The 288,358-nt window shown below is 36.6% G+C and overlaps 4 protein-coding genes across 9 annotated transcripts; 2 read left to right on the forward strand and 2 right to left on the reverse strand.

The window, feature by feature from the left end:
- The first annotated feature begins 6,927 nt into the window (after positions 1-6,927).
- On the forward strand, positions 6,928-30,952 carry Lrp2bp (LRP2 binding protein). The gene is made up of 10 exons (XM_027927226.2): positions 6,928-6,992; positions 11,973-12,073; positions 13,341-13,467; positions 14,435-14,547; positions 15,401-15,514; positions 25,430-25,572; positions 25,651-25,756; positions 26,830-27,053; positions 28,846-29,020; positions 30,616-30,952. The coding sequence occupies exons 2-10, from the start codon at positions 12,029-12,031 to the stop codon at positions 30,679-30,681; spliced, it is 1,113 nt and encodes a 370-aa protein (XP_027783027.2). The 5' UTR covers positions 6,928-6,992; positions 11,973-12,028; the 3' UTR covers positions 30,682-30,952.
- A 2,867-nt stretch (positions 30,953-33,819) lies between these two features.
- Positions 33,820-157,036, reverse strand: Snx25 (sorting nexin 25). 4 transcript variants are annotated; one of them, XM_071610491.1, is made up of 20 exons: positions 156,827-157,036; positions 113,810-113,894; positions 103,813-104,029; positions 98,176-98,348; positions 96,907-97,093; positions 78,950-79,020; positions 66,832-66,867; positions 64,650-64,831; positions 61,435-61,566; positions 59,361-59,633; positions 56,453-56,617; positions 51,705-51,836; positions 49,214-49,354; positions 46,494-46,607; positions 44,654-44,818; positions 42,716-42,833; positions 39,465-39,531; positions 36,188-36,369; positions 35,334-35,434; positions 33,820-34,415 (listed from the first exon to the last, which is right to left on the reverse strand). In XM_071610491.1, the coding sequence occupies exons 1-20, from the start codon at positions 156,863-156,865 to the stop codon at positions 34,335-34,337; spliced, it is 2,661 nt and encodes an 886-aa protein (XP_071466592.1). In that variant the 5' UTR covers positions 156,866-157,036; the 3' UTR covers positions 33,820-34,334. The 4 variants fall into 4 exon arrangements, with proteins under 4 accessions (XP_071466592.1, XP_071466590.1, XP_071466591.1 ...); XM_071610489.1 differs by lacking the exon at positions 156,827-157,036 and adding an exon at positions 147,751-148,007; XM_071610490.1 differs by lacking the exons at positions 46,494-46,607; positions 156,827-157,036 and adding an exon at positions 147,751-148,442.
- Positions 157,037-157,079: 43 nt separating this feature from the next.
- Positions 157,080-198,478, forward strand: Cfap97 (cilia and flagella associated protein 97). Of its 3 annotated transcripts, XM_071610492.1 has the most exons (6): positions 157,080-157,202; positions 158,140-158,255; positions 165,521-166,572; positions 173,313-173,581; positions 188,692-188,842; positions 190,924-198,478. In XM_071610492.1, the coding sequence occupies exons 3-6, from the start codon at positions 165,537-165,539 to the stop codon at positions 191,049-191,051; spliced, it is 1,584 nt and encodes a 527-aa protein (XP_071466593.1). In that variant the 5' UTR covers positions 157,080-157,202; positions 158,140-158,255; positions 165,521-165,536; the 3' UTR covers positions 191,052-198,478. The 3 variants fall into 3 exon arrangements, with proteins under 3 accessions (XP_071466593.1, XP_027783034.2, XP_071466594.1); XM_027927233.2 differs by lacking the exon at positions 158,140-158,255; XM_071610493.1 differs by lacking the exons at positions 157,080-157,202; positions 158,140-158,255 and adding an exon at positions 163,363-163,604.
- A 4,611-nt stretch (positions 198,479-203,089) lies between these two features.
- Slc25a4 (solute carrier family 25 member 4) lies at positions 203,090-207,695 on the reverse strand. Its single transcript, XM_027926918.3, has 4 exons — positions 207,458-207,695; positions 205,647-206,133; positions 204,989-205,129; positions 203,090-203,550 (listed from the first exon to the last, which is right to left on the reverse strand). Exons 1-4 carry the CDS (start codon positions 207,566-207,568, stop codon positions 203,393-203,395), a joined length of 897 nt encoding a protein of 298 aa, XP_027782719.1. The 5' UTR covers positions 207,569-207,695; the 3' UTR covers positions 203,090-203,392.
- Between the last annotated feature and the right edge of the window lie 80,663 nt (positions 207,696-288,358).

Consider the following 288,358-nt stretch of genomic DNA (forward strand, 5'->3'; position numbering starts at 1 on the left):
TGGGATTCTCTTACCATTATTTGGAGCCTGCATTTCTCTTGCAGGTAGCAGGTAGTTTGCCAAGAAATGTGATATACCTTTTCCACTTAATCCAGGCAGGGCTGAAGGAAAATTGCTTCTTGGAAAATAAAGCATATGGGGGATTAGCACAGTGGCCCATTTTATAGAAATATTCCCTAACTTCATGTTCCTGCCATTTGCATCTGTCTACCCCCATCAGCCATATATTTCCTCCCTCTAAAATCTTAAGTGATTCACTTCTCTGTAGGAAGACTGAAAAATAGGTGTGTTTATTAGGCTTTTAGAGGATAAGCTCACTGTCTTGTAAAGATGAGTAGTTTTTTAGTTCTAATTTTCATTAAAATATTTTTGTAATGAGAGCCATAAAATAATTTGGAATAAATTTGTTATTAAATTTGTGCAATAACCCACAGAGTAGTTTTAAACAAAATTTTAATTCATATGGATCTTTGAACATAAATTGGTATATTGATTTTCAAACACATACTTAGAATGGTACTAAATATATTTTTGATACTTAATTATTCACAGTACCTTTTAAGTAGCACTGCAGTGATATTGTCAGAGATAAGGCAAACAGATAACCATATTGCCAATTTCCTTTATATTCTGTTTGTCAATTAGATAAGCTCCATTTCTAAAAGAACATGTAATTAAGCTTCAGGTTTGCAAATATGTGCATGTTTAGAAAGCTATCATAAGAGAAATCCTAAAGAGTTCTAAACATGTATCATGCAATTAATGCATATAATGGGATATTATTTATCATGAAAGTACCTCCATATCCTTTTTTAAAAAAATAAGATTATGTTTAGAGTGCATTAAATCTGATAATTATTTTAAAATTCCTTTTATATGTGTCAATTTTTCAGGGAAAGGGAATTTTGTACTTGTTGCATCTTTTTTCCTTTTATCACTGAATACTTGTCTATTCCACAGGGTGAAGGAAACATTGGAAAGGTTTTAAGAGGTTCAATAAACTTGTCTAAAGTCTTGTTGATAAATTACTAAGGGATGGAGCTGTAATTTGTGCTCAGGCTGTTTGACTCTAGAGCCCTCATTCTTATCATTCCTATACAACTTAGAGAATTGATCATCTTTGGTAATTGTTACTAAGATTAAAGCAGAAGAAATGTCAAGAAAATTATTATTATAATTGATAGAAAAACAATATTTTCATTTCATAATGGCTGGGCTGTTAATGTAGCTTTGACCCTGGAATTTAATCTCCTACCTAATGCCTACTATTCAAGAAATTCCTTTGAAATAAACGAATGAGTATGTGTCCATAGGTAAAAATTATAAAATATAAGTGGAATAATAGATAATCTGATTTCATCTATTTTCTGTTTGCTTTTATTTACCAAAGAACACTGAAAAACATTTCATAAACGTACAGCATTGAAAAGAGGAATAATTGGAAATACCTACTAATCCCCCATTTATCACTATTATGTAACATTTAATTAAATTGTGTACATTTAGTAATAAAGCCATTGAAAATTTTAACTCTAATTCAAGTGAAGAGATATATAGTAAAACTAAAGATCTCAATAAGTGGCCTAATTTCACATATAAAAAATATCCAATCTTTTGAGAAGTACAAACTTCTTGGGAAAGGTGACATTGTATAGTTATTCCAAGTAACTTCTGCACCTGGATATTGTAGGCAGAAACATATTCTCATTCAATGACAATTTCTTCAGAGTCTATAATCACAAAAATTCTGCTAGTTTCAATGGTAACATTTCAATGGTCACTTCTTCAGTGCTTGATAAGAACTTGAAAGACTTGAGGGGGTTTTATTATTTTGTCATTTCTCCTGATCATATAGTCCTTTTGATGAGAGGTACAATTTACAGATAATAAATTTATAACACAGAATGGAATAGGGAAAAGGGTAGAAAGTCCTTAAAATTAGACCTGTAGATGGGAGAGTCACGTTTCTCATTCTTGAAGACGGAAGTTTCAGATAATTAAGTATAAAAGGTTAAAATGAGCCATATGGTACTAAATTTGTTGGAGACATCAGTAAGAACTCATAGATACCTAAATACAGATTCAGAAGGATAGTATAGAAATAATTTTAAGTATGTATACATACAAGGATTGGGAGACATAACATTTTCTCGCTCTGCCTGCCTTATAGAGCCTAGAAGCAGTAACCACAATAGCAGTGAACATATCAAGCACTCATGCTATTCTCCAAAAAAGGAACCAGGGCTCCTTGGAGAAACTGCTGATCCTAAAGTTGGACAGGGAAAATACAAGATGAGTCTAGAGTTTCTTGTAGTGCCAGAAAGTAAGGAAATGATCAATTAACAAACGAATAAGAGGCATATGTCAAGGGGATATTGGAGCCAACCTGAAAGAGCTCCCAAAGGCCCAAACTGGGAAAACTTGAGCAGCAAACTAGTGTTGGAAAACTCTATAATATAGATATCCATGAGTTCACAGTGATATAAATAATTGAATAAATGGAGAGAAAAGACAACACTTCTTGAAAGAATTCCAAATAGTTCACATAGATATGTCCTCCACACCTTCCTCCTTCAATGTGGATATACATAATAACTTGTTTCTGAAGAGTAGAGTATGGGAAGGGGAAAAAAATAAGTGAAGAACCCTGTCAAGTACTACATTGACATGTAATTGTTAACATCATTATCAGTAAATCGTGTTGATAGTATGAACCCCTGATCTGATGTGATGAGAAGACCACTCCGCCTCTGTGATAGTCTTTTCCCCATGCCCATAACCCAAGTCTAACCATGAATAAATCACCACATAAACCTACATTGGGAGAGATTCTACAGAATACTCCTCAAAATTGTCAAGATCATGACAAACAGGAAGGTTTGAGAAACTATCACAAAACAGGATGGAAGTGAGACATGATGAAGATTGCAATGTGGTAACCTAGATAGGATCCTGAAACAGAAGATCATGGTAAATTTACCAATGACGAGCTGGGCACAGTGGCTCATGCCTATAATTCCAGCAGCTGGAGAGGCTGAGGCAGGAAGATTACAAATTCAAAGCCAGCCTCAGCAACAAGATGTTAAGCAACTCAGAGAGACCCTGTCTCTAAATAAAATACAAAATAGGGCTGGGGATGTGGCTCAGTGGTCAAGTGCCCTGAGTTCAATCCACGGTACCAAAAAAAAAAAAAGTACCAATGATGTTTTCTGAGTTGTGATAAATGCCATAAAAATGTGATTACAGGTGGTGCACACCTGTAATCCTAGTAGTTGAGAAGGCTAAGACAGGAGGATTGTAAGTTCAAAGCCAGCCTCAGCAATTTAGTGAGGCTGTATAATCAAATTGTTTAATATGCCCGTGCTTTATGCAAGAAAAGTAACTCTAAACTGTTCACAGTTGACCACTACTTTAAAAACTACTTCAGGCCCTACATGAAAAGATTAGAATATAACTATATTTTGTGAATTTTAAGTTATAGTGTGTATGGTACACTCATATACTCTTAATAATCTCCACTTTGACTCGTGTTTAATACTACCTACCAGTCCCAATAATAGTACATAAGAGGATTCCAACAGCATGTATGTGCAAACTATTTCTTTCATTTAAAGAACAAAGACTTTAGATGAACACATATAATATCTTTGAAAAAGTATGCACATATAGTTTATAATCATATCTAATTTATCTTTGAAATATTTTGTTACAATAACTCAAAATTTGGCAAATTTTTTAACATCCTATTCAAGATGAACCCTAGTTAGGGCAGAGGGGTGAGAGGGGAAGGGAGGGGGCAGGGGGTTAGCAATGCTAGTGGAATATGATGGACATCATTATCCAAGTACATGTATGAAGACTTGAATTGGGTGTCAACATACTTCTATATACAAACAGAGATATGAAAAATTGTGCTGTATATGTGTAATAAGAATTGTAATGCATTCCGTTGTCATGTATTTAAAAAATAAAATCAATAAATAAAAGCTGGAAAAAATTAGATAAAATATTAATTTTACTAACCAAATAAGAATTAAGTGAATAAGAATGCAATGCATAATGTTAAGTTCTATTCAAAATATATATCTAAGATTATACATTTCCAGACACTTTGAATAATTTGCATTTTTAAAATAAAACAACTGAATTTCAAAGTTTTAAGTTTTCCAATCATTTAAAAAGTCAGTTTAAATTATCAAATTATTTTATTCAATTGATAATATAAATTCTAATAAACTTAATCTCTTTTTAAAAACAAAGTTGCTAAAACTCTTGAAAACTCCTTGTATAAATGCTGTTAAGCACAGAAATTACCTAAATTAATAATCATATTTAGGCTCTCATGAAATCTGATATTTTACCCAATGGAATTGGGATATAGAACGTATTTTTAAAAAGTTATCTTCAAATCCCAGTGACTCAGATGACTGAGGCAGGAGGATTATGAGTTCAAAGGCAACCTCAGCAAAAACAAGGTGCTAAGCAACTCAGTGAGACCCTGTCTCTAAATAAAATAGAACTGGAGATGTGGTTCAGTGGCCGTGTGCCCCTGAGTTTAATCTCCAATACCCCCCCCCCCCAAATTATCTTCAAATTATTTAAATTTTAAAGACTATTTTTAAGTTATTATCAAAGTAATTACATCATAGTCTGAGAGGCAGCATTACATATTGGCAGTGACTATGATTTTTAAAGATGCAGAATTAGATTCAAATCTTAGTTCCATCACTGCCTAGCAATGAAAGCTTAGATAAGAAACTTTCCTTTTTAAGAAAGGATTTTAAAAGCTTCAAAGTCAGAATAAAATAAGGATACAGTGCCTGACAGATAGAAGGCAGTTAACAAATTAATGTTTTTGTGATGAATTTTTTTTCTCACTGATACTGAGGATTGAACCCGGGGTGCTTACCACCAACCTACACATACCCAAATGTTTTTTAATTACATCATAGTCTGAGTTAATTTAAAAAAATGAACTGTTTTTTAATTTTATTTTGAGAGAGGATCTCAGTAAGTTGCTCAGTCTGGCCTCCCAAGTCACTGAAGCTACAAGCTTGCATCACCCTATAATGAGAAATATTTTTTAATATTTATGTGGTTTATTTCTTTTACATTTGTCCATAATCCCTGACCAATCCTATACATTTATTTCCCTTATTTTTCTTGAGTGTAGTTGGAGGATTAGCATTTTTATAGCAAAAAATGTAAAAAGAAGAAGTTTTTATTTAAATTCTGATATTGAAATAGAATATTATGGCAAGAAAAAAAAGATTTGACAGCCAAGTTTACTGAGAGACATATTCTAAATTCTTTTATCTCATCAGGAAGCCACTCTGATCACAGAATTTCTTTCCTTCCATTTGTGATACATTCCAACTATGATAATCAGGCTTCAGTCTTGCTATACTGGAGAGGAATGTAAAAAACTCCAAGACCATCTTGTCGAACCTAAGTTACTAGAAGTCCAAGCTAGCAACATAGGTAGGCAGGTAGATAGATGGATACATAGTAGATGGATAGGGCTAGTAAAAAGATATACAGTCTACAGCAAAGATCTCCTTAAGTTAGTAGGTAGGCAGAAATAAGACTCCTAGACCATATTCTTATGGTGATATCAAAAGCTTAATAAATATTAAAGGATGAGATTTTGCTAGTAAAGCAGACATGACTGCCTTGTCTCCCGCAAAACCAATGTATCTTGGTCTCACCCAGATCAGAGGAGCACTGAGCTTCTTGTACCTCAAACTTTTATCTCCTACCAATTTGGAAGAATTAACTTCTTAAGCACTAACTCATACATTATGTAACTACTCTGCCATCTGGGTTTCATATGGTGCCACAAGGAAAAGGGATATTAACATACCACAAATGCTTTCCCAGTGTCTGGCCTATCTGGGGTCTACACATTGCTTTTCTAGTTATGGTCTATCACACCGCCTTTTCTAGTTCTAGGGACAGTGGGAAGAAGGAGTAACAGTGGGAGAGTGAGGAAGTCATATTCCAGAAGTGGTTATTCCACCTCTACCTCAGAACCTGAACTGGGTGAGAACCTTAGAGACATCCAGTTAGGCAGGGGAAGTCCAGGGCTAGCAGCTGGTTTCTTTAGTTCTAATGTTGATAAGGAAAAAAAAAAAAAAACATTAGCTTTCACTCATGCTACACTGCCCACGGAACAGTTATGACATGGATGTTGCAAGCAGGAAGCAGACAGATGGGTTGAAGGCAGTGCTCCTGGATCTCCATGGATTGTGTGGGGCACATGAGAGCCCCAGGGGCAGACTAAATTGGTAAGAGCATCAGTAGCCTAGCAAAGATTTGGATCAAGTAAAGAAGTGAGGCCCTCAGACTGGAGATAAAGTTTACAGACCATGGGCCTGAGTGGCGGATGTCAGCTCATCACTGTCAAAAGGACTTCAGAGAAGAGTTGTCCCCTAAGTGGTTTCTGAGAAAGCAGCCAGCCCAGGGCACAAATCTTCCCCGCTGTTCTTAGCAGAGAGCAGCAAGGACCCCAGGTCCATGGGGATCGACTCCTACAGCCAGGAGGAGACAGTGGGCTCTCATCATTCTGCACACCAGAGAAGACTAAATGTGAAAGAGAATTTTGAAATTATTTCAATGAAGAGAAAAAGAGATATTCTTAATTAACAAATTTAAGTTGTTTCAATTTCAGTGTGCATGTGTTGGGGTGGGGAATGATGGGGAAGACTATAGCCATTGTAGCTGAAGCTGGATTACCTTTTCTTTGTCCAACTGTGGGGCTATGAGTAAATTTGTGACCTCATCACATTATTGTTAGAGAAAATTTGAGAAACAGATAAGAGAAATTAATGGGTTCACAATCTCAAATCTGTGATTCTAAAATACATAAAAGACTGAAACTGAAAGTACTTTTTAAAAAAATATTTTATTTTTTTAGTTGTAGTTGGACACAATACCTTTATTTTATTTCTATGTGGCGCTGAGGATTGAACCCAGGACCTCACACGTGTTAGGTGAGTGCTCTGCCGCTGAGCCCCAGCCCCAGCCCCTGAAAGTACTTTTTATAATTCTTATGGCTGCACTTATGTGAGACTGTTTGTTTTTTTCTACTTTGTATGAACAACATTACATTTTTACTGCAAAAATAGTAATGATTATGGTGAAAGGGTGCTATGCTAGATCATACCAATGGTGTGCTACAATACTGTATACATATGTAATATACTGAATATTTATTGTATGATGTCTCCAAAATCCAACATATCTTTTTAAAGCTTTTTTTATTGTTTTGTTTTAAGCATACATAATAGTGGAATTTGTTCTTACCTATTTGTACATGCACACAATACAATATAATTTGGTCAACTTCATTCCCCAGCACCTCCCCCTTCCATCTTATCCTCCCTCCCCCTGGTCCCCTTCCTCTATTTTATGGGTCTCCCATCTGTTTTCATGAGATTCCCTCCACCACCTTTTTTTTTAGCTTTTTTCTCTCTAGCTTCCACATATGAGAGAAAACATATGACTCTTGACTTTCCGAGTTCGACTTATTTTTGCTTAACAATCTTCTTAATTCTTAATCCACCCATTTTCCTGCTAATGGTATAATTTCTTTTTTCTTTTTTTTTTTTTTTTTTGGTACTGGGGATTGAAGCTGGGTTGGGGAGAGGGTTGCTACATACTACATATGTCCCCAATTCCCACTTTTCATTCTTTATGGTTGAATAAACTCCATTGTGTACATATACCACGTTTTCTTTATCCATTTATCTGTTGAATGGCACCTAGGCTGGTTCCATAATTTGGATGTTGTGAATTGTAATACTATAAACATGAACCACAAACATTTCTGGATTGTAAAACATCTTTCCCCAAAGCTTCAGATATAGTTTTAGATTCCTGTACATAATTCCATAACTCAATATAATTGTTTAGATGTAATTATATTTATGATCTCTGAATCTCTTCTTTAATTTTATATAGTAATAAGCATAATTTAGGCTCATGGTTCTAGAGCATCCACTCTCTCCTCAGCTCATTGTCCCTCATAATACTGACACCTGAGTTCTTGATCACTAGCAATCATATTAGTAAATTCACAACAACTGCATTTGTACTGACCCCTATATTTCTAAGAGCCCCTTGTACTGCTAGAGAATGCAGTCTCTAAGGCCCAGGGTTCATGGAGGGATACATCTGTCTCCTATATCCAAAGGGATTTGCTGGAACCAGTGTAGATCCAGCTCATGCAAAGACAGCTTTCCAAAGCACAGACATGGTTGGGATACATCTACCAAGTGGCAGCCCTCCTAGGATGTGGCCCCCAAAAGCACGGGATAGGATAAGACCCAGGCTATTCTCTGTCCTCTCATTGTACAACTTTCTGGGCCTCTTGCCGAGAGTTTCTGTTCTCGACTAAAAGGCTCAGGGGGTTACTCCAGTTGAACTGGGCTAACTGGGCTGCACAAAATAGCCACACAAGAGACACAAATATCTTTTTCATTGGGGTCGCTGTGACAGCTCCTCTGACCTTAAGGGTCCGCAGGAAGAGAGAGAGGGAGAGAACATGTTGACCCCTTTTATTGAGGAGAAGCTATTCAAATGAGGCAAGGGGTCAGGTTTCAGGGGGCTGAGTCTATCTTCATGTTGTCCACTGTCAGCAGGTTGACTGACACCTGGGTAGGCCACACCCAAGGGCACAGTAAGAGAAGGGGACACACACAAGGCACTTCCATGGAAGATTCTATCCTAAACAGGGCAAAGGGTTTACAAAGGAACAGGTGAGCATAGCTTCACCCATGGGGCTGTAGCAAGACACACCCATGCACGAGACACGACTCTTGAACCCAAGAAGGGTGGGGAAATCTCTGCCACATTTCTGTGACTGAGAGCCTCAGCACCCAACCGGGGAGTGTGACTCAGTCATGTGCAAGGTTAGTCTCCCACAGCCTCTGACTGACATCTGGATTATTTATTCATTCTTTTAAACATGTTTTTAGTTTTCTTCATATATGTAACAGACAATTCTGAGATTATTTCTGCATATTTTATGTTTAGGTTTTCATTATAAATGAATACTCCTTGCCTATTGAAGATACACCTTTTTATCTTTGAGCATTTTTTTTTAATTTTGCCACTTTTCTGAACTAATAAGTGCTTTAAAGCCTATTCTTTTGGATCCTCAAAGTTATAATCATCTACAAGAAAGATTTTATCTTTTTGTGTACATATCCTTTTGTTTCTCAGTTAATCTCTGACTTGAACTTTTAAAATATTACAGCATAATAATGGTGATACCAGGAATCTCTGTTTCTACCCTGATTTCAAGCAGAATATAACTTTTTCCTCTCAGAACATACCTTTCACTCTTTCTTGCTCTAAAATTAAAACCTGTGTCTTTTGTTAGACAAACTTCCCTGGAAGATAAGACTAAAGACAACAGGGCTTCACAGTATATGATGCTATTATCTGTTACTTGTAAGCTGCATGAGGACATGAGGAACATGAGCAACCTTGTGCGTCTGCTCATGATCGTTTTATAAAAGATTAATCCAGTTTTCCAGTTTGGGGTGGTTCTCATGGTCATTAGGACTATGGGTCAATTTAAATTTCCGTTAATAGATTTTTGTCCCTTTTTCCCTGAACTTTTGCTACACTTTGAGAGGGATGAGCAATTATTACATATAAAAGAATTTGGGAGGAAAATTCTCCAAGCTTATATTTATAACTACCATGCAACAACTCTTCTGCACACAAACAGTCTTCTATAAATCCAGAATCATATTCATTTACCTTGTGTTGAGTGTTATTCTGTCAGGAAAGGACCTAGCTGAGAAAAGTTACCACACATTGGGAACAGGATGGGTGAGGTATGTCTCCTATGCAATTAGCATTCAGATTTTGAATATATCAGTATTTCGTAGCCTGTCTTATTTGCTTACAAGAATGCAAGGTACATCAGAGAAAAGCAACAAAAATCGACTAGGCTCTCTCCTCAGGTGCTTACCACAATTTATATAGTTGTGAAAGATATCCCATTAAGCCAGGCACAGTGGCACATGTCTGTAATCCCAGTGACTTGGAAGGCTGAGGGAAAATGACACAAGTTTCAGTGGTAGAGTGTCCCAGGTTTAATCTCTAGTACTACAGGGGGGTGGGGGGTGGGGGAAGTGACCTGCCTTTCTGCATACTTTTTTTTTTCTCTCTCTCATTTCAGGGAATGATGTAAATTTGCTGCACACAAGAGGAAAAGCATGAGACCAAGTATTTTTATATTAAATAAACAAATAGGCCTAGACAGAAAGGAAAAAAAAAAAAAAGCCTGTTCCAAAATTGTCTTTTGAATTTAGGTAGCTAGTATTTTTATTTTTTTCTAATTTTCCATCATATATGTATAGATTATGCTTTCAAAATTACATGAAAACTACTAGCCTGTTTTATGAATACTGACAAAGACACAAGATGCCTGGGTCAGAGATAAGTGATTTCTCACTCCTGGCCAAAGCCGTAGTCAGAGTGTCAGCATATTTGAGCCAGTTCCCATGCCCTTCCGTTCCCACAGAGGGAATTCACAGGTCCCATGATGGATGCCTACACACCCAGTCGACTGCTTCATAAGAGGGGAGCACTGAGCTTGAGGGATTCCCTGCTTTTTAGAAAAGCAAGCCTGCTCTTTCAGGGGATATGACCTTATCCTGCAACATCCCTTACTGCAAACATAATCCTGAGAATGGTTCATATAAAGAACACACAGTGCCTCGCTTTCATGAAACACCCAGTTTTATAAGTCAGAATTTCTGTTTCTGTGATAAAATACCTGAGAGAAATCAACTTAAAGGAGAAAAGGTTTATTTGGCTCATATGTTTTAGTCCTTGGTCACTTGGCCCCATCCTTGTGGGCCTGTGACAAGGCAATAGATACATCGTAGCAGGAAGCATGTGGCACAACAGCTGTTCATCTCATGGTAGCCAGAAAGCAAAGAGAGAGACTGTGCTTTTATAACAAAGCCCTTCCTTCCAAAAACTATTAAGCTATGAATCCATAAATGGATTAATCCACTCAGTAGGTCAGAGAGAGCCCTCATGATAATCACCTCCCAAAAGACCTTCCTCTGAACACTGTTGGACTGGGGAAGAAGCTTTGAGGGTACATTGCAGATCCAAACCATAACACCCAGAAAGAATGTGCAAGGATGCTTGAAACAGATTGCCTCTTTTAATGGGGGGATGAACTTTTAAGTGCTCTGTCTGCAAGATAGAAGGAGCAAAGTGTTCCAACTGAGGGGACTCATGTTTCACTAGGAACAGACTTTATCAGGGAGAAAGCTACAGAAAGGAAACAGCTCTAAGTTGTTTTCAGTTAACCTTCACAGCAGATGGGGATAGGGTCACTAACTCACAAAGAGGATCTGAGAAGGGCACCATCAGTATTTCCTACACCAGCTCTTCCTGTTACAATCATAGATTTCTTTCAGATTCTATGCTATCACTTAATGTATACAGTTTGTAATATAGAATTTTCTAAATTTACAACATATTTGAAGAGTTGTCAAGCTTCAAATGATGATTTTTTTTTAACTGATCCCAAGATTTGGCAGAAATAAACATGTGCTCTCACTTTTTTCCAGTGTTCTCTTCATTCTCATTTTCTGATAATAGAAAGTACTAAATTTCAGGATATTCTTTTACAAGAGTCCTTCCAGTTAAAAAAAAAAAAAGTCCCATGTTTTGCTTTTTTTTTTTTTTTTTAAGAGAGAAAATAATAAAGAAAAAACACTGGTGCAAGGGCATCCCACCTGTCTCACTTACTAGCCCCTGCGACATTGGGTGATTTAACATCCTCACCACGCCTTATTTTCTTCATGTGTCCAATAGATCTCATAATAGTCCCTGTTTCATAAAATTTTGTAGAGTGAGTGCCTTCAAAGCACTTAGAACAAATAACAATATCTGATATTTAGTAAAAACTCAATAAATCTTTTTTTATATTCCAGACCCTCTCCAACACTTCTTTTAAGCTACAGCAAAAATAAGACTAAGCAAAAGAAACATGTGCAGCCTTACAACCCCAGAGGACAATATGAGTTCAAACAATGTAAGGTATTGTTTTCTGATTTGCTACATTTCTGATGCCCTTACTGAATGTGACAAGTTTGTTTGTTTGTTTGTTTGTTTTGGCTATAATAGCATTCTGGGTTAATATCTTCAGTGAAAATAAAAACTTCTACCTACAGTTTCTGAGTGATACTATATACTATCTGAAACATCCTATTTGAATTGTTGTTCTTCTAAATACCTTATCTAATATTGCTTCACCATTATATTCTTTAATGCAACCACAGATTTTGTGAATCACATAATCAAATAATTTTATATATTTAGAAAGGAATATATAAAATCCCATAGTTCAAGCAACTTATATAATTAGTCCAAACTACAGATGAAGACATCAATTCTTAAATTTGCTCTTCCAAACTTACAAAGATAGTTCAGTGAATTTTTTTGCTAATAACATATCCTGCATTTCATTCTTATTTAATGAAGTAAATTATTTTCTAAAAATAGCATCCTGTAATTATATAAATGCATCCTTCCAATCACACTGAGGCTCTCTTGAGTAGTTAGTTCTCTTATCTACCAACCAGGAACCTTGACTGGAAGCCTGTTCCTGATTGGTGAAACTAAGCTGTAGCAGTAGAATGTCAAGGAGTAAACAAAAAAGCACAGGAACAATTGAGTTTGCTGTCTCACTACCTTCAGCATAGGCCAACCTGGACTCCTTCATCCCAAATGAGGTGGCCTCTACATTTTATATGAAGGCTCTGATTGACCATTCAACTGTGATATGTCTTATAACATGGCAATCCAATACAGATGGGAAGACAAAACTGAACAACACAGCTAAAATAAAGGGTATTCCCAGGTAAAGTGGACAAATGATTTCACTTGACATAGATTACTTTGATGAGCTTCAGTTACAAGGCTGCAGGAAGTTACCAGCACACAGGAGCTATTTCTGTGGACAGTGTCACCAATTTCTATTAAGTGGCAGCAGTTGTGGTGGGTGCCATGACTCACTGCAGTGTGTGAACTCATAGCCAGACAGGACTCGCAAACAGGTTTCATCATTAATCCCATACGGTGTAAAAAGGCATGGAGAGTAGCTAAGGCTTGTAGCTGTGGAGTGTCCTGTTTTCCAGGAAAGAATGTTCACATCTTGGAGCTGGTGGCTTACTGTCCTGTCGCTAGGCAATGAGGGGAGGATACCTTTTATAATGGGTGCTTACTGGGAATGGAATCTCTATTTGCACTTTTCCAGAGACAGAATTTTCTGCCATCTTGTTTTTTAATCTTGTTTACAGGATACACATTGTGGAAACAGGATGAAGTTGACCAGTGAAAATTTGCCCAAGAACCCCTTTTATACATCTATATCTCAGTATGCTGCTAATCACCCACAATTCTTCCAATGGAGAAAGGAAAAGACTGGTACAAATCTGGATATTTAATCTTCCTTTAGAAAATATTTTTTATTGGAATTTCATTATGTACAATAGCATAAACAAGACAAGGAATGTATCTTAGTGATTTCAAGGAAGTGGTTAACTTTACAGCCCTTTCTAGGTTTCCTGCAAGAATCTGTGAAATTAACTACTTAATTTGGTAGCAGATTATCAGTGGAAGAATCACACAGTTTGGTCCTGATTCTTATTTTACCCTGAGAACTTAATAATAGGCTTCGAGGAAACAGAAGCCAAATATCACTTCTATCAAAGAGAACAACAATATGCTTTACTTGAAAGGGGCATTTAAAACTACCCATTTGGTTTCCTTTAGATTTTCAAAAATTTAATTTGGGGTGATCATCTTATTTGATGAGAATAGTTCTGATTACAGCTCAGAGTTAAGAATTTAACTCACCTGCAAGACAGCTTTGCCCAAAGAAAACTCAAGGTGTGCATACAAGCTACATTTTCGAGGGGCTGGGGATGTGGCTCAAGTGGTAGCGCACTCGCCTGGCATGCGTGCAGCCCGGGTTCGATCCTCAGCACCACATACAAACAAAGACGTTGTGTCCACCGAAAACTAAAAAATAAATATTAAAGAATTCTCATTCTCTCTCTCAATACTTTCTCACTCTCTCTTTAAAAAAAAAAAAAACTACATTTTCGAACTCTGATCCAGTAGTGACCAGGGTTAGTCTGAAAAATCAATGAGTATTTCTTGATTAGACCAGGTAAAGTGTGAGGTACTGTGGTAATGGTGGGTTTTTTTGGTTGTTGTTGTTTTGTTTTTCAAGTGTTACTTTTTCCTTGAGCTAAGAAGGCCAGATTGAGGAACAAGAACTAGGAAAGAAACTAATATTAGTATTAACAGTGCCAGATGAATTGATATAATTTTTGAGAGAGAACATTCACATTGTATGATTAATAGAATTTTTACTTTCTAAAATCAGATCATTACAACCATTCTAATTTGGTGGATAAAGCATTGCAGCTCTTGAAGGAGAGAATAAGAAGAGGAGATGCTCTGGCATATTTCCTACGGGGTCAACTATATTTTGAAGAGGTATCATTTTAAAAAAATTTGTTTTCGTTCCCTATAATTCTGTTGTTAGATTCTCCGAGCAAATTTTCATGTAGAGTTCCTTATGTTGTTATACCAAGAAATTCTGTCAAATTATCTGAATTATGGTTGTGGCTTTAAGTATGATACACTACTACCAGCTTAAGGAGATCTTTGATCTTTTTTCAGAGAAATCATTTTAATAATGTCATTTATCAGACAGATTTTTGATATAAAAATCCATTTCCACATTAAAAATTAAAAATTGAGTTTACACATTTTTGCTCAAAATATTTAATATCATTTATAAGATACGTTCATACTAATAACAATTGAAGGCCCTGATTCTTCTCTAGTTCTTAAAAGTGGCTTTATAGTGTGAAGAGGCAATTTCCCTTTTTTACTCACATTATGCTAGAATATCCTGGGAGGTGAATCTAAGAAAACTATGCAAACTAACCATCCCAACTTCAGTAAAATAGCCTCAATTCTTCATCAAATCCCAAGTTAGACTTGAAAAGGGAACATCTCCAATCCCTCATGATCCATTGAATATTTGGGCAGTTGTTCACCCACATCCCACTTTCTCTCTAACCTTTTAATGGCATCTTCATTTATTCTGGAAACAAATATTTATTGAAGACTCTTGCACTTGTCAGTCTGAACTGACAGCTCAGTGGCTAACAGTGTGACCTCTCAGCTTTGGCCCTGGGTTCCAATATAGCTGTATCACTTATTATTGTGTATCCACTTAATACTGTGTATCCTCGGGCACAAATAAACTCACGGTGCGCCTCTGTTTGGGATTACTTTAAGATCATCATAAAAATAATTAAATATTTTCTGGGGGGTTTAGGGTTGGTATGAAGAAGCATTAGAACAGTTTGAAGAAATCAAGGAGAAAGATCACCAAGCAACTTACCAGCTGGGAGTAATGTATTATGATGGGCTGGGGATCGCTGCAAATTCTGTAAGTTATTGTTTTGTTTACAGAGTTTAAGATTTCATTGTCAATGGATTATTTTGTACAATTAAATTATGTCTTAATTAATAAATCTCCATTTTTCATTTTAATATCTAATACCATTTAATATCTAATTCCATAATCTTCATTTCTTTTACAGTATAAGAGCAGCAAAAAATAAGACATAACTTTGTGCAAAAATATTTTAAAGATTAATGATATTATTTTTACATTTATGTCAAAAAATTACTTTTGTCTTTCTCCTCCTCAACTGTAACCTCAGGTTATCAGTTCTTCAAAATCCTTCCAGATGCTTATGTAACCAGGTTCAACTATCAAAAAGAATGGACTTCCTTATATTGAAACAGTGGACTCTTGAACATGTTAAAATATTTCCTAAAATTATTATAGATATTTTCTTCGAATCTAGTGACCTTAGATAAAAATAGAATTTTATGTACTGTATTAATAGTAAAGACAGTTGTATGTTGCTCTAAATTTTGAGATACCAGGTCAGAAACAATACTGGGGAAATTCAGATACTTTTTTTTGGCTGAGCAATTATATTATCAGTTTGCCAGGGACTTTTTTAATTATACAAGTTGAGTCACTAAGGGTCAATTAGAATTTCTGATTCAATAATATTTCTTTCTATCATTTGCTTTCAATAACATTTCTTTTTAAAATGATTTCCTTTATTTAAAAAAATTCCAAAACTACATGACCATTTATAAAAATTTAAAAAATAGGCAAAAATAAAATCACTCATATTCTATATTAACATGAACACTTATTATTTTATGAAAACAACTTACCAGAACTTCATTGTGAGATCATATAGCCAATTGCCTCTTTGTATATGTTTAATATGCATCTCCCTGTCTCTGATTCCACATCTAATTCATCTAAAAACATATCACTTGAAATGTACACAAATCCTAATATTTAAGCAGTGGAATCTGTGAACTAGTACCATTCATAGTGACTATTGTCATCCTTGAAATTGCTCTTGAAGGACACAAATATGGCTGGAAAATCAATTTCTTTTTTTTTTTTTTCTCTTTTTTTTACTGGGAGCACCTACTGTGCAATCCTTGAGGTAGGTACTCACCCTCACTTTTGTGGCCTTTTTGCACTAGATTAGTTGGATTGATATATTATTTAATTACTTGTGATTCCACAAACATTTGGAATGATGTCATAAACAATACTAGGTGCTGGAGAGTCAAAGATGAGTGTAAAAGGCTTTGATAACCTGGTGCAGTTGGGTGTCCTGAACTGAGATAGATACTCACTAGGCTCAAAGGTTGTCAGGAAGTTTTCATAGAACAGTTGACACAAACTGAAACTTCCTGGTAAGAAAAGCATAAAAGGCAGGGTACAATTGCAAAACATATAATGTAGCAACCTGGGAGACTGAAGCAGGAAGATTGCAAGGTTGAGGTCAGCCTGGACACTTAGTGAGAACAGCTCAAAATAAAAATTAAAAGGGACTGGGAATGTAGTTAAGTGGTAGAGTAACCCTGGGTTCCATCTCCAGTATTGAAAAAACAAACCAATGTGCTTTTTAAAAAATATCACACAAAGTCTCAAGACATTTCAGAGATGTACTCTATGGCTATGTCACTTTCTTCTTTAGTATTTATCAGTTTTGCTGTAATGAAAGATTAGTCAATTGACTTCCAGAATTAATTTGGAAATAGAAAAGTAAAGGAGGACACAGAAAAAAGTTTGAGGGATGTAGTTATTTCTTCATGAGGTTATCTGGTGCTGTACTGTGTTCATTACCTAAACACAGTTTCGTGAAACTACCCGTGTCTCTTTCTAGAATTGAAAATTGTTTTGAGGTATTTGTTTTATAGTTATTTGTGCTTTCTAATTCAGTGGTCTTCTATTTACATTTGAATACTATCAAGGCTAACCCATCACGTGAGCTATGGGATTATTTAGCATAAAACTTAGAAATAAGTGCTTAGGAAATGATAAGAATGGTAGGATTATATTTAAAACCATCTTCTTTGGAAACCTTCAAAATATACATATTCTCTAACCAGAGAGAATTTACAAAAACAAAAATCAATAATTTAAATTTTCCAAAGAAATAATGAATGCTCAAAAGATTTGGGATCAATGAAAAATATTTTCGACACAAAAAAATAGAATAGCAGAAAGAAAGAAAGAAATTTGTCAGTGGTATTTGAATTCTAGTCTCATCAATCCAACTTGAAAGAGTGAGAGAAAAATCACAATGTAGCATAAGTTAAATTTGTGAAAACCAATCTTTAAAGTTTTTTCTTCAAAAAATTAGAGCATTCGCAATTTCATAACTTGACATTTTTAGAAATAACACTGGTATTGTGCTGATGCAGAAGTAGTTCTTCCTTTGCAGATCATACTGAAAGATTTAGGGGAGAATTATCCTGGTATTTACATATTTGGGGATAACTTGAAACAGATCAGCAAATATATAGAGAAAGAGGAAGTAAATATAGCAAAATATGTTGCTGAGAATCTATACAGTGGATATAATGTTTTTGCATTATGCTTTTTACTTTCCTGCATGCTTGAAATTTTATATATAAAGTAAAAGAGCACTCAAACTCAATTCAGCCATGAAACAAGAATAATTTGCATAAATTTCCCTAGTAAAAAAAGTACACATTTGCTTTACTTAAAGCAAATAATACAGAAAACATTTTCAAATGGTTAACTGAAGATATTCCAAAGAAGTATGCATAGAAACACTCATTGAAAATTAATGGAAAAAATAGGTATATAATGATAACTTTAGCCATAGTCAATATGAAAAATATAAAAGGACAAAGCCTATGTGTGCCAAACATCATAGCATCAAACTACACAAAATGTGCTAAAAGTCAACAAAATATTTTAAATTAAAATAATAAATGAATTGATTAAAATTAAATTATTTCAACTTCTTAATGTGATAGGTGATTTTCAGTAAATGATGGATAAATTATGTAAACTATGTAGGATCCAGACAATAAACTTTCTTAAAAGACTTTTTAACACTGTGGTTGAGGCACCAAAATTGAACATTTTGTGTTTGAATGCAAAGAAAATCATAGCATCACTCTCCCCCCAACACACACACACACACACACAAATTGTGTGTGAAAACTCCATTCCTTTAGATTTAAATGAAATGTATCCAATTTCCTCCCACCGCTACAGTTTCATAGATTATCAAAATCAAAGAACTTCAATCATAAGTAATTTAGAGTGTCAGTAATCGCCTCTGCTTTTTTCTTCATTGTCTTTTGAATATCTTTTAAATTTGTCCCCAGCCTTTTATTCTCATTTTTTTTTTCAGTTCAGACCCACAATACCCCTTACCTGATTTATAACAAAAGCTCGTCCCCTACTTCTGCCCATGTACCAAATTCATCATTCATACTGCCACCAAGGCCATCTTTCCAAAATATCAATCATGTCCCGTGTTTCATGTCAAAAGGTAAAAATAAAGGAGCATAAATTGGGAGGTTTCCATGGGAAACCAGGTATTTGACTGCCAAGAAGAGAGGCCATATAAAGTAACGTTTATTTGGTAAGTTCTCCTTGGCTCAGAATCTGGCTTTTAGCCTTTCAATTCCAGAAAACTTATCATGTCTTTTCCACAGGTTGATTAACCTTTTGAAATGTGAGTGATGAGCTAAACCAAGTTATTGAATTTCTGGCTATTTATCAGCACACCACAATCCCAAAGCAGCTCTGAGTCACCAAAACAGAGGCAAATTTATCTCATGTTTCTCACCCAAAGCAGTTTAGTCATCTCTCTCGTGGCCTTTGCATCCTTCAGGTATCTTCGAAAGCTTTTGAGAGTCTTTCTATGATCATATTATCAAAACAACACTCTTCTTTAGTTTCTAACCCAATAACTGCTGTTCCAGTCCCCCCAACAAGCCCCAAATTTCCCGTGTCTGCTTGACTGCTCCCAGCAGGGGCTTCACCACATAACCTCAGGCCCAGCCATCTATGACTGTATCTGACTTTGGCACCCAGATTCCACATGGAAGTTTGAGTTCAGTTGGTCCCACCAAGTGTAACAGCTGGATCACTTGGCTACCACAAAATATACACTGTACTTCTCAGGTCATCTGTTTTCTCACAGCTTCTTGACCATGATGCTTTTTGTTATAACTCCCTCTCCTTCTGCCGCTTTCTCTTCTAAAACCTTACAATTGGCCAATAATGTCTCCCTTTTCTCAGATTGCTTCCTGACCTTTTCAGACAACTGGTTGTCCCACCAGCAGCTCTCTTTCATTGAAGTTTCCCCTTTTAGTCTCCAACGTACCATCTTCAAGGGTGGTGCTGCCATTTTACTTATATCCTCCAATTAGACTTTCAACCATTGTCTCATCTCTCCACCCACACAAAGTACCTACTTTTAAGTTTATACCCTCCATTGCTTTCCTAGTTCTATCAATTTCCTGGTTGTTGCTCACTTCCTTATATTATTCTGAAGGCTTTGACTCTGTTTAGTTTTCTTCCTCATGTCATTCCATCATTTGATCTGACTTCAGTGCCCATGAGAATGGACAATCTAACACCTTAGACATAGAGTTCCTTGACAGGCCCAATGCATTTCCAGTGTCCCTTGCCTCTTCTCCATTTCAGCCATCCACCCACTGTCCATATCCTCAACCATATCATCCCCTGAAAAATCTTGTTTTACACAACATAAAAAAATTTTAAACCCCAGTATTCTACCACATGACCACAGTCCTTGACTCTCCAGGTCTCTTATTTCCTCACTGTTAATAAACAGACTCTGGGTCTTAGTCCAATCCTTCAGTCTCCATTTTCTCCTAGTCTTGTAGTCTTGTAGATTTACCTTCCTATTCAACTCTAACCTCACATGTGATCATGGGAACCAATATTTCATCTTTTCTTATTGCAACTCCCTATACCACATCTTTGAACTGCACATTCATAGTTCCAGGATGCTTTTCCATTCATTCATTCTCACAAATATTTATTAAGTACCCATCATTTACCTAGTACTTTTCTCAGCAAAGATATACCTAGAGGAAAGATAATTAGATGAACTATGAAGAATATAAAACAGGTTTATATATGAAAGTAGCTGGAAATGGCATTTTAGATTGGGAAGATCTTTATAGTCTCAGATTGAGAAAGCCACTTTGAAGACATGAAAAATCTGAGCAATAAGGAATAACCATGTACAGCTAGGTCTAGGAGAACATTCCAGGCAGAAGAAATGACTAATTCTAAGGCCCAAGAAACAGAAAGAACAGAATCACTGAAATGTAGTCAAATTAGAGAGACAGGGTCCAGACCTCATGAGATTTAACAAAATGTGGCCAACGGCATGATTCATATTCTCAATGCAATCTGAAGTCACTCAAGAGGAGTGGAATAAATGATTTACATTTTAAAAAATCATTTGTCTTTTATGTAAAGAGTGAGTTGATGCAAGAATGGAAGCAAGAACTCCAGTTAGGAAGCCATGTAGTTCAGATGATGACTTTAAAAAAATTATGATAGTGATAGTGGAAATAAAGAAAAGTGGGAAGATTTAGGATACATGTTTTAGAGGAGACAGGACTTTTACTAAAAGTGGGATGGCTTTTAATAAAAATGGGATGACTGAGTGAGGAGCAGATATGATGTATGATAGAAATACCCAAAAGTTTATATTTGATAATTGGAGATGTCAAGTAGAGTGTCAGGAATTCAGTGGTGCAGTCAGAAGTGGAGATATAAATGGTGGATTAACTGTGGAGCAGTGGTAGTTTTGGTATTAGATTGCATAAGATTGATGAATGTGAACACAGATAGGGAAGGCAGCCAAAGACAGAGATTGGAACCATCCATCATCTAATGGTGAGAGGAAAAGAGCCTACAAAAGAGAAGGAGAAGCATTATCCAGGGAAAATGTAGGAAGGTCAGAAGAGCATGGTGATCTGGAAAAGTCAAAATGACGAAAATATTTCAAGATGGAGGGGGAGTGATCATCTGTTTCAAATTCTGCTAAGAGGTAGAGTAGAATGAGCACTATCTACTGGATATGTTTAGATGAATTTCATTGGAAACCTTGACAAAAGCATTTTCAGTGGAGTCATAATGGACCTTAACTGGCTGAGGAGTTATATGGAGGTAAGAAAGTAGACATAAGCACAGAATTTTGCTATAAAGTAGAACAAGTAATATGTACAGTAACTAATGGAGATCATGGACTCAAGAGAAATTCTCCCTACCTGCCCCCATCATAGATAGCACAGTATGTTTGTAAGTTCATACACAAAATCCGGAATTAAAATTGATAAATAAGGTAAGATGATAGGTCTAATGTTTCATTTGATATCCTCTGTTTTCTTGGTGAAATAAAAGTAAAGCTATATGCTCACCTCAGCTGTATGTGTCCTAAAATTGAACAACACAGAAAAAAATTAACACCATGAATAGGGATGACATGTAAATTTGTAAAGCATTTCATGCTCTTTATGAAACTAAAAAGTAGAAAAAAAATAAAGTGAAACTATGAGCTGAGGAGGAGACAGGAGACGGGTGAGGAAGCTTAAATAAAGATAAGGTCCCAAATAATGTCTTATCCATTAGGTTAGGTAAGTGGAAGACATAATTGAAAAGACAAATTGATAGCATTGCTTACCAGTGTTGAGGGCCTCCTCTCAAATTTGTGGTTATAAATTTAAAGAAAGTTGTGTCATTATGGTTGTGGGGTTTTCCAACCATATTTAGCTGCTTAAGGACAGCAGAAAAATGGGGCATTTGCTAGGTGGTCCCATGTTATGAATAAAAAGAGGGGAAAAGTATTGAATTTAATGATGGATATAAAATAAATTGGGTAACATGGGAAGTCAGAACCCAAAGGAGTAGAGAGAGACGATGAAAATTGGTAGGTTCAGAGCTGGAGTTGTGGCTCAGTGATAGAGTGCTTGCCTAGCATGTATGAGGTGCTGGGTTCAGTTCTCAGCACTATATATAAATAAATGAATGAAATAAAGGTCCATAAACATCTTAAAAAAAAAGTAAAAAAAGAAAATTGGAAGGTTCAATGGGTTGCGTATGGCAACTCCAAATCAGAATGACTTGAATGTAATTATATAAGGAGATCAGAGGAGCAAAGAGATTCTGTGAGTTCCTCTTTACCTAGGATTATATTTTTAGCTTGAGCATACAATTTCCCAAGGTAAAAGGGGCAAAGATAAAATTAATTTTTCACCTTCTTTCATTAATTTATCAACTTATTCTTGATATAATTTGATTCACAGTCTGGTTAAACTGTGTATGTTTTATGTGAAAGACTTAAAATGTCTGTTTTCTTTTTTGTGGAGCATTATAAGGTCACTATTATCCTAAAGAGATAATAATGACATGTAGGCCCCAACATTTGGAGAAGCTACAAGTGAAATTTGAAACTAGGATTGAGGGGAAAATGCTGCCAATTTTTTCACTGAGATAAATTGTGTTGAGGACAGTTGTACCCAGGTTTCAGAATCTGAAAAAGTTTTGGGCAGTTTCTCTAGCATAAGGCAGAAATCCTTTGAATAAATTTAGTGCAAGAATCAGGACACATTGATTTATGTAGTTCATGTTATACAGGTTGATTGGGCCATAGTGCTGTTCATCATTTGTCAGTTTTTCTATTTTTCAGAGACACTATTTTCACATCTTGTCTCTAATTGCTACCCAGATTCAACTTTATGTATTAAATGAAATCATAATCAAATTTATTACAAGAATTTTTATGAATCTCAAGTTGATTCTAAATTTCATATGAAAAGGGATATATACAATATAGTCAGTCTAATTTGAAAGAATGAACAAAGGGAGGGGGAGGGGACTTACACTAATAAATAGCCAAATATATCTGTTATACTTAAAATAATGTGAAATTTGTTTAGAAATAGATAAATAGATCAAAAGGTAACAAAATACTGAGTTTAGAAAGGGCCATGTAGATGTATGGGTATTTAGTGTATCATAAAGTAATTAATTCAAATCTATAGAAAATAGTGATGGGACAATTTGAATACCATTTGGTATTCTATTTTGATTTATATATTTTTGAGCTGTATATTTTTGGCTTTGTTTTGTTTTTAGTAGTTTCCCTAGACAGTATAATATGCATCTCTAACTGATAACCATTTACATAGAATCAATGCCAGATTATTTCAGGTAAAAATGTAGGAACCCTGAAGAGAAATGTTTTTATTTAACACCCTCCAACCTTGGTGTTATTTGCTGTGGTATGTGTGTTATATTAATAATGCTATCAACTTCAAAATATTTCAGCTACAATTCTATTACCTCAAAAATAATTTTTGGGTTAGTCACAAATCTTTTGAAAAACAATCTCACTATCTACACATGTGTATTTAGTGTGTCTCTCTGTGTGTTCTTTGATATTTGCTACGTATTTACCATATTGGATGCTCATTTCTTCTATCAAGATTTGCCATCTGGCATCATTCCCCACTTTTTGGGGGGAAGTGGAACCTTGGACTTCCTCTAAAGGGCATTTTTTTGTAATACAGGTCTCCAGGTTCAGAATTATCTCCAATATTGATTATTGAAAAATGTCTTTAATTTGCCTTCAGTTGTGACTAATTATTTTTCTACTTAACAATATTTTTTCTGCATTTTAAATATGTTACTCTAAAGTCTTGACCTTCTTTATTGCTCCTTGAAGTCAGTCATTGCAAAGTCAGGGACTGCAAATTGGTGCAATCACTTTGCAAAGCATTATGGAGAGTTCTCAAAAAATTAGGAATGGAACTACCATTTGACCCAGTCATCCCACTCCTCAGTATATATCCAAAGGATTTTAAATCAGCATTCCACAGTGACGCAGCCACTTCAATGATATTTATAGCAGCATAAATCACAATACCTAAGCTGTGGAGCCAAACTATGTGCCCTTTAACAGATGAATGGATAAGGAAATTGTGGTATATATACACGCAATAGAATATTACACAGCCATAAAGACGAACAACTTTATGACATTTGCGAGTAAATTGATGGATCTGGAGACTGTTGTGCTAAGTGAAATAAGCCAATCCCCAAAAACCCCAAATTGGAATATTTTCACTGATATGTGAAAGCTAAACCACAATAAAGGTGGGGAGGGGAAGAAGAGAAGTTCAGTAGATTAGATATAGAGGAATGAAGGGAAGGAAGGGGGCATATGAATAGGAAAGACAGTGGAATGAATCTGACATAATTTTCCTATTTATCTATATGAAAATACCTAAGTGAATCCCACTATCATGTATACCTACAAGAATGGGGCCCTGATATGAATAAGATTTATGCCATACTTATATAATTTTACCAAAATGGATTCTACTGTTATGTATAACTAAAAAAGACTCATTAAATAATGTGAAAGAAGTTACTGGCTATTCTTGTACTTTGGTAAATGTTAGTTACTTTTGGTAAGTGCTGTTTCAGGACCAGGGGTACAAAGTGGGAGGGAGGAGAGGAAAATGCAACGCATATTAAGACTAATGCAATTCTGGAAGCTGTAAAAATGAAGATTTCAGGGCTGGGGTTGTGGATTAGTGGTACAGCGCTTGCATAGCATGTGTGAAAGGCACTGGGTTTCATTCTCAGCACTGCATATAAACACAATAAAGTCCATTGACAACCAAAATATATATATTTATATATTTTTAATAGATTTCTTATATCCCAGAGCTCCTGGGAATGCCTGAGTAGAGATGTATTTTTAAACATTCTTTCCTATCTTATCTCTACCCTTTAAGAATCCAAAGCAATCATACCCCTTAGGCTGAGATCTCCGACGTCAAACATCATGTCCAAGAGCGAACATTGTGTGCTATTGGGAGAAAAACTCAGTTTGGGTAAAACTAAAAACTAGGTTTTGTTTGTTCTTTTCCTTTGTGGAAGGAAAAAGGAGTGGAATATATGAAGAAAATTGTTGATTCTCCATGTCCCAAAGCAAGACACTTAAAATTTGCTGCTGCTTACAACCTCGGAAGAGCTTATTATGAAGGAAAAGGTGTTAAACGATCAGATGAGGAAGCTGAAAGGTAATTGTACCTGGAAACAAGATTTTGTTTTACTGAAATGCTGAAACAGGGAGTAACTCACCTTGCTTTCTCTTTTAGACTGTGGCTTTTTGCTGCAGACAATGGAAATCCAAAAGCTAGTGTGAAGGCTCAGTGTATCCTAGGATTATATTACTCAACAAAAGAACCCAAAGAGTTAGAAAAGGTAACATTCCCTTTCTTATTCTTTTTTAATGCTAGCATTACATTTAGATTCATATTTGCTTCATTCTTTTTTGAGAGAACAGTGGGGAATAAGTGTGTAGTGTCAAATGTGTCTTGCATTTCCTTTAAGATGTAAAGAAAGTTCATATTTTAGGATCTCAACGCTCATCTCATACCTTTTACTCATCTGTAAATGCTGTTTTCCCTATTTCTACCATAGGAGAGAGTATTTAGAGGTGAGAGTATTTTGTATAAAGTTACATATATAAAGCATAACATTATAAAAGCTATAATGGTCCTGAAATTAATGCCCAGATTCTCTTAAGTGTGAATAAATAATATCACCTTTGATTTGAGGAAATAATCAATGAAACTAAGTAAAATATATCAAGAATTAAAAGGTAAATCCATTTAAGTTTTTCACAGAAACATAATCTCTTCATCATCAATGATGGGAACATTGTCCAAGAAATTCTACAGGGAGAACTGACTTCTGCTTCTATGAGAGAAATGAATGGCAAATTAGTAAGAGGCAGATAACAACTAAGACTATCCTCAGATAACTGAGCAGCCACTTGTAGGTAGATTTTTAAAGTAATTCAAATTCACCATAATAGAGCATCAAGCAAATGCGCTTGAGACCACATACAGCTTCCATCCTCAGTAGTCTTTGATCTTGGCAGCTGCCTTCTCTACCACCCGGCTGTGGCTCTAACTTTTCCTTAGTGTCAGCAGCTCTTCTCTCCCTTAGGAGACTCATTGCAGGTGTCCTCAAGCCTTTCACTTCTGATTTTACACCATCTTGATCCTTACTCTGGAAAGTTTGAAGCCTGAAACAATGCCAGCTGATCCTCCCCTGTTAGCCATTCTTGCCTGTGTCATCACCAGTACGAAGTGGAGAGAACTCTTGCTGGCCTGTGCATTCAGTGCTTGTGTGCCATACATTCAAGGGGCTAGAACTACTTCCTAAAGATGAATGTTCTATCATACTATTTTACAATTAGCCTTTTCTTTCTAGGATCCCCTTAAAATTTCAAATTGTTAATAAAATGATCAACTTGTGCTCCTTCTTAGGCATTTTATTGGCATTCAGAAGCATGTGGCAATGGAAACCTGGAGTCCCAGGGTGCTCTTGGTCTCATGTACCTTTATGGACATGGCATCCGCCAGGATACTGAAGCTGCGCTGCACTGCTTAAAAGAAGCAGCAGAACGTGGGAATGTCTATGCTCAAGGGAATCTCGTGCAGTATTACTATAAGATGAAATTTTTTACAAAGTGTATCACATTTTCCAAAAGGTGACTGTCTCAATCCATTTTGTGTTGTTACAATAGAATACCACAGACTAGATACTTTATAATGAATACAAATCTGTTTCTCACAGTTCTGGAGGCTAGGAAACCCAACAGAGATGCCGCAAGTTCAGTTGGTTAAGGAGGGCCTCATCCTGGGGAAGAGATGGGACTATGCTGTTTTCATGTAGTGGAATATGAAAGCTGTGTGAAGCATCCTAAGAGCTTTAATCTCATTCATGAGGGAAGAGCCCTTGTGATCCAGTCACTTCTTAAAGAATGTCATCTTAGCAACACCTGAATTTTGCAGGGGACATATTCAAACAGCAGCAGTAAGATTCTGGATGAAAGTATTTCAGTAAACTCTGTGTGGTAGAGCACACCCATCCTAACCCCAGCTACTTGGGAGGCTGAAGCAGGATAGCAAGTTTGAGGCCAGTCTGGCCAATGCAGAAAGACAAAAACTCCACCTCCCAAATCACCAAAAAAAAAAAAAAAAAAAAAAAAAAAAAAAAAAAAACTAGATGTTCTATGCTAGGCTAGATCTGTTCATTAGAACTTTCTACAATGCTATGAATAGCTACTGAGCACTTAAAATGAATCTAATGTAATCTAGAACTGAACATTTAAATTTAATTTAGTTTTAATTAAAAAAAAAAAGCTACACAGGGCTAGTGGCTACCATACTGAATAACACAATCCTATGCCCTTATCTTCAGGATTTCAGTGCTGTAGCTTTTTAAAACATTAATTGGTTTATTTGTAATAAGAAAATACTTTTACAGCAGAATTATAAAAATCGTGCATTTAAAATAACAGATCAATGCATCAAAAAATGTCTGCTAATTAAGTTTAAATTACTCCTTGTGTTCCTCAGTCATGAAGTTGTTACTGCACAATCAAAATACAACTTCATGATTATAAAATGAAACAGTTGTTATAAGACTGACGCCCTTATAAAATATATGGGAATTTTTCCCATAAGGCTGCACACACTTTTCTACATACTATACAAAAGCAACGTACAAGGAAAAATGCATGTTCTCAAGTGGTCATCAGACTATGCATCTGCTGATGCATTTCACGATCATGCAGTTCCACAGAGCCCAAGGTCTCCCTTCACCCACAGCCCAAGTGAGAGACAGTGATGAAGAGATGAAAGCAGGAAGGACCTGCTTCTCCCCTCTCCCATCTTAGCTTTCAGGAAGCAGCTACTTAAAGCTTTGGGTGACCTCCAGTGTCCCTGAGCACATGCCCATCCCAATTAAGACTAAATTACTCCTTAAAAATCTGTGGAACTTTCCATTATCTTCCCCATTTCTAATCTCTCTAACATTGTGAATAGCATGGAGTTGACTAGATATTATGGTCACATGATTTTCCATATTTGCCTCTGGTTTACAAAAGATCGCCTTTTTATTTCCCACTTTTAAAGAAAACAGATATGCTAGCTTTTAAAAGTAGTTTCTGGTCCTATTTTAAGCTTAAAATATTATGAGAAAATTACTATCTAGAAATTTTATTTTAATATCATGAGAAAAGTACAATCTTTTTCTAATGGCTATTAAACCTAAAGAGTAAGGTCATAGGGAAACTGTAACCTCTTTAATTAGCTTACATTCCCCCAGTATCAGGTGATGATAATAACACATGACTATTCGTCAGACTACCTAGTTTGCAAAGAACAATGAAACATCACTTTGACTACAAGGACAATTTCTAGACATGTCATTTTGTAAAAATGTAAACCATAGCTGATGTTTTTTTTTTTTAACTTCACAATTTAACATCCTATCAGGATTGCTGACTATGATGAGACTCATGACATCTCCATAATAGCCCAGGTCACAGACTGTCTCCCAGAATTCATCAACAGAGGCATGGCCATGGCATCCTTCTACCATGCACGGTGTCTTCAGCTTGGCCTGGGCATCACAAAAGATGAAGAAACAGCTAGACTATATTATTCTAAAGTAAGCTTGAAGAAAATATAAAGTTGTCTTTGTTAACTTAGAAAATATAAATGCTTTCTGCATTATTCTGATTTCCAAACCAAGTCCATTTTAGGTTTTAGACTATCCTCACTTGGTATTCTTTCTAAATTAATATAAGCAGAGAAAATTCTGGGTAAAAATATCTTGAAATGTGGTATATACATCCTGAAAAGTCAGCAAACCAAATATTGCAATGTTAGAACTCTTTTCCACATGATGGAGAGGTGATCATCCCATTATTTTGCAATAAGACCACCTTTAAGCTGAGTGTGATGGTGCACACCTGTAATCCCAACAACTTGGGAGGCTGAGAAAAGAGGAAGAAAAATAAAGAGTACCATGGGTTTGTAGCTCAGTGGTAAAATGCCCTTGTTTCAATCCCTAGTACACACACACACACACACACACACACACAAAGACCATATTCAGAATGAAGTGTCCATTTTTGCTATTGTATTTACCATGGGAGATACTGATGGAATGGAGAAAATTTAGAGGCAGTAAAGCAGTACAGGGTCTGGTTTAACCATGTCATATGAGGCATTGGAATAGAAATGAAGAATGTTTTATTCAGAGCAAAAGGATATGGCAGTGTGTATGTGGGGAGGTGTGCTGAAGTGATCTCACTGAACTAATAAAGTGTCCTAAAGAAAAGGTACTGTGGGAAGAAGCAACCAGAGACAAGGTTCTTGTATTATGGAAAAAGATAAGGCAGTACTGTGAGGGCAGGGCAGGAGGACACAGGGAAAGCAAGACCTAAGGTCATGAGACCCTTGCCTGACACAACTGAAACAGGAAACAAAAACAAAAGTTTTCCTTATAAGTCACCTCCTGCCACCAGAAGCTAGTGACCAATTTCCCTGGTACTGAAAGGAAAATTTCTGCACAGAGTGGGGGTGGGGGTGGGGGAGGGTGGGGGAGTGGGGGTGGGGGAGGTGGGGAGTGTTGGACAGGATAACCTTTGATCTCTCTCCCAAATTCCTGACATTCTGCAATAAACACTGATGTGGCTATGTCCCTGTAGGATGCTGTTTTTAAGTCCTTTGAGTATAGACCGAGGAGTGGGATAGCTGGGTCAAAAGGTGGTTCCACTCCAAGTTTTCCAAGGAATCTCCATACTGCCTTCCATATTGGCTGCACCATTTTGCAGTCCCACCAGCAAGGTACATATATCAAAAATTTTCCTTGGCCCTCATAAAATTTTCTCTCTTTCAAATGATAAGTGGATATTTTTTAAAGATATTTATTTTTTAGTTGTAGTTGGATACAATATCATTAATTAATTAATTAATTTTTATGTGGTGCTGAGGGGATTGAACCCAGGGCCTCTCGTGTGCTAGGTGAGCACTCTACTGCTGAGCCACAACCCCAGACCCAAAAGTGGATATTTTGAGCATGATCTATTTTGCATGTGTTAGATTTTAAATTCCTTTATTTCTAGTAAGAAATACAGAATAGAAAAGGTTAAGAAATTTCCTTGATACTCATTGTACTTTCTTTACTATTCATTAAAAAAAGAAGACAGACTCAAACAATTAGAATACATTTAATGACTGGCTCCTTTTGATTTTAAGGCTTGTCGTCTGAATCCGGCAATGGCAGATGAACTTCACTCTTTAGTTATTCATCAAAGAATTTAGACCACAGTGCATTTCATCAAAGATCGTCAATCCTAACTCCATATAATGTGTATATTTTTATGGCAGCTATGTATGTTATTTTCTGCATCCCCAGTTATATTATCCTGGGTATTTTACAGATGATATGTTACCTTTGTTCTTGAATTTGTATTCTCTAATTTTTGCAACCAGAAACCTAGCCACAGGATCAAATTGCTGGAAGAGTCCTCAGAGTCCACCTCTTAACCTATAGCGAAGCCTAGACCATATTAAATTTGAAGCTATTCCTTAAAGCAAATGTCTTTTTCCTTTCTTACATACACAGTGTCTTAAAGATTTAGCAGTTCTAGTTAATAAGTTCCAAATCATAAATGCTACAAGCTTATTTTAAAACACCATTTGAAAGTTTCTTTAAATTTCTTTGGTGCTTAGTTTTGTGAATTTTGAATAGCACATTGTTAATTTGAATTTTTTGTTTCAGTCATGAAAAAATTTTAAATTCACAAAATAAGGGCCAAAGAAATGTAAAGAATTAGATTTTCAAATAACATTTTTGATATATAGCATTTCTACTTCTGAAGTTATTAAAGCTAAAAATATTTTTTAAAATAATTGACTTATTATAAACTTTTAAAAGAGAGGGTCTAAGAAAATTGCTTGGAATTTTGTTCCTCCAAATATTACCTCAAAGATCTTTTTAATGTGCAACACCATTACTACATCCCTGATGAATATTCATAAGATAATTCATTAAAGCAAGATGCTTCTTGGTCTTTCAACACATTTTACATTTTGAAAACAGATACATTCAATGCACAATAAAATGTGAGAAAGAACTCATCAAATCACCTAATTATACAAGAATTATATCTAAATTTTGTTTTAAAACTCCATGAGCAAGTCTTTCTGTCAGTTACATCTATGAAAGCAAATGGTGACAGTAAGAATAGTAAGATTCATATCCATAAGATTGTATAGTGCTGGGCCTGGTGACACACACCTGTAGTCCCAGTGATGCGGGAGGTTGAGGCAAGAGAATCAAAAGTTCGAGGCCAGCCTCAGCAACTTAACAAGGCCCTCAACTTAGCGAGACCCTGTCTGAAAATAAAAAATAAAAAGGGCTGGGGATGTAGCTGGATTTGATCCCCTGGGCCAAAATAAAAAAAGTTGTATAGCAACTTTTTTGTATAGCAACCTCAAATATATTGTGAAACAAATATGTTGAAATATGTCTTAAAGATACCTTAATTATCCCTTTTTTGTTAACATAATAAATTAATATGCCTTTATTTTTATAAATCACAACATTCTTTCCATTAGTGGATTTAAACAAGATCTCCTCTTAGTAATGGAAAAATGGAATTAATTACATATGTGACAATCAATCACTAGAAGTGTTACACAGCAGAAAGTAACTTGCTCTTGTTTTATGCTCTGACTTGCTTGTATTTCTTGAATTCTATTTTGTCTTTAGATAAAGGGAAGAAATTTCAGGAGGAAATTTAGGTCTGTGAGATATCTCAGTCATGTTTTGTATATCAAAAATTATACACTTAAACCATCCTTGAAACTCATGTTCATATCACTACTGAATACTTTATGAGATCCCAGTAACACTGTTCAATGTCTCAAGTTCATTACAAGATTTCAAAACATCTCACTTAAATCTTTTCTACAATATAAACTTGGTTTGCAACCTTTAATCCCATCCATACAATATTCCTTCAACCATATGAAGATCCAAATTCCCAACCAGTATTCTCTTCTCCACACTTAATCTGGTTCCTAAAACTTTTCCTCAAGAATCTTCAAACAGGGACTGGTTCTCACTGTGTTGCTCAGGCTGGTCTTAAACTAGGGACATAATAAAGAAGTAAATGCTGAATTCATGGCACATTTAATAAATCTACTATCTTTCTTCAACCCAAAGTAACGACCACTTTTTAAACTGCCATTAAAACACAGACCTCAGGGCTGGAAAAGCACTTGGTTTCCACCCACGGGGCCCTGGATTTGATCTCCAGTACTCAAACAGCCAGCAAAAACGAAGAAACAGGCTTCAGAAAGCCCAAATATAAGGATATAATGTGTCATGTGTAGTAAAATGTTATGCCTAAATGTGAACCCAACATAGAATTTAAAAATTCAGTTCACTGTAGTTACCAGAAGGCAGATGACCTGGCACTTACTTACAAACTACTAGTGCCGCAAACAGTGATATGTATATACCTTAACCTGTGAGTAGAGTTAGTTTAACTCAAGTGAGCTGAGGCTTCTAGAATATTACTCTAAAACTTCTGTAAGACCCATTATAACTGATATCATGTGAAAAAATAAGAATTAATAATAAATGTTGAGATATCAAAACTTTTTTGTCATTTGCAGTATAAACTTAACAACTACAGTTTAAATAATCACATAGAGTTATACATAGGGCAGACATTTCCAGTTACTGTGTTATATGAGTTCTTTGGGTTTAGCAATCTCATATTACTTCTCACCCCTGGATGTATTTTAAATGTTCTTTTCAACATCCCTTTGAAGGATAATTCTTATGTTGTAAGTAGCCAACTTTGGGTTTTCCTGAAATGTCAAATATTTTCATTTGAAAAAAAGGATCAAAGAGATTAATTAGAAGAGTCTCAAAGATAAAATCTAGTGTACTAGGTTTCAATCATTTATCTTTCAGAACTTGTTTCTTATTTTATGGATTTAAACTGAACTTGTACCTTTTTGTTTGTTTTCAATAGTTCTAAAGATTAGGGAGAAGACATTTTATTATCACTCCCTAATAGATGACGGAGCCCAAGAAAATTGATTGATTTGTCCATGGTCCCACTATCAATAACAAAACAAAATATGTACTCTGAATCTCCCCTAAAGCCCTGCTGTAGTTCTAAGATTTGATGATTATCAGGTTCCTAAACTCCTTGAAGGAACTTCACTCCTGTCTCTCTATCTTAATTGCCTCCTGGTTCAGCTCACATCTTACCTCCCTAATGCCTCATTAAAACACTAATTTGGCTCTTTTTATGCATTATAAGTCATAGGTTTCACATTAATTCTGTGTCTAGAAAAAAAGGCACTCAATAAATATGTAGACTGCCCCACATGTTTCAATCTCTCTGAGATATGCATCTTAAATATAAAGCATTGTGATTCATTTTTTATATTTTATTGCTTCAAATGCTTCAAACTATGGGAAATCTTTGGTAAAAATAAAGACAATAAAATTTTCACAATAACTTTACACAAAGCATTGCACAACAATGTTCTTCAGTACACATGAAATAACATAGGAATGTTCAGAATCCTCAGTGAGGAAATTAGCTGTACAATATTCATAGTTCATTTTAAAACAAAATTGTTTTCATAAATATTTAAAATATTTCCTAGCTTCTTATCACATATTAACATTTGTATTTCAATCAGTATTGTTGAACTTTTGAAAGTATTTTTATTACTTAAAAATTAATAAACAGGTTTTCTTTTTTTCCTGTTGCCTACCACAGCATCAAGACCCCTCCCCCCAATTCTGCTTATTTCACATAAAACTAGAGGGAGGTAACGAAAATAAAAATCAATATGTTCTCAGTCAGACCCTCTGTGGAAAAGAGGAAAATGTTTCATGTCTATTATTACAGACATTTCTCTGGTGGTTTATTTGTGCAGTCTCAAACTCGATCAGCTTTAAGTTGATCTAAATGAGTTTTCAGCTCAGGACACAGTTCAATTAGCAGCAACTCCATCAACACCTGTACCGAGAAAGAAGGGGAAAAAGTAGAAAGGTATGTTTTTACTCCAAGGGTTTCCTCAAAATAAATATCTATGTCTTAAGAGAAAAGTCTAAGTTTAATTCTGAGATTATTCTCAGTAAACAAGTGACTCTCAAACCAAAGGAATTAATATTATATAAACTTGATTATTTTATGACTTATTAACCATGTCAAATAAATCAACAATATTTAATATTGGTAATAGTGACTGGTCAAAATTTGATTTACTGAAGTTAAGAAAACAGAGGAGTTGGGAGGGAGAGCAAGGGAGGAAGATTATCTCAGATAGGGAATAGGGGTGGGAGGGAACGGGAGGGAGAAGGGGAATAGCATGGATGGTGGAAGGAGACCCTCATCATTATACAAAATACATGTATGAAGATGTGAATTTGGTGTCAACATACTTTATATACAATCAGAGATATGATAAATTGTGGTATAAAGGTGTATTAAGAATTGTAATGCAAAAAAAATAATAAGAGATCTCATGTATAACGGCATAATTTTGCGTGAACATACTTTATATACAGAGTTACGAAAAATGGTGTTGTGAATGGATAATTATGTTTGTAATGCATTCCACTATTGTCATGTACGTAAGAAATTTTTAAAAAGTTAAAAAAAAGAAAAAGAAAACAGAGGAGGCAGAAATATTGCATCAAAAGTCAGGAGAGACAGCTAGAATATAAGGCTGAGAATGCTGTAAGCACTGGGGGGCACTTTTATTCTTTTTCACCAAATGAAGAGATAGAAACAAAAATGAAGCAGAAAACATGGGTTGAGAGTTAGAAGGAAGAAGAAATAGAATGTAATGGATTAAAATCTACTCCAATATGTGAACAGAAATATAAAATCCCAGAAGTGCTTAGTTTTTCTGGTAGACTTTAATTTACTCACATATAACAGATGTTTATTGGCTCTTGTTTCTTGCAGTGCCTTGAATATTTTTATTATACCATGGCGGGCATTTTGTTGTCCAACAAGGCTCTGGAGTGTATCTGAAAAATTAAGTATTTTTTTTTAATTTTTTGCAGTGCTGGGGATTGAACCCAGGGTTTTGTGTATGCTAGGTAACTACTCTACCATTAAGCTATATGGCCAGCCCTGAAAAACTAAGTTTTGATTCTGTGTTGCTATTGATAATGTGCACAATGAATATATCACATGATACATACATAGTAAACAAAGGCACTGAAGCATTAGGAATGGTCAGTTCTCTCAAATATTTAAAAAAAAGTTTATTTAGAATTTTCAATATAAGGCGTTTATAAAAAAAAAAACTACAGTTGTAATATACTGCCACTACTAGTTTAAACAATTAAAATCAATATATTTTTAATACTCTTAAAATTTTACAGTACACTTTAGCCTGACCTCTACTAAAGCACAAAATTTACTATTTGCTCTAAAACATTTCTCTAGTTAAAACTTAAGATTCTCAGTATGAATTAACAAATGACAAAAAATGGCTTTTAAAAGTACAATAATGTTTAAAAAATTGCAAATAATGTTTCCTGAGAGATATAAATAAAAAACATCTTTTGTTTGTTTTTTAAATTTTTTTTAGTCATCAATGGATCTTTATGTTTTTACTTATTTATATGTAGTGCTGAGGATTGAACCCAGTCCCTCACACATGTGAGGCAAGCACTCCGCCACTGAACTACAGCCCCAGCCTCATGAGAAGATCTTAATAGGGCTCACATTCCCTTTTTATCTCTAAGCTCTCAGGTTGAGATCCCAGGCCTCACCTGGAATGTTTTCAAGTAGCTTTTGCTGTGCTCTCTGTTTTGTTTCCTGACTTTGTGCTTTGCTTCTGATTGTGGTTGGTGGTGCCAATTTCCCATTTGGCCAAAAAGCATCCCGGAAAACATTGATGTAGTAAACCAACATCTGCTCACTGAAAATCCAGTTCACTGTGTCCCGGATTTGTCTTTTAAGAGAAAGAAGAATGTTTGCATGAAGTTTTTTAAAATTTTACACTCAGTTCTCAAAAGGCATTCGTTAATGGATAGGTTAAGATATAGTCTGATCTAAATGTTTGATGAATAAACTAGGAATTCCATCTTTAAATCCTGGCCATGAATGTTATTTTTAATTTGCATGACCACTCATTCCTGGAGTCAACATATTTATTGGTGCCCATGTGTCTTATCTTCTTATCTGTATAGATAATAATTGAGAAATTTGTTTTTTGAAGCTTATTACTAACTATGCATAACACTATGCACTAATTTCTCCATGAAGCATTATAAACTGAAAATATAAGTTCCCTTTTAAGATGGTTAAAAGTGGACTGCAAAACCTCCTTGTGCCCCTGAAGTCCTGGAGGAGAACAAGCTTGTTCACTAGTTGTCTCTAAGAGTTACTAGGGAAGACAACACCAGGCAGGATGCTCCAACCCAGAGGAAGCATCTCACATGCTCAGAGCAAGGGAAAAGATTATCTCTTTCAAAGATATAATACCATCTAGCAAACTGCAAATTTCCATAGGAATGAAAATTGGGCAGATGTTTGACTTGCAGATATACATAAATGGTTTTTATCTGGTTACACTGGTCTTCCACCCAGCCTTATTTCAGTAGTCAATTTTAACTGGCTACAAGTCTTCTGCTGTCAGAGGCAAGTAAACAAAGTTCAGAGAGCCCAGAAGTAGTAGTGATGTTGGGAGGAGAAAGCTTCTATTGAGATGGGAAAAAGTATCATCTTAGACTATTAGTGCCAGAAAAACCTAACTTCAAATTTGATTCATGAACAATAATAAATCATAAAGCTCTTAAGGAATCTGACTTTCTAACCAGATTTTTAAGTGAATAACATGAGGGTTTCAGAAATGCTATTGAAATACATGTTTCAAGCCTAGTAGTTCTTTCCACATGGTAGTCAATCACTATTGAATGAAGGTCTAGACTCTACTGTGAGTCAAACTGCAATGAATTGTATTTGAAACTGTACATCTATATTGCTTAGAACTGTGCAATTCAAATCTAGACCAAGTAAAACAATTTTGTTAATTAATTTAGTGGAACTCCTGCCTTCAGAAAGAATCTGCTGACTTTCCTGCTTACCTTCCTAAAACAATCTCTATCATGCCAGCATTGCGTTTTCTGTAGTTTTCTTTTGGGTTAATCACTGGCACTCCATGAAGAAATGAAGTAAAAACTTCAACTTACAACTTAAAATTCAGTGACCCTTACTAAAAGACATCACCTATGCATTTTTGTCAATTTAGGTCTGATTTTTCTATGAGCCAAGACCTGGAAGAAACTTCGTATGCTTCTAGTATATGAGACCACGATTGGTACAAGACAAGAGGCCTAGCCTACATTGCTGCATAATTTTATTATGTATTATTATCTGCTAAAGGCAAAAATAGCAAAGTGCCAGGTGCTCCATAAGTCTTTATCTGATAAAAGATCACTGAAATTTTTCTACAAGTCTCTCCTCTATCTTCTTGAAAATAATTGCCAAATGTATTCACCACTCACAAACTACAGCGGCTCATTTTATAATTAAGAGCCAATATCATAAAAAGGAACAAGGGAAAGTATAGATGATTTGTTGAAACTGACTAGAAAAATAAATTAGAAAATCTCAAGTACTGAGAAAAATCAGGTCATTCTGGAAATTTCTTTGATGCTTGTCAACACCAGAGTTAAGAGGTTTGCTTTAGACTGAAACGGTAAGTAAAAGGGGCCATTTTTCTGATTAAAACAAAAGCCTATGATTCTAGGTCACCTAAACAAGGCCTGAATGCAACTTAAACTACTTTTTTTTAAATCTTAGAAATAAAAGTAGTAAACTTTTGTTTATGACCACAAGGAAAACATATTCTATTTGAAAATCTGTACAAAAGAGCAACAAATTTTCTTTGTTTCCTATAAAAATTTATAACTCTGTATGGTAAAGCTCTTATGTTAACCTCACATAAATATTTAATAATAAATTAATCTTTCATATGGGAAAACCTGACAATTTCATATTAAAATGTATTTTACCATACAAAAAAAAGTGACTTTATATTTCACATGTCTATTCTGCAGGAAGTCATAATGCTTATCTCCTGAAGAGTTTTGGATATGGAATTACTATTTAAAAGATTTTTATAATAGCAGTTCCAAATTTCAGGCCCAAAGGCTCTTGAGACATAGCTGAGTGAGCAGGCACAGGCCAGGAGGCCAAGTTGGGTTTGCTGACCAGTCTGGTAATCTCATATAACTCACATAATTTCTTAGATTCTGTTCCCTCACTGATAAAATGAGGAATTAGACTAATCTTTGAGACCCCCCTTCAGAACTGAACCTACCTAATAATTTCAATTTGACTTCTAGTGACTGCATGATTTTGCAGTTACTAAAAATTCCAATAATTTCCTAGAAACTAATATTATTGATAATGAGTTTTTAGTAACAGACTCAGGGTTTTCATAAATAAGTGGCCAAAATGTGGATCATTTTTTATGAAGTTTAGAAAGATGTAAACATATATGTAAGTATGTATACATACATATGTATGTGGATAATGTAACTTAGATTAGAATTTACATATGGCCTAGATAGATCCATATACCCCCACCATGGATAATAGATGTTAACAAGAAGGACTGACATGTTAATGCTACCTTAACTCTAAAAAAGTTAATACACAGTTTTATTTCCCTCTAAGAAAATATTTGCCATATAATGCCCATCCTACTTTCATTATGGCTTAGTGTCTAAACCTTGGTCTAATTCCTATTATATGACAGTAACTAGTCATCTTGATCAAAAAGGAGCTCTGTAGAACCCAATCCTCTGACCACTGTCAGTCAGAATACTGATACTAACTCAAGCTTTTATCATCAAATTCACCATGCTTTCTGCAAGAGAAATTCAGATATTTTCTTCCCTATCCAATTTTAGAATCATATCAGAAACATAAAGTAAGAGAAAGATACTTATAGTTAAATCATCAGGTGGGTACTATACTATACAGTACTTGGACTATTCAGTAGGGCATAGATTCAAGTGTTAATTTTGTAACACTCACTTGTTGATGGTTCTTCCAAAAGTGACCTGAACGAGAGCAATTAATGTTCTTCTCACCCATTTAAACACTAAAATATAAATCAAAGGAAAACTCATCATAGGATATCACAATTAAGACATTTTCATAGCTGTACAAAGCATAAAATCTTACCACTTAATTCAACTGTAGACCTGATACTATGCTTTCTGCAGAATTTGGATCTAGCTAACCAAACTTCTGCTCACTAAGCACCTAATGAGAAGAAACCTAAGAGTTTTTGTAGCTCTCGATGGCTTCAGAAGAGCTAGGTTAGCAGGGACAAACAGTACTTTACTTCCTGTGTTTATGAATACTGGCAACAATGCCTGTTCCTTAGCAGACAGTGTGATTTCTACTGCCGATTTCTGACTGGATAGCTGAACAAAATTTGCTAATACATGGCTCTGAATGAGAAACATCTGTAGTAAAATGTTGACAAATATTGTGAAATATTAATGAAGTGACAGTTTGAACTGCTCGCATTTGAGTAGTAGTTTGTATATTGTGTATTTTACATATTTTACGTGTTTGGGGGAAGAATCGTGAACTGTAAAGAGTGAGGATCCTGAATGGGATGGGGATTCTGCAATCTCCTGTGCTGCCTCTGAGAGCAGCTGAGTATATATATCCCCTTTTCTGAACCTTCTGAACCTCATTTTTTCCATCTAAAGAAGGAAAGAATTAGTGTTCACTTTTTTTACTTGCTCTGAGGTGTTTTTTTTTTTTTTGTATGTGAAGGGCCTAAACTTTTCTTATTAACATAGAGATATATTTTATAGGTGAAGAAAAATGTTATGAGAATATATTACACCCACCAATTGGAATATAAACTACATTTTTCATTTGTATGTTTACCTCCAGCTACTGTGATGTTTGGCTACTGACACATGAGGAAATGAGAAATTCAGACTTGGCTATAATGAAGCCACAAGTACAGGCCTCCTGTACCCAGCAAGAAAACCTAAAGGACTAAATCACACATGCCTTTGCACAAGGGCAGCCACACGAGTAAATACAGACCTGCCTCTAGACTAAAACATTCTGAAGTCCTTTCAATTTTTTTTTGAATGGCTCTAAATGTCCAGTTAAAGTAGTATTAATCCTCTAGGAAAAAGTCAAGTATGAGAGTCAGAACCAGGTCTCAGAAATGCCTTAAGCTTCTTCATGGAATTTGCTGGAAGGCTACCAAGCATGTAGACTTGTTCAAGTTAGGGTGGCATTCAGGCTGGGATGAGCATTTCTGTCAGAGATGATAACTTCAGGCTGCCTTTCTAGGGCAGAAAAGAGGTAGCTCTACCCAGAGGGTGTGAGCACAGTGCCGCTCTAGAAGGAATGCCTGACTGCAGAGTGGCTATAGAAAAGGCTATATTACTGGCTCCTTTTTGTATACTGAACAAGAGCAGGAACCAAAACTGGTTTTGCTAAATATTCTCTCTCATCACTGATATTCTCTTTGTCTACTATTATTTCTTATCCTTCTCCAGTCCCCAACCACCCCCATAACAAAACAGTCCATGTCTCCTTTCAAGGTTTCATTTGTTCAAAGCTACAGAGGCAGCTGCAGCAGCACAAGGATTTTGCTGATGGCAAATATATCACACCTCATTATAAAGGATGTTCTATTTATTCCCCTCTGAAATGTCACTAGCAAAACCAAATGTACTTCTGAGCAGGCATTTGATGGAGAGTGTGCAGGATACAAAGAGCATTTTGAGCCCTACTAATCTCTCTGCGCCTATCAAAAAGAACACACCAACAATGGCTTGTATAGTGTGTCCTCATTTTTATACCCACAATGGGAAACTGGGAGGATTCATGACTTCATATGCAGATTTCAATGAGGGAGAGTTAGACTTTAGATTGAGCACTATTTTTTTTCTATACTGAATCAAGTTAAACATCAGTGTACATCTCTTTTTCTATAGATACATTATGATAAACATCAATGCAACCTTAAAAGTATCTAAAATATGGAAAGACTATAGACAGTTTATTTGAAGGAATTTTTAATGCCCAAATGATATTCTATCTCATGGATATTTCTCTTTTTAAAAAATATATTTTTAATTGAAGATGGACACAATACCTTTATTTTATTTATTTATTTTTAGGTGATGCTGAGGATTGAACCCAGTGCCTCTCATGTGCTGAACAAGCACTCTACCACCGAGCCACAACCCCTGCCCTGGATATTTCTTAAGTAACTACCTTGTCCATCCCCCACCTCTAAAGTTATCTTAGTTCTAATTTTTGTTAATTAAATTATGCTAAAATGAACCTCTTTACATATAAATCTCTGCCTTTAATGTAGAAATAAATTTCATCTATTGCTTAATGTAAATTACATTTTTGGATTCCTGTTAGTGTAAATTCACTGAAGGCAGAATCTCTACATTTTTGTTTCTCTAAATGCACTCAAAGGGAGAGTGATTAAAATTATATATCTTCTTAGCTTAGACTTAGGAGAAGAAAAAGTCCAATGATCAAAGATAATTCTGGCACTTAAAATTTTCTTGCCTATTTACTCATTAGTGCATGCATCTGGGCATTTTTACTGATTATCTATTATGGATAAGACATTGTAGATGCTAAGGATTAAAAGACACATGATGTATTCAAATTTATAACAGAGCTTTTTCATTTGCTAAGAATTTTTAAGTGACATGTTTAGGAACAAATGTAGGACCAACTTTGCTCCCAGGGAAAAGATGCTAATCTGAGTATATAGAGCCCTTGTGTCTTCTAAGTATATCTCCTTCAGAATCACTAGGGTGGGATTTCTCAGCCTCAGCATTAGTCATTATGGACAGGCTAACTCTGTTGGGGGTGCTGTCCTGTGCACTGTAGGATATTCAGGAACATCCCTGACCTCTACACACCAGACGCCAGCAGTACTCCCCACCATAAGTTGTGACAACCAAAAATGTCTCCAGACATCACCAAATGTCTCCACTCCCTACATTGAGAATTACTGCTCTAAAGGAAGAAAGGAGGCCAAAAAATAGGTCCAAAAAATAGGTCCCTGGCCACATGCTATACTAGCATCAAAACTGCACCTTTAGCCAAGATTGTGTATTATTCTTCTATGCAAAATAGTTTTTGTATAATTTTTAGTAATATGGCAATAAATACATGAATATAAATACATATCAATCGTACTTCAGAAATAAGGAGACATTAAATTAGTCCCACTTAATCAGTAAATAATACTAAATAATAACAAAGAGGCTTACTTCCTCGAAGTTCAAAAATCTCCCCAATTAACATGAAACATGGTTCAGCCAAGGAATCTTTCTTCCCATCCACATCATCACCATAATCTGACAGGTCACTGTCCTCCTCCGTCTCCTCCTAGGGGTACAGCAAAGCCACAGGAAGCAAGTCACTTATCCAAGAAAATTACAGAGTTGTTGTTGTTCTTCAAATATAAATTCCAAACTATTTGCTCATGTTTTAGCTTCATAAAATCCCTCAACTTTTATACAAAAATCTATCTATTTTTCAATGTGGAGGACAAAAATCTGTCTGACCTCAGGGAAAAGTAAGATTCCAAAGCCTAATTCAAAGTTTAAAATAAGCTAATTAAAAAAACATTCAATGGTATTAATAATCAGTGCATAGGCAATTTAGAGTTTTCTAAAAATAAAACCATTTTGAGTTTTAAAAGTAAAGTTTAACAAATAATTTTACATTCACTGCTTTTTTAAAAATACGTGAATTTTAAAGTAATGCAGTTATTTTTTAAAGCTCTGCTTCAAGCTTTTATTCTGTACTTCAGCTATTCTCATTTTCTGATCTGCATGTCAGCAAGTTTCAGTTCAAAATTTCTTATGTCAGGCACCAGGCTAGTGAAAATGAATGCAATGTGGATCCAGACTTTTCTTGGCCAACAGCCACCTGGAGAGACTGATACATACACAGGCAGCTATTTTCACCAGATTGGATGAAGTATTATTACAGACATTCAAACACCAGCCAGTGTGAGGACAGCCGAGGAAGTCATTCTCGTCTGCACGGAGGAAAAAGCCCAAGTCGTGGAACCAAGCAGCCGACAGGACTTTGGACCACATCAGGAGAACAGAGGAAAAGACTGAGGAGAATTTCTGGAAGAAGGAGGAGTTCTCTAAAAACAGCTTGGCAGAATTCCAGCAACATCGAATGCTTCAAAGATGTGGGAGGAAGGTGAACAGTAGAGGAAGCTACTGACCCCTTCAGATAGTACCTTCAGAGTGCTTAAGCCATTCTAAGAGGTTCTGGCATAAAAGGGAGGTAACGGAGGTAAACTAGCCAAGTCTAGACAGATGAAGGAAAGAGGTGGGACAGTAGCTGGGGAGGGAGGCAGGTCCATAGACCTGAACAGAGGTGTGGATATGTTCTATGGGACACATAGGGATCTCCTGGCTCACAAGGTGGTAAAGCCATGTGCACATTTTCATGGCCACTTCCTCTATGCAAACCCATTAAGCCAATCCTGGTGAAGAGGCATGGCATTTGCCAATGGACTAAGAAGCAGCATAATTTCAGAGATGGTTTTATGCAATTTGCTACAGAGTCAAACAAGGGGCCTCAGTGACCTACACATGAGTCAAGAGCCTGACATCTAGAATATGAGACTGAACATATCTACAGTTTCTTTCTATTCATTCCATTACTCATACATATTGCTGACATATTCATCTTGCTTCAAAATATTCCACAGCTCTCTATCTCCTGGAGATAGTTTAAACTCCTTAGCCTGACATGAACCCTGCCTTCTCTTCCATTAGAGCACCACAGAAACCCTCCAGTCTAGTCCAATGACCTACTGACCATCCCACAAACACATCCTTCCTCTGAACCTTCAGTACTGGTCCAACTACTCCATAATGACGGTCTTCAATCTGCTTCCCCATCCCCAGGGCTTGTCTCCTATGGAACTTCTCATCCACAGTTCACTTATTCACCTTGTTTAGTAATCATTTTATTTATGCATCTTAACTTATCCAGGTGATTAATAGGGGAAGACAAGCAGATGACCCAAAATATAACAGAGATAATAACTGAAGATGGACGCATTTGTTCTTTCCCTTCCTTAGTAATATGCATTTGCTAAGATTCTGTTACTTCAAACAGCCTTCAAAAAAATATCTACTTAAACATGCTACAAAAGTGGTAGCCTTTGGAGCACTCACCTCCTGATGGGAGAAGAAGTCACGGGGAAGTTTTTCCAAAAATGAGGATAATGAAAAAGAGTTTTTTTTCCCCTGCACATCAATGACCTTGAGGTAGTCAGGAGAAGGGCTCAAAAAGGCATAAAGTGCTTCGCTCTGACACAGTCTTTCATCTGAAAGTAGCTTCTGCAGAAGAAAGAGGATTAATTACTCTAGATAAGAAATGATCTGTGCTGCTGGGAGCTACTACAAGTAAGGCAAACACATACTCTGCAGAAGACTGGCATGGATATGTGCAGTAGCAACTCAGACATAGGAAAGGAAATTAAAAGTGAGGGACACTTAGGTTAAAATTGATTGTGTCATGAATTTACTTTCATCATAATTCTGAACTTAACCCCTTCTCTCCACAATGAACTATATATAAGATCTATTCTCAGTGATCTTAATAGCAAATAATCCTCACCAGGGTGAATTCCCTAATCACTGCCTGTAGGAAATACTGTGCAGATGATGGAACTCACTCAACTCTGTACCACTTTGAGCAACAAAAAATTTCTACTTTACAAACAACTCATAGATCTCAGGGGCCACTGCCTTTGAAAGATAACATTCACTCATCTGTGTTTGGGTAACTTAAATGTTTGCAAATTATTCATGAATACCATTACACAACCTTTCATGGCTATGTTCAGACTTTGTACGTCTGCTGAAAAAGGAACTTCTGAATTCCATGGTGGCCCTGCCTGCCAGCAACAGTTTCATTTCACTGTGATCCACCACCTTTGAAACAATGCTTGTTTACATAATTACATAACTGTTTTTATTGGACCTTAAGCTGGAAATTATCTAGAGTTCTGAACGTACATATCTGACCTAGGGGAGATGAGGGCAGAACATAAATTGAGTATGTTTATGTACAAATACGATAAGACAGTAAGATCATCAATGTAATGACAAAAATGTGTCTATCATTCAAAGTATAGAATTTAAGAGTGAATAAGCCAATGAACTATTACCATTTATGATGGTCACTACCAGAGGAGATGGAACACTGTGGAGCAAAGTATGCTTCTGATAACAGCAACTGGGACAGTGATGAGGTTTTTTTAATCTCAGAGGGATTAGTCCATGAGGCTTACAATCTGTTCAGATGGCAAATGACCTGACACATCCTATAAATCCACCTAGAATAACCACTTCTGAGAGGGCTCAATATTATGAAACTGGGGCCAAGGGAAAAACACCCCATCACCACCAAAAAATAAATGAATAATTAAAACTGCAATGAACCACCAGCTAAGAAGTAAAAGACAGAAAATAAGTGTTAATGAGGATGTGAAGCAATGAGAACCCTTACATGTTACTGGTGAGTCTACACTCACATTGAAAAATTACAATCCTTAGGTATTAACATATATTCTCCAAACAACATGCACTAGAAAAAGCCACCCTGTAAAAGCCTCAAATTCTAAATACCCATCAACAATAGAACAGATAGAGTGTAGTGTGTTCACACAAAGAAAAATCTATGCAGTAATGAAAATGATCTACAACTAAAACAACACTTGCATGAATCTCATGAATATAATGTTGAATGAAAAAGACACAAAGGAATGTGCACTGTATATTTTCACTTACATCAAGTTCAAAAATAATGATAACTATTGCTTAAAGTCAGGACAGTAGTAAGTTTCCTTTGGTGGGGATAAGCAATGCAAAAAAAGCTGGCAGCTCCTGACAGTAAGTTTGGCACAGCTGGTGAGAACAAAAATCAAACTAGCAAGCTTTCAGGACAATGATTACTTAACTCCAAATAACTCATTTTCCTTTTCATATCTAAAACTTTTCACTTGCTTACCTGTAAAAACTTATTTAATTGATTCTTTGACTTTTCCATAAACTTGTGATCTATAGATTTGAAAGGCAGCTTGCTAAGAGAAGGCAACTGGACTTTTTTAATAGAAGGGACACACTGTAGGAGAAAAATTAAATGTTAGTGTTTTAAAATTATATCTTAACCTTTTAAAAGATTTAGATAATTAGAACAAAACAAATATCTTCCTCCTATACTTGTGCCTCTGAGATTTAAGATCTTGAAAATCTATCCACTGTAACTGGACTTAAAGTATCTGGACGAATAGTACATTTGATGGAAAAAGTTAAAGCTCATCCCCAGAGCTAGAAATACCTAGAAGACATGAAATCATGAAGCTAGGCTGATAATATGGAGTTGTAATAACATGCACAGTAGCACGTTATGCTTGGTATGAAAACCTGGTTCACAAAAATTTTCCTACTAGAGCAGTATTTCTAACATGCTTGTAAACAAAGTGACCCAAGTTTAAAAAAAAGGGGGTGGGGGAAAAAGCAAACTTGGGTTGTAGTTTTATTATGCCCTGCAATGTCAAACTGTAGAAAGTAAATACATTAATCATAATAAGATATATTAATAATTAATAACAATAGATTGCCTGTTATGGATTAAGTCATACATTCTATCAGACACTGTGCTAGAAATGTGGAATGTTATTTCATCCTTATAACAGTTCTATGAAATTTTAGGGAAATGAAACAGACAGTGAGAGCTGGAAGGGAAGAATAAAATCACCAGGACCCAAAAAGGTACTTCCTGTCACAGCTGCCAACAGAAAAAATTCTCACAACAGGAAATCTTGCAAGGTAAGAAATGGCAAGATTAAGAGAAGAGCCCAGCCATCAGTCCACAAATGAGGAAAGATGATGAGACAAAAGGACACACACAGCATTTTCAAAATTTGTTTCTTGTAATGCTTTAGTGTAATTATTTTTTGTTTCCTAAATGCATTTAATTTTATGAGTACATTTTATTTCAAAATTGCCCCTAAATGCCTTTCCTCCTTCCATTTTTATCAGCAACTAGCTTGATACTAAACTTTGGTTTCACAAAGGTTTGCCACAGGGCAAACAATGCAATTTTCTGTAGTATCAATTTTACTCAACAATTTTGGGAAGAATTTATTCTTACATTCAGATAAATATTTTGCTTTCTAGATTGCTGGAGTGACCATAGTCAATTTGAGAAATGCTGTAATACGTATGGCATTTAGTTTGGGATATCATCCTTTAAAAAGCAGTTGAAGAAGTTTAATATTCAGAAGCTAGTGATTAAGAGAGTTTTTAAAAAATCACCTTAGGAGACAAGGTTAAAGGAAACAGACATATTTCATTCGCAAAAGAGGAGTCTAAGAGGTGACCACAAGAGTTTTTCCAGTTGTAGTTAATTTTGTGCAAGACAAAAATAGACTTGAATTAAAGTAGAAATGACTGAAGAGCTTTTCATTGCTGGGGAAACAGCAATTACCTCCAGTAGGAAGAGAGTTAGAGAAGATTCAAGGCCTGAGGAAAAGTAGGAGAATAATAAACTAAAAGCAAGATGATCTCAATTTGCTCACTATGAACATGTCTAATGACAGACAAGTCAGTTAATTCTGGAATCAGATATAAAATTATCAAATATAAAAATTGACCTAGATTAGTGGCATGCAAACATTTTTGACTAAAACCCATAGTAGGAAATGCATGCTACATTGCAACAATAAGGGGCTGGTGTTGTGGCTCAGTGGTAGACTGCTTGCCTAGCATATATGAGGCACTGGATCCAATTCTCAGCATCACATATAAATAAATAAAATAAAGGCCCATTGGCAACTAAAAGATATTAAAAAAAAAAAAAAAAACTAGCATTGCTTTAAAAAAATACACTTGTCCTTGGGCTGGGGTTATAGCTCAGTGGTAGAGCACTTGCCTTGCATGCATGAGGCCCTGGGTTCAATTCTCAGCACCACATAAAAATAAATAAATAAAAATAAATATATTGTGTCCACCTACAACTAAAAAATAAAAAATACACACATCCATATGCAAATCTTATACACACATATAAAACAAAAGTGAAACAGTGGTCATTACTGCGACTATTATTATTAATAAAACACAATAATGCCTAATATATGCCACACGTTCTTCTAAATGCTCTGTATACATTTATTCCCTTAGTTCTCACAATAACCCTGTGAGGTAGGTGAACAGGAACTATTAATATTTCTATTTCACTGATGAGAAGAGTATAAAAAGATTGAGTGATGAACCCCAGGCCACACTTCTTAAGTCTCTTGGTGTAAAGCTAGGATTCAGAGTCGAGCAGTCTGGCTCTGGAGGCTGTGCCTCTGTTAGTAAATGTGAGGGCAGCCAATATACTTTACTCTCCTGCTATTGCTGTAACTCATAATTGGTTTCACTACTCATTAAAGGGTCACAACTGGCAGCTTCAACACCACTGGCCCTATGTGATCCCTGGTCACTTGTAGCTCTGAGGCTCTATGGCAATTTACAATGAAAATCAGACAACTGTCTTGAAGGATCAGACTAGAGTTGGACTTATGAGTAATTTCCAAATGTCAAGCTGAAAATGTCACTGTGCCAGTATCAACAGCAAAGAGAAAGACTAATCAGTTTTCTTAATGTGTGAAAACTAGAATGAGCTCTTAAATCTCTTTGTGCTCAGTAATGCTAGAATCTTGCATTCATGAGTATTCATACCTCACTGAGTTTCCGGTGTAAATTCTGAAACTCACTGAGCCTTCTTGGGACAGTCCAGTTTTTAGTTTCAACTCCTCCAACTTCTTGTAGGCTTACTGTGACAAAGTAACAAGGCATTTGCTCACCATTCTCTTCTGTAACCTTGAAAAAAAAAAAGTCAAAATCAACAACCTAAAGCAAGGTGAGAGGATGTAGTAGGAAGGTTTTAAAATGTCCTCTGAGACCTCCCTCTCCCTGGTGTGCCCTGCATAATGCCTGGGTCTGTGAACATGATGGATTGTATTCTGACAATTAGGTTATGCAATTTGGCACAAATCTTCAGACAGAAGCTATCTGGGTGGTTCTAACCTAATCATATGAGCCCTTTTAAAAGCAGAGAGTTTTTTTCTGGCAAATAACAGAAAAGGAAGTCAGAAAGTCTGGAAGTCCAAGAAGGAGGCCAGAAAGGAAATAGACCTCCGATCTTCAACCACAAGGAACTGAATTCTGCAAATAAACCTGAAAATCTTGGACACTTTTTTTTTTTTTTTTTACCCCCAGAGGCCCCAGATAAGGACTCAGTCTGGCCAATGCCTTGACTTCAGCCTTGTGATACAATGGACAAAGAACTATCCATACTGTACCTATTCCTGACATACAGAAGTATGAGGTGATAAAGGGTGCTGTTTTAAGCTAAGAAATCTATTATACAGCAAAATAAAACATATACAGTAGGCTTAACCTCTTAAGTGTACTTCCCTGAAAAAACATTCATAGCAAGCAAAGAGTTATCAGATAGTGAGAGCCTCTTTCAGGGAAGGCTTGAGGGCCTCCTCAGTTCATATCAGGACTCAATAACCCATGATTGCTGTTTTTGTGAAATTTTACATTGTGAAATCTTACAACTTAATTCTCACACACATGTATACATGCCTGCCATCATAATTCAGAATAGGCCACTATTATTTTTAACCCAAATAGATAAGAAAATATATTGAACATTTGTCTAAATTAGTATCAAAAACTGAATTAGAGAAAAGGAATCAATAAGAAAGGCAAAAGAAAGAGATGCAAAGTTTACTGAAAAAACCCACTCTGCCCTGTGAGGTAGGGAAACTGTCCCCCCACCCATATGGATGGGAAAGTAGAGGCAAAGACAGGGTTATGGACTTTCCTAGGACCACACATCTAATGAATGGGTCCCCCAGGATCAGAAGTCAACAGTCTGGCTCCATGTAAATGCATATTCCACACATTTGTATGTGAGATTGCTTTGTGACTGCTGGCTGTCAGGTGACTCCGCTGTTTCCATTTCCCTTATCTTGTCAGTGACAAGGACCACAGCAAACCCCAGTGTAATGGCTGATTACCAGGGCAAAGTACCTTTGGGGATTTCCATTTCATCCCTCCCTCCTTCCCTCCCTGAATATCTGACATACTGGAAATATACAGCTCTAAGCAATGCTGAGGTGACAAAATTTGTGTTCTTTCCCTTCAACAGGTTTCCTCTACTACCCTTTGACATTATGTACCCTTGAGCCCATCACGTTTCTAGATTTCCCCCCAAATAATAACTTCATCTGCAATTATCAACTAATATATTTTTCATATGGTATTCCAAGGCCTTCCCTGACCTCTAAAAAGGTATACTGTCCTATAGCTGCGCTAATGGGAGTGCCAACAAGTGCCAAAGGGCATTTGGTTAAACTCTTTCAGGGAAGCTCTTGGAAAACTGCTTTGTTTTATCATCTATCTAGAAGTGAACTTAAGATTGTGAATTTTAAGCCCTCCCCCAGCAGGAGTGTCAAGTCACTCATATGATAGCAGAGAAAAACAAAGACAGCCATTTGAAACAATGACAAAGCAAAACAATAACACTACCTTCTCAGGATATTGCTATCTGTACACAGCAGACATGATTTTTGTCTCCAGGTTTCCACCTGAGTTACAGTGGGAGTTGTCATGCCTATAAGCATCTTTCCTCCGAAGTGAAATTAGAGTCTAGTTTATGTAACTGCACACTGTTATCCCATATCTCTCAAAGAACAGTCAGGTAATTAAAAGGGAAAACATTAATTAATAAAGAACTTAGAATGTCTGAGGTTTAAGCAATTCAAGTCAGCAAGATGGAACAATCAGATGTACTTAAATTTTTAAAACTCTTAAGTTTCAAAAAGTACTTTCCATTTTATTTCAATCATCATCGGAAAAATAAACTGGTCACTCAGGGGCATTACATGCTCTGATAGCAAAGTTGCTTGCAATTCTAGTGAACAAGAGCAACTTTTCATACAAAGCAGGGTAAGATCAGATCTGTATCAAGCAGCCTGTGATAGTTACTAACTCCAGGCAAAACTGAGTGAAAATATTGAGGGAAGGAAGACAGCAGACAAATATGGTCTAAATGAACGAGTAGAGATTTTCTAGCATCAGTTTTAATTCTCAAGAACAAAATTTTGCCTTGTAAAGTCAAACTTTAAAATAAATATCGGGCAAAAGTAGTGAAGTCTACCTCTCCACTGGTGATGGATGCTTTCCACAGGCCAAGGTTCTCACACCACCAGTCTGTTCTCGCCATGTGCAGTTGAAGGTCTGTGCGTTCTTTCTCTATTAGAATTATTTCATCCTTCAACTTGGAAACAATCTGCCATAGGAAAACATCCTGAGAGTTACGAAAGCACTTAAAAAGCTATGCAATTCAGCAAAGTGTCAGGATACAAAATTGACACACAAAAACCAGGTGTGTGTTTTATATACTAACAATAAACAATCAAAAAAGGAAATTAAGAAAACAATTCCATTTACAATAGCAGCAAAAATAATAAAATACTGATGAATTAACCAAGGAAGTGAAAGATGAAAACTATAAAACACTGATAAGAAAATTAAAGACAACAAATATTTACAAAGACATCTCAAGTGCATGAATTATAAGACTTAATATTGTTAAGATGTCAATACTATCAAGAGCAATCTACACATTCAATGCAATCCCTATCATTATTTCTATGAATTTTTTTTTGTAGAAATAGAAGCATCCCATCCTAAAATTCAGGGAGCCCCAAATAGTCAAAATAATTTTGGAAAAGAACAAAGTTGGAAGATTCACACTTTCTGATTTTAAAACAACGCAGGACTGGCATAAAGACAGACCTAAGGACCAATGAAATATAAAAGGGAACCCCAAAGGAAACACTCCCCTATACAGTCAAATGATTTTCAACAAGAGTGCTGAGACTATTCAATTGGGGAAAGATGCAGTTTTTTCAACAAATGGTGCTAGAAAAATGGATATCCATGTGTAAAAGATGAAATTGGATCCTTATCACATAAAACCTGAAGATGGATCAAAGACAGTAGCTTAAGTAGTATAGAATTATAAAAACAAAATAAAGTATAGGGGGAAAGTATCATAATACTAGATTTGGCTATAACTTTTTGGCTATGATACTAAAAGCATACTCAACAACAACAATAACAAAAATAGACAACTTGGACTTCCTCAAAATTAAAAACATCTGTGAATCAAAGAACACTATCAACACAGTAAAACGGCAAACCATAGAATGGGAGAAAATATTTATAAATCATACATCTGATTAAGCTTTAACATCTAGAATACAAAAGGAAATACCTAAAACTCAAAGATAGCAAAAAAACAACCCCCCCCAAAAAAAAACCAATTAAATAAATAAATAAAAACAATTACAAAATGGGCAAAGGATTTGTATAGACATTGCTCCAAAGACGATTACGCAAATGGTTAACAGACACATGAAAACATGCTCAACATTACTAATTAGTAGGAAAATGCAAATCAAAAGCACAATGAGGGCTGGGGTCGTGGCTCAGTGGTAGAGCGCTTGTCTAGCATGTGTAAGGCACTGGATTTGATCCTTAGCATTGCATAAAAATAAATAAATAAAATAAAAGGTATTGTTTCCATCCACCAAAAAAAATTCAATTTCTCACTCATGAGGAGGAAGAAAAAGAGGAGGAACAGAAAGAATAAGATAACAAGTATTTGGAGGACATGGAAAGACTAGAACCCTTGCATACTGTAAAATGGTGCAGATGCTATAGAAAATAGTATGATGGTTCCTCAAAAAATTAAAAACAGAATTATTAGACCCAGAAATTCCTCTTCTAGGTATACCCCCAAAGAAATGGAAACAGAATCTCTTAAGAGATATTTATATATTCATGTCTATAACATCATTATTCACAATAGCAAAAAGGTGAAAGTAAGCCACTGTTTATTGGTGGATGAATGGATTAACAAAACAAAATGTGGCATTCACCTGCAATGAACTTAAAAATGAATAAAATTCTGACCTATGCTACAGGATAGAAGAACCTTAAAGGCATCATGCCAAGTAAAATAAGCCAGTCATAAAGGATAAATACAGTATGATTCCAGTCATCTGAGGTACATAGAATAGTTCAATTCATGGAGACAGAAAGTAGAATGGTGGTCCCCAGGGGCTGGGAGAGGAAGAAATTGGAGTTATTCTTTAAGGGATACAGAGTTTAAGTTTCTCACAATGAAACAAATTCTGCAGATGGATGGCGGTGATGGCTGTAAAACAACATGAATGTCCTTAATGCCACTGAAATGCACACTTAAAAATGGCTTAAGTAGTAAGGTCTGTCATATATTTTTACCACAACTTTAAAATATAAATATATTTAAAAAATTTTTATGCTTGCCATCATCTTGGATCTCTTTTATGAGAAAACCTACAGGGTTATGTAACTCTACAGTTTAAGGACTGCAGCTTTGCCTCCATAGGAACTCTCATGAATATGCAGTGTCTCCCAGGTTTCTTTCCTTCCTCAGAAGGCCTAAAGGAAAGCCCTCCCGACTGTGCCCTTTTATCACCAAAAAGGGCTGTGACTACTTCTTAGACAGCACTTCTGCTGGATGAGGGAAGGTGTCAGGCTTTGTTCCACAGTGACTAGCACAGCATTATGCATTTACTCATCATTTCCATTACTGAGATTCTTCCTCGTTAGTGATATACTCCCAATATTGACCTAGAATTGGAAAGTTTGCTCCAGTCTCACAAAATTTCTCTAGAGAAATAAAACAAAATAAAATCTGGGCACTGGATTTCAGAAAATCAAGCTAAAAGGCCAACTGGACATCCAGTAGCCAGTGACACTGTTAGTGCAGAGATGCGAGAAAAGAGGAGTGGTCAGCAAACTCCTGACTTTCTTTCTTGAGGGAAAGAAGACTATACCACTATTATATGCATAGGGAAATGATCTCATTCATAATTAGACAGTTAATCCACAAAAGTCTTTCTAGCACAAGATTTTTGTGGGGTGTGTGTGTTCATTGCTAGGTTACTAAAACCTTTTCAATATCAACCTTAAGCTTTAAAAAGTCAATTATCAGATATTTTATTTTTTACCAATGTGAATGAAGGACATAGAAGGAACACAATGTGTCCTTCTGGGGAAAAGTACCAATTGCCTTACATCCATGCAGCCCTCTATGCCCAGCACAAAACTGCTGGAAAGCAAAGTGCTCCCTGAAGCAGCCTGTGGACAATTGGATTTAACAGGAAATGTGGATTATCTTTGCTATGATCATAAGATTAGTGTTCAAATTAACCCATAATAACAGTGAATCGCTCCAATCTCTTGAGAATTCCTTCATGTAATTACAGCTCAGAATGTTTACTCCATGATTATTAGAGATTCATGTAAGAATAGCTAAAGAATAACTTTGAATGAAATGATGAACCAAACAGAAAATAATGAAGATTTTCTAGTTCATCTTTCATACTGCTCCCTCAAAATACATTTTAATTTATAATGAGATGAATCCAGAATAAGAAAGACAACTGTTCTTAAAGAACACACCATATTGCAGATACTGATCATTTACCGTGTCAGCTAATTCTACTTATTATCTCAAAGATGTTTCTATCAGTGGGAAAATTGCAGGGCTTTACAAGTTCTATATGTACCAACTGGGGGGAATGATTCTATTTAAGGGGGGAAATAAACCTCTCTTATAACAACCCAGGAAAGCTGAATTTTTTTTTCTCAGAAAATCTTTAATGATTACTAAAGTGTCTTTCATACTAAACTTTCTTTTGCCTGATAAAATTTATTTTCACTACTTGGGATTAAACCTATGGACACTCTATCACTGAGCTATATCCCCAGCCCATTTTATATTTTATTTTGAAACAAGGTCTTGCTAAATTGCCTAGGCTAGCTTAAAACCTGTGATACTCCTGCCTCAGCCTCCTGAGGAATTATAGGTGTGAGCCACTACACTTGACTCCCATATAATTTTTAAAAAATCATTACTAACAGAGTTTATACACCTTTGCAGAACTTTCTTTTTGTTTTTTTTTTCTTCTTTTTTAAGGAAAACTCACTGGTTTAACTAGATAATAGACAAATAGATATTTTGATTATATAGATTGTGAATAGGCACAGAACACATTGTTTCCTTACATTTTATTTCAGGAATATTCTCTTATTACAAAAGCATTTGAATCTCCACAAAAGAAGTACTAAGTACTAAAGAAGTGCTAAAGAAGAAAACCCAAAGTGATCCACTTAAATTGTTTTATTCAAAGTTGCTCTGTTGGCCAGTTTGAAACCCTCACACACACATTCAGGAACTGCCAGAGGAGACCCATTTGGCTGACCAAAGAACATAAGCCATATCCTGTGAGAAAAAAACTCCTTGTTAGACTCCAAAGAGGCATAAAGACAAAGCAAAAAGCTGCAACACAGCTTAGTCTGAGAAATGCCAACTAGCAAAATACTATTTACATTTTTAAACTTTCAAATTTTCTTGCTTTTAGAAAAGCAACTTATTTGTCTTCACAATTCTGTGAGATTTTCTATTCTTGTGTCAGTAGGAAAAAAATTTTTTTCCCCCAAAATTTGTCCTTGAGTATTTAACTTACTTCCAGAAATGACTTCAGCACAAGAGAAAGCTTAAGCCTTTTCCCCCCAAAGGTACTGTTGGCAAAGCAGAATCAACTGTAAGCAACTGGTCACAGCAGATGACTCAGAAAAAACTCCAAATCAGAAAAGACTAAAAACAAATGCTTTTCTAATTCTATCCTAGAAGCAAAACCAAAATAATACAAACAAAAATGGAATTTGCTCATAGTTAAAATTCTTTTTTAAAGAAATTGACACTTTTCAACATAAATTGAAAACTAATACTTATCAAATTAAACAAATAGAAACTCAGAGACAATCTTGAAAGCAAAAAAGAGTTACCTTCTTGTCAGGTTTTGGTGCACTTTGAATAGAATTTAGAGCTTGCCTTTTATATTCAAGTTTCTCATTTAGTTCTCGGAGTTTGTTGACAGCAAAACTGGTATGTTCATTAATCCCACTGGCACCTTCATCTAAAGGTTCCTCACTAGCCTCATTTTCCAGGCCCTGGAGGAAAAGCCACACACCACCATGTCTTATGATGATAAGAATAAATAAATACACCTTAGCAATTATTATCTTTTATGCAGATGTTATATCATCACAGGACACCATTCCAAAGTACTAGATTCCAATAAAGGAAAAAATACTTAAACAGAATGCTTAGAAGCAGAGTGTTTTTCTTTTTTCAACAACGAGAAAAATTGAAGTAATTGGTATTCAGAATTGTGTTGAAAAGGGAAATATTTAATAACCTGAAGAAGGTGGGAGAGTAGGGTTGCATGGTGTTATTCTCTAAATGGTACATCCAAGGAAATCTGCATAGAACAAGGGAAGGCAGCTGAGTTATCATCCCAACTTGATCTGAAAAATCTATACCTAATCTTTGACAGAGATCTTGCTTCTTTCCTAACAATATTATGAGAAACTAACGTAAGTCACTTTAAAATAAAATTTCCAAATTCCCACTAGTAAACACATTTTCAGTAAGTACTTTGTTCAGCCCTTCTCTTGAAGACATATTTTGTAAATTAATAGGCAGATAATTTTACCAGCAAAGTAGCATTTGAAAATGACCTAAGTATCATAAAGAACTACACAACTTGGAAAAATCTGAATAGATTACCAAATAGCACAGGAATTAGATTTCAGAATAACCAACAGCACACAGAGCACTGAATGGAGCTGCTGAGAATTATCTTCTGGCTTGTTCACTCTTTAACTTTCTTCCAGACTTTCTTCTAATTTTTACATACGTACATTCATTCATTCACTATTTATTTTATTTATTTATTGGTACTAGGGACTGAGCTGTGGGTGTTTACCACTTAGCTATATCCACAGCTCTTTTTATTTTATTGTTTTTATTTTTAGAGACAGGGTCTTGCTATGTTGCTAAGGGTCTCACTAAGTTGCTGAGGTTGGCTTTGAACTTGTGATCCTTCTGCCTCAAGATTACAGATATGCACCATCGCACCAGGCCTAATTTTTATTAACTGTAACAAACATAAAGTTAGATTTTTTTTCCAAAGAAAAAAATAATAGTACTGGTAGTTCTAGAAAAACAAGATGTTTTCATTTTTATTCTTTCTACTCATTGTTTTAAATATATGCATTATTATGTAATCCTATACCTTGTACTCATTAAAGTGGGTATTCTACCCTTTTCAAAAAATATAAAGTAGTATATTTTAAGGCTATATTAGTCTTCAAAATTATAATTTTTTTAGCTTCATTGTATTCTACTGTACTGACAATTTATGGAGGTGTATTTCTATTGTTGTTCCTGCTATGAGTCAACTCTTCTTTTTTTTTTCTTTCATTATCTCACTGCCTCAGATGTACTAAAACAAACTCCATCGTGCTTAAAAAATTTCCTTCATTTTAATCATTTTCAAACATTTCTAGAAGTTACCACTTCCAGGATTATTGAAACAAAGAATACCAATAGTTTTCAAAAGGTCAATAGTACACATTGGCCTTCTTTTAATCCTAGGTGGTAGACCTTTTATGAGTTTGTTTATGGTTACCTCTTACTTCAACTGTCAGTTCAAGTCCTTATTTGACTTATCTTTTTATTAATTTGAATGTTTTACAGCATTTGCTAAAATATTAACCATTTAAATATCTGAAGTAGGAAGATGACAGTTAAAACAAACTGTGATCTATCTTTAAAAAAAAAAATTGCAATGAGTAGTGAGATGACCAATCAGTTCAGTGATTTTATATGTAAAGAACTAAGTAATAGCCAGGCACGGTGGTGCATGCCTATAATACCAGCAGCTCAGGAGACTGAGGCAGGATGATTGCGAATTCAAAGCTGGCTTCAGCAGCAACAAAGCACTAGGCAACTCAGTGAGATCCTGTCTCTCTAAATGAAATACAAAATAGGGTTGAGGATGTGGCTCAGTGGCTGAGTGCCCCTGAGTTCAATCCCCGCTATCTCCCTAAAACAAATAAACAAAAAACTAAGTAGCAAAACCTTAAAACAATTCTAAGAAAAGATCATAAAATGTAACAATAGTTCAGAGACCTCAAGCTGACTTCAAATACTATTAAGAGCAAAGATTCCTCAGAATTGGAGATACAGAGAACTGGGCAGAGAAAAAAAATCCAGGATAAATTATAATCTTTTTATGTACTAATCTTAAAGATGTAGTCACCATTAGTAAATGAGAGACGTTACTTGAAGCTATCCAAAATGACTGAGTAGACACTATAAGAAAATTAGACCTAAGTTATGGCTTACCAAGATTTCTTTAGAACATTTTAATTTCATCTGATTTTTTTAAAACTCCAAAATAGTTACTTTAATTCCTTCCATATCCCTTTCCTTTTCATCCATCCCCCCCCAGCCCCTGCCAACCCTTTTCTCACTAATTGGAGGCTAGACATAGCTCTACTGATTCCTTTAGCTGGCCTAAGCCACAAATGGTCTATTCTTATTTTTCAGGAGTCAAACTAGGGTTGTATCTAAGGCAGGCAAAGGTTTTGACTTAGTACTCATAAGTGGCAGCAAATTGGTTGGAAGAGCAGAAAAGGGAAGAAAGAATTGTACAAGATCAGAAGCAACGAGTTAATTGAACTTCTTATTCTACTTAAAAGCCTATATATTAAAACATGGAAGTGTACATCAAATTTAGCTCCTCTAATATGTGCCCAAAATATAATAATATTTAAAGCTTATTCACTGAAATAATATTTAAAGCTTATTCACTGAAAAAGAAGTCAAAAATTAAATTTGACTCACCATATCATCTTTGTTGGAAATCAATTTTGAGACATGTTTTTCTTCCTCTTTTATCATCAATTTCTCATACAAATCGCTGACAATAAATGAAGGGTAATATCTATCCTTTAAGGTCTCATATACATCTCCCTGGATTTTGTAGAACACCTCAATACCTTTATTTCCTACAAGACATTGCTGGATTTCTTTGTAAAGTGATTTTTCTACAGATATGTCTTTGCTTTCCACAAAGAAATTCTGATAAATTTCACCAACTAATTGTGGAATTTCATTCTGAAAAGACAAGAGTTGAAGAACAAGAAGGGTAAGTAATATCATCTCTGAGAGAAATTACTTTCCACTGAATTGTTTGCATTTTAAGGCTGGAAGGAAGATATTTGGGATGTATCCTGATACTGTTACCATTGCAGAGCTTAGACTTCTGTGTCCATGTTCAGAGTTAAGGGATAAGTGTTAGGCCCTGAAAAAATTACTGGTTTCTTAAAATAAGCACCTTATGTCAAACAATTAACATCTGTAATTTCTTTTAAAAGCCAGAAATGGAGGAAACACAAGAATTAGAAATTCTTTTTCTGCAATGGATAGCTTTCCATAAATCTCAATTCCATAGGGATACAAATTATTGATGAAAATTCATCTGACTTTTTATCAAAATGAATACTTGTAAGTCCTCACCCACTAATATAAGTAATTTTTATCCCAGAAATATATCAATATCGTAGTTGTACATTTTGAAAAAAGAAGACAGATATTCTTCAAAATGTTAATGCAGCATAATTACATTGTCATCAACCTTATATTGATCAGCTTAGTCTTACACAGTACACTTGGGTCACCACTGGCCTACTTCAGAAATGCCAACATCTCTTTTGATTGACATAATATTTACACTTCTTCTAGAGATACTTTATTAACTCTAGGAATGGTATGTAAAGTTCTCAACAGTAGTGAAAATAAAATACATATAGTAATGAGCTGCTAGGTGAAAATGTGGCTATTTTGAGGAAACTGTATGCTCTTATTTTTTGAGAATTTTGAAAACATAGTCAGTTGTTTAAGAAAACTCTTTAGATTGTTCTTTACTGTATTCTTTTGAGAGGAGCTAAAGGTGTTGATTAAAAAAAGCAATGAAGTTGCCAAATACAATAATGGGTAAAATGAGGTAATTTGTGGTTTGTAACTTAATAATGAGAAATATTCCTAAGACAAAAATTTAAAAATACTGTAAGTCTGTATTTAGTTCCTTAACCAAGGCAGTTTGTGATTTATAATGTATTTTAAATTAGTATTCTGTTCTAGCAAAATTCATAAGCAAATGAGCAATTCAATACACAAGAATGCTCTCTGTGCTTCTATTAATAAACCTCTGGAAATGTTATACACTGATATTTCATGTATATAAACATATTGCTATGTATGTATGTAGACATATGCATACATATACACTAAAAATGTATAGACATTTATTCTTTCTCTTTTTTTGAGATAGGGTCTTGCTATGTTGCCCAGGCTGGCCTCAATTACTAAAGCTATTCTCCCACCTCAGCCTCCTGAGTAGCCAGGACTATATCCCCTTGCCCAGCTAATTTTTATTATCTATTCAGAACCTGCAAGTACAAAGAACACTGTTTAACCATTGGCTTCTTCATTGACAGAGGCATACATAACCGCAAATGTACTTTATGTTTGTTTATTCAATCAAATTTTAAATGAAATTAAAGAAGAGTTGTGAAAAAATACATATTATAAAGTGAAGAATAAAAATGAACAAAAAGGAAAAATGAGTATTATGCTATAATAAATGGCAAGGTTATGAGACTGAGGTGAACAAGACCAAATTTATTAAATAGCAATTTAATCTCTTAGGACACTTATGAATCTCTTTTCCCCATGACTACACATTCCAAAATATAATTTTATTTGTCAAAACAGGCTGAGATATAATGACATTATATTTAGTTTAAAATATTCTTTTAATGTATACTTACAGCTGTGTTGAGAAAAGAGACAACATGCCTAACATGCAATTTTCATCAGCTAGGAATTAAAAATCCCTTGAGCCTATATATACTACCTTGTTTGCACTCTTTAAATGTTCCACAGACTCCCAAAAACTAATCAGAGCTCTTTTGTCTATCCTTTCCATGTATAATCGAAAGTGCTCTCGGTACAAAGGATTGGTCAAGATCTCTTCAAACTGAAGAATCTATAATAGAAATTTAAGAAAAATATTTTTAAAATCAAATTTTAAATGCCAGTTTGCTTTAACTTCGAACAGATTAACTTCTACATTTAGGGAAGAATGCACTTTTAAGGTCATAGCCAACGTAAACTGAAATATCTCATCTACCATCTTCCTAAATTTTAAAAGGAATAAAACTTGCTGAATATTCAAAATGCATATATTCAAGAGATACAATTTTCTATTAATCATTCACTCACTCAACAAAGATTTACTTGACATCTACTTGGTATCAGGTACAGTTCTAGAAACAGATAAAAATCCCTACAGAAAGTATATTCTATGCCTAAAACTCAATAGTTGCCAGTGATAGAAAAAATTGAAGAGAATGTATAAAAAGACCAAAAAGCTGGAGTCTAAAGGTTTAGAATTTTGTTTTCCATCATATTTTTATACAGCTGAGGAATACCTAAGTGATTTTATATACTGACTTTTTGTTTACAATACCACACTCATTAAAAAATCTTTTGTAAGCATCATTTGAATTGGTCCCTAAAATTCCATTGTTGAATATACCAAACTCAATTCTACTACTCCTTTGTTTACTATTCTGTATATTCGCAGAAACAGAAAAAGGAATCTACCTGAAGACACGGAAAGAACAACCTTGAATATGGATGGCTCTAATGTGAGAAAACAGATGACCTCCATAACAATGTATAAAACTCAATTAGGTGAAATGATTAATTTAGCCATAACCTTAGCCTGAATTAGTGGTAAAAATTTATATCTAATAAGTGGAACTCAAAAATTTTAAGTTAAGTAAAAACTCATATATTGAGATTCTTAAAATTAACATCATGGCAGTTGGCAAATTTCTCAACTATTACCAGTAAGATATTTCTAAAGTCAATGTACATTCAACTCTTCTATCCAACAATGAGCCCTTGCTTAATATGCTTTGCGGGTAGAAAGAGAAAGGCATTTTCTAACAACTTCTGGTACCTAACTAAAGGAGATGGCCATTCATTTTGTACAGACCATTAGTAATCAGTTTCCATATATATTTCAAGGCATTAGTATTTAGTCAGTTTACTAATTTTGTGACATCACAACAGATATCTTTACTTTGTGTAAATCCTACCCGTAGAGAATTCTGAAGCACAAATTCTAACTCTACTATAAAGAGGCTTAAAGTAACTCACATCAACTTTGGCTACAGAAGAGAGAAGATGGGGTTAACAACTCCAGCAACAGATGAAGCCAGGGGACCTTTTTAGACTCAAATACAGAGTCCTAGACTACATTCAGTATTATTCGTTTTGGACTGGACTTGGATGAAATGAATAAACTGATGTGAAAGTTGGCTTTTCTTTAGAAAAGGTTAGATATGTATTGTCACTAATTTCTAAACCCCAAATATTTTCTACTCTCTCTACTAGATTACTTTCATTTTGTTTTATAATTACTTTGGACTTTTTTATTAATTTACTTATTTTTTGGTACCAGGGATTGAATTCTGGGGCACTCAACCACTGAGCCACATCCCCAGCCCTGTTTTGTGTTTTATTTAGAGATAGGGTCTCACTGAGTTGCTTAGAGCCCTGCTTTTGCTGTAGCTGGCTTTGAACTTGCGATCCTCCTGTCTCAGCCTCCCCAGCTGCTGGGATTACAGGCATGTGCCCCCACACCCGGCCTACTTTAGCCTCTTTGAGAACAGGGATTCTATCTTACTCATTTTGTATCCTAGTATTTAGCACTATGCCTGAGAGACTGTGGGCCTTCATTAATGTTAATTAAATGAATGGATTAATGAAGAATGAATAGGACATAAATTAAGACTTCATCTATGACAAATGGGGCTAGATATTTATTTAGGAGACCAAAAGCTGAGGGAAAGAAAGAAGAAGGAGAATATTCAGCCTACCAAATTACTCTTACATTCACCAAAATGTGAAGTTTTCACTTTGGATCAAAATCCCAAATCTCAGAAAGTTTCCATTGCCAATAGCAAAATTAACAGATCTCTCATAGGCAGGGCACTCCTCTATAAAACAAGGGTCCCTTGGAGCTGCACTTGTGCCATGTGTGTAAGATACTGCAGAATTCTGGGACAGAAACCTGCCTGAACAGGCTCCAATGGAGACTAGTCCAGGAACAAGTGAAAAAGTACAAAGCACATCACTAGAATAGGGATGCAGGGGAATGTGACAGACAAGTAAGTATCTGATCCAAGTCGAAGAAGAGCAAGAAAGATCAAGAAATCAGAACAGGTGAAGGTTAGAAGCTTATAGATGCTGGCTTCTTTGTGACTAAACAATAGCTTACAAAAAAGGATCTTGGCATTTGCCTTTCAGTCCCGGTCTCAGATGGTACAGCCAAACTCCTCAGGGTATACTGACGGTTTCCTTCCATCCCAGCATGCTCCAGGTCTTGTAAGACAAACTTGGTCCTTTAGAGTTAGGATAAGACACTAAAGTAGGGCTACATCATGTTCCTAGGCTCTGTGATTTAAAGACTTGGTAGCAACACAGTCCAGAGTTTTGTAATACAAAAAGTCATTGGCATTATGGTTTAGAGAGAAAGCACTTAAGACTTGTGAATCAATCACATCTGTGTTTTTAATCTAATTCTGCCTCATTCTATCTATGTGTTCTTAGGTACGTTACTTAAATACAGCATTTTATTTTTTTGAAAATGAAGATATCGAGTACAAATTTCATAGCATGTGGCAAGGAGTAAACAAAATAATGCTTAAGATGCTTTCTACTTCACAGGTGGTTATTTCAACCAACTGAGTGAGCGACTTGATTGGAAACCTACAAATAAAAACATGCTTCTCTGAAACTGGGGGAAAACAAGGGGAAAAGATGCAATGGCACATATGCACACATGCACACCCTTGCCATGCCTACATTCTACTGTTGATAGAAGTCAAGGACACCAAGTAACAGGGTTCTTTTACTCATAAAAACAAGTATGTGAGTCTGTAATTATGGAACACATGTCTTAAGTGAAATACTAAAAAGCTAAAAGACTATATATGTGGTTACATCATTGTTTATAATAAAATTATAAGGTCAAAATAAGAAACTAAAAAGTTCTACCTTCTGGTTTTGAGGCCCTTCCCCCTCATCCAAGGCCCCATCCTCTTGCTGGTCATAGGCAGGACCTCCCAGAATTCTGATCCTCTTTTCACACTGCTTCTTTGCCACAGTCAGTTGGTTAATGTACCTTTTCATATTCCTGGCCCTCAGGAGATCAGCTTTCATTGCAGCAGATTCCTTACCTTGAATATAAGTGATGAATAGAACCCAGTCAGAGGACAAGGTATAAAAGAGGGAACGCAACAACTCTATATTTTGAAAAATAGCAAAATTAAGTAATAGAATAGATTCATGATAAATACATCTATATTCCCAAATAACAGTAGTTTCTGAATATATCACTGACAAATTTACCCAAATGTAAAAATTTTTTATTAAACCTCTGTATGTAAAAGTTCACAAATCACTGTATGTATATTTAATATCTTGATATGGATGTGTATACATACATATTCATTTGTAGGTCTGTATTGAATGCTGTATCTGTTAGGCACTGTTTTGGCTTTTGAGATTCAGGACCAATTGTTGGACCACATAGAGTTTATGAAGGAAGAAAACCAAAGATGATACAAGCAATTAAAAGTATAATGTGGGTTATAAAAAGATGAGCAGATACCACTGAACTGTTTAAAAGAGAATTCTAACCCAGGTTTCCTTAAAGAAATCACATTCAAACATGAATATGAATACAGTGTGGCAGTCAAGAAGAACAGCAACGGTTAAATGAGAACCCTAAAGAGAAAAAAACTTCAAGACCCTATTGTATAGCAGATGCAAAAGGGAAGGGAGATCCAAAATGAACTGGAAATAGGTACAAGCCAGAAGATGCAAATATTTTGGGGCCAGAGACAGAACTTTGTTTGTTAGCCCCAAAGTGAAGCTTTTAGTGGATTTTCAGCAGGGATATGCCATGAATGGATTTATATTTTAAAAGATAACAAAGGAAGCAGGAGGAAAAAAGAGAAAGTTCTAGTTGGGAAACCATTGTAGCAAAACTGCAGAGGGACAAAGTGATGGCCTAAATTAGGTTCATGCCAGTGGCAGCAGAAAGGTCTGGAAATTTTGAGAATGACAGATCCAGTGATCCACTGGACATGTAGAAGATAGGTTCCGGAGGAATGAAAAGAAAAGAGGTAAAGAGGTGTTAGTTATGGCTTCTAGGTTTCTAACATAAGCAGTCACGCTGGTGGTGGAGCCAATTATGGATCTGGGAACAATGGAGAAAAATCAGGCATGTAGAAAATTATTAATTCAACTTTGGACAATGTGATAGAGACTTCCCAAAGATAGCTACAATATCTTCGGTCTCACTTTCTTTTTACAATGTCATTTCTGATAATCTCCCTCTAAGAAGGAGAATATGTTTCCTTTCTTGAATTTGAATGGGCTTATGATTACGGCAGAAGCGATACTGTAAATTCCAAGACTAGTTTGTCTAAAGCTACTGATTTGGAGCTGTGAGCCACCATGAACATCATCCACCTGCCCCAAGGCTTCCAAACAGAAGAAAACTGAACAATCATATAATGGAGAGATTTACATGGAGAGGAACCAAGGCTTCCTAGATCATAGCTCTGGTCAAGACCTTGGCCAAAATCCTGCACTCACTTGGTATCATGTGGAGTACACTACCTGGAAAGCAAATTGTCTTAATCCAGTTGATGCCATGTGAAGCACAGAAGTCATTCTTCCCAGCCTCTGCCCAAGTGCAGATGCATGAGCAAGATAAATGACTGCTGTTTAAGAAACTGTATTTTAGGGTGGTGTATTATACAACAAATGATAACTAGAACAGGAAAAATTGGGTTGAGGGCTTTTGATCTATCTAATAGGTCTAGGGTTCACAATTGTTCAGCTCTTCGATGGTTACTGACATCTTGGGAGTAGGTTAAACAACCCAGGAAGAAACAAAATGATCCCAGGATATAATCTAAATAAACCGTACATTCAGTGGTAAAAGAGAAGACAAGCTGAAAAGCCAGGTTACATGTACATCTGTGTAAAAGAAGGCACTTTATCTGTTTATACACTGCTGTATCTCCAGCACTTATAACAGTGCCAAAAGTGCCAATAGTTCCCAATAGGAACTCAAATAAAACAGTTGCTGAGTGGATGAATGAAATATGTCAAATTTTACTGAGAGGCCAATAACAATATAGCTAACATTTTGCTGAGTACTTACTATGTATCAGGCATTGTGCTCTTTCTAGAACTGTGGCTGTGAAGAAGAGAAACAGGGTAAAGTATTTATTTAATTTTTTTGTACTAGGGAATGGACCCAGGGGTGATTTACCACTGAGTTACATCCCCGGCTCTTTTTTTTATTTTGAGACAGGGTCTCACTAAGTTGCTTAGGGCCTTGAACTTGCAATCCGCCTGCCTCAGCCTCCCAAGTTGCTGGGATTACAGGCATGTGCCACCATCCTGGGCTCAGGGTGAAGAATTCTTAACTCCTATTTTTAAAACTAATCTCATATGGCTCCTCTATCCCCCACCCACTGACAATATATTTTTGCTAAGATCACCAGTGACCTCACGCCAAATCCAGTGGAAAAATTTCAGTATGATTGGCAATTAGAGTTAAGAGTCAAATTCTGACTCTGTTATTTACAAGTTATGTGGCCTTGTGCAAGAATTTTTAAAAACTTAACTTAAAAACAACTATGTGGTTTTCTTCCTTAGGTTAATATTATATAACTTAAACAAAACAGAACAACCCTACAAAATTAAATAACTAATTATACTGAGTGTGAACACTGGGGCACTTTACAACTAATTTACATCCCCACCCATTTTATGTTTTATTTTGAGACAGGGTCTTGCTAAACTGCCAAACCTGGTCTCACACTTGCTAGAAGCTAGGATTACAAGTGTGTACCACCATACCCAGCCTCTACAAAATTAATTTTAAATGACTGAACATTGAGTCTTACCTTATGGGGAATGGACCGCCTTTGCAAGTACGACCTGAAGGCTGGGTTGGGGTAAAGGAAAGTATTTTTTGTTTGTTTAAAGTGGGAGACAAGTGAGCTGGTTTTAATGCTAATGAGAAGGAACCAGTTGAAAGTAAAAAGGGGCCATAGATAGGGAATGGAATCTAGAAATTAGATTAGCTTTTGAAAAGTGCCACCTTATCCATGATAGTAACGTGGAGGCAGACCAAATCTATGTAAGATACAAGAAATTTGGAGACGGGTGGCTGTAAGCTGAAACAGTTCCTTTTGCAAGGATTTTGTTTTCTCCAAGTGAGTGAGGTTATCTTCATAGAGTGAGGTGGGTGAAAGGGTGAGGGATCGGAGAGCAGAAGAGCATGCCTACCTCAGAAACTCAGTGAGATTGTTAGTAATGTTTAGGGCCTAAAAAAACCCCACTAGATAAATATAAATATCCTCCTTAGATATGGTAACTACCTATGTAGGCAGTCCAGATCAGGCTCTCTGGAGATGAGTCATAATATATATATACTTGGAGATTTTGAGCTACTAATAATAAAAGACAAAGTTCTGCATTGAATTTCTTGGTTTCCCTCAGAGTGCAATCCAAAATGTTTTTACACTGGAGACTTCAAATTCTGAGGATGATCATGACGTCTCTCATATCCCACTTAGTAGTCACTATTTTCCAATGCACAAAATAGGACCTCCTCAAGTTTAGCAGTCATTAGAAAAACTTAAACTTAAACATCATAAAACATGTTTATCTGTCAGAAGCAGCTTTTCCAGTACTTATCACAAAGGATCATAGACAGACTTCAGGTCAATAGATTATGGCATTCAAGATGATCTTTCAGATATTATGGAATTTTTCCATATGTGTGCAAGGGAGGTATTTTCATTGGACTACAATAATGGTTTCTGAACTTGTCCTATGTTTGGCTATTTCCTATGTTGAGATAAACTCAGCATTTATCTCAACATAGGAAAATTACTATTTCAGAGTCCCCTTTATGTGAGGATAAAGGTAAATATAGTTGGCTCCAAACTAGTCTATTGCAAGCTAAGATGCTTTGTGGATATACCTAAAGAAATGTATGTTTAGAGGATGCATTTTCAGAAAAATATTTACTTTTTAAACCTATAGTTAAACTTTAAATTTTATGCCACATTTAGAGTACCCTGAAATTCAGGGGCAAATGTTGCCTTTCAGAAAACAAACCTAAAACTTAATCTTAATTTGGGGTTAAAACATGCTAATACAAAGAGAGCCGTGTCTAGGAGGAAAATGGCACACATTTATCAACTACCACATTCTTTTTCTCCCTCGAAAGCTTGAAAGCCATTCTAAAGAACAAAAACTAGAAGCAAATTCCAAAGAGAAGGAAGAATGAAAGAGAATAAACCTTCTCTTAAAACCCAGCTGCAAGGCTGAGAAGAATATTCTCGTGTTCGGCTTCAACGTAGCCTGCTCACGTGAATGCTCTCTGTTTGTTAAAGGGTGATACAAAGCCATTGTCTGATCACAAAGCTTGTTGCTAACAAATGCAGTAGCAGCTTGTTGCTTAGACACTTCTGTTTATTTTTGCCTCAGAAAACTAATGCTACGATCAGAGCTAAAGTGACTAACATGGAGCTCATGCAGCCCATGCTTCTGGCGTGCAAAAATCCTTGTAAATCCAGCAACACGGATGAATACGCTCCTTTGTGGCCCTGAAACCATTCATCCAAGAAATATTCATGTCAAGAAAAGTATAGGCAAGCGGGTGTGCGACAACATGCTGTGACCCAGCTCAAGCCAGATTCATATGGCTGTTTCTGTGCAGTCTAAAGTAGTAACGCTGTGCATTGTTAAAAGTGGGCTAATCACACAACATTTAATCTAGCTTAGAAAAAGAAGGCAAAGATGACAAACAGTGGCCAGTGAAGTACCGGATGGCAGCTCTTTAAATTGGTGCCAAGATGAAATCAAGTGATACAATATTCTAAAGCAATTAATTAAATAGTTTTACTTTTCCCCCTCCTAGATAGTCTAGATTCTATTGAGAACACAGCAAAAACAAATGGGTTAATGTGCTAAAAAGACAATTATATTAGACATTAGGTGAACTGTTCTGGCCATGACACTACATCAGACTTATGAACAACATCTTAGAAATGCTTTTTGCTATAAATCTTCTGCCTATGAAGATTTATGGTTCTTTGTTAAGTAAGTGAAGTGCCTTGAATAAAATACCAAAGGACAACTGTTAGGTGCTATTTCTCATGAGGCAACAGAGAGTAAAGTAACTTACAGTACAAACTGATGACTCTATTAACAACATGATTATAACTGGATGAAAATGGCACCTCTACATTTTTCAGGTATAAAAAAAGTCAAGAGAAAATTATTCTTCTGTCATAGTATTCCCAAGCATATTAATAATAGCATTCTCAGCAGATTGAAGAGTTTAAAAGAGAACTCACCGCAGGGTTTCTCAATCTTGTGGGTATTTGAGGCCCGGTAATTGTTGTGGAGGGCTGTACTGTATACTGAAGAATATTAAGGAGCATCCCTGGCCTCCACCACTAGATGCCAGTAGCATCCCTTCTCCCAGAGATGACCACCCAAAATGACTCCAGACACTGTTAAATGGGAGCAAAACTCACCCCAACCCCTACCAGGTCCCAGCAAGAAATACTAATAGAGAGCACAACTTCTGTGACCACACAGAGGACAAGGCTGCATATGCCTCCCCTACCCCTGACTACTCAACACAGGTCCTCTTTCCTTCTCTGCAGAATCCACACATTTTCTCACAGTCCCCAGGCAATCAAGGAAAGGAACAGGGACTTCCTCAATAAGAAATGCTGGGCTACATTCCTTAACCCATATGCATTCTAACAGACCAAACAGCCTTTGAATCTTCTTGTACATTTAAGTAGAAGTTTTACCAAATCCTCTTGATGGAAGATTTATTAGTCAGCTTTTTGTCACTATGACCAAAATAACCAACAAGAACAACTTAGAGAAGTTCATTTTGGGTTCACAGTTTCAGAGATTTAGTTCATGATGGGCTGACTCCATTGCTGTAGGGCCAAGGTGAGGCAAAAGAACATCATGGTGGAAGGGTGGGGTGAAGGAATGTAACTCCATTCATGGCAGTTAGGAAGCAGGGAGAGAAAGAAAAGGGATGGGGCCACAGGGACTATGCACCCTTCTAGGGCATACCTCCAGTGACCCATCTCAAGCCATGCCCCAGCTGTCTATAGTTACCACCCAGACAGTCTATTCAAACTAGGATGGATGAACTAATTTCATAATCTAATCATTTTATCTTTAATACAGGAGTTCTAGAGAGACACCCCATAACAGGTATGTGTTCTCAAAGGGATTTAGTCAAGTTTCAAAATGAGTTAATGGTACTTGATTTCCTAACAGGAAGCTGGCAACAATTCTCAATAGTTTTACTGTAACAAACTTCTTCAAAATTATCTGAAAATCATCTCAAAACTCCCCAGAAACTCAAAAAATATTGACCTTGCTTTTCAATTTGAGGCTAGTATGTGCTTTAAAAAAAGGTGGTGGTGGGGGGGTACCTTATTACATCAAACACCTGGAATTCCAGTCTAAAGTGTCACTCTACTCTATGGAGAGCATACTTGAGAAATAAGCAGAAATCATCAGGAGTTGATGGTGGAACCTCTCACTTGACAGGGGAAAAGACTACAGAGACCTCACAGATCTTGAGTGGTCTAGTCAGAGTACGCCTGCAGCCTGCCTTCTACTTCCTTTCTCTGATGTCTCAAGTGCTGGGACTTCTCACATTTCCTTTGGTTTAAGGCCCTGAAATACGTTTACATTTAACAGGTAATTATATCATATCAATTAAATTCACACATTACATTCAGAACCCCTTATTCAAATTAGTACTGTGAGGTGAATGGATTTGATAGACACCCTTGAAACACAGATCAGATCTATATCATTTTTAAGTGTTGGGCGTGACTCTCATAACATCTACCCATGGAAATGAGTAGTGCAGTGGAAAGAGTCCAGGACTTTAACTCAGGAGACCTGAGTTAAAGTTCTGAATCAGGTGTGTGACTAACTAGTTCTATGTTCGAAGGAGGTAAATTGTTTAACATATCTGGACTTGATCTTTGTTTTATAAAATGTAGGTGCTAGAAAATGTGAGGATTATAGTTTTCTAGGGGGAGAGAGTAGGAGTAGAGTTGACTATAAAAAAAATCATAGACTATAATGAATGTAATGGAAGTACCTGAGCCCTTAGTGTTTTAAGGAAGAGAAGAGAGGGGAGCTAGGTAGTGACATACAGGCTGAGAAGCTGTTGTACTCACAGTGTGAGGACTGGGCAGAGAGAAACCACAGCAAGCATCCCTATCACAATAGCAGGGAAATAGCCCATGGTCTCATCTTAATCCATTCAGGCCTCCATTAAAAAACACCATAAACAGATATATTGAAAAACAACAGAAATTTGTCATTCTGGAAGCTGTAAAATCCAAAATTAATTGTCATTAGAGGTGGTGTCTTCTTGACATGTTTTCACATGGTGCAAGGGACATGGCAACGCTCTCAGGCTTGTAAGGGTACTAATTCCCTTTCAAAGACTCCATCTTCAAATACCATCACCTTGGTGATAAGGTTTCAACATTGAGTATTTAGAAGACATAAATACTCAAATCACAGCAGATCTTGTAAGTTTAGGTCATTTATAAATTAGCAACTGCTTGAATTACTACACTGAAATGCTAAAAAATTCAATAGTATCAAAGCATTAGAGAAGACCCTGAAAATCCACTAGAACCCACAGGTTAGCTCCCTTCTCTCAGGCAGTGACACCTTTAAACTCTAGACTGGATAATGAAACCATATAATATGATTTAAAAATAATTCCTAATGGAATTATTACAGAAAATAACAGTGTATGTGTGTTTACACATGTGTATATACGTATTCCATATAGTCTATTGTTTTCTAAGTTCTACTTGATCAATTCTATAACCATTTAGTTATACTTGGATAAGACAGTATTTTATCAATTTTACCAAATGAATAAAAAGGCAAAAACCTTCGAGTCTATATTGAATCTATCACTCTTAAGTACGTACTACAGAGATTTCCGGCATACTCAAATCAACTTCATGTCCTTGGCTTTAGCCAGCTGAATGAGTGTTACTCTTGAATTGCCTTAACTATTCTTGATAACACTGCAGGATTCAGAACAGCACAGTAGAAAACTTTAAACAAGGCAGCTGCTATGGTGGGCTTATTTGCATTAAACTATAGGTGAAACTTTATATGTCTCACTAGTACTAGAATTCCTACACTTGGGTAGCTTATTAGGTAGCTTATTTTAACAGACTATTTTGGAACCGCTCTGACCTTCTGTCTAGTTGTAAATATAAAGCTATAAAGTTGCGCACTAAATGCAAATATAAATACAACAATGGTTCTGTGTCATTTGCACTAATGGTTTTCAAAGTGTGGTTCCTGGATAAGCAGCATCAGCCTCACCAGGGAGCCTGGGAGCAGTGCAAACCCCTCAGGCCCACATAGATCAGCACAATCAGAAACTATGGAAAATGGCTGAGGAGGAATCTGCTTTTAAGCAAACCCTCCAAATGAGTCTGACACATATGGAACCACTGCTCTACAGATACAAGTCTAAACTTCTAAGTTTAGTTTCAGGACCCTTTGCAATAGGCCCCTGTTTACTTATCCTGCCTCTTACCTTATATGAGGTTATTTCCTAACTCACTTTTTCATGGGGTACTATCTACCCGTATCTATGAGACAAATCCAAATTGGAATGAAAGCCATTCAAACTTTAGGACTCAACCCAGTGTTACTCTTGGCCTGTGTTCCAGATAAGGTTGACCACTCTACATTTCTGTGCCATTATGTATCCTGAACAAGCAATTTTCCCTGCATTTATCAAACAACATCATCCTGTTGTATGTGTCTACCAGTCTCCTCATAAGACTATGAGCTCCTTTAAGTCAGAGAGAGTTTTATTCATTGCACTGCTGTACCTAATCCACAAAGGCACTCGGAAAATGTTTTCCAAATAACTGAAAACCCACTTGTAGTGATTAAGCTATCCTTCAGAGTAATTCTCTACTGACATGAGATATCCTAAGAGAACTCAAGAGTGCTCTCTTCTACCTGCAATCAGGGGAGGTAGGGTTGTAATCAGAGGAGAAAGAGATTTTAGATATTAACTACAAAGGATAAGTAGGAGTTACTCAGGCAGAAAGAGACTGAGAGAAAGGTAGCATTTCAAGAAGAAAGAGAGCATGCAAAAACTATTGAGACAGGAGGAATCAATGTGAGCTTAGGAACAAGAATAATTCATGTAGCTGAAGTGTGGGAGTGGGGTGGGGGGGATGGCAGGAAGTGGAAATTAGTATAAGGACACAGGCCAGAGTAAGTAGGACCTTGATTTTTTTAAAAATCACTATGACTTCAGCATGAAAATATATATTAAATAGGGTAAGTGAAAAGAACTAGTCAACAATGTCAAATGCTGCCAAAAGTCACGAAGATGAAGATTGAAAAAAAAATCATTGAAATTAGCTTGACTTCCCAAATTCCATGACCAATAAGCAACTAACCCTAACTCTAGGGGGTAAAATTCAGGTGTCAGTCAATAATACACTGGGCCCCAGATTTGAATACAGTCAGAAGCAAGAAAATTTTGTGTGCAAAATATAATTTCTAAGACTCATTATTTAAAATTGTTTAGTATTCATAAGTTTTCTCTTTTAAAGTTTCAGTACTGGGAATTGAACTCTGGGCCTCATGCATGTAAGGTCCTTGCTTAGCATCTGGGTGGCTATCTTAAGTGACAGCCGCCATTTTCCCGTCCAAGGGCCTCTTCAGAAAAGGCTCACCACTCCCTCATACCAACCCCACCCTTCAGCCTCCTGCATTAGGACCCGCAGGCTCTGATCCCTGAGCTTGGCCCATAAAAGCCCCAAAATTCAAGCCTGTCCTGCCTCTCTCTTCTAGGGAAGGATGTGCCTTTATTTGTCAGCTCTGACAAACTCTCAGTGTGTATCCCTGCCTGGTCTCTGTCTTTCATTTATTGCTCGCTCGTCTCCCAAGTTCTTGCTTTTCTTTCAGTGCACTCTAGGTAAGTACTCTACCACTGAGCTACATCTCCAATCCTATATTTATAAGTCTTCTGTAGGAATCTTTCCCCCTTACACATCGGGTAATTTTCTTGCTCACAGAAAAGATGAGTTAGTTGATCACCTTTACTCTAGAAAGAGTAAAGGTGACTCACTGATCCCTAAATGAAGTACTATTAGGGGACCAAGTAAGTTTGCAGCACCACCCATCCCACCCCACCCCACCCCACCCCAGCTTTGCTCTACCTAGGAATATAAATGCTAGTTCATATGGTCATTCTATGCCTAAAATTTTGAGAAACTGCCAACTGTTTTCCATTTCCAATTTCTAATGAGAATGAATAAGGGTTCTAATTTCTTCATACTTCATCAGTATATTATTAACTATTTTAGTTGCCCCTATTAGATATGAAGTGATATCTCATGTTAGTTTTGATTTACATTTCCCTAATGTATAATGATGTTGAGCAGGCTTTCATTTGCTTACTGAACGTTTGAATATCTTTGTAGAAATGTCTATAAATTCTTTCTCCATTTTCAACTTGGGTTATTTGTCTTTTGATTATTGAGTAACAAGAGTTCTTTCCATATTCTTGACATAAGCCACCTATCAGATACATGATTTGCAAATATTTTTCTCATTCTCTGAACTGTCTTTTTACTTTCTTGATACTGTCCCTTGACATACATAAATTTTTAAGTTTTAAAGTCCAATTTACTTTATTTGTTGTTTATGAATTAAGATAAGATCATGTGTTGTTACAGTGGGATCTAATCCAATAGGACAGGTGTCCTTGTAATCATAGGAAACTTAGAAACAAAGAACAGACAATGTGAAGATACTTGAAAAAGATGGCCATCTACAGCAGTCTCCATTTTTGCAAGACAAATGCATTCCAAGAACCCCAGTGGATGCCTGGGACCTCAGATAGCACCCAACCTTTAATTATATATATATATATATATATATATATATATATATATATATATATATATATATAATTATATAATGATATATTATTACATAATAAAATATTCAATAATTGTAATAATTATATAATAGGTTATATAATTATAATGTTATATATTATATAATTATATACTATATAATTATGATATATGGTTTATAAATATATTTAATGTAATATATGATTTATATGTACATACATACGTACTCTGCTTTTCCTATGCATATATAACTTGATAAAGTTTAATTTATAAACTAGGCAGATATTAACAATGACAATAATAAAATAGACCAACTGTAACGATATACTATAATAAAACTGCCGGTATCAGCATCACTACTCTTGAATTTGGGGACATTATTAAGTTAAATATGGGTTACTGGAACACATACATAGTCAATCTGACAAGATGTCTACTAAGTGACTAATGGGTGGGGTAGCATACACAGTGTGGATACAAAGTACATCCTAGGTAGGATGAAACAATGGTTTGAGGTTTCATTGAGCTACTTAGAACAGTGTACAATTTAAAACTTATAAATTGTTTATTTCTGGAAGTTCCCATTTAATATTTTTTGGATCACAGTTAAATGTAACTAACACCATGAAAAAGGGAAAGTACTGTAGAAGTCATGGAGAAAGGTCTAGAACCTATCCTTCACTCCTGGTCCTCAGAAGGAAGTAATACCTTAATCTCAGACTTCTAGTCTCCAGAACCATGAGAACATGAATTTCTGTAATTAAAGCCACTCACTATGTAGGGCTTTGTCAGCAGACTGACCAAACTAAAATAACAAAATAAGAAAGGTATTATTCTGACTCAACTCATAATAATAAGGAGGAGCACTAACAAAAGATAATGGAGGCAAAGATAAATCCCTTTCTGTATTCTCTTTAAAATACTGTCAAAATGCCTGAAAGTGAAATGTTTCCTCTGCAAGAACAATGAGAATAAGGAGAGTAGCAGAACCATCCTCACAGATGTTCCTTTGCTCAAAAGCCTACAAATACTTCCTCATCCAGAGTCAAGGCCAAAGTCCCCACAGTAGCAGTAAGGCCCTTCTTGATTGGGCCTTGGAGCTCAGTTTGGCTTTTCTCCTCCAACTCAGCTCTTTTTTTTTTTTTTTTATTGGTTGTTCAAAACATCACAAAGTTCTTGACATATCATATTTCATACATTTGATTCAAGTGGGTTATGAACTCCCATTTTTACCCTGTATACAGATTGCAGAATCACATCGGTTACACATCCACGTTTTTACATATTGCCATACTAGTGACTGTTGTATTCTGCCAACTCAGCTCTTCAGGCTCCCTCCTTTCCTAGAAGCTTTCAAGCTCCTGGGACAATGCTCAAGGACAATGCTCATCATCTGGGTGAGGACTTCCCTATCACATTATTTGAATGCAAAATCAGATTCCCCTGCAGCAGTTCTAGCATTCCCTACCACCCCACTTCCCCCCCCCTCAAACACCTACCTTTTTTCTCCAAGGCACACATCATCACCTGAAATGTGCATTTTATTTATCACCTAATTGCCTTCCAGCCTAGTTTAGAGATTCAATAAGCGCAGAAATTTCCTTTTGTTTACTACCATAACGTCACCATCTACTAGGTGCTCATAAATGCTCAGAGTGAACATATTTGCATAGCCCTCCTTACTGAGCTAAGATCAAAAACTAATGCCTCTACAGGTAATAGGTAACTTTTTAACAATGGTCCACTTTCTACTTTGAATATAGCCCTTGATCCTCTGCCACTGAGACTTATTTTAAAAAGGGACACGTCTCTTCCTCCCTGTTCCCTAGCCTTGGGGGAAACAGGATTACCTTTCTTCCCCAGTTCTCTGTCCCGTGAGCACACACACAAACCATAGGAATTAAGTAATTCAGACTTGTGAATGGTACCAGACAGAAGCTCTAAGAAATGACTATCTCCCAAATTAACATGTGAATTATAGCTCCAGACAGAGAATGTAGCCTTTGATTCACCCTTGATGGGCAGAATCACAGCCTGTAGGACAGGAGTCCCTTGTGTTTCTCTTTTGCTGGCAAAGCAATAAAACTTCTTTTTCCTTTTTCTCAAAACTGTGTCCTGGTTACTGAGGACAAAGACAGCTTTTGATAACACCTTCCTATCCTTTTTTACATAACTACTACCTTCAGTCAGTGACTCAAGGAGAAAGAAAAAGTCCCCAAACCAATGTCCCTTTTGCTTCTCTGTGCTAATTAGAAACCTGGGGAGAAAGCATGTTTTTTTTTAGACTGCATGATATTTTATTTATTTATTTATTGCCTTTTTTTTATTAGTTGTTCAAAACATTACAAAGTTCTTGACATATCATATTTCATACATTTTTAAAGTCTCTGGTCCAACTCTTACCTGTTTTTTGTTTGTTTGTTTTCTCACCCTGACAGGAAGATTTTAGTGAACCAGGAAATTTTTGTGAAAAGTCTACTACAGGGAGAAAGCAGTGTTTGCTTCTCCCCAGCAGATCAAGATTTGATTTACACCCCAGATTTTAATATGTCCTCCAACTTCCTATATGTGAGAGGAATATGCTAGCACCAGCAAACTACAAGGGAGCTGGAAGCCATCAGCACATCTTAACTATTCCTCATAATCATTTCTGAGTCTAAACCTTACTTCATTTGAAGAGAAACAAACAGGGAAAAAAAAAACAGAGTATATATAAAATTGACAAAACAAAAGTGAAAGAAACAGGAAAAAAGTGAAAAGAGAAAAAAAAAATAGAGCACACACACACACACACACACACACATAAAATCAACAACACAAAAGTGAAGAGAAAAAAGCTATTAACAATCCAAATCTAAAGGAAAAGATTAAGTGAATTATGAAATACCACTCACTAGAGTTATTTAAATGACTATCAAGATTATGTTTCAAGACATAAATATTAATGAATAATAAGTTTAAACCACAATATGAGAAAAAATTATATAAATCATGTTTAGTTTAAAAACAGAACAGAAATACCAAATGCTCAGTTATTTTAACCTTCTAGAATCTACAACTACAGAGAATAAAGTTCCTACTAGGATACAGAAATAAAAACTAAGGTTTTAGTTAGGGTGAAATTATATTTACTTTCTCCAATGATATTATATTATTATTTTTAACAATTTGAAAAATTGATGAAAGAAAAATATTCATGTTTGCCACATATCTGACAAAAGAAGATGGGACAAACCTAGGACCTTTAAAATGAATAATGGAAAACAAATATGTTCTTACCCTTGTGCCTCTTCAGTTGGGGAAAACTGCTAATTGTAGTTGCCTGGATTATTTCCACTACAATTTGATACCTGATTTTAAAAGAGAGAGAAAGAGAATAGATTGATTAGGAAGAAAATACTATCTTCAGAGATACTTTTATTTATGCTAAACAAGTAAACACAGAAGCTGTGAGTCCTACCCCTGGGCACTGCGCCACTTACTAATCGTGACACAAAAGTCATGCACTGGCACCCCACTCTTCCTCTCCCTAAGTGTTACTACCTGTCCCACAGTGAAGGCAGAAACCTTGAGGCTAGGCTCAACTCCTGCCTCTCCTCAGTACTCCTTGGAAATCAAAGTCTGTCAATTCCAATCTCCTAAATTTGCATTGTCCAACAAGATGCCCATGAGCTACATGTGACTATTTAAACCAAGTAAATAAAATGTTTAATTCCTCAGTCACACTAGCCACATTTCAACTGCTCCATAGTCAAATGCATCTTGTAAGATCCTATTAGATGGTACAAATAGAAAGAACATTTTGATTGGTACAAAGACAGTTCTACTGGATGGTCCTTCCTAAATGCTTCTCCAGGTTGTCCTCCCCTCTCCAGTACACAGGTACTGCCTCAGTTTGCTCTCTTGTTATTGCTCACTTAGAAGACCATTCCAGACCAAGAGAGTCAAGAACATCTGCAAGGGGACTCAGATACCTGTATTTTCATGTTAACTGTCTCAGTAATTCTAATGCAGAGTGAGAGTTGAGAACCACTGGACTAGAGCACCAGCTAGATGCACATATGACTTAGAAGGCCTGAGTTAGGAAAAACACACAAAATTTTGCATTTTAAGTGCTGAGTTCAATCTGAGTCATGGCTATTTTGAGCATATTGATTTGGGCTTTATAAACCTAGTTCTTAAGGGCTGGTCAATGGTTACTAGGGTTTCCCTAACCAAACTTTTCTGCCCTGTTTCTCAGATCTTAATTATGTTGACTGTAATCTGCTTGCAATAAAGCTGTTTAACATTAATTAAGCTGTTTAACATTAATTCTTACTTTGGACACAAACTGTGCAGCATTCTAAGATTTAATGCTACATTTGGCTGGCTTTTAGCCACACAATAGAGCATATATTCTTTGGCTTTTCAACTAAAACCTAAAGAAGAAATACAAATTCATCAAAAGCATAGCTATTCATAAACTCCTGACAAATTCACATCTTTTTTATTTCTTCACTTGTATAATAAATATTGATGTCTGATTCTCACAACCTCAAAAAGCAAGTTGTTAGGAATAGTGTTGGTCTGTCCCCTGAAGACTGGCAGACACTGCTGGTTGCCTACCCAACATTCATTTTCCCTTTCTTCCTTACTAACTGAATCACAGTTTTAGTCAGGGAAAGCAATGGTTGCAGCTAAACAAGCCAACTTTCTCCCTATATGAAGGATGACCATCTGACATAATTCTACCTGAGGAGACAAAGGCAGAAGTTGCAGGGTGCAGACTCCAGGAAAGCATTCTCAAGGTGCAGACTTCCTAGAGAAGCCCTTGCAACTTTTTTTCCTTGCCCTTTCCTCATTGTCCTGTGTGAAACAAGGATGCAGTGGAACAAGGCACAGAGCCACTTTCATCCTTTAGCAACAATAAGGAGTGAAGCCACAGGCTGAAAATGAAGTCAGAGGACAGTTTATATCTCTGATGACTTCACTGAGCTGTCAAAGCAACCCCAAACTGTCCATCTCAGGACATATTGCTGCATAAAGAAAATAAACCCCTGAATTGCTTAAGTCACTGTATATCATCTTATCTTATGATCAATGCCATCCCAGCTGACAGAGAGCTCTTTATACACAGAAAATATCTTTGGGCTGAGTATATGCCCAGGTGCTATTTTCCAAACTGAAGCCTTGCTAGGACATTACTGAGCACTGAAGTTTTCTAATGTGTCACTATGTGCAAGATGTTTACTCAGTTTCCTGAACCAGGCAGTGAGGGAATTGAAAAAAACAGGCCAACAGACACAAAAATAGAAAAAGTGGAACTCGGTGGTTCAGCCTGCCTCTGTTGGAGGAAGACTGTCCAAGAGCAAGCTCAGCACGTTCGTTATATAGGCTTAAACATCAAAAGGATTTATTGTGAGAAAGCTTCTTCAAGATGAAAAAAACCTAATTTGTGGGTAAAACAGCCCCTTTAGGGCATATCAGCTTCTGCCCATAACTCTTTACCTCCAGGGAGCTGGCATTTCAACTCAAGGCCATGAACTAATAAATTCTGTGGCTTGCACAGAATCTCCCTTGAGCAGAGCATCACCACCAACTGGGAAGTTTTCAATTGGTGGCTTCCAATTGAGAAATTCCCAAGGGAAGTGTCGCCTCTATCTTTGAGCAATTCAAAGAAATGATTCACTCATGCTCAGGACACTAATGGAACTGAAATTCTTCCCAATTATGGACAAGCACAAAAATGGCTCATGATGTGAATTTTCATGTTAGTTACTACATAGTTAAGGAAGCACATATACAAATCTGGAACTATCAGAGCCCAACATTCTTGAATAAATTCCTTAATTTAACTTTAGGACTAAAGTTCTACTACTGGAATACACTGACTTTTCATTCAACTCTAGAACACGTCTTTGAACACCTCCTTGTACACTGCCATCTGGATGTCCTGCAAATAGACTTAATGTCCAATGTCCATTCACACAACAATTCCCATTAAAAACAAACAAATAAACCAAAAAACAAATCCACATCATAAACATTTGTTACAGCAATTTCTATAAAGAAAAACATGGAAATAATCTAGGGGTCAACATTTGTTAATCTTTTCCTATGTTCTGAACACAGGAATGAACAACAGCAATATGGTCTGTGCTTTCAGGAAGCTCTGGGGATATAACAGATTGAAGATAAATCCCCCAGCCAATAATATTTATAATTATTAAGTTTACATGGAAATAAATGTTGTGACACACTGATTTTAAAAATACAAAGTGGAATGTACATTTATAATAGCAGATATGTTATGTGGGTACATGAACCAGGGCTATAAGGTAAGATGGAGATGAAATTAAAGGCAGTTATGTTAAACTGACAGAATTATAAGTCATTCTTTAACTTTTTCCAAACAATTTCTCTCTCTCCCTTATTCTCTACCTCCCTCTCTAAACCTATTCAAACTACCTTCTTTCTTGCATAGGTTTCCTTACATTTTCATTTCTAACCACCAACCTTCTCAAAATCTTATTATCTTAATTAGATATTTATCCTAATAGGAACCATCAGTCTCAAAGCCCAATTGACCTGTCCTTTGAACATTTTTAAGTAAGTTCTTTTCTTTTTCTTCCCTTGGCCACTACCCTATTTGGGGGCTCCTCCTCATGTGTGGGTCCTGCAATGGCTGAACAGTTTTAGTTGCTTGCCTGAAGCTATCTTGCTCTCTTTCACATGAAAACAGCTTGAGCAGCCCCATCAAAACACCTTCCCACTTTCCCATGACCATTTAACCTCCCTTGCTCAATATCTCCAGCAAATTCCTCAAAGGAATAACCTATATTCCAGCTTGCCATTTCATTCACTAATTAGCACTGGCTCTTTTATCCAACCCAATTTCCTTTTCTTCTCAATCTAGGTGTGGACTTCAGGTAGGTCAATTTCTAAATTGTCCTCACAAAGCTACAGTCTCCCTAGGCTCTTGCTCATGCTCTGCCTCAGAAGACAATCTCCCTACTTGTTCATCTAACTACACCTTACATATATTACTTCTTCAAGTTTTCCAAGCACCAGTTAAGCACACTTAATATATGTATTTTCTCAAATCCTAAATTACTTCTGCTCTATAACAATACCTATTTGTTTGCTACTTTATAATGCTGTTTTAAAGACAGATTTCCACCAAGAATGCTGCGAAAAGAAAATGGTGTTCAGTGATTTTAGGGCCTAATATATCTTCAAAAAATATGACACATTTTTAAGCCTATGAAAACATTGTGGTTTTATCTAAAATAAAGATATGCTACTTTCTCCCCATCTAGATCATGAGCCTCTTAAAGAAAGGTATTGTGTCTTATACTTTATAGCACTTTCTTAGCACCAAACATATGGTAGATGCTCAATAAATACATTTTTGATGGAAGTGGAAATTAGTATAATCTGAAGGGTGATTTGGCAATAATTATTGAAATTGCAAATGTAAAAATTCATCAATCTAGCAATTTCTCTTCTAAGACTTTAAGCCAGGGATACATCTCAAGATATATGTGAAATGATTTAGTACACAATTATTCACTGCAGCATGGTGATATAACAGGAAAAATATCAGAACTATTAGAAGTAACTTAGATACTCAATAAATATTAATAAATTAGAAATAAGAGTTAACATCTCTACCACTTAACAGGTATGCATAATATTCTGGACAACTTATTCTTTTGATAGTCAGTGATTTCATGCTTTGGAACAAATGAGTCACTGATGGTGCTGAAGCAAATACATACTGTCTAAGTCAATAGTTAGCATTTTTTAATGAATTCATAAAATCATACTGTAATATCAGCTAACATTTATAGAATCTTTCATAGGTACCAGGTACCTATTTAGATCTTTTAATTCACATGAACTCACTTAATCCTCATAAGAGGACTATAATTGTCTCCACATTGAAGAGGAGGAAATTGGTGTTCAAATGAATTAAGAAATCTATGTGAGGTCGCCTAGAGCCAGAAATACAACTGAGGGCTACCTGACTTAAAGCTCATACTGTTTACCATTTTCCTGCAATTCCACAAAATTAAATATATGGTAGTGTCATCTCATCTAAGGATTCTCAAAGTATACAAGCATGGCCAACACCAGATAATGAGCCTTACTGACTTCTCTATCCCTCTTATATAGAGGTTCTACTCTGGTTCTACCAATGAGACCATAAGCATAGCCCACACACTCTAGCTCTTCTCCAACTCCTGTCATTTGCTCTCCTGTTTATTCTCCCTAGATTTCATATATCACTTTCCCTGCTCATCTGTTGAAATCCTGCTATTCATGGCCAGTCCTCTCTACAGTTTTCCTAGGTTCTTCTGTTTTATAGGATAAATTTGCTCCTACCCAGCTCTTAGCTCTTACCATTCCACTTCCAGAGTCACTGCAGGCATACACTTGGCTATTTACATCCACCTGGCTCTCCTATGCTAGATTATAAACAGCACGATCCCAATAGCAGAGAGTGGAATCCAAAGATACACAACCAACCCAACTTTACATACACCAGACCTGCCCCACAGTGTTTTGCATGTAGTCAGCGTTTGAAGATGAAAGTCTACTAGTTCACTTTTACTTGATGCCAAAAGGCAAAGTAGAAAATGACTTTTTTCATTCTCACTTTTCTGAACAAAAGCATACAACACCCACATCCAAGTGCTGGCTGTCCTTCAGGGCCCAGGCTTTTCAGAATTCTAGGAAGCTGTTGAGAGATACCCAGCACTCATCCAGCTTTCTTCCTCCAGAAGGGGATATGGACTTGCTGGTGCAGAGTTTGGTTAGAAAATGATTGGAAATGTATAGATTGTTATATATGTTTTTCCAAATTATAATGTAAACTCAAATGTTAGGGAGAAGTGGCATAGCAAGAGTTGAGCTGTTTCACAGCTCTGGCAATATCCCTTTGTCCCAGGGACAAGGAAAAAGCTATACAAAGGTAACTGTTATCTGGTCCTCTGCATAACCACCTCACCTGTCTTTTGTTTTATATACTTGGTTAAATAAATAAAGCCTGAGAACAGGTTTGCATTTATGAATTGTTCCTGCCAAACTGAAACACCTAAAATGGTTCAGAGCACTTCAAAGTAATCACCTTAGAAATCTATATATTCATTGCCTTTCTACTGTCTATGTTCAGAACAGTTTTGAAATGCTTAAAAATGCATTTCAAAGTTATTTACACATCAAACCAAACACATATATGTATGCTGTGTGTGTATTTATATGTATACATATATATTCCTCTTTGTTTCATTAGGCACACATAACAGATTTTTTTTTTAATTACTACTTTAGAACTATCTGGGCATATACATTTTGGATTTCTTGGAATCAAAGATTGGAAAAAAAACTTAGTTTCAGTTATACAATATACTGAATGATTTAAAATACTGTTTTATGTTAAAAATTAGGAAGGAAACTTTATAGACGACCATATAAGTGCAAATGATAAAGAAAAACTAAAAAAATTAAAGATAATGTTTTCAGAGTTGCCACAGACTAGGGATAGTGTTTTTATTAAAGGGACTTCACTTAAAGCATTTGAGCAAAAGCTGTGATAATATTCAGCCAGCTAAGCTGACACTGTGTCTCATATCCATGGCATTACTGAAAGGGTCTGCTGGAAAATTCAGAACATGAATCAAGAGTAGTTGAGAATGTGAGCTCTGGCATCAGACAGGCCTGTGTTCACATCCTGTTTCTAACACATACTGTGTTCTCCCCAGGCACATTATGTAAGCTTTCTAAATCTTAAGAGTCCTCATCTGTGAAACAGAGTGATAGAGTTGCCTCATAGAGTTGTCATGCAGATTAAATTAGATAATACCTCTAAAAACCTGGAACAATGCCTGCCCCACAATAAATGTTAACTAATATTATTATTGTTTCTTGCCATTGTTGCTGACTCTTTAAATGGACATTATCTAGGGAAATAGTATGCAAGTGTTTGTAAAATACATATGAATATTTTTCAAGTAGTGGTACTTCTTCCTGATTATAAACATATTTTAGTCCTATCAACCAACGGCTACCAGGATCACTATATTCCAACAAAATCAGGTTTTGGGACCCAGAAATGAGCTAAAGACCATATACCAGAGAAACTGTGGAAAATCCCCCAAAGGAAAAGATGAAGTTCCTTTGGGAACCAGAGAGGAGATAAAATTTAAATGAAGCAATATTTTGATGGGTTCAAGGCAAGGGTGTGTCAAGAAGTCAATTTTGGGTAGATCCAGGGTCCTATTTCTTTTGAATGTATAAAGTTAAAAAGTCAAGATAGATGTGGTATTGTTATGGTTTGGATGTGTGGTGTCCCCCAAAAAGGTCACATGTGAGACAATGCAAGAAGGTTCAGGGAAGAAATGATTGGCTTGTAAGAGTCTTAACCCATCAGTGACTTAATCCTCTGACAGGGATTAACTGAGTGGTAACTGAAGGCTGGTGGGGTGTATCTTGGAGAGTGGAGTCTCTCTCTCTCCCTCTCTGCTTTCTGATCATCATGTGAGCAGGTTCACTCTTCCACACTCTTCCACCCTGATGTTCAGCCTCACCTCCAGTCCTGAGAAATGGAGCTGGCTTTCTAGGGACTAAGTCCTCTGAAACCATGAGCCCTCAAATAGACTTCTTCCTCTAAAATTGTTCTGGCCAAATCCTTTTAGTCACAGCAGCAAAAAAAGCTGACTAAAACAGGTTTGTTGCCTCCAGAAACCCCTAATTTGCAGCTCTGCATCTGGGTTATAAATCAAAGTTGTTTCTGTGGGTCAACCTGATTTAGATTCTCTAGGCAAGAGAAGAATATATTATTCTTACTGGTCTAATTCCAAAGAGAAAAGTTTCTGATAGTCTAAAGTTTCAGAGAATAAGAAAGCTCAAAGAATGGGCGCATAATGACATTTTACAGTGGTAGCTTGTACTTGGGAGAAACACGTCTCTGTTAACTATGTAGCTAATTTTAATGCCTGTTATTCCAGTCTGATAAATGGTTGGGAAAACTTCCTTAGTCTGAGCCAATCTTTACTTCTTCTAAAATAGCATATGTTCACTAAAGAAAATTAGAAAGTACACAAAGTACAACATTTAAAGTTAACCACTATTAACATATGGCATATTTTATCTTTTGTATTTTTTAATGCTGTAGATTGAATTCAGGGGTACACTACCACTAGCTATCTCCTTAGCCCTTTTTATTTATTTGTTTTTTAATTTTAAGAGGGTCTCACTAAATTGACTAGGCTGGTCTCAGATTTGTGTAATCCTCCTGCCTCAGTCTTCCAAGTAGCTAGGATTACAGGTATGGGCCAACATGCCTAACTTTTAATCTTTTTTTCCTATGCAAACAGTATTTCTTGCTTTATGATACTGGGTTTATGATATACATAGACTCCCAGAGCCTTTTTTATTTATCAATTTATAGGTAATATCTTCCATTATCTTTAAATATTCTAATGCTATTCCAATAATAATACATGATGATACACTGTGTAGAGTCACTGAAATTTTTTTAAAAAATTTAAATCCTTATGATTAGGCATTTTGGTTATTTCAAGCCTTTCTCTATTTTAATAAAAGACTAAGAGGCATTTTTGAAAAAATATTTCCGTACACTCCTTATTACTTCTTTAAGAAAATGATTAATAGTAAAAATTGGACCAAGAAGAATATACATTTTTACATTATAAAATTGTGTTACATAATAATTTATACACTTTCCAGTAGAACATGAGGTTGTCTATTTTCCTACACCCTTATCAACATTAGATATCATCAAATTTTTAATATTCACCAATATTATAAACAAAAAAAGGTATCTTCATTTTATTTCCTATGTCTTTGAGTATTATTAAGGATAATAAAAAGGTTAGGAGCTATCTTTTCATGAGGAATGTTATAGGGAATGTCAGGAACACAAACAAGAGAAATGCTTTTATTTAGGACTTGGAGGCGCTTTCTGCCAAAGGGGATTTTGAACCTGTTTTCTTTTTAGTGTGCAAAAGGTGGCTGATTCTACAGAAAGAAGAAGAAACATTTCCTGACCTTTTTCCATTCATGCTACACATAAAAAAAGGATGTGTAAACAGAACATGGATATAACCAGCCATCCCAGGCTCTGCCCAGACTCCCAAGGACTGAAGAAACTCATTTCCATATACCTGTGAACTATCTGAGTCACATCAGGCAGAATGTGACTGAAGTGAAGTGTCCTGAATTTATATAAACATGCACACACTATATAAAATAATCTAAGATATACTAGATATTAATAGTTTGTATCTGTTTATAATAGTTTTTTTTATTTCCTATTTTGAGACAGCATCTCACTTAATCGCCCAGGCTGGTCTTGAATTTGCAATCATCCTGCCTCCACCTATCAAGTGGCTGACTACAGGCATGTGCCAATGTGCCTGGCAAAAGGGATTTTTAGTTTGATCACAAACAAAGAGAAATTACATGTGTGAGGTACAGCCTTTCTTTTCTCCTTCCCCTTAAGAACATGTGTTCCTCCAAGGGCAGCTAGCAGCTAGACTCTGGAACTACCAGGAAGGTAGGAAGGAGGAAGAGGAAGACTTGCTGAGGTTCAGAAATCCTTGGTGAAAAGGATTAGCTAATCCTGAGACTGGTTTAGAAAGTGGACTGCTTGCATATACAAACCACATTCTCAATTATCTATCAGTAATGAGTGTCATTTTGGTCTACTTGCCTTATTCCTTGGCTCTAACATGGTTCAGACCTCAGAAGGAGAGAAGGGCATTGTTATTTAATAGACTTCCACAAACCCCCAAACTTAATATTGCACTCCAATCAGCTACTGGCAATTGATCAGTGTTCATAATGAAATTAAATCTATTTGTGCTGGATATTTGCAGCAGATGCACTGGCACACACCTGTAATCCCAGTGGCTTAGAAGGCTGAAACAGGAGGATCACAAGTTCAAGGCCAGCCTCAGCAACTTAGCAAGGTTCTAAGCAACTTAGTGAGATCCTGCCTCAAAATAAATAATAAAAATGGCTGAATATGTAGCTCAGTGGTAAATTACCCCTGGGTTAAATCCCTAGTACCCATCTCCTAATAAAGAAATCTGTTTGCAATCCTTGATCTAAAGACTGTATAACAAGAACAGTAGTGGGGTAATAATTGGGAATGTGCCAGATCTTGCACTAAATGCTTTATATAAACTGACTCCATGGTCTGAAAGCAGATAGAACTAGTCAAATCATAACTCAAATCATACTCAAATCATAAACTTCTTTAACATCAAAATTACCCTCTTTTATCAAATTTTATATTATTGTCAATATTCAATTATCTTTCCTCTGATAAGTGAAAATACCGAGTGTCCTCCAATATGTTTAACTCCCACCTCTGTACCCTTTACTATTTCTCAGACACCAAGAGAAGCAAATTTTTCTGAAAAAAAAAAATCAAAGTACTTCTTTTTTTGGGGGTGGGGAGTGGCAATGGGGACTGACCCTACTAGGGTGCTCTACCACTAAGCAACATCCCGAGCCCTTTCTATTTTTTCACAGTCTTGCTAAGTTGCTTACGGCCTTGTTAAATTGCTGAGGCTGGCCTTGAACTTGGCAATCCTCCTACCTAGCTTCCCAAGTCACTGGGATTACAGACATCACCATCACACCCAGTTTAAAGTACTTTTATTTCTCAGAAAATTGAAAGATCTTTTAGAACATTTTCCACAAGTGGTCTTGTGTTTTATTGCAATTTTAAAACTAAATTAATATTCATTCTTTTGATAAAAGTTTGCCAGGATTATGTTTTATACTTTAAGATTTTTCATCTCCTTGTCCACCCACACTAATGTTTTCCTTAGCAATTGTTGTGTGCTTACTGATTTCTGACATGGTGCATTAGTTTGTCTTGAGAAGTACTTGATTTCTTCTTTCATGATCCTTTACAATGTAATCCTATTTTACTATTCATGATTCACAATACATTTTCAGAATCATTGTTCAAAACAGCAAATGTTCAAACAACTTAAGTTCTTCATAAAAGCATGCAAATTTAAGAATGTTAATATATTATCTTCAAGTGCCTATGTACCTATGCCAATATAGAGATTAAAACCCCATTTCCTTAATGTATGCTATGGTTTGGATTTAAGGTAACTCCTCAAAAGCTCATGTGTTAGGCAATGAAGGAATTTTCACAGGTGAAATAAATGATTAGATTATGAGAGTTGCACATCTGTGGATTAATCCATTTGATGGATTCATAATTGGAACACACTAGTGAGTGGTAATGGTAGGAAGTGGGGCATGGTTGAAGGAAGGAGGTCACTGGGGAGACATATCCTTGTAGACTATATCTTTTCCCTGGCTCTTCATACTCTTTTGTTTCTGTTTCCTTGACTGCCATGAGCTGAGCAGCTTTCTTCCACCACACTCTTCTTCCATGTTGTTCTGCCTTACCTCCAGACCCAGAATAATGAATTCAGCCAACATAGACTGAGATCCCTGAAATCATGATCCCAAAATAAACTTTTCCTCCTCTTGGTTGTTTTGTTTTGGGGTGGGTAGCAGGAGAGACTTAGAATTTAACCCAGAGGAAATCTACCATTGAGCTAAATCCCCATCCTTTTTTATTATTTTATTTTGAGACAGGGTCTCACTAAATTGTTTAGGGCCCTGCTAAGTTGCAAAAGTTGGTTTCAAACTTGAAATCCTCTTATTTCAGCCTCTTGAGTCACTGGGATTGCCTCTTAGTTGTTCTTGTCAGGTATTTTGGTCCCAGCAACAAAGAGCTGACTAATACAAGGCTTAAAGAAAAAAATATTTAGTAAAGTCCCTAAGTAACCCTTTCTATTGCTAATTATGATCTCTTAAATTAATTCATTCATTATGATCTCTTAAGTTTACATTTCCTCTTGCCTTATTTTAGTGAAATAGAGCATTTACTTGCAATCTGTTTAACCTAAGCAAATGCCCAATCTATGAAGTTATATTTTTCCATGCTTATGTGGAAAACAGAGCTATTTTGTCTCACTAAACTATAAAGCATGTGGTATGGTAGCACAACCAGGTATTGCCTATCCCATTATCCTGTCTTCTCTCTTCCTACTAATTAGAATCTTCCACTTTTAACTGGGCCTAAGACTGTCTTGAAAAAGTTTATCTAGTATATCTCATTTATTATAGCCAATAAAATATAAGCAGAAATGTCATGTGGTGGCTTTGAGAAATTTCCTTAACAGACAGCCAGTGCATGTTTCTTTACCACCTTCTTTCCTTGCCTTTGTCCTGTTCCATGGAATCAGGATTTGATGAATGACACTTTGGAGTTACTCCAGACCCTGAGGACTCTGGAAAATACCCTTCGGGTGGCAGAGTAGGGACTGGAGGGAGTCTGGGTCCTTAAGTGGGATGGCATCCTGGACTGCCTACTCCACTAATCAGCCTTAAAAAAGAAGGAAATTATGCCACTGAAGACAGCAGGGATGAATCTGGAGGACAGTGAGCTAAAATAAAATGAGGCACATAGAAGGACAAATACTACATGATCTCCCTGGTGGGTGGAATTTAGTATGTTTGAAAGAAGCATTTTGAGCTTTATAATCCTACTGTGAAAATACCTTATGCTGGCACAGAAAATCATAACAGCAGAGAGAAAAAATCAGACTTTTGGTGTGGGGGAAATGGGGAGATTCTAGTCAATTATGTAGGGTAAATAAGTTCTGGAGATCTAATGCACAGCATGGTGACTGTAATTAAGAATACTGTTTGTACATTTAAAATGTGCTGAGAGTTACAATTGTGATATTGTGAGTGATAGATGTTAATTAACTTGATTATGGTAATCACTTTATAATGGACATGTATACCAAACATTATATTGTATATCTTTAATATATACAAATTTTATTTGTCAAGTGTACCTCAATAAAGCTGGCAAGGGAAATCACTTACTTTGGATAAATCATCCTTATTTGAGGGGCAGTTCTGTATCTTTCAGCTGAATCTCATTCCCCTTATGAAAAATAATCTAATTTATCCTGGAGTTAAATCAGTAACATTTAATCAAGGGCAACTTTTTGCGCTGGAGGACATTTAGCAATGCCTAGAAACATTTCTGGTTGTTATAACAATAGGGATACTATAGGCATCCAGTGAGTAGAGGCCAGGGATACTGCTAAACATTCTAAAATAAACAGAACAGAATCATCTAGCCCAAAGTGTCAATTTTACAAAGATTGAGAAACCTTAGGTGAAACATAACTCTCAGGAAGGTGAGTGATTAAAAAAAAGAAAAACCAAAAAAAGCCTTTGGTTCAGACTGAAGTGTAGAGACTGAAAGGTCCTGTCTAATCAATATTATCCTCAACACTTACCATATATCTCAAACTACTTTTCAAAGAATTACAATATATATGATATCTAGGCAAGACTTCAGTGGTAATGTGTGGAAGAATATTCCAATTAATACTTGTTGGGATTACTTTGGGGGCTTTGGTTCTTCTCTAGATCAGTCACATAAAATTCCTAGGGTGACACTTGGGTATCTATTTGTGTGTGTGGGGGGGGTGGGGAACAATTTTCAGTGGAGTATGTCTTACAGATATGCTGAAAAATTACCAATGAGGGCACTGGATGCTTTCCTGGGCCACAATCTGCCCACTACTTTACATAAAGTTCTATAAGGGCAGAACCTTTCATTTTCCCTTCTTATATACTGACTCCACTTTATCTTCAATATAAGGGAATACTCAGCACTTTCTCTAGTATGATTCAAACTGTTGAGCTTCACTAATGGCTGCACCTTCACTCTAAGCTCAGGTTTGCCTTTCCAGACTATGATATTACCCCATCACCCACACCAGCAGAAGGAAATCTATCCAGCTGCCCATTAATATCCTGTGCCAAGACAGCATTCACATTTTTGGTTCCTGTGTTTTGGCAGTGTTCAACACTGCTCCTACTATAAAACCATGGAAAATTCAAAATATTGAACCAGTCTAGCTACCACATCTTCACTTCAACTTCCTGGATACTAAAAAAGAAAAGGAAGTAGCTAAAAAGGACAGAGGAATATTCAACTGTAATTTTATTAAAGTCTAGGTGACTTTATGATCAGGGTTAAAAACAACTCATTTAGTGTATTTGAAAGAAGCATTTCTAGCTGTATAATCCTACTATGAAAGCATCTTAGGCTGACACAGAAAATTACTAAACTATCCCAGAACTATAATTATCACCTTCATGGTTCTTTATTTTATTTTGTCTTCAATGCATTCCATCCTAGCAGAGTGGAATGACTATTTCCTTTAGAAAACATGCATCTGTCTCCCAAATATGTGGGAAATAAAAGTGGATGATTTCATTAACTGCTTAGTCTAAATAAAACATACTCCCTGCCTGAGGCAGCTTATTCCAAAATTTTATTGACAGCAATTTGAAAATAGTGACCTAAAATGCTAATAAAGTCAGACAGCAGAGTACTCTAAGCCAGAGAAACAACAGGGTATTCAGACTATGACTGAAGAAAGCAATGCTATTAATGCTGGGAGGCTGATAAGTCTCAGTAAGGTAGACTTAAGACAAGAATATAATAAAAAGCAATAATGACTATCAATTTATGTAACATCATCTACATTTTGGAGCAAAAAGATCAATCTCTATAATTACATTCATTCCTGGTAGCCTTTCTACTTAGTTGTGCATGAAACAGAGAACAAAGGTTAGCCCTCAGGTCTATCCCTAAGATGCAAGGAATAAGGACAAATGCACCATGAATAAAAGATATCCCAGTGCCCTATCAAATAGAACTGCCTGGAATTCTACTATATTGCAAAGCCCAAGAAGCTGTATCACAAACATAGGTCCAGAGGAAGACTCTACGGAGTATTTACAAAACTATTCAGAAAGTAACTCTGGAGGTATATATCTATTATTGAGAAAAATGCATTCCATGATATTTTCTCCCAAGGTTCTTTGCCAAGCTTGTTGGAGGGACTATAAATTCTTCAGATTACCATAATCCCATATCTGAGATGCATATCACACTTTCAAGGAAAGTTCTCTTTCAACCCCTTATTACTAGAGAAGTTTCTAGAGGAAGTCATGAACACATACCCCAAGACTTACATGAGGAACTGAAAACTTACAAAGGTTTAGAAGTCAGCACATTGCCATTTAAACTGGACTAAGTCATCATACCTACTTAATTAGACCTGCAAATGTATTTTTCTTCTAATAGACTGACGTTCTTGATTATCTAATCATCAAAATACTTCTAGCTGCTCTCTCCACTGACTTAGTAAACTCTGCTAGAAATGCAAACTCAAACAGTATGATGGAAGACACAAAAGAGAATAACATACATAGATCAGTAACAATGCATAAGAGGAATATCCCTTCCTGGTGTCTGTATTCCATCTCTTCTTGGTAACAGGCACACTGGGGTAGGTAGTGGTAGGAACAGGTTAGAATCCATAACATTTTATTTTACTTTCATTTACCAAGAGTCATTGGGAATGCTACTGAAATGCTCCTGAAGATGCTCAGTGGTCACTCAAAAGGCATTCTTTAAAGTGTAAGCAAGACAAATTGTTAACTGATAAATGGATAAAGAAAATGTGATATATTCATCCAACGACATATATTATTCAGCCAAAAAAAGGAATGAGTACTGATACATTCTGTAGTATGGATGAACCTTAAAAACATACTGAGTGAAAGAAGCCAGACACCAAAGGCCACATATTGCATGATTCCATTTATATAAAATATCCAGAATAGGCAAATTCAAAAAGCAGATTAGAGATTGCCAAGGGCTTCGGGGGGTGGGATAGAAAGTGACTGCTAATGGGCATAGGAATTTCTTTTGAGAGTGATGAAAATATTTTGGAATTATACAGTAATATTAGTTGTGCAATTTTTGAACCCACTATAAACCACTGAAGTATACACTTTTAAATGGTGAACTTAATTATCTGTGAATTATATCTCAATTTTTGAAACAAGTGTTCTTTAGCTCAGCATTTCTACTGTCCCTTAGTTGTCTCAAGACTGAACAAAGGGCCTGGTTCCTAGAACTCCCTTTATGCTGTTCCACAATGTTGCCTTATTTATGAAGTGAAAAGGAAGATTGAAATGCTAACACCATTTTCATTTCATCACATATCAGATGGGAAAGAGAAAATGTAAGATCTGGTGTAATTTTTGGTCACCCAGTTAAGGCATGATTTTCCTATTGTAGCCAAATCAAGTTATTCAATGATCCTGGGGCAGCAGATACCAATTTATCATTTAAAGGGCCAACTCTTGCTGAGATACCTCTTTATTGCCAAATGTTGAACTGCAGTATTCAAAAAGTTCTAAGCATCTGGTTAGTATATTTTGAAAAAGAGGGACTATTAATTCTTATCAAGATTCATTCATCTTCTCACATAGAAATTGTGCTCAAATACAAAATGACAGATGGTGCTGGAGAACCAACAGTTGAACATTCAAAAATATCTTTTATACCTTTTTTGTTAGTATCACTATTTTACCATGTGTTTGACATATAAAATATAATATTCATTCATAAGTTTGGAAGAACAATGAATACTTACTCACTTAATCTGCCACCATTGACTTTAAATTATCTTAAACTTACTTGGTGTTACCAAATGGTCCATGTTTGACTTTACTGTGGATCATTTACCAGGGAAAAAATGCTTAGGAATTCAGTGCACCCACAATTTGTGAACATGAGGTATCTGTTTCTAAACAATGTCTTAGAGTGGTCAGCATATGCTACTTTGGTCAAACCATACATATATTGAATGATTCCAATTTATATAAAATGTCCAAAATAGGCAAATTCATCAAAACAGAAAGTAGATTGCCATGGGCTGTGGTTGGGGTTGCGGTGCAGAAAGTGACTGCTAGGACGTGGGCATAAATGCAACAGGTGGGTAAATATTGGAGCACAGGTCTGAATGGCATCCTCAGAACCAGAGCTTGGAGTGCATGACCAAGAGCATGTTATTGTGGGCTCTTTTTTAAAAAAGGAATCAAAGGAAGCCATGATAAGGAAGACCTTTGAGTAGGTATAATCTACAAGCCCCAGATGACAAATATGTGTCTCACTTCTCAAAATGAAATTTCTGGATTCATATACAAATAATCACAAATCTATAATAAATAATTACCATTTAGCACATTTCATTTAAGACTGTTTGTAGAAGGAGAAGGATAAATAAAATATCCAGATATTATAGTCCAAAAGAATTAATCACTTTTAAAGAAAATCATATGACTAAACTCATTGTAACACATTTGTAGGATCAAGATTAACATGATACACTCCATAAGAATACAATGCCATCTACAATGAGTCTTTTATGTAATTACTATTTCAACCAGTAAGTTAAATAGCATAAGTCACCTTAATGTGAACCCCAGTTCAAAGGCAAATGTGGCCAATCTAAAAATCCTTGAATAGTTCAAAGATTCAATTTTAGTCAATATTTTACTTTTACGCCAGTGATTTACTGAAAGTACTAATGAAAATTAAAACTGACACTACAGAGTTTTCTTTCCTTTTCCTATGTAACATCATTTGTGAACAAACAGAAAGGTAAACATAGAAAACAAGCCTAGCAAATCCACAGACTAGAAAATGCTATATAATTATACTGTGTGTGTGTGTGTATGTGTGTGTATATATATATATATATATATATATATATATATATATATATATATATATATTATAGAAGAAAAAAAACATGGTCATCCTGAAAATATCTTAGGGATACATGTTCCCCTATAAGAGACTTCTGATATTTTCTAATGTGATTTCTTAAAATAATTAGTCAAGAACCCTTTATTCCCAGAACTAAGTCTCTGCATTTCCCAGAAAAATGAAAACCAACAGTATTCTTTCAACATTGTAATTTAAAAACACATCATTTCCTTCAAATGCTTTTTGGGGGATAGCATCTGAGTGGCTAATAAGGTATTCCTAACAAGTGAAGAACTTTCAATCTATTACAACTTAATTATTGGAAAAACCTAATTCTAATTCCACTGTTAAGAAGAAGCTGGATAAATGTAATTGTCACTAAATGGTAAAATTTATGGACTTTAGTTATTTATTTCTGCTTATCTGACAAATATATACATATATATTATGTATATATAATACATATATACATGTATACCTACTTAGGAAATAACTAGTAGCTATTGTTGTGCTATAATTAAAGATCAAATACCTTAGCTGCTTCAAGAATTCTACATCAGAGTTGCCATTGATGAGCTTGATGAACTCTTCATAAGAGGGAGCATAGGTGTAGGCTCTCTTGTGATGTTCATTCATCTGTTCTCTGTACTCCAACTGGGCAAGCAGCATATGGTTAATGTAATCTGGATTACTCAATAACTCCACTATTGGCTTCAAGACTGTGGAAATGAGAAGAAAACATCATGGAAAAAGATATTCTTCTGAAGGAATTGTTTTCATATTACATAGTTGAAACTACATTTGGGAAAACATTTTTCAACAAGTCAAATGGAGGAAATTATAAACAGCTCAAATATATAAAAAGGCACATGCATGCAGGTATGTGGGCATATATAAGCATGCATGTACATAAACACACACACACACACACACACACACACTCAAAGTTGCTTATCCCTCTGGATAAGTTACCATATATATATACAGATACAAACAAGTGGTCATTTTAATAAGTGAGTGAAATGTAAATGAAAAGAAGTCATCAGAAACCCAAATTACTAACAATGATATTAAAATTAAGTACTGTTTCTTTTTCTTATATTTCTTTTATAAGGCTCATTCATTTTTGTTTTGACCAGTTTAGTCTGCCAAAAGATGAAAATCTTCTACTAACTGGTCAAAGCAGACTTCATGGAGGAAGTTGTTAGAAAAAATCAATAACACTATTACAAATCCATCCCACTTACTGTAGATTAAAAAGTTCCCCTTTTCTCTGTGGTTGGCTGTACCAGTTGATGGGCACACCTGGCTAATCCTGACATAAATGAGATATATAATCAGTGCTTCTCTCCTTATTTGTTTGAGATTCTAAGACAGGGAAAGGTTCTTTTAGGTCATATTGTGGCACAGTACCATTTTTAGTTATCCCAAATTCACAGACTATGTGTAGGCAATATCAATTAATCTTATAACGTATACATTATTGGCCTGGAAAACTCAGAAGGCTATCCCAAATGAATGCTTTGCAGTGGAGAGCATAAGGACTGGTTTTCTTGTCAAAATAAACAGCAGAATGGACCGTGCATTTTGCAATATATATAATATAAAAAATTTATGTTTATCACGTAAGGCCAAATGTTTTCTCTGAATGACAATTAAGCTTGAAATTTCTAAAATACTACTTTATTATCCATATGTCCCACAGTAAATGAGGTTTGCACAAGTGTTAAAATGTAATCACAGTATATGGCACATTAATTTACAAACTTATCATAATTGTAAATTAATTTTATAAGTCTACCTTTCATCGTGAGAATTTCTGCGAGCATTATACGTAAGCTGAGAGACTGGACATCCTTTGATGGGAGTAGACAGAACACCAGAACCCGAGAACATGTTTGTAAAAATCTTACTTCTTCATCTGAGTTCCTTAAGCATGCATGCAACACAAAAGGCCTTGGCTGTTCTTCATGTCTAAAAGAACAATTAAATGAAGAAAGTGAAAAGGAAGCAAGGTAACTGATGTGATTCTGCAATCTGTATTTGGGGTAAAATTGGGAGTTCATAACCAACTTGAATCTAATGTATGAAATATGATATGTCAAGAGCTTTATAATGTTTTGAACAACCAATAAAAAAAAAATAAAAAAGGAAGCAAAGAAATTCCAGAAACAATTCAATTATAAACCATTAGATAAAGAAGCTTTTCAAATGAACAACACATTGATTATAACTCTGCTACCTCCTTGACAATACCAATAATCAATAATTTCATTAATCTGAGACTAATCTAGAAAATCTGGGCTGTGATAAATGCAAATGTATAGCCTTCTGGGATTTCAAAATAAATGATAACTACCTGAAATACCATCAAAGTTTATAGGTAACTCCCAAATCATAGCAACAATCCAAATAGGTGTAAGTATTTCTTTAATTACATTATTTTAAAATCTTCTAGATTTCTTCTTAAATGTGATCTTCAGCTTCATTTTTCAAAATTAAAAAAACAAATGATGACACATAAATAGGGTTACTAGGCAGTTTTCTTGACTGGAAGATCATAAGATAAAAAATCTGCAGGTGTTTCTAAGTGAAGAAAAGGTCCATAATTTGATGCTATTAAATATGATGTCAAATTGCTTTCTGTGAGGTTTCCAAATTCTTTCTAACCTTGGCTGTGGATTTCCTGGCAGCACTGACCCCATCTCTGGACCATTAATCTGGAGAATTTTAGTAGAAAGAACTTTCTATGCTCTTTTTCATAGTAACTTGAAAGCAACTGAAATGCTACTTTTTAAAAATATTTTTTAGTTGTTGATCTACCTTTATTTGTTTTATTTAATTTATTTATATGTGGTGCTGAGGATCAAACCCAGTGCCTCATGCATGCGAGGCAAGAGCTCTCCCACTGAGCCACAACCCCAGCCCTGAAATGCTAATTTTTTTAGAATCTTCTAAATAAGGGACAAAGTGTAAAAGATTCTTATAGTGACTTATAGTGGCCAATACTGAGAGAGAAAAAACCCTATACAGTGGGAGAGAATCAAACAAATATGAAAGTGCATGTTGGTGGCTTTATGACCAACGTCTCTTGGGACGGTAACTGTGATTTCATTTTGCACTAGAGACTGAAGACATATTTCTAGAGTTTGTATGCTAAAAAAAAAAAAAAAAAAGAATGATTTTCTCTCTGCCTTCTACAATAATCAAGAGGAATTCTACCCTAATGTGCAAAGCCAACAATACAAAAAGAGATTCTAGGAGTGAGCCTTTATGTGTACACTAATGTATGCTGACTTTTTATTTATTTATTATTTTTTTAAAATTTTTTATTATTAGTTGTTCAAAACATTACAAAGCTCTTGACATATCATATTTCATACATTTGATTCAAGCAGATTATGAACTCCCATTTTTACCCCACATACATATTGCAGATTCACATCGGTCTGACTTTTTTTTAAATGACAGTTTCAATTATTTTAAACTCTAGTTTAATTTCAATTATTTAATTTCAATTATTTTAAACTCTAGCTGCCAGCTAGACCTGATATTTCAATATAGTAAGACTAAGATGCTACTCCTTTGTCATATCAAACACTTTTTAAAGGTAATTCTTTGCTTTGAAACCTATATTTGAATATTAATTCAAATAGGTTGGCCAAAAGAAAATATACTTTTATAAGAAAAGCTTATTTAAATATAATATCAAAATCCCTCTCAAAGTGTACACCATTCCTTGTCCATATCAATGGAAGGCAGATAATAAAAGGGGATTGGTCCTCAGAAGGCCACAAATTCTACTCCCTCCTAAGGAGTTAGGAAAATTTTTTCTTGAGTCAGCCAAAGACCAGAAGACTGGTCAAGTAAGGTTGATCTATGGAAAAATGTTCCTCAAAGATTTCCCTAGACTCTGTCTGCAAGCAGGATATTCCTGTGATGCTCTCTAGTAAGTGGACATCTAGCATAGCATTAGAAGCCAAGAAATGATCAGACGTGGCTATGTGAGGGTAATGTCTAGAGTAGGAAATGTCTAGCCAGCCTTGAGGTAGGTTGTAACATTGGTCTTTGCAGCTTCCTACCCCTACCAGTGTGAATCAATCATGTGTTTACTGCAGGTCCTGCTACTTATTTCTGGGTTCTCATTCTCGAGTAGGCAAAAGCACATTAACCTTTTGTAAGTTTCATATGTACAATATTGCTTAATCCTCCCTTATACATTAAGAAATATTTCATCACCACCATTTTATGGGTGAGAAAACTAAGATCCAAAGGTTAAGAGATTAAAGTCACAGAGGTGACGAATGGTAGAAATTAGTTCTGTTCTTTCAAATTAACTCTTTATACCACAAAGATGGCTAAGGGGAAAGGGGAAAAAAAGCATCAATGATAAAGAAGAAAAATATATGAAAAACATTTATATATAAAAACACTTTTCCTCAAAACAACATGCCAGTACTTGACCTGCAAAGAGAACACAGATTGTAAGGAGAACATGAAATTAAAGATACTACTAAATTAATGGTATAAAAACAATCATTTTTAGATTTTCCTGAAATTTGCTGAAACATGACAGATGGGATCAAGGAAAAGGAAGCAGAGGCAAGACTTAAATGTGATCTGGATTGGCCTAAAGCAGCCAATAGAATGGAATGACAGCCTGAAATAAACACTGACCAGAAAGCAGCCTTCATACAATTGCCTCACAGTCAAACTGAGGATGTGTTGCTTTATTAATGTAATTTATTATTCTTTTGTCTGATAGTGGACAACTTGATTAGGTGTTCCAGAGGCTACCAAAGTTATTTTGTAGCCAATAGAGATATGCACACCAGTGAAGATTTCTATTGGAGCTGTTTACCTGGAACAGCTAGATACAGCTATAATCATCAATCCTAGAGTCACTGTCTGCCAAACTCACTGTGTGGTTTGTATAAGATGATAAACAGATAATATTAGTTCTCTAGAATGCAATCATTTATATACAACTGACCTACTGGCACTTTTGCTACTACCCATAACTCTAAGAATAGTGATAGAGTTTTTTGTTTTGTTCTTTACTCTTTATTTCTTATCATCAATTAGAGCTTCTAGGAATATCCTAGAAAATCTCCCCTTCACATAAGAGAACTTTTGTGAGGCCCAAAGACACAGAGCTTTTAATCTGGAGTTAGTTCTTTGATGCTGTTCCCATAACTATCTTTATATCATCTTCAAAAACAGTAATTTCAGAAGTTGGTAAATATCTCAATGAAAAATATATTCTCATGTTGAAACTAGATAATCATAAAAACAATAAATGTCTTGAAACACTTGCCCTAACCTCATATCTATCGTTCTTCTAAGTGGCATAAACATTGATTTAAAATACTGTCCTCTATTGGACTACAATTAATTACTTTGAAATGTGCTTCCACTGAATTCAAAGAAGTCTTTTATAACATCTGTCTGGCATAATTATGTAGTGGGTACTATATAGCAGGTGCTCCAAAGGATTGATGAACACTTCAAAAGGAGAGGTGGAAGCCACTGATATTCTAGGGGAATGACCCAAGAGTCCAATTTCTCTCATTTTCCTTATCAGTGAACACGACCCCCCTATTGAAAGTTATCTTCACTTACAAACACTGGTTTACAAGAGTGGTCCAGAGACTTCTACATGTCTCAAGAACCCTTAGTTCTAGGATATCAAAATTATATGCATAGGAATATGAAAATGCCTTTTTATTTTTCACTCATATTCTCACAAGTGTACTGGAATTTTCCAGAGGCTGTATGATGTGCAATGACATCATCATTCTGATAACAAATGGAAAGTGTACGGTATCCTCTTGTACTTTAAAAAGTTCTTGGTTTTAATATCTAATGTGGTAAATATTAATAGATATGTTGAGTGGTGCTGGTAAATGTTTAAAAACTGTTTCTCCATGGGAAAAAATTCTGATTTAAAACATCCCACTGTGTAAACAGTTGATTCCAAGGCAACAAAAAGACTTCACTGAACTCAGAGTCAGGAAGAGATGTGCACAATCAGCTCTTGCACGCCAGCAGTTGGCTCCAGCAGGCCATTAGATATGACCCACATAAATGAAAGCACTTTGAGGTTCTCAATAGCTTTTAAGATTGTTGAAAAATCCTGAGGCCAAAAAATCTGAGAGCCATGCTCTACAGTAATGTTTTTCAAACCACAGGTCATGACCAAGAAGTAACACAATAAAACTGAATTGATCTCAAACAGCATTTTCAAAAAGTGTCAAGAACAAATGACACCAAAGCTATCACTGGTAATAACAGCACCATTTCATAAAAGTGTGCCACAATTTAAAATTTATTTCTCACTATGCATTATGATTAAAGTTTGTAAAACATGGGGGCAGCAAGCTGAAAAAGAGTAGGCATGTAATTCCTCTGGAATTTGAACATAAAGACCTGCTGCACAACCACATTTAGCAACCAGGTCCCACTACAAGGGCAACATCACAGGATAGAACAGGAACTGATTCTGATAAAGTCAAACAACAGAGCTTCTGAGAAGAAAATGTGAATTACCACCTGCCCAATAAGGATGCTGATGCTGACTCATCTCCTTGTATACTTTCAATATTTTATCTCTTCCCTGAAAGTAAGACTAGGCCATATTAACTACAGGTAATTACATTCCTACTGCAAACAAGTTCACACCCAAGCAAGCACAAGGCTATTTGTTTCATATTTATAAGCAAGTTAGAAGTGCTATAATGCATTATCCTTGCACTTATTCAAGCATAAGATATAAATTTAAATAAGATATAAATTTAAGATCCTATCAGCAAACCTGAATTTGTTATTTGCACAGAAATGGTCTTGTTGAAGTCTTCTTTCATGGGCAGGTTCTCACCTTCTCATCTAATAGGTACAGATAGATCTTTTCAACGTAATAGCACAAGAGGCTAACAAACCTATATATTAGCTATTTTCATAATGAAACAAATTATCTAATTAGAGACTGCAGCTCCAAATTTAAGTTCCTTTAAAAGTCAGTTTTCAGGATATTATGCTGCAATTCAGCTGTTAACATAGGAATCACAAAAATAAAATGAACAATATTCACATTTTTCCAAAATTTATAAACTCATTGACACTGATCACATTTTAAAATATTTAAAATTTTCTATGCTTAGATATTTATAATACCATAAGTAAGTTCATCATGATACTGGTTCAGTGAAATTTATTTCACTATTTAAGTTGTTTACAAAATTAAATACACCTATTAGAAAATTATCCCCCAAAATCTACTCTATCAGAACACTATAATTATTCCCCCTCAAAACATCTGCTTTTTCAACTCAAGTGCCAGCAAGAGGCAGAATATTCTGTAGTATGGCTTGACTTTATTATTCAAGAAAAATCTTTTTGATGTGGAAAAGGGGAGTGGGTTGCTCATGTTATCAGTTACCTGGTATTAGCAGCTTTCAGGTCACAGAAATGAGTGAGTAAAGTTCTTACAACATCATTGCAGACAACTTTAACCACATCCACATGACTCAATCTGTGTCGCAGCTGTCTGGCAATTTCCCAAAAGTCTTCTGAAAGCAGATTGTAAAGCTGCCCCTCATCTCTGCTGAGATTTCCATACCAGGAGAGAATGTAATCTCTGTAACTGTAGTCAAACACTACCCAGGAATAAACAAAGCAGTAAGGAAAACTTAGATGAAAGAAGCAAAAGCAATAAAGCATTTCTACTACAAATTGGCTACCCATTTTTAATACTGTTTAAAAAGTAAAGAGAAAACAGAAGTCAAGAGAAGACAGATATTTTAAAATGAAAGATTCTAACTGATATGTTGTGTATACTCATCACATGTCTAGACTTTCTAACATAATCTAATCTTAAAATATTTGATCTTGGTTCCACACTACTTAAAATTTATATAACAATCAAAGAAAGAAAGAACAAAAAGCATTTTAACACAGTGACAACACATTTTTTCCCCCAGCTTTTGGTATTGCCCCAAACTTCTCTCTCTTCATATAGCCAAAATTGTGGTCTTTCTAATAAGGCCTGGGCCTTCACCACAGGATGAAAAACACTTCTTCCAAATTTATTCCATTCTACAATGCTTTTCCTCAGTACCTAGAGATAGTGGCTGCTCGCATTATTTGGTCTTCCTATATCCTTAGAATTCTTTTTACTTTTAATAGTTAATATTAAACTATTTTAATGTTAATAATTAACATTATTAATAGTTAATTCCATGTTATAAGGTAATGATTCTTTATATTTAACCTTCCCTGCTCAGTTACAGTATGGTTTGTCCCCTAATACCTCAACAAACATAGAATGAATCCCATATATGAGTGCCAGATTTCATATTAGGTTCAGCAAGTGTGGCCTGTCACCTTCATTGGAAGATATTTAATTTTCTTAATTCTGAATCAATCCTATGCCTCAAAATTAGAGAGCCCTCGCTCTAGAATAGTGTCAGCTAATATAAACATGAGACCCATGTTTGTAATTTTAACTTTTCTAGTAACCACATTAGAAAATTTAAAAGGTGGCATTCATTTTAATAAAATTTCATTTCACACAATATATTCAAAATATTATTCCAATAGGTAATATTTAAAAATATATATCTAAAAATGAAATATTTTTCATGCTAAGATTTGTAATCTGGTGTATACTTTACACTTTCAGTAATTTCAAATTGGACTGGCCACACTTTTGGTGTTCAACAGCCACATATAGGTCTGTGTAGTTACTATGCTGGATAGTATATCTATAGTCCATAGGGGAGAAAAAAGTCAATGTGACCTTTGCAAGACACTATTTTTTTTCAATATTTTTAGTTGCAGATGGACACAATACCTTTATTTGACTGATTTATTTTTATGTGGTGCTAAGGATCAAAACCTAGGGCTTCCACATGCTAGGCAGGCACTCTACCACTGAGCCCCAGCCCCAACCCCAAGAAACTATGTCTTTTGAAAAATAAAATGCTACCAGTCTCAAGTTATGACACCTCCAAGTGCCCAAAGGAAGAAACTAACATTTGGTTACACAATCCTAACCCAGGTTCAAGAATACCAGGATAAATTTTTTTAAAATCACTTATTTCTCAATTTATTTTTCATTTTCAAATACTTCTTGATTTGGCTTAATTTCAGATGAAACTATGTATTATTTAAAGTGATGAATTTATCCTCCTGCTTTTCTTTGCTTGTCTGTACAGCATTTCATCCCCAGAAATCCTTAAGAACAAAACATAACTTGTGATTTATTTTACACCTGGTACACAAAGGACTAATCTGAAATTCTCAAATAAGTTTTGAGTCTGGTATTTGATAGTCATGTTATTTCTCTTGGCCACTATATTTTTACCAATTGAGAGACTTAAAAATAATAAATTTGGGTCGGTTTTTTAGAGGGACAGAGTGAAAGGGAACATCGTGAGTCATATTTCTTAGAAAACTAAAAGGTAACTAGAACCTTGAGTTCAGAATCAGTATTTACCCAATATGATGCCCATAGGCCCAAGGAAACACTATTCTTGTTTTAATATTCTGGGATTTTTTTTCTTGAAACATCAACCATGAAAGTCAATCCAATGCTTTTCGCATTTCCAAATTTCTTAATTCAGTTTTATAATACTTTACAAAAAAGTATCTTACATCTCATTCAAAATCATTATAGAGAATCAAGAATTTTGTTCACATGCATGGAGAAAGGTTTAAATTTACAGTGAATCCACAGCTTCAGTTATAGTAGGATAATTGTGCCTTCTGGCTGAGAACAATGACCTGCCAGAGTCAGAAAAAAATATCTTGCCTTAATCTTTAACTGTTCTTTAAACAAATATTTACAGAAACCTTCCAGTTTGTAAGGTGGTATCAATATCCACATCATAAACCACTGAATATGAAAGAAAAGGCAAAATAAAAGCAAAACAAACAAATCATCTCCTAGCACTCTCAGTCCTTTTATGTTGACTTCCAGATATTACTTTGAATAAATGGCAGTTATGTTTTCTAGATTTTATAAAAAATTGTCCTATCTCATTTCTAATTGGACTATTCCATTAAGAAGAAAGCAGATATGGTTTCTGACCTAGATGTAAGAAATTATGGCAAAAACCAGGAATGGGTCAATCCTATAATCTTATTTTTTGGCAACAAACAAATAGACTATGGTTCCTACACAGTAATTGTGTTTCATCCCTTTAGGAAACTTAGGCTCAAAGATGTGAAATAACTTGAGGAAGGCAGTGACAAGTTTCCTGTCAGTAAAACATCTTTCTACTCAGCACTCTGTAGTCCTACACATAAGTAGAACAAAGTAAATCACATGAGTAAAAGATAAGAAAAATCTGAAATAGCATCCTTGTCCAATGAATATCCATCTTGTTTAAACCATATGTTTATGAAAAAATATATATGTGTATGTGTGTGTGTGCGCGTGCCCACGCAAAAGGCTCTACTTTATAAAGTTGTTCTAGAAACTACAAATAGGACAAATGGGTACAAGTCATGAGTAAGCTGCTTTTGCAGCGCAAAATAAGTAGGAACTGAATAAAAACACTGAAACTGTTCCAGAAGTGGCCATATTGGACGGTGACCATTCCATCATAAATTCTTAAGCTAGATACCTAGTAGACAAGGATGATATAGAAAAACATGACATCCTAAAATGGTGGGCTGCATTCAATAACCTCCAAAGGCTCTTTCTGTAAGGCCTCTATAGCTTTCTTCAGTCTCAGTGCCAACTAATAAGAGTATAAGCGCTACCTTTCCAACAAACCCTGCTCATTTGTTAATTTGCAACTTTCTCCCTTGCTTTTTTTTTTAACTGTAGGTTTTCATGCCACAGAATTTTTGACTAGTACTCAATGAATCTGCAGCCCAAAACAACTGGAAAATAGAAACATTTTTCCTTTTCATTATAATTTATTTTCAAAATATGACAGGAAATTAAGAATAATGATGAGACAATATCTTTAAAATAAGATCATATTGAGGGTGCTTAAGGCCTATTGTGAAAGGCATATCACCTCTATAATGTCTCATTACATTTGTTAAGCACATTGCTTATGCTAATTAAGATAATTCTAAAACACTCCTCTGGTAACATTTTGGTTAAGAATGGATAAAAATTAATACTGGCCTAAATTTGTACTTAGTAATAGAGATACATTTTAACCACAGGTGCATCTTCTATTTCTATCTGATTATCACTCTTCAGTCAAGTATCATGAATAAATATGTAACTCAAAAATAACAGTACAAAACAAAGCCATGAGTTCAAATACACATATCATATAATGATACAGACTCATTTACACAAGTACACATATGAACAGTGTATTTTAAGACATAGCCTATAAATCAATTCAAGGAGACAGAAGTTCATGATAAAATCATTTTATGGACTTTACTAAGAAATAAACATAAATACATGTATAATCACAATGAGAAGTAAAAGAGCACTTCTCACTGCTGGGAAAAGTCTTTATTTTAAAGACAAAGTAATAGCCAACAAAAATTCAGATGCTATTATCACCCCAATACATCTATTTTCTAAGATTACTGTCAAAGAAATAAGTAGTTAAAAGGGATATCCCTGGAGATTACAGAAAATAAAGTAACATGATTGGAACTTTAGTTAGGTTAATCTGAAAAGATTTAAGGTAACAAAGTAAAACTAGCAATGATGAGACCAAGTTAAAAAGATACTTCGTCTAGATAATGTGATATCAGGTAATCTCTAACTATAAATTTTCCAAATAAGGAATGACTCAAGTGAAGTAAATAGTATAAAAGAGAAAGCTCTAAGAAGGTCCTTTTTTTTTCCTCTCTCTCTCCCACTATTTCTTTCTTTTTACCCTTATCTTTCCCCAGAACAATTCAGAGATATGGTCTGCTCTGTCCATGAGGTTTCACCCCATAGTGCAGAAACATTCATGGTCTGGTCTCCTGGAACAAAGTAATAATACTCCTTCAACCAGAAACTGGTTTGATGATAATGATAAAGACAACAATAATTCTTCTGCTCAAGTAGATAGTCCTTTAGGGTTGGTTGGTTGTTTTTGTAGTACTGGGGACTGAATCCAGTGATGCTCTACCACCTTTTTAAAATTATTATTATATTTTGAGAAAGGGTCTCACTCAACTGCCCAGGATGGCCTCAAAGTTGTGATCCTTCTGCCTCAGCCTCCCAAGTTGCTGGATTACAGGCCTGAGCCACCATGCCTGGCTTCCTTTATGATTTACACAAAGTATTAAAGTATTTTTGCTTTTGTTTTATTTTTAATGCTGGGGATCCAACCCAGAATCTTGGGCATATCAGGTTTTGCTCTACCACTAAGCTCTACCTCCAGCCCCTAAAAGTTTTAAAATACAATGTAAAGTCATATTTGGGAAGATCTGGGGCTACTAGTTTATACTAATACAATTGACTGATCTATTTATTCATTAAACGAAAAGCTGTATATACATTGCATACCACTGGGTTAAAAAAAAGTTCATGAACTGCATGAGTCAAGCCTTAAAGGGGTGTAAGAAGTCATCATCTTTTAGGTGCAAGCCCTACTTTCCTCTGTGTCACCATTTAATTCTCAGACAGCCTAACATCCTCTAGAATAGCCACAAGGGGAGTCTAGTAAAAAAGATTACTACATCAGGTTTGCCTTACCTAAGACCTGTTTCAAAGAAACCAAAAGTTCTGTTACACGTGGACAATGACCTTCCTATATTTTCTGCTATCATGATCATTTTCAAGTTGTGGCCCTTTGCATAACCTAGATAATTTACTAACAGGCATATTTACCACTAAAATTTTAAAAAAGTAAACAATTAATGGGCCAGGGATTTAGCACAGTGGCAGAGAGCTTGCCTAGCACATGTAAGGCCATAGGTTTGAACGCTAGTACCACAAAAATGAACAGCAAAGCATTGAGTCAATCAAAAAAAAAAAAAAAAATTTAAATTTAAATTTTAAAAAGTCAATCAAAACTAACAGAAATATATTCACTCTTGAAGTATACATGTAAAAGTAATTTCAAAGTGAAGACAACCACAAGAAATAATAAAATAATGATATGTCTAAGACTTTTAGGCAGTGTCTTACAAGACAAAAGTCTAGGTCAGCATCCCCAATACTTTGAAATGGATAAAATCTTAGAAAGAACTATATGTCCAATTCAAGAATTTTCAATTTAGCCTGGTGTGTTGGTACAAACCTATAATCCCAGTGACTTGGGAGGCTAAGGCAAGAGGATTACAAGTATAAGACATATGTCAGAAATGTGGTGAGATCCTCAGAAACTGAGACCCTTCTCAAAATTTAAAAAAATAGGGGTTGTGGATCAGTGGTAGAGTGCTTGCCTAGCATGTGTGAGGCACTGGGTTTGATTCTCAGTGCCACATATTCATAAGTAAATTAGGGGGAAAAAGGGTCCATCAACAACTAATAAAAATATTTTTAACAATTTTTAAAAACTAAAATAAAAAGGGCTGGGACATAGCTCAGTGGTAAAACACCCTGGGGTTCAATCACCAGAATGAAAAAAATATATATACATACACACATATATATTGAATATATATATGTGTGTGTGTATGTGTATGTATATATATATATATATTTTCAATTTAACATTCGGAAACTATACCAAGAAAATGGCAAGTACTCAATAATTATGGAATTAAATAACCTGGTCCACATTTTTGAGATAATTCAGAGTAACCTAGAAAATTAGGCAACAGATCTAATAAAATTTAATAGTAAATCAAAAATAATTTTAGAAGTCCTTCTCCCAACCCCATCCTCTGTCTGCTTTCCAGGAAATGTAATATATTTTTAAAAATATTTATTTATTTTTTTAGCTATAGTTGGGCACAATACCTTTATTTTATTTATTCATTCTTATGTGGTACTGAGGATTGAACCCATGGCCTCACACGTGCTAGGCCAGCGCTCTACCGATAAGCCACAACCCCAGCCCAGGAAATGTAATTCTAAGGAGAAACTTTTAAAGGTATTTGGTATAGAATAGTAACTGTTCTGACTTCTCAAATAGACATGTAGTTCATTCACATTATATCAGAACCCCTAAATATATAGTTTTTAGATTTTAAACTGGATAACAATAATAATATGCTCTGATCGTCTTTCCCAAGTATCCCATTTAACTTCCAGCATTTGTAGCATAATTCTTATTGTTCTCATAAAGCCTAACTATATTATTTACTCTGTATTTTTGACTGTTACTTCTTTCTTCTTGTAATTCAATCTTTAGACTCAAAATAAACCCAGACTTAAACTGAGCTACATCAGAAACACTTGAGTAACAAAAAAATCCACGTACACAATATAAAACATGTCTGTGCAGAAACATACGCACATATGCTTTATATTTTACTCAGGACTCTTTGAACAAATCTGTTTTTAAATTATATATTCCAAAAGCAATAAAGTAAATATATAAAGATAAAATGGTATAACATTATCATCTAGTTGAAATTAACTTTAGGATGAAATTTTTAAATAAATACTTCATGAGCAATTCAAATCAACTGCATTGAAATAGCCAAAGCCTGAACAAGTGTACAGTTACTTAAGTTTTGAAAACACACAGAGACTCTCAATTTTATCAACACTAAGTCTGTTATAGCTAGCTAATAATATCCTGAATTCCAGTTAAACATACTGGTGCCGAGATTTAGAAATGTAAATTAAATACTCCAGATATGCAAATTACAATCACTGTGGGTTTTCTAAATGCTTATGAAACCTCTTAGCTTTCGCAACACACATTTCTAGATTCTAATTCCCCACAAGTTTTAATGGCAAAATTTTTAGAAGGTGATTCTAGTTTTGGCTGGGTTTTTGTTGACTAATAACTATTGTCAAATAGATAAAGTTTATTCCAACAATCAGCTTATGGCTTTCTTTTAGGTACATCATACAATGCTCAACTTCCCTGAAAATCATTTTACTTAAAACAAAGGACAGGAAATCTGAATATTAAGAAATGTGGTTTTTAAAAAAAAAACTATACTAAAATGTAATTAACTAAAGCTCTTATCCAAAGGCTTTGGATAATATTTTCCTCTAAAAAGAAATCACTGCACAGAAATTAGCTTAAGAGCAATGTGTTTTTCCTTTCTGTCACCTAGGCTGAAGCTCTTTTCCTTTTTTTTTTTTTTTTAATAAATACTACTAGAACAAACTGGTCCATCCAATAGAAAAGGTTATGTCCAAGTGCACAGAAATTTCTAAGTCTTAAAAATTAAAAATACCATATTTGTGGCAGCATCATTCACAAAAGCCAAAATATGGAATCAACCCCATCGTCCACTAATGGAGGAATGGATAAACAAATGTGGTACATATATACAATGGAATATTATTCAGCCTTAAAAAGGAAAGAAACATTAAAACACAATCATACCATTAACTTTTTTTTTTTTTAATTAAGGATAAAGTTCCAGTTTCAGAGTTGTTGGAATAGCTTATATCAGACTAACCTTCTTACAGTAAAATACAATTAGGAACTCTGGAAAAAACATCAAAGAATTATTTAAAGGCACTGGAGAGGAATCTATCCTTGAAAGAAGGGAATGGTACTGAATAAGATATGTTTCTGTACAAGTTTTGATAAACCCAGCCTGATTCCCTTTTAAGATCAGGAGCCACAAGTTATAAGATTCGTTTCTGTTTTCTGTAAAATAGTAGGATTTCTATTTGGCCTGGCCATATTTTGATGTTTTAAACTTACTTGGAATGCCTGCCCTTGCCTTGAACTCACCCATGCCTGGCTTTCCCTGACCAGATAACAACCCTCTCTGAAACCTTAGTGGCGCCTCATAAATTCTGGCTTTCCCTGGCCAGATAACAACCCTCTCTGAAACCCTAATGGCGCCTCATAAATTCTGATGTTGGGATCTAAATTTACTCCCTAAGTGCTGAACCATTTAGACCATTAACCTACTACCTGCCTTTGTATTATGCTTATCAAAATCCTGTTATCTGTAAGTTCTCAAGATACCCCGCCCCCCCGCCACCTTTTTTGCAACTTTCTGTGCTATAAAGCTGCACTCCTAGAGAGCTAGAGGCCTGTCTTCTATTCCCACGGGTTTTGGGTGGTACAGTCCCAGCCAGTCAGAATTATAAGCTTGCTTTTATTTGATTTAAAGTTGGAGTCGGTGGTCTTTTCTTTGAGTAGTGGTTTAATGCTTTCCCCTAAAGGCAACCACATTGTTAGAGGCATAAGGTAGTCTGAACTCAGAATGATTGCATTTTATAATTGTTGTTATTATAATTATAATAATTATTATTATTATTAAAGATACCATAATCAGAATTATTATACCTTATCATTTAAGATACAGATAACAGAAAATAGGAGTTGCCAGTAAAGATGAAAATATAGGCAGGAAAAAAAACAAAAAAGGATGGAGATACAATAACTAGGTACGAATCCTCAAACCCATTGCTAAGTCTGGCTACCCCCGTAGGGCACTGGAAAGCAAGGGCAGGAGGACTGAAGAGCCTAGCAGATAACTCCAACCACTGTCTCCCACTGAGACTCACAACTGACTGCTGGGACCAAAGGATTCACCTTGGACTAAAGACAAAATCCAAACGTATCCAGCCCCCAAAAAATGTATGAAATCAACTGTCTCCAAGGTGACCAGTCAATAGCTAAACTGAATATTAAAATAAAAACCAACATTTTTCAGAGGAAGATAAAAGAATCTAGAGTGTTTAAAAAATAGCATTCATGTTGTTCAGCATAGGATCAAAAATAACACAGGAAACCCCCCAAAAGTGACACCCTGTCAATATAAGCTTCACTTATATGTTCTCTTCATTCTTATGTAAGACTAACTGCTATCAATCAATTTGGTTAATGGTTTGCCCATGAGTGAGACTGTGTCTATTTATCCCTAACATACCTTCTGTAAGTGATACCTAGAAGAAAAAATAATTTCCTGATCCTTATTTTAGGGAACAAAGATCTGTGCTTTCTATGGCAGAAGAAGCTCCACTTGACTGGCTGCTAACCTCCTGTGATCCCTTTCATTCAACCAAAATATGAATGCACTTATTTAATCATCAAATATAAACTATGAAGAAAAATTCCTGATGCTATAGGAAAGAAGGATAGATTAATTTGCTAGATTATTATTTTCCTTTTAAAACATAATGAATTGCTTTAGGTAGTAACTATCCTTACATATTCAACATACTGAACAAAGGACTATTTTAAACATATATCTTCAAGCAAGAAAAAAATAACTAAAATGAAAACCAAGCAAAGACTGAAAGGGTAATCATAAAAGAAACAGATGGCACATACACATATGTAAAAATACATGATATTTTTATTAGAGAAATGCAAATTGGAGCAATGACATACCATCAGATTGCCTTACCTTACCTTAATTCTTACCTTCTTTCAGAGCTTTATCCATATTATGAGAAATTACTACCCTTCTAGGCTGAACTGTCTCATTTGAGTTTCCACACACAGAACTCTGAAATATGAGGGGAAAAAAGATAAAGATTATTGAATGAAAAATTACATATAAAAATAAAATCAAAGGTGTGAAATTTCATACAACAATCATTAAGATAAGTTTTATTAGATTATAATGTTCTTCTGGAAAAGTAAATGCTGTAATTAGTTACAACATTTTTTGAAAAAAAAAAGAGTTAAGGAAGGATTTTCCTTATCAAATATCATAATAGTATGGTGATAATGTAGAAATAAACAAATCAACAGAATGATAAGAAACTACAAAAAACATATGCATCTATATATGGGAATTAATAACATAATAAAAATTTGAAATTAATATTGAAAGGGATAAACACTATTCAATAAACAGTATTGGAATCATTTTATATTCATGGGGGGTAAAGTGTTATAGTCTCACCCTTTTTTTTTTTTTTTTTTTTTTTTTTATTGTTGGCTGTTCAAAACATTACATAGTTCTTGATATATCATATTTCACAATTTGATTCAAGTGGGTTATGAGCTCCCATTTTTACCCCATATACAGATTGCAGAATCACATCAGTTACACATCCATTGATTTACATATTGCCATACTAGTGTCTGTTGTATTCTGCTGTCTTTCCTATCCTCTACTATCCCCCCTCCCCTCCCCTCCCCTCCCCTCCCCTCCCCTCTTCTCTCTCTGCCCCCTTTACTGACATTCGTTTGTCCCCCTTGTATTATTTTTCCCCTTCCCCTCACTTCCTCTTGTATGTACTTTCGTATACCTCTGAGGGTCTCCTTCCATTTCCATGCATTTTCCCTTCTCTCTCCCTTTCCCTCCCACCTCTCATCCCTGTTTAATGTTAATCTTCTTCTCATGCTCTTCGACCCTACTCTGTTCTTAGCTACTCTCCTTATATCAAAGAAGACATTTGACATTTGTTTTTTAGGGATTGGCTAGCTTCACTTAGCATAATCTGCTCTAATGCCATCCATTTCCCTGTAAATTCTATGATTTTGTCATTTTTTAATGCAGAGTAATACTCCATTGTGTATAAATGCCACATTTTTTTTATCCATTCATCCATTGAAGGGCATCTAGGTTGGTTCCACAGTCTAGCTATTGTGAATTGTGCTGCTATGAACATCGATGTAGCAGTGTCCCTGTAGCATGCTCTTTTTAGGTCTTTAGGGAATAGACCGAGAAGGGGAATAGCTGGGTCAAATGGTGGCTCCATTCCCAGCTTTCCAAGAAATCTCCATACTGCTTTCCAAATTGGCTGCACCAATTTGCAGTCCCACCAGCAATGTACAAGTGTACCCTTTTCCCCACATCCTCGCCAGCACTTGTTGTTGTTTGACTTCATAATGGCTGCCAATCTAACTGGAGTGAGATGGTATCTTAGGGTGGTTTTGATTTGCATTTCTCTGACTGCTAGAGATGGTGAGCATTTTTTCATGTACTTGTTGATTGACTGTATGTCCTCCTCTGAGAAGTGTCTGTTCAGGTCCTTGGCCCATTTGTTGATTGGGTTGTTTGTTCTCTTATTGTCTAATTTTTTGAGCTCTTTGTATACTCTGGATATTAGGGCTCTATCTGAAGTGTGAGGAGTAAAGATTTGTTCCCAGGATGTAGGCTCTCTATTTACCTCTCTTATTGTATCTTTTGCTGAGAAAAAACTTTTTAGTTTGAGTAAGTCCCATTTGTTGATTCTAGTTATTAACTTTTGTGCTATGGGTGTCCTATTGAGGAATTTGGAGCCCGACCCCACCGACTGTAGATCGTAGCCAACTTTTTCTTCTATCAGACGGCGCGTCTCTGATTTGATATCAAGCTCCTTGATCCATTTGGAATTAACTTTTGTGCATGGCGAGAGAAAGGGATTCAGTTTCATTTTGTTGCATATGGATTTCCAGTTTTCCCAGCACCATTTGTTGAAGATGCTATCCTTCCTCCATTGCATGCTTTTAGACCCTTTATCAAATATAAGATAGTTGTAGTTTTGTGGATTGGTTTCTGTGTCCTCTATTCTCTACCATTGGTCCACCCGCCTGTTTTGGTACCAGTACCATGCTGTTTTTGTTACTATTGCTCTGTAATATAGTTTGAAGTCTGGTATCGCTATACCGCCTGATTCACACTTCCTGCTTAGCATTGTTTTTGCTATTCTGGGTCTTTTATTTTTCCATATGAATTTCATGATTGCTTTCTCTATTTCTACAAGAAATGCCGTTGGGATTTTGATTGGCATTGCATTAAACCTATAGAGAACTTTTGGTAATATCGCCATTTTGATGATGTTAGTTCTGCCTATCCATGAACAGGGTATATTTTTCCATCTTCTAAGATCTTCTTCTATTTCTCTCTTTAGGGTTCTGTAGTTTTCATTGTATAAGTCTTTCACCTCTTTTGTTAGGTTGATTCCCAAGTATTTTATTTTTTTTGAAGATATTGTGAATGGAGTGGTTGTCCTCATTTCCATTTCAGAGGATTTGTCGCTGATATACAGGAATGCCTTTGATTTATGCGTGTTGATTTTATATCCTGCCACTTTGCTGAATTCATTTATTAGCTCTAATAGTTTCTTTGTAGACCCTTTTGGGTCTGCTAGGTATAGAATCATGTCATCTGCAAATAGTGATAATTTAAGTTCTTCTTTTCCTATTTTGATGCCTTTAATTTCTTTCGTCTGTCTAATTGCTCTGGCCAGTGTTTCGAGAACTATGTTGAACAGAAGTGGTGAGAGAGGGCATCCCTGTCTTGTTCCAGATTTTAGAGGGAATGCCTTCAATTTTTCTCCATTCAGAATGATGCTAGCCTGAGGCTTAGCATAGATTGCTTTTACAATATTGAGGTATGTTCCTGTTATCCCTAGTTTTTCTAGAGTTTTGAACATAAAGGGATGCTGTACTTTGTCGAATGCTTTTTCCGCATCTATCAAGATGATCATATGGTTCTTATTTTTAAGTCTATTGATGTGGTGAATAACATTTATTGATTTCCTTATATTGAACCAGCCTTGCATCCCAGGGATGAATCCTACTTGATCATGGTGCACAATTTTTTTGATGTGCCTTTGTATCCGAGTGGCCAGAATTTTATTGAGGATTTTTGCATCTAGGTTCATTAGAGATATTGGTCTGTAGTTTTCTTTCTTTGAAGTGTCTTTGTCTGGTTTAGGTATCAGGGTGATGTTGGCCTCGTAGAATGAATTTGGAAGTTCTCCCTCTTTTTCTATTTCCCGAAGTAGCTTGAAAAGTATTGGTATTAGTTCCTCTTTAAAGGTTTTGTAAAACTCTGCTGTATACCCATCCGGTCCTGGGCTTTTCTTAGTTGGTAGTCTTTTGATGGTTTCTTCTATTTCCTCAATTGATATTGGTCTGTTTAGGTTGTCTATATCCTCCTGACTCAATCTGGGCAGATCATATGACTTAAGAAATTTATCTATGCCTTCACTATCTTCTAATTTATTGGAGTATAAGGATTCAAAATAATTTTTGATTATCTTCTGTATTTCTGAAGTGTCTGTTGTGATATTGCCTCTTTCATCCCGTATGTTAGTGATTTGAGTTCTCTCTCTTCTTCTCTTCGCTAGCATGGCTAAGGGTCTGTCGATTTTGTTTATTTTTTCAAAGAACCAACTTTTAGTTTTGTCAATTTTTTCAATTGTTTCTTTTGTTTCGATTTCATTGATTTCAGCTCTGATTTTAATTATTTCTTGCCTTCTACTTCTTTTGCTGTTGTTTTGCTCTTCTTTTTCTAGGATTTTGAGATGAAGTATGAGATCATTTATTTGTTGGTTTTTTCTTTTTTTAAGGAATGAACTCCAAGCAATGAATTTTCCTCTTAGAACTGCTTTCAATGTGTCCCATAGATTCCGATATGTTGTGTCTGTGTTTTCATTAATCTCTAAGAATTTTTTAATTTCCTCCTTGATGTCTTCTATAACCCATTGATCATTCAGTAACCTATTGTTCATTCTCCAAGTGATATATTCTTTTTCCTTCCTTCTTTTATCGTTGATTTTCAGTTCCATTCCATTATGATCAGATAGGATGCATGGTATTATCTCTACTCCTTTGTATTGTCTAAGAGTTTCCCTGTGACATAATATATGATCTATTTTTGAGAAGGATCCATGTGCTGCTGAGAAAAAAGTGTAACTGTTTGATGTTGGGTGGTATATTCTATATATGTCAATTAAGTCTAGGTTATTAATTGTGTTATTGAGTTCTATAGTTTCCTTATTCAACTTTTGTTTGGAAGATCTGTCCAGTGGTGAGAGAGGTGTGTTGAAGTCTCCCATGATTATTGTATGGTGGTCTATTAGACTCTTGAACTTGAGAAGAGTTTGTTTGATGAACATAGCTGCACCATTGTTTGGGGCATATATATTTATGATTGTTATGTCTTGTTGGTGTATGGTTCCCTTGAGCAGTATGTAGTGTCCCTCTTTATCCCTTTTGATTAACTTTGGCTTAAAATCTATTTTATTTGATATGAGTATGGATACTCCTGCTTGTTTCCGAAGTCCATATGAGTGATATGATTTTTCCCAACCTTTCACCTTCAGCCTATGTATGTCTTTTCCTATCAAATGCGTCTCCTGTAGGCAGCATATTGTTGGGTCTTGTTTTGTGATCCATTCTACTAGCCTGTGTCTCTTGATTGGTGAGTTTAAGCCATTAACATTTAGGGTTATTATTGAGATATGGGTTGTTCTTCCAGCCATCTTTGTTTATTTATGTTACTAAACATGGTTTGTTTTCCACTTTGATTATTTTCCCCCCTTTAGTGTCCTACCTCCCACTGATGGTTTTCATTGTTATTTTCCATTTCCTCTTCCTGTAATGTTTTGCCAAGGATGTTTTGAAGAGATGGTTTTCTAGCTGCAAATTCTTTTAACTTTTGTTTATCGTGGAAGGTTTTAATTTCATCTTCCATCCTGAAGCTTAATTTCGCTGGAAACACAATTCTTGGTTGGAACCCATTTTCTTTCAGTGTTTGAAATATGTTATTCCAGGATCTTCTAGCTTTCAGAGTCTGTGTTGAAAGATCAGCTGTTATCCTGATTGGCTTACCCCTAAATGTGATCTGCTTCCTTTCTCTTGTAGCTTTTAAAATTCTCTCCTTATTCTGTATGTTGGGCATCTTCATTATAATGTGTCTAGGTGTGGGTCTCTTATGATTTTGCACATTCGGCGTCCTGTAGGCTTCTAGGATTTGGGGTTCTGTCTCATTCTTCAAGTCTGGGAAGTTTTCTCGAATTATTTCATTGAATAGATTGCTCATTCCTTTGGTTTGAAACTCTGTTCCTTCCTGTATCCCAATGACTCTTAAATTTGGTCTCTTGATGTTATCCCATATTTCTTGGATGTTCTGCTCATGGTTTCTTAACAGTCTTGCTGAGCTGTCTATGTTCTTTTCAAGTTGAAATACTTTATCTTCATTGTCTGATGTTCTGTCTTCTAAGTGTTCTACTCTGCTGGTAGTATTCTCAATTGAGTTTTTAAGTTGGCTTATTGCTTCCTGCATTTCTAGGATTTCTGTTTGTTTGTTTTTTATAACCTCTATTTCCCTGTATAGTTGATCTTTTGCTTCTTGGATTTGTTTATGTAATTCATTGTTGAAGTGATCTTTCATTGTCTGATTTTGCTGTCTGATGTCTTCCTTGAGACTCCAGATCATCTGAAGCATGTATATCCTGAATTCTTTATCTGACATTCCATCAGCTGCAGCTATTACCTCTTCTAAAGTTGAGTTGACCTGCAATGCTTGTGGTCCTTTCTTTCCTTGTCTCTTCATACTGTTCGCGTTCCTTTCTTCTTGGTGAAACTGTTGTGCTATTGAATTTTCCCCCTATATATTTATATTGGTCTTGTATAGTTGCAAAGTCTCCCTCGCAGGCGCGGGCGGCGGCTCTGCCCCTCCGCCAATTGGGGCAATGTGCCTACCACGCCGGCAGGCCGCTGGGCCTGCTCTGCCAGTCGGTAGCAGGTCCGCCGTCCTTGCAGGCGCGGGCGGCGGCTCTGTCCCTCTGCGGGCCGCTAGGCTTGTTCTGTCGGTGGTCGCAGTTCTGCCTACTTTGCAGGCGCAGGCAGCGGCACTGCCCCTCTGCAGGCCTCTGGGGCTGTACTGCCAGTGGGTCGCAGGTCCGCCTACTTTGCAGGCGTGGGGGGGGGGGCGGCTCTACCCTTCCTCAGGCCACTGGGCCTGTTCTGTCTCTCGGTTGCAGGTCTGACCTGTTCTGATGGTGGTCTCAGTTCCGACTACCTTGCAGGCGCGGGGGGGAGGGGGCGGCTCTGCCTCTCAGCAGGCCGCTGCTCCTCTTCTGCCGGTGGGTCGCAGGCCCGCCTACCTTGCAGGAGTGATTGGAAGCTCTGTCCCGCCGCGGGCCACTGGGCCTTTTCTGTCGGTGGTCACCCTTCCCCTACCTGGCAGGCGAGGGGGGTGTGGGGCGGCTCTGCCCCTCAGCAGGCCGCTGGGCCTGCTCTGTGTTTGGTCCCAGTTCCCTCTACTATGCCGGCGCAGGGGGAGGGGGCGGCTCAGCCTCTCAGCAGGCGGCTGCTCCTCTTCTGCCGGTGGGTCGCAGGCCCGCCTACCTTGCAGGAGTGATTGGAAGCTCTGTCTCGCCCTGGGCCACTGGGCCTTTTCTGTCGGTGGTCACCCTTCCCCTACCTGGCAGGCGAGGGGGGTGGGGGGCGGCTCTGCCCCTCAGCAGGCCGCTGGGCCTGCTCTGTGTTTGGTCCCAGTTCCCTCTACTATGCTGGCGCAGGGGGAGGGGGCGGCTCAGCCTCTCAGCAGGCGGCTGCTCCTCTTCTGCCGGTGGGTCGCAGGCCCGCCTACCTTGCAGGAGTGATTGGAAGCTCTGTCCCGCTGCGGGCCACTGGGCCTTTTCTGTCGGTGGTCACCCTTCCCCTACCTGGCAGGCGAGGGGGGTGGGGGGCGGCTCTGCCCCTCAGCAGGCCGCTGGGCCTGCTCTGTGTTTGGTCCCAGTTCCCTCTACTATGCCGGCGCAGGGGGAGGGGGCGGCTCAGCCTCTCAGCAGGCGACTGCTCCTCTTCTGCCGGTGGGTCGCAGGCCCGCCTACCTTGCAGGAGTGATTGGAAGCTCTGTCCCGCCCTGGGCCACTGGGCCTTTTCTGTCGGTGGTCACCCTTCCCCTACCTGGCAGGCGAGGGGGGTGGGGGGCGGCTCTGCCCCTCAGCAGGCCGCTGGGCCTGCTCTGTGTTTGGTCCCAGTTCCCTCTACTATGCGGGCGCAGGGGGAGGGGGCGGCTCAGCCTCTCAGCAGGCGGCTGCTCCTCTTCTGCCGGTGGGTCGCAGGCCCGCCTACCTTGCAGGAGTGATTGGAAGCTCTGTCCCGCCGCGGGCCACTCATAGTCTCACCCTTTATATACAAATAACTCAAAACTGAATGAAGAGCTAGATACTTTCTTAAACTAAAAATTAAAATATGGCAAAAGCTGCTTATAATCTTAGAATAAAAGAAGACTTTTCTAAAATAAGGCATAAAAATCCAAAAATTATGAAGGAAAATTAAGACAAATTTGACTATTTAAAACAGAAAATTTCTATTTGACCAAAGATGCTAGAAACAATACATAAATGATGGACTAGGGACAATATCTTCAATATACTGAACAAAGGATATTTTAAACATATATCTTCAAGCAATAAAAAAATAACTAAAATGAAAACCAAGCAAAGACTGAAAGGGTAATCATAAAAGAAGCAAACGGCCTATACATACCCTACATTTTTATTAGAGAAATGCAAATTGGAGCAATGACACACCATCAGATTGCCAAAAGTAGGGGAAAGACTCATGTTGATCAGGGCTTTGGGAAATAATTGCTGCTTTCTTATAAAGTTGGGAGGATGTATATTTCTAAAAGCTTTTAAGAGACAACTGAATCACAAATATTAGAATTTTAAGTGAAGTATCTTTTGATTCAGCAATTCCACTCTTAGGAATCTATCAAAAAAAATTACTTGCATATATGCAAAAAAGTCCATGTACAAAGAGTTCCACTGCTATTGATTATAAGGGAAAAAAAACTGGAAATAACCCAAATATAAATCAACAGTCAAAGAGTAATAGTGCTGGGGGTATAGCTTAGTGGGGGAGCTCTTGCCCAGCATGTATAGACCTTCAGTTTGATCCTAATAGAACTAGAGGTGGGGGGAAGTTAAAGTATAGTACATGATTAAAAACATGCTTTAGGGAAAAAAATATATATATATATATATATTATGCAACTTGAGAAAAATATTTGGAAGCACAAACACCAAACTATTAATAATGTTTTCTTGCTGGGCATGATGTCACACTCCTGTAATCCCAAATACTCAGAAGACTGGATATCAAGTAGAAGGATCACAAGTATGATGTCGGCCTGAGCAACTCAGTAAGACCCTATCACCAAAATAAAATAGGGCTGGGAATATAATTCTGACATAGAGTATCCTAGGTTCAATCATGAGTACACATACAAAAAAAGTTGTTTTCTCTCAGTGAGGCATAGAATTTAAATTCTCACTCTCTATGTGTCAGTAATGCTTAAAAAGAATGAACTATATAACTGCTTAGAATTTAAGGTTTTTGTTTTAAAAAAACAGGTGAGACTGTACAGAATTAAAATACCACTATTTGGCCAATATAATTAAAGAAAAACTTCTTAATTGATCATATACAAAGTGATTGAAATATATAATGTCACTGGGTTTGGGAGGAAAATAATGAAAGTAAAATATTATACAGCACTTTTGTGAATGAAAAGTACTACAATGCTTGATCAGCATTGTCATGTTTCTTAAGAGATCTAAATGGCTAATACTATCATCACTCTCATCCCACCAACAAGCATGAGGAATCACTTTGTTCTCAAGTATGTCACACCAGCACAGTTGCAATAGATTCAATGGTCATAGTTCACCCAATAGGGAGTGGATAATTTCTAATCCTTGGCTTAGTTTCATGCTGTCCATGGGTCAAGTGCCAAGTGTCATCCCTGTTTATGCTTGTTATTATTAAAAAACAACCAAAAGCTGTAGTTTTAAAATTTCTAAGTAGAATTTGTTTTTTAGCAAAGCTTTACGATATGAAAGAACAGACATTCCTTTATGCTACAAATTAACATACAGCATTGAATGCATTCCCAAGAAATTAACAAAAACTTCATAATCATATATAGACAAAGCCACTCAATGCATAAAAAAAATACGTTCAACCATTTAAAACTATTTTTTAGTCTCTTGGCAGCTTGTTAACAAATTGCATGGTCAGTAGATTTATTCTAATTTAATTTTTTTAAAATAGAGCCTTTAGTAATAGGATTAGTGCTCTTTTTTTTTTTTAAATACTTTTTGATTTATTTATTTGTTTTTATTGGTGCTGAGGATTGAACCCAGGGCCTCCCACGTGCTAGGCAAGTGCTCTACCGCTGAGCCATAAACCCAGCCCTCTAATTTAAGTTTTTATGGAGTTCATGAAAGGGGGGGGGGGACACTAAAAAAACGATCAGGCAGATATTTAAGGAATTTACTTATTTATTGGCTGAACTTTGAGTTAATCATAACCTTTCAAGGTTTTGGCAAGTACTCTGGTTAGTTTGCCAAATATACTTATAGTAGTTTTAATGACCAATTGTGATCACATGATAAAACTGAAGTCAAACACTTATTGGAGAAGTACCTGAACTTGGATTCTTAAAATGGAAACCATCTTTAAGGGATGGAAGAGAAACAGGTGTGAATGCAAATGATAGGCAGCAAACATGCTTTAGTTTGGATCTTGAATGTTCTCCAAGGGCCATGTGCTGCGGGGTGGATCCCCAGCATGTGTTGCTCTTTGGATGGATGGAACCTTTAGGAGTTAGGACCTAGTAGAAGGAAGTTAAGTCTGTGGAGAAATGCCCTTGGTGGGAAAATTGGAACTCAGCCCCTTCCTGTCTCTCTTTGCTTCTCAGACACCAAGAAGTGAGCAGTTTCCTCCGTCATGCACTTCCCACCACAATATACTGCCTTTCCATAGCCTCAAGACAACAGGGACAAGTGACCATGGACTGAAACCTCTAACACTATGAGCCAAAATAAACCCTTCCTCCTTTTAAGTTGATTTTGCTCAATATTTGTTACAGCAACAGAAAGCTAAGACAACATACATATTTGAAGAACATTCTTTGCACGTCTCTCTTTTACAACTCTCTTCAAAACTTTCAATTTGTAAATTCTTTTTCCTCTTTTTTTTTTGTCTCTCTAGTTTTGGAGCTAATATTTCTTGTGATGTGTCTGTTAACTACATGTAATATAACAAAATACTTTTATCACTACTGACTATATCTGAACAGGGTCTCTTTAAGAAGCTTAGGAAGGAAAGTAGAATGGTGGGTACCAGAGGTTGGAGTAAAAAATAATTGTTTAATGGGCACAGAGTTTCAATTTTACAAGGCAGAGAGTTATAGAGCTAGATAGTGGTGACGATTACTTAACATTATGAAGCTATTTAATACCACGGAACTGTATACTTAAAAATAAGATGGTAAATTATGAGTATTTTACCACACTAAATAAATTGGAGAGAGTGGCTTATGAGAATAATATTTTCTATTTTAACACTTTAAACAAAAGCTCTATTATTTTTCAATATGATTTTCCAATTTGGTTCTGGATTTCCTTTATCCTACCCTCAGGTGTCACTGACCCTTATCAGAAAGAAAAAGTTATCCTTATCCCACCCCACAGTCTGATGGAGAATCTATAAGTAAGGGAAAATAAAAGAATAAATATCATGGGCCAGCCAATTGTGGTAACACAAACCTATAGTCCCAGCTACTTGGGAGACTGAGGCAGGAGGCTCCCTTGAGCTCATGAGTTGGAGACCGGCCTTGGCCACATAGAAAGAACCTCTTCCTCAACTCAAACAAAACAAAAATAAAAAATCAGGGCCAGAACTAACTGGGCTACTTATTATGCACATAAATTCCTTTTTTAAGGATATAATATTTATGGAGTCAGAATCTCATACTGAAATGAATTTAAGATAAACACTCCACACTCTATTTTCTTTCAGGTCACAGTATAGATTTTTATAATCATTGTCCCAAAGCAGAGTTTTGTTCCAAAGGAAGGAAGAAATGAAGGAAGGAAGGAAGGCAGGAAGGAAACTAAAATGCAAACATTTATTGTTTTAAAAAAAGAAGCTCCACAGGCCAACTTCCCCCAAAGACTTGTTCTTAAAGGCAAATATTAATTTCTTCTATCTGCATTAGCACAGGCCTCATTCCTGAGATAAAGCCTACCTCTTCCTGACAATCAGCTTCTTAAAGCTCTGGTTTTAAAGAAAGACGAAAGAAAAACATGTATTTCTCTTACTGACATGAAGGATAAGTATTAGAAATCTTGAGAGTTCTAGTCCAGAAATTATATCTTCATATGTAGTCTGACCACTTTGTTCTTGCCTTAAGATTTTAGTATCCATATCACAAAATTAAGTCAAACACTTTTGGTGAACCAGATCACTATTATATAAACAAAGGAACAAAAAAAACCACATTTTTATTTTATTAAAATAAATGAACCTGTCTTCATTTTAAGATTTGAATCTAGCTTAAACAACTTTCCAAGATCATTTGTAATCACTCAGTGAATTCTCAGGAAGGAGAAAATTAAACTGTCAACATATAATTGCTAATTATAAAAACGTTTTCTAAAGACAAGGAAAAACCTAAAAGCTTTCCTCTAATACATGAACTTGATCTTTAACATCAATACCAGACATCATATCAATAAACCCTCTCTTGAATACATATCAGCTTTTCAGTCAACACACTCATATTCTCTTTGTATCAAGGCTAGAGACACCCTGTCCTGAGGAAACAACACCCAGAGAAACCTGGGTACTCTGACACTATTAGCAAGTAAATAACCAGGACCTATCTGAAATCCAGCCATACATAAGCCACATTGTCCTCTGTTTTTAAAATGGCACTCTTTTCTGGGTTGCTTCCAAGCCAATCCAAAATTGTAATTCCTTTCATGCCTTACCTGCACTACTCAAATAAACAAGTGCCTCCCCCCGCTTCATTATGTAGGTTAACTTTTCCAATGCATTTCATTTTTAAAAGAAAATCAGTTGCACAGAGTTCAACAATTATACAGAGTTTAATGGGTGATGGGTATAATTTCCGTAGTTATTAGAACAGTGGTTTAATTTACAAAAACAGAAACTCAATAATTATCATTAACCACATGGAGCTGTCACATGGATGAGTCTTTCCAAGCATTCTCGGCATGTGACAATCTACTGTGATCCCATGACTGGCATTCTCACTCCTGATTGTTATTCTCAGAACCATGGTCCTTTCAAAACAATCATATTCTGCCTTGGCCTCAACACACAATTTATTCAAAACCAAAGAAATGAAGAAGGCGTATCTATACTCAGAAGGATAAGAAGAGACTAAGAAACTTGAAAGGCTATCCAAGTAGACTAAGACTGAGAGAAGATGGGGACATGGGCAAGGGAAGTCATTCCCAACATGAGCCATGTTCAACCTTTGGGCATCTAGTCTATAATTGCTCCCTTACATAAAGCAGAATGCCTGGTATACAGTGGCAAAGAACAGCTAGTATTACTAATAAAACTCAAAATGTTACCAAATTTCAGAAAGGTGAAAGTTGGTTAATTGGCTGGATGGCCAACTGTTTGACTCTAATAGGACAGCAAAGGTGGAAATGAAAGCAAACAAAGGGCCGAGAAGTTAAGCAACCAGAGTAAGACAACAGAACATTCCACTCCTGGAATATTCTGGTCTTAGAGGATATGCTTTACAGAGAGGAAAGTACACATTTCCTGGAGATGTCCTACTGTGTTTGTGCCTTTCCATTTTCTATTACTGGTCAAGGATTTAAGTATGTAAACAAAGCCTCATTTGACAAAAGTCAGTTTCCTGGAAGGTGTTTTATTATGTTTAGTCACGAACTGAAGAATATCTTGTTTTCTTATAAATAAAAGAAAATAGTCAAGCACATATACTGAGAGGTTATCATTTAGGTAATTTTACTTTGATACAAATGGTGAATTTATGTCTTTTTCTTTCCTCTCCCTCTTTTTTGTTTGAAAATGATACCTTTTATTTTTATTATCTGTAGTCAAATTAATTTTAACTGATGTATAAAAACACAAAACATAAAAATTTTATACATTAATGGGTACCACGTGATGTTTCCATATGTATGTACATTGTACAATGTTTAGATCAGGTTAAACATATCTATCTCCTCAAACATTTATCATCTCTTTATGGTGAAAACTTTAAAAATCTTTTCTTCAAGTCAGGCACTGTGGAACATGCTTGTAGTCCCAGATGCTCAAAAGAATGAGGTAAGTGGATTGCTTGAGTCCAGGAATTTGAGACCAACCTGGGCAACATGGTGAGACTGTTTCAAAAGAAAAAAAAATCCTTTCTTCTAGCTTTTTGAAATGTACAGTTGAAATTGTTGTCTATAGTTATCCTACTGTGTGTCCAATAGTACACCAGATTTCCCCTTCTTAACCAACCCTAATTTCTATTTTAAATATAATAGAAGCTATTTTTTAATTAAAATCTACAAATTTCTCATATTGCTGTTTTTCTACATTTCAAGCATGCTACAATTTATCCTTAAAATGTAATTTCCAACTATATAAACAGCGGAGATACATTTTATAATGTATTATAGGTGTAAAGTATTAAACTGACCCATAATATCATCATCCAGAGAAAATAATTGACATTTTGAAGTGTTTCCTTCTAGTCAATGTGTCTAAAATTTACTAAGTAACCTTGAACAAGTTATTCTTCACTTCCTCAGTTTTCTTCTTTGTAACAGAGATAACAATATAGGGTTAATGTGAGATTAACTTGAGTTAATACAAATTAAGTACATCATCATCTGATGACACAGTAATAATCATAAATTATTATTGGGCCTTTTCCCATTGCATACTTTTTAAAAGAAATTAGTATATACAGTACAGACACAATTCTTTATCTAGCTTTGTATACTCAATATTATATTATGAACACCTTTTCTGTAATAAAAGACCTGGAACACTTATATACTATTGGTGGAATTACAAATTAGTATAGCCACTATAGAAATCAATATAAAGGTTCCTCAACAGACTAAAACTGGAACTACCTACCTTATGATCCAGCTATGCCACTCCTTGGTATTTGTCCAAAAAAACTAAAAACAGAATACTTTAGAGACACGTGCATTTCAGTGTATATATACAGCAGTACCATTAACATAGCCAATTTATGGAACCAGTCTAGGAGTCCATCAACCACTAAACAGATAAAAGAAAATGTGGAATGTATACACAATCATTTTACTCAACCATAAATAAGAATGCAATTATATCACTTTCAGGAAAATGGATGGTAATGGAAACATTATGTTAAGCAAAATAAACCAGACTCAGAAATTCTGACAAGTGTCACATGTTTTCTCTCATATGTGAAAGCCAGAAGGGAAAGGAAAGGTTTTCATGAAAACACAAGGGAAGGAAACCATTAGGGTAGAAGAAGCAGATCCAGGGAAAGATAAGGGGAGGAAGTAAAGATATGGGGCAGTGAAACTGATCAAATTAAGTTATGTGCATTTATGAACATGTTGCAATGAAACTCACTATTCTACATAATTAATATGTACCAATAAAACAAGTATAAGTAGAATCAGGATGCAGTTAGTGAATAACAACAACAACAACAACAAAAAAGAGAAATGACCTGGTATATAACAGAACAGAATATTTTGAATGCCATAATTTAACTATTCTCTTATTTACACTTACTTTGTCTCCATGTTTTTTTCTATTTTAAATGAAAAGTATTTTCATTTCTATACTATTGGTCTAAGTATAACCAAACATGTTCTAAAAGATATAAAAGTGTCTATGAAATATATTGTTGGATTCTAATTTCACAGGATTTAATACATCAAGAATTTTCTTGTGCTTCAAAAAGAGTCTTTTACCAGCTGAGAAGAAACCAAAGGATCAAATGCGGGAGGGGGCATGAGGACAAGGACTGAGCTTTTCTAGCTTTGAAGTACAAATTATGGATAGGTGAAATTTTAAAAATCCCTTTTCATCCTCTTCATCCAACTATAAATCATGTACCTTGAAAGTCCAGGTACTCTGTGCAGAATACCTCCAGAAAGAGAAAAATAGATCATCAGTAGCTTCAGTAGCTACTGAATACACCATTTATCAAAGCGTATATTGTGTTCAGGTTAAAGATCAACCCTACCTGCACATATCATATATAACAATCAAGGTTATGTTAATATTTTCATAAAGATAACATCTGTCAAGATAAACCCTGAGACTTGATCCTATGAAGGGATATGAAATAATCTTTTCTTTGAACAAATATGAAATTCAAATGTGTTTCCTGCTGTGATATAGTCCCCTTATTACAATGACAAGAGCATATAACATCATAATGTGGCAGGGGTACTCAATTCAAACCAAGAAAGATATACAATGTAGTTGATTCTGTGCCATTAACTTGCTGAATTATAAAGAACGTATCCACTTCTCCAAGATTCACTGTAATTGGAAATACTGTCTGCACTATTTAAAGAATTGTTATGTATTCAAGAAGGATATTCATGTAAAAATGCTTTAAAAATTATAAAGCAGTATGCATATATATGTTGCTATTATGATCCCAAAGTCATAATCTAAATTTTTTACAATGTTAGTTTCCTTTCCAAAGAATGATTATAGTTTTATTACATGGGTGTAATGACCTGTCGTGAATTCAGATTTTATCATCATAAGCAGATCCCTTTAGTAATATTGCTTGGTAATTAATCTGTTTTCTAAGAGGAAAATGAATATTAACACAAAGGCAAAAATCTCTGTTAACTGATCAACAGTGATAGTAATACTTAAGACTGTTGTTCCAGTTATTTGGAAGAGTTATATTTATGGGGGGAAAAACGTGTTATTTCTAAGATCCAAATCTGAAAATCCTTAAAACATACTCCATTTCATTAAGAAAAATTTAAGTATATTTCAAATCAGACATAGATTTGAAAACTGATATCATAATATGCCCTTGAAAATATACAGAGAATAGCATAAAACTGATATAAATTGGCAAGTGTAGAATAGATATCAGGGATAGAGAAAAAGAATAAAAAAAGGAAACTTGCTTAGGGAAAGGTAATTGAAAACAATGACATTAGCTATTTGGATTCTTGAAAAGAATGGTGTAATAAAACATCTGCAATCATTTTGTCACTGGCTTCTATTGCAATTTTGAGTTCATGTGGGAAATCATAGGTTTCCATGATATTAATCACATTTCCATTAATTCATTCAATGATCTAATATTTACTGAGGACTCACTCTGTGTGCCTGGCACTTAGTTGGGTACTGGAGAGACAATAATATAGAAATTACATTCTCCATACTCTAGGGGCTTAATCTATTCTTGATGGAAGCTTATAACAGAGTAACTAATCAGCCATACTATTATGATAGGTTATGCTTAGGAATTCTAATACTCTTTCTATCCTGGAATCCTCTCTACATTTCACTCTCCTGCCCATGTCATGGAAGAAAGTCACTCAATCAATCTATCTTTGAGATAATTTCATAAGAATTTTGAGATTGATACATATTTAATATATTACAAAAATAATTCCCATCTCATAAGCATTCTCACTGATATACTGAACGTAAATATGACAAAACCAGTGTAGTTATCCCTACTTCAGGGCTTTTATGTAATTCAATAACTATATGAATCACACAGAAGTGCTTTTTTCACTGTTTCATACTCCATTATTGCCCAGAATATGAAAATACCATTTTCTTATTAATTTGTTGACTGGCTTTTAAATAAAAACTGTTGATAAAATATTTAGTACATAGTTAGAAAAATATTACATTGGTAAATTGAATCAGTGGGATCTCTATTTCATAGTTCCCTTGAAGCAAAAAACTGCATTACAGACAGAGTGACCCAGATAACATATATGTTTAAGATATTGAGATGTGTGTGCTGAATTATTGACATAAAATTCAGGTGCATAAAATTAAAGATATAATTCAACTGAATCTACTCAAAGAGTCTGACTTTAAATTGCTTCTAACTGGTGAATAAAGTGTCTCCACCCTAAATCTAAATCCTAAAAATTATTTCATCCATTCCTATCCAAAATAAATGTGTTGAATTCAAAAACTAAAACCTCCTCTTCAAAGAAACATGGTATTAAGACTTGCCTTTGTACAGAAGTCATTCTAACGCTGAGCAGAGACAACTGAGAAATGCATACTTACACATGTGGGTATACAAACATGTGCATATTAAATATGACTGAGTTTTCTTCGTCCTTGTTGACATCAGAAGACTCTATCCTTAGTTTGAAAATATTCTCAATCAATTTTCAAGAATAAGTTGGGGAAGTTATTTAAGTGCAGATTTCTAGAGCTTTCTCTCTAAGATTCTTAATTTGGAAAGTTTAAGATATACCTTTGGAATATACACAGTATTTTTAACAAGAATTCCTAAATCATTTCTGCAATCCTTGGACTTCACTTTGAGATACACTACTAAGAGGTACTGATGACAAAAATTACAATCTCTAAAAAAAAAGAAGTGTTTTATTACTAGAAAAATCAGAAAGATTAATTTTAATATAAGAATATAGCAGTCATTCTATATGTATTGGGGATCAGGGTCACAAAAGATACATTCATAATTTCGAACTTTGCTTAGTTAATTGAAATGGTCATTATAAATATTTTATTTGTATCCTCACAAAGAAAGGAGGTACTATGAACACTTTCTATACACATTTCTATTCCAAAATGATATAAACAAATCAAATCATAAAAGGAAAATCAGTTAAATAGAAGTAGTTTTAAATACAGTATTTGAATAAAAAATTATTTATATTCCTTTACTCAGCAATAAAAGAGAATAAAATCATGGCATTTGCAGGTAAATGGATAGAGTTAGAGAAGATAATGCTAAGTGAAGTTAGCCAATCCCAAAAAACCAAATGCCAAATGTTTTCTCTGACATAAGGAGGCTGATTCAAAGTGGGATAGGGAGAGGGAGCATGGGAGGAATAGAGGAACTCCAGATAGGGCAGAGGGGTGGGAGGGGAAGGGAGGGGGCATGGGATAATTAATGATGGTTGAATATGATGATCATTATTATCCAAAGTACATGCATGAGGATACATATTGGTGTGAATATACTATATATACAACCAGAGGTATGAAAAATTGTGCTCTATATATGTAATAAGAATTGTAATGCATTCTGCTGTTATATATAAATAAAAAATAAATAAAAGATTTTTAAAAATTATTTATATTCCTATAATGGTCTATACTATGTACAGGTAGAAAATAAACCATTTTTGGAAATTTAATGTAGCTAAAACATACTCTTCTAAAGAAGAAAAATATTACCTATTTTTCCCAAGATCTGACTTCTGTTGCATTTAATCAGAGAAACTGTTCCCAAACATAGGTACAAGTAAATGCTCTGAATGACCATGGTATAGCCAGAGGTGGCCTTGGGCAAAATAGTCAAGAGACAACAACCTCTACTCTACCCATCCCTGGCTTCTCTCATTCCCTCTGATTTCACAATGTACAATGCAATTTTCCCTCCCTCATAGCATTTTACCAGGGACTTCTGGATTGCAATTCCTCCAGACAAAAGATAAATAAGCAATATAGATCAGTGGAGCAGATCACAGCCACAGAGTACCCTAACCCCATCTACTCCAGCAAGCCTTAGCTCCTTTCCACTTCATTTCAGGAACCTATCCTCAGAGATATACAAAAGGGTTTGGCATGGCAGGGGCTTTTAATCCCTTTGGCACTTTTTCTCCAGGTTCTTAGTACCCCCTGGCCTCAGTTCCTCCTTTAGCTAGATAATATATGAGCAACTCTCATCAAATACTCTTGTTCTTTGACCTGTCATGCCATGAAAAGTGTAGAACCATCCACCATTCACTAGCTCTGTCACCCTTTGTAAGTCACTTAACCTCTTTAAATCTGTTTCCTAATCCATAGAATAGGAATAATAGTAAATATTTCATGAGATAACTGTGAGAAGTAAATGATAGTGTATTTTACCTGTTATAAAGTAAAGGCTAAAATAATATGTTTGATGTTATCCCATCCAATGATTATCTTTTCCAAACCTTTTACCACTTTTCTTAAAATCACCCTCTATAGAATGCCCTCCACATACATCAGCTATTTTTTTCATACATCAGTTGTTAATTTTGCCTCCCATTTACTCAGATATTTGAAGCTACCCAGCTTGAAGTATCTTAATTCCCTGCCAACCTCTCACAAAGTTTCTATGTACTCTCATTTACCTCTTTCTCACTAGTCTCAAGTCTAAATCCCCTCCTTTTTTGCCTGGACACTATCAATCAGCATCTCTGGGGTTTTTAGGTCCCGCCTTCTCTACTTTCTAGTCTGTCTCTTAACCCAGAAATCTCTCTCTCAACAACAACAAAATCTCTCTCAACAAACAACAAATCTATCCCATAACACACACACCACTCCATCCTCTAAATGCTGCCTTCTCTTTCCTCCTCAGCCAAGTTTCTAGAGCACCTGGTCCATACTCTCTGCTTCCTTACCTCCCACTCACTCTTCAATCTAGAGGATGTCATTTCTGTCCCAAGTCTACCCTCACCTCTCCACCCCAATCCCCAAACAAGTTGCCAAATCCAGGGGACACCTCCATCTTTGTTCTGAATCTCTGTGCTCTGACACTGTAGGCCATTTACTCCCGGCCTCTCTTGTGGCTTCTCTGGGCATTTCTCTCCTACTTAAGTCTCCGAAGTTTACTCTGTCACTCCTCAGTGGACTACTCCTCCTTTGCCTGCCCTCTGGCCTACTACTTTTCAACCACTACATGCTCATTGACCCTACAGTTTTAACTAGCATGTAAACAGATCTATGTGTTTAACCTTGGTGCCTCTCTAAAATTGCAGATCTGCATATCTAACTGTATGCTCGACTACTATAGGCACCTCAAAACCTACATGGTCAAAATATCCACATCCCTAATTACTACCACACCAAACCTATACAAATGGCACCTGTATCCATTCAGTCACCTAAGCCAGACCCTATAAACTGGAATTTCCCCTTTTCTTTCCTCAGTAAATGTTTATTGGGCAAAAGCTGTCTGGATGGAAGAGCAATTGAGTTGTAGCACTAACAACAAATAGAATTGAATATGTAAAATTGGGGCAAAGGCCTTCCTGGGGATATATGCATGCCTACCTGCTTATGCTATACAAAGATAAATCAGGAATAGCAAGTAGTTAGCATGAATGAGTGAGTAGAGGTGTACAAGGCTATCAGAGGAAGTTAGCCCTTCATGAAGACCTCCTGTATGAGGTCAAGTGTTCTCTGTGTTGACTCTGGAGTCTCCTTTATTCTAAATGGCTGACCTAGGCCAGTTAAAAATTCTGCTTCTCTTGCCAACAATTTGTTAAGAATAGGCACTTGCCCAAACATGGCAAATAAGATGTGAGAGGAACACTGCGGGGGCATTTCTAAGGCTGTTTTTACTTGTTCAAAACATTTTTTCTTGTTCTTCCAATAGCTATCATCCCATATGGCTGTGGTGCCTGACTGAAACTGATGCACTCATCTAACCAAGAGCACAAGAGTTAACATACAGGTGATGGGGGAGCCAAGAAACATATAGGGAAATAGTACTGCTGGCTCCATGCTCCCCACGTAGAGCCTGCCCAATCCTGAGCCTGTCCTGCTTCTGGACTGGGTGTTACTTCTTTTTTTTTTTTTTTTTTTTAAGAGAGAGAGAGAGAGAGAGAGAAGTTTTTTAAATATTTATTTTTTAGTTTTCGGCAGACACAACATTTTTGTTTGGTATGTGGTGCTGAGGATCGAACCCGGGCCGCACGCATGCCAGGCGAGCACGCTACCGCTTGAGCCACATCCCCAGCCCATGGGTGTTACTTCTTAAGATAATAAATTTCCTTATTGTCAAAAAAAAATTTTAAAAAGAAAGGAGATACCAAGATCAAAAATGCTTGGAAAACACTAGATTAAGAACATTGAAACAAGTGTCTTTACCATAGAATTTCTCAGAACCTTAATAGAATATAATAATGTACATTATAAAACTTCAAGAATTTAGTTTTTTTTCAAATTCATGTGACCACCAAATCTTCCTCTGGTCCTCTATCTTTCTTTTTGAGGTGTACCTAAAAGAACCTACACAAATTATTATTAATGGATCATTGTTTGGGAAGCTGACTTTTTTTTGGAGGGGGGCAATTTTTTACCAGAAGAGATCAAAAGAGCAGAGGACTATTATGGTATAGTATGGTGATGATAGAGTAGTGTAGGCAGAAAAAAAGTGATTTGGGAATCCAAAGAATCACTGTCATTCTATGAGGTTCTACTCAGAAAGGCAGATATGTTTCACATTATATGTTAATACTAGTGAATTTTAAGAGGGATTCTGTGGTCTTGCATGAATGGCAGTAGGGAAAAAAACTAGTGGACCTTACTTGATTAGTAATGATTACTTACTTGATTAGTAATGATCGTCAGGAGCATAGAAGAGGCAGCTATATCATCATTCAAGTTCATTCTGAGATTGCAGAGTGATACTAATTCCTAAGTAGATCCTAAAACCAGCCCCCAAAGATTCCTGAGTTTTTTTTTTAAACCCGAATCAAGCCCAACTAACTTTTTTCCCCCTTGACACTAGGGATTGAACCTAGGGACTATTTACCACTCAACTATATCCTAGCCCTGTCAGGGTCTTGCTAAATTGCCCTGTCAGGACTCAAACTCAAGATCCTCCTGCTTTAGCGTCCTGAGTCTCTGGGATCACCAGCATTGTGCCACCACACCTGGCCACACTAACTTTTGACATTTAAAAAGGTAAAGTGGTTAAGTGTGTAGGTTCCAGAGTAGGAGAGCCATGGATCTAATGATAAGCTCTGTCACTTGTTAAATAATGTAAAATAATGTTAAGTAATGTAGCATGAACACATTATTTAACCTGAGTTCTTCCACACGTGCAATGAGAAAAACAGTCCCTACCTCACATGGTAAAAGTAAAAATTATATTAGTTAATGAATACATGTACCCACAAACTCCAAGTGCTAAATATTTTAAAGTTTAGTTATACTAATTTCTAAGGCATTCACTTCATGACATTCACAATTATGACTCCTGTAATACTTAATATTTGTTAATTATATTCACAACCGTGGATCAGGATAAAATAAACTGAGGACAAAAACCAATTACCTGAACTCATCAACAATGCCAACATAGGGGCTGGGATTGTGGCTCAATGGTAGAGCACTTGCCTAGAATGTGTGAGGTACTAGGTTTGATTCTCAGCACCACATATAAATAAATGAATAAAGGCCCATCAACATCTAAAAAAATAAAAACAATGCCAATATATGCTATAAGCAAATGGCAAAGATAATTACAAAGCATTAAGAGGACATGAGAGTCAGGCGTGGCAGTGCATGCCTATAAGCCCAATGGCTTGGGAAGCTGAAGCAGGATTGCAAGCTCTAGGCCAGCCAGTCTCAACAACTTGGTGAGGCCCTCAGAAACTCAGTGAGACCCTGTCTCAAAATAAAAATAAATAAATGAATAAAAGGACTGGGGATATGGCTTAGTGGTTAAGTGCCCCTGGGTTCAATCCCTGATACAAAAAAAAAAAAAAAAAATCACTAAGGTCATGTCAAAAGAACCCAGGAATCAACTTGAAAGGGTTTCCATTGACCAAAGATAGCAAAATAAGCTTCAAAAAAAAAGATAATAATTAGAACTTATTGAAACTTATCATATATATTCAAATCCATGAGTTTGGAATAATATTTTCTTTAACTCACACTAATTGTCACCTTAAGAAGATGGTAGGAAACCAATTCATTGTCTTGGTAACTGGAAAAGTGAAAGAATCAAACATTTATCCAGTTTTTCTGTATGAACCATGTAATTAAATAGTAAATGACAGAAAATGTGTCTTTTTTTAGTATTTATACTAAAACACTAAAAAATGGACATCAGAATTCAAATATCACCATTTTGTTACACTTTGTAAGTTACTGAATCTAGGTATTAAGTAGTAACAGCTACTAATACTACAAAAACAAAGACAAGATATTATGCGCCTCCTCATGAAGGAACATTACCACCCAAAGTCCTACCAAAGGAATCAAACATGAGTTTGATCAAGCCTCTCCACCCAGCTGTCAATATGCAGGAAGTGGAGAGGAAAAAGGAACATGCTGAACTGTGTCCTTTATAACCTATCAGCAAAATCCATACTATGTAGGACATTTTTTTTGTCTTTTTTTTATTATTATTAGTTGTTCAAAACATTACATAGCTCTTGACATATCATTTTTCATACATTTGATTCAAGTGGGTTATGAACTCCCATTTTTATCCCGTATACAGATTGCAGAATTACATCGGTTACACATCCACGTTTTTACATACTGCCATACTAGTGTCTGTTGTATTTTATAGCACAAATATTCCAAGTTCTTCAGTAGATAAACCATTTATAAAAAGGACAGAGGGGAAACTTTTTCAGTAGGCAAGACAAAACTATAAAGTCTGCGGATGCACATTTGGGTGATAGAACGACAGCATGCAAGGAAGAAAGTACTATAGAGCCAAGTCATTCATTCACTAAACATTTAGTTTATGTGATTTTTGGAATCTGCATTTCAAAATTTCATAATTAAAAGGTTTTTAAAAATTAAAGTATAAAAGCTATCACTTAACACTTACCATATCTAAAGCACTATATTCCATGTTTTACAAAGATTATCACATTATTCCGAATAACTCACATAAGTATTTACTACCTCTGTTTTTCAGATGAGGGGAATGGGCTTAGAAATCTTAGGCAAATTATCCTCATCCTCTTGAGTACCTTACAGCCATCTGCTTCTTTCCAACTCTCCTATTTGGTCCCAACTAGCATCATGGCCCACCTAGATGATTACAACCTCACTTTTTAATTTATTCTTTTAAAAATGCAATACTCATCACAGAGTATTAGGATGGAGCCAAGGTTCAAATACAGAAAAAAAAAACTATTCTCTTAATGCCTATAATCTACTGATCCAATCACTTATTCATTCATTCAAGAAACATGAATTGCTCATCTAGTAAATCACCTAAGTATTAAAGATACAGGGGGGGTGTTTCTGCCTGCATGGAGTTCAGGGGTTAATGAAAAAGGACAAGAAACCATTCAAATGAGTCTAAAATGGCAATTGTGATAAGTACAATGAAGGAGAGGTACTTGGAGCCACAGAACATATAAAGTTGGAAGACAAAGAAAGCTTCTTCGCCAACATGACAATTGAGGCCTGAAAGAAGAGGAAGACAGTTCAACAGGTAAAGGGGACAGAGAAAGGGCACTAGATATAGAGGCAACCACACATGAAGTCCATATAAATGGAGGGAGCTTGGCACTGCAATATTTAAGGACATAGCATGAGGAGTGAAGGTAATTATGACAGATTAAGCTATAGGGTTTGGAAGAACATCAGGACACTACTGAGGGGTTTTAATTGAAACCTGAAGAGGGATATGATTAGGCTTGCATTTTTAAGAGAATAAATTAAAAGGTGAGGTTGTAATCATCTAAGTGGGCCATGATGCTAGCTGGGACCAAGTAGGAGAGTTGGAAAGAAGCAGATGACTGCAAGGTAAGAACACAGGACTTGAAGATGCAGTGCATGTGGTTAAGAGGACGAGAGGTTGGGAAGGCTCCCTAGGCTTCAGGATGTGGGACGTAACTTTCAGAGGTGCCATTCACTGCCACAGAGAAAAGACAAATGGAGACACTGATCTCAAGATGTCTTAGACTTGAATTTCAGGTACCTCTGGGACTGCCATATGGAATTGCCAAGTTAAGAGGTTGAGTCTGAGGAATGACCCTCAAAGTCTTCAATGTAGGAGATGGCTATTGGAGGGAGCTCAACATGAGACTACCTAACAGAGAGAATCAAAAAATGAGCCTTCAAGAATGACCAAGATTAAAATTTAGAAAACAAACCAACCTTCTCAGCTATCTACAGATCAAAATCTCTGGAAGGTATACTAAAATGGAATTTAAAAAAATTAAAAATTCTGCATCAGGAAAAACACATAGAAATTCTGGAATACTGAAGACATTAATTTCATGTCTAACAAGTTGGCAAACCCTGCATTCAGCCCTCATGCTTATATTTCTATGAGTTGATTTGTATAGGAAGAAGAGATGGCTCATATGCAAAGGCTTAAGGTTGGAGAGTAGAAACCAGAGGGTCCTAGCTTGATCCCAGGGGCTATTCTAGGCCAGATGGAGAAAAGACAAGGCCAGGAAAAAAAAAAGAAGAATATGTTTTCACAAGAGGTGCAAACAGGGGCAGAAATTCCTCAGCATCCACAAGGTTAAAAAAACTTAAACATGTCTGAGTGAGAAAAATGACAATACTCCAAGCTTCAAGAAAACATATAATATGGTTTGGGCTCAAGATAAACAAAAGGAGAAAGTATTTATGAATGTACAACACTGTGGATAGAGCCAGTGATACTCCAACAGGAAACACACTATTTTAGACACTGCCAGTAGTGGCACAGTACAGAAGCCTCCCTCAAAAACTCTGCAGGCACCAATAATGGAGGAACCTACGTGAGCTTAAGAATACTGCAAAATATGAGAATCTTATGAGCAAATTTAGTTACTACTCAGCAATTTTAGTTACTACTATTACATAAACTCACTCCTATATTACGTTGAGTGAGAACTACAGACATCCGGATTACTTTAGCAATGGATATTTGTAAACTAATTTCCCAAACAGTGTATTTATTATGGCTTGCTATTGGGTGTCCTCCCAAAAATCATGTGTGAGACAATGCAAGAAGTGCATTGTTTAGAAGTGAAATGATTGGGTTCTGGGAGACTTAACACAATTAGGGAATTAATCTCCTAACATGGATTAACTAAGTGGTCACTGGAATCAGGTAGGGTGTGGCTGGAGGAAGTAGGTCATTTGGGGGCATTTAGGGTTTATATTTTGTATCTGGCAAGTGGACTCTCTCTCTCTCTCTCTCTCTCTCTCTCTCTCTCTCTCTCTCTCTCTCCCCGCCCCCTTCCTGGTGCCATGTCCCAGTTTCATTCCTTCACCACCCTCTTCAGTCATGATGCCCTGCCTCATCTGGATCCCTGAGGAATGGAGAGCATTGTCTATGGACTTAGACATCTGAAACTGTGAGCCCAAAATAAACTTTTCTTCCTCTAAACAGTTCACTAAAAGCTCACTAAAACAACATTCAGTGCTAAAATAGAATGCTTATTAAATGGACCCTAGTAGCCTAAACAAGTTCATGTGTCTTATCCAAAAAAATAAAATAAAATAAAAAGCACATTTCACTCCTTTTTTCCTTCTTGACCTCAGAGGCATTTTACTTTGAGTTACTGTATTCATATCTCTTTATACCAACTTGTGGCTATTCATACATAGAATCCCAGGCTAACAAAGGTACCAGGACTAGCCAGTGTCTAGAGTAGCTGGTAAATTCTGGCTAGCCCCAGGATCACAGCAGACATACCTCAAAACTCTTAACTACTTTCTCCCCAAAGCAGTATGTGAGCTGAGAAGCCCACCCAAACACACCCAAATCCATTGGGTTTTCTGGAAAGCATCACTGTGTTTGAAGAAACTACAGAAGCACACAACCCAAGACTAAAACAGGGTATGGCTTAGACCTAAACCTTGCCCTCAGGTATCCAGGAGAACTCCAGAGAAGGGCTGCAAACTTCCATGTCTTTCCATTCAACCAATCAATCCTAGCTTGGAAGGTAACCTAACAGAAAAGGGTAAAAACTCAAATTCTCTGTTTACTTTTTTTTTTTTCAAAAGTAAAGCTGTAATTCACAACAAAACACAAACAAAAACAAAAAAAATCCAAGTTTGGACGCAACCATTTGAATACTAACAACCTTCCATAGACACTATTCTTCTCTGTAGCCTGAACCCTCAGCAGCAAATCTGCTGAGTCACCTTTTTAGTACAACTGTGCACCATTTCTGAGTACAAGGAAGCATACATTTTAGGAAATCTAGGGCACTTCCTACCCCAAAAATGATATACTTGGAAAACGAAACCTAAAATATTTTTAAGCAGGCAACATCAATTACCAGGATGACATCATAGTATGCTCCCCACAAAAAGCAGTTTAAGAATCAAGACAGTTAAAAATAACACCCCAGGTATGACCAGAATTAAGAAGGCTCAGAGGAGAACATTCAAATCAAGGCTTTAGTCTTCACATTTGTATACCAAGAGTATGACTCTTTGGTTTGGGTCTGAATGTGTTGTTTAAAAGGAATATAAGGCCACTTTTTATATCACCGAAGAGACATCTCTGAAGAAGGATCTGAGGAGTTCCCAGAGAGGACAGGGAACTTGACTCAGAACCAGTGGGGTTCTTGGCATAGAGTTACCTGACAGAAAAGAATTTCAGCAAGCACCCAGTCAAAGGCATAGAGGGAGGTTTATCTAGGAAAACAGATCCATATTCAGGGAGCATGGTGGCAATCTCGAGAGAGAAGCACTTGGGATAAAGCAAGGAATTCACATTCTTTAGGCTATCTCCAGAGGGAGAAACAGCATCTAGTTGGTGTGGGTGTTAATATTTATAGAACTCCTTCTCAGAAGTTCTCCTGGATAACCTTGAATAGAGATGGAGCCAGGATGGAGCTACATAAATTCTCACCAGTTCTTCCTGAGTTTCCTTGTTCCAAGGGCCTGTCAGTCTGGAGTAGTAAGTGCTGTCTGTAATTCAATGGTTCATGGGCACTTCCTTTGAGACTCAGTATCTCTCCCTTTATTCCCAAATTCCTATCTCATTGAGAACACAATCAAGAAACTTTCTGTAATGGTAACCAATGATATTTAACATCAAAAAAATCTCACTCTTAAAATTTATTCCTCTAGTCTCCATTCACACAAGTTAATTAACTCTCATTTTTTAAAATATATAAATATATATATATATGTGTGTGTGTGTGTGTATATATATATATACACACACAAAAAAAAAAAACATAGTAGATGGCCACAATACTTTTATTTTATTTGTTTATTTTTATGTGGTACCAGTGCCTCACGCATGCTTGGCAAGTGCTCTATCACTGAGCCACAATCCCGACCCCTCATTTAACTCTCACTTTTGATCACTGTAGCCACACAGTATTTCTCCTTTGATGTCCAGTAGAATCACATTTCCATTTAATATTTCTAAAGCTGAGCTCAGTTGTTCTGTACTCAAAATCTCTCTCTCATTTGAAGACTTCTACAACCTGGCCAAAACTTCCTTTCCAAACCCAGTTTTTGTGACTCATCTCATAATCTCACTAGCAACTCAAATCTCAAATGGTACATGTACTCTGTCTCTAAAACAGTTTTCCAGATCCTTTTAACAAATTACAAAAATATATATTGCTTCCTTTAGACAGTTTTGCCAAATTCAAATACATATTTGCCTCATTTGCTAGGATATATTTGGTTCATTTGATTGGTTATTTTTATGTTCCAAGTAGTCTATCTTCCTACTTTGAAGTTATCACTATTCATATATAGCTTTGTCTTAATGTAAGTTGTCTTTAATTCCCCAACTTTAATGAAGAGTTTCTTCCTAACAGAAAACAGTAAACATTAATAACTTCCCTTTATGTGTAATCACTGTTTATAAATCAAGAGATGATAGGTGCCCCATGACTCAGGAGTCTGAGGCAGGAAAATCACAAGTTCAAGGCCAACCTCAGCAATTTAGGGAGACTGTGTTTCAAAACAACAACAAAAAACTGGCTGGGAGATGTAGCTTAATGGTATGGCACCCCTTTGTTCAATCAAGTACTGAAAAAAAATTATAGGTATTAAAAACTTCTTTTTGAATATATATTTATATTTGCTTGTATGTGCTGGAAGAATAAATAGCAACTATTAATAGTGGCTGCCTATAGGGAAGAGAAACTTTTTCATTATTTTACCTTTCTAAATGCTTTGATTTTATCAATCATGTAATATTACTACCTATACAAATTAAAAATTATGCATAGTATGAGTCTTAAGTACCATGTCCCTTATACCACAAGGAATTAGGAAGAATCCTATGATTTAAGGGATTTTCTAAACACCATATTCCTAAAAAAACATTTTCCTCATTGGTCACCACACTTAAATCTTCTAGTTAAAATGCTAACAAACATTCTGAAGACAGTAAATATATTGTGCCATTACCCATTATCAAATTATTGAGGATTAGCTTGCATGTTAGCATAAAAAAAGGAAAGCCACAAAGAGGCTATGTATAGACTCCTAATTCCTGTTTCTCTTCCTTTTCCCCTCAAGTAACTAAATTAAGTTTGTTTTACTCAAAGGACGTTTGTATTAGTAAAAGAACCCATTTAGGAATTCTAGAAGTCTACCCCAGGCCAACTAGAGCAGTTGACTGCTGTGTGAATGTTTTTACTGTCTTTGTAAACATCTGCCTTCCTATCTAGGGTTCTCTATCATTCTGATCTACTCAGACTAAGAGGGCAGGGACAGGAGTATTCTTGTTCATCTCTGAATCCTCCTCAACCCCACAAACCATACCATGCACTTATAAAAAAAAATATTCAAGCTCTTAATGTTCCCTTTAGAAAGACTCTATCCCTCCCTAAGTAGATGGTTGAAATTTCAAATCTAAAAATGTCAGCTGGATACTTAAATTTGTTCACATCAAAATCTACCTACTGAGAGTTTACTATGTGCCTGGCACTGGCACTCAGAAACTACAGGAAAAAAAAAAATAGTTAACAAGTTCAGAACATGAGATGTGTAGCAGACATTCAGTAAATGTTTATTAATTACATTTGATGAACTTCTTGAACTTTTCTATCTGGCTGAACTTTGAAGTCTTTCATTAATGTTTTCTTCATATATCCAAGATCTTTAATTTCCTGTATACTACTAATCACTCAACTTTTGTGGACATTCTTGTGTCAGCCCTCCAATCCTCATTAATTAACTGCTTATTTGTTTTGAACTTAAGAGGTATAAGTCAGAAAGTACCTAGATTAAAACTGTTAAGTGTTTGAGGAATTAATATGCTAGATAGCTTGATTTAATTATTTCACAGTATATTCAGAAATAAGATCACCTTTTACCTTAAAAATAAACACAACTATAAACTGTCAATTTGTAATAATTGTTAAAGTATCTACTAAACTGTGTAAAAGAATAAAGACTAAGTGGCAGAAAAGTTGTCTAAGAAGTTATTCTCTCTTACCTTCTTATCATGGAAATGTAAGAAATAGTTCCCTCTTTTCCATTATAAGATGTACTTTGAACTGCTGGTCTCATAATAACAATCAAGTTCCTAAACCATTAATTCATACTTGTCCTATTTCTCTTGTTCTTGCTTTGGTGAGATCAGAAGCTAGAGTCAAGTAACTGTGGCTAGTGAATCTGACCCGAGCAAGTTAACTGACTTGTAGAATACCAAACACAACCTTGGACTAGGAACATTGTACTATGACAGCCCACTCAGCAAAGTTGAGCTAACACCTGTCACACTTGGAGATGGCTAGCAACACAGAATCACAGCTCCAGTCTGCAGGCCTGTATCAAAGTCTAAGTTTTTCTAAAGTTGGGTCCAGATATCAATAGTCAAGACTTCAGTGTCAACATTCCAACTTTACACAAAAGCTTTGCAAGTGTCTGAAAATTCCATTGGACATTTGGGATGCAATTTGTATCTGGGATAAAAGCTATTTTTATTACTTTAACCAATAATAGTTCCCATCTAAGTAAATTCAAATTCATGGGAAATGTCTGAAACGTGTTTAACTGGAGGGGAAAAGCATTAGATTAGTGAACATAAACAGGCCATTTTTTTTTCATTATCATCAGCAATCATTTGAGGAGCCCTGAGCTCCTACTAGGTGCAAAGGATAACAAAAGGTGCCAATTATAGGTCCTGACTTCTTGGAATTTACAACTGATAACAATATGGTAAAGCTTTCAAACACCTCTAGTCATGAAAATATTTTTGCCCTTTCAGTTTAGATTTCTGGAGTTACCTGCTTTTAACCATATACGTGTTTTTCTTCTACTGAAAGAAGCCAAGAAGGAAAAAAAAAGGTGGGGAGAGTATGGGTAGATAAAAGGATGGATCCCAGTGTCTGCATGTCTAGCTCAGACTGGAAAAATTCACCATGTATAAGAATAAAAAAGGATTCTTTTTTTGTGTATGCAGAATCCAGATTTCTGTAGTAGTCACTGTTATTCTAAGAAGCTCCATTTGGTTCACTGCTAAACAGTCTCCCCCTCCACATATGTTAAATGACCTGTGTGGTCCAGCTCCTACCCCCACATAACTGATGGATATCTTATACTACACCACATGCTTATGCTTCCCATCCTTCCATTCATAAAGAAGAGAACATTTTTTAAAAACACAAGTTACTGCAAATACAGCAAACTAGAGGCTCAAGTAACTAGACCCAGAGCCATAAAGAAAACACAATTTCATGGGAATAACATACATTTCAATTCTCAGTAATATATAACTTTGAAAGTAATTCCCTAATTGCTTATTTTCTTAATTAAATCTATTATAGGAATTAAAAGTTCAAAAAGAATGAACAATAATCACGTTCCTTAGATTATACTTCCCTCTGCTATTATCTGAAATCTTGGCATTATATACTGGAGAGACTATGCCTGTTGCTTCATTTTCTGTCACCTGCAAAGTACTTTCTTTAAAAATTCTTCTATGTTGGGGCTGGGGATGTGGCCCAAGTGGTAGCGCGCTTGCCTGGCATGCGCATGGCCGGGGGTTCAATCCTCAGCACCACATACAGACAAAGATGTTGTGTCCGCCAAATACTAAAAAATAAATATTAAAATTCTCTCTCTCTCTCACTCTTTCTTTAAAAAAAATTCTTCTATGAAACCATCTTTCTAGATGATAATCAAATTTTACCAACATAGAGGTATAAGTGAGCTGTGAAATGTGGGAGAATGCAGTTTGCAGGAAATAGTAGTAATCCATAACATGAAGCTTCCAGACCCTCAGCTTTTGACCCTGATCTGACCATTTAAACTTCTTTCCCCCCAGTACTCCTTGATCTTAATTACTTATCTCTTAATAGTGTGTGTGTGTGTGTATGTGTGTACACACCAGGGGTTGAACCCAGAGGCACTCAACCACTGAGCTGGATCCCCAGTCCTTTATTTATTTTGAGACAGGGTCTCACCAAGTTGCTGAGGCTGGCTTTGAACTTGCCATCTTCCTGACTCAGTGAGCTGCTGATTTACAGGTGAGTGCCTGGCTTCTTAATCACACTTTGTTTAATAAGCATTTATCATTACATGAAAATATGTATTTATTGTCTGGTCCTTCACAGGAATATAACTTCCAGAAAGAATAACTTTTCTGTATCAGTTCAACCCCAGCTTCCAGAATACAGTAGAATTTGGTTCATACAAGATGCTCATTAAATATGTACTGAAAGAATTATAACTTCTCACACTACTCAAGAACTGAGTATAGATCTATAAACAAACAGGTAACATCACTATAGAAAAAAAAACAAAAGGAAAACATCTGTTCACCAACTCTTCCTACATGAGAAAGGAAAAATGGACAGCTAGGTGAAGATTTTTAAGAGAAATAGCCATTACCGATTTGAGGGACTACTTACTTACATAACCAAGAGTCTCCTACCCTTTACTATACCAAATCATCAGAGAAAGGATGCCTGATACCTTCCTTGTCTTCAAACCTTCAGTCATTACTCCAGCGCACCATTCTGACTGACAGACTCTAGGAAGAGTCATTTTGGAGGACAGTGTGATGCTTTTTTACATATGAGTAAGCAGGTCATGTTATAAGTAAATACAAACCCTGGGGATGATGGTCACTCTAATAAACATTCTTATGAAATTTAGCTACTGCCATTTCACTGACCCCCCAGAGTGCTTGAGCAATTTCAGTTTAATGATAGTATCATTCAGTCAAGCAGTGAACATCAAGCTACAACAGAATAAGGTTACTTTTAAGGGATTATAAAAAAAAGATAAGAGGGAGAGAAAATAGTGGGTTTGGAACTCAAAAAAAGCTCATTTAAAATAAGTTCTTTGCTATTTTTCCTAATCACAGCCCCAATGCCCCAGACCTCGCTGAGGATAATTTGTCTTTCTTTGCAAACTACAGTGATTTCTGCCGTCCTGTTCCTAGTTATCAACATGGTGGAAGACAGGACGGGGTGGTAGGAAGTGTATACAGGCTTTGGTGTGAGGTACTAGGTGGGTGATCTAACAAAGTTTCCTTACCTGGAAATGACTGTAAAGCTACCTCCCAACAAAACCGTTTCCCAGAACCAAAACAGGATCGCCAATGTAGTGCCTGGGTACAGCGAAAGCTGTACAGGTTCCTAGGGAACACACCAACTCCCCTACTGCACAGCAACATCGAGGATTCGGCATGACTGTTCAGCAACCGAGGTTGTGACTGAGGATGGTGGGTGACTAACTACAGAGCCTACCTAATGCCCTGCATCCCCTCCAAATCCACGGAGCCTGGAGCCGCCTCGCGTGGGCCCACATACCTCGCCCGTTCCTCTCGGGTTTCCAGCTACAAGAAGGGGCCCAGGGCGGGCGAGGAGGGCACGCCGCGGCCCGCGGGGTCTCGCAGAACCGGAGGCTCGCACCGGAAGCGGGCGAACGGGCCGAGGCCGCCGGCGCGTGAGGCAGCCGAGAGGGGTACTCACCCGCAGCGGGCAGCCGGGGGCAGCGGCCAGCCGGCTCCAGGCGCCGACGAAGTCGGGCGGCGAGGCGCGAGGGCTCCAGCCAAAGAGGGCGAAGAGGGTCCCCAGCAGGAAGGCGGCCGCCGCGCAACTCAGGTACAGGCTGAGCCGGAGCAGGACGGTGCACGGCCCCGCGCCTCCCGCCGCCTCCCAGCAGCCGGGCCCCAAGAAGGAGAGAGCCACGGCGGCGAATGCGGCCACGGCCACGGGCACCCGCCAGCAACCGCCGCCGGGACCCCTGGGCGCCGCCGCCGCCGCCGCCTGGGCGTTCTCCAGCAACTCCGGCTGCTGCCCGCCCGCGCAGCCCGGGGCAGGATGGCCGCCGGTGCCTGCGGCCGGTGCGGGGCTGAAGCCGGTGCTGCTGCTGTCTGTGGCATCGGGGTGCATGCTGCTTCTTGTGCCGCTAAGGACAGGCACATCTCCTGCCCCGCTGTCCCCTGGCGCTGCCCTGGACGGTGGCCTCTGCGCGGCGCCTCCCCGCCTCGCCGCTCCCGCCACCGCTCCGGAGGCTAGGGGAGCCGGTTCTCATGCCCTAGCCGGCGGCCCTCCGAGGGAACGGCTCCAACAGACTCTGCCGAGCCCCTCCCAGCGGCCCCTCAGCGCCGCCAGCCGGCGCCCGGCCCTCAGCTGCCGGGCCGGGCGCGCCCAGGTAGCGGGACCGTGTTGTGACTGAAGCCGGCGATGCCTGACGCTGGGCGGGGGGTGGGGGCGGCCACCGAGTGACTGCCAAGAGAGGGCGGAGGGCCACTGCTACAGCAGAGTGACAGCTGGGAGGTGCCCGCCACCCACCCGCGGTGCGGGGGCGGGGTCCGGCAGGCCGCTGCCCCTAGGGGGGAGGGTGGCAACCAATCGCAGCGAACATAGCTCTTTCCCGCGCTCCCCCTCCCCCTTTTCTTCACTCCCCCAGGATACCGTCTGTTGATGGAAAATTTTGCTGCAGGTGTCAGGAGCATTTTTAACTCAGGTAGGTGATCCCTTAATTCCGCCCTCTGATCATCACCTAAAAGAAACCTCCTAACCTTCCTTACAGCTTTGTTTTCGCCTGCTCTGTAAACGGAAATCATTTCTGTTCCTCACTTTTAACAATTTTCCACTAACAAACTCCTCTTTCCCACCCTGCTGCTACCTTAGGTAAGGAATCAGACAAATGTGGAGTAATTGAAATCTAGATTCCTACTTATGGAAAGGCCAAAGGAATCTGCCTGGTGCCAGAGGGTATACACAGCTGCCATAATTAGTTTATCTCCAATAATGTATTTTTTGTTGCCAACTGTTCAGTGCAAATGCTGTTACCCATGCAAACGAGAGTGGTCCAGATTTTTATATTATATATTTGCCTCTTTTATTATGGTCCCACCTCCCACCCCGTAGTATACACATGATGCTTTCTGAGAAGATAGATGCCAATAGGCTACACAAACCCAGGTAATTACTGTAGTGCTAAGACCAATAAAGTAACAGATGTATCTTTACTGGACAATGGAATTAAAGGAATTCTGAAAAGATTATTTTAAAAGTAGGAAAGAGTAGGATGGCAAATAAAGAATGGAAACAGGATGGGAAGGAGAGGCATTTTAGCAAGAGAAGCATGAGACAAAGATAAGGATATGGGAAACATTAAAAGGGCAAGAGCCTAGGAACTCTCTCCATTGCCACTTTAATGAATAATTTAAATATTTTTAAACTTCTGTTGTTTTCCAATAAGTGGATTTACATTCAGTTTTCCTTGAGTAATAAAAGAAAAATAAGGATTAAAATGTATTTTCAGATACTGTGACTATGTGTTTTTCTATAAGGAATCATTCCATCTGTGAATAAGTATTATTACTGTGTTACTTCAATAAAGGTAAAATTCAACATTAAACATTATTTAGAAGTAAGCTAAAATATTTAGTGTATATTCTTCTAAAATTAAGTATTATTTAAGAGATTATTCAAAAGAAAATGCACTGGTGTCCATAGACATGTACAGTTCACCTAGGCATTCATTTCATGTCTTAATAATGATTTCTTTGGAATGGCACATGGATTTCAAATAGGAAATGAAGTAAATTCTAAAAGTAATCTTCAATGGTTAATTTAAACAAAGGGTATGCAAGTGAATTATTTTTTATATATATAAACAAATTCACATTTTTCATTTTTAGAAACCTTTTTGTTTTTAATACTAATTGGTATTCATGGAGAACTTCATTCTCTCTTATACCCCCTAATACAAAAATAAGAACTAGCCAAATGTGAGTTTGCCATGCCAAGGTGATGACATCAAAAGTAAGTAACTAGACAGGCACAGTGGCCCATGCCTATAATCCCAGTAATTCAGGAGGCTGAGGCAGGAAGATCACTAATTTAAGGTCAGCCTCAGCAATTTAGTGAGGCCCTAAGTACCTTAGTGAGATGCTGTTTAAAAAAAATAAAAATAAAAAAGGGCTGTGGATGTGGCTCATTGGTTGAGTATCCCTGGGTTCAATTCCTGGTACAAAAAAAAAAAAAAAAAAAAACCCAAAAACAAAACAACAACAACAAAACCCTACCTTTCATAATCTCCTGTCCTTTTTTAAAAAATAAAAGCAGTATATCTATTTTGAGTAAGCTCTTTTGCCTCTAAAATAGTTAATATTTATACATCGGGGAGCCTCAAAGTGTACCGTACAAATCCAAGTTATTTCATTTAAAGACTGAAAGCATTCAGTAATTATATCAATATTTTTGCCACAAGCAGGGCAAAAAAAAAGATATTTTGTTTTCCAATTTAAACTCATAGTTCACAATGATAGTTACTAACTGAACACTTACTGTGTACCAGATACCATTCCAAGCATTAGACATACTTCATTTCATGTATAATCTTGATAGAGATTATCTCTATCTACACATGGCAAAATTAAGGCACAGGAAGTAAATTAATCTTGTTCAACATCACAAAACCAAATAAATAACAAAGCTAGGATTTTGTTATCACTCTGGATTTGCTTCAGAATTTGTACATTTAACCACTATTTACAGTACTTCTTAAAAACTGAATTAGCATCCTATATTACAGGAAAACAGAAAAAAAACAGGGTTTAAATACATGAGCCTAAGACCTGTATTACATGTTTAAAAGTGTTTAGTTGTGTTATTTTGTGAAAATAAGCACCACTTTAGCTACCCTTGACAAGAGCCAAGGGATTATAATTTGAATCAATCAGTAAAGGGGAAACTGGCTGACATTTACTGATATCCCAGGTAGTAACTCATAATGAGCTTTCTAATACATCAGTACATTTTCCCCAAGAGTAAGGCAGAACTGGAGCAATGTAAACCCACAATCAGGAAATGGCCTCAAGACACATTCTATATTGCTGCTAAGTCAGCACTTATACTTAGCAGATAGTAGATAGACCTCTACCCTGGTACAAGGTTTGAAGAACACTGAGAGGTAAGGCAAGATAAGGGGTGTGTTAGTCAGCTTTTCATTACTGTGACCAAAATACCTGATAAGAACAATTTATTTTGGTTCATTTGTTCAGTCCATGGTTAGTCAACTCCATTACTCTAGGCCTGAGATGAGTCAAAACATTATGGTAGAAGAGTGTGGTAGAGGAACACTGCTCAGCTCATGGCAGCCAAGAAAGCAGAGAGAGGAGCCAGGGACAAGATATATAATCCCCAAGGGAACTCCCCCAGTGACCCAGTTCCTCTAGCTGTCCCACCTACCTACAGTTACCACCTCTTAATCCATTTGAAGGATTAATCCATTTGATGGAGTAATCATTTGAATGGACAAATCCACTGATTAGGTCATATTTCTCAATCTAATCATTTCACCTCTAAAAATTGCTACATCACTTTCTGTGGGGACACTTCATAATCAGTCCATAATAAGAGAGCATAAGAAAATACCTAGGATCAGAAGGTACTGAGGGAAATGAGGTCCTAAAACCAGGGTTTTTTTGTTGGTTTGGTTTAGTACTAGAGATTGAACCCATGGGTGCTTAATCACTGAGCCACATCCCCAGCCCTTTATATTTTTTATTTTGAGACAGAGTCTTACTAAGTTGCTTAGGGCCTTTTCTAAGTTGCTGAGGCTGGCTTTTGAACTTGAGATCCTCTTCTCAGTTGCTGAGATTAAAGGTGTGCACCACTGTGCCCCACTAAATTAGGTTTTAAATTAGCATCTAGGTATTCCTTCCCAGTAGTCAGTGTTGAGTTCTAAGGGTTATAATGGATAAGTAGGGTTGCCTTGTTTGTATTCCTTATTGCTGGTGAATTCTGACAAGCCTACTGAATGCTCCATAAGGCTGCCTTAACTGTCTCTTATCTAAGATGGGAATGGCATGTGCCTTAACGCCTAAGGATAAAATTAATAAGTGAAAATTTGACAATTTTTAAATGCTAGACTGTGTAAGCAGGTAGATAACACCTGGTTTTTATCTAAATGTGTGATGCATCTTTACCTTCCCTATTGGTTTGTTTCTCCTTAAGTCCCTTGGCTCACCTTAGAGGTAGTCACAGGATTGGAGAGAAAACCACAATGTTTGTCCTTGGCCACTTTTAGGGAAATTGTGAATAAAGACATTGATGCAAGTTCAGAGACCTATATAGATTCTAGTTTCTTCCACCAATTTACTGTAAGACCATAACAAGTCAGTTAATGTTTTTCTTATAACCTCAAAAAAATTGTGATTTGTGGAAAATATATGAGAAGAAATTTATTGTCAGACTTTAAAAAGGGAAAGTGAAAAATCACAAAATGCAATAAACGCAAATAGTAGACTGCTAAACCTGGAAGGAAACATACTGCAGTATTGCTTATAGGAAACTGAATCTCTGAAAGTAACTTTAAAATATATATATTTGTGTGTGTGTGTGTATGCACACACATATAATTTTAGTGAGTTTCCATATTAGTATATGTGAGTTTCCATATTAGTAGAAGTATCCATACTGGTAAACTTTTAGGCAGAAATGTCTTTATGTTAATCCCTAAAGAGAAACAAAATCACAAAGAGTATTGAAAATGAAATCAGCTGATATTCAGACAGAGAATAAGGGTAGTTCACAAAAAAAGGATATTTTTGACTTATCTAGATGTTGATCTAAAATTTGAGGAAATAGAGTGTTAAGTCAACTTTCTGTTTATTTTAGTCTGGTTACTTGGCCCCTTGCTCTTAGGCTGTGGAAAGGCAGAACATCATAGTAGGAAGTATGTGGCAGAGAAAAGCTTCCTGATTCATGATGCTCAGTAACCAAAAGAAAGGAAGATATTGGCATTCCAATATCACTTTTAAGGTACTCCCCCCCACCCCCCCGCCAAATGGCCTAACTTCTTTCCACTAGGCTCACTGCCTCTAAGATTCCACCACCTCCCAATAATGCCACACTGGTGACAAGCCTTTAACACATGGGCCTTTGGGGATATTCCAGATTCAAACTGTAGTAAACACTGCATGTCAATTATCTACAATTGCATAATACATACCCTGTATAAAAGTCATTGTATGATTTTATGGACCAGCAATGTCAGTTAGGTCAGCTGGGCAATTCTCCTCTTCTTGTCCAGGGTCACTGATAAAGCTGTAACTAGCCAGGTATGGTGACACATACCCATAATCCCAGCAATTCTGGAGGCTGAAGCAGGAGGGTTGCAAGTTCAAGGCCAGCATATGCAACTTGGTGAGACCCTCAGCAATTTAATGAGAACCTTTCAAACTAATTAAAAAAAGGACTGGTGGTGAGGCATGTAACTCAGTGGCCAAGCACGTATCTAGCATGTGCAAGGTCCTGAGTTCAATCCCCAGTATCGTCCAAAAAAAAAAAGGAGTGGGGATGTAGCTCAGTGGTGAAAATATTCCTGGGTTCAATTGCCAGTATCCAAATAAAAAAATAAAGCTGCACCCTGTTGGTACATAGCCTAGAGGCTGCTTGGTCTGTAGAACCTCTGCTGAGGTGACTTGTCTTTGCAGCCTGTGTTCTTATCCCCCAAGATGTTAGTATGGGCTTCTTCACATGACATCCTCAGGGATGAAATATGCAAGTACTTTTAAGCTGTTGTGTTGTTTGCCAATGTCCCCTTGGCCAAAGCAAATCACATGGCCCATTAAGGAGTAAATAAGGGAACAGGCTACATGTGAGTTTAAATGTAAGGGAGCGTAATTCAGTTTTTCTATTACTTTAATGACAACCATCACCAATTGACAAAATACATTTTATTAGTTTCTGGTGGATCACTTGTTTGCTCACCCCAAGTCAGTAACATCTAGTGATTTACCACTGTAAATACATAAAAGTTTACATTTCTTGTACCTGAAGTTGATAATCTTCATAATCTGTTCCCATCTACTTAGGAAACAAGGAAAGGATGAGGATAAGGTCACAGGAGACAGTAAACAACTATTTATGTTTGCCTGTTAGGAGTCTGGTAATAAAGATGCTAACCATATAATTTAGTTTTATTTTACTCCAATGTTTTCAAATTACAAAACAAAAAAATTGTAAACTCACCTAGATTTTGACATCAATATTAGTGATCAGCAAATTATAAAGAAAATAAATTGTGACTACTTGATACGTCTCCAGAAAGCACTGAGCTAATGTGATGATCTGGATTGTCAACTGGAACAGACTGAAAGATGCCTAAGATTAAGAGAATTCTGGGAGTGTGTATGAGGGTGTTTCCAGAGATGTTTGGCATGAGGGACGGCAAATTGAGGGAAGATCCTCCCTGAATGTAGGCAGCATTGTCCAACAGGCTGCCAGTTCAAATGTAGCAATTGTAAGCTTGATTCTTCTTAAGAGGGTGCATTCTTTGCTACTGCCATTGCCCGAGGAAACTAGACTCCAGTTCTTCATTCTTTCAAGAGGAATTCTGGCCAGCAATTTTACAGGTGAGTTCCCAGGCCTTTGGTTTCAGACTGAGGCTATAGCTTCTTGGACAAAGCTACTACTGCTTTCTCCAGCTCTCTGGTGCGCATAAGGACACTGTTGGACTAGATTCTGATTTGTAAGCCAATCTAATAAATCCCTTTTTATAATCACACACACACACACACCCTGCTGATTCTGTTCCTCTAGAGAATGCTAACAGCTAATAAATTTTGAACTGATCTATATTTTACTACACTTGTCATGAGCAGAGAAAAATATAAAGTAGGCAGTGCACAATTAATATTATGGTTTGAATGTTTCCTCAAAATTCGTATGTTGAGCCCTAGTCACCAATGTGTTGATATTAGGAAGTAGGGTTCTGGGAAGTGATTAGGTCTTGAGGGCACAGCTTGCATAAATGGGATTAGTATCCTTATAAAAGAGGCCTGAAAGGGGCTGGAGTTGTGGTTCAGTGGTAGAGCGCTAGCCTAGTATGTCCGTAGGCCCTAGGTTCAATCCTCAGCACCACATAAAAATAAAGCTGTTGTGTCCAACTACACTAAAAAATAAATATTAAAAAAAAAAGAGGCCTGAAAGAGCTGCCCAGTCCCTTATAACATGTGAAGACCTACAAAGGAGCCATCTCTGAACCAGGAAATAAGCTCTCACTAGACACCTAGTCTGCTCTGGTCTTGAACTTCCTAGTCTCCTGAACTGTAAGAAATGTTAGTTGTACACAAGTCACCATGTCTATGGAATTTTGTTATAGTAGCCTGAATGCCTAAGACAACAGAAACAAGACAAAATTTACAAACTCAAAGCCCCAAAAGAGAGTCAAAAATACTTTAAGGTATAAAACTTTAAAATGTGTTTTTTTTTATTGTGGTAAAATATACAAAACATAAAATTTACCATTTTAATAATTTTTAATGTATAATTGAACACTTATTCATGTTGTTATGCAACTATACCATTTTCCATTCTCCCGAATTTTTTTTTTAAATATTTACTTTTTAGGTGTAGATGGACACAATACCTTTATTTTTATGTGGTGCAGAGAATGGAACCCGGGCACTCTACCGCTGAGCCACAGTCCCAGCCCAGAATTTTCTTTTTTTAGTACCAGGGATTAAACTCAGGGGCTTTCAACCACTGAGCCACATCCCCAGCCCTGTTTTGTATTTTAGAGACAGGGTCTCACTGAGTTGTTCAGCGCCTGGCTGTTGCTGAAGCTGGCTTTGAACTTGGGATCCTACTGCCTTAGCCTCCCCAGCCACTGTGATTACAGGTGTGCACCACCAGCCCCGCTCAGAACTTTTTTAACAACCCAAATACATCAACTTCCTATTCCCTTCTCCCCAGAAACCCTAAGGACTATTATTCTGCTTTCTGTCTATGAATATGACTTCCTCATACAAACAGAATTATACTTGTTCTTCTGTGTTTAGCTTTAACATCAAGTGTTTCATTCTTGGATTCAGGAGGATATGGTTAAATATGTATTTCCTTCCATTGAACTTTCATGTAAATATTTTTTAAATATCTACTGTTTAGAGTCTTCTTGTTGTTGTAACAAATTACTCCAAACTTAGAGTAAAACAACACAAATTTATTGGATTATGGTTCTGGAGGTCAGAAGTTAAAATCAAGGTATCAGCAATACGGTATGCATTCCTTCTTCAGGTGGGCATCCATTTCCTCCTTTGTTTTTTTAGTTGGTCTGCTCAAGGTCTCTTCCACAGCTCCTGCCTCCCCTCTTGTGAGGGTCCTTGGATTTACTCTGGGCCCATTAGATAGATAATCTAGGTTTGTAGTTCCATTTTGATCCTTAATCACATCAGCAAAATCCCCATTTACTTACAGGTTCTAGGCATTAGGAGGTGGGCATATTATGGGTGCCATTATTTCACCATACCTATCATGTGCCTTAGAGTTCAACGAGAAATTAAGGCATTTCATATATTTTGCAGAGACGACTTTTCTTTTCAGATTGTTTTAACTATACTTCCTTTACCAGGAGGAAGTGGACTTTCAATGTGTTACCAGCCATTGGTGCACAGAACCATTTACTGTTACAAAATACGTCAGAGAAACCGTGGTCCTCCGTTTTTATTCTCGTCTTTTTGGTACAGAATTACAAGATGACCAAAACAGCTTTTGCTGTTAAATTATCCCCGACAACGTGACCTACCCGCTCTGCGTTAAAACGTGGGTGGAGGAAGTAACACATCTAGGATCCCCTGGGCAGCAGAGGCCTGGAAGGATTTCTTTTCCCCTCGCGAGACCCGGGCGCACCGCGGACCCTCCGCCGCGTTCTGTGACGCCTCCGCGAGGTGCCGCGCAGTACAGCGCGTCGGACTCCGCTACCTTTCGCAGACCCGCGGCTCCCTCCCGGTCCCCCTTTCTCCTTCCGCTCCCTCCCGTTCCGGAAGCGCGCGCCGACGGGGCCGCAAGCAGGGGCCGCAGGAGCGCGCTAGCGCGTGCGTGCATGCATAAATTCCAGTGAGCGAGTGAGGCCGCGAGCGCCCCGGCGCCGCGTGAGAGACTGTAATAGCGGCGGCTCCCAGGTGAGCATAGCGCGAGCTCCCCTTTTGTCGCTCCCCGGGGCGCGCCCGCCACCTTCCCCGCGGTTCGGGATCCGTTTCCCGTCTCCAGCGCCCAGGCGGCGGCGAGCACTCGGGTGGGTGCCTGCAAGCCTAGGCGGGAGGTTGGAAGGCGGGCCCGCCGGAGCCCCCAGGCCCTCTGCTCCGCACCTCGGCTTGGCCAGCCCCCGGAGCGGCGGGTGTAACCACAACAAAGGCTCCCAAGCCTGTGTCGGTGGGACCGTGCGCACCCCTACCCGCCCTGGTGGGAACGGCGGTCCTACCCTCAAGATGCGTTCGAGGTGGCTCGGGTCTTGGTCGTCTCTGAATTGGAATGTGGTTGCGACCGGTACTTGGGCTCTGACCGCTGCTGCCCATCTCCACGTACTTGAATCTGAACCCTAAGACCTGAGACTGTCTTCGGCCACCTCTTTGACAAGGGGTCGTGACGATTTTTGTGTATTGGGTATGTTCTTGGGCCCTGTTACATAGCTACAAGAATGTAATGTCACATGAACAAAATGACATTTAAATAATACCATATTTGTGTGTGTATGTGTTTCCTGATGTGTTGTCAAAGCACCAGTATTTCTGTTGGTAGCTCCGCATGAGCTTTGCAAATTGTGAGGGTCCCAGTGACTCCCAGGCAGCTTTGGCAAAATCCTGTCTTGAGTAACAAAGGGTTATTAGTATTTTGTGATAAACTATTACATATTTTACCCTTTTCCCGATATCTTATAAAGAGAATCTAAACTACTTTATGAAGGCACCATTTGGTGCTGTACTGCAGAACTACATCCCCAGCCCTTTTATTTTATTTTATTTATTTTGAGACAAGGCTGAGTTGCTTAGAGTTTCGCTAGATTGCTGAGGCATTTGCTGAGTTGCTGAGGCCCCCAACTTGGCAGTCCTCCTGCCTCAGCCTCCTTATTATAGGCATGCACCACCTGCCTGACTGTGGATCCTGTTAACTGTGAAGTAAACATTAGCAAAAGAATCACTTCGTGGATCAGACTGTTGGATAAATTTTCCTATAAAGTAAGTTAAATGATGAGTGTTTAAATTCTTCCTATAACTCTGTTAGATATTATGGATCTGAATGTAAGAATGTAAACCCAAAAAAAAAAAAAAATTCCCTCATGAACTGTGACCATTTAGGAAAGCAGATGACTTATAAAACTGTTGGGGACTGTGTTACTGGAAATGCAGATGGGATAGTTCTGATTTATGTATCTGGAGGGAGTGAAGGAAAGTGCAGGAAGCTAGGTTGAAAACTTTTTTCTGCCTGCTATGGCTAGCAAAGAGCAGAAGAATCACAGCTCAATCTTAAGTATCTTAACTCCAAACTCCTTCATGGAGAAACATTCTTTAAATGACTCATATTTGTTAGGTCCTCCTTAGACATTGGGAATGGGAATGTAAAGATGAGCAAGACATCAGAAGCTTCCAATCTGGTAAGGGAATAGATTTTTTTTTTTTTTTTTTTTTTTTTAATGGAGATGGTCTGTGTTTCAAGGCTGGTGTGTAACTCCAGGACTCAAGTCCAATCCTAGCCTTCTATAGTAGCTGGGACTATAAGCATGCCAGCTCTAACCAGTCTGGTAAGGGGACAAAGTAGGAGATTGGGGATGTGGGGGGATCTCTTCCTCTAGTCTCTTAGATTCTGCAGCTGTAGCTCTGGAAATTAAGTTGACAAGACAGATCAACAGGAGAAAAGCTACCAAATTGTATTTGACACTAATTTTTGTCATGACACAGGACTTTTCTAGAAAAGAAGACCTGAAGAAGTGGATAGGTTTAAGAGTATATGTACCATTCTTAACAAAGAACAATACATTGTGGAAACACAATGACAAAGAAAAAGGTTTTATAGGTCTCTAGGGACTATAAGGGAGAATGAATGAAAGATAAGGACTCTATCTAGCAGGATCTATGTGTGCAGGTCCCTCTCAGTGCCATCTTTCTTTTTCATGGTCAAATACCTTTCTTGGGAGAGGGGAATTTTATGGCTGTCCTCATTATATGAAAGTTTCTGATTTTAGTCAGATAAGGGAAGTTCTGGGAGTTGTTTCTACATCTGTTAAATTCTCTGTTGTCTTTACCTCAAAATGATCCTTATGCTAAAGGCATGTTTTGGGGTGGTATATTCTGAGACCCTTCACAAGCCAGATAGGAAACTGTTGGCTATGTGACAGAGATATCAAAGGTGTATCTGTAGTCCATTGGCTGTGGAGAGACTTTGGGATTTAGAACTAGTTTGAAGTTGGGAAAGATACTGTTCTCCCTACATGTTCATTGTCTTTGCAGCATCCCAGCAAGTGGTCATCCAGTCTTTTTAATGACTCAGGATTCATAATTGAAGAAAGTACTCATTCTATTTTTGAGCAGTTCTTATACTAAGCTCAGAACAGCTTCGTTGTGTATGTCATCTGTTGATTTAAGTTCTACCTCTGGAACTACAAATCTTTTTTAATATCACAGTCCTGAAATGAAAGTATCAGCTTTCCCTTAATCATTCTTTTTTTTTTGGGGGGGGGGGGGCGGGGATACTGAGGCTTGAAACTAGGGGTTCTTTACCACTGAGCTACATTTCCAGCCCTTTTTATTTTGAGGTGTGATCTTGCTAGTTACTGAAGCTAGCCTCAAACTTGCTATCCTCCTACCTCAACCTCCTGAGTCGCTGGGATTACAGGTGTATGTTGCGGTGCCATCTCCCTTCGTCATTGTTCTAATCACGATTTAGATTTTAGACTCTTTACCATTTATCATAGAATTAAATGCTTCATTCAAGAAGTTATTTGACCAAGCAAAATATAATGCACCTGATATTAGCTATGGGGTACAGGGGCAGGTAAAAATCTTGTCAGGGTAGGGGCTTAGGAAGAATGTGAACCCCAACATTTACCATATGCCATACACCATCATAAAAACCTTTTAGGCTGTTTGCTGCTTTACCTGTATGATTTAAGAACATACTTTTTTTTTTTTTGGTTGTCAAGTCATAGTTTGCTGCTGGGTGATTTCCAACTCTTTTTTTTAATTGACCCTGAAACTTTTTAAACTGAGGTCCTCTGCACATCTTCCTTCTTCACCTTCCTACATCATTGTATTTAAGTTATTACAGGTTAGGCATCCCTTTTCCAAAAACCTGAAATTTAAAATGTTTTATTCTTAAGTTAAATTTAAATTACTCAAGTCACTTGTATTTGCCAAGCCTTAGTTTCTTCATTCTTAATGTAAGGGTGGTGATTAGTAGGGAGCTTTACTAGTAGTTCTCTATTCATTCCTTAATCCAGTCAAACTAATACCTAAAATTAGCCCATGGGCCCTTTGCAGGAAATGGATGAAACTAGAGACCGTTATGTTAAGTGCATTATTTCATTTATGTCAAACTCAGAATGGATATTTTGTCTCATGTGGAAACTAGAGAGTAAAAAGGAAAACAAAGATGGCGGGTGGATATCCTTAAAATCAAAAGGAGATCAGTAGAGGAAAAAGAACCAAGGGAAGGGGGGGGTGCTAATGCTGGGGAATGATATTGACCAAATTATGTTGTTATATTTTGTGCATGTAGAAATATGTAACAGTAAATTCCATCAATATATACAACTATAATACACCAGTTTTTTAAAAGAATGAAAAGTAGCCATGGAGTACAGGGGAAGGTAAAAATAGTTTCAGGACTGTTGGGGAGCTGTCAGGTAGGGGTTAGGAAGAGTATCAGTCCCAACATTTACTATGTGCCATAAACCATCATAAAAAAACTTTATATAGGTATCCTTTAAAGTTATCAGGGATTGGTAACAAATTCTTCTATTATTTTGTACACCCAAAAGAGGCATTCTAAGAATGTTTTAAGATTAGTGACTTCCAGAATTAGCACTCTTTGCTGGAAATATTTTTGGAATGCATTTTCTTCTCTTTGGAAAGGGGGTTTTGGTCACAGCTCAAATTGGGATGGGAGAATGACTTTAAATTAAGTTGGAAAGTCTGGGGCTTGTAATGTTGCCCACTCTCACATAATAGAAGCAAACAATGGTCCTAAGAAACAGAACAAAACAGTAGATAATAACATGATCTTGGGGGCTGAGGTTGTGGCTCAGTAGTAGAGCCTCTTGCCTCACATGTGTGAGGCCCTGGGTTCGATCCTCAGCACATAAAAATAAATAAAAAGAAATAAAAGATATTAAAAAAATAACATGATCTTTAAAAAATTCCTGCTTTACAATCTTGGCTATGCTCCTTACTAGCTGTGTGACTTTGGACAAATTCTTGCTCTGCTTCAGTTTCCTCATTGTAAATGGGAATAATAAAACCTCTTAAAGTTGCATTGCTTGTATATAGTAAACACTACATATAGCTATTAGTAATAGAATATCATATAGCACTAATACAAGTGATACATGTTTATGCTTTATAATTTTATTTCTTTAAAATTTAGAAAGTTTTTCTGAGGAATATGGGTTGGAATGATCTGAACAATATGTTTTTAAAAGCAACTAGGAATGGGGGGGATCAATGACTAGGAAAAATTAAGCTTTTGTATCAAGCTTTTTATATTTCCCAGTAGAGTCAAGCAGAAACATTCATTGAGATAGTCACTTGTCTGTTTTGGAAGGTTGGGTACCAGGGATTAAACTCAGGCATTCAAGCACTCAGCCAAATCCCCAGCCCTATTTTGTATTTTATTTAGAAACAGGGTCTCACTGAGTTGCTTAATGCCCTGCTTTTGTTGAGGCTGGCTTTGAACTTACCATCCTCCTGCTTCAGCCTCCTGAGCCAATGGGATTATAGGCCATTGTGCCCAGTGAGATAGTCACATATCTATTAATAAGTGTAGGCAAACCATTTAGAAAAAGCTTCCCTCTTTTGTTTTGGCTTGTAGTTTATTTATTGTATTATGTACTTACAATTGTATTATGACTTAGTAGGATTGCTCTCTCCTTATGCTTAAGTATGATATCTCTATTCTTTTTGACCTTGGGTAGAGAGAATTAGATTGTTAATAGTCAATCATAATTGTCAGTCATATTCTTTAGGATTTGTGATAGCCAATACTGACACAGCCCTACACAAGCCTCAATCCTCCCTTCCCCTCATAAGTTTATATTCTTGGATTTTTATTGTATGTCTTTCCAGTTCGCACTATGTAACATTTTTTTATGTCTGTGTCAATGAGAATATAGCATTGTTTGGTAAGCTTTACATACTTTTATTGTTGATCACTTAATTCTGCTTTTTTAATCAACAATATTTTTGTAGGATCTCAATTTACAAATGCTTGTACAACATTTTATTTATCCATTTCCTCTTAGCAGAGACATTGACATTGATTCTAACTCATTGCTATTACAATTGTTATGACAAATATCTTTATACATTTGCTCAAAATTATACAAAAGTGTCAGAACCAAGTTTTAAGCCTCAGTATGTCTCAGTTCATTTCTTTTCAAACACTGAGCAAACTCTCACTCATCATTTATTACACAAACACTATTTAGTGTAGTGACAGAAATATAAAAATATGCAGTAGTATTGTGATTTTTATTTTAACAGATCAACTCTTGATTTGTTTTTATCTCCTAGTTTTTATTTAAATGTATAAATTGTATTATTAATCCAGTATAAATGACAAGTATTCTGTATGTATTCTATATTTTTCCATGCTGATAGTTCATAAACTTTTTCAGTAAAGGGCCAGGTAGTAAATGTTTTGATTTTTGTGGGTTATAGGGCTTGTGTCTCAACTACTCAGCTCTGCAATTATAGTATGAAACCTGTCAGAGACAATACCAAAACGCATGAATGGGACTGTATTCCAGTAAAACTTTATTTACAAAAACAGATGTAACTAATTAAAACAAATAAAAAATTTTAAAAAAAAATTAAAAAGGAAAATTAAAAAAAAAAAAGATGGTAAGCCACATTTGGTCCTGGACAATAATTTGCTTACTTCTGATCTTAATTATTATTTTGATGGAATCATAGTTTTTCTCTATACAAGTTTTTCAAGTATCACAAGTGATAGTTATTTTTAATATTACATTCTTAAGATAAATTTCCAGAAATGAAGTAACTGATTTCAAAGAGTATATGGATTTTTCATAGATCTGAAAACTAATTGTGACATACCCTAAAAGACAAATTTGAGATTTTATAGAATAGACTTTGATATCTATGTGGATAAATATAATGCCTAAAACCTCACTAGATATCTTTCTTTTGGGGGCTTGGGAGGAAAGCTTCCCTCTGTTGTTTTGGCTTGTAGTTTGTTTGTTTATTTTTTGCAGTGGTGGAAATTGAACCCAGGCCTGGTGAAGATTAGGCAAGCGCTCTACCATTGAGCTGTACCTTCAGAATCGTCTCTGTCAATTTGAACTTCAAAATGTAATGAGGACATTAATCTGTGGTAGAAAACAGTACATCTTATATTTTAATGCTTATTAGAAATAAATTTTATAATCTTATTTTTTAAATGTTAATATGTACTTAAACATGTTTCTGTTTAAATCTAGTTTGGGGTTAAAATTTTAAAACTCACTTATATTTTGATTATAAATAGCTTTTGTATATTTTCCCTGAACATTATACACCATTTGCAAAATTGCTTACCACCATAATTTTTTATTATGTTTAATTTTCTTTAGTATCCCAAGCACACATCAAGATATACTTACAAATCTAAGTAAATCTTCCTAAGCACTGAGACTTTGTTTATAAAACTTCAAAATCCAGACTTACTAAATTGATTCTGTTAAGCATTTAAAAGTGGATTATAGTTAAATTTTTAAAGTCTAAAGGCTAGGACCCTCAACACTATGCCTATACACAAAATAATGATAATTGACAAAGTTTTATAAGTAATGAGAATATCTTGAAGTCTTCAAACACTTAAAGACAAACAAAGTTATTCAGTGGTTAAATACTACCACACACACTTAACCTATTATCTTATTATTATTATTAGTGGTGATGGTGTTGATAGAGTTTAACCCAGGAGTGCTCTACCATCCCCAGCCCTTTTTTATATTTTGAGACAAAATTTCATTAAATTGTTGAGACTGGTCTCAAACTTGTGATCTTCCTGCTTCAATCTCTGGAGTTACTGGGTTTACAGGTGTGCATCACCATACTTTGTCTACATTATTGTTAATAGAAGTTTGATTTATTTCTAAATTATGTCTATACTTGTTTTTATAGCCTCTCTTATATTATAAGGTCACTTAATGAAAGACTACAGTTATAATGATAAGTAAGTAATTGCATTATTGGCTACATGTTATTGAGAATCCTTTTGTGCCTTTTCTTTAATATAATGAATGTTATTCCTTTTGATCATTATGAACTCATGACTTTCCACAAATTTTAAAAATTTTTACATAATATTTTTTGTTTTATAGTTCTAAATTGTCTAGTTTATACAATTTAGAACTTTAAACTGGATCCTTTGTTTCATTGCTACTACTCAAAGGCATATTTGAATATTATGCTTTCTGGCCATGTTAAGATACTGCATAAGATGCTGTTTTTGGTTTTTTTGTTTTTTGGGTTTTTTTTAATCTCCAACAACAAAATCAGCTGCCTTCCAGAGAATCCTGTTTATTTTTTAGTAGAGAGTAATACTAAATATCAAAATGAATTATCAGTAAAAGATAATATGACACTGCTGCTTAGACCACTGTTAATTACAGAGATAAATACTTTTTAAAGGCCATGACTTTATAATGACATTTCCAGTTTCATTTCAATTGTATAAAATAATAAGATATTTTGAATCATTGTAGTACATATATATATAATATAATATGTATAATATAGTTATATTATACAGTAATTTAAGATTTCTAACAAAAAACAGTGGTACCTGACCTATGGTGGAGGCAATTATGTTGAACATTTTAATCAATTTCTTTAAATATTTAACTTCATGTGTCTAAATAATGTGCCTTGAATTTTCTCTTAGACAGTCATTGACTGTCTACTATGAAATATCTCTTATATCAAACCCTCTTTAACAGAGACAGATATGTTCTCCCCTTGTCATCTTCTACGTGTGATTATGTCATAGCTTCCAAGTTACTTGGTCAGCTTTGTATGAGTGCCTTTAATGTTTTTATTCCTCAGTAAGAAGGGACTGAGACCTCAGAAACTGAGACCTTGAATAAACATTTCCTCTTTAAAATTGTTCTTGTTAGGTCCTTTAGTCACTGCAATGAAAAAGCTGACTAGAACAACTGTATAAAATTAAATATATATATATTTGGAAGTTTAGTCTGATGTGTTACACTTTACTTTTTTTTCAGATATATTTTTGCCATCATGGATCGGTTTGAAGATATATCAGAAGGTGAAGTAGACCATTCTTTCTTTGACAGTGATTTTGAAGAAGCAGCAAAGAAATGTGAAAGTAACTTAGTTGTGGACAAGCAAAATTATGATCCTAAAGAGAGAATAGATAAGAGTACAGGAAATATAAACTTAAAATTTGGAATACAAACAAACAAATGTTATCTTACTGAGAAGGGAAATGAAAGAAAAGCAAAACTTCTTTCAGACGAACATCTTGTAAAGAATGATATTTTGCAAACCAGTTCTTCATTGACCACTTCTTCAGGATCAAAAAAATTGTATGATGCTGCAACAGGTTATAAAATACACTTGCCCATTCCAAGTAGAATTCCCAAAATTGTAAAAGAAGGTGAAGATGATTACTATACTGATGGAGAAGAAAGCAGTGATGATGGGAAAAAACATCATGTAAAGTCTAGGTCAGCTAAAGCATCTAATAACTTCAAAAAAAGCATGAGCAAAAAGTATTCCAAAGTTAGTTCCTCTTCCTCTTCTTTGTCTTCCTCATCTTCAAGTTCAGGTACAGACTGTTCAGATGAAGAATCAGATATCTGTAAATCTCATTCGCATCCATCATCAAGGAAACCTGTATCTGGTGTAACCCTCTTATCACCAAAACAGAAATATAAGTCAAGAATAAAATCAGCAGGAACACAACCCTATTCAAGTACTAAGCCAAAAATTGATGACTCCCCAGAGGAATCTGAAGATACTGTGACAGATGTAACTCCTTTATCAACTCCAGATATTAGCCCTATTCAGTCTTTTGAATTGGGTGCATCAAATGACCAAAAAATAAAAGTTAAAAGGCAAGAAAATGTGAGTCAAGAGGTATATGAAGATGTTGAGGTTTTAAAAAATGATTCAAAACATTTGAAAACAGCCAGGAAAGGGAAAGAAAAATGTGGACCTAATCTCACCCCAAATTCACCAGATTCTGATTTAGATCATAGATATAAACAGAAAGTCTTACATGACACAATGGATCTGAATCATCTCTTAAAAGGTAATTTTCTTTGCTCTTTAAAATTTGTACATTAAATATTAATTATTATTAATATTGAATGCTGTGAATTTACACTGATTTTTTGACTAGATATCTTCTGTTGTTTGAAATGATTGATACATGAGTAACTCTACCAAATATACCATCATGAAAATATCTAGAATATTATTTGTGTTATCAGAAAAGAAACATTGCAAAGGTAATGAGCTAAGAGTAGAAGCTTCACACTAACTTTATTTTAGTGCCTTACAAACTCAAAATGCCTACCATTTTCTTCCTCCAGCCCTGATAGTATCTTCATTCTTGGGCTTCTAGGAGATAATCTGAAGCAGTTTTCAGTATTCATCTGCACACAGAATTCTCTGACATTGTCCAGAGAAAGAGAAATTATCTCTTCCTTTCACTTTCTTGGAATGGAGGAAACTTTAAAAAAATAATCTCCAGGCCACTTCCATTTAAGTCTCATCAGCTAGAATTAGCTTAATTAGCTTACACTCCTGTTCCTGAACCAGTAATTGGCAAAGGAAGTGCGATTATCCCTGGCCAATCAGACTCGCCCTGGAGTTAGAGGTGGAAGTTGTGGGGAAGCCAGCATCTATTAAGGGAAAAGTAGGAATTTATGTTAATTGGGCAATCATCTTTGTCTACACAAGCTTCCAAACTTTAATAGTATATAGGCCACCCTGGGATCTTGTTAAAATGCAGATTTTTGTTCAGTAAAACTAAGGTAGAGCCAAAGCTACATTTCTAACCAGTGCCTAATGGTAATACTAATTCTGCTGATCCGAGTACCATCCTGTGGATATCATGACACTACTGTTTGGTTCTGTTTAGAAATAAATACAGGGGGGCTGGAGGGATGGCTCGGTGGTAGAGTGCTTGCCTGGCATGTGTGAGGCCCTGGGTTTGATCCTCAGCACCACATATAAATAAATAAATAAATAAATAAAATAAAAGATCCATTGACAACTAAAATATATTAAAAGATAAAATGAAATAAGATAAATACAGCCATCTCTTAACTATTCTTTTCTAACCCATTTCTGGATATAGTGAACCTATATAAAAGTTCTAAATGGAAAAAATAATGATCCCATCCTAAATTTCTGAAGTTTTCTCAATTATAATTAAATCAAAATACCATAGAAACTTTTCAACATAGAGGCTGAGCTGAAATGTAGCAGCAAGTTTCATTCATACTGCTTGCTGCACAGTAAAAATCTCCGCTCTTAACAGACTTGTCAGTTAGTGGTGCTCAGGGCTTTTTAAGGCACTGGAACAAAGGTGGCATTTTGCCAATTGGTACATTTGTTGTTGGAATTCATAATATGACAATCCACCAAGGATTCTTTACAATACAGCATTTTAAACACTAATTATGAATATCAGTCCATTGCAAGGTAAGTCTTAAGATTTTCAAAATCATTATTCATGTTCCAGTTCACAGTGACACTTTGTAGATCCAAGAATATTTTCATAATTTTTTTTCTTTTCCCCATATAATTAAACCACGGTCATGGTAGATGGAGGCACATCCAGGCTCATGACTTTTCTGCACTTATCTCACGCAATACACTTTTTATCACTTTTAAACTTCTACTAATAGGATTTTCTAGGCCTCTTTGGCTCACATAATTTTTTTACAGTGTTTTTCACTTTCTTGGAAGATAAATCCACTTAATATGGGGAAAATGAAGTGATAATGTATAACACATTTTTAAAAATTTTTAGCACAACATACAATCCTATCAAAATAGTTGAGCAGCATAAGCTCTACACTTTCAATTTAAACATTTTTACTGGCTTAAATACAGAGATGCATTAAAACAGTTTATTGATTCCAGTAGTGAATTTTGAGTAAAAAGTTTTACAAGTTTTTATAACAGAAATTGAGCAAGAATTAAAAAAGTGAGGAATGCCTAGCTAACATTGTTCACATGTATTAGTTTAAAATAAATTTTATTTATTAAATATAAATTCAGATTCCAAATAGTAAGTAAAACAAACACTAATTAAAGGATATAAAACCAAATATCCCATAAAGACCATGGAATAATGAAACAGTGTTGAATTGGGTACTTTTATAGCAAGGTGGAGAAAATTCTGTACATAGAATCAGAAAATCAGGCTTCTTTGGGTTATCAACATGTCTATAATATATATATATTATAAATATATAAATATAAATATATAAACCAATTACTGTTCTGAACCCCAGATTCTTCATTTGTAGGATAGGGTAGTCTATGTAGTTTGGTAGGTTTCATTCTAAATTTAGAGTTCTGGGGTTCTGTGAGAAATATTAGGAGGGAAAATCAGTGTAGACTGGCACTGTTAGATATATGACTTCAAAGTAGACCTTGAAATGTCAGTAGAAATTCTGAATATTCAGCTTCCTTTTTTGAAAGGCTGACTTGGGGGATTTTTCCATCCCCACCCTAAACCTGCCTTTGCTATGTAAGTCTCAAAAAGTTTGTGTTTGGAATGAGATTTTTTTTTTTTTCCAGTACTGGGGATCAACACAGAACTTTATACATGCTAGGCAAGTGCTCAACCACTGAGGTACAGTCCCAGAGCTTTATTCCTTTTTTAAATTTTGAGACAGGGTCTCCATAAGTTGCCTTGAACTTGGGGTCCTCCTGCCTGACTGCCCAAGTAGCTGGGATTACAGTTGTGTACCACCACCATTGTGCCAGGCTAGAATTAGATCTTTGACCTTGAGCTGCTTAAATCTTTTAATAGGCAGAAAGGGTCTTAAAATTTTAGAAGTAAACAAGCCCTTTTGATACCATTTCTGTTATGCTAACTCTAGTTGTTTAATAAATACCTATTGATTTGGGAGGGGAAAAATCCAACCTAAAAAGATATTTAAAATAGTTTAGGGAGAATGAAAGTAAAGGTTTGAAAAAGAGGTGCTACGTTTATCTCCTTTTAAAATGAGAAAATAGAAGTATCAATCCTATTAGTATACAAAATGGAATTCAAGATATGCAAAATACTAAAAGGGACAAAGGAGGGTGTTTTATGTTAGTAAATACACCAAAAAGTTTGAAAACAATAAAATCAGTGAAGTCTCAACCCCCAAGGAACACTGTTTAATCAATTAGAACATATAAAATAATTAACTGCTTGTGGACTACACTTGTCTCACAGGCATTTTGTCACACAATTTTTTTTAAAGTGATAAAAATCATCAGTTACTATTGCTACATCATAAATTCCCTGTCTCTTAAAGGATAGAGACACTTAAAACTAGAGGCAACCCAATGACTGTGGACTATAATCTGAGTGCTTATTTACTCACATATCAGGTGCCTAGGCTTGGGACCACCAGAAAACTGGGACTGCTGGTAACTGAACAAGGTTCCAAGCACAAATGTACCCAGGAAACAAGACAGAAATCTCATTACTTTTTATGACCTAATCTCTGAAGTCACATAGCATCATTTCTTTGATACTCTGTTGGTTGAAATGGCCAGAAACTCTTCTAGATTTAAAGTGGACAGACATAGACCCTTCCTCTTAATGGGAGGAATGTCAAATAATTGAGAAAATCTCTGAGATTTCTAGCCACACATTTATTTATGTTCCTTCCATATGTGAAAATATATTCCTGTCCAAATATACCCCAGAGTTTCTAAATCTTTTACCTACAACAAGTCCAAGTACTACTGAGATTCCTCAGCTACAGGTCTTCGAATACTTTGAGAATCTTTCTGGGAGAGATGACAGATGAGAAGTGGTTTTATTCTGAATCCTGTAAGTCTTGGCTCTTTTATAATTTGCATAAAAACTGACCAGTTTTTTTTTTAAAGCTTATCTTTGTATATCCTATGGATTCTTATTGTGGATAAATAAACCAGAATGGGGGCTGGGGTTGTGGCTCAGTGGTAGAGCACTTGCATAGCACGCATGAGGCCCTGGGTTCAATCTTCAGCGCCACATTGAAATAAAGGTATTGTGTCCAACTACAACTAAAAAATAACATAAAAAATAAAATAAACCAGAATGTACTTTGAGCATTCTGCTTGGAGATCTGCTTAGCAAAATCCATCAGTGCAGAAGAAATTTTTTCCATTTTCCATAACTCCATAGCCAACAGTATTGCTAAACAATCTGCCATTGCGTCTCTCAGACTTCAACAATTCATTCCAGGTCTTTACAGCTCTACTTGACACAAAGCTAGTGCCATGTATTTTAGGTTTTGTCGTAATAGCCCTTGGCTTCCTGGTACCAGATTTTGTATTACTGTTGCTTGTTAACAAGAGCACCACAAAACTTGGTTGTGTAAAGCAGCAGCTTTGGATAACTCAGACTAGGATTACAAAGTGCCTACACGTGGCCTCTTTATGTGATTTGGCTTCCTTATACAATGGCAGCATCAAGGCAATCAGACATATCGGATGGCCCAGGGAGCCAAGCACACATTTTAGCAAACATGTGAGGGAATGGACTGCATCTCCTTTTATCACCCAGACTTGAAAGTTGAAAATCATTTTGGCTGTACCCCTATTGATTAGAGCAGTTACAAGCCTGCCCATATTTAGAAGAAATGATGTGAAGAATGTCAAGAATTTTTCACCTATCTAGTAATTAATAAAGAAGGCCAGTTTAGTAAATTATATTCCTTAAATCATGGCCTTTGTTAAATATGTGTTAGATTTTTTTAAAAATAATCTTTTAAACATCAATTTTAAAAGGAAATTCTCTTTTTTTAATAGAGATCATGAATATTACTACAGGATGAATATTTAAAAAGAACTAATATATGAATAAAAACTTATTTTTAGAATAAAATGTCCAATTATAGCATCACATATAAAATTTTAAAAAGCTGTCTGACTCAAATAGCTTAGATGAAAGTAAATCTGATACTCTAGTAAATGATGTCAGGTAACTCCAGAAGTGACTCTAGTGATGATGGTTGAAATTCATGTGAAGAGTTTAGAATTATTTTACTAAGGAAAATTAGAGAAAAACAGTATTTTTAAATATATAAGTTTAAATATACATACTTATGTAAATATATCTGTATCCCTGAAAGTTTAATCATATTAAAACATTTTTTAGATCTTAATTGGAAAAAGAGTGGATCTGTATTTGAGGTTTCAAAGCATGAGAAGCATACAACATTATACTAAAATATACAGTAAAGCATATAGCTACTTTAGAAAAATATTGTAGTAATACCTGCTGTCAGTATATAAGCACTTCATATAGTTTTCCATCTGGAAGAGCTAGAATGCTGTTTTTTAAAAAACTGAATTAGATTAAATAGCTTTAAATTTTTTTTCCACTTATTGCCTTCTTTATTTTTAAAAACTTTTTTGGTAATTAGGAAATATAGCTTTAATTTCTTTTAGAATTTAATCTTAATGAGTTCTATATGTAGCTAAATTAATCTAGAAACCTTTTGAATTCTATAAGATAGGTATTTCTTAGAAGCAAGATAATTTAAAATGTAAAGCACATTTATATCTTTCTAAATGTGTTCTCATTCAGGTTTTGCCAATTGCTGTGGTTTTCAACAAATTACCAACCATTAATTTCCTTATTTTTCCTCTCAGGAAGCCACTGGGATTTTTTTTTTGTTTTTGGAGGTATTGGGGATCCAACCCAGGGCCTCATTGCGTGCCAGGCAAGTGTACTACCACGGAGCTACATTACCAGCCCTAATCATTGTTTTGAAATTTTCTATACTATTTCATGGTCTTCTCTTTTAAGATTTAAACCTAGGAATGGAGATAGAATTACTGTTTTTGTGACTTTGCCTAAGTGATTTAACTTTTCTGCACCATGCTCATTTTTTAATAGGGAGTAAAAATACCTTTTACCTTTTAGCACTGAACTTTAATAGTACAATGCCAGTCATGAAAAAGAAATAACAAAAATAGTCAAGTAAAAACAAATAATGGTTATTTTTTAAAAATATTATAATAAAAAACAAAGACAAATATTCCTGTCTATTAATCCAATACAGAATATTACCATTTTAATACATAGTAAACTGGAAACATTCAGCAAGCTCCATATTTTTAGCTTTTTACAAGCAGTTAATAATTGTGTCTAGTGACATTTTATGTTATGCAAATTTTAAAAACTTAAGAATGTTGATAAAAGTTTATTTGATAATCATAGAATATATTTTCTTAGTTAAAAGCACTTTTTATATATCATTTTGGCTTATGTTTGATAATGGATGAGATGTTCTTTACATAAGTATTTATTTTAATGACAATACTAAGATCCATAAATATTTTGTAGTACAGTATTTTCAGGTTACAGTGATAGTTTCAGAATATTCTGAGTTTGTTTTTGACATTGTTTCCCTCAGTCTTTGCTCAGGACATTTTTTTCAAGTATGTGCTCCAACTAACAAAAGCCACAGCTAAGAAATTGTTATATTTGTGCACTCAACCCAAAGGTTTATGAACTCAGCAACTATTAAACTGCCATAGGGAAACATAAATAAATATGAAGAAAGCACTTTCCATAAATGATACATCCTATAAACCATTACCATGTATATGTATTTGTGTTGTTTTGTGTGTAACTTTTATGGCCAAAGAACTCAGTGTAAAATTATAAGTTACCTCTAAATTTTGTTTCTATACAGCTGCAGTCTGAGAAGTCATCTACATGTTTTCATGAATTAATGATTTATATTTTTAAAGGTCAAAGCCTATTACCATTATAGCTACTTTATTAACTATTTTGCCTTTTTTTGTTCATTTCTGTAGCTTTTCTGCAGTTAGATAAAAAGGTACCTCAAAAACATCACTTTGATCAGCCTTCAGTAGTACCTAGAAAAAACTACTCTTTCACAAGAGAAGAGGTGCGAAAAATTGATCGGGAAAATCAGAGGCTTTTAAAAGAACTGTCAAGGCAGGCTGAGAAGCCCGGAAGCAAAAGTGCAATTCCCAGAAGATCAATTGGTCATCCCCCTAAGTTATATCATAGTGCTCTCAATAGACAGAAGGAACAACAAAGGATTGAAAGAGAAAATTTGGTAAGTAACTGAAATCTTTTTAAGCAAAGAAAATGCATTTAGACAGATTTATGAGTACAACTTCCCACCTAAATATAACCAAATTTTCAAATTTAATTACATAAAAGCAGGTGTAGATATATGTGGTATGAAATAAATTATGAGCTATGAATTTGGAAGCTATGGTATATATTTTTTATCCTGAAAGTTTCATTATTTGCCTAGATCACTACAGAAAAGCAGGAAATAGTATTCAAAGATCAGATATAGTGTATTTTCTGTTAAGTATTCAGTCATTAACTATATTGGTTTCACTTTATTATATCCTGGAAAGCTGAAATAAATTTATATATCATTTATTATACAGGATAAATATGCCTGGTATAGATTAAATTTAATTATGTGAAACATTGATTATTGCAAATCATATAGTTACACTTTGGTATTCTAAAAGAACATAGGTGTGCATGTATATGGACTACTGAAAATACTCATATATTTATAACACTATCAGCCTGTCATTTTCTTCATATAATTCAGTTCATAGTAATTGCTGATGTTTGCTGAACTCTTACTGAACACTTAAGTATTGTTTTTACTCTTCCACTTAGCTACTTAGCTCTGAAGCCTGTTTTATTTAATATGCCGTTACATGATGCCTATTTATAAATATTAGGTCATTTAATCCTCAACCTTATGATATAGTTAACTTTTTTTTTTTTACAGTTAATTCTTGTTGTGTGGGGGAAAAATAAGACACTGAGTGAGACACAGGGAATTGCTCAACATCAAACAGATAATAATACCTGGTACAACCTAGATTCAAATCTGGCTTACCTAAATGGCAAACAAAATTTGCCATTTTAATTATTTTTAAGTGTACAGTTCAGTAGCATTAAGTACAACAATAATGTTTTTCAGCCATCACCATTATTTCTAAACCTTCACCGTTAATCCATATAGAAACACCATATCTATTAAACAGCCCATCTTCTGAAAACCTCTAATCTACCTTCTGTCTCTATAAATTTAGCAATTTTTAATATTTATTTTTTAGCTGTAGTTGGACACAATACCTCTATTTCGTTTATTTTTATGTGGTGCTGAGGATCAAACCCAGGGCCCCGCATGTGCCTGGCGAGTGCTCTACCACTGAGCCACAACTCCAGTCCCATAAATTTAGCAATTTTAAATATTTCATGTAAGTAAGTAGAATCATACAATATTTATTCCTTTGTGTTGAGTTTATTTTACTTAGTATAATGTTTTCAGTGTCCATCCATGTTGTAGCACGTATCATAACTTTATTCCTTTTTATGGCTGAATAATATTCTGTCATAGGTATATACCATATTTTGATTACCCATTCATCTGTTGATGGACACTTAGATGGTTTCATGGCTATTGTGAATAATGCTATAATTAACATATAAGTATCTATTCTAAGTTCCTTTGGGTATATATCTAAGAGTAGAATTGATGGGTCATATGCAATAATTCTGCTGTCCCCGTCTAGTGCGGGCAACTTGAACCAAAGTCACTCTTATAAACTTGGCGTAACACAATATACCACACAGACATGGAATACCTTTTTATAAACTTCAGGATGGCTTCCCCAGCTCTGGCTTCAGGCTCCCACAAGGGGGGGGCAAGAGAAAATCAGGAGAGATAGACAAGAGAGAGGGAGTGCATGTTCCAGAGTTGGCTTTTATTGGGGGATGCCATTTCTTAGAACATTCTATCTGAAAAAAGGCAAGGGGTAGGATTACAAAGAAACAGGTGAGTGTAACTCAACCCCACTAGATAACACCTACTCTTGGAGCCACTCCTCATTTTCCAAGTGGTGGTAAAGCCCAACTTATTGCAGGGTGCGATAATTGTTCTCTTGCTCAGGACTTAGGGGTGTGTATTTCTAGAGCAGCTCCTGACATAATTCTATATTCAGCTTTTTTTTTTTTTTTTTTAATTTTTTATTGTTGGCTGTTCAAAACATTACATAGTTCTTGATATATCATATTTCACAATTTGATTCAAGTGGGTTATGAGCTCCCATTTTTACCCCATATACAGATTGCAGAATCACATCAGTTACACATCCATTGATTTACATATTGCCATACTAGTGTCTGTTGTATTCTGCTGTCTTTCCTATCCTCTACTATCCCCCCTCCCCTCCCCTCCCCTCCCCTCCCCTCCCCTCTTCTCTCTCTGCCCCCTTTACTGACATTCGTTTGTCCCCCTTGTATTATTTTTCCCCTTCCCCTCACTTCCTCTTGTATGTACTTTCGTATACCTCTGAGGGTCTCCTTCCATTTCCATGCATTTTCCCTTCTCTCTCCCTTTCCCTCCCACCTCTCATCCCTGTTTAATGTTAATCTTCTTCTCATGCTCTTCGACCCTACTCTGTTCTTAGCTACTCTCCTTATATCAAAGAAGACATTTGACATTTGTTTTTTAGGGATTGGCTAGCTTCACTTAGCATAATCTGCTCTAATGCCATCCATTTCCCTGTAAATTCTATGATTTTGTCATTTTTTAATGCAGAGTAATACTCCATTGTGTATAAATGCCACATTTTTTTTATCCATTCATCCATTGAAGGGCATCTAGGTTGGTTCCACAGTCTAGCTATTGTGAATTGTGCTGCTATGAACATCGATGTAGCAGTGTCCCTGTAGCATGCTCTTTTTAGGTCTTTAGGGAATAGACCGAGAAGGGGAATAGCTGGGTCAAATGGTGGCTCCATTCCCAGCTTTCCAAGAAATCTCCATACTGCTTTCCAAATTGGCTGCACCAATTTGCAGTCCCACCAGCAATGTACAAGTGTACCCTTTTCCCCACATCCTCGCCAGCACTTGTTGTTGTTTGACTTCATAATGGCTGCCAATCTAACTGGAGTGAGATGGTATCTTAGGGTGGTTTTGATTTGCATTTCTCTGACTGCTAGAGATGGTGAGCATTTTTTCATGTACTTGTTGATTGACTGTATGTCCTCCTCTGAGAAGTGTCTGTTCAGGTCCTTGGCCCATTTGTTGATTGGGTTGTTTGTTCTCTTATTGTCTAATTTTTTGAGCTCTTTGTATACTCTGGATATTAGGGCTCTATCTGAAGTGTGAGGAGTAAAGATTTGTTCCCAGGATGTAGGCTCTCTATTTACCTCTCTTATTGTATCTTTTGCTGAGAAAAAACTTTTTAGTTTGAGTAAGTCCCATTTGTTGATTCTAGTTATTAACTTTTGTGCTATGGGTGTCCTATTGAGGAATTTGGAGCCCGACCCCACCGACTGTAGATCGTAGCCAACTTTTTCTTCTATCAGACGGCGCGTCTCTGATTTGATATCAAGCTCCTTGATCCATTTGGAATTAACTTTTGTGCATGGCGAGAGAAAGGGATTCAGTTTCATTTTGTTGCATATGGATTTCCAGTTTTCCCAGCACCATTTGTTGAAGATGCTATCCTTCCTCCATTGCATGCTTTTAGACCCTTTATCAAATATAAGATAGTTGTAGTTTTGTGGATTGGTTTCTGTGTCCTCTATTCTCTACCATTGGTCCACCCGCCTGTTTTGGTACCAGTACCATGCTGTTTTTGTTACTATTGCTCTGTAATATAGTTTGAAGTCTGGTATCGCTATACCGCCTGATTCACACTTCCTGCTTAGCATTGTTTTTGCTATTCTGGGTCTTTTATTTTTCCATATGAATTTCATGATTGCTTTCTCTATTTCTACAAGAAATGCCGTTGGGATTTTGATTGGCATTGCATTAAACCTATAGAGAACTTTTGGTAATATCGCCATTTTGATGATGTTAGTTCTGCCTATCCATGAACAGGGTATATTTTTCCATCTTCTAAGATCTTCTTCTATTTCTCTCTTTAGGGTTCTGTAGTTTTCATTGTATAAGTCTTTCACCTCTTTTGTTAGGTTGATTCCCAAGTATTTTATTTTTTTTGAAGATATTGTGAATGGAGTGGTTGTCCTCATTTCCATTTCAGAGGATTTGTCGCTGATATACAGGAATGCCTTTGATTTATGCGTGTTGATTTTATATCCTGCCACTTTGCTGAATTCATTTATTAGCTCTAATAGTTTCTTTGTAGACCCTTTTGGGTCTGCTAGGTATAGAATCATGTCATCTGCAAATAGTGATAATTTAAGTTCTTCTTTTCCTATTTTGATGCCTTTAATTTCTTTCGTCTGTCTAATTGCTCTGGCCAGTGTTTCGAGAACTATGTTGAACAGAAGTGGTGAGAGAGGGCATCCCTGTCTTGTTCCAGATTTTAGAGGGAATGCCTTCAATTTTTCTCCATTCAGAATGATGCTAGCCTGAGGCTTAGCATAGATTGCTTTTACAATATTGAGGTATGTTCCTGTTATCCCTAGTTTTTCTAGAGTTTTGAACATAAAGGGATGCTGTACTTTGTCGAATGCTTTTTGCGCATCTATCGAGATGATCATATGGTTCTTATTTTTAAGTCTATTGATGTGGTGAATAACATTTATTGATTTCCTTATATTGAACCAGCCTTGCATCCCAGGGATGAATCCTACTTGATCATGGTGCACAATTTTTTTGATGTGCCTTTGTATCCGAGTGGCCAGAATTTTATTGAGGATTTTTGCATCTAGGTTCATTAGAGATATTGGTCTGTAGTTTTCTTTCTTTGAAGTGTCTTTGTCTGGTTTAGGTATCAGGGTGATGTTGGCCTCGTAGAATGAATTTGGAAGTTCTCCCTCTTTTTCTATTTCCCGAAGTAGCTTGAAAAGTATTGGTATTAGTTCCTCTTTAAAGGTTTTGTAAAACTCTGCTGTATACCCATCCGGTCCTGGGCTTTTCTTAGTTGGTAGTCTTTTGATGGTTTCTTCTATTTCCTCAATTGATATTGGTCTGTTTAGGTTGTCTATATCCTCCTGACTCAATCTGGGCAGATCATATGACTTAAGAAATTTATCTATGCCTTCACTATCTTCTAATTTATTGGAGTATAAGGATTCAAAATAATTTTTGATTATCTTCTGTATTTCTGAAGTGTCTGTTGTGATATTGCCTCTTTCATCCCGTATGTTAGTGATTTGAGTTCTCTCTCTTCTTCTCTTCGCTAGCATGGCTAAGGGTCTGTCGATTTTGTTTATTTTTTCAAAGAACCAACTTTTAGTTTTGTCAATTTTTTCAATTGTTTCTTTTGTTTCGATTTCATTGATTTCAGCTCTGATTTTAATTATTTCTTGCCTTCTACTTCTTTTGCTGTTGTTTTGCTCTTCTTTTTCTAGGATTTTGAGATGAAGTATGAGATCATTTATTTGTTGGTTTTTTCTTTTTTTAAGGAATGAACTCCAAGCAATGAATTTTCCTCTTAGAACTGCTTTCAATGTGTCCCATAGATTCCGATATGTTGTGTCTGTGTTTTCATTAATCTCTAAGAATTTTTTAATTTCCTCCTTGATGTCTTCTATAACCCATTGATCATTCAGTAACCTATTGTTCATTCTCCAAGTGATATATTCTTTTTCCTTCCTTCTTTTATCGTTGATTTTCAGTTCCATTCCATTATGATCAGATAAGATGCATGGTATTATCTCTACTCCTTTGTATTGTCTAAGAGTTTCCCTGTGACATAATATATGATCTATTTTTGAGAAGGATCCATGTGCTGCTGAGAAAAAAGTGTAACTGTTTGATGTTGGGTGGTATATTCTATATATGTCAATTAAGTCTAGGTTATTAATTGTGTTATTGAGTTCTATAGTTTCCTTATTCAACTTTTGTTTGGAAGATCTGTCCAGTGGTGAGAGAGGTGTGTTGAAGTCTCCCATGATTATTGTATGGTGGTCTATTAGACTCTTGAACTTGAGAAGAGTTTGTTTGATGAACATAGCTGCACCATTGTTTGGGGCATATATATTTATGATTGTTATGTCTTGTTGGTGTATGGTTCCCTTGAGCAGTATGTAGTGTCCCTCTTTATCCCTTTTGATTAACTTTGGCTTAAAATCTATTTTATTTGATATGAGTATGGATACTCCTGCTTGTTTCCGAAGTCCATATGAGTGATATGATTTTTCCCAACCTTTCACCTTCAGCCTATGTATGTCTTTTCCTATCAAATGCGTCTCCTGTAGGCAGCATATTGTTGGGTCTTGTTTTGTGATCCATTCTACTAGCCTGTGTCTCTTGATTGGTGAGTTTAAGCCATTAACATTTAGGGTTATTATTGAGATATGGGTTGTTCTTCCAGCCATCTTTGTTTATTTATGTTACTAAACATGGTTTGTTTTCCACTTTGATTATTTTCCCCCCTTTAGTGCCCTACCTCCCACTGTTGGTTTTCATTGTTATTTTCCATTTCCTCTTCCTGTAATGTTTTGCCAAGGATGTTTTGAAGAGATGGTTTTCTAGCTGCAAATTCTTTTAACTTTTGTTTATCGTGGAAGGTTTTAATTTCATCTTCCATCCTGAAGCTTAATTTCGCTGGAAACACAATTCTTGGTTGGAACCCATTTTCTTTCAGTGTTTGAAATATGTTATTCCAGGATCTTCTAGCTTTCAGAGTCTGTGTTGAAAGATCAGCTGTTATCCTGATTGGCTTACCCCTAAATGTGATCTGCTTCCTTTCTCTTGTAGCTTTTAAAATTCTCTCCTTATTCTGTATGTTGGGCATCTTCATTATAATGTGTCTAGGTGTGGGTCTCTTATGATTTTGCACATTCGGCGTCCTGTAGGCTTCTAGGATTTGGGGTTCTGTCTCATTCTTCAAGTCTGGGAAGTTTTCTCGAATTATTTCATTGAATAGATTGCTCATTCCTTTGGTTTGAAACTCTGTTCCTTCCTGTATCCCAATGACTCTTAAATTTGGTCTCTTGATGTTATCCCATATTTCTTGGATGTTCTGCTCATGGTTTCTTAACAGTCTTGCTGAGCTGTCTATGTTCTTTTCAAGTTGAAATACTTTATCTTCATTGTCTGATGTTCTGTCTTCTAAGTGTTCTACTCTGCTGGTAGTATTCTCAATTGAGTTTTTAAGTTGGCTTATTGCTTCCTGCATTTCTAGGATTTCTGTTTGTTTGTTTTTTATAACCTCTATTTCCCTGTATAGTTGATCTTTTGCTTCTTGGATTTGTTTATGTAATTCATTGTTGAAGTGATCTTTCATTGTCTGATTTTGCTGTCTGATGTCTTCCTTGAGACTCCAGATCATCTGAAGCATGTATATCCTGAATTCTTTATCTGACATTCCATCAGCTGCAGCTATTACCTCTTCTAAAGTTGAGTTGACCTGCAATGCTTGTGGTCCTTTCTTTCCTTGTCTCTTCATACTGTTCGCGTTCCTTTCTTCTTGGTGAAACTGTTGTGCTATTGAATTTTCCCCCTATATATTTATATTGGTCTTGTATAGTTGCAAAGTCTCCCTCGCAGGCGCGGGCGGCGGCTCTGCCCCTCCGCCAATTGGGGCAATGTGCCTACCACGCCGGCAGGCCGCTGGGCCTGCTCTGCCAGTCGGTAGCAGGTCCGCCGTCCTTGCAGGCGCGGGCGGCGGCTCTGTCCCTCTGCGGGCCGCTAGGCTTGTTCTGTCGGTGGTCGCAGTTCTGCCTACTTTGCAGGCGCAGGCAGCGGCACTGCCCCTCTGCAGGCCTCTGGGGCTGTACTGCCAGTGGGTCGCAGGTCCGCCTACTTTGCAGGCGTGGGGGGGGGCGGCTCTACCCTTCCTCAGGCCACTGGGCCTGTTCTGTCTCTCGGTTGCAGGTCTGTTCTGTTCTGATGGTGGTCTCAGTTCCGACTACCTTGCAGGCGCGGGGGGGAGGGGGCGGCTCAGCCTCTCAGCAGGCGGCTGCTCCTCTTCTGCCGGTGGGTCGCAGGCCCGCCTACCTTGCAGGAGTGATTGGAAGCTCTGTCCCGCCGCGGGCCACTGGGCCTTTTCTGTCGGTGGTCACCCTTCCCCTACCTGGCAGGCGAGGGGGGTGGGGGGCGGCTCTGCCCCTCAGCAGGCCGCTGGGCCTGCTCTGTGTTTGGTCCCAGTTCCCTCTACTATGCCGGCGCAGGGGGAGGGGGCGGCTCAGCCTCTCAGCAGGCGGCTGCTCCTCTTCTGCCGGTGGGTCGCAGGCCCGCCTACCTTGCAGGAGTGATTGGAAGCTCTGTCTCGCCCCGGGCCACTGGGCCTTTTCTGTCGGTGGTCACCCTTCCCCTACCTGGCAGGCGAGGGGGGTGGGGGGCGGCTCTGCCCCTCAGCAGGCCGCTGGGCCTGCTCTGTGTTTGGTCCCAGTTCCCTCTACTATGCCGGCGCAGGGGGAGGGGGCGGCTCAGCCTCTCAGCAGGCGGCTGCTCCTCTTCTGCCGGTGGGTCGCAGGCCCGCCTACCTTGCAGGAGTGATTGGAAGCTCTGTCCCGCCCTGGGCCACTGGGCCTTTTCTGTCGGTGGTCACCCTTCCCCTACCTGGCAGGCGAGGGGGGTGGGGGGCGGCTCTGCCCCTCAGCAGGCCGCTGGGCCTGCTCTGTGTTTGGTCCCAGTTCCCTCTACTATGCCGGCGCAGGGGGAGGGGGCGGCTCAGCCTCTCAGCAGGCGACTGCTCCTCTTCTGCCGGTGGGTCGCAGGCCCGCCTACCTTGCAGGAGTGATTGAAAGCTCTGTCCCGCCTTGGGCCACTGGGCCTTTTCTGTCGGTGGTCACCCTTCCCCTACCTGGCAGGCGAGGGGGGTGGGGGGCGGCTCTGCCCCTCCGCAGGCCGCTGGGCCTGCTCTGTGTTTGGTCCCAGTTCCCTCTACTATGCCGGCGCAGGGGGAGGGGGCGGCTCAGCCTCTCAGCAGGCGACTGCTCCTCTTCTGCCGGTGGGTCGCAGGCCCGCCTACCTTGCAGGAGTGATTGGAAGCTCTGTCCCGCCCTGGGCCACTGGGCCTTTTCTGTCGGTGGTCACCCTTCCCCTACCTGGCAGGCGAGGGGGGTGGGGGGCGGCTCTGCCCCTCAGCAGGCCGCTGGGCCTGCTCTGTGATTGGTCCCAGTTCCCTCTACTATGCCGGCGCAGGGGGAGGGGGCGGCTCAGCCTCTCAGCAGGCGGCTGCTCCTCTTCTGCCGGTGGGTCGCAGGCCCGCCTACCTTGCAGGAGTGATTGGAAGCTCTGTCCTGCTGCGGGCCACTGGGCCTTTTCTGTCGGTGGTCACCCTTCCCCTACCTGGCAGGCGAGGGGGGTGGGGGGCGGCTCTGCCCCTCAGCAGGCCGCTGGGCCTGCTCTGTGTTTGGTCCCAGTTCCCTCTACTATGCCGGCGCAGGGGGAGGGGGCGGCTCAGCCTCTCAGCAGGCGACTGCTCCTCTTCTGCCGGTGGGTCGCAGGCCCGCCTACCTTGCAGGAGTGATTGGAAGCTCTGTCCCGCCCTGGGCCACTGGGCCTTTTCTGTCGGTGGTCACCCTTCCCCTACCTGGCAGGCGAGGGGGGTGGGGGGCGGCTCTGCCCCTCAGCAGGCCGCTGGGCCTGCTCTGTGTTTGGTCCCAGTTCCCTCTACTATGCCGGCGCAGGGGGAGGGGGCGGCTCAGCCTCTCAGCAGGCGACTGCTCCTCTTCTGCCGGTGGGTCGCAGGCCCGCCTACCTTGCAGGAGTGATTGGAAGCTCTGTCCCGCCCTGGGCCCCTATATTCAGCTTTTTAAGGAACCTGGACTTAACTTGTGAAAAGTTGAAACCATTAATAAGACGTCTTGTCTGTTCTGAATATGAACACTATGGAAACTATCAGCAGCTTCTGCTTATAGCTTTTATTATCCTCCAAGTCCATTGTGCATTTCAATATTTTAATATCAGTGGAAAATTACCAGTATTTTATTCTTACTTATTTTATATACTTACTACTTTATATATGTGAATAATGCTTACCTCCATTTTATAGTAAGATCTTGTTATATTCTAGAGCGATAAAAACATAATGCAAGTCACATGTGTAATTTAAAATATTCTAGTAGTCACATGAAAAAATTCAAACAGGTTAATTTTTTAAAAATAATGTGCTTTTCCAGGTGCAGTGTGCACACCATAATTCCAATGGCTTAGGAGGCTGAAACAGGAGGATCACAAGTTCAAAGGCAGCCTTAGCAATTTAGTGAGGCCCTAATAAAATTAGCGCAAAACCCTAATAAAAAAATTTTTTTAAAGGGCTGGGGATATGGCTCAGTCATTAGGCACTCCTGGGTTTAATCCATTAAATAAAATAATGATAATATTTTATTTAACTGAGTACATCCAGTATTATCATTTCAACATGGAATCAATACAGAATATTAATGATGAGGAGATTTTTGATACAAAGTTTTTAAATTGTGTGTTTTTTTAAAGCATATCTCAACTGTATAGTTACATATAGCTTTGGACACAACAGATCTAGAATCAGAAACTAATAAAGGTATGAAAAAAGTAACTTAAAGCTAAATAGGAAAACATACATAATTTATTATTTTACAAATAATAAATTTAAAATAATTTATTATTTTACAAACATTTATTTGGAGGCTGGAGTTGTGGCTCAGTGGTAGATTCCTTGCCTAGCATGTGTGAGGCACTGGTTCGATTCTCTGCATCATATAAAAATAAATGAAGGTCTACCAACAACTAATGAAAAACATTTTTAAAAACAAGCATTTATTTTGTTGTTATGAGGAAAACTAGTCTTGTGATTTGTTTTAACTTTTCATTCTTTAAACCAAAATGGAGCCAATTTGATTTTTGTGCAAAATTTTTCTTGACTATTCTTTTGCATTATTCTTCCTGGTGATTATTTTTTATTTAAAAATGTTATTGTAAATTTTCATTGAAATTGTTAGATTTTTATTTTAATTGGGGACTTTTGATACCTTTCTTTCTGAAATATAGTCTTTCCATTAATCTAAGCCGTCTTATAACCTTATGTTAGTAAAGTTTTGCAGTTTTCTTTATTACTATATATTTTTATGCCATTGCATATGAAATTTTTTCATTATATTTTATAATTAGTTACTTCTGTTAAGCTATGTGTTTTGTGTATTTATTTTATAACTAGTCATCTTCAAAATTCTTATTTTAATTGAGCCATGTTGGCTTTAATAGTTCTTAAGTGTGAGCTGATATACTTTTTGATCTGTTGAAGAAGTGGTTTGTGTTCAGAACACACATACATATATGTGTGCACACACACACCAGATACTCCTGTCAGGTGTTACACATAAGCACATATTCATTACTTTACAGTTTTTATGATTTCTGTTTCTTCATTTGTTACATTTCCACTGGTAGAGACAAATCCAAGTGGCTAACAGGCATGATTATTAAAACATTCATGTTTTAGCACAAAATGAATATAATTGGTGACAATGAAGTAGTCCTGTGCAGAAAAAGTAGAGAAGAGCAAAGATATTGCATAAAATGGATGTTATGATATGGATAGGAGGTCCCCCAAAAGCTCATGTGTGAGACAAGAATGTTCCAAATGAAATAATAGGGTTGAGAGCCTTAACCTAATTAGTGCATGAATCCCCTGATAGGGATTAACTGGGTGCTAACCATAGGCAGGTACCATGTGGCTGAAGGAGGTGGGTCACCAAGGGCATGCCTTTAGGGTTTATATTTTTTCCTGTGGTTAGAGGAGCTGTCTCTGTCTCTGCTTCCTGGTGCCATATCCTGATTTGCTTTCCTCCACCATACTCTTCCGCCATGATGTTCTGCCTCATCTAGGCCCCAGAACAATGGAGCTAGTAGTCTGTGAACTGAGACCTCTGAAACCATGAGCACCAAATAAACTTTTTCTCCTTTAGAATTGTTTGGGTCATTTGGTCACAGAGGTAAACAAGCTTACTACAACAATGTAGTCATGTGCTTTAGAGTTAAAAATGCATCCTGTTGTTAATCTGCATTTCTGGTGAAGTTCCAGATCCTCAGTATTTATTTCATTAGGCAGATATTATATTCCTCTCTTTAGTCATTGCATCCCAACAAAATGAAGACAATATAGAACATGTGCATAAGGTACAGGAGTACACATGCACACACATACACTTACCCAATTAAGGTAAAAGAAATTTTTATCTAGTTGAGGGCATGCTTACTCTATATAAACTTGGTTATAGTAGAACTTTATCTGGGCGCGGTGGCACGCACTTGTAATTCCAATGCCTGGGGAGGCTGAGGCAGGAGGATCGTGAGTTGAGAACCAGACTAAACAACTCAGCGAGACTGTCTCTAAATAAAATATTTTTAAAAGGCTGGGGATGTGACTGAGTAGTTAAGTGCCCCTCAGTTCAATCCCTGGTAACCTCCCCTGCAAAAAAAGAGCTTTATTTCCAAAATGTCACTAATTTTTGATTTCATAAATTTTGAAATATTCTTGTTAAATCATGTCACTTTATCTTTTGAACATATGAATCCTGTTTTTCTGAAAGAGCACACAAATAATCTTAACAGAAGGAGAGGTGGTTAATAAGGACACTTAATTTATTATTTCTAGTAGAAATAATCAGTTTCCTCTTACATGAAAGAAGGGAGAGGTTAGAGAGTAATTGAAGCAGGGTTAGTAACAAAGTAAGAATCAGCATTAGCGCCTAGAACTCAAATGGAGTTGTTTGTTTGTTTCCTTGGATGCATAAAATTCATGTATATTTATACATACATGTTTATATAATGTTTTCTATATCTTTTATGTAAAATAGTAATTGTCAACTTTAAATTCAGAGAAATACAAATAGACAAAAGCTATAATTTTTCTACTTATGAGTTCCTATGTTAAAATATTATTTTTAAAATAAAAGTAATGTTTCTAAAAATTTACAAAATTCAAATATCAAAAACATTAAATGAAAAATAAAATCCACCCTCCTCCTTTGTCTCGATTTTTCAAGTATAGGGCACTTGTTCCTTTTTAATGTTCTTATAAGATCTTTGCCATTTTAGAAATAATAAAGCAAGTCTAACAGCTGCAGAAATCATTATGGTAGAAGGGAGTTGCAGAGAAAAGCTAATTATCCTATGGTAGCCCAGAAGCAAAGAGAAAGGAAGGGGTTCCAGGGACAAGACATAGTCACCAAAGGCATACCCCCATTGATTTTCCTCCAACTAGGCCCCACCTCTTACATTTCCACCACCTCCCAATAATGCCATCAAAATGCTACCATCAAAATGCTTCCATCAGGGCTGGGGCTGTGGCTCAGTGGTAACACACTTGCCTGGCATGTGTGAGGCACTGGGTTCGATTCTCACCACCACATATAAATACATAAATAAAATAAATGTCTACCAACAACTAAAAAAAAAATTTAAAAAAATGATTCCATCAAGGGATTAATCCACTAATGAGATTAGAATCTTCATGATCAATCATTTCCCCAACGCCCCACTTATTATTGCTTTGGAGAGGACCAAGGCTTCAAACACATGAGCCTTTGCAGGCTTATATCTACTCTATGTCCAAATTGTAACAGGCAGTTCTGAGATTTTGTAAACCATAAGTTAGAAAATTGAATGCATTTTTCAATCCATTAAATGAATATTTGTTTATTGTCTGCCATGAGCTGTGTAAGAAATTACAGAGAATATAAGAAAAATAAATATTTCCCTGTTACATAATTTAACATGTATGCATGACAAAAAACTAGAAAATAATACAAAACAATATAAATGATAACATGACTATTTAATGGGTCCTTACTAGATATCAGGCACTGTTATTTCAAATGTGTTATCTCACTGATGATGAAAACTGACTCTTTGATGTTATTTTGTTGTTAATATCCCTATTGAGTAATTTGACCAAGGATACACAGTGACAGAACCAGGATACGAGCCCAGGTCTTCTTGTTTTTAAAATTGGTATGTAGTAACTGTATATATTTGTAGGGTTGCAGGTATAGCTTAGTGATAGAAAATTGCCTAGCATTCACAAAACTGTGGGTTCAATCGCCAGTACTAGAAAAACAGGTAAATAATTGTACATATTTGTGGGGTACAGTGTGGTATACAATGTGTTATAATTAAATCTGGGTAATTAGCATTTCTGGCACCTTAAAAATTTATCATTTTTTTTCTTGCAAGACTTCTGTCCTCTAGTTTTGCTAAAATATATAATAAATTGTTGCAAATGAAAGTCATCCTATTGTGTTACAGAACAGTAGAACTTATTCCCCAATTTAACTGCATTTTGGTACCTAGTAACCAGCCTCCTCTGTTTCCCCTTCTCCTCTACCTTTCCAAGTCTTTCTGACTTTAGCACAGTAATAGAAAGAAAGAAAACATTATATAGAAAAAAAAACTTGATCTGTAACTGAAAATCATGAGAATGATTTTTCAAATGTGATTCTTAGTGCAGATCTGCATACTCTTCAAATAAAGATTAGTTTGCTTCAGAGAAAGTTTGAATAATAAGAATCATGGATCAGTTTCCCAAGCCACTTGGTCTGCATACATAATCCTTTCTAATGATGCTTGTGAAATTTTTTAAAGGAAAAAAAGTCTTACTTTTTGATTTAAGAATTATAAATAAAATTAAGAACATTATTATAAAGAAAGTTACTGAATCATATTTTTAAAATGTTATGGATACTATGTTCCCTTAACCTGTTGGTTTATATATCTTTTTTAAAGCTTTATATTCTTTAATAATTGTTTTTAAGACTTCTTAAGAGCAAATCCTTTTTTGCCAAAGTAAATTTCATGCAGATCTTTAGTATATAAAGCAGATAATACAGGAAGCAGGGCTAGGCTGGTAGAAATCAGGAATGGGACAGCTTAAAGCCCTGCTCACTCAGCCTTCCTGAGTCTCCTGAGAGTCCTGAGGCACTACAGAACAGGTTGAAAGCCAGTGCTCTGTAACGTACACATATATAGAATTTGTAGTAGTTGAGATCTATTTGTTGTCATTTCTGAATTTAATTCTGGACTCTTAACATTGTAATTCCTGTTATGCCATTTGTATTCTACTGGTTTGGTTACCTATAGGATAGGTGAAAACCCTTAGATTTTCCTGCAGGTATGTTTTGAATTTTTTTTTTTTTTTTTCCACATGGCATGTCTGGATTGACTTCAAGTCTTTTCTACTTTATTTAGTAAATTTCCGATTCTAGAAAGGATTTTTCTGTTGTAAAACTACTGCTATTTCTCTAACATTGAATTTTTAATCAATTGTTTTTAATGGAGGCTTTATTGAAAAGGCTTGAAGCTGTGAAGCCAACAGTTGGTATGAAACGCTCAGAACAGCTGATGGACTATCATCGTAATATGGGTTATCTCAACGCTACACCACCTTCTAGACAAGTGAGATCTGCACTTGGCCAATACAGCCCATTAAGTAAGCATACTTAAAACTTTTTTGTACTTTTTTGTATTCTTTCTTCAAAAAAAAAAAATATATATAACATAGTCTTTCTTTTTTCTTTTTTTTTTTTTCCTGTGGTGCTGGAGATTGAAACCAGGGCCTTGTACATGCAAGACAAGCACTCTACCAACTGAGCTATATCCCCAGCCCTCCCCAAAAATGTTACATATTCTTATGATAGAATTTTAAAATGCTAACTTCTGAAATGCATTCTATTATTTTCACTGGCATCTTTAGGTTTTGGGTTTTTTTTGTTTTTTTTTTTGGTCATGCATATTTCAAATAAGTGTTTTTCCTCCAAAAAAAAAATGGAAGCCAGTAGTACTAAATAAAGTTGGAACCACTTAGTGCCACAATTTCTCCAGTGCTCATGTGATTCTTAAAAACAAATGACTGGTCTTAAGGTGAGGCTAAGCAGGAGGATTATTTGTGTTCATTTGATTTCAGGTTTTATTTACAGAACATAATGGCAGCACAAAAAAGAAACCAAGAGATTAAAGAAAGAGCTGAAGATATCAGTTTCTTAGAGAATAAAGGAGGGATTTGTAATTTCAATATTTATTTATTTATTGGGAATTGGGGATTGAACCCAGGGCTGCGTCATCACTGAGCAATATCCCCTGCCCTTTTTTTTTACTTTATATTTTGAGACAGGATCTCACTAAGGTGCTGAGACTGGCTTTGAACTTGGGATCCTCCTGTCTCAGTGTGTGGAGCTACTAGAATTCCACGTGGCTCTGCCTGTGAGCCACCAAGCCCAGCAAAATTTCAACTTTTATTAAAAGGAAGAAAGGAGTAGATATACTGTTGGAAAGTTGCTGAAACATTCCCTCTAGCCATTTATAAAGTATTACCAGTATCTTCTAGCCCTTATATATGCCTTTTCCTCCTCACTGTATAAGTAACACAAAAATTAACAATAGAGTCATCAGATATAATACCTCTTAATGTTTGGTATGTGATCTGTTACATATCTAGCTAGTTGTATATCCCAGAGATTATAGGAATGGAGTCACTATTTACTGCCCTGGAGTACAACATCTAAAAATGGCAGGTACTTTCCTTTATCAAAGTTTGTGCTCTTGCTTCCTGTATGATTGTAAACTATATTAATTTTTAATATTTTTATTCAGCATTTATTTCTTCTCTTGAGGATTGTCTGTTCATGACTTTGTCCCATTTCCCCATTAAGTTATGTTGTTTTTCCCTTATTTATTTAAAGTAACTATTTTTATGTTGAGGTCATTAAACCTTTGTCATGTATATTTCTTTTTTTTTTAGAATTTTTTAATATTTATTTTTTAGTTTTCGGTGGACACAACATCTTTATTTTATTTTTATGTGGTGCTGAGGATCGAACCCAGTGACCCGTGCATGCCAGGCGAGCACGCTACCACTTGAGCCACATCCCCAGCCCCATGAAAATTTCAAATAAGTGTTTTTCCTAAAAAAAAAAAAAAAAAAAAAATGGAAGCCAGTACTGAAGAAAGTTGGAACCACTTAGTGCTGCAATTCCCAGTGCTCATGTGATTCATAAAAACAAATGGCTAGTCTTAACGACTGCTGAGGCCAAGGCAGGAGGATTACAAGTTCAAAGCTAGCCGCAGCAATTTAGTGAGTCTCTGAGCAACTTAGCAAGACCCTGTTTCTAAATAAAATATTAAAAAGGTCTGGGGATGTGTCTTAGTAGTTTAGCGCCCCTGTGTTCAATTCCCGGTACAAAAAAAAAAAAGATTTGTAATTCTATTTACTCACTACAGTGACTAAGATAATGTCATGTTCCAGTAACCTGTATTTAAGTTAGTATCATATTTGTCAAATAAATGTATAAATGGTTATGCAGAGTTTTTGTTTTTACTTGAATTCCTTGAGCAGTTTTCAAGTTCCACAGAGAATCCTGAAGTGTGCTCTTGGTTGAAAATCACTGGATGAGAGTGTTAGACACATGTCAGATAAGGAAGAAAACTAGTCTGAACCTAGGGGAAGAAGCTTATCAAATGATGATTTATGTAGTTTAAATAAATTGAAATTATTTTTTCTTTGTGTATTTTCAGGAGGAGCTTCTAGGACATCCAGTGCTACCAGTGGTCTCAGTTATAAGACTGAGCGATCAGCTTTTGACATTTCCAGCAACCCGTTGCTAAGACCTAAGCCCCCTAATGTCCGCACTGCTTGGTTATAAAAACTCTTTTTTACTTTAAACATTGTTCACCCAACTTTTGACATGATTTTGTGTATTACTATAGTTCTTTGTATGAATATCTGTTGTACTTTTTCAGCAATTTATGTTATTTTGTGTTTTCCAGTGCAAAATTGTTGTCAAAAAGAAAATGTAATGTAAAACCAGTGTTTGCCCTAAGTATATATTATATGAAATGTATACGAATTTAATAGAGAAATGCTAGGGTTACATGTTCAGTATAAAAAGTGATTCAGTTGTCATGCTGATAAAACAGCAGTGATAGTATTGTTGCATGTTGGACCGAAGATGTTCGATATATAGTTCTCATTTTATTTTCATTTCTTGTACACTTTAAGCCATGAGCTTGCCTCTTATTAACTTATTTTTCAATTTGCTTTAGAATTTATATGGCATAAGTCATAACCTGACTGTATAAGAGTTACATTTTGTTATGAAATATCCTAAAATTTGTTTTCATAGATGGAACTGATTTAGATTTGACAAGCAGATTGAGACACTTGTACTGAGGCAATCCTTACAATTCACCAGAGGTGCCTAGTACCTCTGTATTAAGTGCACTGAGTTTTGTCTTCAAAGTTTGATTAGCCATTCCATACATAAACCCTCTTACACTGAATATTAGAAAGTTCAACTTAGAAGCTCCTCTTTTATGTTTTTATACATTCAAATAAAGTACTACTAATGATTCTGACAAAGGCAGTGGACATTAGAATTACAAGTCTGCTGCCTTGTGACTGACTAGTTTTTTTACAGACCAGGTCATTTGTGTCATGAGCTAAAACAAGTATTAGTTAGATCAGTAAAATAGCACCGCCAGTTTGAAGAGCCAAAAGGCAATTCCCAAGGTATGTCAGAAGAGTGTTTTAAGTGATACTGTTAGCATATTGTGCAATGATTTAGTATTATTAAGGGAGAAGATTTAGAATAAGAATGCTTTAGAAATATCAGCTAGTCTTTATAGAATATGAAAAAGAAAACTAAAATGTAAATAAGAAGGATAATAAATTGTACATTTGTTGAGGTTACTGATTTAAGTATTACCTAATTTTCTTGTTTGGGTTTGATTTGGCTTATTTGGTTGAATCCCAGAATTATTTTTACCAGTCTTAAAAGCCTAGTTACTTTAATAGAATTGTTAGTTGCAGAGAGGGTATAATATAGTTGACATTTGAAATTAGAATATTTTTCTGTCAATCTATAAGCTCTTATTTCATACAACAAAGTATGATATTTTATAGTTAACCACTGTTTTTCATTACTGGCCTTTTCAGTATAGCCTTAGAATGTTTAGGAAAGTTTTCATATTAAATAACAAATCTTTTTTTAATATGAATTTTCTTCAGCCACAGTAAGTTTTGGTTTTTTTACTTTTCAGTGCTCAAGCTCTGTAGCATGTATGCTACAATTTTCTTAGTACTTTTAGCAGTAAGGCAAATAATATTTTACTGACCATCAATTCATAATTTCTTGGCCTTAGTTTATATTCACAGATTTTGTTTAGAATAGGGTATACCTAGTATGGGAACAGTGGAGTTAAAAAATTCATGAGAGTACAACCTGGATATGAGGGTTTTTGCTGTTTTCTTTTGTGTGCAATGTTCTTCAACATTATTCCATGCTTCGTTCAGATGAACAATTTTTTACACCTGCTATCTATATAAGCTTTAGCTGTACTAAACCAAGGGATTTTTTTGTTTGTTTTTTAACTTATTGTACTTTTACTATTTGTAGAAAAACTTACCTTTAAGGAGACAGAATACTGAATTTAAAACTCAGCATTTGAACATTTGTCCAAAGATGGTATGTGAATGCGCGCGCGCGTGTGTGTGAGTATAGTCCTTAAAATTCACAAGATTTCATTGATATTTCATATATACACACACACACACAAACACACAAACATCCTTTCCTGTTCATAATTGCATTAGGCTGAGTTTACTGATATGGACTCTGCTCCCAATTGTCAGGTACAACACATAGTTTCATAGATAAAGCTGTTCTTTGATTTTAGATATTAAGTTAATCACTTTAGTTTTTATTCCTTTGAAACAGGAAGTTTAAGTATTACTAATAACAGGGATTTGACTTAAAAGTTGGGAAGAGCAGCAATCTTAAACACAATTTATAATTTTGTTGTCATGGTTGCATATATATGATGAATTCGAATAGATGGATAGGAATTGGAAATGTGATATTCTCTGATTTATATCCCAGACTTTCAAGTTTTTAGGGTGAAGGGGTATTTTTAATGAAGGAATCAGAATCATAAGTACATTAGTCTCTTCATTTTTAAGAACATAAAAGATGATCAAGCACTGTTTTTTTGTATTTGGTTGACTTGTTCTTGATATACATACTTTGAAGATTTAGACTTAACATCTATAACTAGAAAGTATACTAATCCAAAGTCTAGTTATTAGACCAGATTCTTATTGCAAATTATTTTCAATCTCTGTTAAATATTAAGCTAATGTTACCTCCTTTTAAATGAGATTCTATGAAAGATTTTGAACTATTAAAATTATTTGTTAAGAGTAGCTATTATCTCATACTTTTCTACTTCCATTTTACAATCTCCATTAAAACCTAATTTTTTTGTCTTCTACTCTAAATAAAGTTTTCTGGTTTGCTTATAAATGTTGTGTTATACAATTGTTTCAGTGTGTTAACTCATTAGCCCAAGTGTCCAAAACATATAATCTGCACAGATAATCTGTGATATTGATTGCTTCTCATCCTCAGATTCAAATATTGCAACTATGAAAAGTATTAACACCAATATAAAATTGAAGATGCAAGTTCATTATATTTTAATAATTAAATACTTTGAAAGTTTAATATCTTACATGCCAAGGACTTAAATGATTGCATATCATTTTAGAAAATGTGCTTAATGGTACCTAAATATTTCCATAAATACAGATTAGTAAGTAAACTTAAAAGCCAATATCTTTTTAAAATTTTCTAGTTCATCGTAATGTATTTTAGGCATAAAGAACTATCTTGACAAGTGAAAAAGGCAATAAAAGAATTAAAAGCAAACTGAGTTTTAATCCTATCTCTACCTCTGAAATGCATTTCCTAATTCCTATCTTTAGAGTTAGTGTAAAACCTCTATGTGCCTTTCAATACTTGGTGAGAATGAATTTGGGAGGAGGGTATCAGTTATTTATACTTTTGAAAGTATGACGTGGAAATTTTTGCTTAAAATGACATTACGGATTAGCATTTCTTTAAGCAACATTATCTAATTCATTCCCCATTTAGAAGATTTTTATGGGTGCTTAATAAGAATAATGCCATTGTAATAAATAATTGAGTAACTTTCTCCAGTACATTAGTCTCAACGTTAAAGTATACTCAGAGCAAAGTTAAAGGATGTATTATAGCAGAAAATTTCGTTTTTAAATTCTGTGAGTTTTTTAATCCACTTAAAGATTTCTGGAGCTAACATGATAGACTTTTAGAACATTAAAATTATACATAATTGGGTTAATTTTAACCAAATTATATGTACAATGAACTTGATTTCAATCCCCATTCCCCTCCTCCTTCTCCTCCCTTCCTCCCTCCCCCTATTCTCATTCCTCTACTCATCTCCTTTCACTCCTTTATTTATCCTTCATTAGTACTTTCTAGATATATAGAGAGGTGAAATTCCCTCTGGTACATTTATATATTCATACAACATGATTTTGTTCATTTCATACTTCCTTCCTCCCTCTTGTTCTCTTCTACTCCACTAATCTTTCCTATATATTTTATGATATCTAATTCCCCTCCCACACTCTTTTCCTTATTTTGCTCTAGCTTTCATATATAAGAGAAAACATAACACCCTTGATTTTTATAAGTCTGGTTTATCTCACTTAGCGTGAGTTTTTCCATTTCTATCCATTTACCAACAAATGGTAATATTTCATTCTTCTTTGTGACTGAATCAAACTATTGTGTATGCCACATTTTCTTGACCATTCATCTATTGACAGTCATCTGGGCTGAATCCATAATTTGGCTATTGTGAACTGTGCTGCTATAAACATTGAAGTGACTATGGCTACTAGTATGCTAGTTTTAGTTCTTTTAGATAAACAGGATAGCTGGGTCATATGGTGCTTCTATCCCTAGTTTTATGAGTAATCTCCACACTGCTTTCCAGAATGTGTGTATTAATTTGCAGTCTCACTAACAATTTATCAGTGTGCCTTTTCCCCCACATCCTTGCCAGAACTTATTATTTGTGTTCTTGATGATTGCCATTCTGACTGGAATGAGATGAAATTTACTATAGTTTTGATTTGCATTTCCCTGATTACTAGAGATATTGAACATTTTTCCATGTATTTTGTTGGCCATTTATATTTCATCTTTTGAGAAATTTGTTTAGTTCTTTTGCCCATTTGTTGACTGGGCTATTTGGGGGATTTTGTTATTGTTGCTGCTGTTATTGTGTTTGTTTTGGCATTTTTTTTAGTTTTTTATATATTCTGTTTATTAATCCTCTGTCAGAGGAGCAGTTAGCAGAGATTTTTTTTTCTCATTCTGTAGGCTCTCTCTTCTTTCCCTTATTCCCTTTGCTATGCAGAAACTTTTTAATTTGATGGCATCTATATATTGATACTTAATTTTATTTCTTGAGCTTTAGGAATCTTGCTGAGGAAGTTAGTGCCTGCACCTATAATGGAGTGTTGACCCTGTTTTCTTCTAGCAGGTTTCTGGCCTAATTCCTATGTCTTTGATCCATTTTGATTTGACTTTTCTGCAGGGTGAGAGATAGGAATCTAATTTCATTATTCTACATGGGGATATACCGTTTTCCCAGTACCATTTGTTTAAAAAGGTTGTCTTTTAGCAACTTTCTTAAATATCAGATGACTGTATGTATGTGAGTTTGTCTCTGTCTTCTATTCATGTCTATTTTGATGCCAGTTTTTTGTTGTTTTTGTTGTTACTATAGCTCTGTAATATACTTTGAGATCAGGTATTGTGATGCCTTCTTGCTCAGAATTTCTTTGGCTTTTCTGGTCTCATTCTTTCAAATGATTTGAGGACTGTTCATTTATAGTTCTGTGAAAATGTAATTGATATTTTGATGGGGATTAAACTGAATCAGTATATTGTTTTGGGTAGTATAGCCATTTTGATAATATCAATTCTGCTTATCCAAGAAGATGGGAGGTCTTTTCATCTTCGGAGATCTTCAATTTCTTTCTTCAGTGTTATATAATTTTTATTGTAGAGATCTACCTCCTTAGTTAGATTAATTCCCAGGGATTTGTTTGTTTGTTTTGATGGTACTGCTGGGGATTAAACCCAGAGCCTTGTGCATGTGAGGCAAGCACTCTACCAACTGAGCTATATCCCCAGCTCTGTTTGTTTTTGAGGTTTTTGTGGAAGGGATGGTTTTTCTGATTTTCTCAACTGAATTGCTATTGGAGTAGGAAAATTATTGATTTATGAGTGTTGATCTTGTACCCTGATACTTTGCTGAATTAATTCACCAGCTCTAGAAGTCTTCCGGTGGAATTTTTGGGGTCTTTTAAATATAGGCTCATGTCATCCACAAACAGGATAATTTGACTTCTTTTCCTATTTGTATCCTTTTAATTTTCTTCTCTTGCTTGATTACTCTGGCTAGAGTTTCAAGAACTATATTGAAAAGAAGTGGTGAGAGTGGACATCCTAGTCTTTTAGAGGAAAAGCTTTCAGTTTTTTCCATGCAGTATGATGTTGGTTTTGGGTTTGTTGTATATAGCCTTTATAATGTTGAGGTAAGTTCCTTCTATCCCTAGTTTCTCCAGCACTTTAACATGAATGTTCGTTATCAAATGCATTTTATCAAAGGCCTTTTTTGCATCTGCTGAGATGATCATATGATTCTTGTTCTTAATTCTATTTAAGTGGTGAATTATATTTATTGATTGTATGTTGAACCAGCCTTCCATTTCTGGGATGAAGCCCACTAGATCATGGTGTATTATCTTCTTCATGTGTTTTTACATGTGGTTTGCTTTTACTTTTTAAAGGATTTTTGCATCTATGTTCATCAAAGCTATTGGTCTGTAGTTTTCTTTCTTAGATGTGTCTTTGTCTGCCTTTGGTATCAGGGTTATACTGGCTTCATAGAATGTATTTGGGAGTGTTTCCTCCCTTTTGATAATTTGAGAAAGAGTGACTTTAGTTCTTTTTTAAAGATCTGGTAGAATTCAGCTGAGAATCCATCTGGTTCTGAGGGTTTTTTTGTTTGTTTTCTCTGTAGACTTTTAATTGCTGTTTCAATTTCATTACTTGAGGTTGGTCTGTTTACGTTTTCTGTATTTTCCTTGTTCAATTTGGGTAGGTCATATGTATCTAGAAATTTGTTATTCGTTGTCTTCTAGATTTTCTAGCTTATTGGAGTATAAATTTTCAAAATAGTTTCCAAATAGATCCTCTGAATTTCAGAAGTGTCTGTGGTGATATCCTCTTATTTATCTATAATTTTGTTGATTTAGACCTTCTTTTTCTTTTGATTAGTTTGGGTTTATCAACCTTATTTATATTTTCGAAGAACCAACTATTTGTTGTGTTAATCCTATGTATTTTTTCTCAATTTTATTATTTTTGCTCTGATCTTTATTATTTCCTATCTTCTACTGATTTGGGAGTTAATGTGTTTTTTCCTAAGTCCTTAAGGTAGAGCATAAGCTTATTTGTTTGGGATCTATTTTTTTTAATGTAGGCACTCAATGCTATAAATTTTCCACTTAATACTTTCATACTGCCCAGAGATTATGGTATGTTATTTCTTTGCTCTCATTTGTCTCTAAGAATTTCTTGATTTTTTTCTCTCATTTATTTTTTGATCCCTTTTTTATTTAAAAGAATATTGTTCAATCTCCATGTGTTTTATGTGGTTTCTATTATATTGACTTTTTTTCTCTCTCTATTTGCTAAGACTTACATTGTGACCTAGAATTTGGTCTGTTTGGGAAAGTTTCCATGAGCTGCTGAGAAGAAGGTAAATTCAGCTATTTTGGGGTAAAAGATTCTGTAGGTATCAATTAGATCTATTTGATATGATGTTATTTAGGCTGGATATATCTTCATTGATTTTATGCTTTGTTGGCCTATTGGTGGTAAAAGTTTTGTTAAAATCACCCAGTATTATTATATTGGGGTCTAACATTACAGATTCTTAATGTTCTGTGACTGTATTTCAAAATCTGATGTGTTCAGGTTATTGCACTGTTTATTTGAGATGATGCTTTTGAGTTTTACTGGCTTACAAAATAAAATTTAGGAGATAATGTGTCATTAGTGTACTATAATTTAACAAGACAAGTGCTTTTTTGAATATATGAATATTTATTCCTATCCACTCTAATAAAATAATAAAATACTTAAATAGTTACCAAAAAATTAAAAATCATGATCCTACCTTTTTGAAGAATTAATATAAGGATAATCACAAAAATATGTTTATTTAATAAATTTTGGGATTATAACTGATGAACTTTGGGATTTTTTTTCTTTATTTCATTATGGGAATCTATTTCATGTAGAAAATATCTAGAATTAAGAAAATATATATTGTTAATTATACTATAAAATTATAATAGTATAATTATATATTAATATATAATTATATTTTTAAAATTTAAGAATTGTACATATTAATGGAGTACCATGTGATGTCATGTACATGTTGAGTAATATATCAGATTAAACACGTCTATGTACTCAAACATCATTTATGTTGAGAACACTAAATCTTTTTTTTTTATATTTTTGAAATGTAATAGTACATTATTGCTACCTATAGTTACTGTTACAATTTTGACCTAGAATGTCACTCAATGTCTCATGTATACAGAGGTGAGGCTTGTAGGCAATGATTGGATTATAAAGGCTCTGACCATAGCTGAGTCTATAGCCGAGACTCCTGGGAGGTGACACCTTGTTGGCCCATGTTTTTATTTTGTTCTTGCCACTGTACTAGGGATGTAACCCAAGGGGGGTGCTCTATCACTGAACTTACATTCCAGCCATTTTTATTTTGAGATAAGAGTCTAAGCTGCCCAGGCTGGCCTTGAATTCGCTATTCTGCCTAAGCCTTCAAGCAGCTGGGAGTACAGGTGTGTGCACAGTGCACAGCTTGGTCTCATAATTTTCTGTCTAGTTACTCCTCAGTGCCATGAGCCTCTGAACACCAAACCTTGTTTTATGTGTTAATATGCACTCTATTTGTGAGTATATATTATTGATTTATTAACACTTAACTCACAGCCAGTAGTAGTATATAATTCATACCTGAAGGAAGCTTATTTAGCACATAAATTTTCTCTATAAGGAAATCTCTATAAGCCTTCTTGTGCATAGGAACCCTAGACAGCCCTTTAGCAGTATGGGAGCCATTTTAAGCATCAAAATGACCAGCAAGAGCATAACAATGCAAAAGCTGAAGCACTTAATAAAGGGACTGTGGAAAGGGCTCTTGTTTATGAGAATTGAAACAAAAAGGCAGAGCATTGCCTTGTTCCCCTTTAGCTGGGAATGTGTGTATCCAGCAACTCAAGATTTTGTAGCTCTGTGCATGTCTGAGAATGTCAAAAAGGTTCCAAATTTTAGCAGTAAGGCCAATTTGCAAATGTGTAATCTGTGAACAGTGAGAATCAGCTGGGTGCAGTGGTGCATGCACAGGCTTGTCTGTAAGCACAGTGGCTCAGGAGGCTGAGGCAGGAGCATTTTAAGTTCAAAGCCAGCCTCAGCAATGTAGTGAGGCTTAGTGAGATCCCGTCTCAAAAAAAAAATATTTTAAAAGGGCTGGGGATATGGTTCAGAGGTCAGCCACCCATGGGTTCAATCCCAATAACAACAACAACAAAAAAAATCAACTATAGAATCAACTATACATTATCATGGGTTGATAAAACCTGATATTCAAGGAGGACCAGAAAACAGAGAAATTAATGGTATGCAATTTATACAATTTTATGTAAGGACTTGAAATTTGAACTTAAGGTAGCCATAAATTTTTATCCATTACTTGACCCCAGTAAGCTTATCTAGCACCCCTGGTTCTCTGAAAGTTCAAGATTGCACTGGGGGGCTAGCCTATTCTCTGTGCTTTGTAGATGGCACTTTTCCTTCTCATCCATTCTTGCATTCAGCAAATACTTATTAAATATCTGTGCCTCACGTGCTGTTCTAGGCATGTGGCTATGAAGGAGAGAAGCTGCCCTCATGGAGCTTCCCCTCCTAGTCTTGCACATTGTGGGTGCTTAGTAAATATTGTCTCAACACAAGTTACACTATGTAGTTTACAAAGTAAAACAGAATGGAAGCAGTCTGACACAATCGAAATTTCAGCACAAATTATTGAGGCAAGTTTTTTATTTTCTCCAAAATGTCCATTTAGATTCACTCTTATATAATGCTCCATAATTTTTCTTATGCATTTAAAATATAAGGTGGCTAAAAAGATAACACCTATAGGTGAGGTGTTAGGAGAGAAAATGCACAAATGATGATGAGGAATGAGGAGGGCTGCATGTAGGGAGAGCCATGTGGGGAAAGGGGTTCATGAGAACACCCAGGGGATGGCGTGGGGTACCTAAGAGTCTATCACTAGATTCCAACTTGTCACTTTAACATAAACCCCTTTCATCTTTCCAGACCTCCAAGCATGACAGTTTGTACAGGGATGGTATGGTGATAGGACAGGACAGTAAAGTGAAGTGCTTGCTGCCTGTCCATCAGAGGCCCAGAGTTCTAGGAATTCCTGGTAAATGAAGTTGCTGTAGGGAATGAACTTAGCAAGAGGCCTGAGACAAAGTGCAGCAGAGGTAACCTTAGCAGAAAGGAGGAAGGCCAACATCTGGGTCACATGTAGTGTAGATAATGGGCACTATTTAATACCTGTCAATTCCTCTTCTCCCTGTTACATGCCAAAGGAGGAGTCAAAGATCAGAAAACAATTTGGTCCTCAGTTTGGCTGAGAGAAACCACTGGTTTATTCATTGCTGTCAGTTCCCAATCATTTCATAGCTTCCCTTCACCTTAAACCTTAGGTTTAAAAATACTGAAAGGGCCCGGTATGATGGTGCATGCCTGTAATCCCAGTGCCTTGGGAGGCTGAGACGAGGATTGTGAATTAAAGCCAGCCTCAGCAAAAAAAGCAAGATGCTAAGCAACTCAGTGAGACCCTGTCTCTAAATAAAATACAAATTAGGGCTGGGGATGTGTCTCAGTGGCAAAGTGCCCCTGACTTCAATCCCCAGTACCCACCCTCCAAAAAAATATTGAAAGAGCTGGCCCTACTTTTAGATACGCTTCACCAAAGCACTGGCCCCACTAGCTTGCCCTACTGTCTCTATCAACAGAATATGAATCATTCATAACATCCTAAGGGGAAAAGACTGCAACCAAACTACCTCTAACAGCACAGACTTGTTGCCTGGACTTGAGGACACTGGAGAGAGAGATACCTTCTTTTATTCCTACATTTTAGCTTTTTCCATCCATCTAGTTATCTACTAGATGAGATTAGGCTTATCTTTGGATACGGTAAAACCCAAACCTGAATTACTCTGATTTTAAAAGCAAGGCAAGCCAGGAGCAGTGTGGCACATGCCTGTAACTCCAGAGGTTCAGGAGACTGAAGCAGGAGGATCACAAATTCAAAGACAGCCTCAGCAACTTAGCGAGGCCCTGTCTCTAAATAAAATACAAAAAAGGGCTAGGAATGTGACTCAGTGGTCAAGTGTCCCTGAGTTCAATCCTTGGTACCAAAAAAAAAAAAAAAAAAAAAAACAACCAGGGGAAAAAAAAGAAAAAGCAAGACAGCCTATTTTCTACTGGGAGACAGGGGTGAGTAGGTAGAGAGGCTTAAATCCTACCCACCCCCCCAAAAAAAATCTGCCTAGGACATAGGGACTCATTTCCTTCAGATCAGTCACAAACTAGTATTGTATTAACTGGTCTTTTCTTGGTTCAAAAGTACTTCATTCCCCACTTGAAATTTTATTTTTCTCTTGCTCACAAATGCTAGAATCAAATCCAAACAGACTTTTCCTCTAGGTCTTGATAAACTGTTACAAAAAAAGAACACTATCAGATACTTTCTATTCCCATGTACCTAAATCTAGTTATTGAAGGCCCCTCTCCTCTCCTTCCCCATCCCATTTAACTCGTCCCATTCTATTTCTTCTCAACCAAGATTTATTGTATCAACCATTACATTATTTAACAAGGTCATGCTACTCTTTCCCCACTTGAGCTTCTTTCAGGGCAGGTTCCTGACTTTTGTCTCTTCCCCATAGCTGATTTTCTGGACTGAATGGTTGTGCAATGCCCATCCCCCACTACATTCATGTGTTGAAAATCCTAAACCCCTAGGTGATGGTATTAGGAGCTGATGCCTTTGGGAGGTGATTAGATCAAGAGGGTAGCGTCCTCATCAATGGAATTGGTGCCCTTAAACAAGGGAACCCATCAACTCTCTTGCTTTCTTTCCTCCATGAAGATAGCAGAAGTCAAAAGAAGGCCCTCACCAGAACCCAAGCAGACTGATCTTAAGCTTCTGACCTTCAAAATTGTGAGAAATAAGTTTCTGTTTATAAGCCATCCAGTGTGTGGTACTTGGTTATACCAGCTCAAATTGTTTTCAATGAGTACAGTCTACTTATCATTAAATTTGAGTTACATAATTCTCTAAAGGGATTAAAATGCACTTCCAAACAAAATTCTTAAAACTTTGATACAAAGCTATTTAGCAAAATCTCAGAATTCCTAAAGCCTGCATGAAAGTGCATAAAATAAGGTGGTCCTATGGAAGCCAATTTAAACCTACAGCAACTCTTAAAGCAAAGATAAAGATAGTGCATAACATTATCTGTGCTTGTGGAACTCATATAATATATAGTCAGCATAATATCTGACACAGAGAGCCTTGGCCACTGATAAGTGAGTCATACCAGAACATACACATGTATGGTCTTATTTTTGTTAATAAGAGTTCAATAAATTAGAGAACATGCATTAAGTGGTCTTTATTGATGTTTCACATTCAGTTATTCATTATCAGTTCAGTTAATCATACAAGTATGATAAGTTATTTTCTATTTGCTGTGGAAATTTAAATGTAAAATAAATACAAAATACATTTGTGGTTTAATGAACACTCAGTGAAGCATTTTTTTTCCTGAGGTATTCCTTTCAGTCTGGTGTTATCCCAGATCTTTTTATTTCCCCAGAAATAGTCTATTAAACCACATAATGGATCTGTGAACTTGTGAATCAAGTTCACTGGCTCACAGTGAACTTGAATTCTAATTGCATTAGACATATTTTTTGATCTCATCATACAATACCAATACAAAAGCACCACCCATGCCTCTCAATACATTGGACCAGGCACCTTTGAAGAAAGCCTTGCCTCCTTCATCTTTAGCAATCTTCCTCCAGCAGTCAACTGTCCCCGTGTACATAATATCAGCTGTGGAGACAAACAAGGGTAAGGGCTCCATAAGGAAGAGACTTCCTCTGCCAGGATTTCGACATGAAGTATTCCCAGTTTTACAAAACTGAGGTCACCTGAACATGAAGCCCAGCCCTATGGGACATTCTCCTTCCTTATATAACTGCTAGACTGGGTTTCCTATCATTCCTACTCCTCTAACTCTAGGCCATTGAAGAATCAGGAAAATTCACACACTATTGAACAAGAAGGTAGCAGGGTAGAGTGGGAGTATTATGCTGTGTAGTTACCTTTTTATGGAGAGAAAACTAGACCTAATAGATTATACTGCCTAAAATTATACAATTAAAATAAAAAGATATAAATATTAGGTTGAACCATATGAAACTACTTTTTTTTTTTTTTTTTTTTTTTTTAAGAAATGACAATTTCATACACTTTAACCTATAGAAGTGAAAACTTTTTCTATCAAAACAGATTGCTGGGCTGGGGATAATATAGCTCAGTTGGTAGAGTGCCTGCCTCACATGCACAAGTTCCTGGGTTCAATCCCCAGCACCACAAAAACAAACAACAAAAAAGACTGCTTTGCCAGGTGTGGTAGCATGCACACTTGTAATCTCAGCAGCTTGGGAGGATGAGGCAGGAGGATCACAAGTTCAAAAGAAAAAGGCTAACCTCAGCATCTTAGCAAGGCCCTAAGAAATTCAATGAGACCCTGTCTCTAAATAAAATATAAAAGAAAAAAAGGGGTAGGAATTGGTGTTATGGCTCAGTGGTTAAGTGCTCCTGAATTCAATCCCCCACACCAAAAAAAAAAAAGAAAGAAAGATTGTTTCAGACCACCTCTCCTTCAGTTAAAATGTTATCTCTCCCACTAATACTTGAAATAATAACTTCCAGGTATGGTGGACCATGCCTGTGATCCCAGCAACAAGAAAGACTAAGGCATTAAGATCACAAGTTTAAGGTCCATCTGGGCAACTTACCAAGACCCTGTTCTCAAAATATACAAAGGTTTGGGGATGTAGATCAGTGGTAGAGTACCTCTGGGTTCCACCCCCAGTATCCTTTCCTCAACTCCCCACACAAAACTAAATAAGGAAACCATCTCCTTTTCAATAAACTAACCAATTACTTCTTTTTCCTTGTTTCTGCAACAAGCTCTAAGGAAGGAGGGCATAAGGTCTCTTCAATAATGCTAGAGACCTGGTTAAGTTCTCTGAGTATCTCATTTTTATGTTCTTATCATCTCTTTAATAAAAAGAAAAAATTCTTTTCCCTAAAGGAGTAGTTGAGAATGTTAGGGGGAATTAATTATAGTTTTTCTTCCCTAAGTCCTTATCAAATAATTTTACCATTTAATTTATAATAATGAGAATTAAAGGAAGCATCAAAGAGTGTCCTCCACAGGTAAAAAGCAATGAAGATTCAGGTCAGTAGCGCTCATACTTACCCCCTTTCCGGCCAGACTGCATCATCATCCTACGACGAACAGTGTCAAAGGGGTAGGACACCAGCCCGGCGACGGCTGTCACAGTCTGGGCAATCATCCAGCTCACAATAATGTGCACGTTCTTAGGATCAGGCAACATCCCTATGGGCAGAGTCAAGAAGCCAAATCACCATGAATGGATTCCTCTCTGCAATTCGGCAAAACACCAGTTGTAGGGGAAGACAGGCTATTGCACCCCCAACTCCAGGAGTTCTGGAAGAACCTGCCCTTTGTGAAGATATCTCACATACAATGGGGAAGCCAAGAGAAGTTGATTGTTGCCCTTTATAGATCCTGGGAAGCTAGAGTTCTTCATGATGAAGTTAAAAGTTCTGCATGTTGAGGTTAAACTGGGTAACTGATACAACTGTGTCAGAAGGGAGTTAGGCAACTTGGCTAAGTCTCTGAATAACTCAAGCCCAGAGTTTATTCCAGTAGAGGATATAGAGAGTCCTTTAGCTATTAATTCATCCAAACCACATAATCTCCCCATGCAGAAGCACCAGTTTAACTCAGACACTAGAAAAGAACAGGATCCATACATATAAAGCCCTTTGTGAGTTATAGGTCCCCAAGTTTCCTTTCCGCACACCCTCCTTCCCTGATACCCTTCTCTCACCCTTGGCAGTATCATAGACTCCGAAGTAGGCAGCTCTGTAGATAATGATGCCCTGGACAGAGACATTGAAGCCTTGATAGAGACCCTTCAGGCCATCAGATTTGAAGATCTTGGTAAGGCAGTTGCCCAGGCCACTGAACTCACGCTGGTCGGCACCCTTGCCAACATCAGCAGCCAACCTGGTCCTAGCAAAGTCCAGCGGGTAGACAAAGCAGAGGGAGGTGGCCCCAGCTGCCCCACCAGAAGCCAGGTTACCAGCAAAATAGCGCCAGAACTGCTTATGCCGATCGACACCCCCCAGGAAGATCTGCTTGTACTTGTCCTTGAACGCGAAGTTGAGGGCTTGGGTGGGGAAGTAACGGATGACGTTGGCCAGGTTACCCCTCCAGAATGAGAGAAAGCCCTGCTCCTTGGGGATTCTCACCACGCAATCAATGATCCCTTTGTACTGTTTCTCAGCACTGATCTGTTTGCTGGCATGCTGGACCTGGGGGGAGGATGGGGGTGGGTGACAGAGGACAGGCAAGATAGAGGGAAGGGAAGGACAGAAGAAAAAGACAGTTTTGCACTTTCTTGACAACCCCCTCCTTTTTTTCCCATTACTTCCCTCCTCAAGAGGCATGCATGAGAGAATTCCAATTTCCTTTTGAAAAAATATCAGGAAATCAAATATGAGGGAAACATTGATGAATATGTTAGTTACTTGGATAAGAAGCCAAGGGAAAAAAAAATTCAATTTTGCTTCACTTATTCAGAACATTTGAGGGAAAAGTTCACTCCCAAACTAAAAAGGTGATTTAATTGTGCAAAGATAGTTATTTATTTATTACATTTTCCCTCTGGGTTTATTGGGAAATAGAAATGAATAAAGATCCCTGCCCACAAAGGGCTCCAGACTTAATGGACACAGTGAGCAGAAGGTGACAATTTTTCAATGCCACACACTGGTCTCCCTGGAGACAAGGATCTGAGTAGTACTCTCACAGGAAGGAGAATAAACCCTCTAGGAAATAGAGGCTGAAAATTTTCAAGCAGATTATACAAGTAATCAATTATTAGGGGGTTTGTTGCTGTGGTAGGTAATTTGTCGGGGTTTTTGTTGTTGCTTATTTTGATTCCCAGATTGAACTATTCCCCACTGAGAAGCCCTTGCCTTTTGGGCAGATGGAGAAAAACAAGTTAGACAGTCCGATGACTATAAGCCATTCAATAACCAGGTAGGGGAGATAAAAATTCGGGGATAAAGTGCTCTGAATTTATTCTGAAAATCATTCCTTAATCTCTAAAAACCTGTTTTTCTTCGTCTATAAAATGGGGGGGGGGATAATTTTTATCTTACAAAGATTGAAGATGAATGAAATAATATGTCGATAGCACAGTGCGTGAGACATTAAGTTCTTGAGTAATCATGAATAATTCGATGTGGATGCAGATAAAAAGGTTCAAGGGATGTTGAAAATCAAAAGGTAAGGCTGGTCTGAGAGACCTTGAGTGGAGTGTCTCTGCTGCCCCAGGCGCAGAATCTGGCTCGCTGCAAACCGACTCCGGGTGGGTTTCCATATATAGACACCCGAACCTTGGGCGCCACCCGACACCAGGAATCTGCTACTGACGCCGGACCTGTCTCTACGCAGAGGGCACCTTCCTCTTCGCATAGGCCGGGCCCGTGGCCTAGCACTGATTTTCTGCGGTGCTCGCGTCCCCGCGTCCCCACGTCTCCACGTCGCAGCGGCTCGCGCCGCATCCCGTCACCCAGCCCGGCCCGCCCCTGGTTCGCTGCACCCGCGCCCGCGCCAGCTCGCCGTCCTTACCTGCAGCAGCAGTTTGACCCTCTCGATGGGGGCCACCGCGGTCTTGGAGACGGCAGCGGCGACGCCACCTGCCAGGAAGTCTTTTAGGAAGCTCAGTGCCTGATCACTCATGATGACAGTCGGGCGCACCCAATCTGCAAGGAGTCGCGCTCGCGCTCGCGCTCTCGCTTACGCCCGCGCCAGGCACCGCCACCCCGTCTCCGTCCCTGCGCGACGCGAAGGGGCCGGTCGCTTTGCCCGCAGCCCTGCTTATATCCCCCAACCGGGCTCTCGCGAGAAGAGGAGGGCCCTGGACCAGCGCGCGCATTGCGCATTGGCTGAGCAGGTGCTTGGACACCCCCCTACTTGTCCCCCTCCTATGCAGAGGGCATTGGGGGCGAAGGCGCTTCCGGGAGGCAGGATTGGGCCGGGGGCTGTACCTTCAGGTTGGGACATTTAAAGGGCAAATTCATGTTATCTGTCCCAGCTAGCAACGGGAACACCATGTCACTGCAGCATGTGGGCAGCTATATTTATAGCACAAGAGGGCTTAGCCTGGGGCCGACCTGGGTTCAGACACGGGACCCGCAGCCTCCAGCAGGGCTTTCTTTAACCTCGGGGCTCCATGGGACGCGCTGCGGGCCAAGAGATTTCAGCTTATTTTCTGCTTTGCAAAGGCCGCCCTCACCAGAGTCAATGCCTGGATTTGGGCCTCATCAGAGCTGTGCGCTCTGGCAAATAAATTACAATCTTCCCAAATAAATACTAAGTCACTTGATGCCGTGATTGCTTCATATAATCTGGCAATCTGCTGTGTCTGAGTTCTTTTCATTCAGTCGTTCAATCATTCATTCTGTGACCAAATATTTAAGTGCCTTGCATTCAGCCCGGTAGGAAAGACCGGATGCCAGGGCGACTCTGTGAATGCTTGTTTTAGCAAAGTGTGTGTGTGTGTGTGTGTGTGTGTGTGTGTGTGAGAGAGAGAGAGAGAGAGAGAGAGAGAGAGAGAGAGAGAGAGAGGGGGGGGGGGGGAGACTGACTCTGCGTTTGTAAGTCCATAAAGGGTTTATTGTGTACATCAGTTCTCAATGGAATCTCAGCCCATATTCTGAGCAGGATATTCTCAATTAGCTGGCGCCTTCTTGAGGGTCAGAACTGTCAATCTTTTAAGAGAAGGTAGAATCCTTGGCTGTATTAACCTCCTTGTATAAAGTAGCCATGGTTGAAGAGACCTATCTAGTTCCAGAAAATGGTTTACAATTAATTTTTTAAAAGTATGTTGATGAAGGCTTTGGTTTTCCTTACCTTTTTTGTTTGCTTGCTTTTGTTTTTCTTCCTTAATGCAGCTCAAATAACCCCTCAGATGTTCAAATACTGCAATTCCTCCTCCTGAAATGATTATAATTAATTTTTATCTCTAAACTCATTACTCAGTTCTTTTCCCCATGTTTACTAATGTTATCTTGTACATTTGACAGTTTATTCTTTTTTTTTTTTTCACAAAAATTTGTTAAGCTTGCTGATACATGCAGACATGATGTTAGGTGTTTATTGAGCTGCAGCTGTGTGTCACTCTGGGCCTAAAGACTTCAGTAGAGCAGAGGTCAACAGTTGGGTGCCAGGACCATGGAGGGTATGCTTTCATGCAAGGTCAGGGCAAGCGAGGGTTTGGAAATCAAGGTGAGCCTCATGGAGGAGAGGTACGATTGCAAAATTGCCAGAGTTCAGAGCAGACAGAAAGATAGACAAGCAGAAAAGGCCCTTATAAATCCACTCAACAAATACTTATTGAGCATTGATTGTGTATCAGCGATTAAGTTTGGCCCTGTGGATTCAACAAAGTAAAACATGGCTCATCTCCTAGGTCCTAACAGTTCAGCTTTCTTTATCACAGCTTTGTAAGCAGATTTTCATGAATCAACATAATCCACATGTTAGTCATTTTTGGTTATAATAGTGCTCTACATTCCATCCTGTTAATATTGAACATTTGGGGCTGGGGATGTGGCTCAAGCGGTAGCGTGCTCAACCTGGCATGTGTGCAGCCCGGGTTCGATCCTCAGCAGCACCACATACAAAGATGTTGTGTCCACCGAAAACTAAAAAAAAAAAAAAAAAAAAAATTAAAAAAATTCTCTCTCTCTCTCTTTCTCTCTCTCTCTCTAAAAAAAAAAAAAATGAACATTTTACTTTTGGTTGTGCTTTCCAGATGTTTCTTATTTTTTATTGTGAAAAATAATGCTAAAATCACTTTTGCACAAATTTCAACTTCTCCTTCAAGGTTTTTTCTTCTTATATGTTTGCAAAATGGAATGGATAAGCTAAAGATTTTTTAAAGTGTTGTAGCTCCTTCTACATATTGGCAAATTGACCTTCAAAAATATGGACCCACCATGCCTGTTACAATGGCAAAATCCTTTAATCTCAGCAACTTGGGAGGCTGAGACAGGAGGATCTCAAGTTTGAGACCATCCTTGGCAATTCAGCAGGACCTTCAGCAACTTAGGGAGAACCTGTCTCAAAGTAAAAAATAAAAAGGACTGGGGATGTAGCTCAGTGGCAAAGCTCCCCTCAGGTTCAATCTCCAGTATTAAAAGAAAAGAAAAGAAATATGAAGATGAGCTCTGGTTTCTCCAACACTGGCTTACTTTTTTTTTTTAAAGCATCTTTTTGTTACTTATTCCATTTCATGAATTCTAATCTGCATCTCTTTAATCACTATAAAATTGTACCTATTCTATATGATCCAATTTAATTTGAGAGGAGTTAAATTTTGTGTAAACTTTTAATCTTTATTGACCACTGCTAGAGAGTGAAAGTAGTGCTTATCTATATTAACAATAGTTCTTTATATATTTGGGGCAGTAAATATGTGTTCAGTATTTTTCATTTTGTTGTTCTCCTTTTTTTAAATTTTTTATTGTTGGTTGTTCAAAACATTACATAGTTCTTGATATATCATATTTCACACTTTGATTCACGTGGGTTGTTGTTCTCCTTTTGACATTTGTTTTATCATATTGGTTTATCAGTGTTATTTATTTATTAGAATTTTTTAATATTTATTTTTTTAGTTTTCGGTGGACACAACATCTTTATTTTATTTTTATGTGGTGCTGAGGTTCGAACCTAGCGCCTTGCACATGCCAGCGAGTGCGCTACCGCTTGAGCCACATCCCCAGCCCAATCAGTGTTATTTACTTAAATATGAACAGATCTTTATGTTTTGATGTAAATATATCTTTCTTAGAGATATATTGGTTTATTTGCCTTCCTAGGTATATTAGTCTATTTTCTTCTGCTTTGGGAAGAAAAATACTTTTCGGTTATTTTTTAAAAGTGTAAAACTATATTATAGATAGTAAGGAGATATTGATGTAGTTTTTTCTCCGTACCAGTCTGAACTAAATCCTAAGTAGACATTCCTTCTATTATTTGTCTTATTTTACTAATTCTAATTTGCCACAAATTAAGTTCTAATAATAGCTTTAATTTATAAAATCTCCATACTATGACACACGTTCTTGATCACAGTTCTTTAAAAAAAAAAAAAGATATGTGAGTCTACAAATACTTTAAAAAATAGAAAGTTTTGTCTGCTTATGTATCTGGATTTTTTTTTTTACTGTGAAGTTGTTCAAGTATTAAACAACCATGACAAGATTTTTAATGATGTTTAAATTAAATATTAACTTAATATATTCATTCATTCAGAAAGTATTATCATATTTATTATGTCTAATTTTATCCATCATGATATCTGATATTTTCTGAGTAGGAGATATTTTATTTCTCCTTGGCTGTTCTGCAATTCTCCTATTACATAGGGGAAGCTATAGCTGGAATTATTGACAGAAGGTTTCCCAAAGAATCCTATGCACTGTCCTCTCCCTCTGTAGACTTTCTCAGAAAAAAGACCTCAGATGCCCTCCAGAGCATGAGCTGCCTGTGATCACAAGATGTAAGTATCATTTACACAGGCCCGGGGAGAGAATGGTGCTCTGCAGAACATGTGTCCCTGCCAGCCCAGTGCTCAGTGACTTTCTGCCAGCATAAGAATGAACAAGGCAGCTAAAAGATAAGGGGAAAAACTCTGCTTTCCAATGTGACATGGCATCCTGGAGGCCAGAGGACTGGGGCTCCCTCGAAATAAGAACAGTATAGTGAGCTCATTTCTTGGATTTTCAGGGAAAACTTTTACACAATCAGTCTCTTTTACCAAATTGGGAATATAGAATGGGAGCTGTTAATGAGTAAAACTCATAAGAAAATAGAAGGATTTGCTGATGATGGTAATGATGTAATAATACCCATGTGCAGATATGCATCTAAAACTGATAAGAATTAGAACACACTACATGGCAAATTTCAGTATTAAGCAAAGAGTATCAAAATTTTATGCTTTGATTTTATAAGACTACATGGCGGGGCTGGGGTTGTGGCTTAGTGGTAGAGTGCTCGTCTAGCATGCATGAGGCATTGGGTTTGATCCTCAGCACCTCAGCACCACATAAATGTAAGATAAAGATACTAAAAAAAAAAAAAAAAAGACTACATGGGAATTGCTGAATGTCAATCAAAGGTACTTAGTAGACACCTTCACCTTGACCTACTGCTCTGAAAGGACAGAACAAAACAAATGAGTATTTCCCCACAATTCTTGCCCAGGTGAGATTAATGAATTAGAACAATACCTCAATGAATACACTCTTTATAATCTCTCTCTCTCTCTCTCTCTCTCTCTCTCTCTCACACACACACACACACACACACACACACACACACAATCTTCTGAAATCATGAATATTCGTGCAAAATGCTCCAACCACTAGCAGTTAGCTAATGCAAAGCAAAAGTATGAAATCACAACACTTGTCTTTTCTTTTATAACCTAGTTATTTATTCTACAACTTTTTTTACTCTTTCATGGTCAATTAATTCCCTCGAGTATCCATTTCCCTCCTACTCTTTCCCATAAGAATTAAGATGATCGAAACCATTTATACCCAAGTCATTCATTCATTTTTCCCCCCTTTCCATCTCTCTAAGAGCATCAAGGAGTGCCTGCTTAGACCCCAAACATTCTAGTGACCTGGAGATACAGAGCTCAAAGAGTGAGGTGCCACCGTGAAGAAACATACCTGCAAGGAATAGAGGCACTGCCATTCCAATGGGAAGGGTCTCCTTAGAGGCCCTGCTTGTATTTCTGGATGAATGACCCTTAATGTGCTACCTCGGTTAGAACTTGTATTTTAACATTTTATAAATGTTTATGAAATAAAAAGTTTTGTTAGGAGAATTCTGGGTCTTATTAAAGGAGTTCAAGTGTGGGGGAGGGCTGGGAATTCACTGATTCATAGAAAAGACAGTTAAAGGGACTCTCCCAGAAGGCCCTATGCTTCTTGGAGAAACTGAGTCAGTCTGGCACTGTGATTGCTGGAGGCCCTGGGGCTACTGGAGCATGCTCAGATGTGCAGCTGACTCTCACCAACGCAGGCAGATCCTGTACTTCCTCAAGACAGATTCAGAACTTCCCTTCTCCCACCCCCAGTCTTAGCATCCCCTTACTTTATCTGAGACTCCAACATGCATATTTAGTATTTTATGGTATAATTAAATTTATAATGGCTTCCCACTGTAATGATCTACCTTCCTTGTTGACATCTTCTGGTTTCATTGACAATCAACCTCTGTGAATGAAGTCATCACTCACTGCAGTCAAATTAATTGATTTTCTAAGTACATTTTGAAAATGTACATTCCCTAGTGTTTAATGTTTCATACCCCCTACCAATAATATTTTTTAAAAATTTTTAGTTGTTGATGGACCTTTATTTTATTTATTTATTTATTTATTTATTTATTTATTTATGGTACTGAGAATCAAACCCAGTGCTTTATGCATGCTAGGCAAGCGCTCTACCAATGAGCTACAACCCCAACTCCCTATCAATCATTTTTTAAAAACACTTCAAGCCTGTTATTAAAATCAGCATTAAATAATTTTTACTGTCTGTACTATCAAAGAACAATATGTGTAAGGTTTTTTCATATTTTTATATGCTTTCTTTTGCCCCAGGACACTTTCCTCAAACAATCAACTAGACAATCTGTGTCATTGCCACAAGAAAAAAGAGAACACTCAAAAAGCTAAGAAAAGAGAGGCTGTTCTTGGCATTTTAATTTCCAAAGGAAGAGAAAAATTCAAGTATCCATAGTCGATTGAGCAGAATACCAAAGGGAAGGAAAAACTTTCTGCCCTCCCATCCTTTCAAAGATTACATGAAGTTTTCCCAAACCAGGGGAGAAAGGAAGAAGGTGAGAGGGAAAACAAAGAACTAGATGCTAGTCTGGATCCCCGAGAAACAAGGGCTCTATATTGTGCTCCAGCCCACGGAAGCTGCAAGATGCTAGGAAAAAAATTGCTGGGTGGTGTTTTAGTACACAGGGCAGAAGCAGCCCCACAGCTAGTCCAGTGATGATAAAAGAGCAGAAGAACAAAGTCCAGCACATGGAGCTTAGCCTGCTGGTGGAAGGGACCCGACATAACCCATTAAGTTCTTCCTGACCCTGTGTGTTTTCAGGAGCTGCAGAATGACATCTGGTTTCTAAGGACACCAAAGTCAGCTGGGAGCAAGTCAGACCTGGCTGGAAGTGAGGAACGTGTCAGAAGTGACATTTATGGAGCCATGACTGAGGACCAGAGGGAAAAGGACTTGGCAGTTGATGTCAGCATGGGCAGATGGAGAGCAAGACCAAATGCCCCTCCCTTTCCCATCCTTAGCCCTGCAGAAACCGCTGAATTTAGATGTCATTCGCAGAAAAGAACAAGAGAGAAAAGGAGATGCAAATTGTTTCTATCACTTGGTAGAATGAGCCCTTTAGTAAAAATTAAGTTGTCTTGCGCTGTTGAGTTTGCCAGCCCATATTTGTTCTTGCTATCATATATTTGGAAAAGGCAACTCATACTAAAGACATCAGAATTTTAGAAACTCTACACTGTTCCTCATTCCATCAAGCATGTTTCTTTAAGGAGGAGATTCAGATTTAAATAAAAGAGCAGAGAGAGAAAAGAGAGAGAGAGAGACAATGGGAGAGGGAACTGCCATAAAGGGCAGTCTTCCCTATAAAGATCTATGAAACTCTAATCTACACATTTTTATTAAATGGATACATTAAATGAATAGGAGCCATGAGTGGCTATTTTAATGTATAAATTCATGAAACATTAAACAATAGTTATTCAATAAATGTTCACTGAATGAATAGAGAAATACTATACTTCAACACACACACACACACACACACACACACACACACCACACCACCCATGGGAATTGAACCCATGGCCTCTCTACCAATAAGCTATATCTCCAGTCTTATTTTGAGACAGGGTCTCACTAAGTTGCATCCCTAGTAGCTGGGATTACAGACATGTGCCACCATGCCCAATTCTGTATTTCAACTTCTAAAGCAATGATCCTCAAATTCTTCTAATGATGGAACACCCAGGAGTCGGTGCAATTTTTGTGTGTGTATGTAGCTATATGAAATATATAGAATTTTATCATATAAACTAAGAGTAATTACATTAGCAGAAACATGATTTTCTATTATCTGTGTCTGCCATATAAAATCATAGACATTTTAATAGTGGGTTAATTAATTTCTCCTCAGAGGTCTGTCAAATTCTCCTTTATATGTCTCAAGGTTTTGGATCTAAAAGCATGAAAGATATGAGCTGGTTTTTGTGTAAATTAAATTTTTTCTCATTGTGATGTCACCCTTTTTATTTGTAGCAGTGCTTTCCCCTAAATTAATAGAGCAACATCTGCTTCCCTTTAGTTTGTATATGTCTGGTTTCTTTTTTTCTATTCCATTCTGTATGCTTTAGGCATGACTTCTAAAGACCATTATATTGTATTTTCCCTTTTAAAAAAAAATCCAAGTTGAAGCTTGGCATGGTGGTGCACACCTGTAATCCCAGGGACTTGAGAGATCAAGGCAGGAGGATCGCAAGTTCAAGGCCAGTCTCCACAACGTTGTGAGACTCTCAGCAACTTAGCCAAACCCTATCTCAAAATAAAAAGGGCTGAGGGTATTATCTTGGTGGTAAAGTGCCCCTGTCTTCAACCTCCTGAATCTAAGTTGATACTTCTATTTTTAAATTTTTTTAAATATTTATTTTTTTAGTTGTAGTTGGACACAATGTCTTTATTTGTTTCTTCCATGTGGTGCTGAGGATCAAATTCAGGGCCTCACACATGCTAGGTGAGTGCTCTACTGCTGAGCCACAACCCCAGCCCTCTACTCTTTAAAATATAGAGAATACAGAGTCTGGATCCATTTCCATTTGTCATGACCACTAAGATTTTTTAAGCTTTATTTTTGAAATAGTTACGGATTCAGGGGATAATGTGAGGAAATGACTGCACATATGTTAAGTTTTTTCCCCCCTACTATCTTATGCTTTCAACTTGTCCTTCTTTTGGATATAATGAAAATTTCCACTACTTACTTACCATGACTAGCCTATGCAAATCACTATATGTGTTTCCGAATTACACATCAAGGAGCTAATAACTCCAAAACTGTTAGTATTTTAGGCAGCTACTAATTTGCTGAGTTCTGAGAGTACCAGGTTCCTCCTCTTGGCCTATGTATGCACTCACTGTCTCTCAGGACTATGACACCATTTTATTCATCGCTATGGAAAACACTTAAGTCAAGTTAATAATAAACTGTCAAATATTTGTAGCTTGAAAAAGTTCTGCTCAGGAATTGTTAGATTTCATCACATTATTCATTGTGACCACTAGAGGGAGACCACATACAACTATTCACAAAATAATACTCAAAATTTCTAATCTTAAAACCCTGTCAATAGGCCACAAAACTGTGGAAGCAACCTAGATGCCCTTCAATACATGAATGGATAAAAAAACTGTGGTATCTATACACAATGGATTATTACTCAGCATTAAAAGAGAATAAAATTATGGCATTTTCAGTTAAATGGATGGAATTGGAGAATATCATGCTAAGTGAAGTACGCCAATCCCCAAAAACCCAAGGCCAAATGTTCTCTCTGATAAATGGATGCTGATCCATAATGAGGGGCATGGAAAAAATGGAGGAGGGGAGGGGAGGGTGCATGAGGGCAGGAAAGATGGTGGAATGAGATGGACATTATTACCCTAGGTACAAGTATAACTGCACATATGGTGTGATGCTACTTCGTGTACAACCAGAGAAATGAAAAGTTGTGCTGCAATTGTGTATAATGACTCAAAATGAATCCTGCTGTCATATATACCTAATTAAAATAAATAAATAAAATTTTTAAAAGGACACAAAACTAAAAGGGAAAAATCTCTCCATATACTTAAGACATAAAGGAGTAACCTCAAAATAGTGGACAAAAAAATTTAAGTAAAAGCTAAAAATTGTTAAGTAGGATAAGAATGCAAGACTCCAGCATATGCTACCATAAGCAATGAACTTCCAATGGGGAGATGTAAATAAGTTAAAGGTGAAAAGATAGACAAAGACATAATAGGAAGAAAGAATACAAAGGGATAAAGAGAACTATTTTATTTATTTATTTTTATATGATAGTAGAATGCATTTTCACATTATACATAGATGGAGTATAATTTTCCATTCTTCTGGTTGTACATTATGTAATTCTACATTATATATGTAATCATAATCACACATAGGACAGCAATGTCCAATTCATTCTATCTTTCCTATTCCCAAATTCCCTCTCTTCCCTTCATTCCCCTTTGTCTAATCCAAAGTACTCTCTACCCCAATCCCTCATAAGCCAAATGCCCCATCCACGACAAGACAAACCCAGTTCTGAGCTACTCTCTCTGTGCCCACCCTCCTTAAGGGACCATCTTGGTTCTTCTGGTGGCACTGGAGAGCGGAGACCATGCAGGACCACTATAGTTAATCCAGCATCTTGGAAATCCTTTTAACTAGGATATCTCAGCTGGGATAGCCATATCTACACTCAAGTAAGTCCTCTCTTTCCTTTTCCTTCATATCAAACCTCCCACCCAGAAAGACTCAGTTGGATAAACTGCTTCTTCCTTACCCACTCCCTTATTGTGAGTTACCATCTGCATATCAGAGAAGACACTCAGCCTTTGGTTTTTTACAATTGGTTTATTTCACATAGCATGATAGTCTCCAGTTTCATCCACTTCCTGGCAAGTGCCATAATTTCATTCTTCTATATGGCTGAGTAATATTCCATTGTGTATACATACCATATTTTCTTTATCAATTCATTTGTTAAAGGGCACCTAGGTTGGTTCCATAGTTTAGCTATTGTGAATTGAGCTGCTATAAATATTGATGTGGCTGCATTGTTGTAGTATGCTGATTTAATTCCTTTGGGTATACATCTAGGAGTAGGATAGCTGGGTCAAATGGTGATTCCATTCGAAGTTTTCTGAGGAATCTCCATACTGCTTTCCAGGGTGGTTGCACCAATTTGCAATCTCACTAGCAATGTATGAGTGTACCTTTTCCCCCACATCCTCACCAGCATTTATTGTTACTTGTATTCTTGCCATTCTGACTGGATCGAGATGAAATCTCACTATATTTTTAATTTGCATTTCTCTAACTACTAGAGATGTTGAACATTTTTTCATATATTTGTTGACCAATTGTATTTTTTCTTATGTTAAGTGCCTTGTATTTCTTCTTATGTTCAGTTCCTTTGCCCATTTATTAATTGGGCTTTTTTTTTTTTTTGGTGTTAAGTTCTTTGAGTTCTTCATATACCCTGGAGGTTAATGCAGGTGGCAAAGATTAAGAAAGTGATTTTATAGAAAGCATCACAATCAATAAATAGCTGTGCATATAATACAAAGCTTCAAGATGAGGGGCTGGGATTGTGGCTCAGTGGTAGATAGCTCACCTAGAACGTGTGAGGCACTGGGTTCGATCCTCAGCACCACAAAATAAATAAATAAATGAAATAAAAGTATTTAAAAAAAGCTTCAAGATGAATGAAATTAAAACTTATATAGTAGCAAGGAGAAATAGACAAATCCCAGAGATTTAATAGTTTAGCTCTGTATTCCCTTCCTAGAGCTGAGATTATGGGTCTGTGCCACCCCACCCAACTAAACAATTGACTGAACTAAACTAAACCATTGAATATCTATATTTAAATCAACAAACAATGCAGAACTGAGCTCCTTATTCCATATCATATACAAAAATTAACACAAATGAAGCATAGATCTAAATGTAAAGCCAAATTATAAAATGTTGGGAAGAAAATCTTTGTGACTTTGTGTTAGGCAAAGAATTCAGAGATATATAACATCAAAAGCATCCTCCATAAGCAGGCACAGTGGCACACACCAGTAATCCCAGAGACTCAGGAGGATAAGGCAGGAGGATTGCAAGATAGAGGCCAGCCTTAGCAACTTAGGGAGACCCTAAAAATAAAAAGGAGTTGAGGATGTAGCTCAGTGGTAAAGCACCCCTGGGTTCAATCCCCAGGACCAGAACAAACAAAAAACATCTTTCATAATAGAACAGCTTAATAATAGGCCTTTATCAAAATTTAAAACTACTTGTTTGAAAGACACTGTCAAGGGAATAAAAAGTTGAACCACAAATGAGAGAAAATATTGTCAAATTATACATCTGAGAAAGGACTTGGATCCAGAACATGAATTTGTGTGTATGCGTGTGTGTGTGTGTGTGTGTGTGTGTGTAATTCTATAAGAAAACTTTCCAGCTAAAAAAGGGAGATCCCTTTTTTAACAAAAGATTTGAACACATTGCTAAAGTAGGCATACAGATGGCAATTAACAAATAAAAAGGTCTTCATTTGTCATTAGAGAAATGCAAATTAAAATCACAATGAGATGAATTGCACATCTATTAGATTGGTTGAAATATTAAAAACTGATTATCCAAACCAGCACTAAAATAATAAACCATAACAAGGGATAAGAAGAATGTATACCAACTGTATCTCTCATACGTTGTGGTAGGAAACATGTTAGAAAACTGGCAGGTTTTTTTTTTTTTTTTTTAAGTTAAGCATAACTACCATATGATCTAGTCTTCTATTTCTAGGAATTAAGAGAATTGAAAACATGTTCCCACAAAGATTAGTACATACATATGAATTGCAACATTGTTTACAATAGAACAAACTGGAAAAGACCTAATGTCTACTAACAGATGAAAAAATGTGATATGTCAATAAAATGAAATACTACTCATTGATAACAAGGAATGATCATGCAATAATCATGTACTAGTACCACATAGTTTTAATTACACTCATTTCCTGATATTTTATTGTTTGTAAAGTAACACCTCCATATGACTCTTTTTCAGATTTGGCTGGGTATTTCTGTAATCCTGCACTATCTAGTATCTATGTCTACATCTACATATATATTGACATTATTTTGTCTAAAGTAAAAATAGTTTTAATGGAAATTGTATTTAATTACAGGACTTTTAAGAACACTTTATGCTTATGCTTTTCAATGTTTCTTTCCAAGAATATTGACTGTCTTTGTTACTTTTTTCATAGATTTTTGGGAGGATTCAATTTTATATTATAATCCTCAAAGTATTTTTGCACATAGAAAGATTATTTATATTTGTTTAGAATTATTTTAAAGAAGTCTCATGTTTTCATTTCCAACAGTTTTTAAGATTGCCTTCAGTTTTCTGGATCACAATAAATCAATTTTACTTCTTTCCAATTATCATGCCCCTTGTTTTTTCCTCTTGTTAAATTGCATTGTCTACCGTCACCAGAAAAATTTTAATAGTGGAGATAACAGATAAGCTGTGGTTTTTTTTTTCAGTTTTCATTGTAATATTTACATTTCTTCAAGCATGATACTGTTTTTTTTAGCCACATAGTGTTTCACCATATTTTTAGAAAACTACCCATTTTAGTCTTAGTACTTTTTTTTTTTTAAATCAGGAGTGTATCTTACACAAAAATGTAAGGAAATAATAAAATTAACAATTAGACATTGATAAATTAAACTTCATTGAACTTTCATAATCAGTTACATCATTTTTCAGTTTACTAGGACATAATAAAATGCCACATACTGGATGGCTTAAACAACTAGTTGATTTTCTCATAATTCTGGAGGCTTCAAGACCATGATCAAGACATTGGCAGTTAGTATTTTCTAAGGCCTCTCTCCTTGGTTTGTAGATGGCTGCCTCCTTCCTGTGTCCTCACATGGTCATCCCTCTGTGTTTCTGTCCTAATCTCTTCTTACAAAAATACCAATTATATTGGATTAGGACCCATCCTAAATACTCTATTTTAGTTTAGTCCCTTTAAATATCTTAATTTCAAAAAGAGTCATCCTTAGATACTGGAGGATAAGACTCCACCTTATGGCTTTCGAGGAGGTCAGGGATCGGAGCAAAAAGGCAAACCACAGATCAGAGAAGAAAATCACATATAACCTAATGTAAAAATGAACAAAGTCTTTTAAATAGAAATTTAGACTTTACAAAAGAGTTTATAACTCATAGATAATAAAGATATCAAACGGTGTTCAACATTTATTATTCACAAGCAAATACAAATTAAGTTGAATCATAAAAATTCTCATTTCTATAAGCCTCAAAATGATTGCTTAAGATTGAAAAATGCACATTTAACTTTGTAGCATACAGAAACATCACAGGGACACGCTGACTGATGGCTTAGTAAAAAAATCCTCAGTATGTATTTTGAGGAAGTGGAGGCAGGTAGGGTAGCAATGGAAAGCAACCTTTGCATCACTTGGCCAGCCTTTGCTATGTACCCAGATGGGAACGAGGAGAAAAACTGGGCTATCTTCAGATTAACTCTTTTCTTGCCTTTTCCTTCCTCTGCCAGGCCCATTTCTGGAATTCAGAAAATCCTGATATCTGCTTTGGAGGTGAGGGGCATAACAGTGTCACTCTCCTACCCAGGCCACCAAGTACTGCAGCCCAAGCGTGCCGAGAAGCCGGCGCCAGGAGGCCAATGTTGGCTCCCCCACTCCACTTGCTCCTGGCGACTCACATGGGAAACTCGGGCCTTGTCTGGTGGCGGACTCCGCGGAGAAAGGTGGAAATCGATCTCCTCAACTCATCTCTCCTCTTCACCTTTGTATGGCTCTTTCTAGGGTTTCCTGGCGAAGTGCTGCAGGGAGAAGTGCTGGGCGCGTATTCCGTTGCCAATGGCAACCTCCACCTGGGCCGAGCTCAAAACCAGAAACTGGTTCTGTTTATAGCACTGGGGCATGTCACTCTAAATCTTAGTACGCCCTTCTCAACCAGAAACCCCAGCCCCCCCCCCCGTGGGTAGGACGTAGGGACCTGCCTCGGGGTCCTCAGCCCTGGGGTGAGACGCTATTAGCCAGGAAAGCGGAATCCTGGAGTGAGCGCATCCCAGCTCGGTTCAGTCCGTGCCATGCCTCACCCGCGAACCGGAGCGGCTCTGGGTGCGCAGTGCTTCCCCGGTGGCTAAACCCTCGACCCAGACTCGCCGCCGCCGCCAGTCTGGGAGAAACCCCAGCAGGGCCACCATTGCGCCCTAGGCTGCGCCCAACAGAGCGCACAGGCAGGCAAGTGACTGCTCAGCTTTGGGCTGGGGCCAGGAGCGCTGTCGGGACAGTGGGGCACAGCTTCTGCGCTTAGTAAAAAGGGCCTCTGGAACTTCCTATAAGGTTTGTGAGCCTGTCATCCTGCTGTGCGCTGGATCTCACCAAGACTAAATTGAACTACTACTTCTACTTCGTGCTAAGCACCCGCCAAAGTCCTTTCTATTACCCTCTCTTTTTGCAAAACTGTGAGAGGCGAAACTCCCTGTCCCTCTTTGGAAGTAAGTAACTAGCACAGGCTCTTAAGAGGCCCCTGTGGAAAAGAAACTTCTAGTTTTTGTTGGTATGTAAGAAAGTTGTTGGTCATTAGGTTTTAGTTTGCCAACTTTGTTTTTCAGTTAATTCTTTTAAAAATTTTTATGTATTTATTTGGTACCAGGGTTTGAACCCAGGGGTGCTTAACCACTGAGCCTCATATCAAGTACTTTTTATTTTGAGACAAGTCTTGCTATGTTGCTTAGGGCCTCATTAAATTGCTGAGGCAGGCCTTGATCCTCTGGCCTCAGCCTCTTGAGCTACCGAGATTAAAGGCACCATACCTGGATTCTTTTTAACCATATTTATTGGTGCATTATATTTATGCATAATAGTATAATTTATTGTGACATGCATATATACATTAATTCATACTATATAATTTGATCCATTTCATTTTTTAAAATATTTATTTTTTAGTTGTAGTTGGACACAATACCTTTATTTCACTTATTTATTTTTATATGGTGCTGAGGATCGAACCCAGGGCACTCGCGAGGCGAGCGCTCTACCGCTGAGCCACAACCCCAGCCCCCATTTCATTTTTTTTATACCTCTGCTTTCCATTCTCTCTTCCCTTCTACGATTCCCTTCCTCTACTCTACTGGTCTCCCTTCTATTTTCATGAGATCTCCCCGCACATTTTTCTTTGTTCCCTCTAGTTTCCACATATGAGAGAATACAGGATCCTTGACTTCTGAGTCTGGCTTATTTCACTTAACATGCTGTTCTCAAGTTGCACCCATTTTCCTGCAAATGACATAATTTCATTCTTTGTGGCTGAATAAAACTTCATTGTGTATAAATGCCAAAAAAAAAAAAAAAAAAAAAAAAAGCCCTCTTGTATTATTTTCTGCATACCTGGGCAGAACCTTGGGTCACCTCCAGTAGTGGTCTGGTCTCAGTCTCCACAAAAGTACTACCTTTAGAAGCCCCACCATACATAACTCAGTGTGAGTGGGTTAAATTTATCAAATCTTTATTTTCTTAAAAAAAAATCATCAGGTATTTTTGGACTTGGCACCAAGGAAGAAAAAAAAAATGACTTTCAATTCTATTGCTACCTCGAAGGAATTTACAGCTTAGGTTAATATGTTTCCTGGACACACACATTCCAAACCTTCTGTATTCCTGGAAAAGGAGAGGCTCCTTAATACCCGCACCTACCCTCAAGGTGGTCCTATTTTATTCTAATGATGAGGAATTGACCTTCTTCTTGCTTGGTGTTACTTTGAAGTATACTTCCCTGCTTGAAGGTCTACAGGATATCTCCCTACTTCCTACAGAATAAAGTCCTAAACCCTCAATGCTCCTGCCCCACCTTCAAAGCTAGAATTAATCTTTTCCTCTGATATTTTTCTAAGGCCTTTTTAACTTTTGCTCTGCCATCTACCACAATTGAGGTAAGTCACCTACTTGGCTTCCAGACCCAGGTGCAAGACTCTGGAGGACAGTAACCACATCTTAGTCACAGTACTGCCCCCAGTAGATCACCTAAGAATGTTTGCTACTTACTGAGGTGATGTGATCAAAATCAATGGAAACAGCTGATTTTACCTATGTCTCTTCCCGACTGGAATAAGGAACTGGGCATTTAGTAATTCCCAGATCTCATCCATGTATAAAGATCATTTGAATGGTTTAAGCCCATGAGAGGGGTCTATCTATGTTGACCACATTACCTGGTTAACAGCTCAGCACACGTTGCCCTTGGTGTGTTATGATCAAGCAGAATCCAGTCATTGCAGATGGCTTTCTTCTTACCTGCAAGAAGGAGCTAAAAACAATCTACTTCAGTTCCTTCCAAACCAAAGATATCATTCTCAGTGATCAATAGCATCACTGCTTATTAAAATATAGTCAATATTTCATAACACTTTTATTGTAAAGGTCTCTACTTCACTTTATTTTCCTTCCAGGTTATTCAGATTACTCCTTGGGGTGAGCTATTTGTTTTATACAGATACAAACTGAAGTGCAGATATAGTGAATTGTTTTATCCAAAGCCACACAGCTAGTAGGCCACAGGGCTTCACCTTTTTCCTTTAATGCCATAAATAAAGGGCTTCTGATTCTTTATTACCCATCTCCTATATGGAGTAATATATGTATTTCTTTGAAGTATTATCCATTTAACAGCAACATACACACAAATATTACTGTACATGGTAAGCATATGATTTTTCAGAAACATTCAAGACCTTTAATTGAGAAAATGATTCTGAAACAAATGAGGTAATATAAGTAAGCACAGAGAAACACAAACTACATATTACAAGAGAATCAACCTAAGAAAATATGTGCCCACATACTCTGCACAGGTCTTGCATGGAGGCCAGATTTTTCAAGTGCAGAAATTGAAGTGTATGACTCAAAAATTAAGAGGTTCTGGTATAATTTATTATTTTTCTGTTGTGCAGTTTAAGAGCTCTCAAAATATTTCATAGTCCCATTTTATCTTATTTTATTTTTTAGATAGGGTTTGGCTATATTGCTCAGGCTGGCCTCAAATGATTCTCTTGCCTTAGCCTCCCAAGCTGCTGGGACAACAGGGGAGCATCCAGCTCATAGTTCCATTTTAAAAGTGATAATATAATTCAGAAGTGATGCCTCATCAGAACACTAATTATCATGTGTCACTTTTGGCATTAGCTCCCAGAAACAACTTTTGATTTGTGTAGCAATTTCATATGTATAGATTGAACCTGTACATGAAACTTCATATGATAATACATTTGACTGACTTTGGCCTACAACAATGCAATTTCTTCTAGTTTAATGTAACAGAAATGTTAGTTATTTTGGTTTATAGTCTTTGACCAGTTTTTGCTTCATCTTTGTTCCATTTTAAGGGTGGAATAGAGATATCACTCTGGTCTTAAAATGGTCTTTGTGAAAGGAGCAAGCCCTGTGTAAAGTAAGAAGCCTTTTCCTTCTCGGCCTCTCTCCTTTCCAAGAAGAGTGCATGACTGTCAGCTGAATGCTCATGGCAGCCACACCTGGTTGTAGACACAGGGTGTCTGCACAGATGATGCTCAGTATTGATCATATTAATGGAGCTATCTTTCAGATGGAGTTTTTTAATATATTTTATAACCTGAAACCAAAGACAACTTCGGAATTATGAAATTTCTCCCTTTCTCTCTACCCTTGGCCCCTCACGCACCATAGTCTCCCCTCTTTGCTAATGACTTATCATAGTTAGCAATGCAGTTTTCTTTCAAGTGATTCTTTGACCAGAACTAATAAAATGCATTTCTCAGATGAATTTTCCTTGTTGTGTTTTTCTCTCTAAGCAACAAAGTAAAATTTAATAAAACCATTTAATCATTCAGTCCCACAATGGTGTTAATAATGAAGTCAATAGAGTATAACCTCCCCTTTTTTTTATACCAGGGTTTGAACCCAGGGGAGCTAAACCTCTGAGTCATATCCCCATTCCTTTTAAATTATTTATTTATCTAGACAGGGCTTGCTAAGTTGCTGAAGCTGGCTTTGAAATTGCCATCCTCCTGCCTCAGCCTCCCTGGTTGCTGGGATTACAAGCATGTGCCACCATGCTCAGCCTAAAAATCCTTTCTGTTTCTTCAGATACAGTTTAGTATTTGAATTGTGATCCTGCTTCAAGGCCATTTAGGACCTTGAGCAAGTTATTGTACTTGGCTGAATTTCTGTTTGCTTAAATATGAAATCTGAATAACTGTGAAGTGCCTCTGAGGATCTATTTGTGTTTAATTAATACATGTAAAACACAGGCTTTAGATGAAGGTTGATTCCTTCACTCCTTTTCTCTTCCATGGTCCTTCCTATAACATGCTCAGTGTGTGTGCAGTTAGCCTGCGGGTAAAGCCTCCATAGTCAGCCAAGTGTTTTCCATTATGCAAATAATAAAGCAAAGTTATTATCTTTATTTTTCTGACAAGGAAACAGAATTATAATGGTAAGTAATTTGCATATCCTGTTCAGAAAGTTAGTTAATAGTAACAAGTGCATGAAATAATTTCTTACCAATTCAATTACATTGTATCTGGTGGATCCTACAAACCAAATGTGTTTAGAAGAGCTCCTTTCTGAATTATACAACTGACTACTTCAGAGGTCTGTGGTTAAGGTGTTCCAACTATTATCTAAATGAGTGATAATAGGAAATAGAATAAAGCTGAATATTTATTTCAGTTTTACTTAAAAGTATAAGAATGGGAAAGGAGAAGGGAACTAATATTAGGATGAGTACTCTGGTGCTAAGGTATACATGTTCTTAATCTTTTAGTGTCATGATTTTAAGAGGTAGGCATCTCCATTTTACAAAAGAAATGGAGACTCAAGGAAGTTAAGCAACTTGCCCCAAATCATTCCATCAGTAAGAAATAGAATTAGATTCAAAGTCATGTCTAGTGCTCTTATGAATTCATGGAGAGAGTTCTGATTTGTAAAAGACATTGAAAGGTTTGTTTGTTTGTTTGTTTTTCAGAGTGGAGGATCAAACTCAGGGCCCCATCTTTACCCCTGAAAGGAAATTTTATCAGGGTGTTTATGTATTCTTCTTTTCGATGCAGTTGTTCCACTAATGTAAGGTTATGTTAATAGTTCAAAATGCACAGGAAAAGAGTTATTGCATAAAACCCTCTTTTAAAAAGTTAATCATAATAGAGACATTGGAAAGAACCTAATAGCTAACACTACAGCAATGTAAACAGTAAACTGGAATTTTCACCAGTGGGAACTGACTAGATGATTTTTAAATACTTTATCAGAAGAATAGGAGGAAACAACATGAATACAAGAAGCCCAAAGATACTCCTGCTTCCTGAATTCCACCTCTCACTGTAAGCTCTTCAAACTCTTACCCTCTTCTCACCTCCACCCCTTAGCACAGTGCCCAAGATCAGTCAGACTGTTTTCATGTGCACTTTGCTGAGCTACATCTTTCCTTCCTGGCTCCCAGTCTGTCTCTACAGGTTGGGAGCCACTCACAAGTTAGCAGCCAGGAATTCCCTTATATATATCACAGACACAGTCAGGACCAAGAGAGCTGGAATCTTATTCTTCAGGGTCCCTGTCCTCCTCTAGGTGTGTGGCAGCAGAAATTGTTTCAGTTTTAAATGAGGCTCCCTCCTCCCTTAACCCTTGTACACAGCTCCAAATAGATAACCATGACCCACACAGATATCTATTACACTCTTCTTGTCTTTAAAGGGGTTAGTTATACGATGCTGGACAGTGTTGGTGGATGGGTACTATTAGAATATAGATAGTAACTCAGGCAGTATTACAGAAAAAAATTAAATGACACTTGTTAAAGTGTTAAGTGAGGCAGACTTTATTCAGGGACACCACAACAGGCACAGGGACCCCTGTGATGGGATTTTGCATAGGGGAGAGAGATTGGGTTGAATTCTAAATGCAGCACAGGCAAGTGGGAATTTATAGCCAAGGAGCACCATGCAGAGATAGATAGAGATTTCCTTAAGGGAGACATCATAGGCAAGAAGGAATTCTGGCTAAACTGCCCCAACAGGATTCTTGCTGAAGACAGGAATCCAGGATCAGATATCACATCATTAGGGGGTTGGTGGAGATTGAGAGATCCAATTAGATGTGGAAGGTGATCAGAAAGCAAGGTGTGCCTGTGTGTGTGGTAGGGGTGTGCATTTTATAAGGCAGCTCAGATGGGCCCAGGAAAAGGTCTGAAAGCCTGACTAAATCTTGGTCAAGCAAAGTACCTTTGTTAGCTGAAACTCTTGCCCTTGGAGCCCTTGGGGGTGGCCAGCAGCAAGAGCTGTGAGCCTTCCAGATTATGGAGTTTGAGTGGTACAGAGTATCCATGGTTAACTGATTCACACATGAAACCCATTAGAAAACACTGTTTTGTGGTTGAATAGAACAAAATTAGCAATTGCTATTTAACTACCAAGCATTTTTCAAAAAGGGGGGGGGGAGTCTCATTGAAACAAACAAAAAAATGGTATCTAATTTCTTAATTTGTTTCTGTGAAAAATAATATTATTCTCCTTTTTAAAAGGAGGGATTGAGAAAGGAGAAGGAAACTAATATTTAGGTTGAATACTTACTATACCAGAACTGATGCCAAGTTCTTTAAAGTTAAAATTAAAGTAAATGGTCAATCCAACATTTTCTGTAGCTACAGAATATTATTCCATGATAAGATGAGATCTGGGGCTTATTTTGCCATGAGGCAGCTTTTTGAAAACAATGATCTTGAAGGTGAAGGAAACATTAACAAGTAGGTGATTAAACTAGGAGTTTGATTTCCATATTATCCAACAAAATTCTTACCACAATTTAAATCCCACTTTCTCATATTAGGATTGTGTCTATTGTCCTGGAGAAATTTTCAAGATTCCTTTATATTCAAATTCACACTGGAAATATCCAGTCTTGATTCAGAAACAGGGAGCTTTAGTGGAAAATGGAAGTAGTAAAGAACATTAGTAATCAACCAGAAGGGCAACTAGGACCCATGGTGACTGTACCTGGCTCAGAGGAACAGCCTCTGAAATCACACAGCACAGAGGTCCAGGACCTGGCTCTGTAATTTCTAACTGACACCCTCTGAACTAAAATGTCAGACTAAGTCCTGGCTCTTATGCCAGGAAAGAGAGCCAACTTCTCTGGGTGGGAGTTCAGGAGTTGGGGGCTTAGAAATGAGATGAAGATTTGCTATTGAATGATCTTTTAAAAAAAATAATTAATAAAAACAAAAATTCCCAAGGCCAAAGTCATTCTCAAGGAGAATTGACTGCAGATTGTGTTTTTCAGACCCCCAAAAGAGCCCAGGCCACAGTTCCCCATCTGTGGCTATTCGAAATAAAGAAATTCCTATAAAAATTTATTTTAACTTAACCCCTCTTGTGTATGTTCCCTTAATTCCAGTTAATGCTATACTGGTCAGCTCTTACCCATCATATTAATAATCCTCAGCTCTTCTCCCTGCCTCTGGCCTGGTCCTTAGGTAGGCTTTGACACCCAGATGGGGTTTCTGAGGAAGTCCCCCAAAAAGGAGGTAGAACTCAACTCAGGCTGTGAGTTGGGTTGTTGCAGAAAGGACTTTAAAGAAAGGTCAGAGAGAGAGAGAGAGAGAGAGAGAGAGAGAGAGAGAGAGAGAGAGACTGGTTTCATTGAGAGAAAGAAAGAAGTACACATCCTAGAGACCAGGTAGAGTTGGTGCTGGAGAGTAAGGCACTAGCTACCTCTTAGCTAGGCATATTTATAAATGTAAAATGGGTGGTGCAGAGACATGATCTGAGAGGGCTTTTAAGTCTCTCTTTTGTGTTGGTAACTGGACCTGTTGACCTTTACCAGGAGGGAGATCACTTACTAACATATTGACCATTACTGGGGTGGGACAGTGAGGGTGGCATTTTCATTTTTCCTTCATTTTTGAGGCATTCTGCCTTGTGAATACAGTACTTTATTAGTATACTTGTGGATAGGATCAAATAATTGATTTAATAGTGCTGTTTATAACCTTTAAATCTGGATTTTTTAGTCCAAGTGGACTTTAAATCACGGCTGCTTTTGCTGGGTCCCCCATGCCTAGTGACCTATGATCCTTTCCTACCTCAACTTCACTGCAGCCAGAACAATCTTCTAATAATGTTAATCTGATTTCCATTGTTCTCTGCTTTCATTTCTTCTGTGGTGCTCCCTCCCTAAGCTTTGAGTGTAAAAGCAGTTCCTTGTCTGTTTGCTGTTCACTGCTGCTATTCAAGGCCCATTTCTTTTTTGTGGGGGAGGTACCAAGGTTTGAACTCAGGGACACTCAAGCACTGGGCCACATCCCCAGCCCTATTTTGTATTTTATTTAGAGACAGGGTCTCACTGAGTTGCTTATCCCTTGCTTTTGCTGAAGCTGGCTTTGAACTTGGAATCCTCCTGCCTCAGCCTTCTGAGCTGCTGGGATATAGGCATTCACTACTTCACACAGCTTCAAGGTCTAGTTCAACTTGACCCTGCTCCCTTCTCTGGAATCATCTCTCATCAAGGCCCAGTATGCCTCCTACCCCAGCCCTCTGGATTCACTTTCAATGCCCTGAACACAACCTGCCATTTTGCTTCCTCTCCCTCATATGACTTCTATCCAACTCCCTACCTCTAGTTCCCTCCCTGCTCCTCATTCTTTGCCCAGTTACTTTGTGTTCACTTTTCAAAATACACTCTAAGCATCGCCTTCTGGAAACTTCCCCTGATGAGCCCACCTCCGCCTACAACCTTCATTCTGCTTTGTCTCATCAGTGTCCTTCTAGCACTTCCTACTCTCTACTCGAATAGCACTAGCCATGTTGCACTTAGCTGTCCCCAGCTAGGCCACACTCCTTGTTAATGAAGACCATGTCTTAATTAACCTGGGATCACCATGGTTTGGCAAGCATTCAGTTCGTCTCAATAAATGTTTATTGAATTTATTAAGTAAACAGGATGCCAGAGAAGGAGGAAAGATTAAAAATAAATAAAGGAAGGGATGAAGATGTAGCAGTCATCCTCCCTGTGTAACAGCTACTGCTTTAAAATTGTCCTGCTAATTGGGTTTTTATATCTCTTAGCTCCCTACAAGCAATCATCTCATGCTGAGAAAGGAGGTTGAACAGAAACTGCCCCCCAAATTCCTGGCTCCTGGAGCCAGAAGATGCTAACAGAAACCAAAAAATCAGATTTCCAATCCCACATAACCTTGTACATATGCTTATCTCTGCTCCCCACAACACTGTCTTTTGCTAGTCCCTGTTTAATTTTAAAGATTCTATGAGATCCAGGAGGGCAGATTATCTGTTTTCTGAGTTTGGCCAAACTGTAAAAAAAATCATTTTTCTTTTTATATCATGGCAGCAGGTTATCAAATTCAGTCTGTCGGGGCCCCCAGAGCCAAGCGTCTGAACAGTGGCTTGGTAACAAAGGTAATTTTTTTCTAACTCCCTTTGGTAGTTTATATGATGGAAATAAATCTCAATGTCATCAGTAGTTGGCATTGCCAACCTTTCTTCTTTTCTGTCACATCTCATCTTTTTTTGGGGGGAAGGGGGTAACAGGGATTGAACTCAGGGGCACTTAACCACTGAGCCACATCCCCAGCCCTATTTTGTGTTTTATTTAGAGGCAAGGTCTCACTGAGTTGCTTAGCACTTCACTTTTGCTGAGGCTGGCTTTGAACTTACGACCCTCTTGCCTCAGCCTCCTGAGCCGCAGGGATTACGGGAGCGCACCACTGTGCCAGCTCATATCTTATCTTTGGTTCTGTAGACTCTATCTCTTATAGAAACATGGTCTTCCTCGTGGTGTTACCTGAATTTCTGAGAAGACATTTCAGTTCCAGGCAGCATCAACAGTTCCTTTTCAGGTATGTCACCTGGCACAGTTTTAGGACTGGTATACATCATCTAGTTCGTGCAACTAGAGAGAGAAGGTGGCTATGTTGCTGGGAGGACTATACAGAATGTTTCAGATGGTAGCAAGCATCAGAGGGATTAGGAATGCTTTCCTGCTATTTTTCTTTATTAACCAGTGCTGGAGGTTGAGCCCTGGGCCTCACTCATGCGAAGCAAATACTCCCTTACTGAGCTACACTGACCACTTCTATATCTGATGTCTACACAAAATCCAATTCTGATATCCAGGTTTCATATCTGTTTTCATTTTTATTTTTAAACTCAGATCATTAATTTTCTTCTGTAATAACTTGAATAAAATTAGAAAATTTCAAACCTCATTTTTCAAAGTCTAAAGCATCATCTGAGCCAAAAAAGCGTAAAAGTTTGGGAAGGGATCTGGTTGCTTTTAGTCGGATTATAACTGTGCTCTATTTGTAAATTAAAATTGTCTCTCCATTTTCCTTCCCTATATTCTTTTATTTATTTAATTGATTTTATTTTTTTTAAATACATGACAGCAGAATGCATTACAATTCTTATTACACATATAGAGCACAATTTTTCATATCTTTGTATATAAAGTATGTTCACACCAATTCATGTCTTTATACATGTACTTTGTGTTTTTTTCATTACTATTCTTATTACACATATATACCACAATTTTTTTTAGTCATACATGACAGCAGAATGTATTCTGACATATAATACATACATGGAATGTACATACATCAATCATAATGTCTATTCTATTCTGCTGCCCTTCCTATCTATACCACAATTTTTCATATCTCTGTTTGTATATAAAGTTAAATTGACACCCAATTCATGTCTTCATATATTCTTAATTTCTCACAAGCTGAAGTTTCAAGACAAGATCATTATAACCGTGAAGTATCCTATGCAACTGTTTGGGAACTTCTTCCTTCAGGAATTCCTATCTGATTTGAACATCTCCCACCACCCCCCCACCCGCCCCATTTTTTGTTACTAGGGTTTGAACCCAGAGACACTTAACCACCGAGCCACATCCTCAGCCCTTTTTTTGTATTTTATTTATAGACAAGGTCTCTCTGAGTTGCTTAGGGTCCTGCTAAGTTGCTGAGGCTGGCTTTGAACTCATGAATCTCCTGCCTCAGCCTCCCAAACCACTGGGATTACAGGCGTGTGCCACCATGCCCAGCTTGGTTTGACCCCTTTAACAGAGGTGGAATGCACTGATGACCATTTCACAGATTCAGACAGATTTCAAAAAGAAAGCCAATAAAATAAGTAGATACATTACCTATGCTTTGAACTTATAAGTCAATACATGCCTTTTAAAGAAGGATTTGCAAACTGACTCAGAATGTCCAAGAGCTTGTATTGGAATTCATAGGGATAAATGTCTCTTATCAATGGCTTTATCATGGACATGCATGCAGATGTGATTTATTGGTTATTTCCTCTCTGCCTTCACATTGATAACACAAATAATATAATTCTAAGGGCACAAATATGTATATTTTATTAGTTAAAGAAAAAGCCAGTGGAAATCTAGATGTAGATATCTGTAGTAGAGTATATTTTACATTTTAGCCAATCCTTAATTCCTTTTATTGAAAACTGTTTTCTGGATCTTGCACCATAGATAAATTCAGAAGACAAAAAAAAAATACTTAGGCCAGAACTGAAAGAAATTCTTAATAAACTAGGTTTTCACGTGAAAGATGTGGAGTTTGGAGAGCTTTGGCAATGGTAATTTTCACCTTAATTTCTTAAATATTGATATTATTAGATATGAAAAGCATACATTATACCTTAAATTTGCCAGGCTTTGAGTGTGCAGGGCCGGGAACCATCCATGTAAGGCAATAGCAGGAAGAGTCTGGGGACAGGGAGTCTGCCTTCTTCCCTTACCCCTTGCTTCCTTCTCATTTCTGACCCAGTGCCTCCCATAGGCCTGGCTGGCACCAGTGGCCACACAGTAAATGTTTGTTGACTAGAACAAAGTCCCAGTCCTTCGGTGTCATCTTGCCTCAGCTGTGAGCTCTGGCCCTGCTTTGAGTTTTGGTTAACTCTGGTCTAGTTTCAACACAGCCTTCAAGAAGGCCATTTTTTCCTAATCGCCACACAGTGTACTAGGATAAAATATATCACTTACACCTTGACAACTGCTGAAGTAGGTGTTATTTCCTCCATCTTCTAGAAGAAGCAGCAGAGACTTAGAGAGCTATAAGTAGAACAAGAACTTACAGATTGTGGAGTTAGGACATAGGTGCAGCTCACTTGTTGTCAAACTCCGGAGCCTATGTTGTTAAACCATGGTGTTGAACCATGGTGTTTATGCTATGTCCTAGTTTGCTTCATTTCTGTTCTTTACCTGAAGCTAAAATTGATCCATATATGTTGGATATCAGGAAGGGCAGAAAGAACCAACTAACAAGTCAGAGTTTTATTGGTTATCCTCTCAAAGCAAAGTATGAATGGTTGATGTATTTCTCCATAACTATGTATGTTTAAGGGCATATGTGGTGTGCATACAATGGCAATATTTTTATTTTTCAAGACCAAAATCAGTACACATGACCTGAAGAGTACTTTTAAAGAATTGTTCATTTTTAACGAATTGTTCATTTTTAACATGAAAAGAATAAGCAAATCTATGATATAGGTGTATAGTGTGCACATCTGTGTACATATGCATAATTAAATATATCTCATGCTGTACAACATTGTTAAGTATTTGGTAGAAATTGAGAAAATTGCTGAGGCTGTATCTAGGCTCTACAGAATGCTTGCTTGGTGTTGGAGGGGAAATTAGTGGCCCATATGTCTCACATTTGCTGTCATTTATAGTTTCATAAAACTTACAGATTAAATCCCATGTCTCAGTTCTACTAATGCAGATATGAGGAGAACAGAATAGTTGATCTTAAGAGAGATCACAATGGATTATCAAAAAATGCAATCTTTTCAAGTAAAAGCTGAATAGACGGGGAAAGCTATCCTTGTTTATTCCTTGACATTACAGACATACATATAATAAAAACCCACCTTTTTCTTTTCTTTTCTTTCTTTTTTGGTACTGGGGATGGAACCTGGGGATGCTTTACCATTGAGCCATATCCCCAGTCCTTTTTATTTTTTATTTTGAGACAGGGTCTCACTAAATTGTAGGGCCTCACTAAGTGGCTAAGGCTGGCTTTGAACTTTCAATCCTCCTGCCTCAGCCTCCCCAGTCACTGGAATTACAGGCATGCCCACTGCACCCAGCAAGCCATCTTTCTTGATGATTAAGACCCAGAATTCCCAGAGGGAATATCAAAAAGAAAATCTCCTGGGTGAGTCCAGGACAGCCTGATTGAGGTCTCCCTTTGTTCCCCTGAGGTCCATTTTTGTTTTGGCATACCATCAGTTTCACAGCCACCATCACACTGACCACATGGTATTAATACCAAGAGATATGGGGTCATTGGGGTCATTCAGAGGCTGCCTATTACAGGTATTTTCATTTTAATGTAAAGTTTTACCAAAAGGAACAACTCAAGTTTTATTTTATTTTGCTCACATTTGATTATCTGTATAATCGACTATATGGTGCATTTACTAATAAGCTAGTTTATCTAGTAAGATGACTTAGTCCATTTTGTACTGCTATAACAGAAGACCTAAGTCTAGAAATGTATAATGAGCAGAAATTTATTGACTCACAATTATGGAGACCAAGAAGTTCAGTATCAAGATACCAGCATTCCGTTTGGGCTTTCTTGCTGTATCATAACTTGGTAAAAGGGGAGGAGGTCAAGAGCAAGCCAGAGAATGAAGGTAGGGGGTGGCGAACCCATTCTTTCAGTAACAGCATTAGATAATTAATGAGGACTCTGCTAATGGCCCATCTCTTAAACATTATGTCTCCCAATACTGTCAGCCTTGTAATTAAATTTCAACCTGAGGGTTTTTTTTTTTTTTTTTTTTGAGGGGGTGGGGAGGGCATTCAAAAACATAACATAAACTAGTATTGATTAAGAATTTACTATAAGCTAAGTACTAGGATACACATTTCCTAATGTAATCTTCCCAACAATCTAATCAAGTAGGCACTGTCATTAACCTCATTTTACAGATAATGAAACTGAGGCACAGAGAGGGGATGGAAATGGGAAAGACAGTAGAATAAATTGGATATAACTTTCCTATGTTCATATATGAATACACCACTAGCGTAACTCTACATCATGTACAACCACAAGAAGGGGAAATTATACTCATGTGTGTATAATATGTCAAAATACATTCTGTTGTCATGTATAACTAAAAATAATAAATAAAAAATAAAATAAAATAAAAAGAATTTCTCTGTTTGTTGGGCACAGTGATGCATGCCTGCAATCCCAGTGACTTGGGAGGCTGAGTCCAGGAGGATCACAAGTTTATGGCCTCCCTGCAAAGACCTTGTCTCAAAACCAAAAGAACTGGGGAATGTGGCCCCAAATTAGAGTGCAAATTGGTTCAATTCCCAGTAACACACACAAAAAATCTCTGCTACCTTCCTCTTTCTGAATGTCCTAGCAAGAACGAGCTCTCCCTTTTCTGAACTGTTGTAGCAGTTTGTGTGTAGTTGCTCTTTTGTACACATAGGTACAATAACTATTAATATGGAATTTTAACACTCCAAATATAATGTAAGATCCAGGGAATCAGTCATTATACTTGATAGCACTGTTGTGTCTTCTATATACATAGTAGTTACTCTAAAACAAAAAGATCCTGAATAAATTCTCCATTTAATTTCCCCCATCTTTCCTGAGATTTTTTTTTCTTTTTTGTACCAGGAATTGAACCCAGGGATGCTTAACCACTGAGCCACATACCCAGTTCTTTCTTATGCTTTGAGACAGGACTTGCTAAATTGCTGAGGCTGTCTTTGAACTTGCCATCCTCCTGCCTCATCTGCCCCCCAAACCGCTGGGATTACAGGTGTGCACTACCAAGCCCAGCCTCCTGAGATTCTTGATAAGAAGAAAAAATTAAAAACCCAAACATGATTTATGTGAAAAACTTTGTAAATGGTAATAGACACTACTGGTCTTTTTCTCTTAGAGGTTGAAAAGGAAGATTTTCATTCAGTCCTGAAAAAGTTTGACTTCTATTTGAGAACATCGTTTTGATGGAGGAGATACAAACTTATGAAGAGTTTGACTGGCAGTGATAAAGGGATCATGCACAAAATCCTCTCCACTCCCAGGTTATACTGCCCCTCTGGGGGTTGGTATTGCCATTCTTATAATTCATGCAGTTCAGAAAATGCTTGTGTTAACTTTCCAAGAGACTCAGCAACTTAGTGCTGTGTCTTCCTGGAAACTCTGCGTTAATGGACAAGTGATCCACAGATGAGTTATGAAGAGTTGGCCTTTGGGAACAGAAGTGCTTCAGGAAGGGCTAGTATGTTGCTACTAAGGTTATTAGTATTATTATTAAAATCCCTTTCAATAAAATCTGCCTTCACTGGTTGAGGAGGTTAACCACAGTGTGTAGTTGTAGAACATATAGAAGTACTAATTTGGGATGACCCCACCTCCCCCAAAATAACTCCTTGATTTTCTCAGGGTCACACTTTATTTTTAGCTTTGGTCTTTTGCAGCACTTGCCCTTTTGCCTAGATAGAGCAATATACTGTGGAGGCCAAACTCATAGCCTTCCTGTCCCGTGCAACATAGGTGGGGTAGGTATTAGGTTGTGCTTTCTTTGGAAGACCTGCAATGCAGAGTGGTCATTTATGACAAAATAAAATTCCTTATGCACATGCACACACATGAATGTGTGCACATACACATGTATATACAACCCTTTGGTAATATTGTTTTGCATGTCTACCTTAAGATCTTTTATTTTCATCTTGTCTGCCATCTGCTGCAAGAAGTTAGTATAATATTAACATTTACAAAAATAATTTTTAATGTGGCTAAGCATTCTTATACCAAAATATTCATCCTTCTCATTTTAAAGTAACAAAAACTTGGAAATAACCTTCAAAAATAAAAGAGGTAGTTAAATAAATCATAGAATATTCATACAATAAAATATCCTGTAGCAATTAAAAACAATTACCAAGAATTGTTTTTAATGAAATGGTCTTACTCCGTTTTCTGCTGCTATAACTGAATACCTGAGACTGGATAATTTATATAGAGAAGATTTTTTTCTTATAGTTCTGGTGACTTAGAGCCAGGTCTCCAAGGTGAAGGGCTTCTTGTTGATGGGAACTTTCTGTAGATTCAAGATAGCACAGGGCCTCACACAATAAGGGAGTACATGAAAGACAGCCCAGCTGGCTTTTATTAACAAACCCACTCTTGTGATAACTAATTCACTCTTTCCATAACCAGTTGATCCATTCATTAGGGAAGAGTCCCCATGATCCAACCACTTCCCAAAGGTCCCATTTTCCCAATACCATTAAAAATAACATTGAGGGAGAAAAGAGCCTCTTCAACAAATGGTGCTGGGAAAACTGGCAATCCATATGCAACAAAATGAGATTAAACCTCTGTCTCTCACCATGCACAACACTCAACTCAAAGTGGATCAAGGACTTAGGAATAAAACCAGAGACACTGCATCTAATAGAAGAAAAAGTAGGCCCTAGGGCTGGGGTCATGGCTCTGTGGTAGAGCGCTCACCTCTCATGTGTGAGGCCCTGGGTTCGATCCTCAGCACCACATAAAAACAAATAAATAAAAATAAAGGTATTGTGTCCAACTACAACTTAAAAAAAATAGACCCTAATCTCCATCATGTGGGATTAGGCCCCAACTTCCTTAATAAGACTCTTGTGGCACAAGAATTAAAATCAAGAATCAATAAATGGATGGATTCAAACTAAAAAGTTTCTTCTCAGCAAAAGAAACAATCCGCAAGGTGAATAGAGAGCCTACATCTTGGGAGCAAATTTTTAGCCCTCACACATTAGATAGAGCACTAATCTCTAGGGTATATAAAGAACTCAAAAAGCTAAGCACCAAAAAACCAAATAATCCAATCAACAAATGGGCCAAGGACCTGAACAGACACCTCTCAGAAAATGAAATACAATCAATCAACAAATATATGAAAAAATTTTTATCATCTCTCACGACTAGAGAAATGCAAATCAAAACTACTCTAAGATTTCATCTCACTCCAGTCACAATGGCAGCTATTATGAAGACAAACAACAATAAGTGTTGGCAAGGATGTGGGGGGAAAGATACACTCACACACTGCCGGTGCGACTGCAAATTGGTACAGTCAATATGGAAATAATTATGGAGATTTCTTGGAAAATTGGGAATGCAACCACTATATGACCCAGCTATCCCTCTCCTTGGTCTATACCCAAAGGACTTAAAACCAGCATACTATAGGGACACAGCCACATCAATGTTCACAGCAGCAGAATTCACAATAGCTAAACTGTGGAACCAAACTAGATGCCCTTCAGTAGATGAATGGATAAAAAAAAATGTGGCATTTGTGGCATTTATACACAATGGAATATTACTCAGCAAAAAAAGACAATTAAATCATGGCATTTGCAGGTAAATGGATAGAGTTGGAGGAGATAATGCTAACTGAAGTTAGCCAATCCCAAAAAACTAAATGCCTAATGTTTTCTCTGATATAAGGAGGTTGATTCATAGTGAGAGAGAGAGCATGGGAGGAATAGACAAACTCTAGATAGGGCAGAGCGGTGGGAGGGGAAGGGTAAGGGCATGGTGTTAGATTAGAAATGATGGTGGAATGTGATGGTCATCATTATCTAAAGTACATGTATGAAGACATGAATTGGTGTGAATATAGTTTGTATATAATCAGAGATATGAAAAATTGTGTTCTATATGTGTTATATGAATTGTAATGCATTCCACTGTCATATATTAATTTAAAAAATTAATAAAAAAGAAATAGATACATAGGAAAAAAGAATTATTCCAGTATCATAAAATGCCGCAGTCCGGCTGCAGCAAAATAACCGGGGGGTGACGAATAACTTCTGTACGTTGATACAGCAGGAGTGAGAGCCATTTATTGTAGGACAGGAGCGGTATTTATACATTCCACACAGCTTATCTAATTAACATAAACTAGATACAGCAGTCAACCAATCAGGAATCTCCACACTTAATGGCTCACTTTTGTTACTTCTCAAACCACTCCCTCTGGCATTTTGCCAGGCACCATCCAGACTTGCTTAGGAACTCTAACATTCCCCTGGCAAAATGCCAGGAGCCATCCTGGCTTGTTTACAGACTCTAACATTAAAACTTATTAAAATTATTTTGATAAAGCAAGCCTTAAATGCATATAATAAATTACTGTGAATTTCTTATTTCTATTAATCTGAAGAAGCATTGGTATAGTAATAACTAGTTATTTTATATGAATAATATGATAATGTACTATTAAATTTTAATTGCTACATATTAATTTGCAAAAATTATTTCAGTTGCTAGCCTAATGCCTAATTATTTGTTTTAAAGAATGGCTTTAAAAATAATAAAGATACTTTGCTTCTTTTTTAAGAAAAATAAATAAATTGAGGATTAAGTTTCCAACACATGAATTCTGCAGGACAAGTGTTCCAACCAAAGCAAAAGGGAAAACATTATAAAGGAAAATTGAGTAAGAAGACTTAAGTCCAAAACTCTAAATTCAACATGTCCTTGGCTATGCTTGTGTTCATCTCACTGGACACTCTGCAGTGGCTACCTAAGTGGGCTTTCTTAACCAAGAGCTGCCTCCTTCAATCCATTCTCTAAATTGAAGCCAGAGAGGTCTTCCTGAATTTGAACATAATCTTATCCAGTCTGCATTTATTGCTCTCCAGTGACTCCTTATTGCCCTCAGGAAAATGTTCAAGAGCAAGGGCTCCCAGTAGTCGCGTTGTAAAATCCCTTCATTTCTTTCTTTTCCATCTTGGGAACTGCACATGCTAGGCAAGCATTCTACCACTGAGCAACATCCTCAGCCTTTTAATTTCTTATTTTGAGACAGGGTTCACTAAATTGCCAAGCTGGCCTTGAACTTATGATCTGTTGCCTCAGCCTCCTGAGTAATTGGAATTACAAGTGGGTGTATGTCCCCTGACACCTGATTTCTTGTGTGGAGAATTAAGGATAGAGAAGAACTGAAGGGTTCAACATCTAGTCAGTAGGAGCTGGGATTTGAAATTCCTGCTTATTGTTGCTTTTTGGTCAAGGAGGGGTTAATAACCTCCCTGATTAGATGGGAGCCTGATTTGGAAAGGGAGATTAAAGCATTTCATTTAGCTTGCTTTTGCTACTGTTTTATTCTTTCTTTCTTTTTTTTTTTCTGATTTACTTGTCAACATGATTTTCAGTTTTGGTTTTGACTGATGAGAAAATTCTGTAGATTTCCAGTCCACAGTGATTTAGAATAGCTTGACAGTACACTCAGCATGGAAGGATTTTTTTTTTTCCCTTCCAATAGAAAGAACCAGGAAAGGAATTATGAACCTCAACTGAGATTGGGCCCTAGGATATGTAATGTACATACCTTGGTTTAAGATTTAAAAAAAATGATCAAACTCTGCTTTGTGAGGGATATTTTTTTGGTGCTTTGGGTTTTAATTAATGATGGGAACATAGGAGTCCTTTCCATCTAAATCTGAGGCTGTGGTACTTTAGACATCCTTTGTTTCATTTTTACGGTGCTGAGGATCAAACCCAGGGCCTCATGAATGCTAGGCAAGCACTCCACTACTGAGCCACATGCCCAGGCCCCTTTGGCAACCTTTGTAACATAAACACAACATTGTACTTGTTGAAGGTAATAGACTTCTAAATATTTCACTGTGATTCGCTCATAGAATATTCAAAAATATTATGAAAGTAATTTCAGAAATTTTGATTGAATGACAGACTGCTTCACATTCTGTACTCCTAATGACTTTGTAGGTTTATGTTACTCCAACTCTAACTTGATGGATATTATACAAATAGATGATTGGTGGCAATTCTCTGAAATATTAGTGTTATGGTATAGATATGAGGTGTTCCCCCAAAGGTCATCTGTAAGACAATGTAAGCATTTTCAGAGGTGAAATAATTGCATTATGAGAGTCTTAATCGTTATGAGAGTCTTTAATCCACTGATATGGATTAAATAGGCAAGTAGGGTATGGCTGGAAGAGGAAGGTCACTAGGGATGTGACTTTGGGGTTTATATTTTGTCCCTGGGAAGCAGAGTGCTCTCTCTCTCTGCTTTCTGATTGTCAGGTCCTGAGCTGTTTTCCTTCTCCATGCCCTTCTGCCATGATGTTCGGCTTCATCTTGGGCCCAGAGCTATGGAGTTAGCTTACTGTGAACTGAATATCTGAAACTGTGGCCCAAATAAACTTTTCCTCCTTTTAATTGTCTTTTTAAGTTTTTTTTGGTCATAGATTCAAAAAATCTGACTAAAATAATTGGGGGGAAAATCATATATCATTATGACATGTTGTTCTGTAGGGCTGAAATAGGCCAAATAATAGTCTTTTGACAGTAATTTAGTATCCCAAATTATAGAGCAGAATATCCATAATAATGAGGAAAATGTTTGAATTTATATAAACTAATTTTAGGAAATATACTATGTAACCTGTGTTAAATAATGTAACTAGTACTATAGATTTAGGTACTTAATAGTGATTAGTCTGGTGGGACTTGATGTTGCTGAATCCCTGTCACCCTCAATAGCCCCTTGATAGGTGCTGTAGTTTCAGAATTACCCAAGTGTTCTTCTTTATTGGCCAGAAATGATTTTGTATGTGTTACTTCTGCTAACGGATAGTCAGGGTTTCTGTGTCTATCAGTGTTGTGGCCTCCAGATCAATGTCACATTGCATCAGGAACATATCAGCTCCTTGTTTTCTGAATTGCTCTCTCCAGAGACAGGAGCTGACATGAATCTTCTTGCCTACAACGTGTAGAGGGAGAAGCCCACTAAGGCCTACTCAGTGAAATTCACCCTAACAGTTAAAGTGGATGAGCAGGAAGCCAGAAATAAATGACTGATGATCTTTTCATAAGTGTCCCCTAAAGAAAAATTAATGATCAAATATTAATGATTGATTTCCACAAAGGAGCAAAGACCCTTGAACAGCATTAACTTTCTATCTCCCAATTTTACTTTTGTAATTATATCATGCTGTGCTGATTTATGTGCCAGAATTCTAGGCAGGTGAAAGAATGGTTTGATTTCAGTAACAGCTTTTTAGCCACAAAAAGTTTTAAATAAAACACTAGTATATACACCTCAGTTTTTTCCTTTGGAGCAGATCCAGAATCAGAAAATATTTCAGCCAAATGAGATTTGATTTAGGTCCACTCTCATTTGACAAAGGAGGATACTGAGACACAGAGAGGTGAAGTGATTTTCCCCAAATCTCACAAATTGTTAATGGCAGGACCTGGGCCAGAGTTCAAGTTTCTTGAGTCTCAGTTTGTGGCTCTTCATTTCTCAAGATCTCTTTTCCTCAAACATAGATGCTTCTTTCCTGGTATAAACATTTTCTAGGTCCTACATCTCAAAGAACTCTCCTGCTAAGTCTCCTCCTTGTCTGGCCTCTCTACCTTCTACTTTCTGGAAAGCTCTTTGTGAAGAGTTGCCACTCTTCCTCTCAATCACCACTCAGTCCTCTGGCTTGGTGCTTACACTCTTTGAAGTTGCTCTTACTGAGGTCTCCACTGACCTCTGTATTGCCAAATAAAATGTACACTCTTTACTCCTTAATTTATTTGACTTCTCTGGAACATTTAATCCTACTGTCTACCCACTCCTTCCTAAAAATATATTCATTTTGGGCTCTTATGTATCATATTCTTGTGGGTTTTCTATCCTGACTGCTCCTTTATGGATTCCTCGGCAGGTTCTGTTTTCGCTCCATAAATGCCAATATTGTCCAGTGGTTCTTCTCATTTGTGTGTTCTTAGAAATGCTCCCATGTATACACATAGCTTCAGCATCCCCTCTGGGCTAACCATCCTCATATCTATATGCCCTGCTCTGATTCTTTTTCTTCAGCTTCAGATCCACATATCTATGATAATAGGTTAGTTGCTACTTACTATTTATTTATAGCTTTCATCATTTACTTTGTTTTTACTAACCACTTCTCCCATTCCCCTCCCCCAGTGTTAACTACTGTCATTTTCCTAGTTTTTGTTTTTGTGTGTGAAACTATGTCGGACAAGTTCATAAATTTAGTTCACAACCTAAATGTGCTGATAAATGTGTTATTTTGTCTGTAGCTTTCTTCCTGTCATCTGCCACACCCCACCTCTCTGCTATGGCAAAAAGGAAAAAAAGAAAAAAATATGAACTCAGTGTCCAATCTTGCTCAAACCTTACTCAACCAGGCAGTTCAAGCTGTCTCTCCAGGGGTTATTTACCTTTTCTTGGATGGTTATTTACCTTTTCAGTCTCTCAGAAAGCCTGTCCATCACCCTGCTCATTTCAACAAGAGAGGAGAAGGAGTGGTAGAGGTGAAGCTGTTTGACTTTTAGCAGGAATCCTCTGGCCCTGCAGCGTCCATCTGCCATCCTGTGGCTGTCCTGGCCTGTGGGTGATGCACTTTAATCCAAATGTTCAGGAATACCCTTCAGACCTCTCTGGTGCTGAAGTTGTGTGTGGAGGTTCAGGGGCCTTTTGGTGTGGGCCAATGTTTCTGTTGGTTCTCCCTGATGCTCCAAACTCAACCCAGTGGCCCTGGCACTCTTGGCTGAAATGCCCATTGAAACCTATGCAAGTGTTCTTTCAGATAAGTGCAGGTACCAGTGAGGGCAGAGGGCAGGCCTCTGGGTATAGTTAGCACATGAGACCCAGGAGCAGCTTAGGAAAGCTAAACCTGGGTCCCTCCTCTGCCTGTTGCACAACCAAGTTTATTTTAATGTCTGTGCCCAGGTTGGAATTGGACATCCCCCAAGGTGGCCTTTGCTAGAGTCCTAGACTGAGTGGTGGTAGAGAGGGTCAAGGACTCCCTCTTCCCTCAATGGAACCTGCACTTACCTCCCCCACTACTCCCTCACATGATATGTTTAAAAATAAGTCCAAACAAAACATGGTCTGTCACAGATGGGTATGTTAATTCCTTTACTGTATGACAGGATCTGATGAGCATGGGTCCCTCTGGGTGTGGATGGCTATATCCTCAAGGAGCAGATAATGGGGTGTGGATAACTTTTCTTAGTAAAACTCTATCTTCATGTATCAGTATTGACTCCTACCTCAGTCCTTATTTGGCATTTCTTGTACAATGTATACGTTTGAAGGATTCTTAGGGCAAGTGACCACATTCAACTGAAAATGGTATAAACAATGAAGTCATTTAATAAACTCTGAGGGTAAGAGCTTCAGTGTTGGTTTGAGAACTCCACAGTGCCACCATGGGCCCAGACCAGTCCACCCTTGTGCTCTGTCATCTCAGTACATAGCCTTCTCATCTCCAGGTTCCTCACCTCAAGGAAAGCTACAGCTGCTCTGGACCTCACTTCAGCAGACAGCTTCATTTAACACCAGGAAAAAGGAGCGCATTCCAAGCAGAAAGACATCTCCCATGTGCCTCTTTTTATTAGGGTGAACATCTTTTCAGAAGTCATTCCCACAGATTTATCTTCATTTCATTTTATCAGTAGCCATGTCACATAACCATAGCTGAAAGAAACACTGGAAGTAAGAGTGCCAAGCATTTCCAAAGCCTCTATTGTAAGAAGTAGGACCTGCCACCATGGAAGGAGGAGGAGGTAAAAAAGTTAAGTAAACAATGGCACCTTCCACAAAAAAAAAAACAAACAAAAAAAACACACCACACTCTTTCCTCCAAGGTAATATTAGTCTTGCTTTGGACTTAAATTATGGGCACATATGGGTACATATGTGCCCATAAGGCAGGTAGATGCCTTAAATGCTCTCGGCTTCTACTCAACAAGGCAGAAGAACCACGTTTCACTGCATAATGGTCGCCACCATATTAACGTATATTCACAAGTACTCTATAAATCCTAATTTTGCATAAAAGATGGATTATTAATAAATGAATTTACAGAAATACAAGCACAGTTTTTTAAAGGAAAACCTCACATAATAGTTGCATCCCACTTTTTTGCAAAAAACAAAAACTTGGTTAAAAAAATCTGACAATTCTGCAGTGAAATACAGAATCTACTACTAATTTAAAAACATTACCCCCTTATATTTATTTATTTATTTATTGGTGGTACTAGGAATTGAAACAAGGGGCACTTTACTACTGAACTACATCCCCAAGTCTTTTTATTTTATTTTGAGATGGGGTCTAGCTAAGTTGCTAAGGCTTAAATTTGCAATCTTCCTGCCTCAGCCTCCTGAGTTGGGTATAGCTATGACTTTTTTGCATTTTGATTTTTCTATTCAACAATGCTAATGTGATTGCATTCTAAATTCTATACATACTATAGTCTATTTTGGACTTTCTGAGGTATCTGGTCTTGTGTAAGTGACACACAAAACTTAAAAAACACACAAAAAGTAAAACTTCATATTTTACTATCCAATAGAGTTAGGCATCTTTAGTCTTCAAAATCTTTTTTGGGGCACTAGAGATTTAACTCAGGGGCACTCAACCACTGAGTCACATCCCCAGCCCTATTTTGTATTTTATTTAGAGTCAGGGCCTCACTGAATCGGTTTGCACCTTGCATTTCCTGAGGCTGGCTTTGAACTTGAAATCTTCCTGGGTCCACCTCCCAAGCTGCTGGGATTACAGGAATGCGCCACCACACCTGGCCTTCAAAATCTTTAAAAATGTTTTTTCAGGGTTTATTTTGGTAACGTTAGTCCCTATTTAGAGCTGATATATTCTTTAAAAGCTTGATTATATTCATATTTACATATACACACATATTGACATGTTGACAAAGCTCATCAGCTATCCTGATGGGGTGGGGGGGGGTATGAGGGGGTGGGGCATCACAGCTTCAACTACTCACAAATAATGTGAGTAGTTGCAGCAGGTTCTAGTTCAAAGATTAAACATGTAGTAATACATGTTACTTCCTAGAAGAATCAGTCTTTCTCCCATTTTCTTTAACTATGTAGCCATTTTAATCTCTTTCAATGGAAACATGGTACCCAGGGAATATTTCTCCATACCAAGTAGATAGTAAGTTGCATCCAACATTTGGCCTCAGTTTTAGAGAACAGTAGTGGTGATGGAGATCAACATGCTGCTTCTTGAGAGAGCAGTGGCCATGCAGCCCTGGCAATTGTTGCTGTTGTGGATTATAGATACTTACGATTTTTTACAGAGGAACTAGAAATCCAGGTTTTATATAAATTTCCTTTTTCAAAAATATTAATATTAAATACATCTGCCAGCCAGATGCCACCCACTAGCTACTAAGCTCTGAATTAGCCCTATGTATTGCCATTAAAAAATTAATTTTATTTCTGTTAAATTTTAAACTGTAATTTTTCAATGGATCAAATCAAATACTAAGCAAAATAAATAGCTAAAACGTAAAATAACTCAGAAGAAGCTATATATAAAGTTTTACTGGGCAATGTTAATATCGACCTTAGGGGACCAAATTATATTTCTCTAATGACTTCCTCAGCCTGTTTGGGCATAATCTTGTTCATTCATTTTAGTCTGTTAATTTATTTACTGAGTATTTACTACACCCAAAGTGGTGGCAGCTCAGTAAGGAGAAAAGAATAAAAGACATGAGACCTTCCCTGGATAGGCTTACTTTCTTAAAGCTGACCTATAATATCAAGCAGTTAATACCAACATTAGGCTTGCTTTGGACTTAAAGTTACATGCTTATATGCATGTACAAACACACATACAATCATTTTATTAATATAGTTAAATAATTTTTTTAAAAAAGTGTTTGCTGTAATGCAAGAAAAATAAAACCCCCAAATTCTTGCAAGAGAGTTCTTGCTTTCATTAAGAGTCCAAATGATGGGAAAATTAATCGAGGTATTTACCTTTAAAATAAGTTTTAAATCAATGGGAAAGAAAAAAAGAGCTGAATTTGGTTTCTCTTTTCATCCTGAGACATTAAATTATGGTTTTAGTGTTATTGTTTTTTAGAATTTTGTAATAAAAGAAGAATCAGTCATACCTTTACTTTAACTGGAATTGAAGAAAAATCAGCAAATTTATTTCGATCTGATTTCCTCTTACTCTTAACTATTTTCAAGTAAGCATTTCAAATATTCCATTTTTGTTTTTATGTTTATATTTTGTTTCTATATTGATTACTCTTAAGGGAACTAAAAAACCTGCCATCATTTATAGTATTTATTAAATTGGTAATGTTTTTTGGACTGAGACATAATACAGAGAAATATACTTTAATTGGCACTTCTATTAAAGTGATGGAGAGTTCTGGAACAATTTGGAGTTTGGTTCGTATGTTATTAGTAACTCTGAATATTGTGAAGCTGCATTTGGAAAAGATATTTTTTCTTCTGCCTATGCCAAGTTGTCTAGAAAACACAAAAGAACACACATAAAATTTGAAATCACTTACTCTAGAAATGGAACCATTTAAAAAGTTCTGTTATTTTATAATTTGAGGAATGGTTGGTTGATTTTCAGGAGGTTAGAACTTCACCTATTGGATTTACTATGACAAGGTTCATTCCCATCTTTTGCTTATTTCTGACAGAAAGAATAACAAATTAAAAGAAGAAATAAGTCAACAAGAATTTCAAACAGCCATTGGAAACAGGTGGTAAGAATTTACATATATGCTAATTTTTAATAAAGTTCTACAAATAATGTAATCTTTGGTGATTTTACATTTCTATAGTGTACACAAATGGGGCACCAAAATTATCTTCTGTCTCTTCACAACAAAATGACAGAGAAAGTTTTTTGTTTCATTTATGATATAAAGCCACATGAACTATCTTTAAAAAAAAAAACTGGAATTAGTTGATTCTAGGTGAAAGATTTCAGGTTTTATCCTACACAGTAAAAAACAAAAACAAACAAAACAACAACAACAAAAACCACTAATGAGAATTTTCTGAATTTGCAATAATAGTATTAACAATCAACCATTGTTACTTCTCTGTTTCTATATGTCTTGTTTCATCTCTGATTCTAGATACTGTTTTATGAGTCAGTTCATGCATGGTTGGAACAAAGCTTTATTCCTGCCTTGTGCCATGAAAGTCTCTTAGCCACCAGATGGCAGAGTGTCCTAGCTTTAGCCTGAGCATTACGTTTTTCCCTGATTGCCAAACACAATTTACAGTTACTGTGAGTGGCCTTCAAGCCTTTCACTCATGTAACCCTAAAATCATTTTGAAAATGTATAGTACCCAAATCTTTGAAGTTTATTTATAAAATTATTCAATAAAAATTTATATAACTGAGAGATGTAGTAACTTCTGGTATACTGAAAATATTAAAATGTTAAAATCAAACTGTATATAACTTTTTAAATGAATCTGAAAGGGGTTTGATAACTATCATCATCTATTTTTTAAAATTTCAAACAAGCTCATCTTTTACAGTTGGAAATTTTACTGCTTTTTCTCCTTCAAATCTTATTACCCATTTTATTTCCTCTACAGAACTGTTTATTAACATATTTTATGCTTAAAAAGCTGTGATCATAAAATTATTTTTATCTTCATAATTAACCATCTTGTGTTAAGGTGGTATGAAAAACAAGTCAAGTAAAAAACATTAACAGATTAAACATTAAACCTTAAAAAAAGCTTTGGTCACTTTATTATATGTCTCAAACAAGAGTATATGAATAAATGGAATTAAATGGTTTTTATTCTTGTGACCATAAGATGCTAAGTGTCAAATTTTCACTAACATGCAGTTGATCCAACATTGTATACATTATTACTTTTAATAAATGGCTATATCAAAAAGCAAAATTAATTGTAAATGCATCTCTGAATGAGACAAATTGGGAGGCTAGTAGTTTTAATTATTCCTTTTTGGGGGGCCAAGGATTTATCCTCTCCCAGGCAATGAGTCACAGTTAAAATTCTGAATGAGGAAGAAGAAGTTCTTTCTTTTGTAAAGTAGAAGTCCTGTGACAGAAGGGGAAAGAGATCCAACATAAAGAAAGTCTGTTAATTTTAACATAATATGGGCAGATTAATTTTATAAGAAAAATATGCATATGATTTGAAAATCTAGAAATCAGTTTCCTTAGAACTGTGGCATTCAACTGGGGAAGATTTCACTCCACAGGGGATATTTGGCAATGTCTCCAGACATCTTTGGTGTGACAGCTGGGAGCAGGGTGCTGGCATCTGGTAGGCAGAGGACTGGGATACTGCTAAACCACTCTGTTCCTAAACCAACACAGCTGAGAGCCCGAAACCTACCAAGTGTTCAATAAATGTTTGTGGAAATAAAAGGAAAATGAAAAGGAGGGAAGGAATAACACAATCAGCTGTAGAAAGAATCATAAAAAGAGTCTTGGACTTGGAATTAAATCTGCTGAGGGCTGGGGATGTAGCTATAGCTGTCATAGAGCACTTACTTAGCATGCACAAGGCCAGAAAGCTGAAGTCTTCAGAGTACTTCTCTCTTTAGCACTCATTCAGTTTTCTTAACCAATAGAAATCCAAAGAATGAAATTCATAAGTTTTCCTAGTATTATTTAATTTAAAAACTCCTAAAAATATAAAAAGGACAAAATGACCCTTACGTATATTACTTAAATAATAGCTATAGTGAATAATAAATTGCAGTTTGTTTTGTCTCATCCCACTTTTCCTAGATAATGTCTGCTAATTAGTTGATGTCTGTTATTTCTCTAAGTTTGAACAGTCCTATTTATACCGTTAAAATCTGGAGTATAAAACATTAATATGGCTTCCAACATTTCATATTTAAGAGATTCTTTCTTTCCTAACACTAAAAGTACAGTGTTCTACTGGGGGCAGGTATGTACACACACACATATGTACATACATATGTGCAATAATAGGAATGAAAAGTCATCTTTATGGAGATATCCTGATGCTGAAGTTTAGAGCCAATTCCTTGGAAGTTTAGGCAATTGCAAAGTTAAAAGGAACACAGTCCTCCATAAGACCACCTGCACTTCTGACACCAATTACAAATTTGGAGGAGGACAGGCTGGTCTCCAACCATTCTGAGTTCAGTAATTTACTAGGACTTACAGAACTCACTGAGAGCTATTATACTCACAGTTAGAGTTCATCACAGGCAAAAGTCTCAGATTAAAATCAGCAGAAGGTAGAAATACACAGGACAGCATCTAAGAAAAATGCTACACAGGGAAAAATATTATATTTGGAACTTCATTTGTCTTCTCCCCATTGAGTCCAGACATGGTATTTTCTCACTATCTGTGTCTAAGAATATACACAGGTTATTGCCCACCAGGGAAGCTCACCTGAGCCTTGATGTTCTGAGTTTTTATCGGGGATCCATTAAGTAAGTATGACCTATTGTCAGCTTCTCTGGTCAAGATGATACTCTGTGACTCACAGTCCTTACCCTATATCACATTATTGATCTTTCTGATGTGGGTCATCCCTACCCTAAATACTGTCTGGTGTGACCAGCTCTGGGTCTACATTACATTGACAGATGCCAGGATAACCCAAAAACCCAGATAAACAAAGACACTCCTACCTCCTATGACAACCAAGGGCTTAGATGTTAACTCCCAGAAGCTGAGGTCAAAGGCCAGGCAGACTTCTTTTGAGTTAAGTTTAAATTCTTTACTACAAAGATAAATATTCAATATATTTTAGATGTGAAGTTCCATGAGTTTTGAAAAATGTGTATATCTATGTGAATACCACCACAATCAAGATATAAGTTATTTCCTTTCCATCACTCCAGAAAGTTCTCTCATGCTCTCTTGCAGTCAGCTTTCCTCTGTCCCTGGCTGACTTCCTTTTATATGATTTTATATATACATCTGGAATCATACAATATGTATTATTTGGTGTTTTCTTTCATTCAGCATGTTTCTGAGATTTAGTCATGGTATTAGTAGTTTGTTAGTGCTAGGTAGTGTACCTATATACCATAATTTGTTTAATTCACCTATTAAACACTTAGGATATTCCTATGTGGGGGCTACTTTGGACAAAACTGTTACAAACATTCATGTATAGGTCTGTATGTGGACATATGTTTTCATTTGTTGTAGGTAAATATCTAGAAGTAAAATTGTTGGGCTGGGTGGTGAGCATGTATTTAATTTGTAAGAAACTGCCAAACTGTTTCCAAACATTATACATACCAGCAATGTATGCGAATCCAACTTCTCTAAAGCCTCTCTAACACTTGGTATTTTCAACTTTTCTAATTTTAGCCATTTTATTTTGATTGTAATTTGCATGTCCTGATGATCTAGGGTGTCAAACATCTTATCATGTGTTTACTGACAGCTGCCCATCTTTTGTGAATCTGATGAATTTTTTTGTCTATTTTTAATTTGGTTGTCTATCTTCTTATTAGTGTGTAATAGTTCTTTTATGTATTTTGGATATATCCTTTTTTAGACACATATGTTTGTGGTTTGCTTCTTCATTTCTTAATGATATCTAAAGAGCAGAAGAAGCTTAAATTTTAAAAAAGGCTACATTTAAAGATTATTCTGTGAATTTCAATTACTTTTATAGCTATTTTGTTGCCATCAAAAAAATTACAAATATTAACCAATAGGCAACTGATGAATTTCAGGGAAGTTTCTGATTATTAAGGCTTTATTCTAAAATGAAGTAAAGTGGGTTGTTTTTTTGGGGGGTACCAAGGATTGAACTCAGGAGATCTCAACCACTGAGCCACATCCCCAGCCCTATTTTGTATTTTATTTAGAGACAGAGTCTTACTGACTTGCTTAGCGCCTTGCTATTGCTGAGGCTGGCTTAGAACTCAGGATCCTCCTGCTTCAGCTTCCCAAGCCACTGGGATTACAGGTGTGTGCCATCGTGCCTGGTAAGTATTTCTTATTTTTAAACACGAAAAGCATTAAAACATAATATCCTAGGGCTGGTGTTGTAGCTCAGTGGTACAGTGCTTGCCTTGCCCGGGTGAGGCTGTAGGTTTGATCTTTAGCACCACATAAAAATAAATAAAGAAATAAAAATAAAGATACTGTGTCCATCTACAATTAAAAAAAATATTTAAAAAAGAACATAATATCCTAAAGGGTTTAACATGTTTTCATTTGTTCTGGTACCCCCACAATCCACTATTTGATTCCTAAAGAAAATTGGCATTTGGGAGCAAAGCTGTAATACACTGATTAAATACTGAAGCTGGAAGATTCAAATATAGACAAATGAAGACTTTGCTCAGTCAATCAGACACTGAATTGCTTTAGGGATTTGGTTTTCCTGATCAACTTATCTGTGATTTGGAAAAATCACTCTGATTTTCTAAGTTTGTAACCTACTATCAGACAGGAATTTAGCCTCCCTATAGTTTTCATGCTTACTTGATTGTTGCTACTTAAAATTAAGGTCTCAGTAATCACAAAGGTATTCCAGAGAATGTGTCTCATATAAGTTTAAGCAATAGTTTTTAAAATCAGGACTCAAAAAAATAACAAGTCATGTCTTTCTCCCTTCTCTGAATCTTACCCTCTTCACCTCCCCCAAGAACTCTGTGAAAAGAAGTTCTTATTAGAGATAAATATAAACATATTTGTGCTTCATAAATAATAACTAATTTATAGGGAGGAATAGGTAAGTATGGCAGGGAAAATGAGTTTCAGATATGAAAAAGGAAGTCAGATATAACATGTTCAAAAAGAAAGATGAAATATAAAATAACTGTTTTTTAAAATATTATTTTCGAAGTGTTTTATAAATTTCCATTAGAGTATTCCATGAACTAAGCAAACTTTTAGCTGACATTCTTGGTATTTGATAGCTAAGATCACAAAGAGATAAATACAGTAACTTTCTCCATCTCTTCTGAGTCTAAAGCTGAAGCAGTAAGAGAATCTATGTCCCATGACTCGGCTTTACACTTTGTCCATACCCTACTACTCTGTCCCTGGTGCTCTGTCTAGGGGCTGTAGATAGCCATCCCACCCTCTAAGGGGTTAGCTGGGCCAACTGAGAAGGGGCCATGACAAAGAATAGCTTAGGCATCCCTCACGTCAGGCATAGAAAGAGAACAACTAATGGGTAAGAAGAGTCAAGTGATATTGATTGGTGGCTCCCCAGGGTTGAATTCAGAACATGGTCTGCTGTCTCCTGGGTGCCAAGATTTGATGGAAAGGGCAAAGGACAACTTGAACAATGTGGGGTGGGCGGGTGAAATCTCCATTCATTGTTGTTCATGTGGGAATGGAGTGCTCAGAACGAGGGGGATCTTGACAAGGCTCCCTGCCAGCAACAGACTCTTGTTTCTTATCAGAAACCTAATACTTCCTGCTTCTTCTCACTGCTGGGATTGGAAAGAGTGAGGAGGGCACATCAGTACCACTCAGGAGAGATCTTGTGTGAAGAGGACCTTTATCCTTAATGGGAAAAAAAATGGGGGAATGAAAAGAAAAGATTCGAAAGAAAAAGACAAGAATTAAAAGTCAGAAAGGCATTTCAGAAAACAGACAAAATGAAAAAAGGAATAAGCAAGAAAGGGGCACTAGGTCACTAGAAACCCATCTCTTTTTAAAAATTTAGCCAGCAATGTGGGGTGCAAAAAAAGACACAATTCAAGAAGGTAAGCTGTGAGGAGAAACTGAACACAACCCATACACATACATCAGTAATGGGGTGGTGACATGAATTATGGCATAGCCACACATATATTTAGAAAGAATAACTATACAATTATTTGCAGAATCCTAAGATTAATTGAAGGCAAAAATGATGGAATAAATTAAAAATATGATTTTATTTTAAAAATAATACTTTACTCTGTATATTGAAAAAAAATCATCTGGCGTTGAAGCATCTGAAGGTAGTTATTCTTGAAGAAGGAAGGGAGAGAGGAAAAGAAACAATTATTATAGAATTTCATATTATGCATTTTTGTGTTAATTCATATTCCACTGTATATTAAGAAAACATCAACAATATAGAAATATTGTGTTGCAAAGAAGAAACATTATGAAGTGGAAAAACAAAAATTTTATAATTTGAGGTAAAACTAATTTATATACAAGTTTGTCCAATCTATATTTATGAAATGGTGATGCCAAAGTAAAAGTTTTAATTTCAGTTAAAGAATGTTAGTCTTAAAATGACACAAGTGATAAGCCTTTAAAAGGCAATGATTATGGTTACAAATGTGTGCTATATTATACTTTATTAGCAACAAAACAATGACATAACCCATAGCAACATAATTTACCTGCTTATTAGTAGATATTTTTCAATGATTATTTTCTTCTGATTAATTTTAATTACATTCATCTCTTCCACTATATTTTTTAAATATCATAAACCCACTCTGATGGCTTTTAATTTAAAGGCAGTGCCTCTTACAAGAGATTCACAGAGCAAAGAGGAAAGGGAGAGCAAGAAAAATTTCCAAATATACAGAAATATATTACCAGAATATTTAAAATCAGATCTTTAGAAAATAGCAAGATGTAGAAGCTGACTACAATAGTCAGTCTGCACAGATGAGTTCATTGGCTATAACTTTCAAAATAACTAGGTTATATATGAAAAATAAGAGCGATAATAATTTCAACTGGGACTTTGGATATTCTTCCACTTACCATTTAGGAAAACCGCCTATGTAAAATCAGACCAAGAGTTTCTATCTAGGGCATTGTAAAATCCAGCTACAGGCATAACAAAAGAGTGTAAATCTTTTATTTGTTCAAAATTACCCAGGAGCTATGTTCCAATTAGTTTGCATGTTGCAGTCAGGTCGGATAGGGTTACATTTAATAGGATTTCATCAATAACTCACTTACACTGAGCTGGTGCTCTCTCTTAAATTAATGTGCACATAAAATGAATTGTCTAGGGCAGAAACACTTATACTGGGATTTAAAATATGATTTTGGAAACCTGAAGGCCTGTATTATCCATTTCGGGTGGAAGAAAAGTAAAAGTTCAGAGACATTTCTCCCCATTGTACCGTAAAAAATTACAGGCCAGTCAGCGAAGAATTAAAAAGCCAGGATGAGGAAATCAGTCCAGGTGGGAATCATTAACACTCGCGACAGTATGAAGAGGCCACAGGAAACAGTCCCCTTCTGTACCATCTGGACCAAACTGAGGTACTTGGGAAACAATAGAGATGACACATCTCTGACTGGAGAAGAGGTACTGGCTGCAAACAATATAATGCATCTTGTTCTGATAAGAAAGTAGTCACCGCAAGGGAAATTTAAAACAACCCTCTCCCTGCTTCCTGGTCACTTGCTCTTCAAAAGGCCCAAAACTTCCTCTCGGGTTTTCTTAAGGGTTTCCTTACTCCCTCAGCACATGGGCCAGCAAGCCACGTCCCTCCGCCTGCCCACAGCCTTCCCGGCATGCCCAGTTGCCACTTCCACTGTGGACTTTCCCAGAGGCCTGTGAGTGCTCGTCTGCCAGCCGTAGACCGTGGACAACTCACACTCAGATTCCTGCCCCTGGATCAGGTAAAGGCCTTGCTGTGTGGCTGAAAAAAAAAATTCTTCAAGGTCAGATTTCCACGAACTCCCTTAATGCTTAGAAAATCTCTCTAACCTCTTCCCACAGCATCCCATGTGACCTTCACAATCCTGAACAAACAGTGCCCGCCCCCCCCCCCCCCCAGGCAAACCCACCTGGATGCAAACTGCCTTTTCAGAAGTCAGCTCGATGTTAGACAATCTAGGGAGAACACCTGCTCAGCATCAAGACATTTCCTCTTCATTTTTTTTGCACAAATCTCCAGCTTTGTCCTGTCTGGGCTGTTGTCTATTGTCTAATTGTTTTGTTCTCCAGTAACTCAAATGGATTAAAATTCTGCAGAAATCGAGTTTTACTCCCTGGAGGAACAAGGAATGCAAAGGGAGTGTGAGGAAACTAACCATCCACTATTTCCCTACATAGTGTTCAGGTGTATGCAAACTTTGCCCAATTGTATTGTTAATATTACGAATGTCTGACATCAAGAATTTAGAATTTATAAAGTAGTTTTATGTGTTTATGATATGTTTATTAGCCACCTTGACCCTAGTGAGGTCAATTGAGCGCAACTATCTGGCCTGTTTTATAAATGAAAAAACAATCTGTGAGAGATTTAAGAGATTGTCAAGGTCTCCCACAAAGTAAGTGGCAGAACTGAGAACGGAAGCCCCAGACTTCTCACTTTATAACTCATTCTAAGAAATTCCATTTTAAAAATGTCATTACAAAGCATTTTTTCAAAGTCCTTTTCTCGTGTTCATTCTGGTTAATACATCTAAAGGACTACTCTATGATATTACGTATCCCTTTCTTTTCGAGCTTAATATGATAAAAACTAAATGAACAAACAATAAGGGAAGTCGCCTCATTGGGAGGTTTGGAATGATGCTGGACTACTTGTTGTTCATACTGCCGCTGTCACATGCAAAATTTTCACATCATAATAATATTGGTTATTATTGTTACAGCTGAGAACTTAAGCTGCTTACCCATGACCTGCTTACCCAGGTTAGTAATTAGCCAAAAATAGAAGCTAGATGGTTATGTTTGTAGATTTTTTTAGTATCTACAATTGTCTGGCCTCACACCATTTTTATTGCCACCCTACCCAGTGGAACCCTTACCCCCCAGATGTCATATATATATATATATATATATATATATATATATATATATATATACCCTATGAGAATTCTTTTATCCTAATGTAAGAGCTCCTGGGCTTCTTGTTCCCTCTTTAAAACCTCTCACTTTTTCCCTTCTAAAATCTTCCCATTGTGCCCACTCAGTCCATGAGGAACAGACTCTGCTCCATTCTCAATTTCTCTAAATGTTACTGATGTGGTAAAATTCCAGCTCTTAGCTAAGGACTCTGCTTCCCCTGACACTTTCAAGAGGAAGAACATGGATGGAACTGGAGACTGTCATGCTAAATGAAATAAGCCAGTCCCTAAAAGTCAAAGGTCAAATGTTTTCTCTGATATGCAGAAGGTAATCCAAAATATGGGGGGAGATAGATAAAAAAGAGAAGAAAGATCAGTGGAGTAGATGAAGGGGAATGATGGGAGGAGAGGAAGGATGGGATAGGGAAAAACAGTGGAATGAATCTGACCTAACTTTCCTATGTACATACAAGAATTTGACCACAGTGAATATCACCATTGTGTATATCCACAAGACACTAATTTTAAAAATCCATAAATAAGTAGCAGAAAAACCAGTTGAGAGAGGGAAGGGAAGAAGAGGAGGGAAGACGAGAGGGAAAGGGGAAGTACTGGGGATTGAATTGGAACAAATTATATTCCATGTTTTTATAATTATATTAGAATGAATTCTAATGTTATGTGTAACTAAAAAGAGCCAATAAAAATTTATTTCACAATAAAAGCAAGAAAGAGCGGCTGGGGTTGTGGCTCAGTGGTAGAGCACTTGCCTCCAATGTGTGAGGCACTAGGTTCAATTCTCAGCACCATATATAAATAAAACATAAAGGTCCATCAACAACTGAAATAAATAATTTTTTAAAAAGCAAGAAAGAGAAAACACATCCTCCTCAATCTTTGGCTTCATTTTCATACTATTTTTCTTTAACCTTCTTTAGGACCTTCAGAAATCTCAGTGACCCTATGATGGGCTGGGGTTGTGGCTCAGTAGTACAGTGCATTCCTAGCATGTGTGAGGCACTGGGTTAGATTCTCAGCACCACATAAAAATAAATAAAGGTCCAACAACAACTAATAAAATATTTTTTTAAAAAACGACTTTATTAGGACAGTTTTAGTTTAATTTATAGTTGTTGGGATTAAAGGGGAATATAATGTGTGTAAACTCCTTAGCATGCTGCTAATGACATATTAATTTATCAGTTAATGTTAATTTTTATTTGTATTTCTACCCTCTAAGTGATGGAGGTCTTTAGGGTACTTAAGGATATAAACTCTTTTGGGTATGATCCAAAACCAAATACGATATCATCCAAAATAACTACATCTCTGAAATCACACCTTCCGACTATTCCTGACTGATGTCTCCTATCTGCTCTATCTAGTCAATTAACATCTTTGCTTTCTCTCAATTTCTCTTAACTACATACTTCTTTTCTCTTTCCTTTCTAAGCTGGACACAGCTTAGATTCTGTTTTCCTCATGATAGCTATTTTCTTTTAAATTTCTAAACTCCTTTGCTTTGTTGTCTTCCATTCACATTTACTAGCATATTCCCAACCCTGACTGAACCTGACTACTTGTCTTCCCCTGCACCAGGCTGTATAGTGCTGCTGGGGAAAATCATATAAATCAGTAGATTTATATCACTATCAATTTTTTATCACCAACTTCTCTTGGGCTCTCAAAATATTCTGTCAATTCCTGCTAATTTTTTTTAGGCAACTCCACATTCCCATTTTCCACGGTTTATTTCAGAACTTTTTCAATTTCTTCAAACCACATGCTTCACATTTACTTTCCTCTCCCACCCCACTCTCAGTCGTAAACATTGCAGCCTACTTTACACAAAAATTTAAAAATAAAAATTAAAAACTCCTAATATCTAAAAGCCTATAAACCCATGTTTCCTTACTTCTCTGCTTCAGTGAAACAGGTATTTTTTTATGGTATCATTACAGATGATTTTAATTACCTTCTGTATTTTTCTATATTGCCAAAATTTTTATAATGAAATATTGTTTAAAAATAAAAAGAATGAGTAGTAAATAAAAACAGAATCCCAAAATAGATCTGTGGTAACTGTTTCTGTCCTTAGCCATCATGAGAAGAGACACAAAGGGAAACACAGAAACAAAAATAATCCATGTTTTCAGTTACTTAGTACCACTATGGTTGAAAGAGATATTCTTTCACCTTTCTGTTGTTATCTTATTTTTTACACACTCTGTTGATAATTCCCTCTCATTTTTTTCTTGTCTTAAACTTCTGCCTTAGTACTGCCTCTGTCAGCATTTAACAGTACTGGTTTTTCTCATCTTAAAAATAACAACAGCAGTCTCAACTCTATTTCTCCTTCCTGTTTCCTTCTCTTTCCTTTTTCCTTCTTTTCTAAATTTCTTAGAAGAGGAGTATATTCTCAGTTTCTGTCCCTTCAACTTCCACTGACTCCTCCACCCAGTACAGTTTAATTTTGGACCCTTCACTCTCCTACAGTTACTCCTACCAGGGTCATCAATTCCGTATGTCCAACTTCAATACAAATTTGCAACAGTGAGCTTCTGTCCATGGGCAGAATTTCTTCTTCAGGGAAGCCTTGGCTCTGTTTTTAAAGCCTTTCAACTGAATGAATCAGGCCCACCCCTTACTTAAAATCAATTTATTATGAAATTTAATCACCTTTGTAGAATACTTTCTCAGCCTAGCCAAGTTGATGCCAAAAGAAGACCATCACAAATAGTTCCTAAGCTTATTTTTTCTTCTTGGTACCAGGGACTTAACTCAGGAGTGCCACACTCTCAGCCCTTTTTTGTGTTTTGAGACAGAGTCTTACTAAGTTGCTTAGGCCCTCGCTAAGTTGCTGAGGCCAGCTTTGGACTTAGGATCCTCCTGCCTCAGCCTCCTGAGCCACTAGGATTACAGGCATGTGCCACCCCACCCAGCAGTTCCTACACTTTTGAATAAAGTCCATACTTCTTAAAAATAGCTACTTTTAATGCCTCTATGGGCTGGTGCCTCCATTATTCCACATGAGCTTTGGACCTTAGTGAGATTAAATTCCTTTCATTTCCAGAATGTGTCTATTCTCACCTAGAATGCTCTATCTTTTTTTCTGCTTTACCTAGTTGACTCTTAACTCATCTTTTCTTTCCTCACCTTTCATCTGAGTTAGAGCATGTTGTCAAAAGCACCTTTAATATTTTGTATTTCTTCATCATATCTTACTGCAATTTTTTCTTTACTTTCTGCATTCCCTTCTGGACAGCAAGCTATATCTTACCACTTATCCCAAATCACAAATATCATGTGTAATACATGATTGGGGTCCCCACATATTTGTTGAATCAGGATTTTATCATTTTATTAGAAGTCTGGTTTATTTTGTGAATATAAGATGTCCGTACTTAGAAATGTTAAATGCAGTATGGGTCATCCAAACACTTTCTATTAAAGTGGTAATAGAATGGAAGATTTTTTAAATTTCTGTTTTGTATGTCATTTCTTTGTTCTTTAATTGACAAGTAAGAATTATAAATGTTTACATTGTACAACATGTTTTGAAATATCTGTACATTGTAGAACAACTGTGTCAAGCTAATACATATATTATCTCACATACTAACAATTCCTGTGTTTATAAGTACCGGTATCCTTATAGTAAACACAAGTTATTTTTTATTGACTATTTAACTACTTGTCTCTGCTGCACATGTTGGCTACATGAAAATAGGTACATTGTCTGGGATTACAGGCATGTGCCACCACTCCCCACTTCAATCACTTCTATTTTCATTATCTCACTATCTCATGACCACTCAGTATTTGAGAGTTTAGACAACTGAAATATGAAAGCTTAAGTGATTTTTCCATGATGACATAGCTGTACAATGGTGGATAAACTAGAATCAAGTCTCTAGACTTTTAATCTGGTATTCTTTCCAGGATACCTATTAAAAATATTTTCTTATTAAATAGTAAATTTAAGAGTTTACGTCCAAGTAAAACTCAAGAATTAATGTTCATTTCTCAGGAAAAATACCAAATATTTACCCCTTAGTACTATTAATACTAATTAATTTTTTTACCATTAACTTTTTTGTTAGAAAACAATGAAGAAAAGAGAATAAAAGGAAATAAGATTAAAAGTATTTATGTGGGTACCATATTAAATAATCGATTCTACTCTTTTTTTCCAATTTTATTCAAGTGAAAAAAAGGACATCTTACTGCAGAGTCCCTGAGATGCTATTAAAATTTGAGTAGTTGTGAAATACTCATATGTGATAACTTAATTCTTTGCAGCCTGTAAAAAGAGTCATTTTTGTTTTTTGCATTGTTGTTGATAGTGTATATGGTTTATTTTTATAATTACCAAGGAAATAATAATGAAAATGGAAAAAAAAAAAGATCCTTTATGATGTTTTTCTTTCATTGCACAGCCAAAAGAAAATATATTCCCTTTTTCCCCAAAAGTCAGCTGGGTTTTATCAGCTTTGCAAAATGATGAATGAATGCCTTGTTCATTATTATTGCTTAAGTCATTCTTATTTATGCCAGTGATTCAAGCAAGGATTATGTTTTGATTGTTCTTGAGAAATGAAAACACTTTCTTGCTGATGAATAAACACTGGCACTTTTTAAATATTTGTATGCAAAATGTCCTTAAAGCCATTATGAAATGCTTTGCAAGAGCATTAGGAAGCTGTTTTTCGAAAGGCACTTTTCTTCTCTACCTTTTCTTTCATGCTAAGCAGTCCAATTGAAAGCCCTTTCAGAGTTAACTTGTTTAAGCAATACCAGTGTTTTAGTGTAATGAATAACTTTTTTTTTTTATAGAAGACAATCACACACAATTCAACATGCCGGTATTTCTATTTCTGTGCTCCACCAATGCAGGGATTCTGTGGTAGAATCTCTTTCTTTGAGAAAGCTGAAGCGATCAAAACCCTGATTAACCTCTGATATTCACGTGGTGCTCTTGATCTTGAGGACTGCAGCAGTAACAAAGCGTTAATGGCAGCCATATGCTTAGGGTATTGTGGGTATGGGTGACCCAAATGTGAACTTGGGGGGTGACTGATGCTAACTGCTATTTGTTTCAGGTTTGGTGTAGAGATTACTGATGAAGAGTTTGAGTTGCTACTTGACAGAATCCCCCTTGATGAAGATGGAAATGTCAGATACCCCCAATTCATGACCATGTTTGATTCCTGGTACTCCTTTCTCACATTTTTTCATTCTTTAGTAATTTTTGTTCTTTTTGTTTTATAGAGAATGTACTCCTAAAAGAATTAGGATTATTTTAATTTTTCTTCCTTGTTTTGTATCTCATTTACTAATATTTTGTTATAAGTTACAAAGGAATTCAAAATAACCACGTTAACAAAAAAGTAAAATCTTTTAATGTTGAACCAGAGCAATGCATTTAAAAATTTTTAATGTCTCAACACCTAAAAATGTACATGTGGATGGGACAGTGAGACTTAGATGATAAAAGGAGGAGTGTAAACTGTTTGCCAAGTTTGGAAGAAAATTCCTAAAAGTGGTAAAAATCAGGTCCTGGAGATGAACTTTCCCAAATTACACTAAACTACTTCCTCATCCCCACACTGACCTTTGACTCTTTCATTTACCTCTCCATTTATAAGGCTTCTTTTTATATATATCCTTCCACTGGGGTTCTTCTGGGACTGTAGAGCACCTGACTATTGCCAATGGTTGTGTTAAAGGTAGAACAGGAGTGAGTTCTATAATGTTCCCAATCTATATGTCTCTATTATGTAAGCCAGGGTTTTACTCTTCTATAAAATATTTTTTGTGTATTTTACAGAGTAGTTCAAGTCTTAAGTTTTTAAAATTCTGCTTATTATTTTTTCTCCCTCAAACCCCTTAAGACATTGTGGTCCCAGATGGTTTTGTCTGAGACTTTTTACTAAAATATGGGTTCCTTCTTCATAAAGTTTCTTCTTTTTATTAGAGTAATTTTAAAAAATGACTTTCTTTACCCTGTATACCTCCTGGATTGTCCCCAAATTTCATGAATATACTCTTTAGTCTTCTGTTAGTTCTTGATAACAGAGTAGACAGAAACTAACCTGGCTTGATTTGAAAGACATAATAACACATACCTCTCCAATTATTTTATATTCCACCTACCATGGATCCTGAAATTTTTACCTCAGGAGACCCAATTCTGCATAAGAAGCTGTTAAGATGCTAATATCCCCAAGAAGGCAATATATTAATCTGTCAAATGTAACGGACTTACTTCCTGAAAGACTTCATGTAGCCTTTAATATTGCTGGTTTGTGAATCTTTAAGGAAAGAAGAAATGGATCGTGGGCTGGGGATGTGGCTCAAGCGGTAGTGCGCTCACCTGGCATGCGTGCGGCCTGGGTTCGATCCTCAGCACCACATACAAACAAAGATGTTGTGTCCGCCGATAACTAAGAAAATAAATATTAAAAAAATTCTCTCTCTCTCTCTCTCCCTCCCTCCCTCTCTCTTTAAAAAAAAAAAGAAGAAGAAATGGATCTTGAGACAAGTAGTTTATTTAAAAGAGGATCTCAGAATATACTAGTAGGGTAGTGGGAAAGTGAGACCAAGAAGGGAAGAAAGCCCGTGTAGGATTCATTAATGAGCAAGTTATTGGCGTGGGCATCTGGAGCTTTCCTTGCCTGGAGTCTCTGGGAAACTGTATAGAACCTACCTTAGGGTTGACCAGCTGAGGACAATGAAGCTGGAGTAGCTATATCCACCTCCTGCTACCTGGCATTGATTGAGGGCTACTCTTGGCAGCATAGATATCCTGGCCCTGCACAGAGGCTGTTAGGGCATGCTGCATATCTGAGGATACCCGCAGGCAGAGTCATGGGTGTCTGAAGGGGCAGCCCTTTATAGGAAAGGGATATAGAGTTGTGGAAATGCCAGTAGTCCTTTTCTGAAGGTGGGTGTCTGCTACTATGGAATATAGTCTAAAGCCATTTCCCCAAATCACTTGGCCTTCTTTCATAAAGCATCTTAGAGACTAGCATTCCACAGAACATATTTTGAGAATGTTACCTTAGGTAGGTAGGTTTATCAGCTAAGTAGTCCTTATCTTAGAAAGTCAAGGACAGGTGCCTGAGATAATAAAGTGAAGGAAGGGAGAGAGATGTGCTTTTTAAAGAAAATATGGGGCCTAGGGAAAGAGATACAAGCAAGGTGATGTCAGTGGAATTTTTTGAACACTCAGAAGACAGCAGGGCCTTAGGTTCAAGAGTCAATGCCAAAGACAAGGGGTGTGGTAGAAAAAGAGGGAGATGGGGTTGGGGGGTGTGGTGGGAGATTTGGTGACCAAAGATAGAGTTGATGTGAGCCTGGCCTGTGCCTTTCTCGATAAGAATTGATGACAGGAGATAGCTCTTTTAGCTCTTTGTAGTCTTTACTCAAGATATGAAATATGAAACAACTGACTCTAATTTCATTGTCAATATGAGCAAATGACTCTACTTATCCAATATTTTTCTTACCTTGTCTCATTATTATTACCATTTTGCCAGTAATAAAATTGATATGATGAAGTGGTTTGCCCAGATTACACAAGCCAGTTGACCCAGGCATATCTGATTTCAAAATCCACTAGGCTTTCCCTTATTCCACACTGAGTCTCTGAATTACATAAAAGAATAATCATAGTCCTCTTGAACAAATGTTGATTATGTGCCCCATATCATGCTAAGAGCTTCCTATGCATTATGCAATTTTACAGTTAAGGCCAGTTTTCTAAATTCTGCTTAAGTTCACTAATGCATTACTAACTATCCCCCTCATCTGCCACAAAGGATGATTATATATATATCTCTTGGTGATGTGATGTAAAGGCTACTGAGCTGGGTTTTAGGTGACTTGGGTAACAGGAGTTATAGCTTGGATTTTCATTTAATAATTATATGACCTTGGTTAAGTCTTTAATATTCCCTTACTCTGATTTTTTGTATATAAAATAAAAAGTTTAAGACAGAAAATCTCCAAGGTCTTTTCTAAGTCTAAAGTTCTACTTGAAGCAATTTACATTCTTATAAATATTAAAGAAGATTTGAAGAGGTCATTTTATATGCTTAGATTGATGGTGTCATAGAAGCAAATATTTTCCTGGTAAATAAAAAGAACTAGTATGGCATAAGATTGAAATAACAAATCCATTTCCAGAATCTATTTTATAATCATCAGACTAAAATCAATATAATAAACTTTTATTGAATATTTACTTTGTTTACAGTCATCCAAGCATTCCTGAATAATTGAAACAAATGTTTCTTTTAAAGAAATTTCTTTGCAGATTTGTCACAAATCATACATATATGTATGTACATGGATATATATGGGGAGAAAATGTACATGGATATATATGGGGAGAAAGGACTATAGCTGTAAATAATAGTGAAAAACTATAGAAAACATGTATAGAATGTTTAAAAGTCCTAGGAGTATTAACAATATAAAAACCCACATCATTTTAGATTATTTTGATTTTACTTCTTTGTATGTCCCATCTTTACTGTCCTATTTTTTATGGATACACACAAATAAAAAAAACAAGTTAAAATTAATGTTTTGATCATAATACAATGTTTTGGAAATTTTACAAGAAAAAAAATTTACCAAGTACATTAAAAACACATGATAGACTTTGTGACATTCTCACACCAGTTTAGTCCTGAGGAGGTAATGGAAATTGTTTCTCTCTGTTTATGACTTGTCTCATTCATTTTTGACTTGCCTGATGACATTTCCATGCAGGTGTATGCATGGAATTGAGGAATAGCTTAAAGGCCCTTTGGAAGATGGAGCTGCCCAGACTTTATCAAAGTCTCCTGGGATTCCTTGGGAGGTTTTACAATTGCCAGGTTGTCGGTCATCCAGGATCTTGGCTGCTTGTTAAATAGAGTGCTTCCTTTTAGGAAAAGAACCTGTAATAGTTTCTTACAACTGAGGAAATTAAGAACCACAAACTGGGTTGCTTGGAACAATAGAAATGTATTCTCTCACAGCTCTGGAAGCGAGAAGTCCAAAATCAAGGTGCAAGAAGGAAAGTACTCCTTCTAAGACTCTAGAATTCTTCCTCACTCCTTCCTAGCTTCTGTGGTGACTGGCAGTCTTTGTGTGCCTTGTCTTACAGTCACATAGCCCCAGTCTATATGTCTGCTTGATGTATTGAATTTTCCCTTTATGTCTCAGTCTCTGTCCCTTGTATATGGATTAAGAACTCCAAAGCAACCTCATCTTGTAACTAATGATGTCTCCAGCTACCCTATTTCCTAATAAGGTCATATTCTGAGGTACTTGGAAGTAAGGGCTTAAACATATATTTTAGGGGACACAATTCAACACCACAAACCCTGTTATAGACCTAACATACCTACTTTCTTACAAATTTTGCTGGGGGAAGGAGGAAAAGAAGAATTATCTTCTGTATGTTCTCTAATAATAACAATAAAAATAGCTAATATTTAATGCCTCTGTTGTCAGGCATTAGATATTAATGCATTAAATTCTCATAATACCCTATTAAATATTTTAGGTAGGAGAAACCTGGGACATAGAAAAGTAACTTGCCTTTTCTTATCCAGTTAGTCGTGATGTATCAGGATGTGAACCCAGATTGACTGGTTCCAGAACTCACATACCTAATACTTCCTGGCTCTCTGAACAGTAAATATGAAGAATCATATCTTTGCTAACCAGAAAGATTTCCTGTGCACACTGAGCACTTGAAAGGTAGCTTGAAATAAAGGGCTCTGACATTTCAAGCAACTCATGTTTTCTGGTCACTTATTGCCATTTTTCAAAGTCCAAATTGAAATGCTATGTAACCAAATAAATACTGGATCTCAAAGTCATAGTATAAAAATACTTAAACATCTCATTGATGATTTTTAAACTGATTACATATTAAAACAATTATATTTTGGTTATATTGTGTTACCTAAAATATATTATTAAGACTTGTTTTACATTTTTAAAACCTTTTTTTAATATGTGTGTGTGTGCTTTTAGAAAAATTTAAATTACTTACATAGCTTGCAGTATATTCTTGTTGGACAGCACCAATTAGACAGCAAGTCTTTTTAATTAGAGCAGGAAGCATAATGGAAGGAATTATATTAGTCTTCATCAACACCAAGAAAATTAGTTCCTAATTAATGTCTTTGTTTAGTTTCTCTATATGTAAATATGGTAGAAAACTATAATTTTCCTCACAAGTTTTATTTAACTAACAAACTGAGCAAAGGTAATTATGAGTCACTTGACCCAAGATGTGAAAAAGGCTAGATAACTACCCATTAAAGCAAGAATATTATAACTAATGAGATAATCCATATTAAATATGAATTGTAAGATTTATTTATTGCTTCCTTTTAGCAAATAAATATCTATTTTTGAACTATAGATGCTGAATCCAGAACAAAATATTTCTGTGGTGAGAAAGTTCACTGTCATTTCTGGCTTTATAATTTTGTCTTAACAAGGATAATTTAGCATAGGTCTATGAGGTGGCCAGTGAAGGTGTTGCTATCTCCATTTTATAGACATAAGAACATACCAGAGAGGTTCCTAATGCCCAGTTGGTCAGGAGGCATGACTGGCACTCTTAGTCCCAAGGCCAATGCTTTTCTCATTATAATTTCTAGATAATGGAAATTGTGGGTAATAATTTTTAGGTGTGGTGGTGATCAGGTGTTCTCCTCAGGAATGGAATATGTATATAGGTAGATGAGAGAAGGTTACAGCCTCTATGCTATTATTTGACATGATACATTAACTTGTGTAACCAATTTTAACATAAGCCAAAATCCTGCACCTTTTCTCTGTACTCTGCCAGGACTATGAAGTTTCCACAGTGGCACTTTTATATGAAAAAGTTCATGAAATATATCTACTTAACAAGTATAAGAATTTCAGACATTCTAAGCAATTCATATTTTATGGATACTTATTGCTGTTATAAGTTCACTTATTGTTATTATCTTATAAGTTAAAGCAATTCATGGTTATTTTAAATGTCCAAAAACCAGAAGAGTAAGTTTCTGCCCTTATCAACTCCCTCCAAATCCAGCTTTCCAAAACAACCAGTTGATCATTAATATTAACATAGAAGTCTGCATTTAGTTTCATGCCTCTCAAATTTATCATAAATTGCCACAGTGCTCAGTATGAACCTTTATACCATTTATAGCTGTATATATAGTATATATAAACTATAATAATGTTATTTGTATATAATTTGATGTTTGTCCTTTGTTGTCATATTTGGGATAAAATGTATAAACCTGATATTCATTAAAGGTGATAACTCTACTAAAAATATATGTAATTTCCAAAAGAAGTTGTTGTCATTGTCTTTCCAAAGACTAAAGAAAGGCTGATTTGGAACAATGACCTTCTCTAGAGATGTCTGTTAGAAAAATCAGGTTATTTTCCCCACATCACAGTTTTATTGTGTGCCGATCATGGCTTATCGTGGAGTTTTGAAAGATTATCTATGTGGTCTCATGAATATGGGAGGTATTCATAAAATAATGTTAGCTGTTGGTTTTGTTTAGGTTTATTTAGATGACAGAGAAATGGTACTATTTAAAAATATGGATAAGCATGGGAAAAGAATCATTAGGTCAGGCTGATTCTTTAGCTTCATTAGTACATTCCCTACAAATAATTTGGAATGTTAATGTAAGCATGTTTGCCCAACACATATATATTACATAAATTATAACTGTATTTCTTCTTCATGAAGGTTATTCTCCTTATGTTAAGGAGAAAATCATCTGTGGATTAATCAGGGTTGGCCCTTAGGTTTGGCCCCACAGAATAGTGAGCCATAAGATTGTCCTCCCACTGAATAGTGTCTGAGTCACATCAAATGGAAAACCACTTGTCTCTCAGTATCATAACTAAGGAGATGTTGGAAATTTCTTGACAAATTGTCTAATTCTGAACATGTTATCTGAGAGCAAGAGGGCAGTATTTGCAAGTCTAATGATAGAAGAATCTATTGTGAGACAATTAAAACATCTTCACCGAGACCCACCGAACTAACCTTTGTGTGGTCTTGTTCTCAGATGGAAATGGTTCCTACGGACAGTTGACAGCATGAATTTTGAGACGACCCTAAATGTGTGTGGGAACTTACAAAAACAAATCTAAAAAAAGGTTTAGGAGCAGGGTTTTCTTTGCCACTTTTTTACGATGATGGGGTGGGAGCGGGAGCTGGGGCCAGGGGTTGGGGGATAGGCTCCAGAGGGAAAGGTGACGTTAGAGATGCTGGTAAAAGTTAGTCCTGGTCAAGCCTGGGCTGAACAATGACACAGTGTTGTTGTGGGCTGCCTCCACGACTTAGATATTCTTCCCATGTCAGTATAATCACTACTGGGAGGTAGCTCGATTAAGGATTACCATATCATTAATAGTATCCATGACTTTTGTTCAAAGGCTACTTGTGCAATGTTGCCTTGTGGACGAAGCTCCGTAATCCTCTGAGCCGCAGCTGTAGAGAGGGAGGCTCCTCAGAGCCGCCCACACTGACTTCCCTGTCCTCTCGGATCAGTTCTAAAAAACAGACAGAAACAACAGTCAACTCAAAGCCAAAAAAAAGAAACATCCATTCTACATTTCCACATTCATCCCCGAGCTTCAATCCCTGCCAATGTCTCCCATTCATCTCTTCTCTAACATCCAGATCACCACTCGGATGGTGGCCAGATTAAAGGGGAACAATGCAGTTTTAAATGTAAAGTTTGCATCTAATTTTTTTCTTTGCATGAGAAAAAGCACATTAATTCTATCTATGTGTCTGTCTAATGCTTAGCCTGTAGTTTGTCAGGTCTTTCTTATTTTCTTTGGCAACATGAGGCTTGCTTGTGTCTTCCAACTGTCTAGGCTTTCTCAGTTTATTTGGTGAGGACACTTAACTTTGAAATTTATACTTGGGTAGAAAATGGTATACATAGTTAATCACAGTAGGGTTTTGGTTTGTTAATATTGTTGCTGCTAATAAACTTTTACTTCCAGTGGGTCTGAACACTGAGAGAAATAGAAAAATTTATCTGTAACTTGAAAGTTAAGCAAACTCACCTAGATATGGTGGATTTAGAAGAAAATACCCAATGAATCACATTTGGCAAAAATCTAAGTGATAAAAGTCAGGAAAGAATAAATGTAACTCTTAGGGCATATTTTATTTAATAAAGATCACTCCTTCATAAAAGGCAAAGGAAAGGGAAGAGAAGAGGAAAGACCCTTAATATTTGGCAGAGGAAAATAAAAGTAAAATAAAACCTATAATTCAAGTTCCTGTTCTATGCCATAATAATCAGACTTTTTTTCCAATTGAAATGAAGTTCTGTCTTGATTTACTCATAAACTACTATTTAAAAAGTTTGTCTTATAAAATAATCTTATCTCATGATTTCTTTTAAAAATTATTAATTATACAAAGATACAACTCTTTTCTAACCAAAGTTGCTTTTCAGAGGAGTCTATTAAAAGATTTAGACAATTACCTTTGGATCAAAATGATTTAAATTCTTTCTGATTGACAAACAAGTATGTTTTCCTAAACAACATGGAAAATTTTACTTTTTTGTTCCTTGCTTAATGGCAACACCCTCTTTTCCCATCTCTCCCTTTTTCTATGGCATTGACATTCATACTATGCTGTAATTCTAATGTCATTGACATCTCTCCCATTAAAGATATTTATTGAGACAGAAATTATGTAAGCTTTGCTACCTGAAATATTGAAAGTGTGGAAATGTTTACCTCTTGGACAGATGGGAAAACTCAGAAATAATTTATCACTACTCCAGGCCAAGTATGTGAATTCAACAATATTATTTATATTTGTCAAGAAAGATGTCACATTACAAATCACATACCTTAATTTAGATTTTTATCTTTATGTCCTGAACTTATGAATTCAAGGGGTATTATTTATGCTAATGCTGTTTAGTCTTGCATGTAATATTTGAAGAATAGGAGCATGATGAGCTTCTGACTATGAAAAACAGTCTAGTTCAGATCTTTGCCATACTCATCTTTGTCAAAGTCTACCCCATTCTAGTGGATATAAGCTAGCAGTTTTCTAAGGCAGAACCACCATTTTCATTATTACTCCAGAGTTTTCCTTTGTTGAATGGCATGAGTATAAATAGAAGGTATCTTAACATAGGTAACAAAGATCTGTTGAAGGTATAGTCACTTCATTGGGTGACCCCAGTGAAGGGTCTTTTCTCTTGTGAGTATTACTTCTTAATAGGGAATTCTTTCACCTTCTGCTGTGGGAACATAACCCTGACTACCAGTATTCTAGGGGATAGAATATTTGGGGTTTAAACCATTGAGGGATAGACTTCCACTTAATATTTGATTTTATTATGATACCTGATACAAGGTCCACTTTTCTTGATGTCCCCAAATCCAGATCCTCATTTTTAAATTTCTCCAATGAGGGCTAGGGCTGGGGCTCAGAGGTAGAGCGCTCACCTAGCATACGTGAAGCACTGGTTTCGAACCTAAGCACCACATAAAATAAAATTAAGATGTTTTGTCCACCTCTAACTAAAGAATTTAAAAAAAAAATTCTCCAATGGAAAAAAAAATTCTCCTTTTTTGGTCGTGGTAATGGCAAGGTTATCACACAGCTATGTCTAACAGGTCTTTGGTCAAGCTTTCTTTTTTTTTGTTTTGTTTTAATTAGTTACACATGACAGTACAATGATCTTGACATATCATACATTTGAATCAGAAGAGGTATAATTTCTCATTTTTCTGTACAGGTTGCAGTATCACATTGGTCATACAGTCACGTATATACATACAGTAATAATAAAGTCTATTTTATTCTGCTGTCCTTCCCTTCCCCCCTTTCCCTCCCCTCCCCTCCCCTCCCATCACTTCTCTCTACCCAATCTAATCTGACACACTTCTTTCCCCCACCCCACATCCTCATAAATGTATTCTGTATAATGATGAGGGTCTCCTTCCATTTTCCATGCTTTCTTACTCCTTTTTCTTTAGCTTCTCTCTTGCTTAATGCATCCAGATTCTGAGCCTGTCAGGGATTGCACACACCTCTTCTTGTACTGAGATTTCAGCTCTGCTTTTCAGTGACCATTCATTTCTCCAGTTTCTAGTGTCAAGATTATGTTGCTATATCATATTACAGTGTTGTCTTCACTACTGTTCTTTTTGTTCTTGTGGGTATATCACTTTTATTCCTTTACTGTCATTTTAGGAGAGAATAGAGATAAACTCATGTATTTAATCTTTCATGTTGAAACAAAACTCGTAGAATAGTTTAATAGAGAAGAGTTTTACTGATAATTAGATTAATTTTTAGTCCTACTTTCTTTTCTCAGATCAATCATATTTGTTCAATTAAGTTAGACAGGGAAATAATTTTAGAGTATTAGTCACATTCTGTGATTTTTAGCAATCATATTTTTATTTTCAATGTAAGAAATGAAATTCCAGAATTTGGTGATAATTCTTTTAGAATAAATTATATCACATAAACATTGACACCAATTAATGCATTTAACTGGTCAGTAAGTTCAGATTTGTATATTTAGTAGTAATGACATGGGAAAATCTATTGAGGCAAATTGAAACGTTTTAAAATATTATTATACATAAAATTTTTATTAAAATTTATTACAATAAAGTTAGGAAAATTCTTTTTAGTTATTTATCAAAGTTTCTGAAGAAATAAATGGGCATATTACCAGTACATCCAGACACATTTGATAGAGTTTTATTAGAGAATAGTTTGTCTAATTTTACAGTGGAGTCCTTGATAATTGGTATCTAGTATTCTGGCCTAATTCATTATATTACCTACTATTAAATATATTCCATATAGTTGATAATGAAATGTTATTTTGTTTCTCTGATACTTCATGGCAGTACTTTTTCCAAATATTATTCAGTGTCACCTAATGTCCTTCTGGTCTAAATGTCTGCTTAGCAGTCAAGACATTAATTCTAGCCAGGATTTATGTGTGTTTGTGGTATTTAAAATATACAGAGAGGGGCTAGGATTGTGGCTCAGTATAGAGTGTTCATCCAGCATGTGTGAGGCACTGGGTTTGATCCTCAGCACACATACAAAAAATAAACAAAATAAAGGTACTGTGTCCATCTATAACCAAAAAAGAAATTCTTTAAAAGAAAACGAAATATACAGAGAATTGTATTAAATATGATTATCTGATTTGTGTCTTTTTTAATATTTATTTTTTAGTTATAGGTGGACACAATGTCTTTATTTTACTTTATGTGGTGCTGAGGATTGAACCCAGTGCCTCACATATGCTAGACGAGCGCTCTCCCTCTGAGCCACAACCCCAGCCCTGATTTGTGTCTTTTGATGTATGGTTGATTTAATAACCATAACTTAGGTATACCAAAGTGTGTGTGTGTGTGTGTATATATATGTATATGTATGTATGTGTGTGTGTGTGTGTGTGTGTATATGTATATGTATGTGTGTGTGTGTGTGTATGTGTGTATATATATATATATATATATATATAAAATTCTCCCCTTTTGGTTTATGGTTTGTTGGATTCTGATAAATGCATAATGCCACTTTTCCCTTTATCTCTACAGTCAATCCCTCACCCCATCCCCAGGAAAACATTGATGTAGTCTCTGATTCACAGTTTTTCCCTTTTCCGAATTTGCCTGTGTTTCAGTAGTAAATATAGATTGACATGCAAAGTAACAAGAGATGATTAAATTCACAAGGAGCAGTGAGTGTTACTTAATGTGAAATCAGAATCTATTTGGGGAGTTGTTGCACCTTTTCCTCTTCTTACCACATAACCTTTTTGTGCCTTCCAATTAGTTCATGTAGAACTGAATAGATTTCAGAGAGATTTAAGATTCCAGGAACTTAAAATGTATCTTGTAAGAGGACTTTGGGTTCTCAGAATGTCAAAGTAAACAGCCTGTTGGCCCAGGGACTTCTCAGTTGCTGGTTCTAATTTTTAAATCCCTCTATTTGTTTCAATTTGGGCAGGTTGGGCCTAGTGACCAAAATGACCCCATATTAAGAATTAAACTATAGGGATGGAGTTTAAAGAGGCCAAAAGCAGAAGGACTTTGTGACCACTTATGTCCCCCAGGGTTACATTTAGCCAACCACTAGGATAAGCTTGGAATGTGTTTCTCTCAGCAAGGGTAGGTGTCCCAAGAGTATCTGTATCAAGTAGGTCTATTAAAAGTATTAGGAATAGGCAACTATGTTACATGCCAATTCCCTTTTGATTTCACAGTACTATATATTTTTAGTTTTAACACAGCATTTTGCAAACTTTAAAGATCTAAAATAACTAGTAATTTGACATCTTAAAGGAAAGGTCATTTGTTTCAGTATCCAAATCATTTCCACTTACTATACCCAGAAGTATGTTGGTTTATTACTAGGAAATTTCCCTTTCAATAAACCTAAAGACAATGTGTTTGTTCTGTATGTACACATTGTCTTTAACTTTTTATTATTCCCAGTAGCAATTCATACTTTAGTTATGCAATTTTAGTTTTAGTAGCAAGCTAAAACTAAAAAACAGGTCATAATGTCCCTATTCTTTCTGATATAGATAAAGAATCTGTCCAAGGAATGTGAGGTTTCTGAAAACTATTAACTTCAGGAATGAATTTTTATGCAAAACCAAGCAGTTTTCTTAGTCATTAAATATTTAACCCTAAATTGGTAATAAATCTGTACTAGAGCCCAAACTACCAACCAACACTTTATTCCAGCAGTGAATTAAGCCTACTGAGGACATTGGCATGCGTAATATCTATTCCATGTTACCACTATTATAAGTATAAAAAATTGTCTCACCAAAAACATTTAGCAAATATTTATCTCCACAAAGCACTAACATAACCACTGTATTATAATGTTCATTAAACAGCAGGTAGGTTCTCAATATTTGGTGAATCTATTTCTAAATATATGCAGAGGAAAAAGAACACATGCTAGGTAATATATTCATCTTTTATATGATCAACAAATTCTATATTTTCCCCACACTTTTAATTGGTACTTTATAGTTATGCATAATATTAGGATTTATTGTTACATATTCATACATGCACCAAGTTCTATATATTTAAGAAACTGAGAAGAGTTTGAGAATTTTGAGAACATTCTGAATAGATTAGCATTTGAGAAATGCCAATGTAAAGACTGGAGAATTACTATAAGGTGTAAGTTAAGTCTGTTGAATTTGAAGACCCTCAAATTTGAAGATGGATGTTATCATGATAACTAAGCCTCTGTCAGATAATTTAGGTGGAATATTTTATCTATATCCATGGAGCCTCAAGTCATACCACTCTTTTACACAAATATATCTGTGAACTCATGATTAATACAATTAGCTCAGTAGATAGTCATGTGGACATCCTCAAAGAAGCTCAGAGATTGTTCTTGTGTCACATGAGCGCATTTATAAAAATAGTTCTCTTTCTACTAGAATGCTTTCCATTATAAGAATTTGAATAAAAAAATTTTAAGCTAAATCACACACAAAATCCATGGGCTGAGGATGGAGTTCAGTGATAGAGGCTGAGCATGCATAAGGCCTGGGTTTTATCTCTAGCACTGCTGGGGAAAGCCTGCTTTAACCATCTGCTGCTACTTCTCTCATCATTCTACCATAATAAAAAATTAAAATACATCTACCCCATGTATTTAACAATATCTTGGGGAATATGACAGACTATAAAGATAATGAATATCTTATGAAAGAATTTAAGTATAATTGCTTAGTATAACCTCCCCAATCAGCTTCTTCTTATTTTTTGTAGTGCTGGGGATTGAATACAGGGAATGCTCTATCACTGATCTATATCTCTAGCTATTTTAATTTTTTGAGACAGGGTCTCCTTAAATTGCCGTGGCTGCCCTGGAACTTGCTATCCTCCTAGTTTCAGCCTCCCTAGTCGCTGGGATTGTGGGCATTCGCCACTGTGCCCAGCTGCTTCAAGTTAATTTTTAGGGAGGTTGAGGAACTGTAGTACCAGTTTTTATTCTTTTTTCTACTTTGCAAAAATTTATTAATTGTATATCTTTTAACATAACTTTTTTATATTTTGTACTACTCTTAAAAAGTTGTGTGATTTAAAATTAAGTTTATTGAGATATAACATCTATACCATATAAATCATCACTTTAAGTATACTGTTCAATGATTTTTGTAAGTTTATTGAGTTGTGGAACTATTATCATGTCCTAGTTTTAGAATATTTCTATTTGCTTTCTATAAATTTGTTTTTTCTAGACATTTCCCATGAATGGAATTGTACACACTCTTTCTTGCACTCTGTGTGTGTGTGTGTGTATGTATGTGCATGCATTCACCTTCTTTAACTTAGCATAATATTTTCAAAGCTCGTCCATGGTGTGGCATGTATAGAAATTCATTCCTTTTAATTTCTGAATAGTATTCCATTGTATGGATAAGCCACATTTTGTTTGTCTCTTCACCAGTGGATGAACATTTAGACTTTCTAGGTTTTGCCTATTATGAATAATGGCACTATGAACATTTGTTAACATGTCTTTGTGTGGATACATGGTTTAATTTCTCTATTGGAGCCTTAGGAGTTGAATTTCTGTTGAATTATAAGTTTATGTTTAGTTTTTTAAGAAACCACCAGCAAAGTGACTATACTATTTTACATTCTACCTTTCAATGTATGAGGGTTTCATTTTCTCCATTTCTTCACCAGCACTTGTTATTGTGTAGCTTTTTGATTATAATCATCCTACCAAGTGTTTAGTGGTATCTCATTGTGGTTTTAATTTTAATTTCCCCAATGACTAATTATTTTGAGAATCTTTTCATGGGCTTACTAGACATTTATGTTCCTTTGTGGAGAAATGTCTCTTCAAATATTTGGCCCAGTAAAAAATTTTGGTTAGTGTCCAAGCATTTTCTGTATATTGGTTATTGTAAGTGCTCTCTATATATTCTGAACTCAAGTCCTTTGTCAAATGCATGATTTGCACATATTTATTTTTACCAGTCTGTGATTTGTCCTTTTATTTTTCACTGGAATCTTTTAAAGTGCAAAAATTAAATTTCAAGATAGCCCAGTTTATCAATTTCCCCCCAAGGTTATGCTTTTCCTATTTGTAGGGTTTTCAGCAAGGTATCTAACAACTTCAAGCTTCAGTTCCTTTGTCTACAAAATTGTTAGAGGTATACTCATACACTGCTGGTAGGACTGCAAATTAGTACAAACATTTTGGAAATCAGTATGGAGACTCCTCAAAAGACTAGGAATGGAACCACTGTATGATCTAGCTACTCTACTCCTTGCTATTTATCCAAAAGAAAATAAAATCAAGATACTATACTGATACAGGCACGCCAATGTTTATAGTGGTGCAATTCACAATAGCCAAGTTATGGAACCAGCCCAGGTATCCATCAATAGTTGAATGGATTAAGAAAATACACACACACACACACACACACACACATATACATACATACATACATACACACACATGCAATGGAGTTTTACTCAGCCATAAAGAAGGGTGAAATTAGGACATTTGCTGGTAAATGAATAGAACTGGAAAACATGCTAAGTAAAATAAGCCAGATTCAGAAAGTCAAAGGTTGAATGTTTTTTCTCCTATGTGGAAGCTACAGTGAAATTAGGGAAGAAGTAAAAAGAGGGGAGGAGGAATTGCATGAAAATAGAAGGGAGTTCAGTGGAGTATAGGAAAGGGGTTTGGGGGGGATGGGAAAAGGGAGGAACTGCAGAATGAAATTGACCAAATTATGGTATACACATATGTGCATAGACCACAGTGAATTTGACCTTTGTGTACATCTTTAAAGCACCAATTAAAGAAACAATAAGTAAACAGAAGGAAGACCAATGAAGAAGGAGTGGGGCGGGGGGGGGGGGGGGCGGGGATAGAGTGGCAATACTGGGAATTGAAATGGAGCAAATTATATTCTGTAATTTTATGAATATGTCCAAATGAACCTCATTATATATTATGTTTAATTATAATGCACTAATAAAAATGTTTTAAAACAAAAACCATTCTTGCCTCAAATCTGATTTCTATTTTGAAAAGAGGGAGATAATAAGCAGTGATAACAATGGTAAATGAATAGAACTTGCTGTTAAGTTTCCTAAGTTCTTTGTATTCATGACTGGCTTGTGAGTATGTGGGGCTAAAAACTATTGAATGCATCAGCTAATCATTTTCCTCTAATGTTCTGATTTAAGATATTTGTACACCAGTGTTCATAGCAGTGTTATTCACAATGCCCAAAAGATGGAAACAACCCAAGTGTCTATCCACAAATGAGTAGATAAACCAAATGTGGTATACCTGCACAATGGAATATTATTCCCCCTTAAAAAAGAAGGAAATTCTGATGCATGCTGCAACATGAATAAACTTTGGGCTCATTAGGCTAAATGAAAAAGCTAGACACAAAGGGACAAATATTTTTTAATTCCACTGTATGAGATATCAAGAATGGGCAAGTTATAGAGACAGAAGGTAGAATAGAGATTACCAAGGCTGAGAGAAAAGTATGGGGAGTTGTTCTTTAATTCTCGAAATAAATAGTGGTGGTTGTTGTACAATATCATGAATATACTTAATGCCACTGAACTGTATACTTAAAAGTGGTTAAAATGAGAAAAGTTAAAATGGTAAATGTTATGTTATACATATTTACTACACGGTAAGTAAAATTAAAGCACAAAAAGACAAGTACCACATGATCTCACTCATATGTGGAACATTAAAAAATAGTTGATGTCACAGAAGTTGAAAATAGAATCCTGGTAACCAGAGGATGGGGAGAGTAGTGGGGAGGGAGGGGGGAAGAGAGAGGCTGATCAATGTCTAATCTAAGTCACAGTTAGATGGGAGTTAGAAGTTTTAGTGTGCTGTTGCACAGTGGGGTGACTAGATAATGATAATGTATTGTATATTTTAAAAAACTAGAAGATTTAAAATGTTTTCCTCCTACAGAAGTGATATCAATTTGAGGAGATAGATATGGTTACCCTGATTTAAACATTGGACAATGTATACATGTATCAAAATATTCCATAAATGTATACAATCTTTATGTTTAATATATCAATTTAAAACATAAATTTAGGGCCAGGCCTGGTGGTGCCCACCTGTAATCCCAGCAACTTGGGAGGCTGAGGCAGGAGGATGACAAGTTCAAAGCCAGCTTGAGCAACTTAGCAAAGCCCTAAACAACTTAGTGAAACTGTCTCAAAATAAAAAATAAAAAGGACTGAGGACTCAGTGGTTAAGTGATCCTGGGTTCAATCCCTGGTATGGGTGGGGAGTTGGAGGGTTGCAAAGAGAGAAGGAAAGAGACTGGATGAAGTGATATACTAGTTCAAGTGGTAATAATAATGAAACATTTGTAATGGGAAGTTGAATTATCAGTCCCAAGAATAAAGTAAAAAATAGGCAGATTCTGCTTCCTTCCTGTTTTCTTATTTTTATCCTACCACTTATTTCTATCAATTATTATAAATTTATTTTCTCACTTCTTTACTCCCTTATTTTCAGTGCTGTTGTGGGAGCATGGAGAGATGTAAAGTGGAAAATAAATGGGATGTCTTTCGCCTGGGAGGGAAGGCTTGGGGGACTGTGACTGCTGGGAATATTTACAGGGCTGTCAGGTAGAGGAAAGAGCAGGCTTATTTAGTGTGTTCCAGATGACTGAAGTAGGATTTCATGGGAAGCAGATCTTTTTTGCCTTTGAAAGTGGAATATTATTTTAACAAATAGAACAGTTTATAATGGAGTGGACTCCTTGGAATGGTGGAATGGGCAAATAGAGGCTGAGCATGTTGCCGAAGATATTGCACCACTGGATGGGAATTTGGACCAGATGGTCTGTGCCTTAGCATCCCATCAGGAAGAAAAAGAAATTTCAGCTGGGGTTTTGAAGAGTTTAATGAAGGAGCTCTTTGCAGAGGTGTGAGATTGGAAGAGTCTACAACTGATGTTGGCACCCAAGGACGACAGTGGGAAAACCACTATCAGGTTTGGAGGCACAGAGGAGGGTTGCTGTTCAAAGAGCCCAGTGGAGTTGTAGACGAAGGGTCACCAACAGTTGGAAGGGGACCACCTGGCCAGAACTGGTAGTCCTAGAGGGAGTGGCTGTTGCCAGAATCATGTGCCAAGACAAGGAAGCAGTAGCTGGTAGAACTTCCTTCCATCCCTCCATCTCCTTCTGTCATCTCTCACTGGCAAAGCCAGATGGAAGTAGAGGGCACTGGAGCTCAAAAAAATCTATCTATAGGAAGGGATGACTTCCTAAGGCACTGAGCACTAAGGTTTCTTCCATCTCATTTTTCATCTGTACACTTTGAGGCTGTGGTGCACTTGAATATCACCACAGTGCTAATTCTACTCCCTCAAACTTGAAAGAAGCAGAAAATGTAAAGATCACATCTAATACTCTGAATCATCCTGTGAAAGTAAAAGCTGCTTAAGTTATCTGACAATGTCCATGAGAGTCAGAGAAATGTCCCTGAAACCTCAGAAGTAGAAAACTTGAAAGTCAGCCAACCTATACTTATTGTGATGTGTTGGACACTGTTGTATGCTACAGACTTATTGGTGAGCAAGGCAAATATTCCTCTCCTCTTACATACAAGAAACAAGAGGCAGACAGTAAATGCATGAGTAAATCATTTAAGGTTTTAAATACCATTTCCTAGTTGTGTGACCTTTATTAAATTATTTGACTTGTGTCTCAGTTCCATATCTATAAATGGGGATGAATTATTGTAGCTTCCCAAGAGGGTTTGTTTGAATATCTAACTAGTAAATATATGTAAAGTATTAGCACAGTGCCCAGCACATATAAGTGTTGTATATGAGTGTTTGCTATTATTATCAAGCACTACACAGTACTAGGTGATAGAAGAGTTCTATCCCCTACTGTTTCCTTGTCTTGGCCTCATGATTCTGGTGGGAAAACACAGACAAAAGAGAACCATGGGGCTGAGTATGATGGCAGTGATGGGTCTGGGAGCCAGAGGGCTCTAGTGAGCAGACTTGCCAACACCAGTGAAGAGCCAAAAGTTCTAAAAGAAGGAATTCAACTACCTGAACCCTCATGAGTGCTGTCAAAGTCTCCAGGGACAAAGCAGGTGACACTATAGAAAGTACACTCTTATAGCCTGTTGCAATAGGGATTCTTATCATTTTGGATTTTTTATAGGCAAAAAGCAGAAGCAAAAATGCTTAAAAGAAGCAAAATCACAGTATCTAAGAATTCGGGTTCTGAACAAAGTAAAAAAAAAAAAAAATCAATGAAAAAAAATAACTCAAGTTCTAATCAAACTGATGTGAGTTCAACTCCTGCCTCTGGTTTTTACTTAGCTTTGTTGATGACCAGTTTCCTCTTTTGGAAAATGGAAACACTCATACCTACCTCACAGGTCTGAGGTACTCCAAAAGATATTCTGAAATGAGATATTTTATGATAATTACTTAGCACAATGCCTAGAACATTCTAAGGCTCTAGGAGATATTGTTGCTGTTGCTTACTGCTGTTGTTATAAAAAGAGAGAATGAATATGAGCACAGCAAAATACTGATGTATTTTTGCTTTAGTTGCTCTGTATGATATCAGGGCTCATAAAAGACAACTTGAATTTTTTGGCAATCTCTGAAGCATCTGATGTAGTGTCATAGAACCAGAGCATCTGCTGGTGTTATGCATGAGCAGTTAACAAAAAGATCTCCTGGTGCACCATGAGAAAGCAAATCTTAATGATAAAATTTAATACTTGAGCTTTGTTTAGTTCTGAATGATTATTTTGACATTTCAAGCTCACAGCATTGATGAAGTGAGTCTTACTGGTGAAAAATAATTAGAAATTTGGCACCTAAAAATGTTGTCATTTTCTTTCAGTTAACTCCTTTCTAAGCACAGTCTGTTCTCTGAAAGGTCTTACTGTGGTGATTTAAAAAATCAGTCCATTTTGAGGTTATCTGGTAATTTCTGCCCTAATAGTTTTCAATAAATCAAACTTCAGTAATGAAAAAGACTAAGAAAATAGTGGAGACTCTCCTTCTCTCCTCTCCAGAAACTAATTGCTTATTTAGCACAAATTAATGCATGGTTTTCAAAGCTTTGTTTTTGTTTTTAAATGATAAATTCTTTTTTGTACCAGAAACAATAAACTACTATCTTCCTGGATAGTTTATTTTTTTAATGAAATATTTTGGATTGGTCTTTACTTTTACTCTTTCCATTCTCTTTGCTATGAAAATAAAATGTATATTAATTTCTAATAATGGGAAGAGGCCCATCTATTCATTATGTTAAAAAATGAATAGATTTAATCTTATTTTTATTTAAATAGCACAGCACTATCCATAATAAGAACGAAAACCTAACTAGAAATAAAATGCTTTTAAAATTCCTAATCAAAGTAGTTGTATGTTATACTGCACAAACAAAATAGAACTTTAACCTATTAAAATTAATTATGAAATTCAGAAGTTGAAAAAACACCTAAAGAAGTCACAATTTTATAAAGCTTTGGCTTAACACTGTTAAGGATTTCAGACTTAGTGGACTTTATTCTTAGGTAAATCCAAGAAAATATATGAAGAGAGAAATTATTTGAAGTTTTCCTTCTTTAGGCAGTTTGGCATTTAGGGTCAAAATATTTGCAACTCTCAAAATGGTGAGAATGAGCTAATGATGTTCAACAATATAGAAAAGTCCTATATATTTTTCTTTTTCTCCTTTGGAATTTAATAGTTTATTTGGCACTTGCATGCAAATTTCTCATATTTTAGGGACCATGAACAACTGAATATGTGAAAGAAAATCTTGCAATTATATTTAAAGACATTTATTTTTCTCATTTCTTTCTCCCTCCTTTTGAAGAGAGTTTACCTCCTTGTAATTGAAGGGAAGTTTGTAGTTCACCTTGAGAGGCAGCTATATATTTCGAAATGAAGGATTTCCCACACCAAACCATTTGCTTAGCATCCTAAACAATTTAGCAGAGGGGAAAAAAAAACAAGGGAGAGAATTGAACAACAGCAGATGGGATAGAGAGGGAAGATGGGAGGGGAGGGGAGGGGGGATAGGAAAGGTAGCAGAATACAACAGTCACTAATATGGCATTATGTAAAAATGTGGATGTGTAACCGATGTGATTCTGCAATTTGTATTTGGGGTAAAAATGGGAGTTCATAACCCACTTGAATCAAATGTATGAAAGATGATATGTCATGAGCTTTGTAATGTTTTGAACAACCAATAAAAAAAAAAAACAAAACAATTTAGCAGAAAGATTCTTCTCCAGGGACCTTTAGCTGTCACATATGTCTTTCACAAAGAAAGTGAGTCTTGTTCCTTCTTCAAGAACTCACTGACTTGATGTTACTGGTTTCAATACGTGTGACTTCTTGTCTGAATCCCTCATGCTGAGTTCTTGTGTTGTCTTTCCCCAAAGGTCATGTCCTACACAGGGTCCCCACTGTGCTGGGTCAGCAGGAACACAAGATGACCATTTTTGTTTGTCATTATTTGCTTAAACCTAGAGAAAATAATATCATTATTGATTTCGCCCTCAGGTTTTCCCCCTACAGACTATGTTGTCATACATACAGAGTAATTATTTGTTTTTACTCCTCAGGCGTGCCTAGGAGGTGAAGATGGATTCTCTGCTTTTCAATTTGGGCAGGACATTATTGAATAGTGAACATGATAAAGAGAATGGCTGATTTAATCTTATTTTTTCTGTTAGTCACATTGAGATGATTTCAAGCAAGTACAAGATCAAGGATCCATTAGACCTCTTTTTGGGAGGGAGAGGGGTAACTTTTGTGTGTTTCAATAGAGCTCCAAAAGTGCTGTGGCTGCTTTTAAAAATTAAATTAAATTAACTAAAAAGGCAAAGAAAAAGAGACTGCATTTTCTGAGGTTTCCCCAGAGGCTTTTATCTGTTTAAACTAACCAGGGATTTTTCACATATTGACATAAGCATTCATTTGCTAATTTGTTGGACATTAAACTGCATGGAGCCTTCCCCATCTTGAATGAAGCTGAACTGCTTGGGTCCTTAGGGCTGCTCAAGCCCTGCATCATTCCCTGCACACATATGGTTTTTCCTTCTCTCTCTCTCCTTAGATAAAAGTCAGTGCTGATCGCCTTAAGGAAAGAATGAGTTAAATGGACCAATATTCTAGGCCTGGATCTAAAAATCCCGGCCTTTTCAGAGGCCCCTTAGCACCTGCAGCAGCAAGGTCATTTGCACATACATAAATAAATAAATTAACAATGAATAAATAATTTAATCCCGGCCACACAATGCCACCTTGCAGATTTGATCCTTTTGCAGCACCCAGTGAATTTGTCCATTTCTAATTCTTTTTGATAAAGTCTTCAGATACTTGCTGACTGTCAGGCTCATTTTCGTATTGTTTTCGCTTGATTAGTTCTGTATGACCTAAGGTTGCCCTTAAAATCCACATTTCTAATGAAGACTCCCAAAGGCCTGCTTTTTAGCACTGCCCGCCTTCCACACTCCCCTCACCCCAGGAAAGTATGGAAAGTGCTTGCCATTACTCCCTTCAAAAGTGTGGAAGATTTTTAGTCACCAGCCACCTGAAGCAGCCCGTCATTCACCCAAATGCAAAAATAGCTCATTAAGGGATGCTGAGTTTTCATAACCTCTTTATCCAAAGCTCTTGAGTGTGCCTGTGGCAGGTCACCTGGGTCTTGGAGGACCTGGGCCAACACCCCTTTAACCCTGCTGGACAGTCCTGTTAATGACTGGCAACAGGCAAGGGCACCTGCCCACTCACACTGAGTGCCTGAGACTGTGTCCTTCATGGGTAGGAGGGTTGCTTTTTGCTTTTTTAAAAAAGCTGACTGGGCACTTGCTGCTAGCCCCTCATTTTCTGTACATCATGTGTAGGCTGTGGGCAGGGGGCAGGGATTTTGTCTCAATCTCAAGTTGAGGATCCTGGGGTCTGTAGTGGAGGCTCACTCTCACTATTACATTGCTCGCTCCCTGGGCAATCCCTTCCATGCCAAAAGGTCAGCTTTAATGGAAAAAAAAAGCGGGATCTTGAGTTTGCTGAGTAGGATAGACTTACTTAATGGAACCAAATTCTTCACTTCTGATTTTATTATAAAATTCACAAAGATTGCTTAAATCAATTGTTCAGTATTTTTTAATAGTTTTGTTGAAGTCTTCCTTGATTTTGGAACGTCAAATTTTTGAAAATTTCAAGGTATTTTTTTTGGTAATTTTTTTTCTCCTTTTGTCTATTGGACCATCAAGTAAAAACTCACTATATTTATGTGACATCTTACAATTGTTACTTTTTCCCAACAGTGAAAATTTGTAAAAGTAGCCTGTACTACCCCATGGAAATCTACTACATGATCCAATTTAAAATCCCATTTTGTATGCTGAAATGTGAAGAATAGATTTAATATACTTTGATGTATTTCAGCAGTTTTCTAGAAAAATGAATGGACCTAGACTGATAGAGAAAGCCTTCCAAGAATTTGGTTCCATTATCTGAGTTTGTAATAAGTGAATAGTCTTGGCCCCAGATAAAGTCAAAGTACTGTTGTCAACAGAACACCTTAGCTCAGGAAGCTCTTACTGATGTGTGTAATTCAAAATAAGATGAACTCTCTGACCATAGCAATATTTTGTGTGTCAAGGACATTCATGTAGCAAGCACTGAAAGTCATCAGTCTATGCCATCTCTGAGCCATTAAACTTTTTTCAATTTCCAAAAGACAGATAATTTGGGGTTAGAAACAGGAAAGAGATGCGTGTAACTTCAAGCACTTGGATTACCAATTTGATCTCTATGTTATTATTTTCTGGCAGTTATGCTGAGCACTCCTTGTATTCCCCATTGGAAACACTGGGGAAATTCAAAATTTATGTTACTATGGGAGGAGAAAGGAGTTTTGAAGTGATTGCACCTTTCTTTTCAGGAGAAGTTGTCCTATCTTATTGATGAGAAATCTCCCTTGGATCTCCCTGAGTTTTGTCAAAAGCAATTTATGCAAAAGCAGAAGCATCTACACTTAGAAAGAGGACAGCAGCAGAGACTCCTGGAAATGGCAAAACTGTTACAAATGCAGCATACACTAAGTATAAACAGCAATTTTAACTTTTCTTTCTTTTGAAACTTTATTTCAAATCTACCAAAAAATACAGAGAAGCATAGCAAACAAGCATTTACCTATGAGCCAGATTTAATGACAACATTTTGCTATGTTTGCTTTCAGCTCTTTTCTTTTTAAGGAATTAAACTTTACAGATACACAGAGCCATTGTTCCCTCCCCTGAGCACATACCCTCTGTTTCTCATAATAACTCCCAATATAATTGTAGTTCTTAAGGAAACTCCATTCTCATTGTCTTCTAATCTACCTACTAGAATGGCAATCCCAATTTATTGTACATTCATACATGTATACACACACACACACACACACACACACACACAGAGAGAGAACAGAGTTAAGAGTGAAAAGTGTGTAAGAAAAGTTTAACAGCTGATTTTTATAAAATTTGGAATTTTCTTCTTGGAGCTTGTGTGTATTTTCTGCATATTTTCATTGATTATATATTTAAGTCATGATGAACAATGATAAGGAAATAATGATTAAATTGACAAAAAATGTTATTAAATACTAACATCAGGCAGGTAGGATGGCTCATGTCTATAATCTGAGTTACTCAGGAGGCTGAGGCAGGAGGACTGCAAGTTCAAGGTCAACCTGGACAATTTAGGGAGAGCTTATCTCAAAAAATAAAAATAAATGGGTAGCTCAGTTGTAGAACTTTTGCTTAGTTCAGTCTGAAAAAAAATCACTGACATTATTTACAATTTGCAAAAATTAAAGCATTACATTGCATGAAAAAGTATGCTCAGGCTCTTTCTAACTCCCATGACTATGGGAGACCTACCATGCAAATCAGTTGGGTCCTACTATTAACTTTGTGATAGCTTCCTTAATCCGAAGGCAAAAACCAGTTAGAAAGCAATCTCCTAATTCCTAGGTGATTATTAGCTTTGATATTCCTTAAACATCTTCTATCAGCAAAGGTCTGGAGTGGCTAAACCTGCATCTGATGATAAGAATAACGTCTAGCACTGATATATCCCCCTTATTCCTAGTGCCTTTATGCAGGCCTTTGTGTGTGACTGCACAGCAGTCCTGATGATTCCCTTTCATACCTTAAATTTCATTCCATCTTTTCTCTGGTTCTTTGGAAGTGGCCCCGTGTGCTCTGGTTTCCTGCATTGGAATCTAGATCTGAGACTGGGGCTGTGGGGGAAGCAGGTTGAACTGTTCTCATGATCTGCTTTGGTTTATATCTTCAAACATGGTAAATGGTAAAAGGAGATCCTTTGAGTACAGTGTGGCTCACACTGAGCGGTGCTTTAGTGGTTAGGTGGAATCTCCCACTTGTTAGGAGTGTTTGCTTGCTGTGTAATCATCTTTGTCTATGCCCCTCAGGATCTATTGAAAATGGGTGGTGTAAAGGATCAAGATATTCTTTCTTCTTTTACTGTTTCTTTGCCATACCCCAACATCTCAACATTGGTCATAGTCAGTGAACGACCTGTTACACTTAATTTACTTCAAGGATTTTTAACTCAGCAGAAGGAATATTTCATCCACTTCTATGGTTTGGATGAACCATAGTCCCCCCAAAAGCTCACATGTTTAAAGCATAATCCCCCATGCTGCAAAGTTCAGAGGTGGACTTTTAGGCAAT

Source organism: Marmota flaviventris, chromosome 3 (assembly GCF_047511675.1).
Source record: "Marmota flaviventris isolate mMarFla1 chromosome 3, mMarFla1.hap1, whole genome shotgun sequence".
NCBI classification, from domain to species: Eukaryota; Metazoa; Chordata; class Mammalia; order Rodentia; family Sciuridae; genus Marmota; species Marmota flaviventris.

What these genes read in the sequence shown, in the direction of transcription:
- Cfap97 (XM_071610492.1), top strand. Translation starts at nt 165,537, where the DNA reads ATGGATCGGTTTGAAGATATATCAGAAGGTGAAGTAGACCATTCTTTC. An exon ending in TCTGAATCATCTCTTAAAAG is followed by an intron (nt 166,573 to 173,312) that starts GTAATTTTCTTT and finishes TCATTTCTGTAG; the next exon opens with CTTTTCTGCAGTTAGATAAA. An exon ending in GGATTGAAAGAGAAAATTTG is followed by an intron (nt 173,582 to 188,691) that starts GTAAGTAACTGA and finishes TTTTTAATGGAG; the next exon opens with GCTTTATTGAAAAGGCTTGA.
- Slc25a4 (XM_027926918.3), bottom strand. Translation starts at nt 207,568, where the DNA reads ATGAGTGATCAGGCACTGAGCTTCCTAAAAGACTTCCTGGCAGGTGGC. An exon ending in AGTCTATGATACTGCCAAGG is followed by an intron (nt 205,130 to 205,646) that starts GTGAGAGAAGGG and finishes CTCTGCCCATAG; the next exon opens with GGATGTTGCCTGATCCTAAG. An exon ending in GCAGTCTGGCCGGAAAGGGG is followed by an intron (nt 203,551 to 204,988) that starts GTAAGTATGAGC and finishes TTGTCTCCACAG; the next exon opens with CTGATATTATGTACACGGGG.
- Lrp2bp (XM_027927226.2), top strand. Translation starts at nt 12,029, where the DNA reads ATGTGCAGCCTTACAACCCCAGAGGACAATATGAGTTCAAACAAT. An exon ending in ACAATATGAGTTCAAACAAT is followed by an intron (nt 12,074 to 13,340) that starts GTAAGGTATTGT and finishes TCTTGTTTACAG; the next exon opens with GATACACATTGTGGAAACAG. An exon ending in TGGGGATCGCTGCAAATTCT is followed by an intron (nt 15,515 to 25,429) that starts GTAAGTTATTGT and finishes CCTTTGTGGAAG; the next exon opens with GAAAAAGGAGTGGAATATAT.
- Snx25 (XM_071610490.1), bottom strand. Translation starts at nt 148,173, where the DNA reads ATGCACCCCGATGCCACAGACAGCAGCAGCACCGGCTTCAGCCCCGCA. An exon ending in GGATAAAGCTCTGAAAGAAG is followed by an intron (nt 104,030 to 113,809) that starts GTAAGAATTAAG and finishes ATTCCTGGGTAG; the next exon opens with TGTTTGACTACAGTTACAGA. An exon ending in CCAATAAACATCTGTTATAT is followed by an intron (nt 34,416 to 35,333) that starts GTGAGTAAATTA and finishes TTCTCGGTACAG; the next exon opens with GTGTTGATGGAGTTGCTGCT.